This window comes from Phallusia mammillata, chromosome 3 (genome assembly GCF_965637545.1).
Source record: "Phallusia mammillata chromosome 3, kaPhaMamm4.hap1.1, whole genome shotgun sequence".
In the NCBI taxonomy this organism is placed as follows: domain Eukaryota; kingdom Metazoa; phylum Chordata; class Ascidiacea; order Phlebobranchia; family Ascidiidae; genus Phallusia; species Phallusia mammillata.
Genome location: NC_137254.1, coordinates 22,678,788 through 22,923,254, shown reverse-complemented (window position 1 = coordinate 22,923,254; position 244,467 = coordinate 22,678,788). Strand labels below are relative to the sequence as shown.

Here is a 244,467-nt window from a genome sequence, read left to right as displayed (position 1 = left end):
TTTTAAAGTTTAAAACTTTAAAATTTAAACACTTTTTCTGGAATGACTGAAAATTCTCATTTCTCAAACTTTGGCGTAATATTAACTTATCAGTTACAGTTGCAATTAGTTTTGCCGTGATGAAATTATTCTTATACACGCGAAAGCAAAATGCTGCAAAATAGAATCAAAAACTTATAAGCTTAATTACTGCTTTGTCACAAAAACAGGCGTCCCTTTTTGGTAAACCCAGCTTTGGGTCGCAACCCATACGTATGTGTAAAACATGGTCTTACAAAAACTGTAATATATATATATATATAAATCGTGAAGCTTTCCAGTTAAATAAGTAAGTCAAAGATAGGCCTACATACATAGTGTACGAAATGCTGCATCAAAAATAGTGGTTTAGAAATACGAATGATTGATGGATCTTCCTGAGTTGTTTCTGGTTCTGGCCTGGATGAAGTTGTTTGTAAAAAAGGCTGCCCTGTCTAGCAATAGATAATACAGTTTACGTTAGGGGACTAAAACTAAAATACATGTCTTACCACAAAATCGGGTTTGTATTCGTTTTCACTTGTTGGACAGGATAAAAGGTCTGTAAAATGTTAGTTTATTCGTTTTCGCAAAGGAACGGTTATTAACGATCCTTCTACACTGCTATGTCCACTCTTCTATGTTACATATACGCTACGAAACTTTACTCTTTAGAATTGAAATCAGCCTATGTAATTATGCAGATGGTCTCCTAAAGTCGTTTTCCCCATTAGTAAACTTTTTAGTCTCTGGGGTCCAAGAAGTTCCCGACACGCAAATATTTTAAGTTGGTGTCAATTGTCGAGTTACAGCTGCCCAAGTTGGCATAAAGGTTTGTTATAAAAAATGCATTATCGACTTAAACAGGGTGTGAATGGACTCATCTGACAGTCCCACCAACAGTTTATGGTTATGAGCCCTTACCTAGGCTTCTTTCGACGGCTAAAAGCACTGTTACAGCGTAGACGATGCAGGTTATAATGATTAGAGATTTGTTCGACTTGAAGAGTGTCATTCCTGAATTTAAAAAGCAAATAAAAACAATTTGCCCTGAAATGTGTTGCCCAAATATGCACTTGTACTTATAATATTTTCACTTGTAATTGATGAGAACAGTTTAATTTACAACAAGGGTGTGCAACTTATAGTTGTCCGCAATACATGAATAGACCGCAGGCTGCACTTTTGTATGATACAAATTGTGTCAAAACTACTTTAATTTGCAAGAAATTCTAGCTAGACTGTTGGTTTTTGAAAATAAACAAAAGCAGCATTTATTCATTGGGTTGCATTTGGCCCGCAGGTTGCACTCTTCTGATTTAAAACAAAATAAAAGTTTGCCAAATAGATAAAATTTCACTTTGGTGTTAAAAGAGGTGTGTACCTTTTACCAGTGAATCATAAGATTCCAAGTTGTGGATTGACATTGACATTTTTTGAGAGATTACTGAGAAGAAACTTTTTTTCCGAATCAGACGAGCGCCTGGAGTTGATTTATCTTGTTGCCGCAAAACATCATGTTTCCCATGCTTTTTATGCGCCCTTTTCTTGTGTTTTTCTACACAATTAACTAATAAAGGTAACTAACACACAACGTACAGATTCAATAAACTGTGCTGAGTTATTATTCAAAACATCAATAAAGTTTAGAATTTACATGTTGCACAAAGCAAAAAACACAAGCAAAAACAGCAGGAATCTAAAAAATGACCTAAAAAAGTATAGCTAATTTTTGGATAAGAATAACAACATGTTCGTGTGGTTACTAGGCAGTAGCAACTAGCCTATGTACAACACATTTATAAACCCTTGGTTTTGTCCTACACAATAAAAAGTAACAAAATGAACTAGCATACAAAGCTAAAATGCAGTATATTAAGATGAGTCATACTTAAAAAAGTTGTTAAAGTTCAGGTGTTTTTGTGTAACCGCAAACAAAAATTTACAGGAATCGAAATAAATCATTTAGCTGTGCCAAAACAGCATCGTTTTTAGATAATAATTTCATCATATTTTTGTGGTTTCCAGACAGTTGCTACTATATGCAACACTTTCAAACCCTTGGTAGTTTTCTTTTTGTCTTTTGTTGGTGCTTCAACTTTGCATTTGGCTAGCCCCTTCTCAAATTCGTCATCATCTAGTCGACCAGAGCTCCTCGATGGAAAAGCGAAGTCTCCAGCAATTTTTTTCTTTTTCGTCATAATTTTAATGCAGGGTTCACTTTTGCATCGACCTGTAACACAAACTTTCTTGTTTAATACTTGGTTACATAAGTTAAGGCTAGACCAGCGTTTCTCAACCTTTTCTACTCTGAGCCCCCACCAGAATGTGTTCATACTTTTACTAACAAATGACGTACAGAAGACCCATTAAAAGACCCTTTTTTACGGGGTTCGAACCCAGGGCACTGGGGACGAATCCCGATCAAGTTTATTTTATGTCTGTATATGGGTCAGGCGCGTCTGTATATGGGTAGTGTTAAGTCTTCACGACCTCTTCAGAAGAGTTTGGCGACCCCTTTTAGGGTCGCGACCCACAGGATGAGAAACACTGGGCTAGATACTATCTTCAATTGTTTCACCAGCTTCAAGTGTTTTTGTTTGATGTTTAATATTCAAGATTTCAACATTCGGGTGTAGGACAAGAGTAATTATGTGTACGTATGCGGGATGGGTGTAACGAATCTTTAATTAAGCCGTACCAGCAAAATCTGCCAAAAAGAACACTACAGATAAAATGTGACAATCTCGAAAAATACGTTGTCCTTCAAAATCTTTCGCAGCTTAATGCAACTAAGTAGGCCCTGACGCAAAATACCGTCAGCGAATCGAAATAAAAAGCGTATCATAAGTAAACACCACTTTGTCCAAGGCAGCGGTTCTTAACCTGGGTGACACTCATCCCCAGGGAGTGAAGTATACTTTTGTAAGGTTTGCAACGATGATAAGTCGTGTTGGTTATGGAATATTAGTCGTCGGGTTTGTTGCCCTCTTTCTTACAACACGCCATTTTTACATCAAAAGTAAGATACTATATAGGTTGCGAAAATAGAAGATACTTTTTTTCACAAGGCAGACTAACGGGTGTTAATAATTTTCCTTTGCCTGTTTCTTTTCTTCACGCGGTGTTCCAGAAACCTCTCATACTGCCGGCGTTGCTTTTTTCTCTTCTTCCTCAAATAACGTCGCTCCTCTTTGGACATCTGTTCACCCACCACCGCCGAAACATCCCTCTTTGATTTAAAATTTGACTGCGGGCCACTTGTGGCACCCGCCGATGAAACCATTGTGCATTTCTTTTTGCATTCATTACTGATCAACTACAGGTCAAACAAAACCAACCATCATTGTCGTTGATTATTCAATTGTTGCGTCACAAAGAATCTAAACACTAATTGCAATGTGTGACTCTGGTATTGGAAAATACATCAGCTATGCCAAACGGAAAAGGGCTTTTGAAACCGATTAGTCCAGCGAAAAACGTCCGACGCGGCTCAAAAAATTCAGCAATGAACCAGTTGCCTAGGAAAAACGAAGTGAGTAGCATCAAAAAAGAAGATCCACAAGATGGGGCTAAGGAGACGATTGTCGACGATGAATCTGATACCAAGGCAGTGGTTGAAAAACAGGCTTCAACAGTTGTTGAAAAACAGGAGTAAGTTTTGTTGTCACATTTACAAATCAATGAGTCCTTGAACAAGTCAGGGGACCAGGCCTACATGCAAAAGTACAAGCCCGAATCCCGACCCAAACCCGATATTTTTTCTATAAGTCTACAAAGTTACAGTTATACCAAGGTAAAATGACGACCCAAATCTGGCCGAGTGTAATGTTAGGCCCTATTGAGCCTGTATTATTTACTTTTCTGCTTGAACCCATAGAGATCCGGTCCGGCTTGCAGGTGTGGTACAAACGCAAGTCTACTAACATCGTCTTTTCCCAGTTTGCATCGAAGTTTTCATTGCTCATGCACGCAATATGATTAGCTAATTTAATAGCGTACGAACCTCTGATAAATCTGTTGTAACCGAATACACAAAACGTAGATCTGAACCTGGTACGAGCGGCATTGGAAAAACAGCTGAAAAGGAAAGCAATGAGCCAGCTTCTCCAAGTGCGCCGAAAAAAAGTCTGTGGAAGACCATGAAAGCCTCGACGGTGGCCGCTTCCGCAGATGGAAAAGCGGAACCAGAAAGCCCAAAAGCCACGTTAAAGTCTGTTGCGCAACGAGTCAATAGACAAATCAAGGCTATGACTTTGATAAAACAATGGACCCAAATGACCTCACACAGTCAATTCTCTAACAATCAGGAGCATTTAAATTACCTAAGAAACGTTGCAAAGCATGCGACCATCGATTTACCCGACCCTTTGATAGCTACTGTACGAGAGGAGGTATATCCCATACTGCAGGTAAATGCTTTTAGTTTGGTTTGTACTGGAAGTGAAATAGGGATTTTAAAACGTACAAATCTGCGCTAGTGCAGAAATCGTCCTGAGCATTTAAAAAAGGGCACGGATTTCGTAAAGCTAACACTGAAAGAAATACACTAAATTTTATATTTAAACACAAATGGGTTCTAACTTTTTTCCGAAATTACATTTTTGGATTGATATAGATAACATTAGCACTGCCCAAATCAGACAAGTGTTTTGCATGACCTAACTATACCCTATTGCTATGTGTAGGCTATTGGGTACTTGCGCACGTTTCTATATTTCGATGATTTAGGACACGTTGAAGCAGTATAAGATGGAACTGGGTGCAAATCATCACCTAACGCAGGAAATGCAGAAAACCATCAATCGGATGAAGGATGAAATGAGTTGTACGTCGACTCGCGAAACGAGAAGAGACACTAATATCTTCAGGCGGCTTTCCACTGTATTTACTGAGTGACACCTCTAAAATGTCTGTCAAAATGTGCCAGTTGCCTTTTCAACTTGTGCAATGCACTTTAAGTCTTTGATTTGGCGCCTGGGTTACAATACTCATAAGAAACACTCGAAAGCATTGTGCGTTGCGGTGATTTATTGAAAAAAAAAATATTCACACGTACAAGAGCTCAAAACAGGCCCGAACATTTGTTACAAAATCCAAAAATTTGCCAAGAAAAGGTTTAACTATGACTTAAGAATGTCTGGTTAAGACACGATTTTGCCCGGTATTTGAAAATCCGAAGCCCGACCAGACATACAGCTTCGGCACTCACCTCAATTCGATTTGAACATAAACAACTTTTTTCAAACAAAAAAGATCGTCCTACGGCCGTTTATTTCTCGGCCGTTTTGTAAGACTTGTGGGTCCTAAAAACGCCCCCATGCAGATCACGTGATGTAGCAAGTAACCAATGAAATTCAGCCACGTCATACTGCAACTCGTGGATTTTCAAGGAATTTTTCACGCAAGCGTCTCAGTTTATCTTGCCACCGTTGTTGGAGTTCCTCACTTGATGCAAGAAGCTGCAAAAGCAAGAGATCTGTGTTTTAAACGCAATACCAAAATTGATGTCAATTCAATACTGAATCAAAATGCTCACTTGTCTACCAAATACTTGAGAAAGATAAAAGCCTACCCTATAAATTCCCGTTTAAACAGAAGAAGAGGTTCGTGTAATACAGTGGTTCCCAAACTTTTTCATATTTTTTGCAAAACCTTCGAAGGGACCCTTCGCCATTATTTCGAGGGCTCGCGGTCCTTAAGCCTAAATGTGTATTTCACACAAACGAAAGTTAATTGCAGGATTTTAGCTAGTTGTGCAAAATTGCGCATAACAATCATCCAAAGACAGCATGTGACATCACAAACAGGACAAAAACATTACGATTGTGCGCGAACAATTGCATTTTTTGATAGTTGTCATTCAATAAAGGCAATTGTTTAGCAATGGAGACAGTCGATTCTCAGTTCTACTTTGATTTAAACTGATTTAGTGGCATAAATTGACGCCAAATAAGATTATAGAATTACTTCAACCGCTTCGCGGTCCCCCCAAAATTGCCTCACGGACCCCTAAAGGACCGCGGACCCCAGTTTGGGAACCGCTGGTGTAATACATAGCACAGCAGTGTGCTATTTTCGTTATCCTTTTTACGATATACAACTTGAATGGCGTCACTGCTAACATGACGTTGCGTTCGCAGCGCTAGCAGAAAAAAATGTCCATGGACACATGTATGCAATTGTGTTCAATGTCAAAAATTGACAGATAAAATAAACAACAAAACAATGTACCGCGTCTCCAACTAGAGTTTCGGGATCTCTGCGACTGAATTCGATTCGTCGTTTCGCTTTTAATAAAGCTTCATCGTCTGCTTTTTTCTTGCGCTGAACCGCTTCGTCCATAGATATCATACTGCTGTGACCAAATATGGCAAGCTCATGGGTGCTTTCACGCTCCATAAAGCTCTGTAAATTGGCATGACATTAGTAATGTACCCGACGCAGTGGTAAAAATATATCTATCGTGAAAAATATGTATTACAGCCAAATCAGATTCCAAAACATACAACACTAACGTTTTATCTACATATTTCAACTAAGCCTGTGTTGTCCAATGTCTTACTGATTTTTAAGCGGGCCCAAAATTGGGTCCCAAACCTAGAAGTACAAGCCCACAACGTGGCCCTTTTATGAAGAACAGGAAATAGATCTGAAAGTTACATTTACCTAGGTAAAATAACAACACAAATAGGTTTAAAGTCAGTCCCGAATAACTAACCTTATTTAAACTGAAGTCAGAACCAGACCCCCAAAAGCGAGGTATAACTCCAAATGAAACAATGTTCATGTTCTGTAAACATTTTGTGTATGGGGGCAAACTTTTAAACGTGGCGTGTAGGTATAACTAAGAAGTCCGCCCACCTATGTAAACTATTACCAGCAGCTAAAAAAACATCAAATAGAACGAATAGGTCGCAACCTTTGTAATCCATTGTGCTGGGTGTGTACAGATTTAAAAATCCTTATACATTCAAAAAAAATAGTGTGCGTTGATATTATTAGGTACTTTTTATGTCAATTGCAATGAAAGTACTGAGGGATTGACACGCGCTAGGAAAATTTTTTCACAATGGTCTTGCCAGAAGGGAACTGTAAAAACTGTCGCTGTTTTTGATCAAGCGATAGGCGTCCTTGATCCAATTTCAAAGCCATTTTGGCCCGGTGGGGCAGGTGACAGCCAAGTCTACATCACCAAGCCAACCGCATCTCAATTTTGGAACGAAAAAGTTGACAAGTCCTATGTGCAGTTATGGAGGAATGGGATTTGCAAGCTTGCGCAGTCAAAGTTTAATTGAAAAGTTTCCAGAAAATGCTAGCTCGATGTATAAAGCGAACAAGCAAAAGCCATCATGCTGAATTGGTCGGCTACGACGGTTTTCGGTATATTAGTTGCGTGGCGTTTTGTTTTCAAGGTAAACGTAGACATTTAACGTGCCAAGAAATCAATCGAGGCAAACTTTAGGTGGCAGTACAGGGTTTTCCATTTAGTGCGGATCCATATAGCGTATTATATGGAAAGGAAAATCACGGCCAAATATTGGTTAGTCCCGATGAAAAACAAGCCACGGCTCGCTATGCCAGAAATTGACGTTTTCTTCGTGTCATAGTTGGAGCCAAAAGACCATTTCTCTATTCTGCCATGATAGAGCGACATCAATAAATTGCCACGCTGATGTTTTTCCACCAAAGAAACTGTTTAATACTTAAGCCCCACCAGAGCTCAACGAACAGAGAATTTGACAAAGCAAAATATATCTTTTCAAAAAAAAAAATTGAAGTGAATTTTGGCATACATGAGTAAAAGTATCACCTTTGAGAAAGACATTACTTTATAACATAACTTACAAAACAAAACTGCAAACTGCTTCAAGCAAAGGCACAACATTTTACAATTTATTTAAGTTACGTGACTCTAAAAGGAAATATTTGTAACTTTACTGGTTAGATTTGTGTTTGGTAACAAGTTGTCCTGGTTAGATTATGTTTGGTAACAAATGAAATAAAAGTTGACTTCTAGCTTTGTCATAGCACATCCGCATTATGCCATAAAGACAAAAAACAATTTATCACAGTTGCATTCTCAAAACAAAATATTTCGCGGCACAATATATTATGACAAAGTGATTAAAAAACACAAACACGCCTGAAATTGATGCCTAAACCCAAAATGATAAGCCCGGCCCCAACTACAAGACTGAACACACAAGGCACTTTTAGAAACCCTACCGTTTTAGTCGCGTCCGCTTTTCTATTGCTTTCTGCTAGTGCCAATTTTTTCTTCAGTTTGACCGATGATTTAAAATGCGTTGGCATGAAACCGCTTTCATCAGCCTCGTCATCCGAATCGGCGATCGCTTCTATCGCTTTCAGCCGGTCGATCTGCTCCCTTGTGTCCACTACATCTAATGCGAAGAAATTTATTAAAACAAAGAGTATCGAACATAATCCCCTTACATAAGCAGTTGCTGCCAGATATAATATAAAAACGAGTATTATCTTCCAGCAGTTTTATTATAAACGACGGACGTTTTGAATTTCGATTTCTTCCTTTATTCAACTTCTTGTCAACATATTTTTCCTACGTGGCCCAAAAACGTTTTGTAAAATTCTTATGGCCCACTATTTTACATTAGCGTGGCAAGGTTTCTTTGATTTAAGTTTGGCGTGACTCGTGACTTGACACTGTTTTCATAGAGATTTACTCCATCATACATTTTAGTAGGAATATGCTGTTAAATAACACAACAAAAAGTGTCTTATTTATAAATTTAAATAATGCAAATAATATAACCATGGCAAACTATTGAAACAGAGGTTTGCTCGATCCCTAGCTGTGTTCTAGACGGCGAAACTATCTTGTGCTTTGGATTCAGTTTTTGCGTAAATTTTTTTGCCTTGAGATCAAATCCATTCAGATGGCATATAACTAAAACTTGTCATACTATTTTAATAGTATATTTGCTATTCCTGAACTACTCTTAAAGTCCATGTCTTTTCTACCTTAAATTTTGTGCTTAACAATAACAATCAAAAACAGTGTTATAGCATCTAAAAGCAAAAAGAAAATCTGACTAAAAGAACATGCAGTCTTGAAATCATGTTATGTCCAGCATTATATTCTGTTTTCCCCACTATGTACTATGGACAGCCATAAGCAGTGAGTCAACAGTTACTAACCTTCTTTCTTCAGTCTTTGCTCTTCTTCAATTGCTTCCTCATCTTTGGCAGAGGACTCAACTGGAAAGAAAGGTGACAAACATGAACGTTGGGAAACTATTTTTGTTTACAAATAGGCCCCTAATCTAACTGATGATGGCCTGAGCATTTGCTTGAATAATATAGCATGTCGCTTTTTCTATGTAGGCCGTTATATTCGTCATTACACACACAAAAAAGTTGTTTTTAGACCACAGGTGTCCTAAGCATCCAAAGTTGATTTTTTGTTTAAAATATATAAAAGATCACAAGGTGTGCACAGTTGGAGCTTACCGGCAGCGTTAAGTGCTTTCTGAATTCGAATCTTGCTCTGTTCAGCCGGAGTCTGTTGGTTGACAAAAACAAAATGGCTGTAAGTGGTAGCAAATAACAAGTGTACAATGGATTTTTTTTCTTACCATTTTAGAAAACCCTGGGACAATGTCCATCACATCCCTAAAACACAAAAACGAAACAAAATTGTAAAATGTTTTGAACTTGCCTTGTTGCCGAATAATTGGCATTAGCTTTTTTTCATATAAATTGGATTTTTGTAAAACATTTGGTGTTCATTCAGCCTTGAAAACAGAGCAGCGCCTACATATTTCTTTAACTGTATTATTGTAAGTTTCAAACGTACCAAGTTAAGCATGTAAATAGGTCTAGTTCTGAACTAAAAAAAGTGTAAAGGAAAAATTTTACAAACTTACTTTAGTGTTCCAGTTCTGACGCCAAGAACTGCATCAACATGTTTCTTTCTTCGAACAACTGGACTTCGTGAGCGGTCACGTGAGGCCCGTTTCTTTGTTCTGCTTGAGCGGTCTTTGCTCCGAGAACGGGAACGTTTGCGAGTACTATGCCTGTCACGAAACGGATCAACTATTTTCGTGCTTCCAGTGCAGGAATTATAACAGTTGAGGTTCCGAAAAGCCAAATCTTGGCTTGGGGATAAATAGATTAATTCCAGCACATTCAATTTTATTTTGATTTCTGCATGAAATATTAGCCCGGGTATAAAGTATGATCATTTTTTACCCTCTTCCTTAATTGTGCCTTTACTTTGTCGCGATTTGTAACGTCTTGGTGTTGTGCAGGTTCTCCGGCAAGGTGAATGCTGTAGCGCAACTGTGCCGCTACAATTTGTTTTACGGAATGAACTCAACTTATTTTTGGTAAAAACTTAAGCTTAAGAATCCTTGCACACATACCTACAGTTGCACAAAACTATGGCAAAACGTGGCGACCACAAATTGAAATACAAAACCGACAGCAAACTTTACCTGTCTCTTGAACTTGAGCGCGACCTTGAACGTCTGGAGGATCGGTCCGAGCGACGATATTTGTCACTTGACCTTGATCTCTTCTTTCTTGACGGACTCTCACCCCTGCTTCTGTCCGAACTTCTGCTTCTGCTTCGCGAATTGCGTCTGGTAAAGAAAACTATTAAACACCGGTGCCACTTGGCCACCATAGTTGTTTATGTGAGGCTGAAAACAAACCCGAGATGTAAAATCTGTTTCGTAAATCTGAAGAAAATATGAGTACTATGGACAAGCCATGAAAAATGTAGTGTTCCTTGCTGCAAAGGTTTAATAAAATATAAAACGGCGTTTTGCATGGTTTCAAAATGGACTCTGTAAAGCACAAAGGCGCTTTTTTCTATTGCACAAACAAAAGTGCAAATAATGAGATTGGACTGGTACTGGTGCTTACAGAATAGGTTATTCCAGTCTGTTTACGTTCAAATGCTACATTCTCCGCCCAATTTGATTTAAGTTGATTTCACGAAGTTTTGTGAAATTTTGTGAACAATTAGAATTTTGCATGTGTTGAAGCTGCTTAATCCAGGTTGACATAACTGGTGTTTTGTTCAGCCCCAAAGTTTTTACATCTACTCTTGTCACAACGCCCAGGGCTGGACACAGATTAATCAGTGGTCTAGCTGACATTGCGTTGTGACAGCGGGGTTTGGCATCTTGATGATCCCCTGACTGGCGACATTTGATAAAGTTACCCGCCGAGTGGAGCATTCATATTCAAGGCATTGATGTAGTGTGCTCCAATGCCCAATCAGTTGATAAGACTTTCAACGAACAAGGACACATTGGGAATATATTTTTGGTCTCGAACGTCAAGGAAACTGCCAATAACGATGGACGCTTGCTGATGGTTAGTCATCTGAAAACTGGAACGTGTCGCAAAATTTGCTTTGAATCTATTGCAACTTATTTTAGTTTTTAAAGGGGAAATAATCCATGTCTTGGCACGGTTACTGAGTAATTTTTTTGGTACATCTAAACTAAAGAAACCTATTTTAAAAACGAAGGTGTTGTTTTACATCTAGTTTCATCACCTGAAATATGGCGACCACACAATAACTGGCAATAAAGTTTCCCAAGTAATAAAATAAACAATTGGCTACATTCGAAAAAAATCCAATAAAATATCACAGAGTTGACTAACATCGCGTGTATATTTGTTAAACGTCATTTGATGCATGAGAAACATGAAGTTGTGATTTTAAAAGCAAAAACAAATTTGGAAACAGCGAGTTCAGAGGGACAACTGTACTCAATCATTGCAAAAACCGTTGCTTAAAAAAGCTTGTGTAACCAGCTCTGTGGTGTACTGTGATTTCATCAAAAATCACCAAACACTTTCCAAAACACTAATAAAGCATGTGCGTTTTCCGACTGTTTGGGTAAATATTCTAAATTTCACCTATTAGCGGTTATAGCACATATTAAAACTATGTTGTTAACCATCATAATTCAGTAACATCGTTGTCACGCAATGTGAGAGATGGCCATGATAGATACATTTGTATCTCAGCTCGAGTCAGCTACATTTGGTAACAATATTAGAAATCGATAAATGTCAAGCTTTGTTCGCCCACCTTCTTGATGACGATGATTTACTGGATCGATGCGAGTAACTTGGACTTCTGCTCCGCGAGCGCTTTCTGCTTCTTTTCTTCTTTTTCTTTTTTGATTCCCTACACCAAAATGCTGATTTTAAACTAAGGTACAATAAACAACAAGATGGTGATTATAAACATTGGGTATGTGGTCATTTTTAAAGGAACTGTAGAAAACTTGAATTGTTTGTAACGGTAAATTTTGTTGGTGTTATTGATATACTCGGAAATGATTAAATATAAGACTGACCTGCGCTCCGAATCTGAACTGGAATGTCGACCCATCTTAAACAGAATTTATTTTAAATCAAATACATATGCTGTAAAACATAACAGATAGTAATGTTAAAACACACAATTGTAAAAAACAAAAAATAAATTTATGCCAAAATAGTCTTGTTTTGCTAAAAAAAACTTGTCAATTGCTTTTCATTGAATCGAAATTTGACGTTTTCAAAAAGCAAAAACAAACCAAGTGTTCCAAATGTTACTGGTCAATTTAAAACACCAAAAAAATATACCGTGTAGAAGATAAGCTACAGTGGCAAGGGATAATTTGGCACAACCCGCATGAATACGTCATGCAAAACCAAGAAACTTTAATCGAATGTTGCGGCAGTGACGTAACCTCTATACTTTGAATAGAATCAGATCGACGACCCTCCAAAGTGGTTCCAAATCAACATTCAGACTCAATCAGATTTGAACGAAATTCCTCAGATACCTTTACGCTGTCATTTAATTAATCGACCCCCATTGCGTTCGCTTCCAAACCAAATTAATAGAGACACTTAGCCGAGGCTGTCACGCTAATCCACTTAAACGACTCAGGTAATCCGACTCTGAGAAAACCAGGTTTTCGCCAAGAATCTGGAAACAGATTGCGACTTGTGGTTGGGTTGCGTGCGGTGCGGTCGTCAGTTTTTATTGGCTTCGACTCATTTTGCATTTGCGCAGGTTCAAGTGATGCAAATTGTGCCGTGGTCAATTCTAATTCGATCTCCGGTGTTTGTACACCTTCGAAGCAACGCATTACACAATTTAGGCAATCACACTTCGATAGGGATGTGTCCTACACTCAATCACCGTCCACATAATCTTGCAAGTCATTCTCTTGTACAGCGAGATCGGAAATGCCTAGAAAGGTAGATAAAAGGAAAAAATATGACGTGAATATGAATGGAAAGAAAGACGTCGCATTTTCTTTCATAAAAAAAACGACAAAAAATACAAATTTTTACATTACTAAATGTTTTGTCTATCTCATCAATAAAGTTGCAATGTTTAAAACATTTGACTGCACAAATACCTTTTAAGTTATACCCAAGGAAGCAACGCATTAGAACTATTCGCACCCCCAAAAAACGCTTAGTCGAGTTTAAAAAAAAAGATTGCAAAGTTTGATTGTGCAAATGATGCCATTGCAATTCTGGTCAATGCATAGCCGATGACTGTAATAAATTCAGCTATAATTCAGCCTGACAAGTCGTGCGAGAGGTGACCGATTCGATAACGTGCGTCGTCTTACTCTGCGTTCCAGATCTAAATGCGACGCGAGTTTGCGAGAAGTGACCTGACCCAACAAATTACAATGCCGTGATCATCCATTTGAAAGCATCGTAAAAAATGACAACCCCAATTTGTCATTACACTGCTAAGTGCAGACAGTTTAATAACTAGAGTCAAACTGTTATTTCTGATGTATAGCGAAAAATACGGAATATGTGCATGTGGTGGAAATTTCTAGAACTCAGAAACATGTTGATGCTAACGAATAGCACGTGTGGTATCATTAACCAGTAAATCCACATTTTCGTGAAAAAATGGTGTGAAACAATACCGAAAATTTGGTTAAAAGCAAAGACGATGTCCAGCTACGAATACGAGTGCATGGCATATTTTTATTGTGTTTTAGTCGTTTCAACAAATTTGGAGTTACGAAATTATGCATTACTGACCGTAAAAAGGTCGAACTACACTAAACCAAATCATATGGTCAGGAAAACATTTGAAAACCTGTAAACTACCAACAGAAATTTCACAGATTCTGAAAAAAGAAGTTTTTGATTCTTGTATGGCTCTTTCACAATCAAAGTGTTATGAGAAATGTGGCGTTACAAAATGACAAATTAGTTTGTCCACTTTTAATATACAGCAGGGCGACAAAAGAGTGTCGATCATTTGCCCAATTGCAGTCACATTATGAGGAGTTATTACGGGTCCCGTAAGGAACAATTCATCACCAGAATGTGCAAATATATGGATTGCAGCCGTCGATGCATTATGAGTTATGATGTTCCCATTACGTTTGTCATCGCAGAAATGGCAATGATCTGCCCAATGAGACGTCACATGAGCGCAGCGCAAAAATCCGGACAGGGATCCCTCGGGAAACGCCGCGCAGCAAAAACGGAGATTGAAGGTGACAAAATGTGTCTACGGATGGGAGGCTGTGTGTCTATACCCGAGGAGCTTTGCTGGTCCATCGGGGATATTTAATTACTAACGAATAGGGAAAGCAGCGTAATCTATTATGCTCGACACGCGCTAAAACTTGCGTTCAATCAGATAACACTGACTTGGGCAAATCGATGGCAGATCGGCAAATGCGCGGCGCATGAATCAAAGAATCATCTTGGCAGACGCGACTTCGTATGTTTTCGTTTGGTAATAGACCGCCGAATATGCCCAGGAATTTCAACAGGGAAAAAAATGTACATCGATACCGTAAAGGTCTAATAAGCAGACACTGACTGCATAACAGGTCAATTGGCGTTTACTTGGCAACGAGCTGACTGTGGAAGGCCTACAAAAAATTATGAGGAAAACGAAAAATTAAGATTATTTAGTTAGGTTTTTTTTTAAATCGTTCAGTAGGCTTTTTGGTAGCTCGCAAGTGGAAAAGCTGATCAAAACACAAATAAATATCCGATAAATCAGTTCAAAGCCGCCGAATTTTGTTCGCGTGGCAACAAATCTTTAAACAAATACCTTTCAATAAAACTGTGTAAATCAGTGGTAAAAATGCCTTTTGCGTTTTATGTCATTTCATAGCATCGTGGAATTTAATTAAATAGAAAATGGACAAGGTTCAAAAAACTGTAGAAGTTGACGCCAGAGTTGCAGAGGAGATTGAAGGTGGCAGCATCAAGCCGCGAGTAGCCACCATTTTGCCTTTCTCAGTGGAGGCAATAGTGAGAAAAAGAAAATTGGCGGCCGGAACAAAGAGAAGTTACTCTCCCAGCGATGATGATGAGGCAAAATACGATGTTCGAAACACTGCACATCCTCTTAACCTGTTGGAACAAGAAATGTGCCGCACTCTTGACGAAAAACAACGCACCAAAAGCGTTGAGTCTTCAGGCGATGAGGTTTCTACTAATTTGAATAACTCTGATAGGCAAAGCAATGCTGAGGACATTCTGGACATCTCGACTACAAGGAATTGTTCCATAGAAAGTGGATCGAGTACTGAAACTTTTGGTAAGACAAAATCTAAACTTTAAACAACAAATAAGGTGTATGTGTACAAATCAAATTCGAACCAAATTTTGATTTGTTGGGAGTTTTTAACTAACCGAAGCGACGCAGTCCTATATTGATTATGAAGCGTGGTAAATTAAACCTAGGTTATTTTGATAGCAAATGATGTCTCCAACAAAGAACAACACAGCGACAATTTGTTGGATCCTATGGACCCCTTTGGCTCTTCGGACGATGGAAAGGTTCGTTTGATTAAATTTATTGTACCGAAAAACCGAAAAGGGGCCATTTCATTGGTAAATCGACAGAACGAAAACCCTTATTTCAATTGGCAATGCCGCAAACACAATTATCTGTTAATTATGTCAGATGTCAAAACGATGCTTGAACTGCAAATCTTACTTTACCACTGCAAATTGTTCAACCAAACCTATAATTAATACGCGGTTAAAAAGCTGATTCATACACAAAACAACATACTTGTGCAGATGGGAAACAAACAGCGTAGAAGTCGTACCAACTTTACCATGGAGCAACTGAACGAACTGGAACAACTATTTGAGGAAACTCACTACCCTGATGCGTTTATGCGAGAAGAGCTTAGTAAACGTCTTTGTCTTTCCGAGGGGCGTGTACAGGTAAAAAAAAACATAGGTGTTTCTCAAACTTTTTTTTCACGAGAGTACACGTTTAAACCGACCAAACCTTCAGAGCGCACCACTAACATGAACTCAAATTGAAAGGATCATATCATATAATTTAACTTTTGCGTTATTTTTGGATGCGCCTGTCCTTCTTTAGGCGCACGGTCTGATAACCACTGATGACATTTAGCGTAAACTCCACACTATACAAACTGTCGCGTTTTTTTCGCAAGCCGCAATAGTACCTAGGTCAAATAATGTTGAACACAATAGGTTATAACTTGACTCGTTGTTATTTTAAACAAATTTTATGTTCTGTCATCCCTTTCGCGTTACTTTTTTACAAAAAACTAAAAAAATGTTAAAAATGATATTTTAGGCTTGAATCGCTGGGACATAGCAAAAATTGACCACGCTTTAACCACGTGACCACGGTTGTCATATCAACCTGTCTTTATGCGGGGGTTGGCGCTTGTAGCAGCTTGCGCGTTGAAATCGGTTAGTTGGGCAAAGGACAGTGGCGCTCCGCACCGGGAACAAAATGTCACCATCAAGACCGCTAAAAGTCTTAAGGCCAATTGTCAGGGTCCATGGTGTGTAATTGGGGCCCAAAGGCGTCGTATGAATATCAAGCATAAGATCTTATCCAAACCAGAACGTGACAGTCAAAGGGGTGAGTACAAAAAGGGTTTGCTGTGCACGTCAGAAATCGACATGCAAATAATGCGGACATGAGTGTTAATGTCATAATCAATAACCACTTGACCGTACACAAAACCCATGTCGAATTGATAGTAATGAAAATGTTATAAGAGTCTCCACACTTGTGCGTTGGCCGATTGGGAGACCGCACGTCTTCCCAGTGCGCTTAAGAGTATAGGAACGCTAAAACTGACGTCCTTTATAGCGCTTACCGCAGTAATAGTCTCACTGCTCTCTAGAAGCAAAACTTTGCGTGGGAACTAGGTAAAGTCAAAATGTATTTTGGTAATATTGAACTAATGGTTTTTGACCGTCTCGTTTGGGCAAGTTGTAGATAGTTTTTCGAAACTCTATGACTTTTGAACGTCGTGTTTTACACCGGTTCAACAGACCTAGATCAGATGTGTTTTGTGAGTTCCATAAACCAACACGGCAAATGCGAAACAAAAGTTAATATTTTTGCATTTTACCTGTTATTACGTAATCGGCCAAAATCGAGTTTAAAGTAACCAAAGCTTTTCAAACAGGTCTGGTTTCAAAATCGACGAGCAAAATGTAGAAAACAAGAAAGTCAACTTCAGAAAGGTAAAGTCAATTTGCGAAAAGTAACCAGTGCCCCAAAACAGAACTTATATATTAACCAAGTTTTTAACAGGAATTTTACTCTCTGGTGGCGGAATGGAAATTCCTGGATGTCGAGTGGCACCTTACATAAACATTGGCTCCATAGCCGGACAATTCAATAAACAGCAACACACAACAGTTAAACCAAGTATCATGGCTTCAACCTTCTTTGGAAAACACATTCCTATTCCAGCTACCAGGGCGGAGCTACCTCCATCAGCTTATCACAGCGCTTTAGGGCAATATACACAAAGCTCCAATGTTGAAAACCTGCTTCTTAACCAATGGCATTTGGCATCACTTGTTGGTTCTGCGCAATGGCGCCACATTACTCAGCTTCTTCCCATGCTGCCTCACAATAGTTACCCTCTACCATTTTGTGCACCGACGTGGCCAACACTGCCACCACCCGCAAGTAGTTCATCGTTCACACCGGCCACTAATGTCACTAGAGTTCACTGTATGCCGTCCAGTGAAGAATGGGGGCGGCTGCTGTGTGCATCAAAAATGGATGCAGCCAGAATGTCACAGGGCGATCAACTTGCAAACAATTTGGCAGCGCTTCCTCGATACCTTGCGACAAGAAAAGAAGTTCAACCAAGATAATTTCGCAAGCACCAAATTTCTAATGTAATAAATCACTTTCGTTTGCCTTGTTATCAAACACGACCTTAATAAACGAAACCTCAATGTGTTTGGAAAAGTTATTTCACGCAAAGGCAAGGAATGTAAATTAACGAATTATTTAACTTCGCTAATATAATGGTTGGCATTTTGCAACATCTGCAAACAGACACTCAGATTACCTCAGGGTTGTGCGTCAGCAAAACAGCCGAACTAGAGCGTTAAAGGGGTATGCGCTGGTTTAGTCACGCGTTTAAGTGACTCATTACATTATAAATCTAAAGACGTATGTACAAATCATCGCAAAGGAATAAACAAGAACACAACTCAATACTATAGCCTTTGTTGCAACACCCTTGCAAAGCTGACACAAAACAAAATTGAATGGTAGAGCAACAAATGTTCAATTCAACATACTATATACTGTCACAGAAATAATTTATGTATACATTGTCAATATTAAATAGCCTTACTTGCGTCTAAAAAAGGTTTGTATTTAGACTTTTATATTGCCTGAGAGATTGTGATGGGGATTAGTTTCGAAAAATGGCTGGGTTTCAAAGAACAATATCCAGGCTTAAAACAGAAGTAATTTTGTTACATCAAAGTACAACAGAGCGTTCCATAGCCGCTTTCCAGGCGTTATGACAAATGCAATCCCACACACGCACATTTCCTATGATGACATGATGCTAAATTCATTTAAACTGCAAACTTACGTGCTAAGTGATTTTTGCATTTTCATGCTAATACAAAACTAGGTATAGCACCATTTAAGATAAAACAAAACAAAACAGTGTGGCTCAACAGGTGGTACTAGACACCGCATAATAAATTATATATCCTACATTCGGGAATATTGTTTAAAATAGGATTTTTAAGAGTAAATTACATACCCTCAACCCAATCCGTGCGCAAAAATATAATTTTTGCAAGGAGTATATTTGTGTTTAATGAACCTGCTTACCATGGCAACAAGTGGTGTCTAATACTACTGAAGCTTGACAACCTGTTCCGGTTTAAAGCAAGTTTGTTTTATTGTGGCAAAAACTAGTTTCATCATACTGGGAAAACATTGTTACCACGAAAGTTCAATTAAAAAAAGAGTATTTTCTTTGCAGATGGTTTCAAAAACACGTTAAGCAAAAAGAACCAACAGTTTCGATCTCAACGGTCAGAACAATAGATTGGCCCTTCACGCCATTCATTGAAAGCATGATTCATCCGTTGTAAGTCATATAAACTCGTGTTACGTCGTATCCCACTATCCTGTGGCGCCGCAACGTAACTTGTTTATTAACCAAAGATTAATTCTGAATCACCTAAAAAAATCAAACTCCACACGGAAACCGCTTTCCTCTACACACACAACAAACTACGTCAGTCACAAGAGTATGGTTTTGCAAATTACACAAACATTTTCAGGAGGGTTCTCTAGCTTAAGGGTTCTGTATTGTCAATTATAGATAAAAAGCTGGAGTGTTTTACGCTAGAGAATCGTATGTTTTTGAAAAAATATGTTTCTGGAAAGTAGTACGCTTAGCCTGTTGTTATGTATTCTGTAAATAAGAAGCCAAACTACTGGCAACAATACCGATCGTTTTGTTGGCCGATGTTGCTATTCTGAGGTAACAGTAGGGTCTATTTATTCTTAAAGCTAAAAATGTTTCGGTATTCGTCCTGAAACATGAAACATACGTCTGTATGGTATAACTCGCCAGATAGGTGGAAAGGCGTTTGTCGATTTTCCCGTCGTAACTTATAGCCTACTGCGTTTTAAGTGTGTGCTTCTTATTAAACGACGTTTAGCTGATTTTGGCCAGACACCTTACAGCACATGTCCCAAAGGTATGGTACTACCTATACCAACTCTGTCATGATGCTTTGCTTATTACAACGCTATTTGCATTGTTGTGTTTATTTGGGAAAAACTAAGATAACCAAAACTGTAATGCTAAACCGAACGTCTGTATGGAGGACAGTCAAAGTGTTTGCATTTAAATGTAGACGTTTATTTTTGTCCAGAAACTATTACACCCATTTTGCAAAGAAGGGCAGTTTGTTAACTTCAGCATTAAAACGGGGTAAAATTGCTATCACGTTGTAGAATGAATACACATAAGTAGGTAATGTACGCGCGTTCTATTTCCAATCTGAACGAATTAGAACAATTTGGCATACGCACCTAGTGAAAGTGACTAATAGTGCGTCACGCCCTACCTCTATCTACTACTGGAACGCTGCTATTTAAAATACAAGTCTTGCGACCCAAGAAAGCCAAGATGACGTCTTCGTATGACGCTACTACATCCGCGTTTTCACTTAACGACACAAGCACTGATGAAGTTGCCACACTTGCTGCAAGAGACCCTACTGAAGGCGCTACCACTGAGGGCACTACAGGTACGGCTTTCAAAACTCTGTTTGCTGACTTTAGGGGACTTTATGTCACAGCAAAGTATTAAGAAAGGTAGAAATAAAAGTTACACTGCGTTTAGTAATAGTTTTCAGTGCAAATTTCTAGTCTAAGACAAATCGTGAGATACAGAAACAGATGTAAAATGCTTGTTTTTAACACAGTAAGGTTATGCGATAAGAAAAAAGTTTAGGTTGTTGGCTAAGTGTATTAATTAATGTTAATAATTATGTTTGGTTGGTCAAAATATTCACCAACAAACTTGCAATTAGTTGCAGTGATTGGTTCAGCGCTAATCGGAGATTAAATACGAAATATTACAACCCAAAAAATTTAACAGTAACATCGTAAATCAAGTTGCCTAAATTTCTAATTATTAATGCGAAGCCTTTACAATTGGCACGCAAGTTTAGCTGGGCACAGGCGGTTTAACTTCCGGGTGTGCGCGGGTCACTAGGACTATAGTTATAAGGAAATAGCGGACTGTTCTAAATTTGCATGCATTGTTTTACAGTAGAAGCCATGGCTACTAATGCGACAGTCACACCACAAGACCAAACTTCTGCGATGATGACCGACCCCACAATGCAACCAACAACGGCAAGTTCCGCCACTACAGGCGCCACGGAGACCACCACGCCTGTAGATACAACTGTTCCTGTTACTGACACAACAGCGACTTCAACTGCAACAACTACACCGGCAGACACCACTACCCAATCCACTGCACCTCCAGTGACTGTTACCCAGCCCTCTACTGTGACAGATACGACTTCTCAGGCCACAGTAGCTGAAACTACCACACAAGTCCCAGCGACTCCTGCACCCTCTACAACGGCCAGCATACCGACAACATCGCCCCCTAGCACACAAACTTCGGCGGCTACGACCACACCAGCTACAAAAACGACATCGCCAGTAACAGCGACTCAACCAATTACAGGCGATACAACGTCGACTTTGGTTACTACAGCAACGACAGGAAAATCTTTACCCAATACCACAACAAACGCTACCGGCATACCACCCCCTGTCACACCTCTTACTATACTTGGCTTGCAACCGTGGCTCTTCGGGGTCATAGTCGGGGCTGTTATTCTACTGCTGATCATTTTGATAGTGTTTATGATTTGTATGATGAAACGGAGGCGAAGGGTAAGTGACATTTTTATACTTAAGCCAAGGGTAAACAAGTGCATGTATGCGTTGCAAGCGTCATTCACCAACAATAACTTCCCTGGGTGTTTGCCATTTTATCAAGTCACGCAGATAAAACCAGTTTCAAAAATAGTTTTTGGAGTTGAAATTAGTCTTTCTTTATTCTATACAGTTGAATTTCACAGGGACGCAAATACACAGATAGGAGATGCGCTTTAAGCAGAAAAATCGTGCGTGTAGTAAGACCCATTGTTGTCAACCTGTGTAATGTAGCAACAAAGTGATGCATTATCTATAAATCTATATCAGCGGTTTTTCCCGGGGGTCAGATTTGACACTCTTTGGGGGTATTTAAAGGTGACATGACGTTATTAACCTTACGGGATTCGCGTTTTTTCTTCGAAACCTACCCAAGAGTAAACGACAAAAGGGCATGACCTCTAAATTAGTATATACGTATAGCTGATTTGTGACATTATGAAATCCGTGGCCTTGTGCATTTGCAGACCCTACAACTTAATAGCTCGCGAAATCCGCACTGGATATCAGACGGCGGTGTGCAGTTAAACATTATAGCTAAGGAAGAGGCATCGGAATCAATTGAAGACAAGACCACTGCGTATGATGTTGGAGCTACCACGGTATAACTATACCTTGATCTGTGACAAAGCAACACATGGTCAAACTTTATGCCACGTCTGTGTTAAAACGATGCCTAGATTCTATACAAATACCATGTGAAGGTCCTTATTGGGTTTTGGAATCGATGTTTAACATATATACATGTGATTTTAATGGTAACGTCAATTTAACATTTAAATATCAGCATTTTTTGCCAAAGTTAACAACTAAAGCCAAAACAACATGCGGCTAACGGTTGTGTAAAGTTAAAGAGGTTTTACTGAAGGAGGTACAACACACCAATATAACGCATAGTATATAACGCACACCTCCACTACAGATTAACGTGTTCGATGCGGACAACCAAGCTTACAGCGGAAGTCCCACGATTGCAAGGCTGACTCAAAAACAAAGGGAGGCTGTCGGATCAGACCGTGATGACGCAAGCAGCCAAGCAAGCACAGAACTGAGCAGCAAGGCTTCACCAAAGCCGACTAGGACCCTTACCAAGGTAAACAAGAGGTTATTTAAGACAAAAGGTCACGAATTTTGTACCTGCAATGAACCTGCGTGACAAACTATTGCGGAATTTTGTACGTGCATAACAGGCTGTTGTAAAATTTTGTACGTACATTACTTGCTATTGTAGACATATGTTTGAAAAATGTGCCACAAAGGGCTGGGTTCGTAAAACCGTCTGTTGCGTTCTATTAAGACTAACAACTGGCAGTACGTAATTTTGTCATGTAGGTGAGCGTACCAGTCATTGGCGGAGCACCGTCCGTTGCCGAAAAAATTGACGTCACTAAAGCAGTGTCCGATGGCGACGCGGATTCAGTGTTAAGTAACAAAACCGACATCGCACCAGGCACTATCGAACACTCTTTTGACTCCTTCAAAGCACCATCCTCGACTACATCTCCCACCACTAGCCCCATTCACCAACAACGCAACACTGCTAACAGCCCTCCAGCGCCACCTAGCGATATAGGAAATGCCCCTCTACCGCCCCCGCCGCCACCCCCTCCAAGTGATAGTCCAAAGGTAAACAGAGATATCACAGGAGCTGTGGTAGCAGATAATGAAGACAAATCAAGGCAAGCATCATTTTTGCACACCACTTCCCCACCTGCGCAAAGCACTGTTCCACCACCGCCACCACCTCCTCCAATGTAAGCATTAAACAGTATTGGATGTTTTCTGCACTTACAAGTAAGATGGTGGCATTGAACCCGCTGCCTAGAATGATTTTCCTGCCCTTACACTGTCCACTGTAACAGTATGTGTTTTTTTTATCAAGTTTTACGCCACCATAAACTAAAACAATTCTCTGTAAATGCATAAAAAGTGATTACATTCATAATAATTCATAACATTTCCAAAAAAATATTCAAAAGTATTTTGTCATTTAGTTTGTACCAAGTTACTGCATCAATTCATGCCACAGAAATCAATAAAAAATACAATTACCTAAAACATAAAGAAAACAATTTGTGTTATTGTTTTGTGACACACAAGAACATTTTTCAGTTCTGTACATACACATCACATATCTTTTTCTTTCAATAAAATATTTATTGGTTACTTCTAATAAACAAAGTTTTGTTAAGTGTTGTGATTAATGTAGTTCAGCTTTTAAGCACAGTCACTTTAAAAGTAAACAGTAGCTAAAGCAATGTATGCTGTCAGAGTTTTGTTATTTAAGATGGCAAATCACAAGTGCATTAAATCTTTCATGTTTTTTTATGTATGAACGGCTTCGGCTTACTCTGTATTTTTTGAAGTATATTGTCATAACATAACACATATTTTTTAGAAACACATGGCTTAAACATCAGACATGTTCCCATATGTATAAATTTAAGGCAGTGGCTCATAATACATGGGGTTAGGAAAATGAAAATGGATGCAAAACTATACCTTGATCTCAATGCACAACTTTCATTGATTACACTAAACCTGGTTCAAAAGTCACAAAGCTTCTCAAAATGATAGTTCAAAATATAAAACTTATTGAGTTTAAGTAAGTTCATACATTTCAACTGTTTTTGCTTGACAAATAGAAACATAAATACATTTGAATTTGACGAGTAAGAACAAGGTATGCAAAAGGAGAACATATCCTAGAAAATGGCGTACGATAGCCCTTAGTTTAGGCACCAAAACAATGTAATCTAAGCGTTGCCCGTGGCCGTGGTTACGAACTACAATAATACAGAATCGGTGTTTAGTTTCTGCAGGAACTGCTTGCAGGCAAGTTTCTTCCCAGAATTTACTCATGCGTAAAACCATAATGACTTCTTTTACGTAAGTAGTAAAGGAACGCGAATAGAATTTATCTTTCTTTTTTTTCTATTAAACAATTTGTTTAACAATTTAGTTCATAAAAACATATTTTCAGTTGAATAGATCCTGTTTATACTACAGTATTATACGTTTACGTATAACAGCGGCTATTAAAGTTTCAATAAAAGTGTTTTTTATTATGATATCTATGTAATGATTTCACTGGAAGCTGGAACAAAAGAAACGCGGGTAAGTACGAAAATGTTGATTTGTTTCGATTTGCAATTAATGTTTTTTAACTTGTTTTTTTTTTCAACTTGTGGTAACTTTCGAACTTATAGCTCAAATATGATCTTGCAGTAGTGATTATTTTGTTGTGACTTCTTAGTAATTACTGATGCAAAATAATGCATTAAAGAAATTCTGCAAAAACTGCAAAATGAAACACTTTTGAAAGATTTTGAATATTATTACCAATACACCAACGGTAAAATTAGAAGACTTTTAACACTGCACTTAATTTATAACAATTGGCAGTAATTAATCTGGAAGCTTTGCTTTATTATGAGAAAAATCTTCAAGGCTCTGTTGTTTTCATCAGCTGTCCATTTTTCTCTGCAGAATGTCAGAATATACAAAACTATGTTTTAATCTTCAAACATTTGTTGTTTCATTGTCAATTAACAGCACTGTTTTTTAGCTTTAACCGTGCTTTAAATTGATTATCTGTTTGGATAATTCTTAAAAAATATATAATCTTTATAAATGTAAATGTCAATACCAATTTACCATCAATGGTTTCTTTTTCCTTAGCCCAACTTCTCAAAGTAGCAGATGCAAAGATTCCAAATAAAATTCCACCCAATACTGATATGCTTGCAGCCAACCAGAACACTTTGCGCCAACTGGCTAGAGACTAATCACAAGTTGCAATGTAAGTGTGGAACTAAAGCAAACATTTTTTTCCAATTGCATTTGAAATTAAAATACAGACTTGTTTTTATGTTGAGACAGATAACGAACAGTCTACAAAACCATGAATCATATGCTTACATTGTCGACCAGTAGGAGGCCAGCAACTTGCGGAGCAGCAAAACCAATTCCAGAGTTAAACATGTTTGAGATTGAAAATATGACACCGCTAAATATTGGGGCCACATCCAAGTAAGATGTGCAATGTCCAGAAGCTCAAAATAAAAGATTATTGCATACAGACATAATGATTTGAGATAAACTTTTTATATTGTGCATGAAAACATTTTGTGTTGTTGTAAAAATTGACTTAAATTTAGATTATTACTTGCCATTCCCAAGATTCCCAATGCTGAAGCAAGCAGTATAACAATTGGCAATGTGTTGCATCCCAGGTATGCTACTGCTATTAAAGCAACACCTGCTAATATTAGAGTCAATGATGAAGAAATCTGTAAAAAACAAAAGGTTAGCTTTACTACATTTCTAAAGCTAGTTAACTGTTTTGGTTTCAACAACTTTCAAACCTTTCGCACAGTCAGTGTTGAGAAGACCTTGGATCCTATGAGAAAGTCAGCTGTAATTCCCCATAGCACATTCATGACCACCCGCAGCACAAATGGAAGTGATGAAAGAAATCCTGCCTAAAAGGTAACAAGTGAATGATTGGTTTCGAAACTTATGAGATCAATACATTTTGACTTCAAACTTACCGCCTTTGTATTGAATCCTTGTACTCTTGCTAGATACATAGGTGCCAGAGATGTTAAAGTAAGAGTTGCCCAGTTGTCACTTAAATGGGCAGCAAATATACCCATAATAGCTGGTGAGGAACAAAAACAAATAGCTGGTGAGGAACAAACATAAAACTAGCACTTAGCTTGTACCTTTTTGGTTCCAATGCTCTCTTGAAGGTATTTTCTCTCTTGAGGTGAAATTCTTGGGTGTTCTGCAGGACTGTTGTGGATTATGCTTAACCAAGCAATAGACCAAATAATTCCCAATGAACCTAGTATGTTAGTTGGCTCTGCAAAATTGCTTATTAGACAAAAACCAAAAACAGCAAACTGCATTTAAAAAGTGTTTCAACAATGAAAATTACATTTTAGTACTTTGTGGATAGTTACTAATAACAATGCTAAGCTAATACCATGGTTTAGGCCAATATATACCTGTGATGTAGAACACTGCTTCCCAACTGGCAGCAGTAACAATAAGTCCAACTATTGGAAATATGAGACAGTTTCCCACAGAGTACCCAGCAAATGTTATGGACAATAGTCTACTTCTTTCTAATGGAGGAGCCCATAGTCCCCATGCCGTAAGCACTGTAGGAAATGTTACACCCTAAAAAATAAAAATGTCACCCAAAAATAGCTTCTGCCATAGGCGTGAAAAACCAGGTAATACTAACATGTATTGTTCCAATAGCAGTTCTTATTGCAACAAGCAGGTAAACGCTCTGGTGTGTCAAAACAGGTATCAGCAATGTTAGGGTTGATGAAAGTAAACCTGATAGGCCTAGTACAATTCTGATGCCAAAATGCTTGGCAAGCAATGCTCCTGGTATGTTCATAAACATGTACCCATAGTAATAACAGCCAATCACAAGGGTTTGTTGTGAGATTGTCCACTAAAATTCGCCCACCTAAGAAGAAGGTTAAACAATATAATATGAATCACTTGTTTTGTGCTCTTTTCACATTAATACAGACAAATCTGGTTAATCACTTCTTCAATTTGAGTTGTTTTATGCAAATAACTAGAGTTTTTTTCAACAAACATATACCTTAGATTTAAAAACCCTTTGTAACTACATAGAATATGCAATTAACCAGATGTGTCCATACAAAAGCACCTGACAGAAACTTGAAATGTAGCTAAACCATAATGACAAGTCTAAACCATAGTATATCAGGCCCATTGAAGACATTATACCCAGTCATGTCCAAGGTTTTTTATGTACACAGCTGTGATATTTTTACCAACAGATGGGAACCAAGGGTTTTGGCAGAACATGTTGTTTTGTCATCCAAGATGAATGCCAAGATATTAAATTGTTGTTTTTATGTTAAATTTATTACATACCCTTCTTAACTTAACCAAACCAAATTAGCCAGTAGTTCGCAATGTTTTATGTATATTACTGAGTTGCCACTATATGTGAGTCTCCTTCCTTTTTTGGTTTAACCTAACAACACTAAACCATGGTTATCTATTGAAATGCATTATTGACAGCTGTGCAAGAATGGGGACCTATGAGTTTTTACCCACAGAAACAAACCAAGGTTTTAAAAAAAAACGGTGACTATTATGGGACCCAATACAAAATATGTGTGGAAACATTAACATTTCAAAATATGTGCAATGGCCAAATGTGTTAAAGCGGCCCTTCTAGTTTTGTTTATATTTACCTGTGAATTTTCTGTTTCTGTCTCATTGGACATGATGCATTCACTTTCATATGAATAGTTGGTAGCTGATGTGGTTACATTTGATGAAGTGTCAACCTGCAAAAAATTCTTGTGTCTTTATCCTTTTGAGGCATGTGAAAAAACACAAGCTAATCAGCTAATTTTTTAAAACTGAGCTAAAGTGTCTATATGGAACCATATCAATTGGTAGGACTCGATTTTAACCAGTATTTTTGGTGTACTGATTAGGCTGTAAAACACATTGCTACAAAATTCAACCCAATTTAGTTAAAAAAAAGTTTTATAGCTATACTTGATCTTCTTATTACCATAGCAAGTATTGCAACATTGATTCCATTTCGCAGGGAAAAGACATTCATAATACCCAATGTCATCATCACACACAGCATATGTGTTGCTTTAAAATAAAATCCTTCCACTTTTTCCTGAAAATTGAAAGAGCCTGTTATATCAGTTTGTTTATTTTAGTTTTTTTTTGTATGTTGGGGCCAGCATAATTTTGCTATCAAACTGCAAGTGACTAAATAGTTGACTTCCGTACATATTGCCATTCAATGCTATGTTCTATGTTTTTCAAACGCACTTTTTAACATATTTAAAAAATTTATGCAGAAATTTTTTAGCACTTAACTAATTTGCCAAGTTGTTTTGTGTGAATAACCAGATTATGCTATTGCCCAGGTAATTTTCTCAACAAATGACTATGGTTGGAATTTATTATCCCTATGCATTTGGATTTGGGAATAACTGGATTTTTCAGTATATATATGCAGATAACTTGTAATGAGAAAGCTTTTGCCACTATTCAACCTTAGGTACATTTCAATTGGCAGGTCATTTGGGGTTAGGGTCACCATATAATATATTATAGTCACTCAAGTTGTGAACATATTTAACCACTTACACACACCAAGAAAAACAGAACCACAATAAAATTTAACATCTCAATATTCACCTCTGTTGGTGGCTGCTTCATTTCGATTTTGGGCTTGCCCATCTTGAGATAAAAATATGCAATGAATAATTTTAGACTGCAAATGTACAAATAGTACATGAACCAAAAGACAATCATTCAGTGGAATGGTATGGCCCAGTCCATCTATTTTTTTGTTTTTTATTGAATATATATTAGTTTATTCTGTTTGTTTAATAGTTTATGTGCAATTGTTGGTAAGACTACTATTTGTGGTCAAAAGGTTGTTGGTTCTAATTGTATCTTTCACTGAGCCTTCAATCCAGTAGAATCTTATAAACTGAACTATATTATAATCACCAATTGACTTAAATTGAAAACATCAAACAAAACGGATCCAATTAACTTCCAACTAAGCAGGGTTCTCTATGGTAGATTTGCTGCAAGCATAACGCATATAGGCCTTGCCTGTCCACCATGGATAATAAAGAAACAAACAAACATTTTTATTTGCTAAATGCACTTCTTTTTCTATGGTTCCGTTGCAATAATGTGCCTTTTTATTATGCTTTGGCTGATCAGCTATTTCTTTTTCCATTTTTACCCCTAAAATATTAACTAAATTTTTGTTTTTGATGACAGGGTTTTTAAGTACTCATGCTCATATCATGCAAACTGGACCATGGAATGACTTCCTTGGCATTGCAAAGTGGACATGGTGAGTATGAGCTTGATAATTTTTAATCCATCAGTTAATATTTTAACCCCATTTTATCAAGTTAAATACATAGTCTGACCACTGCCTTAAGAATTTGATTGTCTGTGTAATTAATTATGGCATCATCTTGCTGAAACGGTTGTGCTATTTTGTAATTGACAATATAACTCTCATTAGCCTCGCAAACAACTGCATTTATTGTTCTTTTATCATTTTTTACCACTCTTAACATTAGCAGTTAAAGGTACCCAAGGTGGTATGTAGGGATGTTCAAAGTAGAATAATTGGGTATTTTAGAATAATTGATGCGAATCTAGAATATCAAATCCAATTCTTATATTTTTTTTCACTGAGCAATCATTAATCTTGACAACAACTAAAGTACACCAGTTTCATACATTATAAAACATATTTTTCCTTTATAATGTAAAAAAAACCAAAACAAACAAAAACACTGAGAAAACTTTGCACAACTGCATTGAAACTAAATGACCCAAAAGCCACTAAACCAGAAATAACTTTTACAATTGTATTTAGTGATTATACTTTTACAATTGTATTTTAGTGATTATAATACTGAAGGCAATAATAATTATTATTGCCTTCAGTAGAAGTAACTATGTTGTAAGCATGCTGTGGTAATTTGATTTGTTGATGGGAGAGGACTGACATAGACTCCCTAGTGTACTAATATATAACGTTTGTTAACCTAAAACAACTGCAAAAACAGGCACCCTAGCAAAGTTAAAACATTGGGTGATTTTGAATTCCAATTAAACTACCAGCGATTTTGCAACACAAAATGTGAACTTTGCAGTGTGTACTAACTACATTCTTATGTTTGTATGTGCTTAAAAAATGATGCAAACGTCATATGTTATGGGATTCCATCACTGTTTTTGCGATATTAACAGACAAACCGATGCTTCCAATTGCTGCCTAACGCCATGACCTTTAAATTTTTGTTGTGTCGGAAAAAAAGTTGGAAACAATTAGATGCTGGTAAGACGTTGCAAAAAGTCGCCGGTATGTCATTTAATGGCATAAGCATAAGCACGTGATCAGATGCGTAATCGTTAATTATGCCTCCAACGCACAACCGTCGTTATGGCGTTGTTATAGCGACTCGTGACTTGGCGTTATAACTTGTATAGCGCTCACTGATTTGACGGCGACGATGCACTTGACGTCTTTGCAACCGGTACAATGACCGGGCGTCGACGTAAAAGCGTAACACATGTGTTTACATTTTTGCCAACGACGAGAGCACACATTTATATCGGTTCCAATTACCCGATATAAACGGCAAAAATGGATTCGAATCTAACTGGATTCGAATCCATAGGATTCGTTATTCTACTTTGATCATCCCTAGTGGTATGGTTAAATCTGTCACAAGCAAGAAAAAAAACTAAAAACAATACCAAATTTTGTTGCAATGTTACCCATTTCGACTGTCACTTCCTGCAGGGTGAACTTCTTTTGACAGTTTGCATTGAGAATGATCTGCATGGGTATACCACACACACCTAACACCCTGCATACAGACCAACTCTTTAGGTACATAGTGTTCAATGGCTAAAATTGCCTTGATAGGATTCGGTCAATACTTTATCAGTGTGGTTTTGAACTTAACTTCTAGCTGTATATTTATTATGGGTCACATATTGATTTTACTCAAATTTGTTTGTTTGTTTTTTCTTTTCTTTTTTCTCCCCAAAGTTTGTCCGACTCGTTTTTCCATCAAATGTTTGATGGATTTTGATGAAACTTACACAGATGGTAGATATAGTTATGTAGATGTGCATCCCACTTTGTTTGTGTTGATAACCCCAGGATTTACCCCACTAGCCCCCTTTTACCCCAAAGTTTGTCCGACTCGTTTTGCCATCAAATGTTTAATGGATTTAAATCAAACTTACACAGATGATAGATATTTATGTGGATGTGCATCCCACTTTGTTTGTGTTGATAACCCCACTATTACCCCGCTAGCCCCCTAAAATGTTTTTTTTTTTCACCCAAAGTTTGTCCGACTCGTTTTTCCATCAAATGTTTGATGAATTTGGATGAAATTTACACAGATGGTCGATATAGTTATGTAGATGTGCATCTCACTTTGTTTGTGTTGATAACCCCAGTACTTACCCTGTTAATCCCTTAAAATGAGTGAGTTTTTAAAAAGTGTCGGAATGGGCTGAAATTTGGATAGCTTGAAGAAGAGGCCATTTAGAGGTGTTGATTGTTGTGTTCAACCCTGTAGGCCCAACATTTACCCCACTAGCCCCCAAAGTGTAAAACGTATTTGTATGTTACTGGACACCACAAACGAAAGATTTCTGTGGCCCAATAGTGTTACAAGGGCAACCAGTCGTATGTTACTTGTGTTTGTTGGTTGCTTGGTGGATGTTTTTGTGCAATGGCAGTTAGGGGGTTGTTAACAGCCCTATGACGTCAGAAGTGTTAGCAGCTGTTGCTCAAATCTCCTCTAGTGGTCAAAATTTTAAACATTGGCAGATTGGGCTCAAATTTTGCAGTACTATTGATTCAATGATTGTGGTTGCATATTATTATGGGTCCCCTTCTAGAAGGGGACACATATTGTTTTTGTCCGTATTTTTCTTTTCTTCTTTTTTCTGTCTAACGCTGGTTTGTGAGACGCGTTTGGTCAAGAAAGAGTGCTTTAAATTTATTCAAATTTACAGAGATGTTAGTTAATTATCCAAATTTGATCCTGCTGAAGTTTGACCCCGATTGACCCAGCGGTATACATATAACCCACAATAGACTCGAATGAAGCAAATTTAATAGATTTGTACAGTCATATAAAGAATTTTTTTAATGTGCTACGTGGCCTGGAAATGTAATACAGTTTTAGTACGTACAACTTAGAAATCAGCACTTATTACTATTGGACAATGAAGTCAGAGTGATCTATACACTATGAATATTACTTCCAACTATTCCTGAGGGTTTAACTGTTCACAATGAACAAATTCATACATTTGGTATGTCTAAACTCGTCGCAAACAACTGCTGGACTCAAATTAATTCAGATTTTTTCGGAAGAATAGACTAAAAGTCTAAAAATACTTTAAAATTAACAAGTATCCGGCCTTAAGTTTGTATATCACTTTACAATGACCACCATATCTGGTTTGTGAGACGTGTTTGGTCAAGAAAGAGTGCTTTAAATTTATTCAAATTTACAGAGATGTTAGTTAATAATCCAAATTTGATCCTCCTGAAGTTTGACCCCGATTGACCCAGCGGTTCACCCACAGGCCCCCAAAACGTAATTTTTTTAAAACGGCTGTACTGACTAAAGTACAGCGTCTTGGAGTTTCTTGCTTTGTTGTTTGGTGCAATGTAAGGTTTTTCAAAGAATTTTGTATCTTTTTTTCGGATTCATCCATTTTCACCCTTTAAACCACGAAATAATTGGTTTTAGTAACGCTGGCTTGTGAGACGCGTTTGGTCAAGAAGGAGTGCTTTAAATTTATTCAAGTTTACAAAGATGTTAGTTAATATTTCAAATTTGATCCTCCTGAAGTTTGACCCCGATTGGCCCAGCGGTTTACCCACAGGCCCCTAAAACGTAAAATTTTTAAAACTGTTGTATTGACTAAAGTACAGCGTCTTGGAGTTCCATGCTTTGTTGTTTGGTGCAATGTAAGGTTTTTTAAAGAATTTTGTATGTTTTTTTTGGATTCACCCATTTTTCACCCGTTAAACCCCGAAATAATCAGTATTAGATTTTAGGCAGAAATACAAGCCCTATAGTGCAGAAATATTTTTTAAAAAATAGCAATTGTTTAAGCAGGGTATTCGTTTAATATTTAAAATTTTGCCAGTTACCTTTACAACCCATAATATGTGTACGCTATCAGTCAGATATAAGTCCGAAGGGAGGAATTCACTGGTTTATGATTAAGGCGGCAGAGCGGGAGTGCTCAGCTTGACGTCCGGACAGACGTTTTACGAGACAGTCGTTTGGGTGATTAGAAATCAGCTGTTTTTTTGTGCAGCAATGCTGTGTCGTTTTATTGAGTTATCACGCACAATTTCAGTTTTGGAGTTAAGTTTTTTCACCTAAGACGTAATTTAAACTCGATAAAAGTACTTCGGTTTCGTTTATGTCAGGCAAAACGTCGTTGATCAACATAAATATGAAAAAATAAACTTAACTTTTTCAAACGCCGCGATAAATGGTCTTTAAATTCTCGTTGTCAGCTTGGCCGTCGCATAACCACGGGTCACTAAAGGTCAACTTGTAGGCATTACAACACAGTTAAGAATTTTTTGTCATAACGTATCTTCTTTATTTTTTGACAAATCAATTTAAGAATCAGTACGTAAGTGATGTATAAATGAGGCTGAACAGTATTGTTAAACACTAAGGACTGCATGCTTTTAAAAACTGTGTCAAAAGGTCATTAAACGGTCGTTTTTGCGAAACAAAGTTAAGTGAAAAACAAGTTGTTTTGTATACCTTTGTAGCAAACGACTTTTTTAATATAGTGTCTAATTAACAGTTAAGGCTTTCTAGGAAAATATGTGTTTAAAAAATGAACTTGAACGACAATATCAAGGTCAAAGCAAAAGATTAAATTGAAAGTATGTTCCCTGTTCTTTTTTCACCGATTTTTTGTAATTATATGACAATAATAATGCACAAAGAATACGGACAAAAGCTTTTAAAGTTAAGTTAATGCTTTGTGAAAAATTTGTCCTTAAGAATCTAAAAATAACCGCAACATAGGTTTACCGTAAATCTGCATAAACATGCGTGTGGGGACCCATTCGTTTTTGCTTGCAAAAACAATCATACATGTAGATACAATTGTGTATAGTATCGTAAATTGGTAAATATCGTATAGAATATATAAAATGGAAGTATATCAGAAAGCCACTTTTCTAGTTATTATTTAAGCCCAGTGCCGATCACTGTGTTTTACCTTACAACACCCGACTTTCTCATGGTTATCTCTTGAATTGCAATATTTTCAACTTTACGTGTGTGGGGACCCATGAGTTTTTGCCTGCAGAAACGACTAAAGTTATAAAAGACGATGGCTAATATGGGACCCAATACAAAATAAGCATAGGAAATATATTTATGTTTTAAAATAGGTTATAGTGTACATGCAAGGGCAATATGTGCTAAGCCGCCCTTCTAGTTTATATTGCAAATGTACAAACAAAACATGGACTAAAACACAATCATTCAGTGTACTGTTATGGACCAGTCGATCTGTTTTTTTTAGATAAAAGTTTATTCTGTTTGTTTAATAGCTCATGTACAATTGTTGGTAAGATTGCAATTGCTGGTTAAAAGGTTCTGGTTTCTAATCTCTGCCTCGGTCACTTGTGTTTCCCTGAGCAACGAAACTTAAGGATTGCTTCAACCCAGTGGAGTCTAATGGACTGAACTATATTTAATCACCTATTGACTTACATTGAAAACATCAAACAAAACGGATCCAATTGACTTCCAACTAAGCAGGTTTCTCTATGGCAGATTCGCTGCAAGCATAACGCATATAGGCCTTGCCTGTCCACCATGGATAATAAAGAAACAAACAAACATTTTTCTTTGCTAAATGCACTTTTTTCTGTGCTTCCGTTGCAATAATGTGCCTTTTTATTATGCTTTGGCTGATCAGCTTTAACTTTTTCAAATTTTACCCCTAAAATATTAACTAAACCTTTGTTTGACAAATTTGTCGTTAAACTGGTGTAATGCTAAACAAAATACTAGTTGTTGTTTCAAGAACTTGTATTTTTGCTGACGTTTGAGCACATAAGCGCAAATGTACAAGGGCAGCAGGATACAACGAAAAATAGTTACATTCTTGTTCTTGAAAAAACAACTCGTATTTTGTTTCAGTTGTGGAGTGACCGTGTTTGTTAAAGAACTATTGGCTTTTTCTAATTTTAATCCCTTTTATTGCTTTCTGTAGACACTGAAGATGCTTTTTTAGCGAAATATATTTGTTTTTTAAAAGATTGTCAACTGATTTCAGCCTGGAAATAAAGATTTTCCAAACTTGTGATACGTATTTTGTTTAGCATTACATCAGTTATACAACAAATTTGTCAAATATGCTACCTGGTAGATGAAACGCTTGTTCAGTGTTTTCTAAGCTTTTGTTTTTGATGACAGGGTTTTATAAGTACTCATGCTCATGCCATGCAAGCTGGACCATGGAATGACTTCCTTGGCATTGCAAAGTGGACATGGTGAGTATGAGCTTAATAATTTTTAATCCATTAGTTAATATTTGAACCCCATATGCGACACATGGCCTCATTTTATCAAGTTAAATACATAGCACTACCTAAAGATTTTGATTGTCTGTGTAATTAATTATGGCATTATCTTGCTGAAACAAGTTATGCTATTTTATAACTGACAATATACTCAACTCTCATTAGCCTCACAAACAACTGCATGTATTGCTCTTTTATCAATTTTTTTACAACTCTTAACATTAGCAGGTTAAGGTACCCCAGGTGGTTTGGTTAAATCAGTCACCAGCAGGAAAAAAGACTAAAACAATACCAACTTTTGTTGCAATGTTATTTTGACTGCCACTTGGTCAAAACTACCGCTACAGCATGAACTATTTTTTCATTTTGCCTTGAGAATGATATGCATGTGTAAACCTCTCTCACCTAACACCCTGCACAGACGGACTCTTTAGGTACATAGTGGTAAATGGCTAAAATTACCCTGATGGGGTTCAGTCAATACTTTGTCAGTGTGGTTTTTTGACCTCAACTTCTAGCTGTATATTTATTTACATGATATTATACATAAGTTTTATCAGTGATACGAATGCATTCGTACCTGTGCAACAAAAAACAAACAAACAGGCAATATGTTTCTGGGTCAAATTCTTTATGTATTGTACCAGATATAACTGTGTTACTACTACCTTTATGGTGTTAACACTGGAAAATGGTGTACATGGAAAAGTAGTTTTTTTTATGTTGTTAAGGTTATAATGTCAGGCCATAGATGTGAACTTAGATGCTGTTTTATGTGCACAAAATTGTCTGGCCTGGAAAATATATTTCACAGTGTTATATTTTAGATTTATTTTGTTGTGACATCTTAGTACTTACTGATACAAATTAATGCAATAAGAGATTTTGCAAAAACTGCAATATATAACATTTAAAACTTTTAAATATCATTTCAACTTTTCAATTGGCAGTAAATTAATCTAGAAGCATTGTTTATTTTGTAAAACATCTTCAAGGGTCTGTTGTTTTCATCAGCTGTCCATTTTTGTCTGTAGAATGTCAGAATACAAAACTATGTTTTAATCTCCAAACATTTGTTACATTGTCAAAATGTAAATGTCAATACCAATTTACCATCAATGGTTTCTTTTTCCTTAGCCCAACTTCTCAAAGTAGCAGACGCAAAGATTCCAAATAAAATTCCACCCAATACTGATATGCTTGCAGCTAACCAGAACACTTTGCGCCAACTGGCCAGAGACTAATCACAAGTTGCAATGTAAGTGTGGAACTAAAGCAAACATTTTTTTTCCAATTGCATTTGAAATTAAAATACAGACTCGTTTTTATGTTGAGACAGATAACGAACAATCTACAAACCATGAATCATATGCTTACATTGTCGACCAGTAGGAGGCCAGCAACTTGCGGAGCAGCAAAACCAATTCCAGAGTTAAACATGTTTGAGATTGAAAATATGACACCGCTAAATATTGGGGCCACATCCAAGTAAGATGTGCAATGTCCAGAAGCTCAAAACAAAAGATTATTGCATACAGACATAATGATTTGAGATAAACTTTTTCTATTGTGCATGAAAACATTTTGTGTTGTTGTAAAAATTGACTTAAATTTAGATTATTACTTGCCATTCCCAAGATTCCCACTGCTGAAGCAAGCAGAATAACAATTGGCAATGTGTTGCATCCCAGGTATGCTACTGCTATTAAAGCAACTCCTGCTAATATTAGAGTCAATGATGAAGAAATCTGTAAAAAACAAAAGGTTAGCTTTACTACATTTCTAAAACTAGTTAACTGTTTTGGTTTCAACAACTTTCAAACCTTTCGCACAGTCAGTGTTGAGAAGACCTTGGATCCTATGAGAAAATCAGCTGTAATTCCCCATAGCACATTCATGACCACCCGCAGCACAAATGGAAGTGATGAAAGAAATCCTGCCTAAAAAGGTAACAAGTGAATGATTGGTTTTGAATCTTATGAGATCAATACATTTTGACTTGGGGTCACAATCAAACTTACCGCCTTTGTATTGAATCCTTGTACTCTTGCTCGGTACATAGGAACCAGAGATATTAAAGTAAGTGTTGCCCAGTTGTCACTTAAATGGGCAGCAAATATACCCATAATAGCTGGCGAGGAACAAATTCTTTTCCAAGGTATCGGACGTTTGGCACTACTCTACAATGAACAAAAAGCTTCACATACCACAAAAACATAAAACTAGCACTTAGCTTGTACCTTTTTGGTTCCAATGCTCTCTTGAAGGTACTTTCTTTCTTGAGGTGAAATTCTTGGGTGCTCTGCAGGACTATTGTAGATTATGCTTAACCAAGCAATAGACCAAATAATTCCCAATGAACCTAAGTATGTTAGTTGGCTTTGAAAAATTGCTTATTAGACAAAAACTAAAAACAGCAAACTGCATTAAAAAAACAGTTATCACACGTAAATCATGATTTCAAAGCAACTAAATTCATCTAGCTTTATTATGGGTCCCCTTCCCTGAAGGGGACACATATTGTTTTTGTCCGTATTTTTTTTTTCTTTTTTTCTTTTTTTCTTTTTTCTGTCTAACGCTGGTTTGTAACGCTCGTTAGGTCAAGAAAGAGTGCTTCCAATTTATTCAAATTTGGACATATGTTAGATATTAATCCAAACTTGGTCCACCTCAAGTTTGACCCCAAATTACCCAGCGGTTCACCCACAGGCCCCCGAAACGTAAAATTTTCAACGCTGGTCTGTAACGCTCGTTTAGTGAAGAAAGCGTGCTTTAAATTTATTGAAATTTTGACATATGTTAGATATTAATTCAAACTTGGTCCACCAGAAGTTTGACCCCAAATTACCCAGCGGTTCACCCACAGGCCCCCGAAACGTAAAATTTTTAACGCTGGTTTGTAATGCTCGTTTAGTAAAGAAAGAGTGCTTCAAATTTATTCAAATTTGGACATATGTTAGATATTAATCTGAACTTGGTCCACCTGAAGTTTGACCCCGAATGACCCAGCGGTTCACCCACAGGCCCCCGAAACGTAAATGTGTCTAACGCTCGTTTGGTCAAGAAAGACACTGTAGGCAGAAGTCCCAAGAGTTGAGGTGGATTCGTAAACGTAAATTGTGTTTAAAACCCGACCTTGGACGACAATATCTGGGTCAAAGCAAGAGATTAAATTGAAAGTATTTGTTTCGTTCTTTTTTAATGTTTTTGTAATTATACGACAATAATAGTGCAAAAAAATACAACAAAATTTTTCATTGTTGGGTTAACGCTTTCTAAAAATTTGTTCTTAAGAATTTAAAAATCACCGCAACATTTGTTTACCGTAAATCCGCACAAACACGCGTGTGGGGACCCATTAGTTTTTGTTGACAAAAACAATCATATGTGTAGATCAAATGATGTGTATAGTAAATTGGTAAATATCGTATAAAATATATAAAATGGAAGTATATCAGAAAGCCACCATTCTAGTTGTGTGTGACTTTTTGATCTTTTTTATATACTTTATTTCAACAAAGTGTTTCAACAATACAAATGACATTTCAGTACTTTGTGTTTAGTTACCAATTACAAAGATAATACCTTGGTTTAGGCCAGGGGTGGGCAACCTGTGGGCTGTGGGCCTAATGCAGCCCTTGATTGATGTTATGCGGCCCGCAGAGATGCTTGTATTTCAAATGTACTGGAAACCAGTCCAACTATTATATATTTTTGAGCAGGTTAATGTGGACGATGCAATTTTTTGTGACCTGGCAATATGTGGCTAGAATTAAATGTGAATTTTACTTGTAGTTAAGCATATTTGGTATGCAACAAAGAAAAATCACCTTGTGTTGGCAATTGTATTTGGCCCCACAGTATCAAAGGTTGTACACCCCTGGTTTAGGCCAATATATACCTGTAATGTAGAACACTGCTTCCCAACTGGCTGCAGTAACAATAAGTCCCACCATTGGGAATATGAGACAGTTTCCCATGGAATACCCAGCAAGTGTTATGGACAAGAGTCTACTTCTTTCCAGTGGAGGAGCCCATAGTCCCCATGCCGTAATCGCAGTAGGAAATGTTACTCCCTAAAAAATAAAAACATGTCACCAAAAAGTTAGCTTCTGCCGGGTAATACTACTAAAAAGCCAGGTAATACTAACATGTATCGTTCCAATAGCGATTCTAATTGCAACAAGCAGGTAAACGCTCTGGTGTGTCAAAACAGGTACCAGTAATGTAAGGGTTGATGAAAGTAAGCCTGATAGGCCTAGTACAATTCGGATGCCAAAGCGCTTGGCAAGCAATGCTCCTGGTATGTTCATGAACATGTACCCGTAGTAATAACAGCCAATCACAAGGGTTTGCTGAGATATTGTCCATTGAAATTTGCCCACCTAAGTAGGAGGTTAAATAATATGATAAGAATAACTTGCTTTGTGCTTGTTTTAAAATAATACAGACAAATTTCATTAATTTGAGTGTTGAATTTGCGGAGTTGTTTTGTGCAATTACACAACTAGATTTTTATCAAACATCGGCTTCAGATTAACTATCCCAGTGGTTCTCAACCTTTTATGCACTGTGGACCACTAAAAGTAACTTTCAGGCCTTGTGGCCTCCTATAGGTAATCCAGTAAGACCTGTGCCCCCCTACCAAAAAATGTATGTAGCAAACTCAACTAAATTGTTAAGTCCATGATCTATCTGGATGATTTTTTTGCTAAAAATAAACCTCAATATGGACAAATAGAGTAGGAAATAGTTGATTAAATTAGAAAATTAAATCATTTGCAACACACTTAATGCTGAACATTATTAAAGAAAATGGCTTACTGACTTTTGGTGGTATGCATTGCAATTAAATAGGATATGTAATTGTGTCTAATCAACAACTTGGGAACACCTTACTAAAACTGCAAAAGTAGCTAAACCGAAATGAATAAATATGGGAACTTTGAATATTATTCATGTCCAAATTAAAGTATGTCAGGCCTGTTGTAAAGGCATTAAACTGAGTCATGTCGTGTCAAAGGTTTTTCATATACTCAGCTTTACCTTTGAATTTTCTGTTTCTGTCTCATTGAATATAGTGCATTCACTTTCATATGAATAGTTAGTAGCTGATGTGGTTCCATTTGATGAAGTGTCAACCTGGAAAAAATCTTTATTGAAACGTTTTGTATTTCAGTTATATTTAAGGCTTGTCAATAAACACAAGATCAGTTGATTATACATATGACAGCAAGAGTGTCTGCTTGAAGCCATATCATATGGTAAAGCTCCAACCATTTTAGCCAGTATTTTTCTGGCCTTAAAGGTATCAAGTGCATAATTGTACTTAGAGCCATTCCATATGGTAAGACTCCAACCATTTTAACCAGTATTTTGGTGTACTGATTAGGCTGCACATAGCTACAAAATTCAACCGAATTTATATCAAAAGAAAAGGGTTTCATAGCTGTATTGGTCGTTTTATTACCATGGCTAGTATTGCAACATTGATTCCATTTCGCAAGGAATAAACATTCATAATCCCCAATGTCATCATCACACACAGCATATATCTGGCTTTAAAGTAAAATCCTTCCACTTTTTCCTGAGAATGCATCATTTTAAAAAGCACTTTATACCAGTTTGTTTAGGAAATTAACTATTATCAGGCCACCCCATATTGGTCTAACATGACATGATTTCATTCTATTAAATATTTTTGGTACATTATTTACAATGGTCACTTTCTTATATGTTGACTTATGTTGGCAAATGCATTCTTTTGATTTATTCTGGGTCCCCTTCCCCGAAGGGGACACATATTGTTTTTGTCCGTATTTTTTTTTCTTTTTTCTGTCTAACGCTGGTTTGTAACGCTCGTTTTGTCAAGAAAGAGTGCTTTAAATGTATTGAAATTTGGACATATGTTAGATATTAATCCAAACTTGGTCCACCTGAAGTTTGACCCCAAATTACCCAGCGGTTCACCCACAGGCCCCCGAAACGTAAAATTTTTAACGCTGGTTTGTAACGCTGGTTTGGTAAAGAAGGAGTGCTTTAAATTTATTGAAATTCGGACATATGTTAGATATTAATCCAAACTTGGTCCACCTGAAGTTTGACCCCAAATTACCCAGCGGTTCACCCACAGGTCCCCGAAACGTAAAATTTTTAACGCTGGTTTGTAACGCTGGTTTGGTAAAGAAAGAGTGCTTTAAATTTATTGAAATTTGGACATATTTTAGATATTAATCCAAACTTGGTCCACCTGAAGTTGACCCCAAATTACCTAGCGGTTCAGCCACAGGCCCCCGAAACGTAAATTTTTAACGCTGGTTTTTATCGCTCATGTGGTAAAGAAAGAGTGCTTCTAATTTATTTAAATTTGGACACATGTTAGTTATTAATCTGAACTTGATCCTCCAGAAGTTTGACCCCGATTGACCCAGCGGTTCACCCACAGGCCCCTGAAACGTAAATGTGTCTAACGCTCGTTTGGTCAAGAAAGACACTGTAGGCAGAAGTCCCAAGAGAGTAACTCACTGGTTTACGATAGCAGGAGGGCTCAGCTTGACGTCGGACAGACGTTTCACGAGACGTCGTTTCGGTGATTAGAAATCAGCTGTTTTGCACAGCAATGCTATTTCGTTTTATTAAGTTATCACTCACATTTTCAGTTTTGGCAAAGGTTTCATATCTATGACGTGATTTAAACCTAATAAGCGTGCTTCGGTTTCGTATATGTCAAGCAAAACTTTGTTAATAAAAATAAAGATGAAAAAATAAACTTGACATTTTTGCAAGATAAATGTTTTTTCAAAAGCTCGTGGTCAGGTTGGCCGCCGCATGACCACGGGTTACTTATAGTCAACTAGTAGGTATCACTAACACAGTTCAGAACTTTCTTTCGTCATAACGTAGCGTTTTTTGCAATCGATTTAGGAATCAATACTCAAGGCATGTATAAATTAGGTTAAACGGTGTTGTTGAACACCAAGGACTGCGTGCTATTGAAAACGGTGTCAAAAGGTCAAACAGTCGTTTGGCGTGTGCACCCTGAGAGGTTACTACAGGTCAATGGTTTTGCGAAACAAAGTTAAATGAAAAACAATTTTGTTATGTATACACTTGTAGCAAATTGCTTTTTAATTTAAAGTGTCTGTAACACAACTGTTACAGCTTTCTAGAAAAAAAATGTGTTTGAAACCTGACCTTGGACCACAATATCTGGGTCAAAGCAAGAGAATCAATTGAAATTATTTTTTTGTTCTTTTTTAAAGTTTTTGTAATTATATGACAATAATAGTGCAAAAAGAATACGAACAAAATGTTTTTTATTGTTGGGTTAATGCATTCTAAAAATGTGTCCTTAAAAATCTAAAAATCACCGCAACATTTGTTTACCGTAAATCCGTACAAACACTCGTGTGGGGACCCATTCGTTTTTGTTTACAAAAACAATCATATGTGTAGATCAAATGATGTGTAGTAAATTGGTAAATATCGTATAGAATATATAAAATGGTAGTATATCAAAAAGCCACCATTCTAGTTCCAATGTACAATTGAATATATTCGCAATGTCACTGTTTATGTAATAAATTACTGACAAAGTTTGGTAAAGCATTTAATGCGTTTGCTAAACTTTTTTGAGCAATTAACCAAAGTATACAATTACCTGAACAAATAGCTATTGGAGGGATTAACAACCCCTATGCAGTTAAATGGATGATGCAATTAACTGCATTTGCCACTTTTCTACCATTGGTACATTTCAATTTGTAGGTCATTTTGGGTTGGCCTGATCATATATATGTTTTTTAGTCACTCAAGTTGTGAACATATTTAACCACTTACACACACCAAGAAAAACAGAACCACAAGTAAATTTAACATCTCAATGTTCACCTCTGTTGGTGGCTGCTTCATCTCAATTTTCGACTTGCCCATTTTGACATAAAAATAGGCAACAGATAATTTAGACTGCAAATGTGCAAATAAAACATGAATTTAAGCACAGATATTCGGTGGACTGTTATGGCCCAATCCTTCTTTATTTTGTATTCAATAAAGGTTTATTCTGCTTGTTTAATAGCTCATGTACAATTGCTGGCAAGATAAATGCTTGTGGGCAAAAGGTTGTGGGTTCTGACCACTTGTGTTTCTCTAAACAAGCATTGCTCAAACCCAGTGGAATAAAAAAATGATACAATTGACTAAGCAGGCAGCTTAATGACAGACTCACTGTAAGCATAATGCATATAAGCCTTGTCTGTCCACCATGGATAAAAATGAAACAAACAAACTTTTTTATTTGCTAAGTGCACTTATTTTTCTGTGCTTCCATTGCATTAATGTGACATTTTATTATGCTCTGGCTGATCAGCTAAGATTTAACTCACTTTTCACCCCTTAAAATTGAACTAATTTTTTGTTCTTGATGACAGGTTTTTATAAGAACTTGCGCACATGCACACACAACTGGACCATTGCATGACTTCCTTGGCATTGCAAAGTGGACATGGTGAGTATGAGCTTGATAATTTTTAATCTATTAGTTAATATTTGAACCCCGGATGTGACAAATGGCCCCCTTTTATCAAGTTTTTGTTTGAATACATGGTGTGACCACCCTGAAAATATGAGTTTGGTTGTCTGTGTAATTAATTATGGCATCTTCTTGCTGAGAACACTTGTGCTATTTTGTATCTTACAATATTATTGCATGACATTTTTGTTTCTTTTAACACCTTTATGCTGACTCCAAACTACAGTTGCTGGGTGAACTATAATATTGTATTTTGCTTTGAGAATGATATGCATGTGTACAGCCTCTCTCACCTAACGCCCTGCATACTGATTGACTCTTTAGGTACATAGTGTTAAATGGCTAAAATTGTCCTGATGGGATTCAGTCAATATCATTCTGGTTTTGACCTCAACTTCTAGCTGTATATTTATTTACATGATATTTTACATAAGTTTTATCAGTGATACAAATGCAATCGCGCCTGTGCAACGTAAAACAAACAAATAGGGGATATGTTTCTAGGTCAAATTCTGTACTTATTGTGCCAAGTAAAAGTGTGTAATCTTTATTATGGGTCCCCTTCCCTGAAGGGGACACATATTGTTTTTGTCTATATTTTTTTTTTCTTTTTTTCTTTCTAACGCAGATTTGTTCCCACGTTTTGGTCAAGAAAGAATGGTTCAAACTTTTTCAAATTTACACACATTACAGATATTGGTCTAAAGATGGTCCATGTGAATTTTGACCCCGTTTGATCCCTCGGTTCACCCACAGCCCCCCAAAACGTGAAATTTTTAGCGCGGATTTGTTCCCACGTTTTGGTCAAGAAAGAATGGTTCAAACTTTTTCAAATTTACACACATAATAGGTATTGGTCTAAAGATGGTCCATGTGAATTTTGACCCCGTTTGATCCCTCGGTTCACCCACAGCACCCCAAAACGTGAAATTTTTAGCGCGGCTATTGTTCCCACGTTTTGGTCAAGAAAGAATGGTTCAAACTTTTTCAATTTTACACACATTACAGATATTGGTCTAAAGATGGTCCATGTGAATTTTGACCCCGTATGACCCAGAGATTCACCCACAGGCCCCCGAAACGTAAATGTGTCTAACGCTCGTTTGGTCAAGAAAGACACTGTAGGCAGAAGTACCAAGAGAGTAACTCACTGGTTTACGATAGCGGGAGGGCTCAGCTTGACGTCGGACAGACGTTTTACGAGACATCGTTTCAGTGATTAGAAATCAGCTGTTTTGTACAGCAATGCTATGTCGTTTTAATAAGTTATCACTCACATTTTTAGTTTTGGCGAAGGTTTTACACCTATGACGTGATTTAAGCCTAATAACCGTGCTTCAGTTTTGTATATGTCAAGAAAAACTTTGTTAATAAAAGTTAAGATGAAAAAATAAACTTGACTTTTTTGCCAAATAAATGTTTTTTTAAATGCTCGCTGTCAGGTTGGCCGCCGCATGATCACGGGTTACTTAAGGTCAACTCGTCGGTATTACAAACACAGCTCAGAACTTTCTTCATAACGTAGCGTTTTTTTAACAATCAATTTAGGAATCAATACTCAAGGCATGTATAAATTAGGCTTAACAGTATTGTTGAACACGAATGACGGCGTGCTATTGAAAACGGTGTCAAAAGGTCAAACAGTCGTTTGGCGTGTGCACCCTGAGAGGTTACTACAGGTCAATGGTACTCATTTTGCGAAACAAAGTTATATGAAAAACAATTTGTTATGTATACACTTGTAGCAAATTGCTTTTTAATTTAAAGTGTCTGTAACACAACTGTTACAGCTTTCTAAAAAAAAATTGCCCGACCTTGGAGGACTATATCTGGGTTAAAGCAAGAGATTAGATTCAAGTCTTTGTTACGTTTTTTTAATGTTTTTGTAATTACATGACAATAATAGTGCAAAAAGAATACGAACAATTTTTTTTATTGTTGGGTTAATGCTTTCTAAAAATTTGTCCTTACGAATGTAAAAATCACCGCAACATTTGTTTACCGTAAATCCGCACAAACATGCGTGTGGGGACCCATTCGTTTTTGTTTACAAAAACAATCATATGTGTAGATCAAATGATGTGTATAGTAAATTGGTAAATATCGTATAGAATATATAAAATGGAAGTATATCAGAAAGCCACTCTTCTAGTTGTTTTTGAAACTTTAAAAAGGTTTACTTGGAAAATAGTTTGTTTTTTATGTTGTTGTGTTGCTAAGGTTATAATGTCTGGCCATAGATGTGAATTAGAGTCTGTTTTATGTGCACAAAATTGTCTGACCTGGAAAATATCTTGCACAATTTTATTTTTTGGAATTGTCTTGAGTAAAGTCATAGAAAATTATGTCTTTGCTCAAATGTAATAAATAAGTACTCATGGAGATTGCTGTCATCATTTTTTATGCGTATGAAAAAAAATGTCACCTTAAAAAAACACCTTTTTTATCAATTTAAATTTTAAACAATAACAATTTATTACACTGGCCAACACAATTTTTGGTGTCTTTAATGTTAAAACTGATATTGACTAATTTTGGGGTGCTGATTTCAAAAATCATTACGGTTTTCTTCAATCAGATCAACTTTTTAAGTTATTTACAAAATCAAAATTTATGACCATATTGATTCAATGACTTTAAAATCATGCTTTTATGTGTTTGTTAAAGTTTTGTTACATTATACACATCATTTTTTTACAGTGCAGTCAGTTTTATAGCATGAATATGCATTCTATGCTTATGGTCTGTCTAAAAATGGTTGGTGCAGGCTAGCGGTAACTTTAAACTATATATACGTGTTTTATGGAGTGATTTTCAGGCTAGTAAAGCAAGGTGGTAAAACTAAAATTAATAGTGGCTAGGTCATCTATAAGGTGTTGCATGAATTACCAAGATGTTTTGGTGTACACCCATACAACACAACAAAAAAGAAAAAAAAGGTCTGTATCAAATGTGCATATCTTGCACACTTCGATGTGGCCTTAGGAGTTTAGGACAAGCAATGGGCTCCACTTACCTAATGTTGGCTGGAATATTGCAGTAATGGGCAAAAACAGTAGAAAGGGACTGAAATTATTAGAAAGAGTACATAACTAAGTTATTAAGTGGTCTGAAACATTCGGTACAAAAATGAGTATAAAGCTACACTTCCCTTAAAACGTAGGTGATATAAATGATCAGAATTAAGCTGAAAGGTTCCAACAGGATATCAGTAAAACGAAATGTGTCAGGGAAGAGGGAATAATGTGGTCCTGGCTAACTGCTGTTGGTCAATTAAACGGGACGATATTGCTGCCACTCAGTTTCGAAAGTTACCAAAGTACATGTGTAGGGGTATACCTGATAACTTACAAATTTGAAACATTTTTTTGTGTTGAATTTTGTTAGTAAGGAGTGTCCACCTGTTACATTTAAAATTAAATTCGAAATTTTGTTCTTGCAATAACGTTAATTCCAAATAAAATACTCAAAACCAGTTTCACTATAGTGTATACATATATATAGATTGTTTTTCAAATGTGGATGTACCATAACAGGAAAACTAGACGTGATACAGATAAACTGATTGCATTTTTGAAATCAGGGCACTAGAATTAGTCAAAATCAGTTAAAACATTCTAGACACCAGTAAAAAAATATTTTTTTGTTGCCCAGTGTTATCTAAATTAAGTTTTCATGCTTATAAATTCAAATTTAGTTTTTTGAGAAAATTTAAAAGTTTGTGTTAGCATGTATTTATATCTTACTTTTCTTACTAGGTGAAACAAACATTACAAAACTATGTTTTTCTGTAGAAATTTCGGAAGGAGTCCATCTTTTCCAACTCTGTTGCAAGACACAATACCAAACCTTTTGTGAGTTTTTGGGTTGTTTCTTGAAGCATGCAACAACCATAGTACAAATTTGCTTTTTAAACATTACCATTTTGTACAATGTATCATGTGTATGTTGTAATATACCAACAAAATAAATGTTGAAGCCGGAAAGAACTTTTGCGATGAAGTCTATATTTAAGTATTTTTATATATTCATCTGCACATGTTTGGAAAACTTTAATTCTTTTCAAACAGTTAAATGTGTATTGTTTGTTTGACTCCCAGGCCTTAAATGTGGTTGTTCTGCTAGACTCACTTTATGAACTATTGTAAAGTTAATTTATCAAACAATGTTAAAATAACACATTTTTGTGGGGTAGTTGTATAGTGCGTAATAAGTTTATGAAGGCTCTTTTTAAGTACAAACAGCAGTTCTGTAAAAGAAATTCTATATATAGATGCTTTCAACACAAAGCTCATATGTTTTATTGCATAGGTTCGTTTGTTACATCTCATGTAAACCCAGTATGAATAAGGTAGAAAAATAGCATTTCTGTGTGGTTGGCAAATGCAGTGAATAACCACAGTGTTACTCTCTTGCGTTGCTATTGCTTTTTTGCATTTTCAATCTGTGTCCACTTTTTTCACCATTAGGTTGTTTTCTGTTTCTGCAACATATATTGTAATGTTTAATACATTCTTAACAAATAAGCTAAACAGGTTGTAACTGACTTATATTACTTTAAAATGCTCCCATATTCAATTGTCAAGATTGCCATATTGCACTATAAAATTTGTTTTTAATTCAATGCACATCGTCTTAGAAAATATGATTGTCCTTATTTTTGATTGCTTTAATTACAGGTTTGATTTGTTTGATTGCTTTATGCAGGGTTCCCGTGGGTATGGAAAACCTGGAAAGGTTATGGAATTTATATTTTTAAGGAAAAGTTTTGAAAAAAGCCAACTTTTACAAAAGTCCTTGAAAAGGTATGGAATTTGGTGCCTGTTTTAACCTGAAAATGCCAGATAGAGATAGGAATTTCAAATTACATAACATATGTATATTTGTTTCAAGCGTGGTAAATTGGCTGCATCTACCAAAGCCTCTTTACTAGTTTTACTATGGGAATTGGTCGATTTTTTTCGAATATGGTTATGAAAATTTGGATTTTTTTTTTCTTCAAAAGTTTTGGAAAAGTCATGGAATTTATAAACGAAAATTGTGCGGGATCCCTGTTTATGAGTATTTTATTTTACCCTAGCTAGATGTAGCCATATCATTTTAAGTCATTTGTTTTTATTTTTGGCTGAAAAATGTTATTTAGCTGTCCTTACTAATCAATGCCACCTCTTCATATGATTTATGTTTCAACATTAAGGCACACTGATCAACTAAAACTAATCTAAATTTTATGTTTTTTAGTGCTACCTTCTCTGATGTCATTTTCCTGTGCCCAACTTTGAACTTGAGATGAAGCAAAGATCGCATACATGATGCTTCCAAATAGCGTTATGGAGGCAGCCAACCAAAACACATTGCGCCAACTGGCTAAGGACTGCAACAAGAAAACATTGTAAGTGTTCTCATTTTTGTGTTTGGAATATTTTTGTTCCAAATCTTGCTCTTTGGAAGCATGTACCACTTCATCAGTTGTGTACTAATTAAAATACCTGATCCTGTACACTGATTTAAAGGTACTGCCTTAAGACCTATTTTTCTTTAATGCAAGTTATTCTAACTGCATTTTACCAATGACCAGTTTTATCACCCATTGCAATGCCAAAATTGGTTTGTCAAAATTGTTTATTAAAATTGAAAAGGACAAATAGTAAAAAATAAAAGGGTCCAATTTTTTTTGTACCCATTTACCTATGCTTGTGGTTGAGTTGAGTTTATTTTGCTAGGTGAAAGAAATGATAGCGACACAATACCACTAAAACAATCACCAAGCCGAAAATAGTTGCGCAACGTTAAAACGTTATGGAGTGCAAAACAGTAGAGGAAACAGTTGCTGGATGATGGTTGAGCGCGCTGCAGCTACACCATATTATAAAGCATTTTGTGGTAAGACATGATGCAGAAGTACAAAAGTGACTTACATTGTCAATCAATAAGAGCCCAGCGATTTGTGGTGCAGCAAATCCCACTCCAGAATTAAAAGTGTTTGAGATAGAAAATGTAACACCACCATAAATTGGAGCCACTTCCAGAAATGATGTATAGTGACCTGAGGCTAAAAGAAAGTCTCAAATCATTGCGATACTTGTGTGAAATTTAATAAACACCTCAAAAATATAAGTTTTGATCACTTTATGGATGCATCATGATTTTCTGTTGTTTCAAAAATTAAAACCCTACATATAAAACTTGAAAAAATGGAAACATCACTAACCGTTGGATTAAAAAATTTATTACCTGTCATTCCTAGAACCCCTACACATACCGCAAGTAGAATAACAACAAGTAATGCATCACATCCCACATACGCCACTGCTATTAATGTGATGCTTGATAACGCGAGTGGCAATGATGATGAAATCTGCAAAATGTACAAATTGAAAAGTCATTAGTGTGGTTTATTACAAGGTTACTGGTACCAATCCTGTCTTGGTTTCGTTTTTTTTTTTCTATGTGAAAAACTTTGCACCAACCCATTAAAAGTCAATTTATTGCAGCAACTTACAGATCTTACTTTTGAACTCAAAATTAAACACAAAAAAAGATCCAAATGTTTCACTATTAGGATTGGTATTTTGTGGTAGACCTTTAACAATAATATGTACTATATTAAGTTATTTTGCAATTTGAACCACTGTGAGATGACTATAATAATAATGTATACCTTTCGCACAGTCAATATTGACAAGAACCTAGAAGAAAGGATGAAATCTGCTGTCATTCCCCATAAAACAGTTATGACTACACAAAGAAGAAAAGGCAATGATGATAGAATTCCTGCCTAAATGCAAGGTAAAAATATTTTTAAAGTGAGACTAAGTTTGAAGCCTGGTTTCACACAGTTGCGAATAGGTCCAGAAATTATAGTTGATAGATTTTCTTAAGGGCATTTAAATTTGTTTGCAAAAAGAATAATCTGTGTTTAGTATAATCGTGAGATGGAGACATCTGTCGCACATAATAACAGACTGTAAACTTTGTTATGTCTGAAGTCATCCACCCTTTATTTAGGACAGTGCTCTTCAACCTTTTTAGTGACGCGGAACCTTTAAGGTGTTTTGTCAAGCTTTGCGGAACCCAAATAAAAAAAATTTAATGAATGTAATACAAGTAGGCTATCAAAGAAAAAACATGCATTTTTATCTAACACATCCCAAGCACAGAATATAAATTGACTTTTTTAAGTAAATGATTCACTGAAACGCATTGACATGTTACTTGTAACGGTCATTTCTACATTTATCTCGAAATTTTGCCAGAGTGTATCAAGGCTCTGTTTATTACGTCACAATTGATCAATGGTGCAACCAAAGTTAACTAGACTGTACAGGCAAACGTTGCTTTTTGCAACAATCATATTGTTATGATACATTTACGTTTGAATTTGTACACCGAACCGCTGAGAACCCCTGTGCAACGCTTAAAGATCACGGAACCCCTGTAAGGGTAGTACGGAACCCTAGGGTTCCGCGGAACCCCGGTTGAAGAGCCCTGATTTAGGACATGTATATATATATGTATAAATTAACACTTTTTCATTCTCACCGATTTTGTGTTGAACTCAAGCACTCTTTCAAGGTACATTGGGCCAAGTGCTGTTAAACTATGTACCGCCCAGTTATCACCTAAATGGGCAGCAAAACAACATAAAACAGGAGGTGAAGTGAAAATATGTTTCCAAGGGACTGCATGCTTTGCTGCAGACTGTAAAACAAAGTTTAGCTTCTCAATAAGTATTACACAAAAATTTGCAGTACATTTTCTCAAACCCATATTATTGGTATTGATTGTAAGCCAAGCTTATAAATTTTTTAGTGTAAAGTTTGTGTAGCTTACAATCGACAGCAACTGTTATATATGTGTCATGTAGATATTATTTCCACCCAACATGTTTCGATTAATTCACATTCAAAATTGTTTTGCATGTAGACATTGCACATCAACATATGTGGCCGCTGATTTGTTTTTGCCTAACTACAAATTTTTGACAAATAATTCAACTGTGTACGAACAGAAACGATTAAGTTTAAAGAGCGCTTCTGGCAAATGTGATTTTATTCCGACGTTCGACGTTTTTCCTTCGTGCACTGTACTAGTCCCATTCATTGTTATTTACCTTGATGAAGACGACCTGTATAGGACGTAGAAACGCCGGAATCGAATCACATTTGCCAGAAGAGCTCTTTAAACTTGATACTATGCCTGGCAGCAATAGCTTATAGAAACAACTAAAAGAGTGGCTTAGCACATATTGCCCTTGCATATACACTATAACCTATTTTAAAACATAAATATATTTCCTATGCTTATTTTGTATTGGGTCCCATATTAGCCATCGTCTTTTATAACTTTAGTCGTTTCTGCAGGCAAAAACTCATGGGTCCCCACACATGCAAAGTTGAAAATAATGCAATTCAAGAGATAACCATAAGAAAGTTGGGTGTTGTAAGGTAAAACACAGTGATCGGCACTGGGCTTAAATAATAATACTATGTAGAATACAAACTATAAAATTAGATTCACCCCAGATATTGTTTGAAGTATATCCTATTTAACGTTTTAAAAAACTGACCCATTTTAGGGGGCTAGTAGGGCAACTAATTGGGTTCGACACACAAACTAAAAAATATATAAAAACCACAATGACTCAATCAATAGTACTGCAAAATTTCAGCCCAATCCGCCAATGTTTACAATTTCGACCACTAGAGGTGTTTTGAGCAACAACCATTACTGTTTCTGACGTCATAGGGCTGTTAACAAGCCCCTAACTGCCATGGCACAAAAACGACCACCAAGCAACCCACCAACGAGCAACATACAACTGGTTGCCCTTGTAACACTATTGCTCCAAAGAAATCTTTCATTTGTGGTGCCCAGTAACATACAAATACGTTTTACACTTTAGGGGCTTGTGGGGTAAATGTTAGGACTACAGGGTTGAACACAACAATCGACGCCTATAAATGGCATACTATACAAGAAATCCAAATTTCAGCCAATTCTGACACTGTTTAAAAACTCCCAGATTTTAGGGGGCTAGCGGGGTAAATACTGGGGTTATCAACAAAAACAAAGTGGGATGCACATCTACATGAATATATCTTCCATCTGTGTAAATTTCAGCCAAATCCATCAAACATTTGATGGAAAAACGAGTCGGACAAACTTTGGGTAAAAACACCCATTTCAGGGGGCGAGCGGGGTAAATTCTGGGGTTATCAACAAAAACAAAGTGGGATGCACATCTACATAACTATATCTACGATCTGTGTAAATTTCAGCCAAATCCATCAAACATTTGATGGAAAAACGAGTCGGACAAACTTCGGGGGAAAAATACCCATTTTAGGGGGCTAGCGGGGTAAATACTGGGGTTATCAACAAAAACAAAGTGGGATGCACATCTACATAACTATATCTACCATCTGTGTAAATTTCAGCCAAATCCATCAAACATTTGATGGAAAAACGAGTCGGACAAACTTTGGGAAGAAAAAAAAAGGAAGAAAACAACAACAACAATTCGAGTAAAATCAATATGTGTCCCCTTCAGGGAAGGGGACCCATAATTAATTATGAAACAGTAGTATCTTACATTACATCATGTAGCTTACAATTTATGGGTAGCTTACATTATACCTCCACATTCAGCTCATAATCAAATAAACATGGTTGACAATTCACTGTTTGGAACATTCCAACCATACACGTACAAGTAAGTGTCCCAATATATTTGTCATGTTTTGATAATCATTCTGCCATCTTTAAAACATTTCCTGTTTCCATACTTTACCTGTTTTATCCCAATGCTGCTTTCAATATATTTTCTCTCCTGAGAGGATATTCTTGGATGCTTGGCTGGGGTGTCATGGATTATAATTAACCATGCAATGGACCATATCACTCCGATAGCACCTAAACCAATGTACATACTTTGACAAAACTGTAATACATATGACCAATACATAATCAAAATTGTAACCATTATAGTTGAACCATTGCCCTTTCAAAGGTATATAAATCTACTTTACTGCAGCAAATTAGTTTTTTCTTCACTAAATTTGCCCTCTACCTTTCGTGCTTCAAATCAATTCAAAGTTGTGGAGATATGGTAATTATTTTAGCATTGTGATTTGAGGAACCATATGTTTTAAAACAAATAAGCTCAGCGATTGAATTTGATTTGATCCTAGGACTTTTAACAGACAATTAATTTCAGCTAATCTGTCCCAACACGAAGCCTTTGAATTCTTTTTACAGCCATTTACACCCCATGTTAAATAGCCTGTCAAAAATCCAATATTAGTTGCCATGAATTACCTGTTATATAAAACACTGATTCCCAATTAATGGAACTCACTATCCAACCAGCAGCAGGAAATGTTAAGCAAACTCCAATAGCACCTCCAGCAAATGTAATAGACATAAGACGACTTCGTTCCAATGGGGGAGCCCATATTCCCCATGCTGTTACAACAGCTGGAAACGTTACCCCCTGTTGCATAAAGGCTTGTCAATAAAGGTTTTGTTAACAATCAATTTTGATCAGTGCTGACACAGTTGCCATTTTTGGTGTAAACCAAGTTTCATAATTTTCTGTTTAGGACTGATGATGATAATGTTTATTGTTGAAACAGCTATATTTTAGTATATTTACCATAAAAGGGCTTTGAAAGTTTTTTTAAGATACATTTTAGGTCCATGCCTGCACTGTAATCATCAATAGGCTGTCAATGACATCAAGTCAAGTATACTCTTTCCATTACCTCATTCCATTTTTACTTATTGAACAACAGAGGTCTTTACTATCAGACAGTCAGGGATTTTAATTGAATAAAATTTGGGCCAAGTGTCATTTGATATTTAGTTTAAACTGGGATTTGGGCCAAACTAATCTGTTTTTGTGAATAACACAGTTGTTGGACAAAATTATAGTTGGCCATTATAGTTTAATTGTACAAAAAAGACATACTTACATGTAACAACCCTACTGTGGCCCGTGCTATCACCAATAAGTAAAAGCTCTGGTATGCAAGAATGGGCATTAACATTGTTAGAGCTGAAGACAGTATTCCTGTTAGTCCAAGCACAAGTCTAATACCAAAGCGTTTGGCAAGTAAGGCTCCTGGAATGTTCATGATGGAATACCCATAGTAAAAGCATCCTAGCAGTAGTGTTTGTTGATTGATGGTCCATTTAAATTCACCCACCTGAACAAAAATGATTTGTTGCAGTCAATCAGTTTGACCATTTTTAATGTTTAGCAAAAGGAGCATCATACATATCTGTTCTGTCAACTGTTTTTTTCATTTAAACATTGTTTAGTTTGTGGCATTTTCCCTAAAACTTTATACATTTTGTTTTTCTAGATGAAATGTGCACTTGTGGGAACCTTGCAAGTGTTGAGGTGAGTAACAATAATAAGGCACTGGTTTTTAAACTGATGTGTGTGGGGGGGGATTTGTTACACAAGCAAAGTTTTTAATTAAATGTCAAACTTGTTAAACATGGCCATAAAGATTCGCATATTGTTGTCTCACTTATTATGGGTCCCCCCTGGGGGACACATATTGATTTTACTCAAATTGTGTTTTTTTTATTTCTATTTTTTCTTATTTTCTTTCTTCCCAAAGTTTGTCCGACTCGTTTTTCCATCAAATGTTTGATCGATTTGGATGAAATTTACACAGATGGTAGATATAGTTATGTAGATGTGCATCCCACTTTGTTTGTCCGGATAACCCCAGTATTTACCCCGCTAGCCCCCTAAAATGGATATTTTTTTCCCAAAGTTTGTCCGACTCGTTTTGCCATCAAATGTTTGATGGATGTGGCTGAAACTTATATAGATGGTAGATATAGTTATGTAGATGTGCATCCCACTTTGTTTGTCCAGATAACCCTAGTATTTACCCCGTTAGCCCCCCTAAAATGGGTGAGTTTGTAAACAGTGTCAGAATTGGCTGAAATTTGGATAGCTTGTAGAGCAGGGGTCGGCAACCCCTGGCATGGGTGCCAAGGTTGGCACAGAAGGTGGTTTTTCATGGCACGCCAACCGATTTGTGTGTCTATATTGAAGTAACAATTTTACCTGTTACATTGCTTGTTTTCAGTTTTTATCGTAACATTGTCTTAAAATTCAGCTTTACATGCACAAAACACTCTGCATTTTCTTTATTATTGATATATGCTGGCACAAACCACTATTATTTAAAAAAAGCGTTGGCACGCGAGTGCATTAGCACATGGAAATAACAAGTAAATTGGCATGCATCGCCTAAAAGGTTGCCGACCCCTGTTTTAGAGTATGCTATTTATAGGTGTCGACTGTTGTGTTCAACCCTGTAGTCCTAATATTTACCCCACAAGCCCCTAAAGTGTAAAACGTATTTGTATGTTACTGGGCACTACAAGCGAAAGATTTCTTTGGTGCAACAGTGTGACAAGGGCAACCAGTCAGGTGTTACTCATGTTTGTGGGTTGCTTGGTAGACGTTTTTGCGCCATGGCAGTTAGGGGCTTGTTAACAGCCCTATGACATCAGAAACATCAACGGTTGTTGCTCAAAACACCGCTAGTGGTCAAAATTTTAAACATTGGCAGATTGGGCTGAAATTTTGCAGTACTATTGATTGAGTCATTGAGGTTTCAGATTTTTTTAGTTTGTGTGTTGGACCCCATTAGCCCCCTAAAATGGGTGAGTTTATTAAACAGTGTCGGGATTGGCTAAAGTTTAGGTAGCATGTGGACCATGCTATTTGTACGTTTCAATTGATGTGTTTCACCTTGTAGCCCCAACATTTACTCAACTAGCCCCCTAAAATAAATGAACTTTAAAAAAACATCCTAATTATATGAAATTTGCAGTTTCTTGAACATACTAAGTCCCCACATGTTATGTTTTGCCCTGTAGCACCACAACTTAACCAACTAATCCCTAAAATGGGTGACCCTTAACAATGTTCAAATTAAATGAAAATTGGACAGCTTGAATTTGCTATTCATAGGTGTCCATTTTTTGTTTTACCCCATTATGCCACTATTTACTTTTCTTTGAAAAAGAATGTTGGGGTGAATCTAAATTGATATAGTTTGTAATCTACATAGTATTATAATTAAAGACCAGTGCGATCACTGTGTTTTACCTTACAACACCCGACTTTCTCATGGTTATCTCTTGAAATGCATTATTTTCAACTTTGCATGTGTGGGGACCCATGAGTTTCTGCGTGCAGAAACGACTAAGGTTATAAAAGATGATGGCTAATATGGGACCCAATACAAAATAAGCATAGGAAATATATTAATGTTTTTAAAAGGTTATAGTGTAAATGCAACAACAAAATGTGCTAAGCCCCCTTCTAGTTATTCCTGCATCTTCCGATTTCTACGTATGGATCTTCAATTAACAGAAAAAAAACAGTGTTTTCCTTTCTAATTGTTGTTACTCCCAATAAATTAAGTTAAGCCAAGGTGAGAAGATAGTAAAACCACCAAAATAACAATATGACACCAAAAAAGCAACCCACAATCTAAATTAGGCACCAACAAGAGCTACATTGCATGCATTATATAATAAATGCAGTACTGGTTATCTTGTCAGATACTGACCTGCTTTGTTAGCTGTGATGTATCATTCTGGACATCGCACTCAGTTTTATACAAATAATTGTTATCAGTGGTGAAATTGTTTGGTGTTTCATCAACCTGGAAACAGAACCACAGGGTCAATATGTAGACCAGCATTTCTCAAGTAGCTCCCGTTTACCCCTTAGAGGGGTGACAAGGTGTTTTTCTGGGGCAACCAGTGAGGGCTCTAATTAGTGACACCCACCAATAAATGATTTTTTCCACTTACTTGGGCTTAAAATTTCACCATAATTATCTCTATTTTATAGGTTATTTTTCTGTATGGTTTGTAAATTGAAACTTTGGCTCTGGGAATATAACATTTGAAGTTGACAAAAGATCTGAATTTAAATGATATTTGTATGGTTTAGCATAGCGGTTCTCAAACTGGGGTCCGCGGACCTTTAGCCTAACCCTAAAGGCTTTAGGGGTCAATGAGGCAATTTTGGGGGGACCGCAAAGCGGTTGAAGTAATTCTATAATCTTATTTAGCGTCAGTTTGTGTCACCGAATAAGTTTAAACCAAATATGAATTGAGAATCGACTGTCCTTATCGCCAAACAATAGCCTTTATTGAATGACAACTATCAAAAATGCAATTGTTCGCGCACAATCGTAATGCTTTTTGTCTTGTTTGTGATGTCAGAAGCTGTCTTTGGACCATTATTATGCGCAATTTTGCATAACTAGCTAAAATACTGCAATCAACTTTCGTTTTTCTGAAATACACACCCCAGCTAAAGGACCGTCAGCCCTCGAAATAATGGCAAAGGGACCGTTTTGAAAAAGTAATGAAAAAGTTTGAGAACCACTGGTTTAGCATTTGCATCGTACCATGTCAAGTATAGCAACATTTATACCGCTTCGTAGAGAATAACTGTTCATCAAACCCAATGTCATCATCAGACAAAGCGTGTATCTGGTTTTGAAGTAGCACCCTGGAGTTGCGCCCTAAAAATACACACCTCACATCGATTTCTTTAAATGCATTTTCTTGCTTTTCCTGTGCACTTTAACAATCCTTTTTGTCTGAGTTATACACAATGATAAGACAGTAGAGGCGTTGGTTAGATGTGATAAGCACCATGGTTAAACATATTGTTGACTCTACTACAGTGGCCTGTTTTACAAACTGCAACAATTTCCATGTCTGGCTCCAAAAATTGGCCATGTGGAGCTACAGACTACAATGTGAAAAAAGCAATTGACACAAAATGGCATATTAAAAACGGGTCTAGTGGAATAAAATGCTGGAAATACATGTTTTGCAAAACACCAACATCTATATTAAACATATAAAATTTCACCCATTCAAGGGGCTGGTGGAGAAAATGATAATACGGAACAGGCGTTTCGTCCACCAGGTTGCATATTCAACAAATTTGTCGTTTAACTGGTGTAATGTAATTTTTCAGTTTATCCCGCTGCGCTTGTGCATTTTTGCTTGTGTGCAATATATCATTCATTACTCTGAAGAAACCCTACCGTTCTGGTGGGCGAAACGTCAGCAAAAAATGTTCTTTAAAAACCAAATAGTATTTTGTTTAGCATTACATCAGTTGAACGACAAATTTGGAGAAAATGATGTTCAAATACTTGATATTACTCGTTCGGCGATCATTGACAGTTAATCTAACTGCAACACGTGGTTTACGCACGAAACAAAATAATCTGTGGCTAATAGTATGCGAAACGTATTACTGAGGGGTGGGGACCATTGTCGCTTTACGAGACAGTTAGTCCATTTAAATCGGCCCTACAAATATTGTTTGTTTGATACATTACAGTACCTACCTCGGTGACAACGGCAATCTTTTCTGGGGACCCAATCATAATGTTTGGTTTCAAAATGTTTCTAAACGTCAATCTCAAGCAACAGGATTATCTTGAAAAGAATGGTTTTTAAGGTAAACCAAGCCATAATTGCTAGCAGTAGAACTGTCTCGCGCACACACTTTGCCAAGTCGAGTCGCCCGGCGCTCCAATTAAAAGACAATAAAATGCCAAAGTGTTGCTAGCATTCCATGAAGATAATAGTAATAACAATAAAACGCAACCCAAAGGGCTTATACATACTATGCCTGCTGATATATTTATACATATATAAATATATTTTTTTGTGTGTATGTATGAAAGCTTATAATACTCCTTTTATTCCCTAGTTTTTGTGTCGTTTCTTTCACAACCGATTCAAATTACTGTAGGCTTTTTTAGTCTCACTAGTCTTTGTTATTCAGCGGAATTGTTTGTTAGACTGGCGAAAAATTAGATGTTAGTTGAAAAACGGAAGTAATATTACATGCTTGGCTAATTACATGTTGTGTAACGTATATTGACTATTGAAGTACGAACATATAGCTTGGGGCGCATTTTTTGAGACGTTATTTAACATTGGAACAACATGTCCTGTTGCAACAAGTTGAGCGCTGCACACATTGGCCAAGGGCACAGCGTATGGTTGTTTTCGTCATACAATATTTTGTTTACCCTCTTTCAGCCCATTGATGCGTCAGTAGAAAACTTGCAATTTTATACCAATGGTTCCCAACCTTGTTCGACGAATTCTACCCTCAACAATCCAGATCATTTTAATTCCATCCTAATATACTACATATTAGATGCTAAACCATAGAAAAGTCATTTAAAATTGGGTATTTTATCAACTTATTATTCCTAGAGTTTAAGAGTATATTTACAAACCACAAGTAAAAAAATCAAAGTACCTTCCCGGTTGGGAACCACTGTGTTATACAGAATGCTTTCCGCCCATGATTAGCAAAAACACCTACACTCGTTTAAATAAAATAACTTATTTAAAAAACATCATAAAGCAAACTACAGTAAGGTCTACAGAATACGCATTTAAAACCTGCTCCCTTGAATAAAGACCTGTTTTTTCGGCATAGCAGTAAGAAACTGAAACGCACTACTGCTGATTTAATCATTAGGGTTGCATGGTACGTTGCGTCAGGCTATACCAGTCTTTTTCTTACCACAATTGTTTTAGGGCACGACTGGTTACAAAATACACTTTAAGCCCACTGCTGCAAATGCGTCAAAAAGTACAATTATTGCAAGTTTGGTTACAACTTTGGTGAAAATGACCTAGCGACTGCTATGTAAAACCGGGCCTGTGCTATAATTGGAAATCTAGTCATTTTGGCCTCATTTTAAAGATGTGCGCACTTTTTCTGTGCCATTAACTCTGGGCGTAGTCCATGCGTTCAGCCAACACTAAACGAAAATCCGGTGCCAGCAAACCCCATTCTAGGGGATTTGACATATATCGGCGAAACATCTTTTAATGATTTATAAAGTGTATTTCTTTTCTCACTTTGCTGTGTTCTGTCATAGTTTGTTAAATCTCTAACATTTAATCTTTGCCAACAGACTGTCGTTTTACCGGTCCCTGTTACATCATGTTATGACACAACACACTTTATCTGTCAAAAGAACATGTGAGTTAGGCTATGTAACAAGTAACTTATTTGGTCACATAAATAGCCATTTACGACATAAACCCTCGGAACCTTAACCCCTTTCATTTAAAGTTATAAAGCGCATTTGTCATAACTAAATGGTCTTTTATTTTTCAGGTCAACGTTTTACCATGCGATTTGGTAATGGAAAACTTGATGTGTGTCGCCAATGCGGTGGACAAGCCCATATTTTTGTTTCGCTCGCAACGTTTTATGGTTTGTTACAAATTTTGCTTGGCCCCATTAACAGTAAAAAACTGAAACGCACTACTGCTGATATTCGATCATTAGGGTTTCACGGTACGTTGCTCCAAGCTATACCAGTCTTTTCTTTCTTACACTGCCGTGGTCTGCTGTAGTACCTCATTAACGGTACCAAGTCGTTTGTAAACTGACCACTGCTTCTTTTGAGCAAATGAATCTCTGTTTTCAAATATTGCTGACTCGTCAGTATATTTTCAGTATATTCGTCATAAAGGCTAAGATTGTGGAGTAAGAGACTCTACTGTGCATTTTAAGTTTGCGTTGTAGATCGCTATATTTCTTCTGTCCATATTATTACGTATGCTTAATTCTACAACTAGTTTTGTGCAAAACATCATGTACGAACGAACCATGCTGTAGCTTCGTAAATTTTGGTTGGGCTTAGGATTTTTTGAACAGACGGAATTGATTCGGGCCTGACTTCACATTCTGTGTAGCAATATAAAAAAATAAATTACCTAGCTAAGTAGCTAGTTGCTGCACTTAACCTTATCTCCAACAGCCCTAAAACGTCCTGTTTAAGCCATTGTCCTTTATGTATGCCTTTTTTATTGTAGGGTTGTCAATCAAGCTTTCGGGCCAAAACTGGCTTTTCAAAAACGATTCGGGTATGGGCCGCACTTCGGGCTTGTGCTTTTGGGTTCAGGTCCCCTTACAACTTTGTTTTATCCTACGGAACTTTTTAAAGCCTCCTGTGGTCTTCTGGTTTGGCTTTTTGGTATCACTTATTCAATCTCACATCAATGATTTTATAACCGAAGACTAAAAGCCGCTAGAAATACGTGGCTTTGTGTCAAAATGACAACAAAATTTTCGGGCAAATGTGTTTAATCTTAAAATCAATGTCACGTAAACCTATTCTGTTTTTGTGGTTTGTTGTTGCTTAACATAAATGTGTTTTTTGACAACTTGTAACAGTCTTTTTAGCTCTGACAGTAAAAGTTTTGTGAAATGATTGATGAGTTTGGTAATTGTTTAGCTGTAGGCTACATTATGTAGATGTTATTCAGGTTTACAAGTCCGTATCGATAAATAAATTGTAAAAAAACACGCCGTTATAAATAACACGTAAAAATGTAGACTGAATATGGACGAGTGTCCGCACTAAAACAACTTACAGGCTACATTCAAATAACTTTTTTAGTTTCAACGGGTAAAAAGGTGAAATTTTAGACAACATATGTTGTAAATTGGTTGCGGCGCACTCCTTAAAAACTACTGTCAATAAAAAATGTTGCAATAATGCTCTTTAATAAAGGACCTAATAATGTGCTCGTACAAAAAAATATCTTTGTATCATTCAAAAAGTATAAACTTCTTACGAAAAATGTAATAATATTACCTAGTTTAATAGGATTACAACGCCCAGGATTGATCCAAAGTCGGTTTGTTACGTCACAGACAAGACTACTAGTGTCAATTGTGCGCAAACAAATGCCTTTACTTGTGACGTAACATACATGCATTGCTTGTAAGAGACGACCTATACAATTTTAACAGTCGCATCACCAGATTTTAAATGGGATTGTAGCAAGACCAAATCTTGGCGCACCTAGAAAAATCGCCTCGCGGGCTAAGTTTTGAAAGGCGGCGCTAGGACATGTAAACTATGTGGCCCGCGCGAATTATTTTTAGACTTATCCGGCCCGCAGTCAAAAAAGTTTGGTGACCCCTGACGTATACGATTGCGGTTCACAATAACTGTACGACAGGTCCAGTTCTGAGCACCCTTTAGTTAGTCTGAAAAAGTTGAAAATAATAAAATCGAATTATGCAGCGGATTAAGGTTGCTGTCCTTCACTTCAACTTGAAAAGGGTATTTTTATTTGAGCCAAAAAATTAGAGCCAGAATTTGTGTAAAGTATGACTAAGTTTCGACATTTACTTTTGTCATCATCAGGTCGTCAGAGTACATCAGGTATTTTCATGTATGTATGAAAAAAAATGCCTGTTTAAAAAAGGGGTATTTTATCTTTGTACGAATAAAAACTTCCGAAGCTGAAAAAAACAAACAAATAAAGGATTACAAAAGTTGTGTGGTAGACTGTCTTACCTTTACCAAAGTTATTACAAACCAGCAAATCTTGCCTTCAACCAGCGGTGAATTTATGAACAGTTAGCTATGATTTTGAGTAACCGGAAAATAAGCCTTTGAAATATGGAATGGAAAAACAGACAAACATTAAATACAGCATTTATACAATAATTGAGCAATGTGCAAATTTGTGAAAAAATATAATGTTATATTATGTATATAATGTATATAAAAAATTAGGCTTACTTTTTTGCACTGGTAAAACAAATATCGATTTAAAAATATTCGATTATTTTTTTGTGTGTAATTACGTCACACAACCTTACCTTCGAACTGCTTCGGTCATTTGCACCAGTCACTTGTGCCAGACGGAGGTCAATCACAGTGCACCGATCAGCGTTAGAGGTGAGTTCTTTCTGTTGTTTATTTGTTTTGTGATTTGTGACAGCACTTTTGTACTTAGTTTCGTATTGTTACATACAAGGATAATTACTGTCCCTAAGGTAACATTTTTATATCAATGTTAAATATTGTTGGGTTTAGAAATCTATTTGTGTGGTTGAAATTGTTCACAATTTGTGCTGCTATATTTACAAAACGGGTTGAAAGTATATGAGACCCTTTACTTCATTTACCTTATTTAACCACTTTTTCAATACTATTGGACTTGTCTGGCAGTTTAACACAGCTAATCATGTCCATGCGCTTTACTTGCCGTTAAAACGGCGCTTTTTGCGAAAGGCGCTTCTCGCGTGCTTAATGCAGATGTAGTTCCTGTATGTTAGTCCGGTTACAACGAATGTTTGGGTCAAAATTTCAACAGTAACGTTAAAACACTTTGTCACCAATTTTGAAATGCATTATTTCAATTAACAATAAAACTGGTACTTTTTATTAACATTTACAATTTTATTTCAGGCGTGACACGTCAATTTGGTCATCGTATATCGTCGTTTCAACCACGAGCGGACCACCGACTTTACTTCTATTTTTCCGTTAGTATATCCCGAGTCTGTTGTGCGTCAACCAGGATTGCGGAATTGCTTAGGCCCTAACTTAGGCTAACTTGCGGCGCATAGGGTGAGTGACCTTCTTCTTGTCAATGGAAGACAAGGGAAGGCCCAAGTCAGTAGGAGTGTCACTACTGTAGCTAGTTGGCGCTAGGGCTAGAAATACGGTGACACTCTATAAATAGGGTTTAGGATAGGTAACATAGGTGGGGTACGTTTGGGATTCGCGCGCCACGTAGGGTCTTTAGCTTAGATCGATTTCTAGCTAGGTGTGGCGCGTTGTTAAATGGCTTTAGTTAAAATAAGGTGCGCATAGAAACACGGCCTGGGCATGGCCTCCACCGCATTGCATTGGCCGCGGTGCAGGCGGGACCAAGTACGGACACCGTTACTTTCAATGAAGGCCCAGGCTCTTGGGCCAGAGGAGGCCGACATAGCATTCTGCCCGAAAAGTTCCGCGATCCACCCTGGTAGGGCGTAAACTGTTGTTAAATTTCCCAGCCCTGCGCTTGCGTAATTCAGTTGGGTCCTTACGGGGGGACTCGGAGGGCAAGGGACAATGACGCGTTGTGGTTGAGTTATACGTTGTAAATGTCACTGTCCCTTTTAAACAAAAACGGTTGCGCCTGTATTAACTGTAACAATTAGGGATATTGTGGATTTCGGGCATTGACCAGCTTTTTATGTCCATTGTTTGTGCATCCGGGTCTTTTCTTACTTCCATATGAAGCAGCTGAGACTTTGGGTGTCTAACAATGTGATGCTAAATGTTCATTGTTCCTATTTGGGAATTTTCAAATTTGTGATAATATACAGTGCTAACAAACTAAAACGCCTTTTTTAATTTTTGCTGGTCATGTCCTTTTTTATTCTTTCGTGGATTTAGGCTAACTTATTTATATTATCTATCGATTCCGCACTCTCTGGTTGACTCAACCGCCTTTCATTAACGGGCATAGTTTCATCACATTGCCCGACAATGTCTGGTAGTTGAAAAACACGGCAGACTCACTTTCTACTTTTCTTAGGCTAAGATGCGACGGTTGTATGCAGGTTAGCAACAGGCAGAAATTTATTTATATTGTCGAGGAAAGATGTGTTTTTGTGTTTTTTTCTTCGGCGGCGGCAGGGACGATGGCGATTCCACTTTATATTTTACAGATAACGCGGTGGGAAAGCCCGAAGCAGACGAACGCAAAACAGTCTTTTCTATTTACTTTGCCATATTTTCTTAAGTCAAGACAATCTATAAATTTCTCAATTTGGCTAAAGCTATTTTTTTTACTGAAATGCAATAGTTATTCAAATTGTTATAACCGATAAAACTATGTTTTGTTATTCTGCCGTTTTCCCTTTTTCACCAACAGAATCGTCTTCACAATCTTTTCTGTCCTTTTAACTCTGTATTAGTTAGACCAGTTCTTGGGGGGTGTTGTGCCTTTTTACATCAGTCGGTCAGGATAATGTTTGTTTGTATGTGTTTTGTTTTATCACTTGTCGCTCGCTTAACCACGTGGATCACCATCGTTAGTTTTCGGTGCGAAAATGTAACTTGAAATGAGTTAGTTGTACAGTTATGTCAGGCTGGCAGCGTTCTCCAACTGGAATTGTGTATTATATACATATTAGGCTATTTGTAGAGTAATTTGTGTTTTGTGTAATAACATTTATAACGTGTGGATTTATTTTACTAATCTTTTTGTTTTTTGCAGGTTTCTTTTATGTGGCTGTGTTTCTTTCATAAAAAAACATTATTTTCAAAAGTATGAAATGAGAACTTTCAAAACCATACAGAGAAAAATGTTGAGTGTTGAAAAATTTTCATGCCAGGTATTTTGGAAACAATATTTCATGCCAGGTATTTTGGAAACAATATTTTTTTTTAATTTTACAATTCTAATTATATTGTTATTTGGTTTCTCCACAGGTTACAATTATTTTTGTTTTCACAGGTTGTAGGTGTAGTCTTTCATTTGTATTTAGTTCAATTTTTATGTTTCCACAGGTTTTAGGTAGGCCTAAACGTTTTTTTCAGGTGTTAAATTTGTTTTTTATATTCAACAGGTTTCAACAAGTTTGTGTTTTTATGACTTTTAAAGAATTTTCACAGGTTGTAGGATAAATTTCATGCTTTCTATAAGATTTTTAGGCCATTTTTGTTTTCACAGACCTTCTTTTACAGACCATTTTTTCAATTTCTTTTTATTTCTCTTCATTTTATTTTTACAGGTGTTCAGGGTATTTTAAATATGTCTACAGGATGTAGGAAATTTTTGTAAATTTAAGGGATGTATTTTTAATGTTTTTTACAGGTTTTAGATAACCTTTTTATTTTGACAGGTTGTAGGGGTGTTTTTAATGATTTTACAGGATTTTCTTAAACTGTATATTTTTTCAGGAGGTTGGAACTAATATGTTTGTTTTTTCAGATTATTAGGGGTTTTATTACGTTTTTACAGATTGTAGGATTTGGTAACATTTTTTAAGGTTTCACAGGTGGTAGCACTATATATCTCTTTATTTTTATGTATTGTATGTTTTCATACAGTAGTATAGTGAAGTTGTTTTTTTGATGATGTCCAGTTTTGGGAGTTCACTAAGTTCTGCAGCTATAGTTGTCGTTCTTTTTCGTAAAACTGGCGCTAAAATTATGGACGAAATACATAATACCACAAAACCGTATAAGGTCTGTTTTCATGTCACAACCGAAAACCAGTTTAGTAACGATTAGTGTGGTAAATCCGCTAAAACTGTTAACCGTCCGAAAATCGTTAGCAAACCCTCAAATCCACAACAATATCCCCCCCCCGGAGTTTTAAGTTGTGTTCGCTGGTTTTGTTCACCTTGTTGGTAATTCGTTTCAGATGTTACATGGATTCGTCGTGATCTCGTTTTGTGCAAATCGCCACCATTAGCAACTATCTACAATCGGATGAAGGCCAGACAAGCATCAGGTAGCTAACATTTTTAAACACACTAATCTACGCATTTCTTTTAAAATTACATTATTGCACTTTTCGTGTTTCCACACTGATTATATATGAAAATTTCAAGCCCAAAAGTCCAATTTAGTTTACCCTTAGATAGATACCCACTTTGTGGTTAGGATATAAAAAGCTGCTCTTTGCACACGCAAATAAGCTTACAACAATCTTTTCTTATTGCAATAAGTTTATTTTTCTGATTCCTTGTTGGCATTTCGTTTAACTTGTTTGCAATTCGTTTCAGATGTTACATGGAGTTACCGTGATGTAGTCTCGTGCAAACCGTCCACAATCAGCAGCTAACCTGGTGTGGATCCTGCAAGTTTCAGGTAGCTTACATTATAAAACACACAAATATATTCTTTTAAAAATTCCGCCATTACATTTTTCATGTTCTCACTCTGCTTAAATCTGTAAAATTCAACCCCCAAAATCCAACACCGCTTTAACGCCTAATCGCATGTTCAATTATTTTTGAAGTGCCGTGAAACCAACAACGACGGATTGCTCCGTGTCATACGTGACTGTACTACCAGCTGCCGCCCACGGTTAACGAAAGCCAAAAAACATAAAATCAACACATCCCTAAAGGTGAGAAAAACAATTTTAATTGTTAAACAGTAAACAACTAGATCTAGAAAACTAAATATGCTTGTGGCCTTGTTTGAAAACAATTTATTAAATGTTTACGTATGCTTTAGCTTATTTTTTCCAAGTTGGTTTAGTTTCCTTGAAAAAAAAACACCATGTCATAGTTAAACGGATTTTTTCATCACCGGAACTTAATGCGTTTCGTGTATTTTAAACAGCAATATTTTGAATCCCTTTCTTACCACAATCCTTATTTATTTTCCTAAAAGATATTGCCTAATTAATAAACATTAAAGCTAAATACTTCTGCGATTCATGGATATTAAATGACGACTGCAATAAGTACTTGAACAAAACTTAAAATCTGATTGTAAATTAAATCATATTCCCCAAAAAATAAGTTATATAGGGTTGATAAAGGTGTTGGTATGAAAAGATTATCAACTGAAAACACAATGTTTACTTCCTGCGTTTAGAAAGTCGACTACATCTACCTGCAGCTTGTCTTTAAAAAAATGATCTAAGATTTACAACATCGTTTTATATGTTTGTTTTGAAGATGGAAATCATTCACCAAAATTCGACCATCACTTCGAAACAATTCAGACATCGATCACCTAAAAGCTACAGTCACAAAGCAGCATGAAGCTATCTAGTCTAGTGTTATGGATTGAAACAACACGAATTTTTATATTCCGGCGGTTCAACAAACAATATGACCAAGCAAACGACAAGAGAAAAGAGCAACAGGATAGCTGTACTGAAACACTTTTTCCATGCGACATGCAAAATGCATTTTGGAGTGTAGCGTTATTCGGAGCAGAAATTGACAGTATAACGGAGTGAAAATTATCATTACTCGGTTTTATTGTGAGTAGTTATAACAGCGTAGTTATGTGAACATGACTCGATGCTATTATATAACCGCCTAGTTTTTGTAAACTTGCGTGTAAAATTTTACTTGCCAAATCATCCGTTTATGTTGCACTAGACTTTAAGCAGTATAGCTACAGCTACGACCAAACAACCGCATGTTTTTTATTTTGAATTCTTTTTTGCAAATGTGTACCCCAGTTTCATTCGTTGATTTCACAACCCACAGCGGAGCGTTTTGCAAATTAATGGCATCTAACATGTTTGTAGGCAAATATGATAGCAGGCTCTTTTTGAAAATAATTCTATATATGTTTGGTGGGAATGTGTTTGACATACAATTGGTACATGTTGCTTTTGTGTGTTTATCATATGTTTGATTTGTGTTTATCAGATGTTTGAGATGTTTTATCATATGCTTGAATTGCAACACCCTTAACACCCTAAAACTAAGAACAAAGTGCTATACTCGGCAATTTTTTCAGTATTTAAGAAATTGGAATTTAAGAACGTTTTTTATAAATAATCATTACAAACGCTTGCAGTATTCATTTTATAACAGCAGGTGCAATGCCCAAAAAATCGAACTAAACAACTTCAAATAACTTACAAGACTCATAAACGCTTCAGTGTTTCGTGGAATAAATGTAGAAAAATAATTAACTTCGTTAAATACTGTGGAAATATAGGAGTAGCAACGAAAGAGCAGAATAAGAGTTATCGCAATTACATAATAGTTTGACCTGATGTTTGCCGGATGTTGATTGTCGGGCAACGGTTGCCTAGTCTCCGCCAGACAATTCTAGTAACATAAAACCTAAAATCAGACGAAGTTTGCTGAATACCGTTAGCTGCCGCAAAGAACATTTGCGAATGTTTAAAAGCTGGTTGTGTGAAAATGTTGGCGGCTATTAGGGTTGGGGATGTCGGTTTATGATAAGAATAATAACCAGAAAACTTTATAAATTCATAAACTTAGTTCCTGCCGATCAATTCGGTTTCTTAGCCAATTCCAGTATCACTGCTGAGTGAAATAACTGTGCTCGTTACGACATCTATCGGTAATTGGCAAATTATGTCTGTTGAGAATTCTCATGCCAGTAGCTTAACTGTTTCTGCCATCATTTCACACGAATGTAACCAGCACGTGACTGCTAACCATTCAACCATGTCATACCATGCAACTTCGCAATTGCAATGCTGTGTGGGGTCACCACAAACGATCAAAAATTAAATCCGGTTTGGCAATGCATCAACTTGCCGGTTTATTGCGCTCGTCATGCCCTTGAATAGGCGCAAGAGCAGCAAAAGGTGCGACGTAGCGCGTCAATTCGAGCGACCAAGTTCCCTCTAGCAGTCTTGTGATGGGCGAACTGCGAGACAAGCACCAGACCCATCCTTTACCACACATCTATGTCGCTCACGTGATTGCCAACTATTCGACCATGTCAAACGTTGGAAACGTGATTGCATTGCAACGTACCCCCAAACAGGAAACCCACAAACGGAAGTTGGGTGCATCTATTGAAAGAGCCCGAATTTTTGGGCTCGATTGAAGCTCGTTCTGGGTATTTCGACACACGGAACGTCGGCTCGTTCCCAGCTTCGTCACAGGTGACCTCAGAGCTCGGAAATAGGTTTCCGGAAATAGGCACCACTGGTTTCCCGAGCAACGGCCGCGACAGTCTGTTTCGGCGGTAGCAATGGGGGACAAGTCGAGTTGGCTTCTGTTTGCAGCGCCGGCCTCTCGGCTTGCTCGAGAGGATCTGTGCTGGGCCTTGTGCTCGGCAACGCTCCTCCTTCAGTCACGGTATTGACGTTGCTCCGCCCACTTGCTGCTGCTGCCGCCGCTTCTGTGATCCGAAAAACAAAATTATTTAGTACGTAAGGTAGTAGTAGGATGATCAATGAAAGTGACAAAAGAAAAAAGAGCACAAAGCCCCTTTTTAACCGAGCCCGCCCAAAGTAGCCAGCCATTGCGGGAGCAAATGCGTCCCGCTAGGCGGCTTCTTGAGCAAGAGAGGGAAGCAATGCTGGAGCACGAAGCCCCAGCACTGCGCCCTCCCTCATCCAAGAGGAGCGGAGCTGGTCCATAGCTTTTTAGGAGGCGATGGTACTTGCGCAACGGAAGCTTTTCACAACACCACAAAGCAAAGTGCTGAAGCACCCGCTAAGCAGTGACGTGTCGAGCTCCGAAGCAGCAAGACTTCACCTCCCAAAGCTTATTGAAAAGGAGAAATTAGCCCTTTTCAATGCTGCAAACCAACTTCTGTTTGTGGTTTGTGGGAATGTGCTGCAGTTGTTCGTACAGACAACGTTTTGTCACGTGAGAAAATGCATGGAAATAAAAGCACGCCCAGCGACGTGGCATAAGGCGGTAACACAGCGACGAGATGTCGCAATTGCGAAGGCGAGCGCTCCTGCACGCCCAACGCAAAGCCCTCACCACAACTAGACATCGTCTCCACACGACCGTCCAGCGGGCAATAGGCTGTTCGTTTTCCGGCGTCAGCATAAGTTTAAGGCGACTTATAAAGCACAAGTCGCAACCAACGACGCCCAACAAACAGTAAGTTGCTCGGGTGTATGCGCTCAGGTTGGGCGGGAAACACGGGTGGAAACATCGGCCAAACGTCGGCGACCGCCTACTACCACGACATTTTGTGTTTGTGGGTTCACCACAAACGCTCGAAAATGGAGTTGGGCGTTGCAATGATATCGACTCCCTGGTCATTGGCGAGTCGCCTGCTCCAGAAACGCGTGGCGGCAAGCAGGACAAGTGACGGAGTGGGTCGACTCGAGCGACTAAGTTCCGTCCAGCAGTCTTGCGACGAGCGACCTGCTAACACAGTGTGCGCTTCGACTTGGGGAATTCCCGCGCCGAAGCAGCCACTCGCTGCATCCGGTGTCGCAACCATTTGTTGGTCACGTGACTGAGAACTATTCAACCGTGTCAACGTTGCGACCACGTGATTGCATGCAAATGAGTCTACCGAAAAGAAAACCACAAACAGAAAATTTGAACATGTATTGAAATAGCCCAAGTTTTAGTGTTTGAGTGAAGCTCGTTCTGGTTGTTTCGGCAACTGGGACGTCGGCTAGTCCCCAGCTCCGTCAGAGGTGACGTCAGAGCTCGGGAATCGGCTTCACAGCCGGTTTCCCGAGCAACGACGGCATTCTGTTTCGGCAGCAACTGGGACGAGTCGAGTTGGCTTCTGTTTGCAGCGCCGGCCTCTCGGCTTGCTCGAGAGGATCTGTGCTGGGCCTTGTGCTCGGTACCGCTCCTCCTCTCTTGTAGCAAGTCGCGGTGTTGACGTTGCTCGAGCCCACGTGACCGTGGGGATAAACTAAACCATCACGCATACGACTACTCTCGCCCACTTGCTGCTGCTGCCGCCGCTGCTGTGATCCGAAGAAAAATAAAATCGGAACTAGTAGTGTATTTTTTAGTACGGGTAGACAATGAAAATGACAAATGAAAAAAGAGCACAAAGCTTCTTTTTAACCGAGCCCGCCCAAAGTAGCCAGCTGCGTCCCGCTAGGCGGCTTCTTGAGCAAGAGAGGGAAGCAATGCTGGAGCACGAAGCCCCAGCACTGCGCCCTCCCTCATCCAAGAGGAGCGGAGCTGGTCCATAGCTTTTTAGGAGGCGATGGTACTTGCGCAACGGAAGCTTTTCACAACACCACAAAGCAAAGTGCTGAAGCACCCGCTAAGCAGTGACGTGTCGAGCTCCGAAGCAGCAAGACTTCACCTCCCAAAGCTTATTGAAAAGGAGACATTAGCCCTTTTCAATGCTGCAAACCAACTTCTGTTTGTGGTTTGTGGGAATGTGCTGCAGTTGTTCGTACAGACAACGTTTTGTCACGTGAGAAAATGCATGGAAATAAAAGCACGCCCAGCGATGTGGCATAAGGCGGTAACACAGCGACGAGATGTCGCAATTGCGAAGGCGAGCGCTCCTGCACGCCCAACGCAAAGCCCTCACCACAACTAGACATCGTCTCCACACGACCGTCCAGCGGGCAATAGGCTGTTCGTTTTCCCGCGTCAGCATAAGTTTAAGGCGACTTAAAACGCACAAGTCGCAACCAACGACGCCCAACAAACAGTAAGTTGCTCGGGTGTATGCGCTTAGGTTGGGCGGGAAACACGGGTGGAAACATCGGCCAAACGTCGGCGACCGCCTACTACCACGACATTTTGTGTTTGTGGGTTCACCACAAACGCTCGAAAATGGAGTTGGGCGTTGCAATGATATCGACTCCCTGGTCATTGGCGAGTCGCCTGCTCCAGAAACGCGTGGCGGCAAGCAGGACAAGTGACGGAGTGGGTCGACTCGAGCGACTAAGTTCCGTCCAGCTGTCTTGCGTCGAGCGACCTGTTAACACAGTGTGCGCTTCGACTTGGGGAATTCCCGCGCCGAAGCAGCCACTCGCTGCATCCGATGTCGCAACCATTTGTTGGTCACGTGACTGAGAACTATTCAACCGTGTCAACGTTGCGACCACGTGATTGCATGCAAATGAGTCTACCGAAAAGAAAACCACAAACAGAAAAATTAAACATGTATTGAAATAGCCCAAGTTTTAGTGTTTGAGTGAAGCTCGTTCTGGTTGTTTCGGCAACTGGGACGTCGGCTAGTCCCCAGCTCCGTCAGAGGTGACGTCAGAGCTCGGGAATCGGCTTCACAGCCGGTTTCCCGAGCAACGACGGCATTCTGTTTCAGCAGCAACGGGGACGAGTCGAGTTGGCTTCTGTTTGCAGCGCCGGCCTCTCGGCTTGCTCGAGGGGATCTGTGCTGGGCCTTGTGCTCGGTACCGCTCCTCCTCTCTTGTAGCAAGTCGCGGTGTTGACGTTGCTCGAGCCCACGTGACCGTGGGGATAAACTAAACCACTTTTTGTCCGCCCACTTGCTGCGCTGTTGCTGCTGCTGCTGCCGCCGCTTCTGTGATCCGAAGAAAAATAGTGTATTTTTAGTACGGGTAGTAGACAATGAAAATGACAAATGAAAAAAGAGCACAAAGCCCCTTTTTAACCGAGCCCGCCCAAAGTAGCCAGCCATTGCGGGAGCAAATGCGTCCCGCTAGGCGGCTTCTTGAGCAAGAGAGGGAAGCAATGCTGGAGCACGAAGCCCCAGCACTGCGCCCTCCCTCATCCAAGAGGAGCGGAGCTGGTCCATAGCTTTTTAGGAGGCGATGGTACTTGCGCAACGGAAGCTTTTCACAACACCACAAAGCAAAGTGCTGAAGCACCCGCTAAGCAGTGACGTGTCGAGCTCCGAAGCAGCAAGACTTCACCTCCCAAAGCTTATTGAAAAGGAGAGATTAGCCCTTTTCAATGCTGCAAACCAACTTCTGTTTGTGGTTTGTGGGAATGTGCTGCAGTTGTTCGTACAGACAACGTTTTGTCACGTGAGAAAATGCATGGAAATAAAAGCACGCCCAGCGACGTGGCATAAGGCGGTAACACAGCGACGAGATGTCGCAATTGCGAAGGCGAGCGCTCCTGCACGCCCAACGCAAAGCCCTCACCACAACTAGACATCGTCTCCACACGACCGTCCAGCGGGCAATAAGCTGTTCGTTTTCCGGCGTCATAAGTTTAAGGCGACTTATAAAGCACATGTCGCAACCAACGACGCCCAACAAACAGTAAGTTGCTCGGGTGTATGCGCTCAGGTTGGGCGGGAAACACGGGTGGAAACATCGGCCAAACGTCGGCGACCGCCTACTACCACGACATTTTGTGTTTGTGGGTTCACCACAAACGCTCGAAAATGGAGTTGGGCGTTGCAATGATATCGACTCCCTGGTCATTGGCGAGTCGCCTGCTCCAGAAACGCGTGGCGGCAAGCAGGACAAGTGACGGAGTGGGTCGACTCGAGCGACTAAGTTCCGTCCAGCAGTCTTGCGACGAGCGACCTGCTAACACAGTGTGCGCTTCGACTTGGGGAATTCCCGCGCCGAAGCAGCCACTCGCTGCATCCGGTGTCGCAACCATTTGTTGGTCACGTGACTGAGAACTATTCAACCGTGTCAACGTTGCGACCACGTGATTGCATGCAAATGAATCTACCGAAAAGAAAACCACAAACAGAAAATTTGAACATGTATTGAAATAGCCCAAGTTTTAGTGTTTGAGTGAAGCTCGTTCTGGTTGTTTCGGCAACTGGGACGTCGGCTAGTCCCCAGCTCCGTCAGAGGTGACGTCAGAGCTCGGGAATCGGCTTCACAGCCGGTTTCCCGGGCAACGACGGCATTCTGTTTCGGCAGCAACTGGGACGAGTCGAGTTGGCTTCTGTTTGCAGCGCCGGCCTCTCGGCTTGCTCGAGAGGATCTGTGCTGGGCCTTGTGCTCGGTACCGCTCCTCCTCTCTTGTAGCAAGTCGCGGTGTTGACGTTGCTCGAGCCCACGTGACCGTGGGGATAAACTAAACCATCACGCATACGACTACTCTCGCCCACTTGCTGCTGCTGCCGCCGCTGCTGTGATCCGAAGAAAAATAAAATCGGAACTAGTAGTGTATTTTTTAGTACGGGTAGACAATGAAAATGACAAATGAAAAAAGAGCACAAAGCCCCTTTTTAACCGAGCCCGCCCAAAGTAGCCAGCTGCGTCCCGCTAGGCGGCTTCTTGAGCAAGAGAGGGAAGCAATGCTGGAGCACGAAGCCCCAGCACTGCGCCCTCCCTCATCCAAGAGGAGCGGAGCTGGTCCATAGCTTTTTAGGAGGCGATGGTACTTGCGCAACGGAAGCTTTTCACAACACCACAAAGCAAAGTGCTGAAGCACCCGCTAAGCAGTGACGTGTCGAGCTCCGAAGCAGCAAGACTTCACCTCCCAAAGCTTATTGAAAAGGAGACATTAGCCCTTTTCAATGCTGCAAACCAACTTCTGTTTGTGGTTTGTGGGAATGTGCTGCAGTTGTTCGTACAGACAACGTTTTGTCACGTGAGAAAATGCATGGAAATAAAAGCACGCCCAGCGATGTGGCATAAGGCGGTAACACAGCGACGAGATGTCGCAATTGCGAAGGCGAGCGCTCCTGCACGCCCAACGCAAAGCCCTCACCACAACTAGACATCGTCTCCACACGACCGTCCAGCGGGCAATAGGCTGTTCGTTTTCCCGCGTCAGCATAAGTTTAAGGCGACTTAAAACGCACAAGTCGCAACCAACGACGCCCAACAAACAGTAAGTTGCTCGGGTGTATGCGCTCAGGTTGGGCGGGAAACACGGGTGGAAACATCGGCCAAACGTCGGCGACCGCCTACTACCACGACATTTTGTGTTTGTGGGTTCACCACAAACGCTCGAAAATGGAGTTGGGCGTTGCAATGATATCGACTCCCTGGTCATTGGCGAGTCGCCTGCTCCAGAAACGCGTGGCGGCAAGCAGGACAAGTGACGGAGTGGGTCGACTCGAGCGACTAAGTTCCGTCCAGCTGTCTTGCGTCGAGCGACCTGTTAACACAGTGTGCGCTTCGACTTGGGGAATTCCCGCGCCGAAGCAGCCACTCGCTGCATCCGATGTCGCAACCATTTGTTGGTCACGTGACTGAGAACTATTCAACCGTGTCAACGTTGCGACCACGTGATTGCATGCAAATGAGTCTACCGAAAAGAAAACCACAAACAGAAAAATTAAACATGTATTGAAATAGCCCAAGTTTTAGTGTTTGAGTGAAGCTCGTTCTGGTTGTTTCGGCAACTGGGACGTCGGCTAGTCCCCAGCTCCGTCAGAGGTGACGTCAGAGCTCGGGAATCGGCTTCACAGCCGGTTTCCCGAGCAACGACGGCATTCTGTTTCAGCAGCAACGGGGACGAGTCGAGTTGGCTTCTGTTTGCAGCGCCGGCCTCTCGGCTTGCTCGAGGGGATCTGTGCTGGGCCTTGTGCTCGGTACCGCTCCTCCTCTCTTGTAGCAAGTCGCGGTGTTGACGTTGCTCGAGCCCACGTGACCGTGGGGATAAACTAAACCATCACGCATACGACTACTCTCGCCCACTTGCTGCTGCTGCCGCCGCTGCTGTGATCCGAAGAAAAATAAAATCGGAACTAGTAGTGTATTTTTTAGTACGGGTAGTAGACAATGAAAATGACAAATGAAAAAAGAGCACAAAGCCCCTTTTTAACCGAGCCCGCCCAAAGTAGCCAGCCATTGCGGGAGCAAATGCGTCCCGCTAGGCGGCTTCTTGAGCAAGAGAGGGAAGCAATGCTGGAGCACGAAGCCCCAGCACTGCGCCCTCCCTCATCCAAGAGGAGCGGAGCTGGTCCATAGCTTTTTAGGAGGCGATGGTACTTGCGCAACGGAAGCTTTTCACAACACCACAAAGCAAAGTGCTGAAGCACCCGCTAAGCAGTGACGTGTCGAGCTCCGAAGCAGCAAGACTTCACCTTCCAAAGCTTATTGAAAAGGAGAAATTAGCCCTTTTCAATGCTGCAAACCAACTTCTGTTTGTGGTTTGTGGAAATGTGCTGCAGTTGTTCGTACAGACAACGTTTTGTCACGTGAGCAAATGCATGGAAATAAAAGCACGCCCAGCGACGTGGCATAAGGCGGTAACACAGCGACGAGATGTCGCAATTGCGAAGGCGAGCGCTCCTGCACGCCCAACGCAAAGCCCTCACCACAACTAGACATCGTCTCCACATGACCGTCCAGCGGGCAATAGGCTGTTCGTTTTCCGGCGTCATAAGTTTAAGGCGACTTATAAAGCACAAGTCGCAACCAACGACGCCCAACAAACAGTAAGTTGCTCGGGTGTATGCGCTCAGGTTGGGCGGGAAACACGGGTGGAAACATCGGCCAAACGTCGGCGACCGCCTACTACCACGACATTTTGTGTTTGTGGGTTCACCACAAACGCTCGAAAATGGAGTTGGGCGTTGCAATGATATGACTCCCTGGTCATTGGCGAGTCGCCTGCTCCAGAAACGCGTGGCGGCAAGCAGGACAAGTGACGGAGTGGGTCGACCCGAGCGACTAAGTTCCGTCCAGCAGTCTTGCGTCGAGCGACCTGTTAACACAGTGTGCGCTTCGACTTGGGGAATTCCCGCGCCGAAGCAGCCACTCGCTGCATCCGATGTCGCAACCATTTGTTGGTCACGTGACTGAGAACTATTCAACCGTGTCAACGTTGCGACCACGTGATTGCATGCAAATGAGTCTACCGAAAAGAAAACCACAAACAGAAAAATTAAACATGTATTGAAATAGCCCAAGTTTTAGTGTTTGAGTGAAGCTCGTTCTGGTTGTTTCGGCGACTGGGACGTCGGCTCGTTCCCAGCTCCGTCAGAGGTGACGTCAGAGCTCGGGAATCGGCTTCACAGCCGGTTTCCCGAGCAACGACGGCATTCTGTTTCGGCAGCAACGGGGACGAGTCGAGTTGGCTTCTGTTTGCAGCGCCGGCCTCTCGGCTTGCTCGAGAGGATCTGTGCTGGGCCTTGTGCTCGGTACCGCTCCTCCTCTCTTGTAGCAAGTCGCGGTGTTGACGTTGCTCGAGCCCACGTGACCGTGGGGATAAACTAAACCACTTTTTGTCCGCCCACTTGCTGCGCTGTTGCTGCTGCTGCTGCCGCCGCTTCTGTGATCCGAAGAAAAATAGTGTATTTTTAGTACGGGTAGTAGACAATGAAAATGACAAATGAAAAAAGAGCACAAAGCCCCTTTTTAACCGAGCCCGCCCAAAGTAGCCAGCCATTGCGGGAGCAAATGCGTCCCGCTAGGCGGCTTCTTGAGCAAGAGAGGGAAGCAATGCTGGAGCACGAAGCCCCAGCACTGCGCCCTCCCTCATCCAAGAGGAGCGGAGCTGGTCCATAGCTTTTTAGGAGGCGATGGTACTTGCGCAACGGAAGCTTTTCACAACACCACAAAGCAAAGTGCTGAAGCACCCGCTAAGCAGTGACGTGTCGAGCTCCGAAGCAGCAAGACTTCACCTCCCAAAGCTTATTGAAAAGGAGAGATTAGCCCTTTTCAATGCTGCAAACCAACTTCTGTTTGTGGTTTGTGGGGATGTGCTGCAGTTGTTCGTACAGACAACGTTTTGTCACGTGAGCAAATGCATGGAAATAAAAGCACGCCCAGCGACGTGGCATAAGGCGGTAACGCAGCGACGAGATGTCGCAATTGCGAAGGCGAGCGCTCCTGCACGCCCAGCGCTAAGCCCTCACCACAACTAGACATCGTCTCCACACGACCGTCCAGCGGGCAATAGGCTGTTCGTTTTCCGGCGTCATAAGTTTAAGCCGACTTGTAAAGCACAAGTCGCAACCAACGACGCCCAACAAACAGTAAGTTGCTCGGGTGTATGCGCTCAGGTTGGGCGGGAAACACGGGTGGAAACATCAGCCAAACGTCGGCCACCGCCTACTACCACGACATTTTGTGTTTGTGGGTTCACCACAAACGCTCGAAAATGGAGTTGGGCGTTGCAATGATATCGACTCCCTGGTCATTGGCGAGTCGCCTGCTCCAGAAACGCGTGGCGGCAAGCAGGACAAGTGACGGAGTGGGTCGACTCGAGCGACTAAGTTCCGTCCAGCTGTCTTGCGACGAGCGACCTGCTAACACAGTGTGCGCTTCGACTTGGGGAATTCCCGCGCCGAAGCAGCCACTCGCTGCATCCGGTGTCGCAACCATTTGTTGGTCACGTGACTGAGAACTATTCAACCGTGTCAACGTTGCGACCACGTGATTGCATGCAAATGAGTCTACCGAAACGAAAACCACAAACAGAAAATTTGAACATGTATTGAAATAGCCCAAGTTTTAGTGTTTGAGTGAAGCTCGTTCTGGTTGTTTCGGCAACTGGGACGTCGGCTAGTCCCCAGCTCCGTCAGAGGTGACGTCAGAGCTCGGGAATCGGCTTCACATCCGGTTTCCCGAGCAACGACGGCATTCTGTTTCGGCAGCAACGGGGACGAGTCGGGTTGGCTTCTGTTTGCAGCGCCGGCCTCTCGGCTTGCTCGAGAGGATCTGTGCTGGGCCTTGTGCTCGGTACCGCCCTCCTCTCTTGTAGCAAGTCGCGGTGTTGACGTTGCTCGAGCCCACGTGACCGTGGGGATAAACTAAACCACTTTTTGTCCGCCCACTTGCTGCGCTGTTGCTGCTGCTGCTGCCGCCGCTTCTGTGATCCGAAGAAAAATAGTGTATTTTTAGTACGGGTAGTAGACAATGAAAATGACAAATGAAAAAAGAGCACAAAGCCCCTTTTTAACCGAGCCCGCCCAAAGTAGCCAGCCATTGCGGGAGCAAATGCGTCCCGCTAGGCGGCTTCTTGAGCAAGAGAGGGAAGCAATGCTGGAGCACGAAGCCCCAGCACTGCGCCCTCCCTCATCCAAGAGGAGCGGAGCTGGTCCATAGCTTTTTAGGAGGCGATGGTACTTGCGCAACGGAAGCTTTTCACAACACCACAAAGCAAAGTGCTGAAGCACCCGCTAAGCAGTGACGTGTCGAGCTCCGAAGCAGCAAGACTTCACCTCCCAAAGCTTATTGAAAAGGAGAGATTAGCCCTTTTCAATGCTGCAAACCAACTTCTGTTTGTGGTTTGTGGGGATGTGCTGCAGTTGTTCGTACAGACAACGTTTTGTCACGTGAGCAAATGCATGGAAATAAAAGCACGCCCAGCGACGTGGCATAAGGCGGTAACGCAGCGACGAGATGTCGCAATTGCGAAGGCGAGCGCTCCTGCACGCCCAGCGCTAAGCCCTCACCACAACTAGACATCGTCTCCACACGACCGTCCAGCGGGCAATAGGCTGTTCGTTTTCCGGCGTCATAAGTTTAAGCCGACTTGTAAAGCACAAGTCGCAACCAACGACGCCCAACAAACAGTAAGTTGCTCGGGTGTATGCGCTCAGGTTGGGCGGGAAACACGGGTGGAAACATCAGCCAAACGTCGGCCACCGCCTACTACCACGACATTTTGTGTTTGTGGGTTCACCACAAACGCTCGAAAATGGAGTTGGGCGTTGCAATGATATCGACTCCCTGGTCATTGGCGAGTCGCCTGCTCCAGAAACGCGTGGCGGCAAGCAGGACAAGTGACGGAGTGGGTCGACTCGAGCGACTAAGTTCCGTCCAGCTGTCTTGCGACGAGCGACCTGCTAACACAGTGTGCGCTTCGACTTGGGGAATTCCCGCGCCGAAGCAGCCACTCGCTGCATCCGGTGTCGCAACCATTTGTTGGTCACGTGACTGAGAACTATTCAACCGTGTCAACGTTGCGACCACGTGATTGCATGCAAATGAGTCTACCGAAACGAAAACCACAAACAGAAAATTTGAACATGTATTGAAATAGCCCAAGTTTTAGTGTTTGAGTGAAGCTCGTTCTGGTTGTTTCGGCAACTGGGACGTCGGCTAGTCCCCAGCTCCGTCAGAGGTGACGTCAGAGCTCGGGAATCGGCTTCACATCCGGTTTCCCGAGCAACGACGGCATTCTGTTTCGGCAGCAACGGGGACGAGTCGGGTTGGCTTCTGTTTGCAGCGCCGGCCTCTCGGCTTGCTCGAGAGGATCTGTGCTGGGCCTTGTGCTCGGTACCGCCCTCCTCTCTTGTAGCAAGTCGCGGTGTTGACGTTGCTCGAGCCCACGTGACCGTGGGGATAAACTAAACCACTTTTTGTCCGCCCACTTGCTGCGCTGTTGCTGCTGCTGCTGCCGCCGCTTCTGTGATCCGAAGAAAAATAGTGTATTTTTAGTACGGGTAGTAGACAATGAAAATGACAAATGAAAAAAGAGCACAAAGCCCCTTTTTAACCGAGCCCGCCCAAAGTAGCCAGCCATTGCGGGAGCAAATGCGTCCCGCTAGGCGGCTTCTTGAGCAAGAGAGGGAAGCAATGCTGGAGCACGAAGCCCCAGCACTGCGCCCTCCCTCATCCAAGAGGAGCGGAGCTGGTCCATAGCTTTTTAGGAGGCGATGGTACTTGCGCAACGGAAGCTTTTCACAACACCACAAAGCAAAGTGCTGAAGCACCCGCTAAGCAGTGACGTGTCGAGCTCCGAAGCAGCAAGACTTCACCTCCCAAAGCTTATTGAAAAGGAGAGATTAGCCCTTTTCAATGCTGCAAACCAACTTCTGTTTGTGGTTTGTGGGAATGTGCTGCAGTTGTTCGTACAGACAACGTTTTGTCACGTGAGAAAATGCATGGAAATAAAAGCACGCCCAGCGACGTGGCATAAGGCGGTAACACAGCGACGAGATGTCGCAATTGCGAAGGCGAGCGCTCCTGCACGCCCAACGCAAAGCCCTCACCACAACTAGACATCGTCTCCACACGACCGTCCAGCGGGCAATAAGCTGTTCGTTTTCCGGCGTCATAAGTTTAAGGCGACTTATAAAGCACATGTCGCAACCAACGACGCCCAACAAACAGTAAGTTGCTCGGGTGTATGCGCTCAGGTTGGGCGGGAAACACGGGTGGAAACATCGGCCAAACGTCGGCGACCGCCTACTACCACGACATTTTGTGTTTGTGGGTTCACCACAAACGCTCGAAAATGGAGTTGGGCGTTGCAATGATATCGACTCCCTGGTCATTGGCGAGTCGCCTGCTCCAGAAACGCGTGGCGGCAAGCAGGACAAGTGACGGAGTGGGTCGACTCGAGCGACTAAGTTCCGTCCAGCAGTCTTGCGACGAGCGACCTGCTAACACAGTGTGCGCTTCGACTTGGGGAATTCCCGCGCCGAAGCAGCCACTCGCTGCATCCGGTGTCGCAACCATTTGTTGGTCACGTGACTGAGAACTATTCAACCGTGTCAACGTTGCGACCACGTGATTGCATGCAAATGAGTCTACCGAAAAGAAAACCACAAACAGAAAATTTGAACATGTATTGAAATAGCCCAAGTTTTAGTGTTTGAGTGAAGCTCGTTCTGGTTGTTTCGGCAACTGGGACGTCGGCTAGTCCCCAGCTCCGTCAGAGGTGACGTCAGAGCTCGGGAATCTGCTTCACAGCCGGTTTCCCGAGCAACGACGGCATTCTGTTTCGGCAGCAACTGGGACGAGTCGAGTTGGCTTCTGTTTGCAGCGCCGGCCTCTCGGCTTGCTCGAGAGGATCTGTGCTGGGCCTTGTGCTCGGTACCGCTCCTCCTCTCTTGTAGCAAGTCGCGGTGTTGACGTTGCTCGAGCCCACGTGACCGTGGGGATAAACTAAACCATCACGCATACGACTACTCTCGCCCACTTGCTGCTGCTGCCGCCGCTGCTGTGATCCGAAGAAAAATAAAATCGGAACTAGTAGTGTATTTTTTAGTACGGGTAGACAATGAAAATGACAAATGAAAAAAGAGCACAAAGCCCCTTTTTAACCGAGCCCGCCCAAAGTAGCCAGCTGCGTCCCGCTAGGCGGCTTCTTGAGCAAGAGAGGGAAGCAATGCTGGAGCACGAAGCCCCAGCACTGCGCCCTCCCTCATCCAAGAGGAGCGGAGCTGGTCCATAGCTTTTTAGGAGGCGATGGTACTTGCGCAACGGAAGCTTTTCACAACACCACAAAGCAAAGTGCTGAAGCACCCGCTAAGCAGTGACGTGTCGAGCTCCGAAGCAGCAAGACTTCACCTCCCAAAGCTTATTGAAAAGGAGAAATTAGCCCTTTTCAATGCTGCAAACCAACTTCTGTTTGTGGTTTGTGGGAATGTGCTGCAGTTGTTCGTACAGACAACGTTTTGTCACGTGAGAAAATGCATGGAAATAAAAGCACGCCCAGCGATGTGGCATAAGGCGGTAACACAGCGACGAGATGTCGCAATTGCGAAGGCGAGCGCTCCTGCACGCCCAACGCAAAGCCCTCACCACAACTAGACATCGTCTCCACACGACCGTCCAGCGGGCAATAGGCTGTTCGTTTTCCCGCGTCAGCATAAGTTTAAGGCGACTTAAAACGCACAAGTCGCAACCAACGACGCCCAACAAACAGTAAGTTGCTCGGGTGTATGCGCTCAGGTTGGGCGGGAAACACGGGTGGAAACATCGGCCAAACGTCGGCGACCGCCTACTACCACGACATTTTGTGTTTGTGGGTTCACCACAAACGCTCGAAAATGGAGTTGGGCGTTGCAATGATATCGACTCCCTGGTCATTGGCGAGTCGCCTGCTCCAGAAACGCGTGGCGGCAAGCAGGACAAGTGACGGAGTGGGTCGACTCGAGCGACTAAGTTCCGTCCAGCTGTCTTGCGTCGAGCGACCTGTTAACACAGTGTGCGCTTCGACTTGGGGAATTCCCGCGCCGAAGCAGCCACTCGCTGCATCCGATGTCGCAACCATTTGTTGGTCACGTGACTGAGAACTATTCAACCGTGTCAACGTTGCGACCACGTGATTGCATGCAAATGAGTCTACCGAAAAGAAAACCACAAACAGAAAAATTAAACATGTATTGAAATAGCCCAAGTTTTAGTGTTTGAGTGAAGCTCGTTCTGGTTGTTTCGGCAACTGGGACGTCGGCTAGTCCCCAGCTCCGTCAGAGGTGACGTCAGAGCTCGGGAATCGGCTTCACAGCCGGTTTCCCGAGCAACGACGGCATTCTGTTTCAGCAGCAACGGGGACGAGTCGAGTTGGCTTCTGTTTGCAGCGCCGGCCTCTCGGCTTGCTCGAGGGGATCTGTGCTGGGCCTTGTGCTCGGTACCGCTCCTCCTCTCTTGTAGCAAGTCGCGGTGTTGACGTTGCTCGAGCCCACGTGACCGTGGGGATAAACTAAACCATCACGCATACGACTACTCTCGCCCACTTGCTGCTGCTGCCGCCGCTGCTGTGATCCGAAGAAAAATAAAATCGGAACTAGTAGTGTATTTTTTAGTACGGGTAGACAATGAAAATGACAAATGAAAAAAGAGCACAAAGCCCCTTTTTAACCGAGCCCGCCCAAAGTAGCCAGCCATTGCGGGAGCAAATGCGTCCCGCTAGGCGGCTTCTTGAGCAAGAGAGGGAAGCAATGCTGGAGCACGAAGCCCCAGCACTGCGCCCTCCCTCATCCAAGAGGAGCGGAGCTGGTCCATAGCTTTTTAGGAGGCGATGGTACTTGCGCAACGGAAGCTTTTCACAACACCACAAAGCAAAGTGCTGAAGCACCCGCTAAGCAGTGACGTGTCGAGCTCCGAAGCAGCAAGACTTCACCTCCCAAAGCTTATTGAAAAGGAGAAATTAGCCCTTTTCAATGCTGCAAACCAACTTCTGTTTGTGGTTTGTGGGAATGTGCTGCAGTTGTTCGTACAGACAACGTTTTGTCACGTGAGAAAATGCATGGAAATAAAAGCACGCCCAGCGACGTGGCATAAGGCGGTAACACAGCGACGAGATGTCGCAATTGCGAAGGCGAGCGCTCCTGCACGCCCAACGCAAAGCCCTCACCACAACTAGACATCGTCTCCACACGACCGTCCAGCGGGCAATAGGCTGTTCGTTTTCCGGCGTCAGCATAAGTTTAAGGCGACTTATAAAGCACAAGTCGCAACCAACGACGCCCAACAAACAGTAAGTTGCTCGGGTGTATGCGCTCAGGTTGGGCGGGAAACACGGGTGGAAACATCGGCCAAACGTCGGCGACCGCCTACTACCACGACATTTTGTGTTTGTGGGTTCACCACAAACGCTCGAAAATGGAGTTGGGCGTTGCAATGATATCGACTCCCTGGTCATTGGCGAGTCGCCTGCTCCAGAAACGCGTGGCGGCAAGCAGGACAAGTGACGGAGTGGGTCGACTCGAGCGACTAAGTTCCGTCCAGCAGTCTTGCGTCGAGCGACCTGTTAACACAGTGTGCGCTTCGACTTGGGGAATTCCCGCGCCGAAGCAGCCACTCGCTGCATCCGATGTTGCAACCATTTGTTGGTCACGTGACTGAGAACTATTCAACCGTGTCAACGTTGCGACCACGTGATTGCATGCAAATGAGTCTACCGAAAAGAAAACCACAAACAGAAAATTTGAACATGTATTGAAATAGCCCAAGTTTTAGTGTTTGAGTGAAGCTCGTTCTGGTTGTTTCGGCAACTGGGACGTCGGCTAGTCCCCAGCTCCGTCAGAGGTGACGTCAGAGCTCGGGAATCTGCTTCACAGCCGGTTTCCCGAGCAACGACGGCATTCTGTTTCGGCAGCAACTGGGACGAGTCGAGTTGGCTTCTGTTTGCAGCGCCGGCCTCTCGGCTTGCTCGAGAGGATCTGTGCTGGGCCTTGTGCTCGGTACCGCTCCTCCTCTCTTGTAGCAAGTCGCGGTGTTGACGTTGCTCGAGCCCACGTGACCGTGGGGATAAACTAAACCATCACGCATACGACTACTCTCGCCCACTTGCTGCTGCTGCCGCCGCTGCTGTGATCCGAAGAAAAATAAAATCGGAACTAGTAGTGTATTTTTTAGTACGGGTAGACAATGAAAATGACAAATGAAAAAAGAGCACAAAGCCCCTTTTTAACCGAGCCCGCCCAAAGTAGCCAGCCATTGCGGGAGCAAATGCGTCCCGCTAGGCGGCTTCTTGAGCAAGAGAGGGAAGCAATGCTGGAGCACGAAGCCCCAGCACTGCGCCCTCCCTCATCCAAGAGGAGCGGAGCTGGTCCATAGCTTTTTAGGAGGCGATGGTACTTGCGCAACGGAAGCTTTTCACAACACCACAAAGCAAAGTGCTGAAGCACCCGCTAAGCAGTGACGTGTCGAGCTCCGAAGCAGCAAGACTTCACCTCCCAAAGCTTATTGAAAAGGAGAAATTAGCCCTTTTCAATGCTGCAAACCAACTTCTGTTTGTGGTTTGTGGGAATGTGCTGCAGTTGTTCGTACAGACAACGTTTTGTCACGTGAGAAAATGCATGGAAATAAAAGCACGCCCAGCGACGTGGCATAAGGCGGTAACACAGCGACGAGATGTCGCAATTGCGAAGGCGAGCGCTCCTGCACGCCCAACGCAAAGCCCTCACCACAACTAGACATCGTCTCCACACGACCGTCCAGCGGGCAATAGGCTGTTCGTTTTCCGGCGTCAGCATAAGTTTAAGGCGACTTATAAAGCACAAGTCGCAACCAACGACGCCCAACAAACAGTAAGTTGCTCGGGTGTATGCGCTCAGGTTGGGCGGGAAACACGGGTGGAAACATCGGCCAAACGTCGGCGACCGCCTACTACCACGACATTTTGTGTTTGTGGGTTCACCACAAACGCTCGAAAATGGAGTTGGGCGTTGCAATGATATCGACTCCCTGGTCATTGGCGAGTCGCCTGCTCCAGAAACGCGTGGCGGCAAGCAGGACAAGTGACGGAGTGGGTCGACTCGAGCGACTAAGTTCCGTCCAGCAGTCTTGCGTCGAGCGACCTGTTAACACAGTGTGCGCTTCGACTTGGGGAATTCCCGCGCCGAAGCAGCCACTCGCTGCATCCGATGTTGCAACCATTTGTTGGTCACGTGACTGAGAACTATTCAACCGTGTCAACGTTGCGACCACGTGATTGCATGCAAATGAGTCTACCGAAAAGAAAACCACAAACAGAAAATTTGAACATGTATTGAAATAGCCCAAGTTTTAGTGTTTGAGTGAAGCTCGTTCTGGTTGTTTCGGCAACTGGGACGTCGGCTAGTCCCCAGCTCCGTCAGAGGTGACGTCAGAGCTCGGGAATCGGCTTCACAGCCGGTTTCCCGAGCAACGACGGCATTCTGTTTCGGCAGCAACTGGGACGAGTCGAGTTGGCTTCTGTTTGCAGCGCCGGCCTCTCGGCTTGCTCGAGAGGATCTGTGCTGGGCCTTGTGCTCGGTACCGCTCCTCCTCTCTTGTAGCAAGTCGCGGTGTTGACGTTGCTCGAGCCCACGTGACCGTGGGGATAAACTAAACCATCACGCATACGACTACTCTCGCCCACTTGCTGCTGCTGCCGCCGCTGCTGTGATCCGAAGAAAAATAAAATCGGAACTAGTAGTGTATTTTTTAGTACGGGTAGACAATGAAAATGACAAATGAAAAAAGAGCACAAAGCCCCTTTTTAACCGAGCCCGCCCAAAGTAGCCAGCTGCGTCCCGCTAGGCGGCTTCTTGAGCAAGAGAGGGAAGCAATGCTGGAGCACGAAGCCCCAGCACTGCGCCCTCCCTCATCCAAGAGGAGCGGAGCTGGTCCATAGCTTTTTAGGAGGCGATGGTACTTGCGCAACGGAAGCTTTTCACAACACCACAAAGCAAAGTGCTGAAGCACCCGCTAAGCAGTGACGTGTCGAGCTCCGAAGCAGCAAGACTTCACCTCCCAAAGCTTATTGAAAAGGAGAAATTAGCCCTTTTCAATGCTGCAAACCAACTTCTGTTTGTGGTTTGTGGGAATGTGCTGCAGTTGTTCGTACAGACAACGTTTTGTCACGTGAGAAAATGCATGGAAATAAAAGCACGCCCAGCGATGTGGCATAAGGCGGTAACACAGCGACGAGATGTCGCAATTGCGAAGGCGAGCGCTCCTGCACGCCCAACGCAAAGCCCTCACCACAACTAGACATCGTCTCCACACGACCGTCCAGCGGGCAATAGGCTGTTCGTTTTCCCGCGTCAGCATCAGTTTAAGGCGACTTAAAACGCACAAGTCGCAACCAACGACGCCCAACAAACAGTAAGTTGCTCGGGTGTATGCGCTCAGGTTGGGCGGGAAACACGGGTGGAAACATCGGCCAAACGTCGGCGACCGCCTACTACCACGACATTTTGTGTTTGTGGGTTCACCACAAACGCTCGAAAATGGAGTTGGGCGTTGCAATGATATCGACTCCCTGGTCATTGGCGAGTCGCCTGCTCCAGAAACGCGTGGCGGCAAGCAGGACAAGTGACGGAGTGGGTCGACTCGAGCGACTAAGTTCCGTCCAGCTGTCTTGCGTCGAGCGACCTGTTAACACAGTGTGCGCTTCGACTTGGGGAATTCCCGCGCCGAAGCAGCCACTCGCTGCATCCGATGTCGCAACCATTTGTTGGTCACGTGACTGAGAACTATTCAACCGTGTCAACGTTGCGACCACGTGATTGCATGCAAATGAGTCTACCGAAAAGAAAACCACAAACAGAAAAATTAAACATGTATTGAAATAGCCCAAGTTTTAGTGTTTGAGTGAAGCTCGTTCTGGTTGTTTCGGCAACTGGGACGTCGGCTAGTCCCCAGCTCCGTCAGAGGTGACGTCAGAGCTCGGGAATCGGCTTCACAGCCGGTTTCCCGAGCAACGACGGCATTCTGTTTCAGCAGCAACGGGGACGAGTCGAGTTGGCTTCTGTTTGCAGCGCCGGCCTCTCGGCTTGCTCGAGGGGATCTGTGCTGGGCCTTGTGCTCGGTACCGCTCCTCCTCTCTTGTAGCAAGTCGCGGTGTTGACGTTGCTCGAGCCCACGTGACCGTGGGGATAAACTAAACCATCACGCATACGACTACTCTCGCCCACTTGCTGCTGCTGCCGCCGCTGCTGTGATCCGAAGAAAAATAAAATCGGAACTAGTAGTGTATTTTTTAGTACGGGTAGACAATGAAAATGACAAATGAAAAAAGAGCACAAAGCCCCTTTTTAACCGAGCCCGCCCAAAGTAGCCAGCCATTGCGGGAGCAAATGCGTCCCGCTAGGCGGCTTCTTGAGCAAGAGAGGGAAGCAATGCTGGAGCACGAAGCCCCAGCACTGCGCCCTCCCTCATCCAAGAGGAGCGGAGCTGGTCCATAGCTTTTTAGGAGGCGATGGTACTTGCGCAACGGAAGCTTTTCACAACACCACAAAGCAAAGTGCTGAAGCACCCGCTAAGCAGTGACGTGTCGAGCTCCGAAGCAGCAAGACTTCACCTCCCAAAGCTTATTGAAAAGGAGAAATTAGCCCTTTTCAATGCTGCAAACCAACTTCTGTTTGTGGTTTGTGGGAATGTGCTGCAGTTGTTCGTACAGACAACGTTTTGTCACGTGAGAAAATGCATGGAAATAAAAGCACGCCCAGCGACGTGGCATAAGGCGGTAACACAGCGACGAGATGTCGCAATTGCGAAGGCGAGCGCTCCTGCACGCCCAACGCAAAGCCCTCACCACAACTAGACATCGTCTCCACACGACCGTCCAGCGGGCAATAGGCTGTTCGTTTTCCGGCGTCAGCATAAGTTTAAGGCGACTTATAAAGCACAAGTCGCAACCAACGACGCCCAACAAACAGTAAGTTGCTCGGGTGTATGCGCTCAGGTTGGGCGGGAAACACGGGTGGAAACATCGGCCAAACGTCGGCGACCGCCTACTACCACGACATTTTGTGTTTGTGGGTTCACCACAAACGCTCGAAAATGGAGTTGGGCGTTGCAATGATATCGACTCCCTGGTCATTGGCGAGTCGCCTGCTCCAGAAACGCGTGGCGGCAAGCAGGACAAGTGACGGAGTGGGTCGACTCGAGCGACTAAGTTCCGTCCAGCAGTCTTGCGTCGAGCGACCTGTTAACACAGTGTGCGCTTCGACTTGGGGAATTCCCGCGCCGAAGCAGCCACTCGCTGCATCCGATGTTGCAACCATTTGTTGGTCACGTGACTGAGAACTATTCAACCGTGTCAACGTTGCGACCACGTGATTGCATGCAAATGAGTCTACCGAAAAGAAAACCACAAACAGAAAATTTGAACATGTATTGAAATAGCCCAAGTTTTAGTGTTTGAGTGAAGCTCGTTCTGGTTGTTTCGGCAACTGGGACGTCGGCTAGTCCCCAGCTCCGTCAGAGGTGACGTCAGAGCTCGGGAATCTGCTTCACAGCCGGTTTCCCGAGCAACGACGGCATTCTGTTTCGGCAGCAACTGGGACGAGTCGAGTTGGCTTCTGTTTGCAGCGCCGGCCTCTCGGCTTGCTCGAGAGGATCTGTGCTGGGCCTTGTGCTCGGTACCGCTCCTCCTCTCTTGTAGCAAGTCGCGGTGTTGACGTTGCTCGAGCCCACGTGACCGTGGGGATAAACTAAACCATCACGCATACGACTACTCTCGCCCACTTGCTGCTGCTGCCGCCGCTGCTGTGATCCGAAGAAAAATAAAATCGGAACTAGTAGTGTATTTTTTAGTACGGGTAGACAATGAAAATGACAAATGAAAAAAGAGCACAAAGCCCCTTTTTAACCGAGCCCGCCCAAAGTAGCCAGCCATTGCGGGAGCAAATGCGTCCCGCTAGGCGGCTTCTTGAGCAAGAGAGGGAAGCAATGCTGGAGCACGAAGCCCCAGCACTGCGCCCTCCCTCATCCAAGAGGAGCGGAGCTGGTCCATAGCTTTTTAGGAGGCGATGGTACTTGCGCAACGGAAGCTTTTCACAACACCACAAAGCAAAGTGCTGAAGCACCCGCTAAGCAGTGACGTGTCGAGCTCCGAAGCAGCAAGACTTCACCTCCCAAAGCTTATTGAAAAGGAGAAATTAGCCCTTTTCAATGCTGCAAACCAACTTCTGTTTGTGGTTTGTGGGAATGTGCTGCAGTTGTTCGTACAGACAACGTTTTGTCACGTGAGAAAATGCATGGAAATAAAAGCACGCCCAGCGACGTGGCATAAGGCGGTAACACAGCGACGAGATGTCGCAATTGCGAAGGCGAGCGCTCCTGCACGCCCAACGCAAAGCCCTCACCACAACTAGACATCGTCTCCACACGACCGTCCAGCGGGCAATAGGCTGTTCGTTTTCCGGCGTCAGCATAAGTTTAAGGCGACTTATAAAGCACAAGTCGCAACCAACGACGCCCAACAAACAGTAAGTTGCTCGGGTGTATGCGCTCAGGTTGGGCGGGAAACACGGGTGGAAACATCGGCCAAACGTCGGCGACCGCCTACTACCACGACATTTTGTGTTTGTGGGTTCACCACAAACGCTCGAAAATGGAGTTGGGCGTTGCAATGATATCGACTCCCTGGTCATTGGCGAGTCGCCTGCTCCAGAAACGCGTGGCGGCAAGCAGGACAAGTGACGGAGTGGGTCGACTCGAGCGACTAAGTTCCGTCCAGCAGTCTTGCGTCGAGCGACCTGTTAACACAGTGTGCGCTTCGACTTGGGGAATTCCCGCGCCGAAGCAGCCACTCGCTGCATCCGATGTCGCAACCATTTGTTGGTCACGTGACTGAGAACTATTCAACCGTGTCAACGTTGCGACCACGTGATTGCATGCAAATGAGTCTACCGAAAAGAAAACCACAAACAGAAAATTTGAACATGTATTGAAATAGCCCAAGTTTTAGTGTTTGAGTGAAGCTCGTTCTGGTTGTTTCGGCAACTGGGACGTCGGCTAGTCCCCAGCTCCGTCAGAGGTGACGTCAGAGCTCGGGAATCGGCTTCACAGCCGGTTTCCCGAGCAACGACGGCATTCTGTTTCGGCAGCAACTGGGACGAGTCGAGTTGGCTTCTGTTTGCAGCGCCGGCCTCTCGGCTTGCTCGAGAGGATCTGTGCTGGGCCTTGTGCTCGGTACCGCTCCTCCTCTCTTGTAGCAAGTCGCGGTGTTGACGTTGCTCGAGCCCACGTGACCGTGGGGATAAACTAAACCATCACGCATACGACTACTCTCGCCCACTTGCTGCTGCTGCCGCCGCTGCTGTGATCCGAAGAAAAATAAAATCGGAACTAGTAGTGTATTTTTTAGTACGGGTAGACAATGAAAATGACAAATGAAAAAAGAGCACAAAGCCCCTTTTTAACCGAGCCCGCCCAAAGTAGCCAGCTGCGTCCCGCTAGGCGGCTTCTTGAGCAAGAGAGGGAAGCAATGCTGGAGCACGAAGCCCCAGCACTGCGCCCTCCCTCATCCAAGAGGAGCGGAGCTGGTCCATAGCTTTTTAGGAGGCGATGGTACTTGCGCAACGGAAGCTTTTCACAACACCACAAAGCAAAGTGCTGAAGCACCCGCTAAGCAGTGACGTGTCGAGCTCCGAAGCAGCAAGACTTCACCTCCCAAAGCTTATTGAAAAGGAGAAATTAGCCCTTTTCAATGCTGCAAACCAACTTCTGTTTGTGGTTTGTGGGAATGTGCTGCAGTTGTTCGTACAGACAACGTTTTGTCACGTGAGAAAATGCATGGAAATAAAAGCACGCCCAGCGATGTGGCATAAGGCGGTAACACAGCGACGAGATGTCGCAATAGCGAAGGCGAGCGCTCCTGCACGCCCAACGCAAAGCCCTCACCACAACTAGACATCGTCTCCACACGACCGTCCAGCGGGCAATAGGCTGTTCGTTTTCCCGCGTCAGCATCAGTTTAAGGCGACTTAAAACGCACAAGTCGCAACCAACGACGCCCAACAAACAGTAAGTTGCTCGGGTGTATGCGCTCAGGTTGGGCGGGAAACACGGGTGGAAACATCGGCCAAACGTCGGCGACCGCCTACTACCACGACATTTTGTGTTTGTGGGTTCACCACAAACGCTCGAAAATGGAGTTGGGCGTTGCAATGATATCGACTCCCTGGTCATTGGCGAGTCGCCTGCTCCAGAAACGCGTGGCGGCAAGCAGGACAAGTGACGGAGTGGGTCGACTCGAGCGACTAAGTTCCGTCCAGCTGTCTTGCGTCGAGCGACCTGTTAACACAGTGTGCGCTTCGACTTGGGGAATTCCCGCGCCGAAGCAGCCACTCGCTGCATCCGATGTCGCAACCATTTGTTGGTCACGTGACTGAGAACTATTCAACCGTGTCAACGTTGCGACCACGTGATTGCATGCAAATGAGTCTACCGAAAAGAAAACCACAAACAGAAAAATTAAACATGTATTGAAATAGCCCAAGTTTTAGTGTTTGAGTGAAGCTCGTTCTGGTTGTTTCGGCAACTGGGACGTCGGCTAGTCCCCAGCTCCGTCAGAGGTGACGTCAGAGCTCGGGAATCTGCTTCACAGCCGGTTTCCCGAGCAACGACGGCATTCTGTTTCGGCAGCAACTGGGACGAGTCGAGTTGGCTTCTGTTTGCAGCGCCGGCCTCTCGGCTTGCTCGAGAGGATCTGTGCTGGGCCTTGTGCTCGGTACCGCTCCTCCTCTCTTGTAGCAAGTCGCGGTGTTGACGTTGCTCGAGCCCACGTGACCGTGGGGATAAACTAAACCATCACGCATACGACTACTCTCGCCCACTTGCTGCTGCTGCCGCCGCTGCTGTGATCCGAAGAAAAATAAAATCGGAACTAGTAGTGTATTTTTTAGTACGGGTAGACAATGAAAATGACAAATGAAAAAAGAGCACAAAGCCCCTTTTTAACCGAGCCCGCCCAAAGTAGCCAGCCATTGCGGGAGCAAATGCGTCCCGCTAGGCGGCTTCTTGAGCAAGAGAGGGAAGCAATGCTGGAGCACGAAGCCCCAGCACTGCGCCCTCCCTCATCCAAGAGGAGCGGAGCTGGTCCATAGCTTTTTAGGAGGCGATGGTACTTGCGCAACGGAAGCTTTTCACAACACCACAAAGCAAAGTGCTGAAGCACCCGCTAAGCAGTGACGTGTCGAGCTCCGAAGCAGCAAGACTTCACCTTCCAAAGCTTATTGAAAAGGAGAAATTAGCCCTTTTCAATGCTGCAAACCAACTTCTGTTTGTGGTTTGTGGAAATGTGCTGCAGTTGTTCGTACAGACAACGTTTTGTCACGTGAGCAAATGCATGGAAATAAAAGCACGCCCAGCGACGTGACATAAGGCGGTAACACAGCGACGAGATGTCGCAATTGCGAAGGCGAGCGCTCCTGCACGCCCAACGCAAAGCCCTCACCACAACTAGACATCGTCTCCACATGACCGTCCAGCGGGCAATAGGCTGTTCGTTTTCCGGCGTCATAAGTTTAAGGCGACTTATAAAGCACAAGTCGCAACCAACGACGCCCAACAAACAGTAAGTTGCTCGGGTGTATGCGCTCAGGTTGGGCGGGAAACACGGGTGGAAACATCGGCCAAACGTCGGCGACCGCCTACTACCACGACATTTTGTGTTTGTGGGTTCACCACAAACGCTCGAAAATGGAGTTGGGCGTTGCAATGATATGACTCCCTGGTCATTGGCGAGTCGCCTGCTCCAGAAACGCGTGGCGGCAAGCAGGACAAGTGACGGAGTGGGTCGACCCGAGCGACTAAGTTCCGTCCAGCAGTCTTGCGTCGAGCGACCTGTTAACACAGTGTGCGCTTCGACTTGGGGAATTCCCGCGCCGAAGCAGCCACTCGCTGCATCCGATGTCGCAACCATTTGTTGGTCACGTGACTGAGAACTATTCAACCGTGTCAACGTTGCGACCACGTGATTGCATGCAAATGAGTCTACCGAAAAGAAAACCACAAACAGAAAAATTAAACATGTATTGAAATAGCCCAAGTTTTAGTGTTTGAGTGAAGCTCGTTCTGGTTGTTTCGGCGACTGGGACGTCGGCTCGTTCCCAGCTCCGTCAGAGGTGACGTCAGAGCTCGGGAATCGGCTTCACAGCCGGTTTCCCGAGCAACGACGGCATTCTGTTTCGGCAGCAACGGGGACGAGTCGAGTTGGCTTCTGTTTGCAGCGCCGGCCTCTCGGCTTGCTCGAGAGGATCTGTGCTGGGCCTTGTGCTCGGTACCGCTCCTCCTCTCTTGTAGCAAGTCGCGGTGTTGACGTTGCTCGAGCCCACGTGACCGTGGGGATAAACTAAACCACTTTTTGTCCGCCCACTTGCTGCGCTGTTGCTGCTGCTGCTGCCGCCGCTTCTGTGATCCGAAGAAAAATAGTGTATTTTTAGTACGGGTAGTAGACAATGAAAATGACAAATGAAAAAAGAGCACAAAGCCCCTTTTTAACCGAGCCCGCCCAAAGTAGCCAGCCATTGCGGGAGCAAATGCGTCCCGCTAGGCGGCTTCTTGAGCAAGAGAGGGAAGCAATGCTGGAGAACGAAGCCCCAGCACTGCGCCCTCCCTCATCCAAGAGGAGCGGAGCTGGTCCATAGCTTTTTAGGAGGCGATGGTACTTGCGCAACGGAAGCTTTTCACAACACCACAAAGCAAAGTGCTGAAGCACCCGCTAAGCAGTGACGTGTCGAGCTCCGAAGCAGCAAGACTTCACCTTCCAAAGCTTATTGAAAAGGAGAAATTAGCCCTTTTCAATGCTGCAAACCAACTTCTGTTTGTGGTTTGTGGAAATGTGCTGCAGTTGTTCGTACAGACAACGTTTTGTCACGTGAGCAAATGCATGGAAATAAAAGCACGCCCAGCGACGTGGCATAAGGCGGTAACACAGCGACGAGATGTCGCAATTGCGAAGGCGAGCGCTCCTGCACGCCCAACGCAAAGCCCTCACCACAACTAGACATCGTCTCCACATGACCGTCCAGCGGGCAATAGGCTGTTCGTTTTCCGGCGTCATAAGTTTAAGGCGACTTATAAAGCACAAGTCGCAACCAACGACGCCCAACAAACAGTAAGTTGCTCGGGTGTATGCGCTCAGGTTGGGCGGGAAACACGGGTGGAAACATCGGCCAAACGTCGGCGACCGCCTACTACCACGACATTTTGTGTTTGTGGGTTCACCACAAACGCTCGAAAATGGAGTTGGGCGTTGCAATGATATGACTCCCTGGTCATTGGCGAGTCGCCTGCTCCAGAAACGCGTGGCGGCAAGCAGGACAAGTGACGGAGTGGGTCGACCCGAGCGACTAAGTTCCGTCCAGCAGTCTTGCGTCGAGCGACCTGTTAACACAGTGTGCGCTTCGACTTGGGGAATTCCCGCGCCGAAGCAGCCACTCGCTGCATCCGATGTCGCAACCATTTGTTGGTCACGTGACTGAGAACTATTCAACCGTGTCAACGTTGCGACCACGTGATTGCATGCAAATGAGTCTACCGAAAAGAAAACCACAAACAGAAAAATTAAACATGTATTGAAATAGCCCAAGTTTTAGTGTTTGAGTGAAGCTCGTTCTGGTTGTTTCGGCGACTGGGACGTCGGCTCGTTCCCAGCTCCGTCAGAGGTGACGTCAGAGCTCGGGAATCGGCTTCACAGCCGGTTTCCCGAGCAACGACGGCATTCTGTTTCGGCAGCAACGGGGACGAGTCGAGTTGGCTTCTGTTTGCAGCGCCGGCCTCTCGGCTTGCTCGAGAGGATCTGTGCTGGGCCTTGTGCTCGGTACCGCTCCTCCTCTCTTGTAGCAAGTCGCGGTGTTGACGTTGCTCGAGCCCACGTGACCGTGGGGATAAACTAAACCACTTTTTGTCCGCCCACTTGCTGCGCTGTTGCTGCTGCTGCTGCCGCCGCTTCTGTGATCCGAAGAAAAATAGTGTATTTTTAGTACGGGTAGTAGACAATGAAAATGACAAATGAAAAAAGAGCACAAAGCCCCTTTTTAACCGAGCCCGCCCAAAGTAGCCAGCCATTGCGGGAGCAAATGCGTCCCGCTAGGCGGCTTCTTGAGCAAGAGAGGGAAGCAATGCTGGAGCACGAAGCCCCAGCACTGCGCCCTCCCTCATCCAAGAGGAGCGGAGCTGGTCCATAGCTTTTTAGGAGGCGATGGTACTTGCGCAACGGAAGCTTTTCACAACACCACAAAGCAAAGTGCTGAAGCACCCGCTAAGCAGTGACGTGTCGAGCTCCGAAGCAGCAAGACTTCACCTCCCAAAGCTTATTGAAAAGGAGAAATTAGCCCTTTTCAATGCTGCAAACCAACTTCTGTTTGTGGTTTGTGGAAATGTGCTGCAGTTGTTCGTACAGACAACGTTTTGTCACGTGAGCAAATGCATGGAAATAAAAGCACGCCCAGCGACGTGGCATAAGGCGGTAACACAGCGACGAGATGTCGCAATTGCGAAGGCGAGCGCTCCTGCACGCCCAACGCAAAGCCCTCACCACAACTAGACATCGTCTCCACATGACCGTCCAGCGGGCAATAGGCTGTTCGTTTTCCGGCGTCATAAGTTTAAGGCGACTTATGAAGCACAAGTCGCAACCAACGACGCCCAACAAACAGTAAGTTGCTCGGGTGTATGCGCTCAGGTTGGGCGGGAAACACGGGTGGAAACATCGGCCAAACGTCGGCGACCGCCTACTACCACGACATTTTGTGTTTGTGGGTTCACCACAAACGCTCGAAAATGGAGTTGGGCGTTGCAATGATATGACTCCCTGGTCATTGGCGAGTCGCCTGCTCCAGAAACGCGTGGCGGCAAGCAGGACAAGTGACGGAGTGGGTCGACCCGAGCGACTAAGTTCCGTCCAGCAGTCTTGCGTCGAGCGACCTGTTAACACAGTGTGCGCTTCGACTTGGGGAATTCCCGCGCCGAAGCAGCCACTCGCTGCATCCGATGTCGCAACCATTTGTTGGTCACGTGACTGAGAACTATTCAACCGTGTCAACGTTGCGACCACGTGATTGCATGCAAATGAGTCTACCGAAAAGAAAACCACAAACAGAAAAATTAAACATGTATTGAAATAGCCCAAGTTTTAGTGTTTGAGTGAAGCTCGTTCTGGTTGTTTCGGCGACTGGGACGTCGGCTCGTTCCCAGCTCCGTCAGAGGTGACGTCAGAGCTCGGGAATCGGCTTCACAGCCGGTTTCCCGAGCAACGACGGCATTCTGTTTCGGCAGCAACGGGGACGAGTCGAGTTGGCTTCTGTTTGCAGCGCCGGCCTCTCGGCTTGCTCGAGAGGATCGGTGCTGGGCCTTGTGTTCGGTACCGCTCCTCTTCTCTTGTAGCAAGTCGCGGTGTTGACGTTGCTCGAGCCCACGTGACCGTGGGGATAAACTAAACCATCACGCATACGACTTCTCCGCCGCTGCTGTGATCCGAAGAAAAACAAAATCGGAACTAGTAGTGTATTTTTTAAGTGGGCAATGAAAGTGACAAATGAAAAAAGAGCACAAAGCCCCTTTTTAACCGAGCCCGCCCAAAGTAGCCAGCCATTGCGGGAGCAAATGGGTCCCGCTAGACGGCTTCTTGAGCAAGAGAGGGAAGCAATGCTGGAGCACGAAGCCCCAGTACTGCGCCCTCCCTCATCCAAGAGGAGCGGAGCTGGTCCATAGCTTTTTAGGAGGCGATGGTACTTGCGCAACGGAAGCTTTTCACAACACCACAAAGCAAAGTGCTGAAGCACCCGCTAAGCAGTGACGTGTCGAGCTCCGAAGCAGCAAGACTTCACCTCTCAAAGCTTATTGAAAAGGAGAAATTAGCCCTTTTCAATGCTGCAAACCAACTTCTGTTTGTGGTTTTTCAGAACCTACTGCAATTGGTCGTACATAAAACGTTTTATTCCGTCAGAAAAGAATTGGAAACGAGACATGTAGCGACTTGACATTTAGTGGTAGTGTGACGACGGCAAGATGTCGCGCGCTCTTGTACGCCCAACGCAAAACTGTCGCCACAATTAGACATCGTTCCCACATGACCGTCTAGCGGGCATTGGTCCTTTCGTTTGCGGCGTCATCGGTCAAGACGACTCAGCACCGAGGCACAAGTCGCGACCAAGGACGCCCAACAAACGGGAGTGTTCCTCGACGTCCCGACTTGGTTTGAGAGCTGAACATCGGTGGAAGTATCGGCTGGACGTCGACGACCACCTGCTAGAGCGACACTTCGTATTTGTACCAAGCACCCGATAAGCAGTGACGCGTCTAGCCCGCCCGAAGCAGCAAGACTTCACCCCCTAAAGCTAACAGATAATGAAAAATTGCCCATTTTCAATCCTTTTGCCCAATTTCTGTTTGTGGTTTTTCGGAACCTACTATCTTGATTGCATATTATAAACGTTTTGTCGCTTTAGGAACTGAATGGAAACAGCACAAGCAGAGTCGTGACATTGAGTGGAAGTGTTGCAAAACAGCTGTTATTTCCGGGTTTAAAATCCAGGACGCCCCCATGTAAAAACCCGATCGGAATTACATGTCAGATATAAGTTATTCGCCATAACTTTTTGGCCTAATTACTTGGAGCGGCACAGAAGGAAAATATATTCCACTTACGAGAGCTGAGAATTTGACGTGCATTGTTTCTTTCAGCAATCCTTCGTTTCTAATGCCTGGAGTTGATGAAATATTTTATCGCTTTTCGTTCTGAATACAGCAAATTTATGTACACCGACACGCCATTTTTAACAAAACGTGATTTGTTTTTGATGTTTAGCAAGACACTACGAGTTTTTTTTACTGCTTAAACGTTATTGGTGGTTTAACGTATTTCTCAACATTGTGCAAGTCGTAAGCTTAAGGATTAGGAACCCAGAAAAATATCGGAAAAAGAACATTTTGTTTCAGCGCTTATCTCACTTGTTTACCTGTATGTCACGTGTATTATTTTTATACTTGGACGCTTAAGCAAATAAAATTGATTGATTTATATCGTTTGAGCTAAATTCTCTATTCATTTAGGAAACTAAACTGTATTAAGTCCATATACATCAACTAATCTTTCTTCTATGTTGTGTTTCACCGAGTTTTCTGTGGTTTTTATTTTTGACGATAACAATAGAACCGTCGAAACGCAGTAATGTTTTACACTTCGATATTGGCTTGTATCTTCTGCTGATAACTAATATTTGGTTCTGGGGTAACTTTCGACTTGCAAAACGCTTTGCACTGTCTTCATGTTGTTTATTGTCAACTCCACAGCTCTTGAGTAATGATTGTGTGACGAATGGTTTTACCTCAGGTTGTTAACCACTTCGCTTCTTTAACTGTTGCCCCTAAAACTACAATGTAATATTGTTTAAGCTGTTTTGTTCCCCGAAAAAGGAAAAGCACGAGGTTAACGCTACAAAACTTGGTGTTGTTTTGTTACGTTTGGTAAGTGTTTGATAAATTGTTTAGGTTAGAATAGCACTACAAATTATATTTAAACTAAGAATGCATTATGTTTCAGTGACTTTCTAGCAGGAAAAGTGATTTCTCCACAATCCGTCAAACGCCAAGGAGGTAACAGGAACTGGTATCCAAATAAAATAATTGTTTCAAAGTTTGAACCAGTTTAAATAATTTTCTGCAAATACTGGTGTTGAAAAGGTTTCAACAGAAGGTAAAACTGTGATAACCTAAAAACCGATTTCATGGACTTATAACAAAAACTTGTCACAATGCGTAATGCCATACGAAAACTAGTACCTGGACAGAACGACAATAAATAAACGACATTAGGACCAATAAGTAAATGTCATGATAAGACGATATGTAAATGTTGTAAAATGAGGCAATAAATATGCGTGACACAAACGTATATCTAGGTCCAAGGGTAAAGTGACAGAATGCGCACAATTTCTGCAAAACCGTGCAAAAGCAAATAGATTGCATGTTCTTTTCACTTACAAAAGCTCATAATTATTTTATATGTTTTCGGTTTAGGTTGGACCACGTGGTCTGAGTGGTCACCATGCATGACGTCATTGGCGACGTCAGTTCCGGTCACGTGCTTGCCAGACCGCGTGACGTTCTGGTTCCGGTTTTGTCGCGGACGTCGAACGGAATTTAAAGAGTTCCCTGAAGAAAACAAACACTCAGGTAAGAAACTCCAAAAAAAAGCTAAAAAAAGCTTTTGAGAATATGCCCAATTTTATAAAGAAACAAAGAATACGATTTTCATATGGTTTTAAAGTTGTGGTTTGGCAAACAGTATGTATACTACATACTATGTCGAATTGTACATTGTCAGTTTTGTATGTCAAGGAAAGGGGTGATTTACGGGTAAAATGAAACACATTGCTTGAAAACAATCTTTAGTACATCTCTATTTGCCCTTAAATAATTATTTTAATTCATTTTAACAACCTTTTAAAGCTGATTTTTGCAGAACAAAGCACTTCAACAAGTCTAAGCCCATTCGTTACTATTAAAAGCACTGAACATACCACAACAACTGCACCGACAGTATTAAACAGTACACAGGTATGTTTCGACTTTTATCAGGTTAAGAGCATATCTAAACCACACAGGTAAAAATTAGGTATCAAATCCAACTATTTGTCGATGGGCATGTGACTCAAATGCAATATCTTGCGGCAAAGCTATACTACAAACGACGTTGAAAAAGATTATCGGTGGAAAAAGAGCACAGAGGCACGCACGGCCATGGCAGGTAACAACAATAGCGTTTACAGTTTGTTAATTTAATTTTTAACCGTAATATGTATATCACACCACTCTCAAGCATTCCTATGTCTTAGGTCAGCAAAGGACGACAAGCTTTTGTGTGAAGCAACGGTGATATGCAAAGCTTGGGTACTGGCAGCAGCTCATTGCTTTGTTAACCTTGCCACCATGCAATTCAGGTAGGGAATTTGTACAAGCAAAATTATAATCATAAGCAAGGGATAGCAGGTACAATTTGATCCCAAAATGCCAACAAGTGGATCTTTTTCCTTTTTTTAATTTGATTATCCCCAAAACGGCATTTGTTAATATCGTCCTGACATTTCAACCTTAATTAAAACCAAGCCGCAGAAAAAAATCAACACCCGAAGGCTAAGCAAGATAAAAACATCACTGAAAACAATTAGTGTATAGAACATTGGGAGAATATCCGGATAGTGGAAAATTTTCCCCGTTTCATACATGTAATATCATCGAACTTATTTGGTTCGGACTTGGATGGGGTGCGAACTTCCGAGATTTATCATTGTGTTATGACACGAAAGGTAACACTTTCAAGCATAATTTCAAGTATGATTTTCTATGATGAATCATGCTTGAACGTCGCGTCAGAATCTCTGGTAATCCAGACATAAATTGGGATAAGTCATAGATAAATCATCCTAAATATCCATGTTTGAATCTTCTCCGAACTAATCCCCAAAAACATAAAGTAGGCATCTTATCGTATTTTTATTTTATTGAAAACGAACTTAACGACGATTCATTGTTCTGTGTCCGAATCCGCCCAAGCTTCGGTTGAAGAACCACTTGATGACAAATGGGCCTGGATTCGGCCGGCCCGCCTTCCACCCTCCCAGTCGTTCGTTTGAGATAAAACCACAATTATCTCGCCGTTGATTGTGGTGACCTTTTCATTTTTGTAGTCCGTCAGCTGAAGGACATCTGCACATATACAAAGTATTACCACATTTTGAAGTCTGGCGTGGTGTTCTTTATTTTATTCATCATATTTTATCTACTTAGCTGAGCCAGTAACACAAAAATTGCTCAATAGATTCATAAAAGGCTGGCGTTTATGCAAACAGCATGGCCATATAGCTCACTGAGGCAGTAAAAGATCCGGGCATGATTGAATCACCGCCAGTTTATGTGGCAGTGCGAGGATACCAAACGCTGAGCGCTGCGCCTCTTAGGTCATAACCTTGCCTATTACTCCCTTCGTGTCGCATCGTTTTGCGTGTGGGGCACAACAGTCAGCGTTCAAACAGTTTTTGGTCTTGCGGCCGAAATTTCAACAACCAATGAGAAACACACTGTGTATTTACGTTTTGATTTTCAATGCATTTGGGTGGGTAAAACCAACTATCTTTTGAATGCTTTGAATTGTTCCAAGCATCTAAATAGGCAGGTTCTTGGCGACTTTGTCAAATATTGCAGTTTGAATTTTTACATTTTGGAAGCCGGCAAGTTTAAAACAATGTGCTCTAGAAGGAGACCCACACCAAAAGTAGATGGTTTAAAAACCAAACAGATATGTTCAAATGGTGAAAACAAGCATTGCAACATACCGATTAGAAGGTTGTACAACTTGCTGTCTTTAAATGCCTTTTTGTTGTGTTGGCGTTTGTAGCCAAGACCAGACCATGAATAAGTGACCACCAACTCCTTTTTCATGAAGAGGCGCATGAACTCTCGAATTGTGCTGCGCAATCCTTTTCTTTCCACCCTCAATGCTATGGCTTGTTGGTCCTAAAAAAAAAACTGTTTTCAAATATTTTGCAGAAAATTGTTGTAAGTAAATCTACAAACCTCAATACTTTCAATGGTTTCATTTAGTTCTTCATCATTAGCAGCAGGTTCAACCATGCTAGAATGACAATTAGATAGACTTTGTAAGTTGTTCATCTCTCCAATTTTTTGCACTAGCACATATCTAGTAAAAGAGAGGTCAGTGCGAAGGCCAGCTATTTGGGTAAGAGACCTTCTCACATCTGCTTGTAAGCCCTTAACACAGTGCCAGATTTCTGTGTATTCAGTGCCTACTGGCAAAGAGGGGGGCAGTTTTCTAAAAAAACACTTTAGACAGATAATGTTAGACAGATAAACACAAATTTCCTGTACCGTTTTTGTGCTTTTTTTCCTGGCGAAGATATAATATCACGGGGTCGCCTAAAAGGTGATAAAGTTTGTGGACTTGCAGGTGTTACAAATGTTGGTTCATCTTCTGCTGTTGCATCAGATGTATCCGATGTTTTATACCCATTTTCCGCATATGCCTTTTTAATACAGCGAGCAAATGAATCTGAAAAATGTTAGTTGTTGTCATTCACACTTGTTTATCTGTACTATATTGCAACATAGGTGCTTGGAACTTACTGGATTGACACAGCACCTCACATTTGTATGCTTTCCAATTCTCCCCTGGAGCGACTTTGTCCCTTGCTTGCTGTTGAATATTGCCACCTGCAGGCCATTTGCATTTAGTGTCAGAAACCATCCAACTTTGATGTACCAAATCAGATTGGCCAGATGAAAACTTTACAAATACAAATTCTTTCATTTTTGCTAAATTTCTAAAAACAAAATTTTCAACTTGAGTGAATAAGTTCAATAGCAACAAACTCCGCCTTGTAAGGCAGCATAACACATTTCACAACATTACTATTCAAATTAACCACACACAAATTTTTATCTAATGGCCCCAGCCAGTAAACTCCAACAGACACAGATGAAACAGGGTATTTAAATAGTGGTCTGACATGAAGAAAATTCTGCACAATGAAACAAACTGATCCACTTTGACATGCAATAGTGCAAACTTTAGCAACACTGCTGGTCCCATATTTAATGATACAATCTGCTTTGGATTTTGTGTTAATGACACAAGAATTTAACAATGTAGCCATTTTGTAATAAGTTACAGACAAGCCTTCTGTAACATGCAAGGTAATTTCTGGGAGTGTACATTTGTATGCAGTTCCCTTTGCCTTGTTGCGACAATATTTTCATTTTGGTGAAACACAAGGCGTCTAATTTGCTGCAAGGGTCGATATCCAGACTGCAAGCAATTTTTTAAGATACCTAAATAACTTTCAAAAGGAAAACAATTAATTTTCTCCAATGACCCATAGTTTAGATAATCATCTGGTAGATGTATGAGACTGTGCACATTATAAGATACAAAACCCTTGCCATACAAAGTAATGGAATCTTTCACAAATTGTTTCAACAATTCACAACAATGGGTAACATCTTCATTTTGGGTGCATGGACTAATTAAAAAGCGCAAGGCAATGACATACTTTAAAAAGTGTTTAAAATACCTTTTTGGAAGAATTTTTTCATTTTTTAGAGTAACCATACCAACATATAGCATAAACAACCGAAATTCAGCAGCCTTCCAATATGCCAATTCTGACAATGGTCTTAATTTCCTGTTAAATTCTACTGGAACCCAGGCTTTTATCTGAAGCAATTTTTGGTTTAGTACGGCCATTCCTTGGGATGACAATTTTCCTTGATGCTGCCTAAACAAAAGCATTTTTTCAGCATTTTTGGCTTTTTTTGCATGTAAAATTTTACCTTCGAATTCCCTTCCACCTTGAAAGGAGCCGCTTCATGACCCCAAGGCAACACAGGTGCATATAGTCCAGCACAAATCCAGTAACCATTTTAACCTTGTACTTCGCAAGGTGTGACTCTCCTTTATGGTGAGATTTGTCTTGTTGTGCTACAAAGGCATTATCAGTTCTTAGCAGACAGTTTGTTTCAAGCAAGCAGACATGACCCGATGCAGAGTCATATTGTCCATGAACTACACATCTTTCACAACAACTATACCCTGAATGGCTCTTAATACTTTTCAATGAAGACCGTGCTGGAGCATCACACACATAAATGCCATTGCCAAGTAATGAGAATATTCTTTTTCCATTAATGATGTCGTGATCCTTTAATTTTTTTAACATCACTCAAGAAATGTTTGAGAAACAACTGAACTGGGGGCATTTCTCTATTGCTTGATTTCTCAGTGGAATAAATCCCAGCACATATTGGCCGCATTTTTGCTTTATAAATTGTCAACAGAATTGGATATAGTTTGAAGTCAGGGGAATGATTAAATAAGGGGAATGATTAAATAAGGGTAATCCATCAACGTTAATTAAAAGACAAAATGATATATTGCCTTCAACATCCTTGTAAAAATGTGACAACATTTTTGTAAGTGAATTAATCCAATTTGGAAAATGTACATACAGTCCATCCTCCATGGGCTCATAAGAAATGTTTGGTTTGGGAAAGAGGCCTTTATATGATTTTGGAAGCTCATCATGAATGCTATGTAAGCTTTTTAGAAGTCTGGTTATAGACATTTTTGGTACATAAACTTCAGTTAATGCCCAGCTGGTAATAATATCATTTGCATCCATTGAAAGTGTACTGTCTGGAATTGTTATTTGTTCCACATGTTTACTTGATAACATACTTGAATCACTTTCTTGTTCTTCAATTTCCTGCAGGTCTGCAGTGTCACTGGAAGAAGCATTTAAAATATTTATGCCACCAACTGCAGCAGGTCTTTGTTTATTCATCCTTTTTTTCCTGATCCATTTCTGTTTTCTTGATAAATGGTCATATGGTTTGTAATCTGTTCTTAGACTTTTACTACGAGGCATTATATCAAATGACAAGACAATTTAATGCTGCAATTTAAATCTAATAAAAACACAGATTAATTTTAATGTATTAATCACAATACATTCTCTCAACACCATAGCCACAACAGCATAAATCTGCTGTTTTCCTAACCAAACCAATCCAAACAATTTACAATTTTCGTTAGCATTATCATTTTGCTACCAACCTTGATGCCAATATCAGCTCACAACCACAAGACACAGCATGGCGTCTGCGAGCACATGGTCGCACGCAGTCCCGGATGAACTTGAAAAAAAGGCAAACGGAACAAACAATTCTCGTTGTAATACCATAGATTACTTACAACTTGTTTAGTATTCCGTAGTAATACGACCACATTAAAAGCTGCGAACCTGCGATACCGTTAAGCAAACTCTCCGATCCCGCGTTGGCAATTCCCGCCGTTTTCAAAAATTTTGAACAAAGAAAAAGACGCGCGCCGGGCGTGAATTCCCAAGAGAGTTAAAATGAGTTTTATCTAAATAATTCGATTCGCTACGCGTGATAGCTTTTCTCTTGAGCTGTTGCTCAGATAAGCAATAGTTTTTCAGCCACCAATCAAAACCGTCTTGTGGCGATTTACAAACTATCAAAATGAGTACAGTAGCAAGCTTCAAATAATGATTATTATTTGCAAACAGTAGCCTATGCGTATAATGATTGGAAATAGGCTACGCTTACTAAATGTCTAGCAGAAGTTTCTTGGTTAAAATTAATCAAAGAGCTGATTCAAAAACACACACGGAAACAGTAACAAATATTGCCCGGAAACCAAAACTTTACCACGATTGTAACAATTTCGCGCTAGAAGGTTTCAACGAAATTCTAAAATAATTGGTAAAAATTGCACACTTTCTTCTGCACGGATATGTCAACTTTGTTGACCAATAGTTCAAGTTGTTCAAGGAAACTTCAAGCCTAATTCATGTTAAGTATTCGTTAAAAGTCCAGATATCGGAAGATACATGGCTTGTTAGCTATATTCCAAGGATATATCCTTGATTTTTGTTTGAAATATCGGCGAAAAAGCCAACACGTGATATCCTAACATAACCCGAGTTTAACACAAGTAAAATCATACATGATATTGGGATAACACACGGAAAAAGTTTGCCTGGGCAGGGTCTTCGTGATATATTTATGACTTAGCTGGTATTTTTGATACGCCGTTCCTGGAATATTTTTTGCGGACCCCGGCTTACTTTAACTTCTATGTAAATTGAAGTCATCAAATGTTGTCAATGATTTTGACACGTCCTATTTACATCGGAAAGGCCATAAAAGTATAGAAAACAATATTTACGTTGCACGTTTTGCGAATAACAATAAGGAGTAATATTGTCTTACAGTTTTGACGGCTTAACAATGCGACTAGGCCTCTACAGTCGAAGCAAGAATGACAATGACGTCATCAGAGTACCCATCCACCAAAACGACGTCACCATTCATCCGAAATACAACATAGTGGTGCGTACAGCAGTCGTGTTGTCAAATATTTAAACGCAAATTGATCACAAGTATATCCCTAAAAAATACACATACCCTAAAAATATTATTTTCTTGGTGTCATCATATTGGTGTTAAGCCCCCATCCTATTGTACACACGAATCCGCAGAAAGGGTGTTTTAACCGTGATATTATGTGATACTATTTTACTTTAATTCATATTTACGCAGAGAAAGACATACGATATCGCAATTATTCGACTTAAAACCCATATTCCGAAGTTATCGCGTATAATGAAATCTGCTTGCCTGCCCGATTACTTCAGTCTCTCGGTTCAACCTGGGACGACCTGTACGGCACTAGGTTGGAGAGACACAAAAGGTAAGAAAGGCTCCAAATAATAACAAGAACACATCGTTATCAACTGATATAGCAGAAATTCGAACACCTGTGAAAATGAAAGGCATTTTTTGACAACTGTTTTTGACCAGGGTAAAATCTTCAAAAATAGAATTTTTTACTCAATTTACTAGATTTTAGAACTCCAGCAAGCTAATTTTTAAGTTTTAAATTATGTTACGAAATTATTAACCAAACACTTGAGGCAAAAGCAGAATCAATTTAACAAGCCATCTTAACAGGAGTTGGGCCTTGAAATGCCTATTAGAAACAACTTTCTATGACAGTGAAAAATGTCAGTCGGCTTATTCCTATTCCTCCACTTTTATGATTCTGTGCGCAGGCGGAATTAATAACCAGGATACATGCAGGGTAAATGGAGATCGGTGCATTTTTGCTCCGCTGTTATCGTAGGGATGTATAGGGTGTTTTGGTAGTTGGAAAAGTAACTAAAAAATGGAGGCATTTATCCGGGTCGTTAGCGTAAGCAGTAATTGTGCAAAGGGATTTTACCATGGGAATATACGTAACCGCTTCTTAAGGTATAGAACAGGGGACGGGAGGTTAACACTCGAGATGATTTTCCATTGTACGCAAAATCATTTACGTGTTTCTACGCAATTTACATCCTTTTTTTCCTGATCCATTTCTGTTTTCTTGATAAATGGTCATATGGTTTGTAATCTGTTCTTAGACTTTTACTACGAGGCATTATATCAAATGACAAGACAATTTAATGCTGCAATTTAAATCTAATAAAAACACAGATTAATTTTAATGTATTAATCACAATACATTCTCTCAACACCATAGCCACAACAGCATAAATCTGCTGTTTTCCTAACCAAACCAATCCAAACAATTTACAATTTTCGTTAGCATTATCATTTTGCTACCAACCTTGATGCCAATATCAGCTCACAACCACAAGACACAGCATGGCGTCTGCGAGCACATGGTCGCACGCAGTCCCGGATGAACTTGAAAAAAAGGCAAACGGAACAAACAATTCTCGTTGTAATACCATAGATTACTTACAACTTGTTTAGTATTCCGTAGTAATACGACCACATTAAAAGCTGCGAACCTGCGATACCGTTAAGCAAACTCTCCGATCCCGCGTTGGCAATTCCCGCCGTTTTCAAAAATTTTGAACAAAGAAAAAGACGCGCGCCGGGCGTGAATTCCCAAGAGAGTTAAAATGAGTTTTATCTAAATAATTCGATTCGCTACGCGTGATAGCTTTTCTCTTGAGCTGTTGCTCAGATAAGCAATAGTTTTTCAGCCACCAATCAAAACCGTCTTGTGGCGATTTACAAACTATCAAAATGAGTACAGTAGCAAGCTTCAAATAATGATTATTATTTGCAAACAGTAGCCTATGCGTATAATGATTGGAAATAGGCTACGCTTACTAAATGTCTAGCAGAAGTTTCTTGGTTAAAATTAATCAAAGAGCTGATTCAAAAACACACACGGAAACAGTAACAAATATTGCCCGGAAACCAAAACTTTACCACGATTGTAACAATTTCGCGCTAGAAGGTTTCAACGAAATTCTAAAATAATTGGTAAAAATTGCACACTTTCTTCTGCACGGATATGTCAACTTTGTTGACCAATAGTTCAAGTTGTTCAAGGAAACTTCAAGCCTAATTCATGTTAAGTATTCGTTAAAAGTCCAGATATCGGAAGATACATGGCTTGTTAGCTATATTCCAAGGATATATCCTTGATTTTTGTTTGAAATATCGGCGAAAAAGCCAACACGTGATATCCTAACATAACCCGAGTTTAACACAAGTAAAATCATACATGATATTGGGATAACACACGGAAAAAGTTTGCCTGGGCAGGGTCTTCGTGATATATTTATGACTTAGCTGGTATTTTTGATACGCCGTTCCTGGAATATTTTTTGCGGACCCCGGCTTACTTTAACTTCTATGTAAATTGAAGTCATCAAATGTTGTCAATGATTTTGACACGTCCTATTTACATCGGAAAGGCCATAAAAGTATAGAAAACAATATTTACGTTGCACGTTTTGCGAATAACAATAAGGAGTAATATTGTCTTACAGTTTTGACGGCTTAACAATGCGACTAGGCCTCTACAGTCGAAGCAAGAATGACAATGACGTCATCAGAGTACCCATCCACCAAAACGACGTCACCATTCATCCGAAATACAACATAGTGGTGCGTACAGCAGTCGTGTTGTCAAATATTTAAACGCAAATTGATCACAAGTATATCCCTAAAAAATACACATACCCTAAAAATATTATTTTCTTGGTGTCATCATATTGGTGTTAAGCCCCCATCCTATTGTACACACGAATCCGCAGAAAGGGTGTTTTAACCGTGATATTATGTGATACTATTTTACTTTAATTCATATTTACGCAGAGAAAGACATACGATATCGCAATTATTCGACTTAAAACCCATATTCCGAAGTTATCGCGTATAATGAAATCTGCTTGCCTGCCCGATTACTTCAGTCTCTCGGTTCAACCTGGGACGACCTGTACGGCACTAGGTTGGAGAGACACAAAAGGTAAGAAAGGCTCCAAATAATAACAAGAACACATCGTTATCAACTGATATAGCAGAAATTCGAACACCTGTGAAAATGAAAGGCATTTTTTGACAACTGTTTTTGACCAGGGTAAAATCTTCAAAAATAGAATTTTTTACTCAATTTACTAGATTTTAGAACTCCAGCAAGCTAATTTTTAAGTTTTAAATTATGTTACGAAATTATTAACCAAACACTTGAGGCAAAAGCAGAATCAATTTAACAAGCCATCTTAACAGGAGTTGGGCCTTGAAATGCCTATTAGAAACAACTTTCTATGACAGTGAAAAATGTCAGTCGGCTTATTCCTATTCCTCCACTTTTATGATTCTGTGCGCAGGCGGAATTAATAACCAGGATACATGCAGGGTAAATGGAGATCGGTGCATTTTTGCTCCGCTGTTATCGTAGGGATGTATAGGGTGTTTTGGTAGTTGGAAAAGTAACTAAAAAATGGAGGCATTTATCCGGGTCGTTAGCGTAAGCAGTAATTGTGCAAAGGGATTTTACCATGGGAATATACGTAACCGCTTCTTAAGGTATAGAACAGGGGACGGGAGGTTAACACTCGAGATGATTTTCCATTGTACGCAAAATCATTTACGTGTTTCTACGCAATTTACGTGTATATAAGTACTAATTGAAACTGATACATGCTTGTTTTTAGTCGTATATTATTCAAAAGTCCCAAAATCCAGTTAGCGGGCACAAATCCACTCTTACTCAGAAAAATGTTGCCACGCGAAGTCTTTACTGCGTGGATATTATAAGTAAACTGACACGCGTAGCTTAAAAGGTTGCACCCCTGGTATAGAACAACCCTTCTCAATACGGGTGATGTGTGAAATTGTTCGGACCAACCAATGCTTCAAAATAGGTTTGTGCGGACAAGGTCTATTATTTAAAACCCATAAGGTAAAATAGTAGGTTCAAAAAGGTTTAAAGCCCTTGACATTAAAAATAGTTGGTGTCAGGGATCAGCAACCTTTTAAACCAGGGGTGGGGAACCTACTTAGTACAGCGGGCCGCATGAATTCCACTACATTTTCGGGCGGGCCAAATATTTATTTATTTTCAAATTCCGTGTAAAAATACCCAAGGTTTTATATTTCACCAGTGGTTTTATATTTCACCAGTGGTTTTATATTTCATCGCTCCAGATTTGATTTTTTCTTTCCTGCTACATGTTCGCAACAAACTAGGCATACAGGTTTATCACTTATTTCGACTAAAAAATACGAGTTGGAACACCATAGCTCTATTACTGATCTGTTTATTTTTTCAATGATATGTTTGAAATAACAATATAAGGATCGCACGTTAATAGCTCTAAAAAAATAACACCACATGACAAATGATTTGTTACTGCAAGAAAAGGCAATCGAGTGACCGTTACGTCACAAATATAGCAAGTGGTTCAATGCGTGGCTATTTTTATAAGTTTGGCGTCATAATGTGGATTTGGGAGATATTGAATATAAATTACTGCCACAAATTTACTTGTATAGTGTTTTGAAATCGCCCATAACATTAACAACTTTAGACGTTCTATGACGTAACAATGCGTCTGATGGTTTCTAGCATCACGCCATGTTCTGACCTTGAGTAACCTGATGTTTTTGTGAGCTGTGGTGTGGTTTTGTAAAGGAGGTCATTCTATTTGGAAGAGAATACAGTAAACATCTCGAAAGTTCTTGGTGTGCCAAAGACAGCGTACAACACAAATAGCAACAGTAGGGATATCTGACCCGACTAGTTTGCGACAATTGGGGGCTCGTCCGGGAATTAGTTTTCAGTGTTGTTGTCTTACCTGGTAGTGAACCAAGAAAGAGATGGAAAAGATTGTAGAAGTCGGAAAACAGCTGGGTTTGGCTGGCGCCGATTTAGCAAAGTTTATTAACGAGCAACAGGCGTTTGAACGAGAAGAGCGCCGTTTGGCTAGAGAAGCTGAAGTTAAGCGAATACAGGCTGAGGCCGAAGCCGAGGAAAGACGAATACAGGCCGAGACAGAAGCTGACGAGCGACGCCGCGCAGCCGAGGCTGAAGCTGAAACAAGGCGTATCGAGGCAGAGGCCCAAGACAGAGCGCACCAGTTGGAGTTAAAGCGTTTGGAGTTGCAAATGGCAGAAATCGGCGGAGCACAACGCGAAGCGTCAGTGGGCAAAGCGAAAGCACCGAAGTTGCCTGCGTTCGTAGATGGCAAAGATGAACTGGACAGTTATCTGTTGCGTTTTGAGCGTTTTGCTGTTACTTGCAAATAGGAGAGGTCCGAATGGGCAAGCGCGCTTAGTGCCTTGCTAACGGGTCGAGCATTGGATGTCTACTCAAGGCTCTCTGATGATGACGCAGTCGATTATGACCAACTCAAGCAGGCGCTACTCAACAGGTACGACTTGAACGAGGAAGGATATCGATGTAAATTTCGAAATTCAAAGCCGGAGAAAGGAGAAAGTCCTTCTCAGTTCGCAGTGCGACTGCAGAACTACCTGCAAAAATGGGTGAAGTTGTCTGGATTTTCCATCGAATGGAAAGATGTAAGTTCGCTTTTGGTGAAGGAGCAGTTCCTCAAGTCATGTCCGAAGGAGCTATCGACTCATCTAATGGAACAGGCACCGAAAACTTTAGATAGTTTGACTGGGATCGCCGAGCAGTTTTTGGCAGCACACAACCGAGAGATGGCCCACGATGTGCGTCAAGAAGTACGCGAGCTTTGTGCTGACTGCAAGCAAGCAGGGCATGCGACTGAGAACTGTCCGAAGCGTAAACCTGATGCTAGAGTGCCTAGAAAATGTTTTCTGTGTGACAAAGTGGGACACATCGCGAAAGATTGCTATTCGCGTGCGTTGCCGCCGGTAAGGATGTCCAGCGCGGCAGCATGTTCGATGGAGGGAGTCCAGGAGTCCAATCTGCCATTACGTGAAGGCGTGGTAAACAACCAGACGGTCACTGTGTTAAGAGACACAGGTTGCACGGGCGTTCTGGTTGACAGGAAATTCGTCCATGATGATCAAGTCTCGGATAGGCCAGGTTTTCTTAGTTTGGCCGACGGTTCTGTCGTATCAGCTGAGGTGGCCAACATGAAAGTGAATACTCCATATTTTACGGGAGAGGTCGAAGCGTTATGTTTGAATAACCCGTCGCATGATTTGGTTATTGGAAATATTGGTGGAGTCCGACCAGCGGAAGATCCAGATCCACTGTGGAGGAAAGCTAACGCAGCTTTGACGCGGTTTCAAAAGAAGACGTCGAAGATCAAGGCAAAATATCGGGTAGTACCGCCAAACGAGGGATGGCCATTGAAAAATCAAGCGGAGTTTAAAAAGGTCCAAGATGCAACCGTTGAAGCGGTTACATGAGTTGGCCTAATTAAATACGTGTTTTGCCTGACGTTGTGTTTTCATGTTCGTTCTTTATAGTGTCAATTTGTGTGTTTTATGATGTCGAAATTCTAGTATTTCGCTTTAAAAAGGGGGTATTGCCACAAATTTACTTGTATAGTGTTTTGAAATCGCCCATAACATTAACAACTTTAGACGTTCTATGACGTAACAATGCGTCTGATGGTTTCTAGCATCACGCCATGTTCTGACCTTGAGTAACCTGATGTTTTTGTGAGCTGTGGTGTGGTTTTGTAAAGGAGGTCATTCTATTTGGAAGAGAATACAGTAAACATCTCGAAAGTTCTTGGTGTGCCAAAGACAGCGTACAACACAAATAGCAACAGTAGGGATATCTGACCCGACTAGTTTGCGACAATTACCAATAATGTCGAAGTAATTTTTACAAAATATTTGTACATAAACATTTTTTTGCTTTTTTATGCAATGTTGTATACTTTAACAAAAATCTGACGCGGGCCACATTAAAAAGGCATGCGGGCCGCATTTGGCCCGCGGGCGGCAGGTTCCCCACCCCTGTTTTAAACGTTACGTGCGGATTTACTTCCTATATCAAAATTGTAATGACTTGGCATTACAATACTTTTATACGTAATAGGGTTTTGCATTAGCTGATTTAAATACTATAGTCAGAAAGCAAGCATATTTGTATTCGTAGTTTACGGTTTTTTTTATAATTCATATCGAACAGAAAACTAGCGTTGTAATGGTTATATTTTGTATCAACTGTCTTTAAACATAAAGTTTAAAATCGCTTGGCGTGTGGACCTTGGCCGAGGAATTATGACACAGGATTGTGAAACATGAAAAACAAAAATTAAACTATTTACGACATAAAACAAATCACTAGGAATCTCCTTTAAGTACAGGTTTATTTATTCAGGGTGATTCAGGAGACCCGTTACTGTGCAAATCACCAACCACAGGTGGATGGGAAGTTCAAGGAATCACTAGTTTTCAAACACACGTTTGTGGAAGGAATGGGTCGTCAGCTGTTTTTATGCAGGTGGGATGTTTGGATGTTTTTTAAAACAAAACTTTTTTATCGAATAAATTTGCTTATCGATTTAAAAACTATCTTTCACAAATTTAATACTACTATAGTAGTAACCTTCTTGGTCAGTTATAAACAATAAAGTTTAGTCAAATATACTACTTTCTCATCCTATACAATCGTATGTGCTGATACACGAAAAGTATCAACTTTTACCGGGAAATTTTAGGCTCACTTAAGGCGGCTATGGGTCAAGTGCTGGCAAATGATCAAAATAATGAACCGCATATTAGGTCAAAGGGGACAAAATGTCTACATTGTCATAGAGAGGTCATTGAAAATGTTGTTTGGGCATAAAAAGATTGAGGTAGATACGAAACAAATGTAAACTATATACATGTGTAGCAATTTTTCTGACTGATAGTTCGTCACCATCCGACTCTGAATACAGTTTGGGTTCGGTAAACATCAATAATACTCACAATACTCAAGACATTCTTTTTATTTTCCAGGTGTCGTTTTTCTTGTCCTGTACACGGTCTATGATAAATAGCACTTGATTTGCTTGGAAAAATAACCTACATAAGGGACAACAGTAAAAAAAGGCATCAAGCCATCTGACAAATTACACATTTGTGAACTTAACTCATATAAACTGATGAAGCTTGAATGAAAAACCGACTTTTAAATGAGATTTTTTTCTAGGCAGCTTACTGTGGCTTTTGTTTTTCCAACAGTTTGTAACTTATTCTTTAAAAAAGCTGAAGACTTGCAAAGAGGGCACGTTTTCTAGCCCCCTTAATTGTTGTTGAACATAAAGCTGGTTATTGTGTATTAAATTATTTTAACATGACAAATGTTATCAAGACATAAACATATGGCCACGCGTTATGGACATTTATGACCAAGTGTAGCCGGAACAAGTAAAGGCTGTGAAACTACAAGAGTATGTACCAATAGCACATATCAGGCCCCACGTTATGAATAAGACAGATCACTAAAGATAGTGAATTAAGTAGCAACTGGATTTTTAAATATAAAAGTGCTTTATCGAGGTTAAATGTGTGGTGAACAATCATTAAGTTTAGTTAGAGCCTTTTAGGATAACAGTAGAAAGTAAGTTAAAATTCTATCTTTATACGCAGTATGCAATATGCTGTAATAGTTTAGAAGTGATCAACAGTTGAGTGTAGGTATGTCAGTAATAGCAATGACAATATTAGGAATGGTATAGTTCAAATGAGCCAGCGTGTTGTTTATTCTCTGTATTCAAGGCCACTAGGCTCAGCCAGATCTAAGGGAATTTCCTGAGTTAAGTGACGCTTTTGTCTGGAAGCCCCAGCGTTAACACAATGGTTGCAATCTCCATCGGAGCAAAGGTCACCATCGCAATGCACGAAAAGCTACAAAAATTTAAAAATATAATTGCATGTGTTAGAAGTGTAAGCAGGCCGAAACCCGAAAGTACACATCGAATTAGTCATAAAAGTCATTTTAAGTGTGAATTAAGTCGGACCCGATTTAAGCCCAAACCTATTTTTAACCTAATCCAAGACCCGGACCAAAATTGACCATAGAAAAAACGGACTGACTATTAACTCTGGTATATATGTTATTTCATTACTTGTGCAAACCAACCATGTTACATAATTCATTATTGGTGATGTTTCAGGTAATTATAGACAAAATAACATAAGGTATGAGGTAGCAGATGCAAAGAATCCAAAGATTGGGTTTAAAATCAATTTCAAACAATCGCCATGTAAACAAATCGTAGGAATACTTGAAAAAACAAAATTCATAAAGCACATACCAAACCGTAAATACCTGCGTTCCAAGACGTTTAAAAGTAAAAGGCCGGAAACTAAACATTGTCATAAACTTCGGAAAATCAAGATTTGAATTCAACTGAAGTTGTCCAGATGATACAACATCGTTTACAAAACGAAAGGTTTGGTCTTTCGGACATCTGGTTGTAAACAATTGAAAACAATGATAGTGATTCGCAAACCAGAACTTCTCAAAAAAGAAATTTTAGTTACAGGCATTGAAGTTAATACGATGGTAATGGTATTTCAGTGACAGGAAAAGTTTTGTTAAAATGTTACCTTAAATATATTAGTCAAAAATACTCGGTAGGTCCTTTGTTGTAAAGAAAAGTTGTCGCTAAAGTTATGCACCATTAACAAGTATAAGTTACTGTTTGCTTGGATAAATGTTCTGTACCCGTTTTTCAGCAGATAATAGCGTTGTTGGTCATAGGTATCTGTAGCGTTGTAGAATCGGCTGTTGGGGTTGCAAAACAGTCTCGAAGTCGCAATTGCTTATTTTGGAGGTCCGAGTTTGCATTGTAACTTTTGTCAACAGATACCTGAGAACGAAAAATACCAGCTGTATGATTCATTCATTTACGTTTCCTCGAGTTGTTAAATCGATAAGCTAACTTAACTTCAACTTACCATGGCAAAAAGGCTATTGTCAACCGAAAAAGCCACCGCTGGATCAAGAGTCGTTTCATTCAACCTGTAACATAGTGGGCATCAGCTTTAAAAATAAATACATTTGAAACAGTTATTTAGTTCTTTTGTTTAAATCGCCTTTCACAGGTAGGTTAAATGATTATGTGGGTTTCGGGTCTATACTCGTCTGTTGGGACCGACGACATTCTTTCGCATGCCTCGGTCTTTTTGAAAAGTTCCAGTGTTTATTTATGCTTGATTACAGATTGGGGTTCATCCGTGGTTTGTGACAATACCATGTAAATCGCAATTTTGTGGAAAATAGGGTTTTAACTTGGGCATGGGTTTGGGGTTTAGTTCAGGCTGCTTGGGTTAGTCTTTAAATAAAACGGGCTTGCCTTGGTACCGCCTTTTAGTTGTTTGTTATTTAGTTGTATCGTAATTCCACGTTTCTTAATCTAGCTTTCGGGCCTATGCTTCAGGCTTGATTGTTTTATTTCATAAAATTTGATTTGGCCAGTTTCGAGCCCGCTTACCACTATGGGGCAAAAACATTTCACACGAACAGAACTATACCACGTCAGAAGACCCTCCCTACATTGGCACCACGCAATGCTTTTGCAATGAGGCAGACCCGAACAAAACGAGAATATGTATGTGTACAATTCAATGTTAGCGTTATATAATGGGAACAAATCGTCACACACACACGAAAAAACATTTTGCCTTTATGGTCTATTCAAGCTGTGTTTTTTTCAGCAGGTACAATGAACTGTTTCTTACGTGAAATATGATATGGTCAGAATATTGGTCTTTATTCTGTTGCGTAGATCCAATGTAAAATCGTCGTACACATCAAAGTCGTCGCTCCGAGTTCCTTGTGAAGCATTTACGTGTGTTTGAACTTGGCAATGCAGATTGATCTAACAAAAATGATACAAGTTGTCCTTTACATTACGTTAAGTGGATATGCATATGATCATTTAATAGTTGACTAAACGTGGGAACACAGTATGCAGTAATGTATTTAATAAATTTATTCGTTTTACGTACACTATTCACGGTTTTGAATAATCTGAGCAAAAAAATCAGAGCCAATATATTTGTGTTGAGCATAACTACGTTTCGACAGCTGACGATGACAATGGTACTTGTCGAAACGTATAGTTATGCTCTACAGTCTACTACTCTACACAAATATATTGGCTCTGATTCTTTTGCTCAGTTTATTCGTTTTGTCGAAAGGTTTTGTATTAAATCAGCGGCAATGTTCATGAAACATTAAATTTTCGCTTTTTAGCGGTCACCACGAATCAATCTTATCCGACATTACTAACTAGTCAGCAACTTTCTGAAAATATATAATAGCATCAACACTGAAGTCCATGTTAATTTCAATCAGACGTAATTAGTGTCCGCTAAATTAAATTCTGTTACTTGAAAATGGCCTCTGTCTCTAGTAATAGGAAGGTCGCTATTCCAGTCTTCACGTTCTTCTGCAGTGCGTGGTTTGTTGTTAAATCTCAGAAAATTGTCGTAAACTAGAATTCCATCCTCCACCTAAACACAATACTAAAATGTGTGATTTCTGTGTGCTAATCGATTTCTAATAATCTGTAAGGCCATGGGCGTTGCTTTATAACGTGGTAGGAATTTGCAACAAAGCACAAACAAATAAAAAGTAGGCAATGAAGAGATTATAATGTGTTGATTGTCAAAATTCAACAATTACATTAACAAAAAAAAAACAATAAAATACCTGTCAAGTTACAGTTATTGGAGCAACAAGATATGTATGTCTCATATCACAGTTTACAAATACATACACTTAATGATGAGGTTTCCTGAAATGATGGGACCAATTTTAATTTAACAAAAATCTTACGCGGCCTATGTAACATTTCAAGAAATGAAGTTGTTTTATAGAAATTCTAACACACGAGAACATGTAAATTCACACTAACCCCAGCTTAAAAAGCTCTGCAATGAAGATTATTTCTGTAATAGAGTACCTGCACTTTTGATCCGCAAGAATCAAAGGGAATATGGCACGGTGTGCGGACAGTTTGGTAGGAACTGTAACGGTACCGTCGTCTATTAGAGTAGGTATTTTGTCTCAGGACTCTTCTGCAAAGTTTTGCATTGACAAAAAATAAAAACATGTAAAATAAAAAAAATAAACTTTTTTACATTGAATGTTATGAAAAGCTTGTTGGCAATATTAGCATCATATTTGATACACGGCATAAGACTTGAATGTTTACGTAAATGATGTTGTTCAGGGGAAGCGTACATTTTTGCTTAGCACTTTGACAAAAGGTTTAAAACTATAGCCTTTTGAAAGTGGAATTAGAAAGTTGGATGTTCTATATATTGCCAGTTTAAATATTTTATTTCCTATTTAACGATTTACGTTACACACAAGCAAAAGCAAAAGGGTTTCCAGACTCGCTACACACATGTATATGCACATAAGCAACGGTTTTAGTATGACGTAGGCCTACATGTTTTTTTAGATGCCAACGGACAAATTAGCAGAAAGCATCAACCAAAACTTTTGTAGTTAAACGGAAAAAATATTCCCCACTCCTACAAGGATTCAATCTCTAGCTTTAACCCCGATGGTGCTGTCCAAGGCCTGTTTCAATGCATTTAAATTTTCTCCAAGTGAACGCAGATAGTGTTACAGACACTAACAAATTAAGTAGAGGCAAAGCTATAACAACTTGTTCTTAACTATATGTTTCGCAAAACGTATAAGTTGACGTGAGGTAGCCTCTTGTCGTGTGGTATTTCGAAAAATTTCGGTAACACGCAGTTTATCCAATATATTCAACAACAACGTTTACAATGCACCAATCAACCAATTATTAAGCTCTTTGACTTTAGTAAGTAGGTGGTTTCAAAACTTGTTCGTTTTGAGGGCCTGTAGGTATAGGCCTACCACTAGATCATTGAAGGTTAAACTTCAATCAAGTTAAACTTTAAAAAGAGATCAAGTGCAGATAACTACATCACTTTGTAAATTTAAATAGGTTTGAAGCACTCTTTATTGATCAAACAGGTGGAACAAACCATCGTAAGACAGAAAAAAAATTACGCACGGAATAACATAGCCTATCTAGATTGGCAAAAAAATGTCATCAAATATACCTAATCCTGAACATGTATTCAATACTGGAATACGGTTTAAAGTCGTAAACTAGCGTTTACGACACCCAAGGCTATATGCCGGGGCGTATAGAAGTGCTTGAAAGACGTACTAGATTTGGAACAAATTTATAGGCCTCCGAAATAAGCCAGGCGTTCCACAATAGGCCAAATGTTTTAATGGCTTTCATCGGTCTAAAGTACTTTCTTAAACGTCAATTTTCTAAAAAAAAGGCATGAAAGGTATAGCAAAAACTACCTTTCGCTCGGAAAGCTGCATGTACAGTTCGAATTTTGGTCTGGTACTCTTGTAAACAAGTTTTGCTGTCGAACTTTTGAAGGCAGTAAATTTGCGTCACAAGTCACTTCAAAATAAGTAGGGTTGCATGTCACCGAACAAACCTGACTATCTGCAATAAATTGGCTGTTAGAATCTGCAGGAGTTTTGCATAGAGAAATACACAGCTTAGGCTATATTTCCATACGTCTTTCACAAGTAAAATAAAAGTAAATAACCTATTTATTCGTGTAAAACGACTTTATACGGTTAAACTTACACAATCCACTCTATTTAGACTGATGTTAAGTTGAAAACCAGTGCGCTTAAAGCAGGGGCGCAAATCTATTACAATGATTGGGGGGGGACCTATGCCTGCTGTGTGTAGATGACGTCACCAAACAGATGTTTTTTTACAACAGATAATGCGTTGCCTCGACACCTTTGCAGCATACTCAAAGAGTAAAAAAGAAAACAGATTTTAAGTTTTAGCATTTTTTGTGTATTGTTAACAAACAACAAAATGACAAACGAAAATATCTATGACCTATAATCAGTTTTGTTGTCAAATATGTCCAAACATGTTTCGACGAATTTCCGAAACAGCAACAAACCCTTCAGTGATTTCTTCAACCCGTACTGATCGAGTAAATCTGAATGCATGTGACAAACAGCTATGATTTAAGCGAGCCTGGTCAGTCGTGCTTCTCATCCATGTTTTTAGACGCCGAAGTGTTAAAAAACTCCGCTTGCATTCACAGGAGCTGACAAGGCACACCAAAAGCAGTTTGAGCAAAATAAACACCTGCGTGAATAGCTGGCGTAGTTCGGAACTCATAGCGCGATAAGCTAACTTCGCTTCATTTACAGAACTTGCCCCCGTGTGCTGCTTAAACATCGGTAACTGTACAGATAGTTGAGTTACATTCAGTTCGGGATGTTTTGAATTTAAATCTAAATTTGTTGCTGTGCCCTTCATTAACATATTTTTGATTTCCAAATATGTTTGGAGGCTTGAGTTGCGGACATCATACCGTTTTCTGCAAACACCAATTAAACAGTCAGTAAACTCCACGTGCAGAAATCTGTAATGATCTTTGGCACACTCGGCGTGGAAGTGCGGTGAGGATAGGATAGTAATAAATATTGCATGTGACCGCATGTAATCACATGTGCCCGCATGTTATTCTGCTTAAAATACTGCATTGTATGGGAAACATCCAATAAGCCCAACAAGGGTAAAATAAACCAGATTCTAGTGTTATTTTATTTACAAACCCTCACTCAACCCGAATAGCTCTAACCGTTAGCGCTTTCAAAAGAATATTTTTGTAAAAGCATATTCAAGTCCATGTCGTGTGATAACATATACCAGGGATGGCGAATCACTGACCCGCGGATCACAAAGTGACCCACCACGTAAATTCTAGTGACCCACTTGTAGTTTCAAAAATGTATACTGATTAGTATAGGTAGGGTTACCAGATTTCCAAGATTAAAAACCAACGCAACAGATTGCCTGTTGTCTCAAAATACAGATTGTTGAGTCAATTGTGAGGCAACATATATGTTTATTTAAACGTACAACTTGAAACGATTTGTTGTACCTTTGTTGATCGTTTCAGCTCAGATATGACTACTGCGTGTATTAAACTGAAAACTGCCTAGGATTACAAGACTTGCAGAAAAGATGCAGCAACAAGCATCTTAGGATTGACATTGACATATAATAAAATATAAGTGACCCACTTTGTTTTCTTTCCGAATTTTAATATCATGTTTGACCCATTCAACTAAAAAGGTTCGCCATCCCTGACATATACCATGCGGTAACATGCGGTAACATACGGTATTCAGTACCACCGGTGAGGATGCAGCGAAACGCGTTGTCGGCTGCCGACTGCGTGGCACAGAAATTTCCCCAAATTCGCTGAGATATGTGTTGCTTCGTCAAAAAGGTTCGTGTACATTATATGGTCACGAAATACTTGGATGTATCTGCTTCACTGTTGTCGCTAGTCGCTACAGCCTCTATTGAACTTGCACAACATACAAACCTTCTGTGTCTAAAAATTGGTACAATTTACTACCTGATAAATTTAAAGAAGATTCCTGCATCGAGCAGTTTAGTTGTTCTAGCAGAGCAATTGGTGTTTTAACAAAGCTAAGAAGGTTTCAGTTTTCTCAAAACTATTCAAAAGGGCATTGGCCTTGGTTTCTGAGCAGGATTGTGACAAAAGATCCGCAGAATTTATTTCTGTTACACAGGAGATGCTTCCCCCATCTGTTGCTGTGGAAGTGGTTTCGCTTTTAAGTATTTCTTTTTTCCTTCTCTTGTAAAACACTTTCAGGCACTGCAGAATTGACCATATCTACTTTCTTCAAGTTTGTTTTTCCACTCGCTGCGTTGGAAACGAAATGCTGTTCTATCTTACTAACTTTAAGCGGTTAACGTTTTGAGACATTATTCTTGTAGTGCCGCTAATATTTTATCAACTAAATGCACCGTCAAGCTTTTTGCACAGACATGAAACAATTCGATTAAGTTCCATTGTTGACAACAATGTGAATTATGAACTGGTATTATGCCGTTAATTTTGTGTGATATTGAACCATGGACTTAGGCTACATATTATGTTTAGCTCAAGGGTATTAAAAATATTTGGGGTACAGATGAATAGAAGTCCCCCCCCCCAACCAAATTTTTTGGGGGGACATGTCCTCCCCGGGATTTGCGCCAGTTGCTTAAAGCTTTTTCACCTTTTATAACTGACAGTATCCCATGCCCCTGTTGTTCAGTTAACAATCATACGGGTCGGTTTATAGACGGAAATAAAACACGCTAAGATAGAAACACACAACTGTGAATTAATATTCATCAAGTGAAAACATGTTTTAAAGTGGTGGTATCTATGTTAACACAACCACTTCAAACTGTTAACTTAACAAATTTCTGGATGAAACCCCTATTCACCCATGCGACTCTTGTGATTTACTCAGGATGAACTAGCGCATTGGACTAAACAAAAGTTAGGTAAATTAGTAATAGTAGGCCGAAACAAAATATAATGGCAAAATGTTATTGGTTTCTGAGAAACAGTTTTCTTTGTTTTACCTTTGCGCCACTGACAATGCTTTCCTTGATATCTGCTTGAACACAAACATTCGTAATTCTCACCCGTAGATGAACAAGTTCCTCCGTTTTGACAAGGCTAAAAAACATCAAGTTTAGTTTTATGCAGTGGTGGGATTCAATTTGTTTGTCGGCCGGTTCTATTACTAAAGTCATATTTTTCATCCGGTTCTGTTACAACAAGTCCTTTGACAGTAACCAGTAATGCTAAACGGTTCTCTGATCTCATTAAATTTCGTGAGACGGTTATATAGAACCGGTGCGAACCGGCTGCATCCCACCACTCTTCTATGCCAAAATCCTTGTTTAAATAGATCAGATTTGTTCTCAACGTTATTTCAGGCTTCGCGCAGACTTTAGTTCCGAGCAAAATAGTTCGCATCGCTTTACAAAAAACAAAACAATTATACTCTTATTTATTATAGAAATAAACTACTATACTTCATACAAAACGACATTTTTAGCAATGGATAAAATCATCAACAACAAGGCTAAACCTTAAACTATAAAGATCACTGTTTGTCGTTTTCAACTATAAAACCATACATTTTTTCACCGATTTTTGGAACTGATGATGCCATTTTGGTGAATTATAGATTCCTTCACATGAAACTGATTGATGTTGTTCAAACTACGGATTTTACCGTCTATTGGTTTTACTGTTTAAAGTTGGTACAGCACATACAAAGGCACAGTCTGGCTAAAAACTGGTAACATACCGATGTAAGACAAGGGTTAAAAACCTCGCATCTTGATCCCGACCTTCCAGTAGGACAATGCGAACAAGAGAACCCCTTATAATGGTCCGTACAACTACCTCCATTGCATGGGTTTGACAAGGTCATGCATTCGTCAATGAGGTCTAAGTAAAATAAAACATTACTGTTGTAAATGCTTGTTCACCGCTGCTAACAAACAAAAGAATTCGATTTGTTTTTTTAGTTATGCACAGCATTCTATACACCAATAGTCGGCAACCGCGACCCGGTGCTGGCCGTGAGGGGTTTGTTACCAGGCCGTATAAAACTTGCTCAAGGTTCACATTGAAAGTTGTAATAACTGTAATTAGTTTTCAGATCTAAACATTTGTGGTTTTTATGGGCCGGTCCGTGATAACGATTTCAGTTTCAAACTGGTCCCCAGTGCAAAAAAGGTTGCACCACAATGACATAGCCAGTGAGGTAACTGATGGGGCTTTTTACTGGGATTAGGCAAACAGCAATAAATAAACACGATAGCGTTTCTTGCAAGCTTATGCTTATTGATTCAAATTTATCAAACCATTAAGTCATCCATCACTACGAAGATAATTGTGTATAGGCGAAATATGGTAATTTCAATAAATAAAGATGGATGACTTAATGATTCTATAAATATTTATACCGAAACTTGATACACAAGCTGCAGGAAATAGAAATAAAAATATAGTAGAAACAATAGGAATTATATTAAAGATGGAGGTATGTAATTAATCATTTGCCAAAACTTTTTACCATCTTCCATTACACAAGAAATGGTGTTGCCAGGCACTTTTCTACTGCAACGACATGAAACACTCCCAGAATTGTATCGGACGCACTCCTTTCCACTTCCATAACAGTTCTGTTAAAAACATGGTGTATATTAGAGATGTACCGAATATTCGGTTTGCCGAATTTATTCGGCCGAATCGATCATTTTTGCAAAGATTCGGTTTCGGCCGAATAATTTGTTGCGATTCGGCCGAAACCGAATCTTTTACGAACACAAATTTAAAGCGTTAAACGTGTCTTTTCTGCTTATTAAGGTCCACGCAATCTTTCAAAAGCCCAAACATAACGAAAATTGCGTCAATGTTTATCTTATTCAACACATTATCGTTTTTCCCACGGTAGTCAAAAAAATTAGTAATTCATTGGCAGGTTGCCAATCATGCTTAAGGCAATTTTAAACCCCACAGAAGTGAAATAAGGACGAAACACAACTATTTTGCACTGGCTGCCTGGTAGATAAACATTTTTTTCACGTCAAACGCGTAACGTACGACTTTGCGTGACGTCATAAATGATTCGGTTGATTCGGCCGAATTTATTCGGCAAAACCGCCGAATATTCGGTTTCGGCCGAATCGAAATTTAGCCGATTCGGTACATCACTAGTATATATGACGTGACTATACTTACAAACTAATTATAAGACCATGCATCAGAGTTGTAAATCAGGACGGGTTCGGGGTGGGTTTGGGCTTAGGTTTCTTAAAAAAGAAGGGCCGGATTAGGGCCTGACTTTACACTCTGTGTCAGTGTTTATTAAAATATATTTAACTAGCTAAGTAGCTAGTTGCTGGACCTGATCTAATGTCAAACAGCCCTAAAACGCCTTGTTTAAGACCGAATGTCTAATATTGTCTTTTGTGTTTGTTGTCTTGGTTTTTCCTGGGGCTTCATTGTATGGGCCTGTCAACCAAATTTTCGGGCCTAAACGAGCTTCTTAAACACGATTCGGGTTCGGGGCGGGTTTCGGGATTGTGCTTTCGGGTTTGGGCTCCAGATTCAGGCCCGTTTACAATTCTGCCATACATACTCGTGACACAGGATCTTTTCGGTAAAAAATGATCTTATTGCTAGTTTTCATTAAACTTGTCGAATAGTCACCATAACCAAAATAAAATACATGAGATTTGCACAGGTAATATTAAAACGGTGATAAGAAATACTGTAATACATTACAGTTCGCAATTACATGCAGTAACGGTGTTGCTGCAGCGCGTCTACCACCTATCCACCAATTATGCCCTCAACTTCGTCGTACTATTTCCGGCTATAGGTAAATATTTTAGTGCAATTGTGTTGCTGCTAATTTGCCCGGCAAAATAAACTAAACTCAACATATGCAAGTGCAAACTATAATGTCAAACTCATCCGCAAGTTCCGGTTTAAGGCAAAATAATAAACTTACTTCTCTCGAAGAACATTGCAGATCGCACCGTTTGCCAGTAAAAGGACCAGGACAGTCACAAAAAGATTTAGTGCCATGCAGAACACAAGTACCACCGTTGTAACACGTAGTGTTGAGGCAAGGGTCCGGAATGCTGCAATCCTTTCCGATATAACCTACAAAGAAACCTCTATCAACAAAGTTGTAGTTATTATACAATACACCAATTGGATTTCGAAAGCAGAGTTACAGCCAGACGAAAAAATGTGTTGCAATCGCGACTGGGTCGAAAGTCCGTATCACGTAACTTTTATAAAATATTGTGACTGAGAATAGGTTTCGGATCGGTTTTCAGATACCGCGAAACTATGTTTTGTAACTTAATGTCTATTAAATTATTGACATGCATGACTTCACTAAAGAAGGCGATAGTTATACGACCGAATTTACATGATGACAACATAATAAGTTATACGTTAATAACAATTAAATTTTTATTTAAGGGACAAATTAAGTAAACTCCTTTAGCTCGATTTTACGTTTCATTGCCATGTAGTGCTGTGACAAGCGCAAAGTGATGCAAGTATGTATATAACGCCATGATTTAAATGTAACATACCAGGAAAGCATGCACATGTGTAGGAGTCTCTTTCGGAGAAGCAAGTCCCATTTGAATTGCACGGATTGCTGTGACAGAAATCGACAAACTGGCATCTTGATCCGTGATAGCCAGGACTGCAACAGCATGACCGTCTGCAGATATAACGATAATGTGACTAAATAAACTGCAGATACAACACACTTTTTAACTAGAATAGTGGTTTTCCTAACTTATATATTGCCAGTTTATATATACTATATCATATTTAACGATGTATCACATATACCATTTACTATATTTATAATGGATATATATTTGGCACCTACATTTCATTGGGTCACTATCTTTTTCCTGGCACTTTATAACATAATTGTTTCTGCAAGCATAATCTAATGGGTCTCCACACATATGCATATGCGAATTGGTAACAGTAAAAATAGGGCACAATCATTGTTAGATATTTACCAATTTACTAAACACATCATTTGATCTACACATATGATTGTTTTTGCAAGCAAAACGAATGGGTCCCCACACGCTCGTTTGTGCGGATTTATGGTAAACAAACATCCTGGTTATTTTTAGATTCTTAAGGAAAAACTTAACCAACTTTAGCCTTAACCCAACTTTAAAAGTTTTGTCCATATTCTTTTTGCATCATTATTGTCATATATATAATTACAAAAAACAGTAAATAAGGACAGGATAAATACTTTCAATTTATTCTCATAGTTTGACCTTGATATTGTCGTTCAAGGTGATATTGTCGTTCAGTTTTTAAACACAATTTTCCAAAAGTGAAAATGTGTTAGATAACTTAATAAAACGACATAGCATAGCTGCGCAAAAACAGCTGATATCTAATCACCAACACGACTGTCTCGTAAAACTTCCGGCTCGTAAAACGTCCGGCGGACGTCAAGTGGAGCACTCCCGCTGCATTCACCCGCCTTAATCGTAAACAAGTGAATTACTCCCTTGAGAGTTAAGACTTCTATCTGACTGACAGTGTACACATATTATGGGCTGCAAAAGTAACTATTTGGCCGATTAAGGCAAATTTTTAAATACTAAACGAATAACCTACTGCAAACAATTGTTTAACATTTCAGCACATTAGGGCTTGTATTTCTGGCCTAAAACTTATTATTTCGGGGTTTAAGGGGTAAAAATGGGTGAATCCAATACAAAGTTACAAAATTCTTTAGAATAGCTTACATTGCACCAACCAACAAAGCATGAAACCCTCAGATTATGTACTTGGGTCAGTAGAGCCATTTTTAATTTTTTTCGTTTTGGAGGCCTGTGCGTGAACCGCTGGGTCGTTTGGGGTCAAACTTCAGGAGGATCAAATTCGGAACAATAACTAACATCTGTGCACATTTGAATTAATTTAAAGCACTCTTTCTTGATCAAACGCAATTAACAAACCAGTGTTAGATAGAAACGAATATTTTGGGGGTTTAAGGGGTGAATATGAATAAATCTTTTTTTAAGGTACAAAATTCTTTGAAATACCTTATATTGCACCAAAAACCAAAGCATTTAACTCCTAAATGAAGTACTTCAGCAAGTATAGCCGTTTTAAAAAAATTACGTTTTGGGGGGCTGTGGGTGAACCGAGGGATCCAACGGGGTCAAAATTCACACGGACCTTCTTTAGATCAATATCTATAATGTGTGTAAATTTGAAAAAGTTTGAACCATTCTTTCTTGACCAAAACGTGGGAACAAATCTGCGTTAGAAAGAAAAAAGAAAAAAAATATAGACAAAAACAATATGTGTCCCCTTCAGGGAAGGGGACCTATAATTCATAAGCTTAGTAAAAAAAACTATTATTATTGTTTAATCGAATCGGAGCTAAATCGATTTGGAAGATTAGTTTTGTTTTTGAAATCACCGACTGCATGATTCCTAATCTCTGCCAATCTTATGTAAAATGCATTTCATGTTAAAATTTAGGTCATCAAAATTAATTTACGTTAACCGTAAATTCTTAAATCAGATTGAAATTTTACAGTAATTAAAGTAGATATTAAAAGTGTGATGAGCATCTAGTGTCGCAAAGCGTAAGCCTTGTTGTAATGCAATAAAGCAGCAAGTATTTTGCAGGTCCGGGCACGTATGCTGGGGAATACCCTTCGAGCGAACTTAGGTTTTGCCTTTGGTTTGTCGATAACTTCCGTCTTTCGGAACGAACTTTGTTCAGTATCTTTTTTACTTTATTTCATTGAAAACAGGCTGGCAATAGTTTCGGGAAGTACGTAAAGGAAACAATACAAATATGGTATTTACGTACCCACTTGAATATTCGTAGAAACACGTTCCTCCGTTTAAGCAGGGATTGAAAATGTCGCAAAAGTCAACTTCTTGTGGTTGAATGGCTTGAGATCCATTTGCTACGTCCTCCTCAATGTCTGCCCCTAAAATCATATTACATACCGTATTTACTCGATTGTAAGCCGCGGCCCATATTGTTTTTTAGCTGCCGTTTGTGTGGCTTATCATCGAGGGCGGCTTACAATCGATGGCGGCTTATATTTTAATTTTATACCGAACTTATTTCTACACTCCAACATTTTAAATTATTTGGGGTTCAAAACATGTATGCGTGTACAGATTATACGTCGATATACGCTCTGTTGGGTACAGTTATCAACGTAACTAACAGATATGGGCAAATAGTCATACCATATAACAACAGAAAGATGTATTAAGAAACAATCGTATCTAAAATTCCAGAGTGCGGCTTACAATCGAGGGCGGCTTACATTATTTTTTTAACACCTCAACATGCGGCTTATAATCGAGGGCGGCTTATAAACGAGGGCGGCTTACAATCGAGTAAATACGGCATCATTTTTGGAACACTATATACGGATATGTTCATAAATTTAATGGTGAAAATAACGGTCACGATAGACGTAAAAGGCGTTTCGGCAAATGCTCATGCCATCATCAGTGATATATGAAGGCCACATCAGTTACACCCGTTTATATACACTTGAATCACGTGAAGGAATGATAAAAAGGTGCGAAACTAGCGTCGCATAAAGACGACAGATAAATATTAATTCTGTTACGTGGATGTCCACATGAAATAAACTAGAACTGACGAACTACAACACGACCTAAAAAGTATTAATAAAATGTGATTGCAGTTACTGCAACCGGCTTTTAATTTCTGGTCAAAATACGTTTTTTTTTACCAGTATTCGAATGTATAAATTTCTTACCTGAAATTGAGCTTACAAATGACAACAAAACACAACAAACTATTAAACTAGAGTACGTTGCCATTATTAGGCGAAGTTGAGTTCCTAGAGCCTATAAAATCAAACTTCCAATCACATTAGGCTAAGTCACCCTAAAAAATATTGGTTTCCAAAATGTTTTACATTTTGGTAAAAAATCATAACATACGTCGAACATTTTACAAGCCAAATGCAAAATAGGACATCAGGACAAACACAACTTGCTACATAAAACAAATAAACCATGCTTTCGATCTTTCGACAAGGCAAATCAACAACACTGCTCCGCCTGAGTCGGTTACTAAAAGACTGCTGCACAGGCTGGTGTTGCATAAGGCCTGAATGTCAAGCTATTAGAGATTCTACCCTTTTTCTGCTTACTTTTGCTGTATCTTGTAGCTTGTAAGAATAAAGTAAGCAACTGTCAATTCAATGTACATTTTCTATCATCTCAACTGCTTGTGACTAACAAAAAACCTTATTTTTAACCATTAAGCACCGAGCCCACTGCTAAACACCATAAGAACAGTACAAAGCTGAGGGCGTTTTTTGCGCTTCCGTCGGCACATTTCGAGCAATCAACGCGAGCTTCGATTCTTGCGTGATTGGGTCACGACTTTGTACCTTAGTACTTTAATGTGCTTCTTTTCTGCGATTAAAGTAGAAAAACATGAACAGAAAACTAGCGTTGTAGGCTAATGGTTATATTTTGTATCAACTGTCTTTAAACATAAAGTTTAAAATCGCTTGGCGTGTGGACCTCGGCCTAGGAATTATGACATAGGATTGTGAAACATAAAAAAACAAAAATTACACTATTTAGGACAGGGGTGGGGAACCTGTGGCCCGGGCCGCATGCGACCCGCTTGCCTTTTTAATGTGGCCCCCGTCACAATTTTATTAAAGTCGACAACATAACATTACAAAAAGAAACAAACAATAAAATGTTTATGTACAAATATTTCCTTAGTATGACTTGTTTTTACTTGATAACTCCTTGCAGTTATAATAATTCAGTTGCAATGTGGTGCTAGTTTTGAATTGATTTTAGTGCTAGTAGCGTGCGATCGTTCGAAAATATATTTATGGAAAAAAAGACAGATCGGTAATGGAGCTAGAGGTTTCCAGAAAGAATGGACAAACTATTTTTAGTCGAAATAAGTGATAAACTTGTATATGTAGCAGGCTAGCAGCAAAGAAATCATGTTTGGCCCGCCCGAAAATGTCGCTAGGAATCTGCTTCAAGTACACTTTAATTTATTCAGGGTGATTCAGGAGACCCGTTACTGTGCAAATCACCAACCACAGGTGGATGGGAAGTTCAAGGAATCACTAGTTTTGAAGCACACGTTTGTGGAAGGAATGGGTCGTCAGCTGTTTTTATGCAGGTGGGATGTTTGGATGTTTTTTAAAACAAAACTTTTTTATCGATTAAATTTGCTTATCGATTTAAAAACTATCTTTCACAAATTTAATACTACTATAGTAGTAACCTTCTTGGTCAGTTATAAACAATAAAGTTTAGTCAAATATACTACTTTCTCATCCTATACAATCGTATGTGCTGATACACGAAAAGTATCAACTTTTACCGGGAAATTTTAGGCTCACTTAAGGCGGCTATGGGTCAAGTGCTGGCAAATGATCAAAACAATGAACTGCATATTAGGTCAAAGGGGACAAAATGTCTACATTGTCATAGAGAGGTCATTGAAAATGTTGTTTGGGCATAAAAAGATTGAGGTAGATACGAAACAAATGTAAACTATATACATGTGTAGCAATTTTTCTGACTGATAGTTCGTCACCATCCGACTCTGAATACAGTTTGGGTTCGGTAAACATCAATAATACTCACAATACTCAAGACATTCTTTTCATTTTCCAGGTGTCGTTTTTCTTGTCCTGTACACGGTCTATGATGAATAGCGCTTGTTTTGCTTGGAAAAATAACCTACATAAGGGACAACAGTAAAAAAAGGCATCAAGCCATCTGACAAATTACACATTTGTGAACTTAACTCATATAAACTGATGAAGCTTGATTGAAAAACCGACTTTCAAATGAGATTTTTTTTCTAGGCAGCTTACTGTGGCTTTTGTTTTTCCAACAGTTTGTAACTTATTCTTTAAAAAAGCTGAAGACTTGCAAAGAGGGCACGTTTTCTAGCCCCCTTAATTGTTGTTGAACATAAAGCTGGTTATTGTGTATTAAATGATTTTAACATGACAAATGTTATCAAGACATAAACATATGGCCACGCGTTATGGACATTTATGACCAAGTGTAGCCGGAACAAGTAAAGGCTGTGAAACTACAAGAGTATATACCAATAGCACATATCAGGCCCCACGTTATGAACAAGACAGATCACTAAAGATAGGGAATTAAGTAGCAACTGGATTTTTAAATATAAAAGTGCTTTATCGAGGTTAAATGTGTGATGAACAATCATTAAGTTTAGTTAGAGCCTTTTAGGATAACAGTAGAAAGTAAGTTAAAATTCTATCTTTATACGCAGTATGCAATATGCTGTAATAGTTTAGAAGTGATCAACAGTTGAGTGTAGGTATGTCAGTAATAGCAATGACAATATTAGGAATGGTATAGTTCAAATGAGCCAGCGTGTTGTTTATTCTCTGTATTCAAGGCCACTAGGCTCAGCCAGATCTAAGGGAATTTCCTGAGTTAAGTGACGCTTTTGTCTGGAAGCCCCAGCGTTAACACAATGGTTGCAATCTCCATCGGAGCAAAGGTCACCATCGCAATGCACGAAAAGCTACAAAAATTTAAAAATATAATTGCATGTGTTAGAAGTGTAAGCAGGCCGAAACCCGAAAGTACACATCGAATTAGTCATAAAAGTCATTTTAAGTGTGAATTAAGTCGGACCCGATTTAAGCCCAAACCTATTTTTAACCTAATCCAAGACCCGGACCAAAATTGACCATAGAAAAAACGGACTGACTATTAACTCTGGTATATATGTTATTTCATTACTTGTGCAAACCAACCATGTTACATAATTCATTATTGGTGATGTTTCAGGTAATTATAGACAAAATAACATAAGGTATGAGGTAGCAGATGCAAAGAATCCAAAGATTGGGTTTAAAATCAATTTCAAACAATCGCCATGTAAACAAATCGTAGGAATACTTGAAAAAACAAAATTCATAAAGCACATACCAAACCGTAAATACCTGCGTTCCAAGACGTTTAAAAGTAAAAGGCCGGAAACTAAACATTGTCATAAACTTCGGAAAATCAAGATTTGAATTCAACTGAAGTTGTCCAGATGATACAACATCGTTTACAAAACGAAAGGTTTGGTCTTTCGGACATCTGGTTGTAAACAATTGAAAACAATGATAGTGATTCGCAAACCAGAACTTCTCAAAAAAGAAATTTTAGTTACAGGCATTGAAGTTAATACGATGGTAATGATATTTCAGTGACAGGAAAAGTTTTGTTAAAATGTTACCTTAAATATATTAGTCAAAAATACTCGGTAGGTCCTTTGTTGTAAAGAAAAGTTGTCGCTAAAGTTATGCACCATTAACAAGTATAAGTTACTGTTTGCTTGGATAAATGTTCTGTACCCGTTTTTCAGCAGATAATAGCGTTGTTGGTCATTAGAATCGGCTGTTGGGGTTGCAAAACAGTCTCGAAGTCGTAATTGCTTATTTTGGAGGTCCGAGTTTGCATTGTAACTTTCGTCAACAGATACCTGAGAACGAAAAATACCAGCTGTATGATTCATTCATTTACGTTTCCTCGAGTTGTTAAATCAATAAGCTAACTTAACTTCAACTTACCATGGCAAAAAGGCTATTGTCAACCGAAAAAGCCACCGCTGGATCAAGAGTCGTTTCATTCAACCTGTAACATAGTGGGCATCAGCTTTAAAAATAAATACGTTTGAAACAGCTATTTAGTTCTTTTGTTTAAATCGCATTTCACAGGTAGGTTAAATGATTATGTGGGTTTCGGGTCTATACTCGTCTGTTGGGACCGACGACATTCTTTCGCATGCCTCGGTCTTTTTGAAAAGTTCCAGTGTTTATTTATGCTTGATTACAGATTGAGGTTCATCCGTGGTTTGTGACAATACCATGTAAATCGCCATTTTGTGGAAAACAGGGTTTTAACTTGGGCATGGGTTTGGGGTCGAGTTCAGGCTGCTCTGCTTGGGTTAGTCTTTAAATAAAACGGGCTTGCCTTGGTACCGCCTTTTAGTTATTTGTTATTTAGTTGTATCGTAATTCCACGTTGCTTAATCTAGCTTTCGGGCCTATGCTTCAGGCTTGATTGTTTTATTTCATAAAATTTGGTTTGGCCAGTTTCGAGCCCGCTTACCACTATGGGGCAAAAACATTTCACACGAACAGAACTATACCACGTCAGAAGACCCTCCCTACATTGGCACCACGCAATGCTTTTGCAATGAGGCAGACCCGAACAAAACGAGAATATGTATGCGTACAATTCAATGTTAGCGTTATAAAAAGGGAAAAAAACATTTTGCCTTTATGGTCTATTCAAGCTGTGTTTTTTTCAGCAGGTGCAATGAACTGTTCCTTACGTGTAAAATGATATAGACAGAATGTTGGTCTTTATTCTGTTGCGTAGATCCAATGTAAAATCGTCGTACACATCAAAGTCGTCGCTCCGAGTTCCTTGTGAAGCATTTACGTGTGTTTGAACTTGGCAATGCAGATTGATCTAACAAAAATGATACAAGTTGTCCTTTACATTACGTTAAGTGGATATGCATCAAAATGATCATTTATTAGTTGACTAAACGTGGGAACACAGCATGCAGTAATGTATTTGATAAATTTATTCGTTTTGTCGAAAGGTTTTGTATTAAATCAGCGGCAATGTTCATCAAACATTAAGCTTTTCGCTTTTTAGCGGTCACCACGAATCAATCTTATCCGACATTACTAACTATTCAGCAACTTTCTGAAAATATTTAATACCATCAACACTGAAGTCCATGTTAATTTCAGTCAGACATATTTAGTGTCCGCTAAATTGAATTGTGTTACTTGAAAATGGCCTCTGTCTCTAGTAATAGGAAGGTCGCTCTTCCAGTCTTCAAGTTCTTCTGCAGTGCGTGGTTGGTTGTTAAATCGCAGAAAGTTGTCATAAACTAGATTTTCATCCTCCACCTAAACAACACAACACTAAAAGGTTTAATTTCTGTGTTAAACGACTCTAAGACGCCTATAAGCCATGGGTGTTACGATAACAACAAAGCACAACGAATACAAAGTAACCAAACGGATTTTCCCAAAGATGGATTTAGAATGTGTTTATCGTCAAAATACTACAAGTACATTCACAAAAAACGGGCAATGAAAAACCTATAAGTTATAACAATTGAAGGCAAAAAGATACGCTTGCCATATTGTATCACAGTTTACGCTTACACCTAATATGGGTTTCCTGAACAAACGCAAACGCTTTTAGCTTAACAAAAATTTTACGTGGTGTGTGTAACATTTCAAGAAATGAAATTTAGTTGTTTTATAGAAATTGTCACACACGAGAACATGTAAATTGCACTAACTCCACTTTAAAAAGCTCTACAATGAAAATTATTTGTGTAATAGAGTACCTGAACTTTTGATCCGCAAGAATCAAAGAGAATTTTGCACGGGGTGCGGATAATTTGATAGGAACTGTAACCGTACCGTTGTCTATTATAGTAGGCGTTTTCTCTTGGGATTCTTCTGCAAAGTTTTGCATTGACAAATAATGAAAACATGTGAAACGATTGCAACTAAACTAACTTCTAATACAAAATAATATTTTTCTACATGTTATAAAAAAGCTTGTTTGCAATTTAGCGTCACAAGTATTCGAAACATGACATAAAGACTTACGTAAAAGGTCAAGTTTATAGAGCTCTTGGCAAATGTAATTTTATTCCGACGTTTCGACGTCCTATACAGGTCGTCTTCATCAGAGTAAATAACACTGAATGCGACTAGTAAAGTGCACGATAAACAAAGGTGTTGCCTCGTTGGTGAATATTCCATGACTCAAGAAATAGTCTTTTCCTGTGGTCAGGCACCCGGGCCACAACAGACGGCGCATTGACTTCTTCGAGTCGCTGTTGGTAACATCCCGTTGATGTTCTTTTCGACGGGTGTTGAGTGACCTTCCAGTCTCCCCGATATATATTAACGGACATTCGGCGCAGGGAATAGAATATACAACACCACGTTGTGCAAAGGTGTTGATTGGATCTTTCGGGTGACTCAGTAGCTTGCGGAGAGTATTGGCGGGTTGGACGCCAACCGCTACGCCGAAGTCACGCAACATACGCCGTAGAATATATGTCAGTTTCGGTATGTACGGAAATGTCACATACATCCAATCAACACCTTTGAACAACGTGGTGTTGTATATTCTATTCCCCATCAAAACAGACGTGATGCTTTCAGCGTGCTACAGGCACCTGCTGAAAGATTAGAGGCCCAATCATCGTGCGGTGTTTTCGTTGCATTGTGCATGACTTGCTTGCGTTCCATTCTTTTTTCCTTTGTTTATCGTGTATTGTACTAGTCGCATTCAGTGTTATTTACCCTGATGAAGACGACCTGAATAGGACGTCGAAACGTCGTAATAAAATTACTATACACACAGACAAAAGCCAATGGGTTGCAAGACACCCCACAAACGCGTTTATGCAAATAAGTAACGATATTATTATGATGCCTACATGTTTTTTAGGTGCCAACAGACAAATTAGCAAAAAGCATCAACCCAAGCTTTTGAAATAAATGTTTTATTAAATTAAGAAACCACACTGAAGCAAAGGTACAACAACTTCTTCTTAACTATTTCTTTCGCAAAACGTTGACGTGGTGCCTCTCGTCGTGTGGTATTTGGAAAAGTTTCGGTAACACGCAGTTTATTCCTTTTATTCAACAACAACGTTTACAATGTACTAACCAACTAATTATTAAGCCCCTTGACTTTAATAAGCAGCTGTTTTTTGAACTTTTACGTTTTAATGGCCTGTGCGCAAACTTTCTTGACCAAACAGGTGGAACAAACCAGCGTTGGACAGAAAAAAAGAAAATATGCACGAAATAAAATATCTAAACTGGCAAAAACATGTCATAATATAAACTAAATCCTGAACAGGTATTCAATACTGGGATACGCTTTAAAGCCTTTATGTAGACCAGCGTTTACGACTCACAAATATATTTTTCTAGGTTATGCTGGGGCGTATAGAAGTGCTTGAAAGAAAAAAAGGTCTTTCACAACGTCAAATTACTTTTTGAAAGTCAGATTACTAAAAAGTATTGAAGGATTAGCGAAAACTACCTTTCGTTCGGAAAGCTGCAAGTACAGTTAGAGTTTTGGTCTGGTACTCTTGTAAACAAGTTTTGTTGTCGAACTTTTGAAGGCAGCAAATTTGCGTTGCAAGTCACTTCAAAATATGTAGGGTTGCACGTCACCGAACAAACCTGGCTATCTGCAATCAATGTAAATTCGCTGTTAGATTTTGCAGGAGTTTTGCATGGCGAAATAAAAAGCTGATATTTCCACATGTCGTTCACAAGTAAAAATTAAAATAAATAAACTATTTGTGAAAACGACTTTATACGGTTAAACTTAAACAATCCACTATATACAGACTGCTGTTGAGTTGACTAAACCAGTGCTCTTCAATTTTTACCTTTTATACACCCTTTATACGGAATTCCATGCCCCTATTATCGATTTAACAGTCAAATGGTTTTTGGGCGGTTTATAGACAGAAATAAAACACGTTAAGCTAGAAACACACAAATGTGAATAAAATTAATCAAGTGAACAAAAACAGTTTTATAGTGGTGGTATCTATGTTAACATACAACCACTTCAAACTGTTAACTTTACATCTTTTTGGATGAAACCCCTATTCACCATGCACACTCTTGTGATTTACTCAGGATGAAGCGCATTGGAGTAAACCTAAATTTGGTAATTTAGTAACGGTAGGCCGAAACAGATCATAATGGCAAAATGTTTCTGGTTTCTGAGAAACAGTTTTCTTTGTTTTACCTTTGCGCCACTGACAATGCTTCCCTTGATATCTGCTTGAACACAAACACTCGTAAATCTCACCCGTAGATGAACAAGTTCCTCCGTTTTGACAAGGCTAAAAAACATCAAGTTTAGTTCTATGCAGTGGTGGGATTCAATTTGTTTGTCATCCGGTTCTATCACAAAAGTCATATTTTTCAGCCGGTTCTGTTACAACAAGTCCATTGACAGTAACCAGTAATGCTAACCGGTTCGCTGATCTCATAAAATTTCGTGAGACGGTTCTATAGAACCAGTGCAAACCGGCTGAATCCCACCACTGGTTTTATGCCAAAATCCTTGTTTAAACAGATCAGATTCGTTCGCAACATATATTTCAGGACTCGTGCAAATTTTAGTCCAGAGCAAAATAGTTCGATTCGAGTTACAAAGCAAAACAACTTACTCTTTTTTGTTGTAGAAATAAATTACAAAAGTTGTTTTGTAAATTACACACAAAACGACAGTTTCATTAATGAATCAAAACCATCAGCAGCAAGGCTTAAACTGACGATGATTGTTTGCCTTTTTCAACTATAAAACTACTCACGTTCATCGAATTTTTGGAACTGATGATGCCATTTAGGCAAAATATAAACTCACAAACTGACTGATTTGGTTTATTTTAAACCAAGGATTTTACCGTCTATTGGTTTTACTGTTCATAGTTCATACAACGCATACAAAGCCACAGTCTGGCCAAAAAGTGGTGACATACCGATGTAAGACAAGGGTTAAAAACTTCGCATCTTGATCCAGACCTTCCAGTAGGACATCGCGAACAATAGAACCCCTTGTAATGGTCCGTACAACTACCTCCATTGCATGGGTTTGACAATGTCAGGCATTCGTTAAGGAGGTCTGATTGAGATAAATAGTATACTGTTGTAAATGCGAAGTTTATTGGACCCAAAGCTAACAAACAAAAGAATTCGATTTGTTTTTTAAAGTTATGCGCAGCATTCTATAAAAACTTGATTAAGGTTCACATTGATTCAAAGTTGTAATAACTATAATTAGTTTTCAGTGCTGAACATTTGTGGTTTTTATAGGTCGGTCCGTGTTATTTCAGTTTCAAACCGGTCCCCAGTGCAAAAAAGGTTGCCGACCCCTGCTATACACCACAATGACATAGCACACAAAAATAACATGCTCCAGGCCAGTAAGGTAACTGATGGGGCTTTTTAGTAGGATCAGGTAGACAGCTATTAAGAAACACGATGGCGTTTCTTACCAGCTTTCCATATTTTATTTAAGTCCGGTATTCTTTGATACAGACCGTCGCAAGTTTTGTAATGGTAACGAAATAACACTTCAATACAGTGGTGCTATGGAGTGAAATAAACTCTACGATACACCACAATGCCCATATCTACCAGCTGTGAAAGGTTTTCAAAGCTTTAAACATTTAATACAGTACAATTAAACTTTAAACCAGCTGATGCTTAGTGGATAAAGACTGTAATGAATCTTATGCTTATTGATTAAAATTTATTTAACCATTAAGTGATCCATCCTTATGAATTTGATATAATTGTATACTTGCCTTTAGATACCGTATTTATCTCAATTCATAAGGATGGTTGACTTAATGATTCTTTAAACATTTATGCCGAAACTTAAAAAAACAAGCTGCAGGAAATAGAAACAAAAATATAGCAGAAACAATATAAATCTTATTAAAGATAGAGGTCGGTAATTAAACATTTGCCAAAAGATTTTACCATCTTCCATTACACAAGAGATGGTGTTTCCAGGCACATTTCTACTGCAACGACAAGAAACACTCCCAGAATTGTATCGGACGCACTCTTTTCCATTTCCATAACAGTGCTGGTAAATAAATGGTATGATGGTATGTAAAGTGACTACTTCCAAACTAATTATAAGACCATGCATATACTAGTGACACACGATCTTTTCGGTAAAAAATAATCTTATCACAAGTATGTATACATTTGTCGCTTAGTCACAATAGTCAAAACAAAACTTCAATTGGAAAGGATGTTAAATAAGATTTGCACAGATAGTTTTAAAATGATAATGTGAAATACTGTAATACATCACAGTTCGCAACAGTGCCGGATTACCCATTAGGAAAAGTAGGCACGTGCCTACAGGCCAGTCAAAAATCCAGGCCACTTTGCAACAACGATCTTTGCGACAATGATTTGGCAACACTGATAATTACAATTTTTTAGTTGGCAACCCTGATTTTGGGGCCACTTATAAAATGTGCCTACAGGCCAGCAGACCCTTAATCCGGCACTGGTTCGCAATGTACGTATATGTAGTAACGGTTAAGCTGCAGCGCGTTTACCATCTATCCACCAATTGTGCGCTCAACTTTGTCGTACTTTTTAACGTCTGAACTAGGGTTGGTTCGGATATCAATAATTTCCATTATCCGGATAACGGATATATACGGATATTTTGAATTTGACTATCCGGTTAACCGGATAATAACAAGTCTATTACAACATCATCCAATTGTGGCACAGACTTTGTTTTAGTGTTTATAATTGTCCTACATATGTCAAGTTTGCGCCTTTACTGCTTAAGCAGTGTAGTTCTGAAAAAGAACGATACATCAGTTGTTTCATATTTTGCCCCACAGTCAATTCTGAGCGAAAATAGGCCCAAAACATTGTTATTAAGGTAGGCCTATACATTTTCTTCGAATCTCACAATTTATCCTTCCGAGCGAATCATTTTACAATGGATGCCTTTTCTATTTTATTGGTGTGACTTCAATTCTCTCGTGAATTTTGACATCAGTAGGGAATATGCACAACAAAGGGTATAACAAAGAATATTCGGTATAATTAAGATAAACATAAAGTACTCTATTGCACATATCACTGCACATTAACTGCGTGTTTTGTAAAATTGTGTTAAAATGCATAAAACGCTTACGCGGCGCTATATTCTTTTTTTATCCGGTTAACCGTCACAAAAATATCCGGATATCGGATAGCAAAAAAACCTTCGGTTAATCGGTTAACCGGTTATCTGTTATCCGGATAATTCAACCCTAGTCTGAACGTTGCGCAGCTATTTCCAGGTTGGTGAATATTTTAGCGCAATTGTGCTGCTACGATTTTGCCCGGTGACATAAACTAAACTCAACATATGCAAGTGCAAACTATAATGTCAAACTCATCCGCAAGTTCCGGTTTAAGGCAAAATAATAAACTTACTTCTCTCGAAGAACATTGCAGATCGCACCGTTTGCCAGTAAAAGGACCAGGACAGTCACAAAAAGATTTAGTGCCATGCAGAACACAAGTACCACCGTTGTAACATGTAGTGTTCAGACAAGGGTCCGGAATACTGCAATCCTTGCCGATATAACCTGCAAACAAACCATCACAAACAAGTTGTTATCATACAATACGTTATGATTGGGTTTCAAGAAGTACTGGGCCTGTAACCTTTAATTGGGTTTAATGTAGATATGCAACGTACACCCTGCCCAACCTGAGGTCACCTTGTATTAATCTAAACTTGATACAAGTTGACCTCAGTTTGGGCAAGGGGTCTTACCAATGCAGAGTTTACTAAATCAGGGGTCCGCAACCTTTTCTACTGCGAACTGTTTTTAAAACTGAAATTTTATCGCGGACCGCCCTTCAAAAAACTGCAAATAGCAATGAAAACGCCTAAGTTAGTTTATCATTCCCGGGATACATGGGCAAAATGGTTTGAAGCATTAAACCTGAAAAGTACACGGCGCGGTAACGAACACCTCGCGGACAGGTACCGGCCCACGGACTGCTGTACTAAATAACGAACCGCTGTTAAAATTGCTGATTCGGCAAATCGTAAAATGGCACGACTCATAAGTTGTCACAGATTTGCAGCGTTACAACCAGACGAAAAAAAAATGTGTTGCAATGGCGACTGGGTCGAAAGTCCAATTTACACAACTTTTGCAAAATATTGTGGCTAAAACTTAGGTGTCTTTTTTTGGTCCGATGCCGCTAAATTGAACGACTGCTGATGCGCGCACAGTATCGGGCCAACCTTAAGTCACGTCTACATTAGGATTATACCAGATGAATTTCCCGGACATGTCCGGAATTTAGGCTTAAAATCAATGTCCGGAAGAAATTTTTATAAAACACTTTTAATGTCCGAAAATTTTTTGCGTCTTGTGGCCTAACCTGCAGTAGTTCTTACAATTTTCCTGGGGAATTTAAAAGGTTTACGTTTTAACAGTTGTCTGTGCTGTTGTAATAAACGATGTACCTACATTTACGCAAAAATACTTATACTAACATGCATGCATTAAAGGCTATTTTGTGATTGTGTCCGGATCTGGTATAACTTTACGTTTAACTAAATATCTATTAATTTATTGACATGCTTGAATTCACTAATCAAGGCAATAGTTATACGACCAAATTTATATGATAATAGGTTATACGTTAATAACAATCAAATTTTTATTTAGAGACAACTTAAGTAAACCCCCTTTAGCTCGATTTTACGTTCATTGTCATGTAGTGCTGGGACAAGGGTGAGGGTATGCAAGCATTATTGCAAGTATAACGCCATGGTTTAAATTAACATACCAGGAAAGCATGTACATGTGTAGGTTTCTCTTTCGGAGAAGCAAGTCCCATTTGAATTGCATGGATTGCTGTGACAGAAATCGACTAAGTGGCATCTTGATCCGTGATAGCCAGGACTGCAACGGCATGACCGTCTGCAGATACAACGATAATGTGACTAAATAAACTGCAGATACAACACACTTCTTTAATTTATTAGATTAGTAAAAAACTGTTATTATTGTTTGAGCAAGTCGGAGCTTTTTTGAAAGATTTTTAGATTTGAAAGATTTGTTTTGCTTTTGAAATCACCCACTGCATGTTTCCGAATATCTGCCAATCTCATTTGAAAGGCATTTCATATTAAAATTGAGGTAAATAAAATGTATTGATGTTAACAGTAAATTCTTAAATCAAGTTTAGGCTACTTTTTAACCTCATTCTCAATTAACAATGACATCACTGAAATCCCACAAGTTTTTGCGAGAATTGAAATTTTACAGTAATTAAAGTAGGTATTAGAAGTGTGTTGAGCATCAAGTGTCGCAAAGCGTAAGCCTTGTTGTAATGCAATAAAGCAGCAAGTATTTTGCAGGTCCGGGCACGTATGCAGGGGAATACCCTTCGAGCGAACTTAGGTTTTTGGCTACGTCAGCGCAAAACCTAGGTTTTGCCTTTGGTTTGTCGAAACTTCCGTCTTTCGGAACGAACTTTGAACTTTGTCATTGAAAACAGGCTGGCAATAGTTTCGGGAAGTACGTAAAGGAAACAATACAAATATGGTATTTACGTACCCACTTGCATCTTCGTAGAAACACGTCCCTCCGTTTAAGCAGGGATCGAAAATGTCGCAAATGTCGACTTCTTGTGGTTGAATGGCTTGAGATCCATTTACTGTCTTCTCCTCAACGGCTGCCCCTAAAATCATATTACATATCAATTTTGGAACACTATATACGGGTCTGTTCACAAGTTGAATGGTGAAAGTAACGGCCCAAATAGACGCAAAAAGCGTTTCGGCAAATGCTCATGCCATCATCAGTGATATATGAAGGCCACATCAGTTACACCCGTTTATATACACTTGAATCACGTGAAGGAATGATAAAAAGGTGTGAAACAAGCGTCGCACAAAAACGACAGATAAAAAATAATTTTGTTACGTACGATGTCCATATAAAATAAACTAGAACTGACGAACTACAACACGGCCTAAAAAGTATTAATAAAATATGATTGCAGTTACTGCAACCGACTTTTAATTTGTGGTCAAAATATGTTTTAACGCCAGTATTCGAATGTATAAATTTCTTACCTGAAATTGAGCTTATAAATGACAACAAAACACAACAAACTATTAAACTAGAGTACGTTCCCATTATTAGGCGAAGTCGAGTTCCTAAATCAAAATTCCAATCACATTTAGGCTAAGTCACCCTAAAAAAAATCATAACATACGTCGAACATTTTACAAGCCAAATGCAAAATAGGACATCAGGACAAACACAACTTGCTGCATAAAACAAATCAAAACCACGATTTAGATCTTTCGACAAGACAAATCAAAAACACTGCTCTGCCTGAGTCGGTTACTAAAAGACTGCTGCACAGGCTGGTGTTGCATAAGGCCTGAATGTCAAGCTATTAGAGATTCTACCCTTTTTCCGCTTACTATTGCTGTATCTTGTAGCTTTTAAGAAAAAAGTGAGCAACTGTCAATTTCAATGTACATTTTCTATCATCTTAACTGCTTGTGACTCACTAAAGCCTTTTTTGACCATTAAGCACCGAGCCCACTGCTAAAAACCATAAGAACAGTACAAAGCTGAGGGCGTTTTTTGCACTTTCGTCGGCACATTTCGAGCAATCAACGCGAGCTTCGATTCTTGCGTGATTGGGTCACGACTTTGTACCTTAGCCTCGTACTTTAATGTGCTTCTTTATGATGCTACTTGTTGCGCACTGCGATTAAAGTAGAAAAACATGGTCAAGCATTGCACAGCGTTTTTTTTATCATGCTGTAGATTGTGCAAGTTGTAAGGCACAAAAAGAAATACGTCGGCACAGTTAATTTGTGCAACATGAGTTTTTTAACTGAAAAATTGCTGATTTGGTAATCGTGTAACGCAACTGTTCTAATGCAAACACATATAATACAATTTTAATAACAATAAGTAAGCAATTTAAGTAAGTGGTTTTGGCGTTTTAAGAATCATGCTGCTTCGCACCCCAATATTTTTTCGTTTGTGACGTCACAAAAATAGGTCACGTGGGTGCGAAGACAACTGGCGAAAATGAAAAATGAAAGGCGAGCACATGTTCGCAAATCGCAATGCTTCCTTTATATAGCATTCCTGTTTGGAAAAGTGTTTTTACTTGTGATTTGTAGACCCAACGAATACAACACTAGGTTAGTTTGGTTACGGCATTTGCCTAATGGTTGCTTGGTTACGCAAGCAGTTAGGTTGGGTCTTGGCGTTGGATTTACAAAAAAGATCATTAACTAGCCACCATCTTTTACAGAGAATTAGAATCTTAGGCCAGCAGGTTTATCCTATTGTCAATTTGCTTTAGTTGTCGTATAGCATACAATATATAAAAACAATGGCAGACGTCCAAGTTGAACAACCAGCCACAGTGCAAGAAGTGCAGGTAAAGGATAAAAAAGAAAAGTAGTTTTACTGGAAATAATGATGATCACAAAATAGAAAAAATATCGGAAATATAAATAAGTTGCTTTGATAATTTTGAAACAGATAATTCATATTTTAAAAAGGGCATCTTTTTTACAGGGAGATGTGATTGAAGAAACCGTTGCTGGTAAGTTTATTAGTTTTTTTTTTACTTCATATTGTACCATGTATAAACACAAATCATTTTCTCTGCAGATGATTCTGTTACTGAATCAGACAGTGATGATGAATCTATTCCAGACTTGGATGACAATCCTGAACCAACCACAACTACTGCTGGCAGCAATGCCTCACCACAGGTTACCTCTGCTGCAGGGCCACAAATCACATCAATTCCAGACATGAATGAGGTATTAAACTGGACTGTTTTTTACTAAAGAATATTTTAGTAACTTTAATTGGTGTTGTAATGCTTGTTGTATTAATTAGATGCTGGGTGCCAGTGGAGACATGACTGGTGGAAAGTCAAAACAAAGCAGAAGTGAAAAGAAAGCAAGAAAGGTATTTAAAATCAACATGCACAAAAGTGGGTCTTCATTTGATTTGCTCATCATTTACAGTAGCACAAAGCCTTCTGATAACAGATTAACCCACTTTATTGCATATTCATGTTATGTTTCTGTAGCATATGCAATGTGTCAACATGTGTATATTTTAACTCTTGATTGTAAATGAATTGCAGGCATTGTCCAAACTTGGCCTAAAACCAATTACTGGAATCAACCGGGTTACCATTCGCAAGTCGAAAAATATTCTCTTTGTTATCAACAAACCAGATGTGCTTAAAAACCCTGCATCAGACACATACATTGTGTTTGGTGAAGCCAAGGTATGAGGATTTTTGCAAATTGTACTGTATTGAAGATTGTGCATTGTTGAATTACGAATGATATGTACTTTTGGGGCAGATTGAGGATCTTTCCCAGCAAGCCCAACTTGCAGCTGCTGAAAAGTTCAAAAACAAAGCACCAACAGCATCTGAAACTGCAACCACTGTACCAACTGTTCCCGAGGAGAGTGATGAAGAAGTAAGTAACTCCTTGCTTTAGTGCATACTATCATAAATGTATATTTCCATCATAGAAAACATTTAAGGCTATAACAAAAGGAAATAGGATGTTTTGAATTTATGACTTCCTGCCCATCAATAGGCTTGAAATGTGTACAACTTTTGACTGCATTACACTTGATACATAATCTTCACTGTTTTTAGGTTGATGAAAGTGAGGTGGAAGCCAAGGACATTGAATTGGTAATGCAGCAAGCTAATGTAAGCCGTAGCAAAGCAGTCAAGGCCCTCAAGAACAACAGCAATGACATAGTCAATGCCATTATGGTAAGTACAAATGGTTTTTTTTGTAGTGTCCTGTTTTTATGGTTCATTTGCAAATCTATCTCATTGGATTAACAAATGTCTGAAATGTTACAATTAGATACATTTTTGTGTGCTTCCAATTTTTTGTTTGTACAAATCTAGTTTTTGACCTTTTATATTTATTGTATTTCAGGAACTGACCATGTAGCGTTAACTTTTACCAAGAAGAGGAAAATGAATGCAGTTCAACAACCTGCTGCTTCCACTTCTTGCACAAGGGTTGTTTTTTCTGAAACCACCTAAAGAGAAAAGTTTGGTCCAATTAAGCTGCTATTGTTTTTCCCCATGCTAATGTGAATGATTGTACTTGAATGAGCAGTGTTTTGGGCCATTCGGTATTAGCATTATGGTTAATAATTGGACATCGGCTTTATGTATAAAAATTACAGTTCAAAGTGTGGTTATTATGTTTTCTCTACTTGTTTTAATGTGGACTATTGACAGATGCGTGTTCCGTGACAATAAAGTTGTACAAAACTATTTTCTGTTCCACTTTTTATGCAATGGTTTTTAATCATCAAGCCAGTCAATTTTTTTTAACAAATCATATCACCCGTTAAAACAGAAATAAAACCACCCCTAAACTAAGACCAATCACTTCATTTGGAAACATTTGCAAGACAGCACAAGAGCTACTTTGGCAAATCTATTAGTTCTTAATTTACCACAAGCAATTTGTATAAACTACACAAGCAACAAAATTTACACACAACAAAAATGAACAAAACTTTTTAAAACATGCATGCCAGTTAAATGATTCTGCGCTTGGGTGCATTGCAGAAGCAACCCAGCACTACCAGATACTGGCAACCTAAAATCATCAGAAAGTAGCTTTTCAAATTTACTGTGTAAGTACTGTACAACAGCTAAAGCAAAACTAAAAAAAATTTTGAGGTAACTATTGTGCCTTGCACCAAAAAAAGACATGATAATTTAATGTGATAATGCTTCGTAAAGGACACATGAAAACCTTAAAAACTGCTTAGTACACATGTGACAAGTTACATGCTGTCAGGTACCCCAACTTCAAGAACAGGAGAATCATCATGAGTGTGCAAATGATCTATTAAATCCTGTGCAGTGGTAAATGTGTGGTCACACAATACACATTCCTGTTTTGCCACTGCGTCATGTGTTGATATGTCCTCAGAGATGACGGTGTCACTAAAGCTTTCATTGCATTCTTTAGACTGATGCAATGGTTTAGAATCAAAATTTTGAGATGAAAAAATCTTATCAGGCATATGATTTTCAGGATGGTTTTCTGTAAGTAACATATCATCAGGTGCAAATGGTTTGGCATCAATTTCTTCCTCAAAACTGTCTGGTATTTGATCCCCAACTGCTAGCTCAGTTAACTCAAGAATTTGCGTTTTGGTTGCCACGATTGGCTTAACTGTTGGATTGCTGTTACAAGTCAATTCATGTGTCTTCGTTTTTACTTCAGACTCAAAAATCTCCCCACAAAATGAACACATAATCTGACTGCTTGTTGTTTGACCACCACAATTATGTTCAGTTAGTTCACCTAGGTTTGAAAACATACTCCCACACAAATTACATTTGTACTCTTGCCCAACACCTGGGTCCCCTTGTTCACTTTGATGGGCCTCTGTATAATGTTTTTGCACCAGTTGTTCTGTTGTATATGCTTCTCCACACTCCGAACAACTGTGGAAGTCTCCAGTCATTGAACCATGTACTTTCATATGAACCACCAGGTGATGTTTTCTAACAAAATTCTGACCACACTCCCCACAAGTAAATGGCCGTTCACCTGTATGAGATCTGATATGCCTTGTAAGCTTTGAACTGTCAGGGAAAGTGCTGTTACAAATTGAACAGGTAAGTTTTAATGCTCCATCTAAATGTGAGACTTCATGTGACAGTTTTTCAGCCTGGCTTTCAAACAATTTGTCGCAGAACTTGCATCTGTGGTTATCCTCAGCGGGTGGTTCAAATTGTTGCTCAACCTCAGTTGTTGATTGCACAGTTGCATTCTTTGGTTTTCTTCCCCTTCCATCAAACTTTCTTAACATTTTCATAGTGGTAACTACATCCTCGGGGTCCAATTCTTCTTCATTCAAATCCACATCATCATCCACAACCACTTTAACAACCATGCTATAAGGTTCAGAATCTTCATGTGAACATTTGTGTTCAAGTAGCACGTTGACAGCTTCAAATCTCAGAGAGCAGTTAACACAGTAATATGGAATCGTGAGAAGATGTGTCCGTTCATGTCTTGTAATGGCTTCCACTGTGTATGAACTAAAGCCACAAATGTAGCAAACATATGTGCTTTTGTGAACATAATCAAAGTGTTTCTTCATCTGTGCTTTGTTTGGAAACTCAATCTCACAATAAGGACATGATAAATCCTCTCGATCTGCATTATGTACTGTTTCAACATGCTTCTCTAGTCCAGCGTCAGTGCTAAACCCTTTACAGCATAATTTGCAGTAAGATCTATTTTCTCCTGTATGTAATCTGTAGTGCACTTTAAGGTGATCTTTTCTAGCAAATCCTCTTCCACATATGTCACATTTAAATGGCTTTACCTCCAAATGAATGTAAGCATGACGAACCAATTTAAACTTTGATTTGAAAGTTTTTGAACACACAGAACATATAAAGTCCTTGGAATCATGGTCCTTTTTTACTTTTGATGTCTTGTATTTAATCCTAGCTGGGTCAGTTGACACAGGTTTCAAAAGTTTATTGCTTGGTTGGTTGTGGAGTTCAATGTGATCTTCATATCTCTTCTTTTGCAGAAAGGTTTTATCACAAGTTTTACAGTTATATCTGCGTTTTACCATGTTTACTGTATTTCTGAAGCAAGAACATGGTAGATATAATACATACCATACACCAATAACTTACAGATATTGAAGGTTAGTTTGAAATTGTAAATACATACGTTTAGCTTTTCATTAGGTCCAGCTCCAGCCTAGACCCCGTCCATCGTTTATGCATTGAATATAATGAGGCAAGTTACACATTTCCGGAAAACTGTCTCCAACATTTCACCAAAGAATAGTTACACATTCATGATATTAAACGGTCCGAATTGTCCACAAACATTTTTTAACAAAAATCCCCTTTCAAAATTAAATTTGGCGCAATTTATCGCTTAGCGGCACCATGGCTTGGGCCTTTCAAAAATGACCGGGGAGTTGCGACTTGCGACTGACATTGTAGCAATGATGCCATTTGACAAGCGTATATCGCCTACAACAAATATTGTATGCCCGATTTAGTTTTAAAACTGCAAGAATCTCATTTACAATCCACAAAAATAACATTTGAAAAATATATTCTTGGCCTCAGTGCTAGTATTCAGTTTCCTTCAAATACGCCACAAAGCAAACAATTCATATGCTAGGGGACAAAATCTGCATAAAATTGCAGAATATCAATAAACTAAGTCAACGGTCGCAATAACATTCCCAAACAACTTTATTGTTCTGTTGTAATATAATGGTCCCCAGTTTTATCACAAAATATTTTTCAAAATGGCGGACTTGTTTGAATATTTAAAGTGGATGCACAACAGCAAGCCATTTGATCACAACCAACACGTAAAAAATATTTTTCGTTAGCAGTCAATGATAAAGTTTTTGACTTGCCTAAATGCAGTAAAAAAATATGCCTTATTTTTATGTATTTAACTTGTGACCTTTTAATTTCTCGTTTTCCTTTACAAGCGAATGCGTCCATGTGAAAGAAGCTGACAATTGTTTTCACTGCAGTTCACACAGCGTTTTAAAGGACCTGTAGTCTTTTGGGTGATTGAAAGCAGAAAGCAAGATATATGTTACAAGAATAATATAAAATAGTTCATATGTTACAAAAACATAAGAATATTGTCTTTTGATATCCATTAATTGTGATATTTATGACATAGTAACCAGTGAATGACGTCATTATTCGAATAATTGTGAACATTGGTTCTGGGACCATTTAGGGAAATTTCCCACCACATGTCAAGTTTCTGAAATCTGAAATCTACACTTTTATTGAGGGGCAAATATTCTTGTTCAGAAATGTCTCTGTACAACTTTAAGAAGATTACTGTAGTTCCATCTTCAAAGGTAAGGTTACGAAAGCTGCTGGTGTTATCGCTTAAGCTTATTTACGTTTAACTAATTCAATAGGTAAAGACCCTGGTATATATTCAAAACCCTATAGGGGTAACAGTAACACTAAAAGCAGAAAAACGGATAACTTAGAAAGGAAGGAATTTGACACTAAATTCTTTACAGGATTTCATTGACATCACTTTGTCAAAAACACAACGCAAGACACCAACTGTTGTTCATAAAAGCTATCACATTAGTAGAATACGATCATTTTACTGCCGAAAAGTCAAGTTCACCCAACAAAGCTACCATGACAGACTCGCAACAATACTGACTGAATTTCCTAAATTAGAAGTAAGTTTTTGTCTGATTTTGTGGATGACCTAATTTGATGTTCTAAAATAGAAGGAATACCATTGCTTTTCAACCAAAACGGATTTTAAATACCTCTCCGATGGATTGTAAAGTTTTTGGACATTTTGCCTAAAGATACCATGGAAAAATAAGATAATAATATTCTTTTGTAGGATGTCCATCCATTTTATGCTGATCTTATGAATGTGTTGTATGACAAGGACCATTACAAACTTGCCCTTGGCCAAATCAATACAGCCAAACATCTCATTGACAAGTAACTATACATATTCATGAAATGCTATACATTGAATTGATTCAAAAATGAGTATTCTTTTAGTGTTGGCCGAGATTATACACGTCTCATGAAATATGGAGATTCACTCTATCGCTGCAAGATGCTCAAAAGAGCTGCTTTAGGAAGAATGTGTACAATTATGAAAAGACAAAAGCAAACTCTTGAATATCTTGAGGAGGTATGGTACAATCAGATATTAAACTAACCCAAATCTGACACAAATAAATAAACTCTGAAAAAGAAATTTACTAATGTCAAAATACACGAATGTGGTGGAGTGTTATGACAGACCTAAATTAAGCCAATTTTGTTTAAGCTTGAGCCTAAACAGACAATTCTTGTGCAAAATAGAAGTTATAGATAAAAAATTTCTGGTACAATAAAATTTATACACTGGCTGGAGGTCTCGTATGTTGATGTGATAGCAAAATATAACATAAGATTTATTAATGTGTAGGTTCGTCAGCATATGTCCCGTTTACCAAGCATAGATCCAAACACAAGAACATTGATCATCAGTGGTTTTCCAAACGTCGGCAAGTCTAGTCTTATCAACAAGGTACAAATTGTTTGTGTTGACTGTTGATTTAAAATGCAATAATTTATAATTTTTTATAAATTACAGTTGACCAGAGCAGAAGTTGAGGTGCAACCATATGCTTTCACAACCAAGTCCCTCTTTGTTGGGCACATGGATTATCGGTATCTCAGATGGCAGGTACAATTGTACACTTTTTTTCAGTGTGCTAGGTTTTGGAGTACAGCTTTTTGGCTATTAAATGATTATATCAGTGGTCACAAATTAAAGACAATGGTTTCTTTGCAGTAAAAAGAAAAATAAACTTTCAAGTTTTAAATGGTTAAATTTCCAACACTTACTGTTGTTAAAATCACCATTAAGCCATTTGACATTACTGTAGGACAAGGGTTGCAACCCCTGGCATGTGTGCCAATGTTAGAACATGGGGTGAATTTTTGGCATGCTATACAATTTTAAAAAGAAGATAAACCAACGCCTTGTTGGTTTTTAGTTTGTTATGATATAAGTCTTGTTCTGCCTCCTTTTCTATTGATATTTCAATCAGATGGCAAAATAAACCACATTCACACAAAAATGTGGGCCTATGCCAAGTGATTACCATTTTGAAACAACAAGTAGTTTGGCATATGGAGTTTAAAAGGTTAACACCTGTGCTTTAGGACAAAGTAATGATAAGAATGAAAGGTTCTGAATCTACAAAATACATCTTTAGGTGATTGACACTCCTGGGATTTTGGATCACCCTCTGGAAGATCGAAACACAATAGAAATGTTGTCAATTACTGCATTGGCTCATCTTCGTGCTGCTGTTCTGTATGTAATGGATGTTTCTGAACAGTGTGGGGAATCACTTGAATCACAACTGGCCTTGTTTAACCACATTAAGCCACTCTTTACAAATAAGGTAGACAATCATGTTTGTAACATTATGCAATTTAAAGACCTTTGGAACTAACTCAAATTGAGCCAAAGCATAACTCAGAAAAACTAAAATTGATGTATAGATATATATCAATTTTGGCGCCTTTTCACTTAGACTGTTTTGTTTTAGCCACTTTATGTGATGGCCAACAAGACTGACATCATCTCCAAGGAAGATCTTTCAGAGGAAAACAAAAAGATTTTTGAGACATTGGAAAGTGAAGGAGTGCCTGTGTTTTGGACAAGTACTGGTGAGTACTTTTTGAGTCGTAGAAGAAATTGATATACAGCATATGAACACTATTCACATTTGTCATGATTCTGACAAGACACAGACAAACCAGTATATTTGTAAAAACAACACAGCCCATAGCTAAATGTGGATCAAAATTTGGCCCCTGTACCTATTCAACACCTGACTTTTAATCTTGGTCGCTTTTTTGCCTGACATTTGTGCTATCCTCTTGCCTTTATATTTGCTGCTTACATTAACATAAACATTGAGGAAGGTTAATGATTGTTTGCAAAATTTCTGCCTTGTCTGTTGCTTGTCAGGATATTGCCAAGTCTTTACATAAATAATCAGAACATGTGGTTGTCCATAATAAGTTTGAACAGTACAGGTTGTTAATCAAAAAACTCATGGAACACCCTGTACAATATCCAATAGTTAACTAAAGTTTAATAATTTTTATTAGTTAGCGGAGCTGGAATTATGGAACTTCGTCAAGCTGCATGTGACAAACTTTTGCTGCAGCGTGTGGATGCCAAGATGAGAGGCAAAAAAGTGACAAATGTTTTGAATCGACTGAGGGTTGCAACACCAAAGCAAAGAGATCAAAAAGTATGATGTATAATATGTTTTGTTGAGAAAATATATCTATTGACATTGTGATGTTTATGTTGATGCCAACTATCCGCCAGGTGTCACCCCACGTAACATGTGGTGTCCTTGTATAAAAGCGCCACAACCTTAAAATAATGCATTCCTATACCTCTGGGAGGTGTGCCTGTTACAGTGTGTTGCAGCTCATGACAGACATGTTCCAAATTTTTCATCAGGCCAGGCCTCCTTGCATACCAGATGCAGTTCTTAAAAAGCGTGCTGCCATGGTAACTGTTGGAGATCCACAAGTGGCAGAGGACGGCTCAGTTGCCATGGATACTGATGAAAGAAAGAAAACTGAACGGGATTTGGAATTGGAGATGGATGATGAATATGTTCTTGATTTGCAAAGTAAGCACATTTATAAACACTGGGGCTGGGCCAAAACTGCATATGTTCTGTTTGGCCGGACACAGAGCATCTCATGTTAATGTTTTGGTGAGCACGCTCGGTGCATTGGGACATCTCAAACATTCCAGTTCCATGCTAGTTTGGAGGACATGAATATTTAAATGTAATACTTGGGTTAGTTTGTGCAACTGCCAGGCCGAGCACTAAGCATCAAAACAGCAATGCTCGGTACCAAGTATTCAGGTTCTGGTTTAGTCGGCCCATCCCTAATAAATACACAACCAAGTTTATGACTAAATAAACAGCATATTTTAGTTTATTTGTATGTATGTAAGCAAACTTTATTCTGTCCGACATCAAAGCAAATACACATTACAATTTTAGAGTGGTGGTCTTTGAAGAACCCAGATGAGAAGCATGACACTATACCTGAGATATGGAATGGACGAAACATAGCTGACTACATTGACCCAGAAGTGTTTGAAAAACTCGAAGAGCTTGAAAAGGAAGAGGAAGTGAGAGAAGAAGCTGGTTTCTATGACAACGAAGAGGTTAGTCACCCTTCATCATAAAACCTTTACACCTTAAGAAGTGTTTTAATGGATTTTATGATTTATTTTGCTTAGAGCTCTGAAGATGAAGAAACAAAGGAAATCCGCAAACTTGCAGCTCAAATTAGGGAAAAGAAGGCAATCAGGCTTGCTGAAAGTCACTTAAGAAGAAAGGTATGAGATACATCAGTTCGAAAATATTATCACTTTTTCAGCATTTTTTAGCTACTGAAACGAAGGTGTCAAATTGGGAGAAAATCTTATCCATAATTTATGTAATTATGTTTTAAAGGTGAAAAAGCCAAAATTGCCTGGAAAGGTAGCAGCAGAGAACAAAACACCAGGGGATATGGTAAACAAGCTGGGTGAATTAGGAGTGGATTTGACTGGGGAAAAACAGGTAAGCATATTCAGTGATTTTCAAACCCATTTTTGTGTAATACTTCTAATTCAAACTTAAAATTTGAATCTCACAGCTCGTTGCTTTGTGGATAAAGACCTCATGTCTATAGACTTAAGTTTATAAAAAAATAAGCCATCCATTTGGGATACATATATATTGCCTTAATGACATCATCATTATCTGTAAGTCAGATCGTGTCGGTGAAACCGTATGCTTTAAACAGCTGTTAAAATATATCTATCTCAAAATTTTAAGGACAAATGGCTCAATGTTTTTCATGAACTTAATTCCATTATTGTGTAATGCCAATAAACAACAATTGCAACTCTGGTAAATTTCAGGGACATTTCCGATCAAGAAGCAAGACTAGAAAGTCACTAAAGCGTAAGAGGGATGTATCCATGGATACCAGCGTGTCTCGTCCTCGCAGCCAATCACGAAATAGAGATCAAAGTGGTGTACGAGATCCAGAGGTAATGCTCATGTGTGAATATGTTAAATCCAATTAGATAGCTATAAGCTCAAGTTGTAACTAGAAGAGTGGCTTTCTGATATACTTCCATTTTATATATTCTATACGATATTTACCAATTAACTATACACATCATTTGATCTACACATATGATTGTTTTTGTAAACAAAAACTGATGGGTCCCCACACGCGCGTTTGTGCGGATTTACAGTAAACAAATGTTGCGGTGATTTTTACATTCTTAAGGACAAATTTTTAGAAAGCATTAACCCAACAATAAAAAAAATTGTTCGTATTCTTTTTGCACTATTATTATCATGTAATTACAAAATTTAAAAAAAACGTAACAAATACTTTAATTTAATCTCTTGCTTTGACCCAGATATAGTCCTCCAAGGTCGGGTTTTGAACACAATTTTTTTTAGAAAGCTGTAACAGTTGTGTTACAGACACTTTAAATTAAAAAGCAATTTGCTACAAGTGTATACATAACAAATCGTTTTTCATTTAACTTTGTTTCGCAAAACGAGTACCATTGACCAGTAGTAACCTCTCATGGTGCACACGCCAAACGACTGTTTGACCTTTTGACACCGTTTTCAATAGCACGCCGTCATTCGTGTTTAACAATATTGTTAAGCCTAATTTATACATGCCTTGAGTATTGACTCCTTAATTGATTGTCAAAAAAACGCTACGTTATGAAGAAAGTTTTGTGCTGTGTTTGTAATACCGACTAGTTGACCTTAAGTAACCCGTGATCATGCGGCGGCCAACCTGACAGCGAGCATTTAAAAAAAAAACTTATTTGGCAAAAAAGTCAAGTTAATTTTTTCATCTTAACTTTTATTAACAAAGTTTTTCTTGACATATACAAAACCGAAGTACGCTTATTAGGCTTAAATCACGTCATAGGTGTGAAACCTTCGCCAAAACTAAAAATGTGAGTGATAACTTAATAAAATGACATAACATTGCTGTGCAAAACAGCTGATTTCTAATCACTGAAACGACGTCTCGTAAAACGTCTGTCCGACGTCAAGCTGAGCCCTCCCGCTATCGTAAACCAGTGAGTTACTCTCTTGGTACTTCTGCCTACAGTGTCTTTCTTGACCAAACGAGCGTTAGACACATTTATGTTTCGGGGGCCTGTGGGTGAACCTCTGGGTCATACGGGGTCAAAATTTACATGGACCATCTGTAGACCAATATCTGTAATGTGTGTAAATTTGAAAAAGTTTGAACCATTCTTTCTTGACCAAAACGTGGGAACAATAGCCGCGCTAAAAATTTCACGTTTTGGGGGGCTGTGGGTGAACCAAGGGATCAAACGGGGTCAAAATTTACATGGACCATCTTTAGACCAATATCTGTAATGTGTGTAAATTTGAAAAAGTTTGAACCATTCTTTCTTGACCAAAACGTGGGAACAAATCTGCGTTAGAAAGAAAAAAAGAAAAAAGAAAAAAAAATATAGACAAAAACAATATGTGTCCCCTTCAGGGAAGGGGACCCATAATAAACCATGAGCAGCCATAAACTGTATGTCCACCAAAGTTCCATCTATAAAACCTGTTTTGGTGAATTTTCTAGATGCAGCAAAGAGGGAGAAAGTTGGCTAAATTGTCCCAGCGAAAAATGATAAGAATGGGTAAAGCAGGAGAGTCAGATCGTCACATAGGAACAGCCAAACCTCGCCATTTAAATGCTGGAAAGAGAGGAATTGGAAAAACACAACGTCGTTAGGAATATTATCCCTGCATTGTAACACACTGGAAAGAGGACAAAATAAAACTTCATGGTGTAAAACAAATGTGTGGTTTTTGTGGTAAATAGTTGGGGCAAATACAAATAACTATAGATGCAACTTCACTAGACAAGCAAACAGTACAAGCAGGGATTGGTCAAACATAAACAGCATTAATCAGTATTGCTTGGTGCTCTGCATAATACAATTTAATCAAAATTCACTGCAGAATACTAGACACAGACATTTTGAACTTCATAAAAAAACAATCCGAAACAAAAAAGTGATTGTATGTAGAGAATACATTGAGTGATGATTAGTTATCGGGATTATCAACTAATTAGGTTTTAAGCAGACTGGAGCAAAACATTGAAAGTGATTTTCCAGGCGTAGGCAAAATCTCTTTGAAAGAATTGTAATGGAAAATGCCATTGATTGTGTAAAATGGTTGTACTAAGATTTTCATGATACAACAGATAAAAGCAGCAACAAATTGGAGACTGATTCATTATTACAATACCACTATAGACACCTGGCTGAAACAGAACACTGCATTTCTAGGTTTTCTTATGCCATTTTCCACACAAAAATTCTTAATCAAAACTGTTGGTAAACACAGAATCTGGTTTGTAAAATTTTGTGTGAAATTTTCATATTTGTGAGACCTAAGTCTGTTCCATCTGTCCATACCTAAATGCTGTTGCGTCATTCCTAAAGGTACCACATTGCTCACTTTCAAAAGTATAATTTTAACTTATTCACACTAATAAACTGGAAATTCATTAAAAGTTTCTGTGCCTACAAGCCATAAAAAACGGAAAACATGCTGGCTATAAACAATAAACTGTAACATCAGGCATGCATAGCATACATGCATCGAATTATTTTGTTTGTCTGATTTGATTATTTTGTTGCCACCACACTGCAGGATTAGATGGTATTTCAGGCCAACTTCTCAGGGTGTAAAGCTGACCCCAAAATAGTGTCCAGCAAAGCAACTTGGTATTTTACACTTGGCAACAAACAAGGAAAATTGTCAACTATTTTGTCCGATGCTTAGAGCACTTGTTAAACACTATAACCACAGTAGAATAGTTTAAACATTAATGTTTTGTTACTGAAAAAGGTGATCATTTTACTTTGAAGGCACTTGGCATCCAAAGTTCCTATGTTATCTTGTTTTCTCTTTTTTCTGGGTGCGCTTTTTTTCCTTTTCCTTTCGTTCATTCTTTTTGATCTTCTGTAGTTCCCGGTCATGCTGCACAAAAATCAAAGAGAGGTTAGGCCAAGAAAATTGGAACCAAATATTGCCATTTTTTCACATTTAGTTTAATACTAGTTTAATACAACTGAATGTAAGCATTCACACAACACACTGTTTGGCTCAACATAATTTGTGGCATTTTCAAAAATTGTTATTATTTCATACATTGTACATATTTCAATAGATTGTTAATATTGCTTTTAGTGTAGGTCCTAAAAACATATCTCCTAAGATTGTAATCTAACTCTAACATTATTGAATTGTATTCAAAAGTCTCTGGACATATCAGCCACATCTAACAAATTAACAAAACTAAATATCATGAGCCAACCTATTACATAAAAAAGTGTTATGGAAACCAAGCAAACAGTTAAGGACATTAAAAGGCGAAACCAAGCAGACATTAAACTAGTGGTGTAACGTTATTCGGTTTGTCGAATTTTTTTGGCCGAATCAGCCATTTCTACAAAGATTTTGTTTCGGCCGATCAATTTGTTGCGATTCGTCTGAAAGCGAATTATTTACGAACACAAATTTTAAGCATAGAGCGTGTATTTTTTGCTTGATAAGGTACAACACAATCTTTTGAACTACGCCATAACTAAAATCTTGTCTACTAATATGGTTTTGAAAAACATTATCGTTTCTCCCACTCCAGGCAAAAAAGTCAGTAATTAATTGGCAGGTTGGCAACTATAGCTGAGGCAATTTAAAACTTACAGAAGTAAACTGATATTAAAACACAAGTATTACGTCGTGTAGCCTCACTGTTTGTCTGGTAGAAAAACTCATGTTTACAAGCCAAAAGCGGGGGCATACAACTTCATGTGTTATCATAAATGATTCACTTGATTAGGCCAAGTTTATTTGGTGTCGGCCAAACCCAAATTGGGCCAATTTGGTAGATATCTAATTAAAACTAAGCAGATATTTATAACTACAAACAAAAAGAAATAATAGGCAATGAAAAAAAGCAACACATGTCTTGTTTGTTGTTGGGTCATTACATGTTAGCAGACAAATAAAATCTACATGAAAGAAGTATTAGAAGTGTACCTTGTCTTTTTCTTTCTTTTTATCTGCCATTTCCTTCTGCTTTTGGCGTTCAACCTTCTCTGCTTGTGTAACCGATGCGGCATTCGTGTTTTTGAAAACACCCAATGCATCATCTTAAAGTAATAAAGAACTTGTAACACTGTTGCAGCACAAAAGTTTTTAAAATAAAGCTAGTACAGACCACTAATTCATTGCTTGAAAATATATGGAAGGTAAGCTCTGGCCGATTGCTTTGCATCTTACAGGCTTTGCATATTGTGGATTCATTTCCAACATTTTTTTTACACTTTTATCACCTTACCTACTGACTTCACTCTTGGCTCAGGTCGACTCTCCGAAGTTTCACCAAACAATTGTTAAGGAAGTTGAGACTTAACAATAATTTTTTTTAATGAAAATTAAATTTGTTTTAATAAAAAACAAAAAGATAATAACAAGGATATTGGACATGTCCTTGTGGTCCATCTTCAACAGAGCTGTACATTGCTATGACTGACTGCTTTACAGCACTACTTTGTTCATCCAATCCTGAGATAAAATTAACAATATTTTTTAAACCTAAGAGTAATAGTAACATTGTACAAAGTATAAACAGTAAAGATAAAAACAGATGTAACCAGCTTTGTACTTTGACACTATAAATAAAATACTAAACCTAGATTTCAATATGCTTGCTTATTATGCACTGAGTTTTACAAAATGCAAGAGGCTAGACCAGGGGCGGGCAACATACGGCCCGCGGGCCGGATCCGGCCCGAGACGGGATTTTGAGCGGCCCGCGACAGGATTTTCAGCGGCCCGCAGACAGTTTCAGGTCTTACATGATAATGTGGTCCGCGGCCACAGTCTGCCGCAATCCCCCGCTACTTGCTTACTGCGTCAAATTATAGTTGTAACGGACAGTCATGCTCCCCAATAACAAAAACACTTTCCCGCCGTTGTTACCATTGCACCATACGTCCATTGTTACGACATAACTGCCAACCATGTGTGTGGCCTGCTTTCACGGTTTCCTTTGTTTCCACACGTGTAGCCTAGATAGTGTTTCAGCAGTGTCTTAGTCTGTGGTGTATAGAATTAAATTTACTGTGGTGAATAGTTTTATGTTATATCAGTTAGATTGTTTGGACTGTATTGTATTTGTGATGTTCTTGAATGTATTTGGTTTAGGTGGTCAAAAATCCGTTTTAAATCACTGGATAAATATGCGATTAATGTATCGATTCAGGAATCCGGCCCGCCAGGTACTTCATTTTTCCATATCAGGCCCGCCGACTGGAGAAGTTGCCCGCCCCTGGGCTAGACCATAAATTAAACTTATTGTGACAACAATAATGTGCAATAACAAGAATCTCCGAATTGCAACACAAGAGGCAAACTTCATACAGAAGATATTCTAGATGTTTGTTTTCCATAACAAAAAGATTTTTATGTACAGTCAAGGCTTGGCTGTTGGACGTTTCTTTGGCCAAAAGCATATGTTTGCAAGCAATATGCATAGCTACTCATAAAGTTCCAAATGTCCTTGATACATCTTATCTGTCATTTATCCATTGGGACCAAAAAAGAAGTTGGTCAAAATGTACAGCTATGCAGAACAACACAGCTTCCAGTTTGAGTTAGGGCTTTTAATTTTGGTTGCAATTGTACCAACTTTTAAGTTCAATATGAGCTTTGTTATTAAAAAACTCAGGTCCAAGCCGGTTCTCAGGCTTGCACTTTCAGGTATGGGGGCAAATGTTTGGCCCTTCTACAACTTTGACAAGAAGTAAGCATACAGGACTCCCAGTCTAGTATATTTAATAAACGTTACTTACGAGTTCCTTTTGTACGAAGTTGCTGTTGGGAAGCTTCCACATGGGCAGCCAAAATGGCATCAATCCCATTCTCGCTATCTGCACCATTGAAATACAATAAATTTACTACATAGCAAAAATAAGCTGACAATTTATTTTGAAGAATAGTTGTCTAATAAAAACATCTGGCATCAGACTGCATGACCCAAAAGGTTTAAATCGTAAAAGTTCAAATATTATAATAGGTTTGCAAATTGTTTATGTGGACAGACAATGCTATCCTGTAGTCTAATTATAGGTAAGAAAACATTCTCTTTAATCCAAAAAGGGCAAATTAAAAGTTCCTAATTAACTTCTTATAAAGGCTCATTATTTTTTGGAGTTTGTTTTAAATTTCTCTTTGTCCCACCTTTCACATTTGTGTCCTCATTTGTATCAGTAGTCTTGGACCATCTTCGTAGCACTTCTGCCGAAACAGATTCCCCATCTTCCTAAAGTTACAAATAACAAAGTTTATTGTATCTTTGTTGGGTACATAGTAGCAAATCAATGTGCAGGAATATGTTCTGGAGCAAGTAAACTTTGGTACAGTCAAATTACATAGCCATTTAAGTTATATAGTTGTTTCTCAACTCTTCTTTTTCCTTCACTGTCTCCTTACCAGCCGGGTAATTAAATCATGATAAACTTATTTTATGACCACAGTCTACATATAGTCTACAATAGTGAAGGGCGTGGAACTAGTTTGTTATACATTCAGTGATGTGATAAAACCACATGTAACCAATACATTGAAAATATTACCAAGTCTCCACACAGCCTCTATGTGCCTCTAAAATAACTTAATTTCTTCTATTGGCCATGTAAAGAGATTTGCCAGATATATTCAGTTACAACTGTCCGAAGTTCTATCAGTGTTCCAAAACTAAGTGCAAACATTGGTAATGGCACCTGTCAGGCATTTTTGAACTAACCATGCATGTGAAACATACCAAATAACTATACATAGTACTTTTCTGGGTCCAAAGATGTTGTTTTTAACCACATACATGCTTAGTTTCTGCTCAATGTAAACACCAATTACAGTGTGTAATCTACCCAAAATAAAATATATTTACCAGCATTGACCCAAGAACTTCAGCTAAAGCTTCTTGCGTGTTTGTGTCATCATCATTTTCTTCTAGAATTCCAGTGATGTAAGAAGCATACACATCACTATCAATATCTAGTGATGTCAGTTTGGCACACAGCCACCCTTCAAAATCCTCTGATTCAATTTCAGCCATCTGAACAAAGTTTTTTATCAAATTGGATGAGCACTTATGTAGACAAATTTCATATGCTGTTTCTATGTAGTTAAGATGAACATAAATTTATAACTGGGATCAGCCCTGAAGCATCTATGCAGACCAGCGATCACAGCACACTCATGTAGCCTACGCCTTGTCATATAGTGGTGAATGCTTGGTGACCGGCTGATGCGGTATGGCGCCTTCAATGGGCCTGGCGTACTGTGATCTGTTTCTATGTATTATACAGTGTTATATATTAGCCAAGGAGTGTCAAATACACACAGTAAGATACAGCTCTAGCTGCTTCTGCAAGTTGCCTTAAGTTTTGTTTTGTGAAAGAAAACATTGCACTAAAACTCTATCTATAAGATAGAAATAGGTGCTCCACAATAAAACAGTACAATTAGCACAACAAAAAAGGTGGCACAATTAGCACTAAACCCATTGTAGCTACACTCTAAACCAGGGGTTCTTAACCAGGGGTGCACGCGCCCAAAGGGGTGCGAGAACTGTTCCTAGGGGGTGCAGGGATGCTGAATCATTAGGGTTGGTTAGGTCTATTCTATATCAATACAAAAACCCAGGGGGGTGCGAAAATTGGTCGGTGATTTGAAAGGGGTGCAGCAAAGAAAAAAGGTTACTGCTCTAAACCAGTGCTCTTCAACCTTTTTCCCCGTTGTATACCTTTTACAATTTTTGAGCAACTTTGTATACCCTACACATAGCAATTTATAAATGTGTACAGAAAGTAACAGTCAACCAATAGGTACTTGCCTGGTCGCGTGAATTATTGTTATGCAAGGCCAGGAGTACACAACCTGTGGCCGTGAACATGTAAACTGAAATATTTGGATTTGCAAAACTAGTTTGAGGGGCTGGAAAAAATATTAACAGCCCAGAAGCCGCATGTTTGAGACTTTTTTTGTAAGCCTATTATGGGTAAACAATGCGAAAACAGGCATCATTAGCGTCACAATTTAGATGGTGACGTTATAAACAGTAAAGTTTAATGGCTGGCTTGTTGCTGCATTCTTTCAGCGATTTGGACATGTGGTGTGGTGTTGACTTGTTCTCATGTGGTGTGGTGTTGACGTGTTCTCATTTTTTTTATTCACAATCCTTTACTCCAGGAATATTAAAAGTAAAATTTCAGAAAGTACATTGTTCAACCTTAACTGATACTCCAGGTATGTGATTATTTGCTTCATAATTCCCATTATTGATACAACAATCGCAACCTAACGCAATACTATTTACAACAAGTAGGTCAGTCTCACATAGGTCACCATGCTATGTCTTCCTGCATTTCATAAAAATAGCGACGTTTAGTAACACTGACCTCAGCTGTATTCCCTTCGTATACCTTTCTTCAGTCATATACCCTAGTTTTAATGTGGTATATACTTGGGTATACAGTATACCCGGTTGAAGAGCACTGCTCTAAACCATTATGTGACTGAGGCTCAATAGCAATTTAGGATGGTGCATTGTTGATAAACAACACTGGTGTAAAGTGTTGGTGGGACCAGCCAAGGGAGCGAAAAAAACAACTATATGTGTAAGGGTAAGAGAGTGTTTGACAGGAAAAATAACTGAATAAAACTGCTGAACAGTTTTAAGCGCCAGAAGAAGGAACGTATACGAAGTCCATGATATGTTATTAGTTCACCTTGAAGTTGGCATAATGTTTAGTTGTCAGGACGAGAAATAACTTTAAATGAAAATAATGACCAGGTTCATTAAACTAAAGGATAAATAGGAATAAAAAACTCAAATGAATAAAAAAGCGACAAGACGCAGATAAAACGTTAACAAAACGGCCAGCATTTTTTGTTTCGTATTTTTCCAACAATTTTTTGGAGTATAGTATCATCCTTTATATTATAACGTGCATATTTATTTACCTGATATCCGTGTTGGATTTTCGCAGCACAGTAAAGGTGTATTATTCCATTCTTAATGGTAAAGTTCCGTCCAAAATTCACGTGTTTTGTCAAACCTCAGGTTAAACACCAAATGGTAGTTTCCCACGCCTCAACAAATAGATGTCGCTGTTGATATGTTTTTGTAGCTATTGTCACGTTTAAAAAGGAAGGCACCAAACTACAAATTCGTTTTTGTAGGAGCACCGCTCTTGCTTAGGAGGTTACAACCTAGTGTTGACTAGAGTGGGACACTATTTTGAATTATCGTATGGTAACACAAAACCTTTAAAATATCGTGGAGATTATCAAGAGAATACAAATGATTTTTCTATGATATAGCGGATACCTTTGATACCATTGCGCTGAGACTTATAATGAAACGCCGTTCTGGCAATATTTTTTTTTACCGTAATAGCTTTTCGGACAACACTTCCGTCGGTGACAAATTAAAAAAAAAAAAAAAAACAATATACTAAAACCACAGCCAGTCCGAAAATTGTGAGCGGGTAAAATGATTCGAGAAAACTCGACTGCTCTGAAAGGAAACCGCACTTTTGGTCATATTAACCGCACATTTGCATTTTAAAAACCATGGACCACCTTGTGCGTGTCGCTAGCATCAAATTTGTGAAAAACGCTTTGTGGACCAGTTACAGACTATTTTGTTTCTTATGTATTTTAAGAAAACACATAAGTTATCACAATTGTTAAAAGTGTACATAGCATTCGGGTATGGCAAGTCGGATACCAAAGCTACCAATACCAAGGAAAATCCATAAGCAGGAAAATTTTCCTTGCAGACAGTCACACAACGGCGTTAATAACGAGATTTTTATGCTGAGTGGCATGTTCCGCTGCATGATACACGTTACCAGTGAGAGTGCATGTCACTAACGCCTCATATCACGGACTCGTGCTTTGCTTTGCGCCATCAGTGCCACCCTGCACTGTACAACGCGTAACATTTCCTCTCGGGTTTGGCCCCCAGTGTTACTGACAGTCACCACCAGCCCTAAGTGAATCTACGATGTCTATATTTGGTGATACTAAATGAGACAATGCTTCCACCGTTTCTATTTATGGTGAATATGTTGGTACCTCCATGCATCAAACTGCTTGAAAAATGTTCCCAAATACCTAATAGATACACACCCAATCGCAATAATTTACATTAAATGCTCAATTTTAAGAAGATTTGAACAACGTTTGTACAGGTGGACTGAGACAAAAATAAAAGTTTCATATCACTTTTTAACCTTGATGACCTTTGACACCATTAAAATAGTGGTTAACTACCATACCAAGCACATGTGCTGCAGTAAAGCGAATGTGAATATAATCTGTTTTCCACTGTTAGTGATGTAAAAATTTTGTTATGTCACAGCTAATCGTGCAAGTCATTTCAGGAAAAGAGACGCATGCTGGCTTTAAATTAAACAACATCCCAAAATTCTGAGAAAAACAGCGTGTTGTTGCCATGCACTTAGCAGAACAAGTATATGCAAAGCAATGTACACGATCGGTTTTTACCAGTATTAAGGGTCTTTAGGGGAAGTTTACAAACACATTAATTAAGTTGTTTAATTCAATTGAAAGTTGCGGTTTTTTTTAAATCAGGCTAAACACGTGACACATAACATAGAAGTATTAGTACACTACATAGTACATATACAGACTCGGACACAATAAACAAACATTAAACTTAGTGTTTGGTTTCAGTTTATTTCATAATAGTTAGAGACTTGCGCAACACGAGACACAAGAACAAAGATCGCGTAAGGATACGCGAAATCGCACAAGAAACATAAGGGTTAAAAAGCATTGCGAAAGGTTGATTGAAGGCCACCTAATTTGTGATTGCACTTTTCCGGTGCAACGCATAAATCAAGTCAATATTTTGGTGTTTGCGATCAGGCAACGTACGGTTAAGTCTTCCGCAAGTTTTGACTCAAAAAGACACTTAAAGGCTGTGGGAGAGGCAGAAATAACAACACAACCAAACAGTTTAACATACGATTGTGTGTGTCTTACAATACAGAATAAAAACGAGAAACATAAATAAAAATAGAGGCGTACAAAACAACAACCTGTGTACGACAAGGCCTGTGGGCAATTTAAGGACTGTAAGGAAAATTTGTGAACGAGGCCTTCGATTTTAAACAACATTTGTGCATAAACTGCTGATACGACACTAAATTCACACCTTAAAAACAATTTAAAGTTTGCAATGAAACGTTGAAATAAAGAAATGTGTCATCATTTGAATGTCCCAGTTTTTGGTCACATTTTTGTACAAAGTTGTAAAAATGTTAAAGATGGATAAAATCTTAAGGCTTAAATTTACATTAAAAAGGGCAGTAAAAATGGTGCTTTCCATGCAAAAGCATGATTGCAAGGTTGTAAAATCTTTCTTTTTCAGTTTAGTGTATAATTTTTAGACTCAATTTGCAGCCAGACAATGCGGCCTATTCCGTGTCTGAGGTTAATGCCAGCTGTTTCGTGAAGTGCCTATCAAGGCTCATTGACATTAAAATTTGTCAGCAATAGGCTCGGGTGACCTGCAATCGTATCACCGTTACCGCAAAAACGCAGCGATTCGTCGAACAATCCAGAATACGCATGGCTGAAGGGACCGCAAAATGCACACAAACAAGAACTATACAAAACAAAATACATTGCACAGCGCTAGAACACAGTTTGGGACGGGCGTGGAAAACTTACTAACACAAATGGTGTAATCTCTTTAGCTCTGGCGAATATTGTTACCTCTATAGGTCACTATTGTAGAAAAAAGCAATTTAGAAACAAAGGGGATTGGCAGTCTGCAGGGCTTGGGTATTGCATAACGTACATTCATTTAGGTCTTGACCATAATGTAGGGAGCTTAAACGGTATGATTGCAAACAGATGCTCAACGGGCAGCATGTATGATTACATCATCTAAAATCATCTGCACATTGTTGTTTGGGCAAAACAACAGGATGTGTATATTTAGAAATTTCGCGGCACACACCAACCAAATACAACACGCCATTGTGTATAAATTTTGCAGCATGGACTTTACATCTAACTTTGAACGATAAAGCACTTGGCCATGTTATTACAGCCAAGCTTCATAAAAGCAGCAATTAGGTACCATAACATTACTGCCAGCTATATGGTGTAGTGCAGAAGCACAGGCGAAGCTGGGCTATCCACCTGTTTAATTGGGCAATTATAATACATTACCCGCATAATGCTTGGCGACTGTTTCCGTATGTATGATGGGTGTGTGTTTCAGCGAAACCTTAATTGACATGGAATAGATGTGATACACGCTGACTGCCAACATAAGACATTTCAACTTAAGGAGTGTCATATAAATTTGTAATATAAATTTTAAAACCATAGGGCTAGCATATCCAATACCGAGGTTTGAATTAAGGCAGCGTCGAAAAAATAGCTCTACAAATCACGTATAAACGGACATAACTAAATAAAAAGTTAAAAGGAACGGTTTTAGAACATGAAAGGTTACTCAAAGCCAACGCCTTTGCGGACACAAACTATGGAAGACAGGAAAATGTATTTGGCCGCACAGGCATGCCACATGGGGTGCCAATAAACAAGTGTCGTTGACACATTTGTTTGACAATTTTGACGCTGGTCCCTCTGGGCCAAAATCCGACATACTAGTGGGTGTTTTAATAAAGAGAATTGCTGGTGTGTCAAACTACAATGCAAATAAACACGCCCGGCGCACAGGATTCAGTTTTGGCTCTCGGCGTCAAGACAAATAAACAGCGTCGATTTGAAGAAGTTGACATCGACAAAAGCACGCAGGCAGATGTAACAGCCTCGGAGCAAGGACCACGCTAATATTATTTCACAGGAAATGATGATGAAGGCGCATGCGCATGCACACACGCAAACATGCACACAGAGTTTAGTGTGGTGGCGGGTGTGCACTGAGCAACGCACCATGGCCCAGGAAGTAGGCTGCTTATGCTAGCTGTTATGCATTCTCAATAACCCACGGCTAAGTGAGTGACAAAGTTACAGGCCGAAACTAGGTCTCTAAACATGCACACCCAAAGTTACATCATTGGTTTAACGAGTTTCCCTTTGCATACACGTTTCGCAGCAGCGTCAATTTTCAATCCACAAAGTGACAAGAATTCAGGTACTTTTCAAGTTTATCCGCTACTGGAGAGCTATTCCCAGATACCAGGAAACTGAATGCGCATAAAATGTTGCATATTAAAATATATACCTCAAGGACTGAATCATGTAACATCAGGTACAGTAAACGGAGGGTTTTCGATAAAAACAAAGTAGTGTCTGGGAATTAGGAAGGGCGTTCGACACCAACAGAACAGCAAAAGTCTGTGCATAACCCCATGTTGCCTCTTCCTCAAATTTGGGGCACAAAGGGTTAAGTACCTTATACCTGTCCTTTGCAAGGTTTATAAGACCCCATCATCAAGGAGTTCGTTTAGCCGGATGGCAATTTTGGCCAGAGAATCTTTGTAGTTGCCATTTGGTTCAAACAGAAGCTCTAGAAACTCTGTATCCCCGAGAATGTCAAACACTGAGTTAATACGGTCCTTAGACTTGGATGTCAAATGGTTTTCGACAAGCTGTTGCAAAATGGTCCTTCCTTCGTTGATTTGTGTTGACAAGACATATTTGTCAAATGAAAATTCCACTTCGTAGAAACTGACTATGGTCATGGCAGCCATTTTTGTTTTTTGCTGCAGTTTGTGAGCCAGTTTTACCTCATCAGCGGAAAAACGATCGTTTTTTTCCAAGACACCAACCTTGATCATGACCTTGATGATATTGTGGAGCATTTTTTCAGCATCTTTTTTGTTTCCTGTTTGCTGCCTTCTAACCTTGTAAAACTCATCTAAAATGTCATAGGTCTTCTCATCAATAATCTTTTTCGTTAAACTTTTCGATGCCATCTTTCCCAAAATCTTTTTTTGTGCTTTCAATCCAAAATCTTTGGATTTAACCTCGTCTCCCATAGTGACGGATTGTGGGTTTACAGTTTAAGAGATAAAAGGTTGCAGCAAGAAATCGAAACCCCAGTCAAAATAAATAAATAAAATATTAAAATCTAGTGCTCCACAGCAACTATCCAGGCCTGTATGATACAAATAATGTTGCATTATACGAAGTTTTGACCGCCCTTAAAGAGACACAGAGAACCAATCAGCTCACATAGAACATCACAATAAGAGTTAAATAATTGATTGCTACAGCTAAACACAGATGTACCACATTTGAAAACAAAAAGTTAGTTAATTATGAATAGATCTCTGCAATTAATTTGTTCAGCTCCGTTAGGCAGCTAGCCTTAATCGCTAGGGACTTCAGCTCCTAGTCTGTCTTGCAGCAACAAAATATAGTAACCCACACATTTATAGCAATTAGACTTTATGACCCATATAACCAATGTAAATTAACCAAAACATACACTTCAAACAACAACAACACCATGTTAATAGCCTACTATTATTTGTACAGCTCTTCTGGCACATGTAACCTAATATTATATTACTAGATGAACATAGTGGAATGTTGACAGACAGATACTCCAAATGGAATTGAAAAGGCTAAAAAATTTCAAAAACAATTCAATGGCAGATAAAAAAGTTGTAATCGTTCATCATCTGTTAGTCAGACACAGACAGGAGGTCAGGATTAACTCACAAATATTTTAAACTGATTTTAAGCAAACCAGCCTAAGTGATGCTTACAGTGCCTGACCAGCAAGCGATTATAATGACACCATGTAATCACCAGATTACCTATATGAAACTTATTCAGAAGACATACAGTGTACATACTGTGAATCTAAATAGTTTATTTAAGATCAATAGATTCACAGATTTGTGCTATTTGTAAGCTAAATATTTATTTATTTGATAAGAGTAAACACCACAATCATTAATTTTTTTCCAAAACAAGGTTATTTAGCAAAAATCAAACAAAATTGAAACAACTTTGGTTAAACATACCAGAACCCAATAGTTACCCAGAATCTACAAATTGTGCACATCAAAATAGCCAATGCTGTGTGATTACATGGCAGCTTTCGTACATAATTCTTAACTGACACACCCTATCAATCATGCTGACAGCCCCCTAATGTAAAAATACTTTATTGGCCTGGATTAATAATTCCAGATATTGGATGATCCATATGCAATAATACAAAAAGTTATTAGTGTTGCAGGCAATTGTAATGACTCACTGCAATGATTCATTATTCCATTATGATTTATACTCAGGATCAAAGTTGCCTTTTATGGAATAATACCCATTGACATGTGCTCATTAACATAATGTTTAGAGACTCAAGCAATGTATTTGCATCTGATCGCTTTTGTTGATAAGTTAAACCTAAAAACTACAAAACTAAACCAGGATCCAAATCACATAAAACTCCTACTTATATGTAAGATTAAGTCTTTCTTTTTACATATGTAGCAGGTATAGTAGAATTCATTTCTAATAGGGCAATATTTCCATTGAAATTATGTATAATTACATTTGCTGTTGGGCCAATGGTTAAAACTATTGTTTATTTGTCTAATATTAACAAACCATACAACAGCTTTAGATATTTAAGTACAAGATCATAGACACCCTTGCAAAACACCTCAATTCGTTTGGTTTTGTCCCCACTAAAATAATCAAACATGGTAACAAACCAAACAAAGATCAATTCTGTCTGCTTAATTACTTAATTACCCCATGTCATCCAAATTACTTGCAATAAATGTTATTTATTACAGTTCATGGTATTCGTTATGCACGACGATAAAAAAGCTGTTTACTTCGTTAGTTGACAAACAACAAATCAATAGATGTAAACATATACGAATAAATCAAAATTCAGGTTATATTTATTAGTCTATAAATCTATCAGAACGCGTTGGCATTTGAAAACAAAATATTTTACGTCTACGCACGACAGACCTGCCTATAATAATTGTATTATTTCTGCGAACAAAGACCCTAAAACGTAACATTGCAAAACCTGAATTTTTTGTCCAACAAAAACAGAGTTACGCAAAAAAGTTATGTCATCCTGTAAGCAAAAAACCTTGTGGCTAACGCGTTTTTCATTAAAAACCGCCAGCTTCTTGCGAAAAAACACTGCGCAGGCGATAGAGGCGTCGCACGGTAGCCCACGCGTAACCACTCGAGAGCAAATACAAATTACTCCGACAATAACATCGGTATCACACTGTGCAGTCTGCACCGTTGTGAGCAATTTCGCGACAAAACTGCAGAGAAAAAGGCAGGCCCGGGACTTTCCCGCATACGTCACAGACAGACCTCAAACCGCTTTGATGCTTGCTGAGAAGATAACTACCGGTACGGCATTACAAAACCGCTTTAATTACGCGTTAAAACAAGTTTGGTACATGCAAAAAGTTGTTTGGTGTAAATATATAAACAACAATATTATACATTGCATTCGTTTTGGTCCAAATTTGATAGTGAACTTTTTGCAACTTAATCAATCAATAGAGGTGCCCTGTTAGAGTCTGACGTCGGCGACAATCAAACATGATTGTATACAAGGGGCATTGTACGGCGGTGGGAGCCCCAGTTCCTTTCCGCCAGAGCTTTTGTCGAGGCTGCTCTACATCCGCTCAGATCCCCTACCGAGGTAGGTGGCTTGAAATCAGAGTTTTCCTTCTCCTATTTCATGTGTTGGCTAGGCTAAGAGTCAACTCTTCACTCCATTGGAGACCATAACCACCGAAACCTTGCTGGGGTGAGATAGTAGGCCTACCTCTCAGTGGAACGACGGATGCAGTTTAACGTCATACCCAGGACATTTTGCAACTAATAAAAACATAAAACAGCAAAACAAAAGATGGATAATTTCCTTCCTCAGTTTAAAAGACTGATTTTCCATTAAATACCGTTGGTCTTAAAATCGCAAGCTATTTACCAAGTTTCAAAATAGTGGGCGCCACGATATTAGAAAATCAGCGACGCCTGGCGCCAAAACCAAATTTGTCTGATCGTCTACGATCGTTTTTCATATTGTTAAATATCTTCTGCAAAAAGTAACATCCACTTTTATCAAATGTGATCAATACGGCATTCGACCATCTTGGTTTTCCATTATCTTATTTTCAGCCCAACATAGTCCCACGTATTTTTTTCTGCAAATGTAATTACATGTGGATTCAGAGGGCTATTTTAGCTACAACGTCAGGTTACATAAATCGATCAATCTGTTCAAATGGGAAAATAGAATAAATGTAATTACGCACATTCAATGTTATTTACCCTGAAAAAGGCGACCTAGGTCGTATAGGACGTATAGAACAGCTGTATAGGACGTTGAAACGTCAGTGCAAAAATAGAATTGCTCTAAAAAGTAGATATTATGCCTCGCAGCAACAGCTTGAAAATAGAAGGATTAAGTTTTCAATTTAAACGCTAAAGGGCAACAAACCCTATCTTATAGATTTCAAAAAGTCACAGAAATATGCACTGAAGAACCATGAACTACGATATCTCTAAATTAAAAGTACATCCTTAAATATTCAATTCAGGTGATATTTTTGACGCATACATTTTACTGTATTTAATACTCACGGGTGATGCTTGACGAGCGGAAAGCGTAAGCAAACAGAAGCAGAAAGAAGAACAGAGGAAAAAAGGAAACGAACAATCCTCTACAGCAGGGCACGTGAGAGAACGAGAGCGTGCAAACGGTATGATACAGATTGGATACAAATACACGTACAGAACATAAAAAACACGATTTGAAATATTTCCGCTTGAAATTTGCGACAAAGTAGAGCAGTGAACGAGAAAAGAAATAAGTTGCCATAATTTAACTACATTTTTTGACCAGTTATGTTTAAAAAATACATAATCATTGCAACTTAACTGTTATTACGGAATAGTTATGTTGACACATTGGCGTTCGATGCCAAGCCGATTACAAGACTTGTCTTTCAGGGCAAATTTAAACAACTTCTGTGTACAAAACTGGGTTTAATTTGAGCATTCGGCTGCACTTCAAGCGATTTCACACAAATTTTGAAAGCAGAATAGGCCTACACGGGCTTGTTGGACAAGGCGAAATAAGCCTAGTGAAGACAACTTTGGTCGTTTTTTGTTAATTGTCAAAACAGAAAGTGAATTTTTTCCGTGACCAAATAGATTTTTTAAATCTGAGAAAAAGTCAAAACATGTAATTTTGCAGCACCTATAGAAAACAATTGCTTCCGAACAGGCAACACATTTTCGATGACAGAGGCTTAGATCAATGATTAGCCGATTTGAAACTAAATGCTAATTTGTCCATTTGCTGAAAAAAAGGAAGAAAACTATGTTGTTAAGGTTCGTTGCGCAATGCTAGTTGGGAACCCGATTTCAGCGTGTAAGGCATAAAGAATGTGACAGTTTGCTAGTGATTTAACATAATTACTCATTAGCATCGCAGACATGAATGCGACCAGTAAGCAATGCATTTCTTGTCAACGATTTGTATCTAAATTATAAAGCTGGCAAAAAATCCGGGCAGTAATAACATCAAAATGTTTGCAACACGATTTGGTGGCGTAGAAACGATGTAGGCTACATGCTATATGTATATACGCGTAAAGCCTACAGGAAAGGGATTGCCTATGTACTACATACAATATAGAAAGAGCGATAGCATGTATACATATGTTGCAACGCGTGTGATAGACGAACAGAAAAGGTTGTCGTTCATATGTGGTGTACTGTACCAATCCGTATGCTTGCGTGGAGAATTTTTTGCCCAAGTATACAGTTTTGCATTTAACTGGTTGCGATGGCACAGCAATATGTGCCAAAAAGCAAGGTGTGTTGATATGTTATTGGCACTTCATATAAGAGGGACAATGTTTTAAAATTATACCCAAAAAAATACAATACACATTCCAAGGGCCGTGTCTGTGAATTTAGTGAATAGAACCAAACATTAATGTTCCTAAATTTGAGACAAAACAAAGAATAAAATTATTCTAGTTTTGTTCTGCAAAAGGGACAGCCCACGCAAAATATTACCCTTAACTGATATTTGTATGTTTGAAAGCACCAGGGAAAAATCGTTTAAAATTGAAATCCAAAACAATTACTTCAATGTCAACCCACAACATGTTTGAAAAGTGCAATTAAACAATAGGTTTCAATTAACTTAAGGCTAAACCGTTCAAGAAAGCTGAAACTGGAGGTTTGAAACTTTCGTTGTCCGTAAACTAAAGGCTGTTTTTCTTCTGATTTTTTTTCGGACCAGACAAACTTTTAACCAACAGTTTGTCTCCACAACTTACAAGGCAGTTGAAATTTCCACATTCCAGTGATTTTCTATGAAAAATACAAGAGTGTAAAGTGGCAAAAACAAAAAAACGGTTGCAAGGTGTCGAATAGCGTTTTCCAATCGGCTGCGAAGTGCATGTGTAATGTCTCAAGGGCGCCGCTATGCGGATGTCGTTCCCGTCCAGGGTTGGTCACAAGATGGCGCAACAGCGGCAGTAACGACGTCTCCCGCCCCGATATTGGTTGGCTGCGGACGGGTTCACGGGTTGGTGGGCAAAGTACGCGTGAATCTTGATCTTCGGCAAGGCGTTCTGTGATGTCATAATCATATATTGACACGTCATAATTACTTCTAAGGCTTAAGTTACTTTGGCAAAGGAATAGTTTTCGTATAGGTTTCAAAAATAACTTTTTAGGCATGTAAGGCACTTTTTTCTATGCAATCGACAGATTTTGCTTAAAACGACTTGAAATACTTTCACAGATCACCTGAAACCATTTTAAAGAACCATTGGGGGTCAATGAACCCCTGGTTGGAAAACACTGGGATATGAAGATTGCCATATTTTAGCAACATTTATAGTTATCTAAGATCATATTTTCAATCTTTATTATCTGATATAACCAGTTCAATTTTGGACAACAACGTTTTTCAGTTGTAAACTAGAATAGTGATGGTTTTCCATATAATGCCAATTTATATATTCTATATCCTATTCAGCGGTTTACACACTATTTGACCTGGTAACTGATGCAAATCAATAGGTAAGTGTTTACATACTTTAAAACATGCCAGCGGTTCACATCATAATATCGTACACCTGCAGTCGGGGCACAGCCTCTGCGGGGCCGGTGCCACAGAGGGCTGAGGCGTTACGGGTGCAAAATAGGCGTGAATCACTAAATTAGGATGATGCGCCTGATTTCGGCAGCATGACAGCAAACGCACACGAAAAAAACACACAAAGCAACATGGCCCGAAAGGGGGTTCCCCCCAAAAGCCAGGCAAAACAGAATTGCAACAGCGATGAGTTGTGTATTTTGGTAGGTGAGCAGGTAGGGTCAATTAGGGGGTTGCCATGCAGTTGGGTGTGGATGGCCAATTGATGTGCAGCGGCGCGAATTCATTCGTCGTCAGGGATTATGCACACCGAAAAAGAAAAGAAAACAAAAAGAAAAGCGCAGTTAGTAAAACTGGTAAATTTTGTTGGGGGTTTTGGTAAGGGTGTGTACATGGGTTGAAAAAGGATTAAATTTCTATTTTTTTCTGTTTTGCCAAATGTTGGGGGAATATTGCCATAAAAATACATCTTTAATCAGTTTTGGATTATTTTTTCATTTTGATCAAACCAAAATAAATCGTTTTTTAAACAAAAATTTGAGTTTAACAATTTAAGAGTAGATTTACAATATAACATGTCAGCAAACACAAATTTAAAACCAAAAAGTAATCACTTTATTATGCAAATTGGGTCAAATAAAATATATTTTTGAAACCTTTTTTCATGACTGATCATGAGTAAAAAGCATTGGTTCTTTATGAGTGCCTTTAAGGGTTAAATAAATTGATTGGTGTGATGGGTCACCACCAAAAACATGCTTTTCACAATGGTCACAAAAAAATTTACACACCTGTAGTCGCATAATTCCTGCTCTAGTGATAAGTTGACAGTCGTACAGTTCAAGGCGAATGAGATTCTGTAAATATATGAAGGTAAGTGACCCTACCACATAATAACATGTTTGTTTTTTTAAATGCAAAATGATGGAGAAAAATGTAACATGGCAATTGATAAGGCATACACCATGTGATAGCAGGACACAGAAAAGGGGTGCACACCTTTCGACAAAATCTCATTTACAAGCAGGCAACAAGAAATACTTTTGTCCACTTACACAACATTTGGAAAAATAAATGCTTTTAACAGCCAATTAGCAAAAAACTATGTGTTCAATCAGTTCAGTGCACCAGCATAGGTTGGCACTTCCTAAAAAATGTCCAAGGTGCTGATTTCGCCAAAACCAGGACTGATAAGTTGGTAGAGTTGCAATTTTGATTTGACTTGATTAAATATAACAGATAGCTACTCGCATACCACCTAAAGGTCTGGCGTACCACTTAGTGATGGGACGAGTACCTGGTACTCGGTACTCGGTATTAATGGTATCGAACGATTTCAGTGGTATCGATACTCGTACTCCGTATCGAAATATTTTGTCTCAGTTTTCGATACCAGCATGCGAGTACCGAAGGCAGATTTACACCATAAGAATATGGGCAACTTTTTGCCAATATTTGCTTTGGACAGCACAAAATCGTTCCGTCAGGTTACGTATATTTTTTCGCTATCACGTGGTGATTACATTTTTTGGGCATGTGTGTGTGCATGCCTGTACCCCGACCATGGCAGATAAATTAGCCAGTGATATACAACTAAGTACAACACTACACTTAAAGTACTTGGTACACGGTATCGAAGGTATATACATGTGGTACTCGTACTCGGAACTCGCTTCAAAACCTGGTATCGTCCCATCACTAGTACCACTAATGATGTACGTACCACAGGTTGAGAACCACTAGCTTAGATTTACTCGCATAAATAGTTGTTTGAACATGTGTGTATATGACACTTACAACACCAGGTAGATTCAAATTTACCTGACAGCCAACAAGATGATCTAAGCTCACATCAGATATCAGAGGACAGTTGTCCAACTCTAGCACCTCCAAGTGGTCAGTTGCACACAGTCCTGACCCAAGATCTTGAATTCCTCCATCTGTTATCAGTTCACAGTGCGATAGTGTCTGGAAAAAAGTTTAGCATTGAAACTATTTTCTCAAAACAGACATACAATTTTAGCGCTGTTTGTTTTTAGATACTGTTGATGATGCCTATTACTTAGGTGAAATATATATATTTAAGCATAAAAAACAGTGGATGACTCCAGACTTGTCAAAGTTTTCAGTCTGTTATTATACGCGACTGTTGTCTCCATCTGTTGTACTGAGTCTCTGGTGACTCATGATTTACGATATACTACACAGTTTAGTATTTTCTAAAAATGTATAATTAACAGACTGGTCAGATCACAACAATTGACAAACTTCTGTTTTTAAAAGTTTTTGTGCAGAAATATTGTTGCTTTTAAAGGGTTCTAATGGAAATACTTTAGGTTGTTTTTAGCTTTAAAAAAGATCACATTAACACATTAGCTTTCATACAATTACCAACCCAGCTCTAATACAAAAGAGCATATAGCACTGCAACCCTAGAACACTATGAACTGTAAAATAGTAACAGCACAATTGGTAAACCAAGGTAGCAAAGTAAAGCTTTAGCTACCAGTGGCGTAGCCGGGGAGCTACCAGTGGCGTAGCCACCCAAATTTTCAAAGTTGTATATTGAGAAACTTTAATTTAGTGTAATTTTGTCCCTCATCATTGTGGTTTCGTCTTTCAACTATCAAAGGAATATGTAAATTAGAAAAAATGACTGTTGGCACCAAGTTGTAAGCTGAAATCCATGCTTTTTATATTTATGTAGACATGGAATAAATCAATAAAGCGTTTTGGCTGTCCCATCAAACCAAAGTTTGGCAACTGACGTGTTAGGAAAAAGCACGTGTTACACCGAGCATTAGCAAAAAGTTGTATTAGACAGCAAACTATTTTGCCCCTCCCCAAATTTTCATCTACCTACGACACTGTTAGCTACATGGTCTTCACAAGCTGTAGATTTGTATGCAACTTACCAGTTCAGTAAGTTTCAAGCAGTGAAGTGACAAATAACGAAGGGTTTTATCTGATACTTGCACACATTCCTCCAAGTCCAGTCTTTCCAAGTGGGGACAGTTCTGAAAAGCATCCAAAATTTAGCAATCAAATGGGCCACAAACTACTATAGTACATTATATACATTGTGTAAAATCTATGAACCTGGTCAGTGCCCATTTCACCCATGATTTATAATATGGATGTCACACCAAAAGCCTATGTGTAAGTAATAATATGTATGTATATCTAATTATAGATACGATTTTAATATATCATAGATAAATGTTCAAGTTTTTAAACACATTTGTTGGGTTGCAGTTACAATGCAGCACACATTCTCTTGCAGTTAACATGTTTATGGAACACAAAATTAGCTACACAAACTACAAATTAGCTAAATGCCTGAGTACTCATATAATGCTAGTGTTGACTGAGAATGTTCTGAAATTGAATCAACATGCTATCACTAGGTGCCTGAATTTTCAGTAGAGACCTGACTGACTATATGCCCCATAGTAGGACTAAGTTTAGGAAAACCTGACTGTAGAAACACAAAATATGACACTTTCAATTTGCTGATGGGTTTGACACTTTAAAGTAGGGGTAAATTTGTCACAGTGTGTTGAATTACTAAACATTTTTAGCAACTTTTTAGTAACACTAGTGCAATTTACAAACATCAATATATGCAGAAAAAATGTAAGATTCATCTAAATATGTTTTTCAAAGCATTGTTTGTAGTTTCCTTTGCAATTAACTAATTTTTTTAGCTAAAAGGACAGGTGTCTACACTTTTGTGAACTGTTTAAAAGATAATCAAGCATTTTGTTCAGGCCAAATGCTGGGTTGTCAGCCTTAAAATAGAAGATATTGATTTTTACCATCATGTCAAGAACAATTTAATTGACATATATTGTTGGTGAAAAACTGGATGTTAAGAAAGCTTGCACTAGTAGTATATGTGTACTAGCTAGGGTAAACATACCATATGTAGCATATGTGTACTAGAGAAAACTATGCTGATTTGATTTTTACCCAAAGTAGCAAAAATAAGTGCAAAGTTTTTCTTTATTAGAAGTATATTCTAGAGCCACAGTGCTTGTAAAAGCTGTTTAATGGACCTGTTTTTGCTAACACTATTCAAAAATGTGTGTTTGAACCATAAATAGAAAAACAGATATATCAATTTTGCTAATGCCAATGATCCACAACTTTAAAATAAAACCAAATAAGGTAATGACAGATACTAAAAGGTTTTTTTGCAAACTGACTTAGGGTTTTCTGTTCACAAGGCAAGAAATATATTGCACAATACACATTTAAGCAGCATTTTACCTGGCACCAAAAATTAGTACAAGGTTTATAAAAATCTCAGTATTTTTTAATCACAAGTAGTTACCTATTTTTTATCCGGTAAAAGAATTAAAATTTGGAAAAATGCATTTTTACTATTGCCCCACAGTAAGTTAAAAAGCATGTGATTTAGCATTAACAGACAAATACCAGCTACTTACTTTAGCAAGGGCAACAAAACCCTCGTCTGTCAAATTTCCACAAGATGCCACTTCAATGGTTTTAAGTTTCGGACAGTTCTGTGCTAACTCTTTGAGTGTATTGTCATTTGCAATGTTGCAGTCGGACAAGGAGATGGTCTCTAGGTCGTGGCATCTCTCAGCAATCCTCATTACTCCCTCATCGGATATGTTCTACAGTAAGTTGATATATTTTGGAACATTATATAGGGATCTGTTCATAAGTTTGATGGTGAAAATAACGGCCCAAATAGGCGTAAAAAGCAACATGCTTTATATTTCAAACGTTTCGGCGCACCTTTTTATCTATCGTTTTTATGCGACGCTTGTTTTGCACCTTTTTATCACTCCCTGATGTTACTCAGATGTATATAAACGGGTGTAACTAATGTGGGCTTCATATCACTGATGATAGCATGAGCATTTGCCAAAACATTCGAAAAATAAAGCATGTCACTTTTTTGTCTATTTGGGCCATTATTTTCACCATTGAAGTTGATATATACTAAAGAAATTTATTCAGAAAGAAGTTTTAAACCAAAAAAATTCAAAGAAAAATGTCAAGATTGGCAAACTTATGGCATGTTTGCCAATATTAGTAAATTGTGATGAAGAACTGTTCAAACTAATACACCTATAAACTAAACTTATAAAATGTTTAGCGTAATTAAAACTTGACATATAAAATGGTTGATTTACTGATACAAACAAATTAGCGTTGGACAAATAAAGCAAATTTCTCGAATAAAAATCTATTGGGAAAGTGGCCACTAATAATTTTGTAATTCACAATATATACATTGAGCAGTCCAGTTTAAATGTACAATCCCTATTGAGCTGCTATCAAATGTGCAAAACACTATAGGTTGGAATTTATATCAACCACACTTGATTGCACATGAATGCATGGAAGGCTGATTTTGACTTAGCAAATCAAAACCTGAACAAAATTCCTAGTACATCTGGTTGCATCAGTTTTGCTTGACTAGTGTCATTAAATTAAAGTCCTTAATCAAAAACCAACCCAATTAATCGTAAAAAAATATGTTAAAGGCAGTGGTGGGATTCAGTCGGTTCGCACCGGTTCTATAGAACTGTCTCACGAAATTTTCTGAGGTCAGCGAACCAGTTAGCATTACTGGTAACTGTCAATAGACTTTTTGACTTTTGTGATAGAACCGACTGACAAAAACTTTGAATTCCACCACTGGTTAAAGGTGCAATGTCAGCAAAAAAGTTTACTCACAGCACATTTTTGAAGATTTAAAACTACAAGGCCAGTGCAGTTTTTAGCCAGATGATCCAGACAGCTGCTTGTGATCTGCAACAACAAAAACATGATCAATAGTAGTTTAAATTTTACGTCACTTACTACTAATTAAACGAACACAAAGAGGTCTGTTTCTCGTTAACAAGAGATTTTTTCCAAAACAGTTATGGTTGCAATGCAAGTGCATTATCAAAAGTACAATTTTAGATGTTTGAAATTTATTCATGTCCAAAATTTTCCGAAAAATGAAAGATGTTGTTATGTTATATTCACCCATTCACACAGCTATCACTAAGGCTGCTGAATAACAATGTTTTTTCTTTAGCAAAGTCTAAAGAGCAAACATAATTAAATTGGGTACTGATATAGAAACAAATCAAAGATATCCCGAAAAAAGCAGCCAGAAAAAAGTATAGATTCATTCTCAAACAGTATTGAACAAAATCAATCCTCAATGAAGTTAACTTTTTTCTACATTACCTTATGGTATCAAAAAACTCAATATACAATCACCATCTGCATGCCTTAAAGCAGCTAAATTAAGTGTTCTGAGCTACCCAGCACATGTGATAAATTGTTGCCATCAACCATTTCCTGACAAACTATCACCCAAACATTTTGTCAATAAGAAATAAATTGCAAAGATAGTAAGATTAAGCATGAAATTGACTATTCTTGTGGTTTTTCCACGACTTATTTACTAGCAATATTAATTTTTTACATGAAGTTACATTCACTAAAACCAGGATATGTAACTTGGTAACATTATCCTGAATAACATGATACAAACTTATGGAAAAGAAATCCGCTTTAGAAAATTTAAGTTTCAGTTTACAATGCAAAGGATCTAAAGACAATATAAAAGATAGAAGCCTACATGAAATACAAGTTTCATGATTTAAGTTCAAGTGCATGTCAGGACCATACATTCTTAAACATTATATGACTCAATAAACTCTTGGATAGCTTCACATTGAGGCAAAACACACTTGATGTATAGAAGTAAATTTGCTGCTAAATAGTACCCTGGAGAAACAAATTATTGAAAAGTGGCAAAAATATGAAAAAAACATGACTCAAATGAAAAGAAAAAAATGCCTACAAATATATGCATAAATATCACTACAGCTAAACTTCTTAAAATGGCACAACTTCTAAACATTGGTTTTCAATGCCAAATATACATACACATGGTGTAAAAAATGTAGCATAATAGATATTTTATAAAACACATGAGTTAAATAAGCCTGCACATACTTCAAAATGAGTTATATAAGCTGAAGACAAGTAGAAAAGATTGTGTCAGAAGAAAAATATTGAAAACCTCTCATTTAGCCAGAAAAATATATTTTTTGCAGAAGAAACAGATTTTTTTAAAAGTGAATTTCAACTTTTGGACCAACCACGTAAAAACTAGAAGAAAAAATAACATTTCAGAAAAGTTTTGAGACAGTGCAAGTAAATAATGTGAACAATTAGTTTAAACTGGGCCAAGTAACTTTGCCTAAGGAAAGCACCCAGGACAAACAAAGTCATGGGTCCTGTTTAATTATTCATGCCTTGAAGCAAAGCGATCTGGTAGGATCTCATCCTTCGCACTTACATCCTTCTGAATTACAACCATTTATATTTATCATGTTATTTTATTATGTACAGGTTTTGCGGTCTAATACAATTCAAGTAAATGTGAAATGTGATGCTATTTACATAAGATGTTTGATGTAAGACTTATGCTCCGTCAGTTTTAAAGATTAAGCACAATCAATGATATTTCTTTTAGAATTAAATTTAACTTGCAGACAGTGCACACTGTTTCGACCTATAAGGTCTCATCAGTGCAGCTGGTGACGAGAGATCGGCCGCATTGGCTAGATCGGCCGCACTAGCCAATGCGGCCGATCTCTCGTCACCAGCTGCACTGATGAGACCTTATAGGTCGAAACAGTGTGCACTGTCTGCAGCTTATCATTTATTGGCTCTATATGCTTTTAAATTTAACTTTTTTGAGAAAACTGTGGGTAAACCGCTGGGTAAAGTGGGGCCAAACTTTGGGACAATAAACTTTTGATAGATATATATTACCTGTGTAAATTTGAAAAAGTTTAAAGCACTCTTTTTTGACCAAATGCATGGAACAAAGCTACATTACACCACAAGGGGGGCATAGTTAATCTCTATTACACGCATATATATATATAAGTGTGAAAAAACACCTTAATAAAGAGTCACATTGCAAAAATTGTATGAACAGACTTTAGTGACACTGTTTAACTGCAAGACATCAACACATTTTTAATCATACTGCTGAAATATTGATTAAAAAACTAAAGCTTCGTAAGTGAAACTGAAACAGGAAGTTTTACACATTCAAGCAAATTTCCAAACATTCATCGAGAAAACTAAAACCAAAGTCTGAAAATTGTTATTTTTACCATGTCCCACAATATTTTGTGTCACTTATCGATTAAACTTCACACTTTTCAACAGACAATCACAACTAAATACTTTATGGTTCAATGCTATGCTATTGATTTCATAAAATTTAACCAAATTCCCTACCTTCAAACACAGGTTTCAAAGATAAAAAAAACATGTTAGGTCTATCAAAATAACCCTTGCAAAATCTTATAAGCCAAAACAAAAATCAAAGAGAAACTTGCTGCTCAAATTATAGCATAAACTTTCAACATTTTGAGGTACTATTGGAAACATTTCAAACTCAGTTACATATTTTTGCAAAATCTGTACCTTAATAACACCTTTGGCATAAAGGTGCTTTAACTTTGGGCAGCCAGTTGCTATGTGTTTGATTCCACGATCAGAAATTTTGTCACACCATGAAATGTCAAGATGTGATAGTTGAGGGCATCCATCACTGCAAAAAATGACATTTGTTTAAAATGTTTCAACCTTATTAATTAGTGTGACAGGCATTTCCGTACTTTTTAATTATAAAGCATATTTGTCAATTGAAAATATGATAAGAATCAAAAATTTAAGTGGAAACAAATTTATTTTACTATGTTCTATATAGTATTTTACTATTAGAAAATCTATGTTCTTTGGTGAAAGTGTGCAAAACAATTTTCCTTCTTTCCGTTTATTTAAACAAAATTTGTTGACAATTTCAAGAAGTATTTTTTAATCATGCAATATATACTAGAGCTAAGATTGTATAATTAACACATGTAGTGTTTTTTTAAACAAAGTCAGTACCAAATTGGATGTAACTCTGCTGTTTGTTAGGCCTGAAAACTGCTTCAGTATACCTTAATCGTTCCAGCCCTTCATCAGTGATAAGTGGACAGGAATAAATATCAAGATGTCGCAGTAGTTGGCAGTTCTTTCCCAAACTCACAAGCGTCCTAGTAAAAGTTAGTAAAGCAGTGTTTAAAAATTTGATACATAACTAAACAGTCTTGTGAAAATCTGTAATAGAGTATATTTGAACTTTAAACCAGAATCTCCCAGCATATTGCTTAGTGGATGAAGACTGTAATAAACCTTATGCTTATTGAGACAAATTCATTAAATCTTAAAGTCATCCATCCTTATGAACTGAGATAAATATATTTTGCCTATGCAGCACTTCAGTTCCTAAAGGCAAGCTTGTGTGATAGAATGTACGATAGGAGCAGTAAGGTATTTTAGTTTTGATAACTATCCATTGTTTGAACATAAAAACACACATTACCTGGTTGTTTAACGTAAAGAGGAGTGGCCCCAAACACTTGTCTCTTTTTTAAAAAAATTTAAGGTTATGGATACCTATGCAAAGTTTACCCATTGCTTTTTGAGAAACATGTTTTACTTGCCTTTATGGACCCCCAAAACCATTGCATAGACCAATAGAGGAAAAAACATCATCCATGGGCCACCCAGGTTGGAACCAGTTATGTGAAGTATTTAGATTTGTTCAAGTCAGATTTATTTTAACAGTTAGTAGGGCAGGGTTGTGCTAGTTTATAAGTTCAACATGGTGCCCAACAGTTTAGTTTTTGATGCTTTGCCCAATAATAAAGTTTGACACATAAAATAAAAACCAAAATTCCAATCTAACGTTACAATGAAGCCAGATATGATGTCACAATGCATTGAACATGTTCATTCAAGCACTTACAATTTCTAAGAAATACTTGGTGCTTGACAATCCAAAACCCCCATGGTTTTAGCCCATTACTAACATAAACAAGAAAATTGCCTCAATTGACAAACAGTAATATATCATATGTTGGGATATGGATGCGCCCAACCACAATATGGAAATGTTCTGAAGTAATATTGTTTATTTTCTTTTCGTGTAAACATGTAGTTCATGACAGGTATGTTGTATCACAGGAAACATTGCATTTAGACATTTTGTAACTTAATCTCCTTTTATGAAACTAGTGTATGACTGGGGAAAACATTTAGGGTGACATAGTATAATTTTTGAAAACACTTATTAAGTAAAATGTTTTAAACATACATGTAAATGTATTTTAATCCATTACTATATTTTTTTTCATGAAATAATCGCAAAATGATATTGAGAACGTGATTTGGCAAAAAAGGAGCCTTTATAGTGGGATGTTACAAACGTTCAAACGTAAAACCTTAATAAAATGGTATCATGTACATTGGTTTTTAATGCCACAAACTCGACATTTCCATTATCCTGGGCCCTTATAAATAAAACCATTTGTACTTTTGCCAAAAATGCCTTTATTCTTATTTTCCTCATTCAAATAGATTGAAAATGTCTGACTTACTGGTCAGTTATTTTCTTGCACTTGAACAGATTAAGCTGGGCAAGGTTTCTGCAGTTTTGAGAAAACACACGAAGGGTTTTGTCATCCACATTTTCACAACTGCGCAACGACAGTTGTTTCAGGAAACCACCACATCTCTTAGATAGGTTTTCCACAACACGACCCTTAAAAAAGAAACATCATAGAATATTATTAAAGGGCACCTCAATAATAGGCAATCTACACAATTTATGTGCAATCTACTAATAATACTTGTGGATGGTACTAAACACTGCATGTTAATGATTGTAAGAATATTAGCCCCAAAAGGGTATCTAAGATTAAATTATAAGTTACAAATCCTAACCCCGACCCTATAGTCCTAATTGTCAACACTTTCATAAGTATATTAGTAAATTGGGTATTTTAGAGTATCCCCCATGAAATATCTACATACAACTTTTTTCTGTAAAAAAAACAAACGAATTTTTGTTGAGCACAGTTATATCTTATATGTATTGTACAACCAGGGTTGCCATCGATCTGGGTGAAAATAAAGGACACTGGAAAACGAATCATGATTTACCTCATTAAAATGGATTTTTCCACACACAAAAAACAGTTTTATATAACTAATGTCAAATAGTGTATGCCAAAAAAATGCCAAACCTTTAGAACAATGTTAGCTTCCTAACCAACCTAACTACTTTAACATGCTAATGTTGCTTAACAATGCCTTGGTTACTGAACTGTTATAAATGACCTAATGTCCTTTACAATTATTATCAGTTAGAACAAAATGCATTTAACATTGTTGTACCTTCGACATAAAGTCTGTAAGCCAAAAATAAGTACATTTCTTTGAAACATGGCAGCACATTTGGCAGCACAGTTATCTGTATCACCCTTCTAACTTAACCAAATGCCCAGGGATAAACTGTATCGGGCAGGTTTTCAAGGCCTGACTTTAAAATAAAAATGTGTACAAAAGGTAAATGCAAGCGTTTTGTCACAGACAATGTTCAAGGTAACAACCAATATAGGTACATCTGGCAGGTTTGTGTTAAACCTTTTGTGAAATAAGACACAAGAAACCAACTGCCAAAGTGACAGTCTCAAAACCAAAAAAGTGATATTGATATCTTGATATGTTCAACTGGCTATTGATTGAATGTTTGGTCACAGCTAATACAGGGAACAAACAAATGATCATTTGTAGAGGTTTTTATGCTATGTAAACATTGGTATTCAAGCAATATCCACTGAAACTGTGGTATTTGATGAAGAAGGTTGAGAAAAGACCTTTGGAACAAACTGCTAAACCTAAATTGCACTATTGTTAAGATGCAAATTGTGTAACAATGTTATATCAAGTGTTAACACCAACAGTTGCCAAAACAGTTTAACAAAACAAAGGTCAATCTACTGAACACATATATCGAAAAGTCTTGACCAAAAATTGACACTTGTTTTTTTTTTTTTTTTTTTTTTTTTTAAATTGACAATTTTTGTGTGTTTTCTTGCATCTTTGTAACACTGAAGCTAAAATCCTATTGCCCTGATAAATCTTTTTTATTTATTAGATCATTTACAAAACATACCTACTATTAGAGGTACAGATCATGTGAAAAGCATTTCTATAATACCCCGGTTTTATCAATTTTGCTTTCATTTGCAGTAAAGCTATGATGATCGGTTAGGCTTATAAGCAAACCCATGGCAGCAATTTTTTTTATCTCTACTGCAATCACTTACCACAACAACACACTGAAAGTCAAATAAATCCACTCTCTGCCAATTACTCCCATCCAAAGCCAACACATTCCAGTGTTTCGAGACCTGAATGTCAACAAACAAACATTATTATGCAATTTGAACTGATAACCATCCTATTTTATCATATTTGTGAGCACACACTTCAATAGAGTTATATAGAGGGTTGTTGAAAAAAATATTAATACCTTGGGACACAGAACATAAGAAAATTTATTTATAATGGCTTATATCATATGTGTAACAACACATAAATAGAGCTACATAGAGGCTGTTAAAAAAGATAATTAATACCTTAGGACACACAACGTAAGAAAATTTATTGAATCGCTTATACCATATTTGTAACAACACATAAATAGAGCTACATAGAGGGTTGTTGAAAAATATTATAATCATCTTAGAACACACAAGAAATTTTACCCATTATGGCATATGAAGTCTAAAACTCAGCAACAAGTGCTCTATAACAGGGCTTCTCAAACTGTGGGTCGCGAAACATAATGTGTTATTACGTCAGTCACAATAAATGGCATACTTGCATACATTTATTGCTTAAAAATTATTCCCGTGTATAGGCTATCAGGGATGCACAACCTGCGGCCGTGAACATGTTTATTAGCATACATGTACTGGCGGTCGTGACATAAACAAAAACTCTTTTGTCAAATATTTTGATTTTCAAACTGTTCTAAACACATTTTGTGGAACTTAAAAGAATATTACCAGCATAGTAGCCATATGCGCCAGGCGTTTTTATGCCTATTGTGTGCAAACAATGCGAAAAAGCAGATACCACAAGCGTCACAATATAGATTACGACGTCATAAAAGCTAGGGCTGTCAATCTGTGTTTCAAGTTAGAAATTAATGTAGGCTTTTTAGGCGCTATTAGACGGTATATATATAATATATTTCTTTCCATCAGTAATTAAAAACACAAGCAAACAGGCGGTCGTTGGTTAAATAAAGATCTGTGATGCGGCTGTCAAAGCGAAAAGGTTGTGCATCCCTGGGCTTTACCCATCAAGGGGTCGCATAAAAATTTCTGTTTTAAAATGGGGTCGCAGAGCAAAAAAGTTTGAGCAGCCCTGCTCTATAAAACCTTCTTAACCCAATAAAAGTATATTTGAAAAGCAAACGTGTGACAATAAAATCCTTGAGTGTTTTGTGCTTAGACTCATAAACGTTTTACTGCGCTATTGGTTTACTAGCATTACAAACTATGCTGCATCTACGAGATATTGGAAGGTGTGAATATCTCCATACAGTACAATTACACTTTGGAACAAGCTGTAACCCCAAAAACATGTACTCATGTTGTCAAAGGGATGGGCTGAACACAACCAGTGCCAAGTACACTGTTTTTACTCAATATATAGCTGTGTTTTAAAGTTATATAAAAATACATGTTAAATGCACAACCAACAGAGTATGTACAAGAGCTTACATACTAAACTAAGGGACAATAAGGCAGATGTAATCCATAAATGTACCTGTGCACATCTGCAGAGGGTGACAATATCAAGGTAGGAAAATATCCTTAAAAGAAGCTCTTTTGGCAGTTTTTGATTGATGTTGGCCTCTGGCTCAAGGAATGCCTAAAATTAAAGGCCAATAAAATTTAAAGGGAAAATCAATTTGTGAATTTTAATGCCCCAACTTACACAACTTTTACATACAGATCTTTAACAAGGGTGATTCAAAGAGTACAACATGTAAAATAATTTTATCTCAAATCCTAACTATTTAAAACTGAGCAATGACATTGCTAGTTTTCAAAAGATCCCCTTTAGTAAAATAATAAAAGTAGGGTTGGGTATTTGACTGGTCAAATACTTGTCAAATAGTTCAAATATTGGTCAAATACTATACACACTATTAAATTGTGTACAAAATGTACTCAAAAAGAGCAGCAGACGATCAGCGTCAGTGTAATGTTTTATTTTTGAAAAACAGAAATATTAATTTCGCCTATTTGGGCATCGTCAGTTTCCGTCTAAAAAGAAAAGAACGATAAAAACACACGACCCCTTATCACTTAATGACGTCATTGCCTTCTTACATGTGTTAGTTTTTTCGCTTGCTAACGGCGCCTTTATTGCCACCCCCTTTTTTAGCAGTCAGTCAGCTTTGGTGTTAGTTGCAGATCTTCTCCACTGTTTTTCATCGCTTTAGTCTGATTTTTCGGCTGTTACTTGCTTAGTATTTTACCGTTTTAGCTTTTTTGTGTTTTTATCGTTCTTTTCTTTTTAGACCGAAACTGACAATGCCCAAATAGGCGAAATTAATATTTCAGTTTTCCAAAAATAAAACATTACACTGACGCTGATCGTCTGCTGCTCTTTTTGAGTACATTTTGTATATATCTGATAAGTGTAGACAGATCCGTCGGTCACCACCCAGTTACACAGGCTGATTCTTGTGGTCTGCTATGACATTACACTTACACTATTAAATTGCATTTTTTGTTAAAAGGTGGAAGTTAAACCTTCTTATAAATGTAACATAGGCTTGCCAACCTTAATTAAACTGTTTTATATTATTTTAGGCAACTAAAGCCACATTAAAAATGTTTATAATCATAGAAGTAGTTTATTTCAGGACTTTAACTGCACTATAATAATTTTTAGACACCATAAAAACGTTTTAAATATTTGTAAACAGTTTTTGGCATACCTCTATCTTGTGTTTGAGGTTACCACTGGTCATTATTGAGGATGAGGAATTTGATTGGTCAAGAGAACCGTTGTGATTTGCACTTTTGGGGACGTTATCGCAGTGCTCTATTCTACGCTTCCTCTTTTTAAGTGGTTCAAACATTTACTTTGTTAACAGTTCCATACTTAAAAGGAGCAACCATGATTGGACACTAAATACACTCTGGAGAAGAAAAAAGATTTTTAATTAATTTTAAGGATGACAAATACTGGTCTTAATCTAGTTTCATTGGGCTGTGGAGAAACAATACATTATGTAGACTGAAAAACAATGACTGTTCATGTTATCCACCCCATGTGTGAATAACAACCCCATCGCCCAGTCAGCAAAACATGGCAGTTCCGAGCGAGATCTTAGGCAGGCAAAACGAAAATGTCCCGCATGACCATGTGAACGACCCTTAAGTTCACATGCACTAACAATTTAAGCAGGCACAAAGCAAACATTAAAAGTCAAGTTAGAACCATTAAATGCCTTTGCTGCAAAATTTTCCTGAGCAACCCCCAAAAAAATTTCATGCAAAAACAAAATTCAAAGCACATCGCGCGTGCAGCTGCCATATTCTCATGGGTTGCCCATGCCTAAACCCTGTCAGACATATACTGGTCCGAAGCACAAACAAACTTTGCCTCTGGTTACTTGACAACAAAAACCTCTAGTGGTATTGTAGACATGAACAGTTAGCTTATATTAGACATACATTCTACTATAAATTCACAACTATAAACTGTTGAATAACAGCTGGTTGTGCTTAAAGAAGAAGTAGCAGTATCATGCTTGAGCAATATTGAGGAACTCAGGGTAAGATAAATATGAAAATGTGATTTGTCAGCAATCTGCATCAAAATGAACTTTGTACATGTTACAAGTATATAATACAGTAGCACACTATGTGCATTTTTGGCAGGGTTAGGGAGTTGATAATATAAACCTAAACCTAGTCTAGTTTAACTCCAAACCTAGCTTAACTTCTTCTCCGAAAAAATTTAAATTTTAAGACAAAAATTTAAGCTTAACCATTTGTTCTCAACTTTTTTTAGTTTGTAAAACCTGTAGCTCCTGCATATGAAAAAATGAAGATGGAAACCGAAAGTCAATCAGTTTTTAATGAATACAATCAGTACAATTCAACTCTGTGCATTATGAAGATAAGGGGTCCCTAATTAATACAAGATTTTTAACATCTTATTTTTGCAACTTAAAGGTGTTGAAAGTTTACATATGTTTTTACTGTAGTTAATTGGTAGGTATGAGTATCACTTGTGAGGGCTTATACCAAAGTAGGTCCCTAAAAATACCCATTGACCCCTTAGGGCAGCGGTTCCCAACCTGTGGGTCGCGACCCTAACTGGGGTCGCCTGACAATTTGCCTGGGCTCACCTATAGCAATGGTTCCCATACTGCTTTAGGCAATGAACCACTAGCCCCAATAAAATAAACCCATGGACCACTTCGTTGTTGAGAAAAAAACTTCAGTCAATTTAATAGCCTAGCAATTTTTTCCTTAAAGTCGCCGCAACTAGGCAACTGTTATCTAGGGGTCACGGCACCAGAAGGGTTGGGAACTGGTGCCTTAGGGGGCCACAAAATCCAGTTGTGTTAAACTTTTCATGCTTAGTGAATAGCCAGTCTGCAGAACATGGCAGTTCCCGACGAGATCTCGTGCGTGCAGGACCTATATGTCCCACATGCGTGCGTGCACGACCTGTAAGTTCGCGGTCAAGACAGCCCAATTAAATGCGTTTGGTGCAAAATTTTCGCGTGCATACCCCAAAACTTGGAGTGCAAAAATTTTTTTTCAAAAAAAAATCGCGCGTGCAGCTGCCACACTCTGCAGACTGGGTGAATAGCAATGCAACCAGTTTAAGAAAAGTGTTAAATTTATAACCAAATAAATTAACCAATATAAAAGCACATACTTTCTGTTGAACACAACTGATGTTTCTGTTTGCAGAAGTAGTTTTAGCAAGTGGTAGTTTTTTATTAGCAAAGTAACTAAAATAGGCAAGGTTTACAAGTAGACCATTTTTAGTTCCTTCTGCACATAAAATAGATTAACAATTTCATCTGTCAGTCAACTGCAATTATATCACAAACCAGTAACAAAATCGCATATTGAATCTCAGAAGAAAGCCTAACTGTATGTAAAATGCTATAACCTAACTTATCTGAACTGCACATAAGGAAACGTGCAAACGCTAAAAAATTACATTTCGAAACGATTTCCTGTTTTTACATTGTTGAGTAATTACTTTTCGGCAAAGTAATCATTACTTTGTCTAACGTATGATACGAACAAAAATCAAATACCTAATTTCTAAATCAACCACGTGTTTTTTTGCAAGGGCGTTTCTTTGTCTCGTTCAGTTGCCAAGATTCGTTCATCAACCATTTTTTTCTCCGGAACGCCTTCGTTCGCCGTCTGCCCGCAACTGTCAGCTGATCAGCAAAACAATAACAAACTAGCAACATAGAAATCACGTTGAGGCGTTTTACCGCTGCCACGTGCTGTGAAGAACAAAGAATTGCAAGAAAGTTAACTTCAGTTTATTACTTACTGAAATTACATGCGGCTAAAGCAACTGTTTACAACAATAATGGAGTCGCGGACAAAAATGTTTCGCAAATTCTAGTTATGTGCAACACCATGTTCAAGTTATTGGTTGCACTGTTTTGTGCAGGGAGTCGAACCGCTTGTCGTATGGGTTCAGGTTCGGTTAGGGTTCACTTGGTTTTGTTTTTAAGGGTTCGGGTTCGGTTCCGGTTTTCAAAAATGTGTATTTTCGGGTTCGGGTTTTGTTCCGGTTTGAGCAAATTATCCGGTCCGAACCGGTTTGCGGTTTTTAAACCGGTTCAAATTTTTATTCGTTTTAATTTAATTCTGCCCATCATTTACCTGGTCTTATCAAACTCCAAAAGAATTTTGCCGGTGTACTGTTCTTTTTGATACGCCCTATAAGTGCCATCTCGCGTATTCTTCAGTGCGTTTTGAAAAAAAAAATCACAATATAAAACAGACTGCATTTTTTACTGGTTCGGTTCCGGTTCGGGTCCAACGCCAAACAAAATATGGGGTTCAACTCCGGTTCGGGTTTTTAGAAAATTGCAATTAGCGGTTCGGGTTCGGTTCGGGTTTAATGAAATTAACCGCTCAAACCGGTTCGCTGGTTCGGGTTCAGTTCCGGTTCGACTCCCTGGTTTTGTGTAGAGAACTTGAGTTGAGTTTACATATTACACTCATCATTCATCAAGCACAAAAATTGATAACGAATGGGAGGTTATTAACTGCTTTCCTCCCGCGACCTATTTTAGCTAACCGATGTAACTGGCGACCCCACACCAAAAATTTCCACACACTTTTCAAAGAAAAATTGGCTTGCTAGTCCTCGAAACAAATACAGGTTGAAAACCACTGTCGTAGCCTACACCCCAAGGCTAAACATTGGTTTTGTTATAATGGAGGCTGCAAGTTTTTTTTGTTTAAGAAGTTGGGGTTTGGCGACAACTTCTCATACAAATGTAACCAGTGGTAGGATTCAAATTTTTTGTTATCCGGTTCTATCACAAAAGTCATATTTTTCAGCCGGTTCTGTTACAAAAAGTCATATTTCCAAATTCTAATGACAGTAACCAGTAATGCCTACCAGTTCGCTAATTTCATAAAATTTCGTAAGCCGGTTCTATAGAACCGGTGCGAACCGGCTGAATCCCACCACTGAATGTAACCCAAATCCCCGAAACGATGAAAGGAGTACGCATATAATTTACGTCAAAGATGATTGTGAGCAATTGTCGTCGGTCGGAAACGTGGACATCAACTTCGTTACGAAGTCTTCGTAAGTTCGTAGTCGGGACCAACTGGTCTTCAAAAAAGACGCTGTGCAGAAAACGACAAAAATCGACGTTGCCTAGTGCTAAGACATGTTCTACAAATCTGTTGTCGTAGATCAGGTTGTTCCACGTGAAATTGATATTCGAGGGACCAAGTCAACCGTTTTTACAGGTTTTGGATACGGTGAATAAAGGCCTAATAACGAATTTGTTGACAGATAACCCAAATATATAAAAGACCCTACGTATTTATTTGTCGCAACAGTAACAGTATTAACTTAGGTTGAGCGAATGTCTCTGTGCCCCTTACCTGCTTGGTTTGAAGCAACCACCTGGAGATAACCTACATTACAAATTGGAGATGAAAATAATTCTCAGAAAAGTGTCAAGTTTGGTTCAGTTGTAGATTTTGTCTCAGGTAATGTAAGCTTGTAATGATACAAAAGTTGCAGAAACATTTCAGCAGCAACACACAGCAGCTGTGTAGTGAAATACTTAGTGTTTGTGGGCATAATTGTAACAGCATAACAGGGTATTGCCTAGGGTGGCTGGCAGAGGTTGACAAATACCCGCAGTTGCATAAGTAAATGTTGTCTGTGCTTTCTGTCATGAATTCTGCCTGAAAACATTGCCAAATTACCAAGGTTACTGACTTTCTGTGGCTGAAAAAAGTACACACTGATGGTTGCACATATCATACATTTCCAATGTACTTGGGGCACAAAAATAAAAACAAGCAAAATTCCCACAAAAAAATTTTTGGAGTACAATAAGTTTGGAGTACAATAGTATGGATGTGAGAATCAATTGGGTACCCAAATTAAGCTTGTTGAAAGCTTGACATTCATTTACTAATCTTAACTGTTCAAAGATTGTCTTACTGTATTACAAATTAAGTTAGTCTGAAATGTATATGCTGGAAAAGTAAATATTCCATTGAAATCAAGTAATAGAATATGTGATACAAAGCAAGTGTTGACTACAAATTGAGGTGCCCACACAAGGTGTTACAAGGTAATCCAAAATTAATGACCAAACAAAATATGTATTGAATTTTAACCCTAACCTTTTTGGGGTATTTTGACATTTTTATGGGGCAATCACATTATCAATTTTTGGGGGGTTAAGATGTCCACATTCCATGCTGTTACAGTCAGAAATTTATTTTTCGGAAGGGAGTAAATTAATATCATCCTGTTGTTCTTAAGGGTAGCGATAATGGAAGAGTTAAGAACCAGTGCTACACAAAATGCTAGAACATAGAGCAGCTACTGATACATCAAGTGAGGGCAATAAATGTTTACTCCAGTACAATTTAAAATTTACCTTGACTAACTAAACAACCTGGGTATAGAAACAGTGGCAGTATAGCATTTGATGAGTGTTGCCTGCCTCCAGATTAAACAACTAGAAAGGGTTGAAATATCTTCATATGAACCAGATTCCGAAAGTGCAAAGAATGGTCGCGGCATACAACATTGTTTTTAGACATATCTTAAGCATCTCTTGGTTTGTTAAGAGTTCTGTATGCAGGATCATGCTGGAAGCTGGGGTAGTCCAAATTCATCAACTGCTACGCCCTCCTGATAAAAAAACATGTACTTTTTGTAATTTTAAAGGTTGTTAACCATAAGCTTGTGTCAATTTTTGAATACATAGCAGACAGTTTTGAAACATAAACATTGTTTGTTTGTTTGTCATTTCCCTTTAACATTTACAACAAAACAACCATTTAAATTGAAAATTTGGCACTAATATGAACAATCACGTAGAAAAATCTACTTAATATAGCAAACCACCTTGTTAAGACCACAAAACAAACTTTTAGCCAGTTAATGTTTTACAAATTTACTTTAACCTTATAGACACTTTATTCATGTGACAGTTTAGGTTATAAAATTCTGCTTAGCCAACGGCATTTAGAACACTTAAATGTCAGCCAGACAATAGCAAGTGAATGAAGTGATGACTAAATTATATCTTATGTTTACTATACTAAGGATCAGTTTATCCAAATGCCATACCAATTCCTCCAACCAAATTTGTAAACACTTGGTCACATTTAAACTTATTTTTAAAGGTTTTTGTTGTACATCAAAAGTTGTTACAAACTAAATTTTGGTTTTTTGAAGACTATTCACTTTTATCAGTACCTATGAAGACTGGAGGGAGATAGTAGGGCGCCTTATGCAGGAGGAAAAACAATAACGAGATAATCGTTTATCAATTAAGAACAGAACTTTGACAAACAGGTAAAGATAGTAATACTTTCAAGATGCATTTTGCATGGAACATACATTAACATAAAAAGAAGTTATTTGCGTGTTGAGTATCACGTGAAAATCAAAGTAGCCCCAGCTACATTTATAACTAAATTATTTGTCCTGCTTTAGCTACAACATAAATCAAGTATGCACACATGTTTTTGAAGGCCTTTGTTTAGTCCTATAATTTATATGCTTGTAGAAGTATGACAACAAACATTGTCGTGGGTGGGCAATATCTAAACCTCCAACAGCCGCCATGCATACCGATGATAACTGTGCAAATTGTTAAAAGACTCGAAATTTGAGAGGACTGTCTCAACTGCCAACAGAATCAGTCAGTAAATTAGAAAGTAGGAATATATATTTTGCCTAATAATGGCATCATCAGTTCCTGAACAAACATATGAGACATAATAACTAGAATAGCCCAGGGACCGCACTTGTCAACACAAAGCTATGAATTTGAATTAAACGATAGCTTTTGTCAAGGGCCTGTTTAATTCAAAGAGGGCACCCTAAAAATAATGTTCCCTCTCAAAACATCTGAGATTTTTAGAAAAATAAAGCGTGCAATAATATAGAATAATAAAACGTGCAATAATATAACAAAGTACAGCAGTCTATTAGACACCTTGATCAAGGAAACATGTTATTGCAGCATTAACAACATGTGAACTTACAGCATTGGTAGGAACTGATTCTCCACCGATTTCCGAGGATGGTGCATTTGGTGCTGCCACTTCATCACCAAGGAATTCATCATCAAACAAATCATCACCCAATGCATCAAGTTCTAAAAGCACAAGATCCGTTATTATTTGATAAGCACGACATTTTTATGTTCTGTAATAAAAAAGATATGACTGCCCAACATCCAACTATGTGAAAGATACAAAGACATTTTTCATTATGATGTTTCTTAGAAAAACATTACAGTCATAAAGCCTGCAGGAAATGTATGACATGTTGCAACCCACAACAAATTCAGTATAAATTTGTTAGGATTCCTTTTTTTTCTTTTTTAGAAGATCAGTGTAAAAATTTAGGGACATTAAAGCACTACTATAACATATTTAACCTGCATCGAGATCAGCTTCATCAATATCAGGCATTCCATAACTCCTTCCCAGGGTCTCTTGAATCTCATCAGCATCTTCCAACATGTCTTCCATCTCATCTTGAAGATCCTAAAACAAAAACATTACAAAATTTCCAAGTTAAAATTTTTACCAATGAACAAGTCATTTAGTTTTCAAATTTTCTTAGTTTTAACATGTCATAGGTAATTTTACCTCAATTTTGCCAATATCAATCTTTTTGGTTTCTTTCTTCATCTGTTTCAGACCTGTTTTCATTGCTGAAACTGTTGTCTGCGTGTCTTTCATAGTTTGGATGGCATAATTTGTCTGTTCCATGTTGAAACTCTGCTGCATCATGTTACCTCGTTGTGCTTCATATCTGTAAATTAGATTTGACTTTGAATCGAATTTCCAAAAATTGCAACAAAATCACTTTATCAGAAATATATTACACGAACTTACAACTTTTGTTATGCCCTTTACAAACAGAAAAAAAGCCATCGATGAAAACTTGAAGAGTATTAAAGACACTGACAAATTAAGAAGTCATGTTGTTGCAAACACTAATAATTCTAAACTATATTTTGCCAACAAATATTTGCAAATTGCTTCAGGCCAAGTGTAGCTCTACCCTAAGACTAAATGTTCTTAGGGTATCTGGGTAAATTGCTTGATCAACTCGGGATAAACTAAGGGAGAAGCAGCTGATGATTGCCTATCAGGGAGAAATGTAATCATGTATAAAGGAACTTACAAACTTTAAAATAGACAATGAAAATTATTAACTGCCTCCATACTTTTTCTTTTGTTTTAGAATCATTAAAGCTTTTTGTTTGACAGCATTTTTCTGTGGTCCATTTCTCATCTTCTTCATTTGATTTTTGTATTTTAACAAATCTGCATCAAGTTTTGCTATTTTCTTGTCCACAGAGTCTGTTCTGTCATCAATCTGTACATAAGACAGTATGTAACTGATAATAGTTAAAGCTGTAATTAAGCAAATCAAATTAACACTCAATTTCATCATCATTGATATCGCCTTTCAAGTGTACTTGGGTTGTTATTTTCATCATTAAACTTATGAACAGATCCGTATATAGTGTACCACATAAAATGTTATTGTAAATGTCTGCTTATATTGTTTTTGTCTCAAAAAACTGTTGGCTTCATTGCGAAGTATGTTAGATGTAAAACACTTACATTTAGACAGGAATATACTTACATTTGATATGCAATCATTCAGATTGGGAGGAGGTGCCTTGCCTTTAGACCTTCCAAAAATTCTGTCCATCTTACTCTTTAGGTTTAGTACAAATACAATAAAAATAGCAGTAAATCTGCGAAAAGAAACTCTTAGCTTCTAACAAACAAACGTAATTTATAAACTAATAACACTATCACTAAGTTATTATCAAATGTTCTTTAGCTTTTTTTCAGATATAACTGCAACGTTTAAGTGTTTTACTGACTGTCCACTGGCCCGTTCACGCTTGAGCTAAACACAAAAAGATACTAAAGTTTTGCCCCAAACAGTACCCAGCTACAACTGTGAACAATAAAGGGTAAACAGTGATCGTTCAAGCATGACCCAATGTTCACGTGATTTTAGATCACGCAGGTTGTGACGTCACGTAGAGCACATGACAAATCGTGTGTGTCTGTATGAATCGACGTTTCGTGATCAACTGTGTGAATATAATCTCGGCGTGTGTTTACCCTTGTACTAAGCTAAGAGGATAAATGTTGACAAGTTGCAAAAAAGTAATATTTTATTACCAATGCGCAGTGCAAGTATAAGAAAAAGGGCAAAAAATAAAAATATTATGATTCAAAATGCATGCGAAATACAGAAAAAATGGCAAACGCTCGCGAAAAGCGCAGGAACCGGCCAAAAATAAAGTAGCTTTGTTTTGACAAAAAAGTGATAGAATGGTGTCTCATCTTTGTACATTTGGCGACGGCTTGCATGAAAAATGTCAATTGTCCGGAATTTTAGTCTGTTATCGCGATGCATCCTCTGCAAAGAAGTACGTTTTGGTTATTTTATGTGAAATTAAAATAAAAAAGGTTACGTGTAGCCTATGTGCAGGCTGCTAGTGTCAAATTTTTATTTGAATATTTTTATGTCGGTGAATATAAACGTACACGACCGGACATCGGATATCGCAGCCCCATATGTGGTGTGATTGATATATGACTACACGTCCAATAAGAAAAATCTTTTAGGTGAAATTTTGTTCTACATCGAACCTACATTTAAATACTTGCTACAAAAGTGGCTTACTCGGCAAAAAGCACTTTGTTTTTTCGTCTCCAAACTGAGGGAACCAACAACACGATCTCGCAAAACACGAATCCATGTCGGTAATATCATCTCCACACGAAACATGAATTCCAAACGTTAATAGATCACATCCGTAACTTGATGATGTCTGTAATAAAAGTATGATGTACCTGTACTATATATAGTAGTGCGATTAGTAGATAAGCCAAATGTTTAATGTAGTTTAGGCCTATACGGCACATATTCCCAGTCTTTTTGCTTTTCCAGAAATAAGACTTTACATCAAAGTTTCGCAATTCACAGGCATTTGCTTACTTTCTAGAGAAGCGTAGTGACGACTTCGCGTGACGTCATCATTGCAACACTTGGAACACAAAGGTTTTCGTACGAGCCAAACAGTGGTTTTACACAACACAATATTTGTGTTTTATTGTCATTTTAGTTCTGTGGGCTTTAGGATGCCTCGGCCTTTGCCAGTATGCCAATGAATTACTGACTTAACTTTGTCTTTTTAAATGGGAAAAACGATAATGTTTTAAAAATCATAATAGCTGCCGCAAATTTAGTTATGGCGAAAATTGTGTGGTACCTCATTAAACAGAAAAGACACGTTTTACTTTGTGTTCGTGAAAGATTCGGTTTCGGCCGAATCGCAACAAATTATTCCTTCGAAACCGAATATTTGGTACAACACTACTTCCACACTTTTGCCGACTTACATTTATCTTAATGCATGTCAAATATATCCCTTGGGCGTGCGTTTGCGTCAGGTTACCCCAAAACGCAAATCAACATGAAAAAATACATCAACGATTCTTGTACGACACAGTTGTTGTTTCCACAAGATATAAGTGCGGTAGAACTCAATACCTGTGGAGTGGGGAAAGATGAGGCATTTTCCGAGGTTTCGTCGACTTTAGAAATGCCTGCTTGCTGGCTTTGCTGTTGTTCTTGTTGAAGACGAGCCATATCTCGAGTATAGGACATCCAGTACACTATAACACACAAAAAGCCGTTTGTTATACCGAAAGGAAACAAACTATGATGGTGGTAAATTAGTTTCATAATTCTAATTGTAAAGTAATCACAAATTCCAAACAATTGTATTTCATGTTTCCATTTTTATTTTATACCACTAATTTAAGTTGCAAATTAACTTTCTTTCAACAACTTTTGTGTCGCAAAATTAATGCGCCGCATGTTTGAGAAGTTTGAGAACCACTGGTTTATTGGTTTCATAAAACGCTTTTAATGCGTTTAAGAAAGAGAGGTGTTGCTAAAAGCAAAAAGTGATGTAGTGCTGCAAGAACGCCCCATAGCGCCCCCGAATGAAAAAAAGAATAATATATATTACAATTTTTACATCTGGTAGGTATAAATACTTACTTGCATAAATATTTGTTGTGCTCAAAGGCTTAATACAGTGTTCATGATCACCATCATCGTCCGAAAATCCGATCGTATTCGACAAAATGTATGACGTCAGTTTGTTGTGAGGCATGTTTAGTCGGTCCAAAACGACTGCAAACGAAAAAAAGTTTTACTTTATGACTTGAAAAACTTTTAATAGCAGAATTGTTTTTGCTGCAAGCCTTTTAAATTTTTTAGCTGGGACATATCTTTCCTACATCTTTTAACTGTAAAATGAGGGTAGAGTGTTTAACTAGCATTTTTATATGTAGGCTATTGCTGAAAGGCATAATATCAAATTTATGGAGCCCTTCTGGCAATTGTATGTTTATTCCGACGTTTCGACGTCCTATACAGGTCGCCTTCATCAGGGTGAATAACACTGAATGCGCTTAGTACATTGCACGATAAACAAAGGAAAAAGAATTATACGCAAGCACGTCACACTCACAGCGCAACGAAAGCAATGCGCGATAACGAATGATTGGGTCAGAAATCTTTTGAGCAGGTGCCTGTGGAGCGGAATAGAAATACAATTGCCAGAAGAGCTCTGTAAATTTGTTAGCATTTTTACATGATAAAACTTACTAGTTTCCATGGAAGACCTCCAACAACATCCTAAGCTTAAGCAAGTAGCTTCAGAATCAACCTTTTGCAACTCTGATGTGTAACAAGGAATGGGGTAGTTGATACCGGTTTGAAATAGGCGTTGTTGAAGACAGACATCGTCTAATAAAAAACGTGCAATCAATAGTCTTGACATTGATTTTTATTTGCGCTATAACAGTGATCGGCAACCACCGGTCCACAAGGATTTGTTACCGGGTCGTATATTCTTTCATATTAAATGCTGGAAACATTTTGCCGGTGCATCCCGGGGATGGTAAAGTAATTTATCCGTTTTTATTGCTGAATATTTCTAGTTTTTTGACGGCCGGTCCGTGATCAAATTTTAGTTTAGAAAACGGTCCGCAGTGCAAAAAAGGTTGCCGACCACTGCGCTACAGTATCAGTGTCATTTGTTCTCTGGAAAAGAGTAATAAACTAATGACAGGAGCGGGATTCGAACCCGCGCCTCCAGGGGAGACTGCGACCTGAACGCAGCGCCTTAGACCACTCGGCCATCCTGCCCTTACTGCAAGTATCCTGACAAGCTTAGATAGTAAAAAAAAACATTGCTGCACCGATTTAGCAGTCGAAAGGGTAAAAATATGAAAACTAAAAAAATAATTACTGAAATGTTAACAAGAAAACCCAACTCTACTGTTTCTAATGATAAGATGACCATAGCTTACTATTTGAAGTGAGTAGGTTGATGACATTTCGTCCTTTTCCACTGATTGCTGGTGGTTTTCCTCCTGTGCATAAAGATTGCGCTTATAAAGGGGAAAAAATTTGTTTCTTAATTATCTTTTACATGACAAAAAATTGTGCATTTTATGCATGTTTTGCACATCTAGGATACCAACGCTGTTGTTGACTAAGCAGAACAGTCAAACAAATGAGTCCCAAAATTTTGTTTTGTATTCGGTTAGAGGTCTGCAGTTTTTAAATAAAAAAGCCTCAGGTTACATCATGATCCTCATACACTTGTTAGGTTCTATTAATCTTTTTAGTTTTAATAATTTCAACTGATCAAAAACATTACTGCCAAGGTACTGGTGTATATAGAATACAATTTCAACTGGTAGTTAGACTACACCCGCGTATACCATCATGCCTTTGTAACGGCATGCTTTTTTATTTTTTTAAAAGCATCGCTAGCTTTGTTGTCATAAAATATACAAACCACTTTCTACAAAGAGTTACTTCGAAAAGCAACATTAAGGTGAATCGGGTAAACATTGAAAATAGTTAATATGTTGTTGGCAATCGCAATCACTCATGGTGCCACTGTAGCCGGTACGTACGAGCAATAGTGGGCACTTCTGCCGTTTTACTGTATTTCGAACACACAAAACTGTACAGGTAATGAAATGCGTGATGGACGCATGGTTACAATGGGATTTTTTACATCTTATAGAATGTTTCAGGATGAATACAGTACGTAATTTATGCCTACATGTACACATCTATTTGACATTGTAAGTATATGTGTCACGTTCAGTGGTGGGATTCAGCCGGTTCGCATCAGTTTTATTGAACCTTCTCACGAAATTACATGAGATCAGCGAACCGGTTAGCATTACTGGTTACTGTCATTGTACTTTTTGTAACAAAACCGGCTGAATAATATGACTTTTGTGACAGAACCGGCTGACAAAAAATTTGAATTCCACCACTGGTCATATTGTGCCCTCTTGCAAAAATCTACCGGCGCCCACTCAATCGCTGGGCTTACCCTGGCTCCCAGCTGAGATTCCGGGGGCGGAAAGCATCCCACGTTCAATATCTTTTACGGAAGGAAGTGGCTTCTTTGCTGCCTCCTCAGCCTATACAGGACGTTTGGTTAACGGCTGTGCTATACCAATAAAATATTATATACTGCTACAGTGCCACTGCCATGTGTTATAAGAAATCTAAATTTACACGGTTAAGAATAATTAAACCGTTGATCAGAAATCAACGATTCGTGAACTCAAATTGGTAATGCTTTCATTTTTACCAGCTAATGAGCAAAAATTTTGTCCAGAATGTTAATACGAGCAAGATCAGAATATCTATTTGTCAAACGCTTAGTTTATTTCTTTAAATCTTTAATGCCACATTTTAATTGGGTTTTAATTTAGTACCATCCAGGTCTCTATAAGGTCGTTTTCCACCTAATTAGAAATGGGGCGATTCTAATGCAACAGTTTAGCCACCAGAAAACGTTTAGTGTCATAAACAAGGTCAAGTAAACTTACCACTTTCAAGGCCCGACAAGTGACTTTCCATTTTTTATCTTCCAATCCCATTTCGTCAACAAGTTTGCAAAGTGTTTTTAAGTAGTCAGTTTTTTCTTCTTCTGTCTTTGGCACAAAGTCATCCACCTTTTTACAAATTGTTTGAAATCGAAACATTTTGTTTACAATATGGTTGAACAGTTTCAAATAAAACATTATTTTTATTGTACTTTTTTAGTGTTTTTACAGATGTACAAAGAACGAGACAATTTAAATAGAAACGATTTATCGATTTTGGATTTGAAGCGTACCTGTGCTTTTGACCATAATGGTGACAATCTGAATTTTTAACTTATACAACCGAACAAATACATTATCAACTGGGTTTTAACCAGAGTTGTAAACGGGCCTGAAATTGGAGCCCGAAACCCGTCCCGAACCTGAATCGTTTTTGGGAAGCCGTTAATCCCGAAAGTTTGCTTGACAGGCCTTAACATTGAAGCCTAAGGAAAGACCAAGAAAACAAACACAATAGACAATAGTGGTCTTGAACAAAGCGTTTTAGGGCTGTTTGACATTTAGGCCCGGTCCAGCAAACTGGCTACCTAGCTAGATAAATTTCTTCAAAAAATACTGACACAGAGTGTAAACTGTAAAGTCAGGCCTGAATCAGGACCGTCTTTTTTTAAACAAACAAACAAACAAACAAACCCGAAACAGGCCCGAACCCGAACCCTGCCCGAAAAGCCCGGCCCGACTTACAACTCTGGTTTAAACATTTATGAATACACACCGGTTTTTGGCTTTTCTTTGCAATCGGTTGAGAGGCGATGTGAGCTGTCGAGTCGGTTTGTCCTTGCTGGCCTGTGATTGGCTGTTGCCTTGTGACACCCCTGTGCTGATTGGTTGGTTTTATTGACATTCCGTGAATAATAGAAAGTTTGCAAAGCTTGGCTTCTCCCAGCATGCAGAAAACCAAATTTCGACTCCAGACTTGTTGAGCAAGAGGATTTACCGTTTTTATATTTGTAGCCTATGGAACAAAAAATAAACTTACTAAACAATACATACATTTACTATCTTATTTATTGGATTGTAAGACTTTGCCTAAAATTTTTTACCCTATACTTTGTGGGGCTTACAATGGATTAAATACGGTAAATTTAGAAAAATAATAAATTTAACATGAAAAATCACTTAAATTTCACAAAACCAGTTAACTTTACCCAAGCGTATTTTTTAAAGAACAACAAATGTACAATGAAACAAATAAACTACGCAAATTTAAAATGCACTTTTTGTGAACTGTTTAGGATTTAGATTAACGAAATAAACGGTATGCATAGCTTTAAAAACTATGTCTGTTATTGTGATTCATTAATAGCGTAATGATAAGTTAAGTACAGTTTACTTACTGTATTGTAAGTCACTAAATCTGAGTCTTTTACTGGTGGATTTATCATCCTGTTAGACGCTGGTGTTGAGGTGGGAACAAAAAATACCGAAGGTTTTCTAAAAAATACAAGACACATATTATAATAAAGGTAGCAACGTTTGCATCCGCCTTTAGTTTATAAAGTCGCCACATTTTAATGTTAACCGTGAACAAGACGATTAGCCAAATTCAGCTTTAGCCAAAAATAAAGGATTGATCAAATTGACTGTTTGCAAAGTTGTTGATTTATAATTTTGATCTCTCTTTCTTTCTGTGTTTTGTTTAAGTAGACAAAAAGTAACTCACGGTGTTGTGCTGATCCAATTGACGACTGGGTTTGTTGAAAAAGCGATGGATTGATAGGGTAGTGGAGAAATGGTAGTAGGTAAAATGTAAGGTTCCTTTTGTTCAGGCCAAGACCACGGTAAAAACATGGGGTCCGGTTCGTTGGACATTCCGGTTTTCACACTAGATTTGTCTTCAATCTTAACGGAATTTGGAAAAAGGGGTGGAATCGTAGTTGAACGGTGTTGGAATGAAATTTCTTGGTCTGTATGGCCAAGGTCCTTTGCTTGCATCTGATCTTGGTTTACTTTCTCGTTAGAAGCTGAAATGGAGGTCATTGGAGCAATTGAACTTCTTACTGGGTGGTGTGTGCTACTTGAAACCTCACCAGTTGGCCTGACAGCAACCGAAAGTTGAGGAAATGTAGTTTGATGTCCGCCAAACATAGATAGGTCTTGCCTTGATTGGGGTCGAGTATGGGATACTGGATTGTGACCGCTAGTGGGCACGAAGTCTGGAAAAAGTGTTGAGACAGTAACTTGAAATCGGGAACCTGACAACGTTGTTGGTACTACGGTTGTTGATTGTACTGCTTCTGTTGAAGTGGTTGCTTGTACTGCTTCGGTTGTGGTTGTTAATTGTACTGCTTCTGTTGTAGTGGCGACTGGTACTGCTTCTGTTGTGGTTGTCGCTTGCACTGCTTCAGTTGATGTGGTTGTTGCTTGTACTGCTTCGGTTGTGGTTGTTAATTGTACTGCTTCTGTTGTAGTGGCTACTGGCACTGCTTCTGTTGTGGTTGTTGCTTGTACCACGTCTGTTGATGTTGTTGCCTGTACTACTTTAGTTGGTGTTGTTGCTTGTGTTGTGGTATATTCTGTAGCCGCAATGTCTTGGAAAGCCACTGCATCAGTCGCGTTAGAAACACTTGTATTTGCTGCCACAAGTGGGGTTGTTGACGTTGTAATGTTATTTATGACAGGAATTTCAGTGGATGTGATTAAAACAGATGAAGTCATCGTTGCTGACCCTTCTTGAGCCGATACTGCTGCTCCTATTTTCTTCGATGATTTAGTAGTTTCTGAAAAAAATATAACTTTCATATAGCGGACACGCGAGCTTTGTGTACATGCACATTGTGTACAAACAAATACATAAATATACGAAAGTACCACCGTTCACTCGTTATCAGTGTACAGTGTCCTATAGGTTTGTCATATTTACAAGGGAACCGCTGCTAAATTATTTTCAAAAAAGTCCAAATTAAGTCAAACACCGTAAGTATTTTAAAATCCAAATATATAAACTAATACACGCAGAAAATCAGACACGGGTTCCGTTACAAAAATGTTTTCAGCATCACGTTAAAAGCGTGCAATCTAATAAGGATCGTTTAAAATTGATGTCCGTATGCAACTTACTCATGTCATAGCACATCCCAGATCCAACAGTCTCATCCCAGCAACATTCAGCACGAATACAAGATGCTTTCTCACGTGTCACATTTGGATTGGTCGCTGCTGCTAAACATGTGACTCGTTGCTTGACATCAATCGCGAGGCATTTAGGATTGTCACAGATTCCTACTGCAAAATAGACAAGTAGCCTATTAAGGCGGCTCAGTTTAAGTGGGCGTTTACCTTTATGTGTTTTTACCGATTAAATTGGTAAATTAAGATACAAAACAGAGTATGATTGTAAAAAAGCAAAATTCGGTGTACTTGTCACTTAAGTGTACAAATTTGCTTTATTCCGAACAAAAGTCGCATTATGCCATAGGCGGCGTGTTGCAAAAAAATGCAAAGTGCCGAAATGACATCACAGTCCCATGTGACGTAAGTGCATGTGGTATTTGTCAACGGAAAAATTAAAACATTAAAATCAGGTTTTCAAACAACGCTATACGCAAAACACTCGCACTGGTAGGCTGCTACAGGGTGTAGATGAAAGTCTTGGGTTCGGTTTAAATGACTAGTGTGACTTTAATTAGTACGTCTTAACAATAGCCACTAGTTTTTCACTGACAGTTGTACAGTAAAAAAAGATGAACTGGTATCTGCAAATTTTGTATCTACAGATACTTGCCGTGTAACTGTGTTTCAGCTTCATAAGGTTTTTGTTTTTCGATATACATCACACAAAACAATACATACCAAAAAAGCCAAAGAAAGGTATGATGCTACCAAAACGTTCGCCTCGTATCTGCGCAACGCATTTGAAAATTGTCGAATGTCACTTACTTTCTTTTCTGTAACATCTTTTATCATCAGCAACGCTTTCGTCGTCATCCCAACAACATTTCTTCCGAATACATTTCGATTTGATTGTCCCTGTGTATGTGCACCTGTAAAATAGTTTCAACCGTTGATAAACAAATGCGCAAGTAACAGCTCAAATCCATTACTAGTAAAAGAAAATAGAAATACTAAACCTGGCATTGAAGCAAAAAGATTCGAATCTAGCAGTTCCAGGCATTTAAAATGAAGTGAACCCAAATTTCAATGTTACATTCCTATTGTTTAAAAGCGATTTAATGTTCAAATTTAGACTAGCAGTATCCTTTACTTGGTGGATAAAAATTTTAAAATCTTCATTTGTAGTTCTATTTAAAAACAAAACGCCCAACCGGACACGGACGTTTAAAGAGAATGACAAATAGTTAAACCATAATAATATCCACAAATAGACACATCTATTAGGAATGTATCCGACTAGGAATACCGACCCAGTATATATGACAAACTATATGACAATATATACTTCAAGCAATAAAATTTCGAACAACCGTGCACAACAGTAGTTTCACATTTTTTGTCAGTCGGTTCTATCACAAAATTCATATTTTTCAGCCGGTTCTGTTACAAAAAGTCCATTGACAGTAACCAGTAATGCTAACCGGTTCGCTGAAGTCATAAAATTTCGTGAGACGGTTCTGTAGAACCGGTGCGAACCGGCTGAATCCCACCACTGCATATAACTTACCGTCTTCTGTCTTCCACGGCGATCGAGCACTTTGTAAAACACGGACCTCGGATGAGCGGAACGTCTTCAACCTCTTCCGTCTCTTCTAGAACAATCTCATCCGATTTACCCGCGTTTTTGCTTCTTTGTTGTTCCCAGGCTCCGCGAATCGCATCCGAAATCACCCAATTAATTTCACACGTACATTCTAAAAAAAACTTGTTTTTAGCTTAAATAGTTTTAGATTTAAATAAAATGGCAAGGTGTTGCTTACCTTTTACAAAAACTCCGCATATCAGCACTAAAAGCAAAGCTTGTCTTTGATTCATTTTGCTAAGAAATAAAAACCTTTTGTTCTTTAAAAATAAAGGGAAAAGAAATACAGGTTGTTAAACCCTGTAGTTTTACTGCTATGTTTGTTGCATTGAAAACTAATTCTATTATGTTATTTTCTGTGTAACCTTTGGTGCGCCTCTTTACACTGATACTGATTTACACCTTTAAATTATTCTTGACTTATTGATCTGATTTACTAAAGAATAATGTCAAAATATGAATCAAAAATGAACCCCATACGAGCCAATAACTTACACCTTATCTTTTGAGCAACCTACATGGCAAATCTGACTGCGTTTAAGTCCACAACACCGCTATTTGAACATCGCGTTGGTTTACAACTATACACCTAAGGCAATGTATAGTATGATCCATTTTTCACGTTGCCGATTTCTAAACCCGGTCACCTTGACCGCACAGCCTTCTAAAACTTGGCGTTAGAAAAATGACTTTCGCCACATAACAACGCGGCCATGCAAAGACCAAACAAATAGGCGGATCGGCTTTGGTCGACGCGAGTACCTAATTAGAAGCTCACATACAAACACTAGAGATGATAGGTTTGAAACACCTTTATGGCTACCACTCGTCATGTCAATGAACAATTGTCAGTTAAGAATGTTTCCCATTATAAGCAACTGTTATTTTAGGTGTGTGAACCTTCGTAAAAGTCGTAATTGAAATTTGTTTGCCCTCCTATTTAGTAAATTGAACCATGAATCCTCCAATGTAGAAAGTTTAACGAATAGCGTTTGCCAACCAATTGTAAAAAAGAACAATTTACGATAGACGTTTTTTTGGCAACAAGGTAGACGTATTAAACAACTAATTTCACTAAAAAATGCTCAGATTCATGTCGACATATACCACTGGTTTGTGAATGTCACAAAACACTAATCTCCTTGACTTAATCTCAAACATTCTAGCTGATATTAAAACTATTTTCAACTCAATTCGTCTACTTTTAGTAAGGCCATACATATCTGTTGTCGACGAGGGCGTAACAAAACTAACACACAAAAAAAACTTTGTCTGAAAAATTTGAGTTGTGTATTTGCCCCGCAAACAATTAAGAGATTAATTCCTGACAACATGTAGTGATAACGGGGCTTGCATGGAGTTATGTGTATTTTTTTGTTAATTATGAGGTATTTAACACATAACACTTCCGTTGAAATGCAACGTTTAAGTTGAGACCAAAATCGTAACAACTTCATCCGATCAGCAAATCCTTATGTTTACGTCAAAGGAATGGAAATAAAATGATGTTTAGATTGGATAATGTTTAAATTTTATTGCGGATCGAACATTGGAGTCTTGAAGCAATAGTGTCACAAATATAGACAATCGTTTTTAAAATCCAATTATATTGTTTGCAAGCGCTTGATCTTTATTCATTACAATATTTTTGTACGATTTTTATGTTACGTTTATGTGGTTTGTTACAATAAAAGTTAAAACTTCGGGACGATATTGACAAAACCGTTTATTGCTACAGTAAAAATGCCTCCGCTTTTGTGGCTGCGCTTATACGTACTAATGTGGAAACATTTAAATCAGTTACTGAAGACAAAAAAGGAAGCTAGCTTAAGCAATAAATCAAACGTTATTCGTTACTTAAGCTGTATTGTTTTGTGTTATTTTTTATTGCATTTATGAGAGGAATATTGTGGAGTATCGTGTATTGAAGTTAAACATAAGCGCGAATAATCATACGAGTGACTGTGATTGCATGAACGTTTCATTTCCTCATCGTCACCTTTCAGTATTCAACCTCAGTTGTCGCTATTTAACACCTTATGTACGATTAGTCCATTCCAAAAAATTGCTTTCGTGTCCACATCAGGGCTTAGATATTTTGACGCGGCCTTGAACATGGGACCGATTACAACTTTAGATTAGGTAAACGATTTCACTTTATTTTACAACAATAAGATTGGTAGCACGAGTAGCTGCTAGGAGGGAGTTCCCCGTTCCAAACCATTGAACAGCTCGACCAGCATGGCGCGTTACCTACACAGCATTTAAGAGACACTTCATTTGTTAACTTTTAGGAAAGGTATTTCCTTTTTATGTAACTATATCCATAACGGCGGTGGCGACTTCAATTTTGTTCAACCTGAATCAGGATGGAAACATGCCGTTTGAAACACAATTGGCCGATGGGACTAGAACCACCAACCTTGTGAGCACAAGGCGGTTGCTCCAACCACTCGACTATCTTGGATGTTGAACAATTCGATCAAGGTATCTACAATTTCGAAGCGGGGGTAACTGAAAGTTAGTTAAAAGCACAGAATCGGATTAATTTATTAGGCTTGGGACGTGAAATAAGACCGGATATTTGGTAAAAGAAGTTTTATTTACACGTTCCACTATGTACATGAACATCCCGAATCGTTTACAAGTGAACATGACCGTGGCGAAGTACTTGACTTTAAAATCGTACTTGAATTGAAGACGCCCTGAAAACTGAAAGGTCAAAGGTGAACATGAAATGCATCGACTATACAAGAAATTTGATATCAACCAAAAACGATGCAAATTACCCCAAAAGCATTTGTTGTGTCAACTAACCTGTTAAACACTATAAAGTTGGACAGCCATAAGAGCAGTTAACTTGTGCCGTATACTAAAACTAATGTCACAGGTCACTGATTGAAGACCACTACAAAACTAGATTGTTGGACAAATGGTAAAAAGTGAAGTTGTTCAAAATTGCAAAGAGAATACTTCTTCAAAACACCAGGATTGGCAAAAAAATCAACATACAGAGTTCTGCTTTTTTTGCAACCTCAAAAAAACACTTGTTTGTTGGTGTTTGCAACAAGATGGAAAATGTGTTTAGGCCTTTTTAAAGAAGGGCACATCATAACTTTACTAAGGCATTGGGTATACAAATCATCGTAAAAAGGTGGTCTTAATTTGTGAAAGGCAAACTACGCAAAATGGCGCAGGCCAGTCTCTGCAGTTCTGGGTTGCCCAGGAAAACTTGTGGGTCAGGGCTAAGGTAACATTTTTCAACTCTGGTCATCCGGTGAACTTTGATGCCATGTAAGTCTTTCTTCGTAAAACTTTATCACCACTTGAGGGCACTTGATATTCGCTTCTTCCGAGGCTACAAGGTCGGCTTCATCACTGCCCTCCCTGCAATAAACAAACAATGAAAGTACTACATGTCAGAATGTAAGAACACTGAAAAAAAAAATACAACACACAGCCACCTTGTTGTCTTGATCCAAGTCAGATGGGACGATTAATTACTTTTTTCGTTACATGTTTTTTATTATTTCTCAATTAATGTTAGGTTCTATTTGTAGGTTTATTTTTGATATTTTTTTCTTAATTAGCAGTTAGTTTTAATATGCTTAAAACTAATTTAACAAGCAATACATGCTAAACTATTCAACTAATCCATATCTACATGCAGTGTTTTTTTAAAGGTGTTTTAGGGGACCGAAACGGTCCCTCAAATTTCTCCAGCGGTTTCCCAAAATTTGTACTAATTATTCGTTTAAGCAAATATGGCTATTTTTGGTATTTAAATGAAACACTTACAGTCTCTTAAAACTACTTAGCGGTCACCCAAACCAAACCTTAAAAAAACCTGTCTACATGGCATGTTTAGTGCAACAAATGGAATCAAAAAGTGAAAACATTGCAAAACATCCTCTCATACCTTTTTTTTCAACAGATGTTCATTTTGATATAATATTAACTGAATACTTTTACACCCTATATTTGACCCAAAAGATTTGAATGCAAAATAATATTGATGGTTGAACAGCATGTGTTTCACAGAGCAAAAACGGGTATTAAGAGTCTGACAATTCAGTGTAGTTCACACATTGGTCTGTCCAGCAATACTGCTTCCTGATTATGCAACACTAACACCAATTTAGCTAGAATGGAAATGTATCTTGTATAGCCAATAATTTTACTTGAAGTTGAGTTGCTTAGAAATAAAAGCTACCTAAAGAACCATGTATTGCGTTTTAAGTTCAAATGATGTCGACAGTTTTACCTATGAAGTGTATACTAGTGTTTTAGTATTGTCTAGTTAAATAGCTCATCCATACCACTTCATTAAAAATGTAAGTTGTCCACCAGAATCTGTTGCTCCAATAATTTTTTCTGGGTTAAGTCCTCTGGCAAACCCTCGGGGCCTGAGCTCTTCAGAAATCCTGGACTTTTTGGCAGATTCTGTTTTTTCTGTTAGTTTTCTTTTCTTGTCATCAACTGTTGTAAAATATATGTGCATGGTTAAAAGAAATAACATTTTATGTACATGTATTTCTGTACAAAAAGGTTGTTTAAAAAAGTCGTTTGGAAAGCTTGTAAATTTGTAATTTATATGTGAGCACCTTTGGCACCATCTTTGGGTTTTTTGTCTTTAGAAGCTTTATTTTCAAAATCAGCTATTAAGTCTGGACAGTCTAAGTTGTCATCTGGTTCCCATGTATTGTCCGAGCTGGAAGACAAATATTTTTTACAAAAAAACAAACAAAAAAAGCAGATGAACACAAAACAGTCTTCAGATAATCAAAATTAACGATTGTTCCAAACAAGTTTCTATTTAAGAAACTGCTAACAATACAAGCCGACAAAAATAACATGGTTAATCGCTAAACTGCAAACATTTATTTACCAGGGTTACAAAGTTTTTTACAATACAATAGTGATTTTTTTATCTGTCTCCTATTGGTGTATATTACCCGTTACTTGAGGCATCCCAAGACATATTTATTTGTATTTGATGAAAGTTTAAGGCAAACTTTGTTTAAAACTAATTGACAATCTTGAGGATCGGCCTGCATAGATACTATCCAGTCTGCAGATATGACAGCTTCACACACAATTATTTTTGCATGCCAAAGTTTGGGGTCGTACACATAAATTTCACATTAAAGGCAGTTATTTGTCCTGTCTTAACCTCTTTTGTTTGCTTTCTTTCATGCCGATTAAGGGTCATGCACAACCGCATGTGGGACATGTTGGTCCTACACCACAAGAACTGCCATGTTCTGCAGACTGGGAAACTATAGAAGTCACAGTTATTAAAAACCTTATATATTCCAGCTCTGCAACCCTGCTAACAACACACATTTAAGCTGTACAACTATTAAAAAATACTAACTCTGAAAATCCTTTCCATTTTATGAGGTATTGGATTTTTCCCTTGACAATTTTTTTGTCCACAACCCTTTCGACTTCATATTCATCTCCTTCTTGCTCCAAATCATTTTCTACTTCAAGTTCAGAATCCTTCTTCTTACCCATGGTATTCTACAACATGAAATGTTTTGAATGAGACACAAGATACATCATTAGTACCTTTTGGTTACAACAACTAAATCTTCTGTGAAATTTTTTAATACTATTTGTATCTATGTCATAATATTTCAAAAGAATTAAAGTATACTTACCAAACTAAAATCGATTAGAGATCTAAACCAGGAAGCTAAAAACATAGATCTGAAAAATCATTATAAAAACAACAACATTATAAATACAACCAAACATAAGAGCATTTAAAGCAAAACACACCAAGTGACCAAACTGCATAATATTGGCTAAAAACTGTGGATAACGTATTTCACAACGTAATGGCTTTTGCTAACTGCTGTGCTCATATCAAAACTGCAACAAATGCCGTAAATACATTATCATTTTTTTAATATTGCTTAATGTCCAGCAGCATTATTATAATGGTGCTTTAGCAAAACACTGCAGAAGGGTTATATGAATTCCATCTTCCAGCAACATGTGCTATGTGAAACTATACGAACACAAGCGGTTGCAAAAAAAACAACACTTCTACAGCAGCCGCAAGTTTTCATTGAAATGTAAGTTTAAATGTCGTTTATCCCTTTCCAAATTTTTTTTAGGACATCCGAATGGCTCGAACCGCACTAACCTTTGACCTCTTTAAAGAAAATAACAAGCGAATGTGTACATTTCGCGCCGATTTTACATCCGGGACGTTACATGCTTGCCTTAAAATCGGACTGATTCGGAATCCAGCACAACACATGTTCTCATCATGCAACGGAAATTCTCCACACAATAAAGTTTACAATAAAGGTGGTACAAAAAGCAAGCTTTTTTGCCGTTAGCACAAAACATAATGAAAAGATGAATCTAAAAGATAACATTTTAATACTTCGGGGATGAATTAAATAAACAATCGTTTCTCTTCCGTTTGATGCTTATATTACGTCTTACAATAAAGTCACTTAATGTGCATAACGTGAACAAGAATTATCCTGCATTAGAAAGTTGAACATGAAGCATTAAAATTCCACAAGTCATCCGCTTGAAAATTCAAATCTCACACGAACCAGTGTGTGCATTGTCGCCCCACGAGTCTTCTGGTTTTTACTCTTTGTAAAGCGCCATCTTTGTTCTGCCTTCTGACGAGAAGCGTTTACAATCAGCAAAATGCCGGTAGGTGATACATTTTTGTTGATTTATTGATCAACCTAATTGCTCAGGGATGAGATCATTATAAAATAATTTATTTTATGTGTGTATTTCGATTATATTTTTTATTTTGTGGTGTACATGCCTGTTTATTTTTGTTAAACAAATCCAACTGCAGTTTAATTTGTAATATATACTATTGTTTGTGTGCAATTTTAAATCATTTAGTTGAATATAATTGAATGCCAAAGTTCGTTTGTTACACATATAATTTATTTAAACATATAACAAACATGTTACTTTTCTTTTTAGTTCCGCAATGGAAAAGAGGAGGAACAATCAAGAAAATTGTTTGTGGGTGGTTTAAACTTGGAAACCACAGATGAATCCATGTCTGAATACTTTGGAAAATATGGCACCATCACTGACTGTGTCGTTATAAAAGACCCAAATAAGGGACATTCAAAAGGATTTGGCTTTGTCACTTTCGCCACAGAAGAAGAGGTCAGTTCACAAAACAGATTTAAAATTTTATTAACTAAACTGCTTACAAAAAATGATCTCATTTTACTGCAACAGGCTGATAAATGTATGCAAGATCGTCCACATACAGTTGATGGCAAACAAGTTGATGCAAAGAGAGCAGTTTCAAGAGAGGTATGTTATTACTGCATAAAATCAACACATCTGTAACTTACTATACTTAACCAAATGTCACATTCACAGGAATCTTCAAAACCAGGTGCACATGTCCAAGTAAAAAGGGTTTTTATTGGTGGAATCAAGGAACACTGCACTGAAGACATGTTAAAAGGTGCGCCTAACAGGCTATATGTCACAGTGTGGAAGTGTTGGACTCATATTAACACTTTTATCATTGCTTTTTTCAGAGTATTTCCAAGCACATGGCACTATTGAAAGTGTTGAGCTGCCATTAAGCAGGGAAACACAGAAGCCAAGAGGCTTTGCATTCATTACCTTCAGTGACTTTGACACTGTTGACAAATTAGTTGGTATGAAAGATTTTTTTATTATTGCAATTATTATTCAGTTCAGTGATGATTTTTTACCGCCCCAGTCAGAATAATATGTTGATTGGTCAATTCTGAGAAACACTGCTAGGCCTAAAATTTAAAGTGGTTTTAGTAGTGCTCACTAACACAGGACCATTTGTTTTTCAAGCGAAAAGACATCACCATGTGGAAGGCATGCGCTGTGAAGTGAAAAAGGCTCTGTCTAAAGTTGAAATGGAAAAAGCAAAACAACAGAGTAAATATTGTGCTTTTGCTTTTCCTTGGTTGTATGTTTCTGTAAAAAAAACTAAAATTATTTATTGTTTTAAGTTGAGGAACGCCAACAGCACAGGCACAGTGGTGGTGGCGGTGGAGGTGGAGGTACTGTGTCTCAGTGGTTTTTGCAATGCTTTGTATTTATCATTGGCACAAAACTTTATTTCTTTGTTTTATAGGCCGCAGAGGTGGTGGCGGCCGAGGCCGTGGAAGTAGTGGTAGTCGAGGTGGCGGCAGAGGTGGCTACAATCAAGGAGGTGGTGGTGGCGGCGGTTACTATGATGATAGTGGTTATGGCAACTACCATGGATATGGCAACAATTCAGGTATGTGTTTTTGTTTCCCTGTGTTTGCCTTGTTTAAAGTTGTAATATTTGTTATATCTTAGGATATGATGACTATGGACAAGACAACAGTGGATATGGTGGTAAGTTTTCTTTTTTGAAAGGTTTTGTTTAAATAAAAAATGATCTTTTATATGATGATCTTTTACCGCCCCAGTCTGAATTTTATGTTGATTGGTCTTTGAACTGAAAAAAGAAACAATAACTTTGTAGTTACTGTGCTGCAATAGTGTGTGCCCTAAAAAGCTGTCTTATTTTCAGGATATGATCAAGGTTATGACCAGGGAGGATACAATGAGTATGATGATGGTTATGGTGGGGGCTATGGTAGCAATGCTTCGAATTACGGCCCTATGAAGGGTCAATATGGTCAGCGTGCTGCTGGTCCGTACGGAGGTGAGTTTTATAAATAGACTTCAAATACCTTTTATGTTTTACATTGTGTCAATGCCATGTCTTTCAAGTACTATGTTTTTAACAAGTCATGTGCCGTTTTAGGGGGATATGGTACTGGTGGTGGCGGTGGTGGCGGCGGCGGAGGAGGAGGTGGTTATGGGGCTGGAAGTGGGTATGGGGGTTATGGTGGTTATGGAGGTGGAAACTACAACCAAAATCAGAGAGGGTATTAAACCGAGCATTTCTTGGTACAAAGGTAAGTAAAGTTATAGTAGGTCTGATGTTTCTGTCTTGTGTCTGTGTACATCTGTTGTTCATGCCCTATTGGTTCAAACTGAGGAGTTCATGCCCTATCGCTTCAATCAATGAATGGCAGAAACATGTAAGTATGGGCTACACATGGTAAGTATTGCATAAGTGCATGGAATCCACCACTGTGTTTTGTTTGTGTGTGTCATTTCCAAGCACTGGGCTAAATGTTGCAGCTTGCAACTACTCAAATGAGTAATGGACATGCAAATTAGCTGCTTGACTTAGTGGAGGAAAAATTATGGACACAAACTGTCTGCACCTCATTAAACTGATTTGTTTTGTACCTGATTGTGTAATCCTTGTATTTGCAGGTAGGGTAGGGCCGAGAAGACATAGCAAACCATAGGTGCCAGTGTCATCCTATACATAGGCACTAGGGCCTCATTCAACTATAGAAAGAGTAGGCCGTCTGCTACCCAGCTTCAATCATAGGAACTAGGATGATAGTCAATCCAATCTACCTACATAGGATGATCAACGTTCGTATAGGACCTACTGTACGACAAGCTCTTACATAGGAGCTAGGATACACCTGCAATTAATGCATTGGCCTCTGGACTTAGTTATGTTTTGTTTGACTGTGAATGCAGATAGCGGCTTTTATCCTACCTAAGGTGCCAAGAATTTTGCTCAAATATTTTATACCCAAGCCTGCAAAAGAATGTACAACACATGTTTGCTTTATGTCTGTAAGAACTGTTCAGGTCATGTGAATGTTATGAATTGTGACTACATTTTCTTTCCCTTTTTTGCTACGCCATGATTAAATTTTATTCCCAACATTGTCGTGTTATTGTGCAGTTTTCAAGTAACAGAAAATCGTTACTTTTTAAACAGATCTTGCTACACATACTGCAGCAATGTGAGGGTGGTTCAGTTGCATTGCAAAAACGTCTAGATTTCGAATACATTGAAAATGGTGTTCATAGTGACAGTCGTCAGTTTTAAATTTGCCATTAGGAAAAAGTTGTTTTCAAGGGTGATTCCGAGATCGTTGTGGTCTCTAGTCTACGTGACATTTTCTTTGTCTACAAAAAGGCGTTTCAAATGTTGGTTAATGCAAGGACCGCGTTTTAGATTAAACGTTAATATTTAGTAGTAAGGAAGAAAGGCCAATTGCTTGAGGCTATTCGTGCAAAACAATTAGACATTGGCAGTCGGCTTCTGCCTACAGGCTTTTCATAATAGTAAAAAAGTAGATCATTAGATGAAACTAAGAAAACTCAAGCATGTTATTAACGTGGTACAAGTAGTTATCAAAGTGGGAACCAATGTTTTATCTGGTGTTTGCAATTATTTAGGTCGCCAAGAAAATCAGGAGTGTATCAAACTTATATAAGTAGTCATATGAGCAATTTGTGAAACATTTTACCATGCAACCAGACGCGGAAAAAGTATTTTGGGCTGGCGTTCAAATTAATTGTTCCAATTTTTTGGTTTAATGTGGGTAGAGCTTACTTGAATTCAGTTTTTAAGGATATAAAATCGAGAAACACCCCACCGAATAATTACCAGTCCATGACTGTCTTTGTAAGATATCGTCACGCTTCACGAGTCAACTGTTGAGTCACGTGCTTGCATGGGAATTATGACCTCACAAAGTGTACGTGTATTGACGTTTTGTAGTTCTGGTCAGGCAGGAGCAGGACATTTGAAAACTTTAATCCTGAAGGAGATTGCGGTCACCCCTGGCCCTGTTTCAAGTGATTGATGTTGTAATTTTTTAAAGATTTGCCTAAATAGTGTTGTTGTCTGGAACTTAGTCTTACCCTAAAAACAAAATGTGTGGCGGATTTAATTGTTCCAAGAATTCCTTGGCGTTACTGAACATTCTATTTTTGGTAAGCTTGCTATGTTTTTTTTATGATAAACAATCATATGAGAAATAATTAAACCAAGATTTTTAAAAAGTTGGATTAATAATATTTAATTAATCTGTTTTATAAAAGAATGAAAAAAGTATTATTTTCTTACAGCTTGTATCGTTTGTTCTCATTGGAATGGGGTCATATGCAAGAGCAACATCAATCATAAGCTCATTTGAAATTGCAGGAGGTAAATTATAATACTGTTTATATAACATGAATTGTGCCCTAAAGTAAGTTTGTAAGTAAACCTTTAATAATTTGTACACAAACAAATCTTTTTAGACGATGGCCAGCATCTCCATTACACAAGTGGGGTTAGGTTCTGTGTTGTGTACCAGACTTTAACAACATACAAGTGCTTAAAGCTGAATCGTTATATCACAGATAAACAGCATTAGCCCCCCCCCCCCCAAAAAAAAAACTAGACTCTGACTAAAACTGAACTGATAGCCAATATCTCATCATGAACTTGCAAATTCTCCAGGCTGGTCCTGTAATTGAGTGACTAGTCCGGTCAAAGCGGATTTGCTTATACCTCGTATACAAACAAATCATAAAAAATGTATTGTTACATATTTGTTTTTCTGACAGATTTTTGGTTCGAAAAATGCATACCTTGTATTACTTTTTCAGCTAGAAGATTTTTTAAATTTAAATATTCCCAAAGCCAAACAGATTTGAATGTAGAAACTGCTGATAGGCACAGTTGTTACATACAAATTTAACCACATTGTATCATCCATTCAAATGTTAAAATGATTCCATAACAACAGTGGTTTGTTCCATGAAAGTATCACATAACAAACAAAATTAGAACTTATTTATTTAATTAGTTGCAAATATTTTTCATAGGTATTATTGCTTCTGGATTATTCCTGTTTCTGATTTCTTTTCTTGGGCTGTTTGCTGGTTTCAAGCATCATCAAGTTCTGCTATTTTTCGTATCCTTCACTGTTATATTTAATTTGGTCTATCATGGACAAAAAGATTATTTGCATTATGCTCTGCCTAACCTATAGTTTAATGCCAGAAGAGCCACATATGCATGTCCCAGTGTAAACTGTTACAAGACATGAATTACCGTAACTGTACAACTTGTTACAAAAAAGTTTTCCTTAATTGCTAAACTATTAGTACATTGTGGTACTCTTCCTTTTGTTCATCATTCAGTTCTCAGTGTCAATTGCATGTTTAGCTGTGTCAGAAAAACAAGTGGTAAGTAGTAACTCTTTGTTTAAACTCAAAATTGGTAACAATTTTACTGTGAAAATATTAAAATGTTTTTGTCTTCACTCTTTTACAAATAACATTTTCATCTATTTTAAACTGTTTACTGTTTTAAATAGGAAAATGCAATTGAAAAAGTATGGACTAGTGATTCAACTGACGGGCTAAAGAACAACACTATCAAGGATGCTGAAAAGTACTTTACATGCTGTGGTTGGGAAACGAACAACAGCACAGAATGTCAACAGGTGATCACAAAAAACAACTTTACTGTTCTACTTGTTCTTTTGTTACTTGGTAGATGGTATTTTGGGGTAATGGCATTCTATGGTATGTTTGATGAAGTGATAATGTTACTAGTGATGGTACGATACCAGGTTTTGAAGCGAGTACCGAGTACGAGTACCACATGTATATACCTTCGATGCCGAGTACGATTACTGAGTACTTAAGTACAGTGTTGTATATCACTGACTAATTTATCTGTCACGGCCAGGGTACAGGCGTGCACACACACATGCAGAAAAATGTAATCTCCATACGATAGTGAAAAAAATATACGTAACCTGGCGGAACTTTTTTCCAATTTTATGCTGTCCGAAGCAAATGTTGGCATAAAGTTGCCCGTATTATTATGGTGTAAATGGACCTTCGGTACTCGCACGTTGGTATCGAAAACTGAGACAAAAAATTTCGATACCGAGTACGAGTATCGATACCACTGAAATCGTTCGATACCATCGATACCGAGTACCGTATACCCGTCCCATCACTAAATGTTACCATGAATTGATCTGCAAGTGTAACTTGGCCTCTACTGTGGCAATGGATATTGGTCTTTTGGTCTGCTTTTGGGTTAGATGCTGTAATGAATATGACATTGCAAAATTAATAAGCAAGGTTGTAGATACAATTTCCTCAAAATTCGTTTCATTTTTTCCGTTGCCATAACAAGATGTGCAATAAAGCATCTCCTTTTTTCAGCGCAAAGAATGCCAATCTCCTACTCCTACAGTATCAGATACTGTTACTACTGATAGCCAACTGACATGCAGAACCTGTAGTGAAGTCATTCCATACCAAATTAGCCATGCACTGGAAGCAAGTGGTGGTGTTGGACTCTTCTTTAGTTTTACTGAGGTAAGTTTTTGTGATTTAACCTCATTGTTAACAAGGTTGACTGGGGTATTTTATATATTTTTTTCATATATATATATATAATAGAAATAGTATTTTAGATATGATTTGAGGTATTTTATACTGGTCACCTAAATAGTATGCTTAAAAAGTTACAGTTTTTTTGTTATAACTTAGCAGGTCTCTAAATGTAATAATGTTTCAGATGCTGGGTGTATGGCTGGCTGTGCGCTTCAGAAACCAAAAAGACCCCAAAGCCAACCCAAGCCAATTCCTGTGACAACTTCATGGTGTGTGACCAGTTCTGTAGTTAAAAAGTTACAAACAATATTATATATTCCACTATGAAGGCAAGTACAGAAAACAAGAGATGGCACCCCTTATGTATGTGTTTTGTATGCAATATTCCATTTTTTGTAATAATGTTGTTTGCTTTTATCATTGCTGAAATGTGGTAAGACTGTGTAACATGCACATGGCCTAGTAATGCAGTACATATTTACTTTTTATTGGTGGTGCTTTGATCTTGGCGGAAACCTCTTTACAAGGAGGCTGTAGGATGTATTAGTGAAACTGTTTTCAGTGCCTTTCAACTTAACATTGTAAAAACAAAGTGAGAACATATAACCATGTTAGCTGTTAGCATAGTGTTTACTAACCATCTTACTTACTAATGCTGAATTATTGTCCTAAATCTGCAATATATGAACAAGCGTTATTGTATTACATTGAAGAGCTAGGTAACATGGTGTTTAATGCAGTGCAAAGCATAAAAATATGTGCCATTACTGAAGCTTTTTTTGCTTGTAAAAACATGATAAACATGGCATGATATAAACACCCCAAATTAATGGATTTTTTGTCCAGTATTTGTAGTTCAAAGACTTATTCACAATATTTTTTTGAAGCACATTTTATTGTACAGTTACTGGTGGTAAATCACACCACCATTTATCTTCTGTGTATATTTACTTTACAAATATTGGGCACGTTTAGTCCAAAGGTTGGAATTGAGTAGTTTTCATGTCTATGCCTTGCTGCAAAAAGGTACGTTGCATATTCAATTCAGACTTGCCTCCTTAAACCATGCCACTGAAATTATGGATTTTGTATGTGGTTCGCACTTTAGTTTAAAATAGCCGATACGATTTGCAAGAACCAGCACATGTGTTGTGGAATTTGAAATTAAAATACCTTTGTATATAAAATGCTGTAGTGTTTGTAGTTTTTCCTATGCTCCGAATATTACCCAGTAACACCTAGTTCTTGTAAAACGCTTTTGTGTAATATAAGTTTACTTGAAAGGTTTGATGTGCTGGTAATAAAATATACAAAGTGAGATAAAGAATCTTACTAATTTGCAAATTTGGGGCAGTCTGGTATAAACATACTGAATTCACCAAATGTGAGTTGAAATTAAGTTAACTAAGACAAAAATTGTGATTTTGAGATATTAAGCTTTATAAAAACAAATCTGAAAGTGCATTGGACTTTGCCCCCTTAGCTGGCAAAGAAGTTGTTTGTTTATCACTCTGATTTTTGACCTGTTGGACCTCTAGGCAAAGAGAAAATGTAGTGTGTGATTTGGTTCATGAACAGGTCAAATAAATTTTTGATTCCCCAATACATTCATTTTCAAGATGCAATACAGTAGACATGGTACAGCCCAGCCAGTAAAGGGTCAGCTCTGGATTGGACCTGAAGTCTAGGTAATAAACAAGTTGCCGACCAATTGGTATGCCCATAAACTTCTACTGGCCTGATTGACACCATTTTGTGTCCAAAATAATAAAGAAGGTATATAAAAAATCACATACATAATGGGAAGTTGATTTGCTAAATTTAATGAAACATGTGGGTTGTTGCATAATCCTCTATCACAGAACAATGGGTTGGACAAGTTGTGTTTTATGTAGACTTTGTTCTAGACCAGCGTGGTCCAACGGCAGGCCCAAATTTTGAGACAATTTTGTTAGCCCGCAAACTTTCAACGTTTTAATGACAACTATAATTTTTGTTTTCAATGCTTTATAATGTAATAATTAAACAACACAAAATGCTGCAAAATATCCTATTGTGACGCATGACAAGGCATTGTTGTGTAATAAAGGTTCTTGGTCAACATACCGTTTGGACATTGTTTTTGCTAGATTAAAATAAAATTATCTATTGATTAAAAACAGTGTATAGTCACCCTGATGTTTGTGCAAGAAAAAAGTTTTATCTGCAAAAATTTCACACTTTGGCCCGCGGAGTAAGTTAACGATATTTAATGCCCTGCAACGAAATAAAGTTGGACCACACTGTTCTAGACAAACTGTAGTCATGGGATCAAATGTTGTCTTTCTAGCGTCTGCCTTGCTCACCAATATGGATGCCTGGATCTGATGTTTTACATGTTTGTACTTGATTTCTGTGTGAATTTGCAGTTACACTCAAAGAATGAACATTTTATGCTACATTTGAAACTTGCTTAAAAAGGATTTTGTTTAAAAGTTTTCAAGAAGTACAAAACTGTATCACCCATACTACACCTGAAATGACTAGCTCACAAAAGCAATGTTCATTGATAAACAAACACATTTGTTATCATATATAATATATTAGGTTGTGAAATATTTCCTGCTGGTACTTGCACAACTGTTCACCACAAAATCATACACATTTGACAAACCAAAGTATGTATAAAATCTGTATACTAATGGTAATAACTAACATTTGCAACAACAAAGTTTTATATTTTTCTCATAACTGACCTCTGTAAAAAAATTAATGTGAAAGATAGTTAAGAGATAACCAAATACTTTTTTAAGCCACCATGTGGAAAAAATATATACTGCTGTAGCTTGGCAAGTGCATGCTTCACCATCGGTTTAGTTTTAGGTATAATTAACAACACAGTAGAGTCAGTCCATGTCAACTTGCATAGAAACAATGTATTTTCCAGGCACCATTGCCAAACCAAGCATTCTTGGCTCATCTTGAGAGTTTTCTGAATAGTTCAAGTACTCTTGTGCTGATCCAAGTATTACATTTCTTGCTTGATCAGTGCATAAAAATTGACCAACCAAAGTTCTTCCATCAGACATTTTAATTCGCATACTTCGGCTAAGCCATTTGCTTAAGGTCTGTCTTGGATCAGGTTTAACATTCTCTTCCTCTGGATCATTTGCCATTTTCAAAGATTTGTAAAGTAGTGACCATAAAATATTTGATGGGCCTGGGGTCGGTCAGTTTGTTGTCAGTGTTTGTCACAATATTTAATTAAAACAAGTTCAAAAGCCTGTTTTACAACACAAACAAAAAAAGTTTGATTGGCTATTTCTAAAACCTAACAACATATTTGTCTAATTGACTACAGTTTGTCACGGAAATAAACTAACTTTATGGAATTTGGTTCATCTGTTCTTATTCATTCGCATATCAGGTGAATACCCGCGGACTATGACGTTTGTTTTGTTTTAAGTGTAAAATGAAGGCTTGATTTACAATTTAGAATGTACAATAAAATGTGCAAAAGGTGTAGGTCTTTTGGTTTTATCACGTTGTGTTAAATATGAGCAACCAATTGTTTTTCTGCTAATAAAAATATGTAATCTGTTCGGTTTCTTTTTATGGTTGAGTAGAAATTGATCAGGCATAAAACCCTCTGATCCGTAACCGTAGTTTTGTTGTCAAAAATTCACAACACGTATTTGTCTAAAAAGTGACTTTCATAGAGTTTTGCAGTAGAAAAACCTTGGCCGACAGCCATGACACTTGAATATGGAAACAATCAAGGAGGAAAGAAGCGAAAACGAAAGGACAGTGGTGATAGAGACGGAGGCCACGACTATACGAACGAGGTTGCATTGGAGCAACTGCAAATGAACACACTAAGGTTTGTGTTACAAAAGTATTTTACCTACATAAGGGTCTGACAAAGTTATCCGGATGAACAACAAAGCCCAGTTTTTTGTCCACCTGTGTTAACTGTCAAAGTTTTTGCTTGCTCACTTCCATTAATGGACATTAAACAACAATGCAATTTTAGATGTTTTGGGTATAAATTAACGTTTTACTCAGCCTTCAGGGTCCTGTGCCAAAAGTAGTTGGTCGGTAATTAATTTAGAGCAGAGAATTGTGGTAAGGTGAAATTTTGTTTGCATAATGCCAAATATAAAAACAGTATTCCTTTTGTTACATGTAAAATAGTTGTTGTAAAAGTTTCAAAAAACGTAAAGAGCCTTAAAACTTATAAAAAATGCACAATATTTAGGAGATACAAAAGATATTACAAGCTACAAACCAGACAAGGGCTTACAAAGGGACAACTTGCTGACACAGTGGGTCGACATTTCCGAAGCATGAGAATCAATGAGAAGGAAGCTATTGCTTATTTCATATACATGGTAAAGATGAAACGCAACCGCTTGGATAACAAGGATACTGGTCATGGTAATGGCAACAATAATAACAATGGACCTGAAAGTGGTAGCAGGGAGTCAAAATCAAGGAGTGAACATAAATGAAGACTACCTTCAACAGGCTTGTTTCGATTTTTTTCCAGTACCAAGAATTGGCTGGGTTTTATCCTCATTAAACAGCCATGAATTGTTTCATTTTTTTCTTCCTGGAGAACTACTCTTACTTCAGTCAAATTATGCTGTGCTGCTGCTTCCATGCAATGCAACAATTATAATTGTTTGTCTTGGTTTACACAATTTGCATAATGGTGAAAATAATGGCTCAAAAGTGACATGCTTTATTATCAAGACGTTTTTGCAAATGCTTATGCCATTATTGATTTTGTGATTACCCAGTACTAAGGTAGTCTGCAAGCTACAACCTGGTATGATCGTTTAATAAAACATTTAGTTACAAGTTTGGTCTTGAAAGCTGCAGCACTAGCAGTGAGGGTTTATTTGGAGGTATATTGTGTGAAGTACTTTTGTAAGTAGCTTGCTACAAAATGGATCACTGTGAAAAGCATCCAGTCTCTACAAAGCGTTGGATGGTAAACTTTTGATAAACATGGAAAGTGCAGGCAAGTTTTGTTCCCAGCACTTTATTGGGCTACAGCATCATATGTATTCAAAAAAATGCCACACTGAAGGTTACACTACAGCAATTTGCTAGTAGAGTATCTGTCCCTACAAGTTCTGAAGTCTTAAGGATGAGATTGCATTCCACGACAATATTTTATTTTGGCCAACAGCTGTTTAAATAAATGAACTTCTCAAATGAAATTACAACGGTAGTTTAAACGTGAATTTTGCAAGAGAAATAACAACCAGCGAAACAACAACATCGTTTTGTTAAACTGAAAAGGACTCAAATATGAGATGGCACGCACTGGGTCATCATGTGTTGTTGTGAATTTGGCCAACAATTCTTCTAAAGAGCAAACAAAATCAGGAAAGCAATCATAAGGGAGAATAGTCCCATAGCTTCGGATAAGGCAAAACCAAGGATAGCATATGAGAAAAGCTGTTGTTTTAGGGATGGGTTCCTGAAATAGATTCAACATATGTAAACAAAAAGAAAACACATTGATAATGTCATGAACTTACCTCGCATACCCAATAATAAGACTTCCGAACACAGATCCGATACCGGCACCAGAGCCGGCTACCCCAACAGTGGCAGCACCTGCTCCGATAAACTTAGCAGCAGAGTCAATGTCCCTCTGTACTGTTGATGTTTGCAAATTCCTGGACTGAATGGGAAAAATTACAAGAGTGACATTCAATGTGCAAATATGGGGCCATAGTAGTTAAAACTGTACATTACATTTAAATCCAACATAGGTTAGGCCAAAACTTACTGAAATGCAGCTTGCAATGGCGGGCCTGATGGCACGGCTGTTTCTCAACTGTAATAAATAAATAAATCATTTATACTCAAACACAAACCTTAATATACTCATTGATCACTGACCAACTAGATGTTTTAACCCTAAATGTCAGAAGTTTATAAAAAGGCAAGTCCTGTGTCTAACCGTTTAGCAAGACAAACAAACATTTACTCACCAAACATGATGAAGCAGTTACAAGTCTTGTGGCATACATTTTCTGAAAAAAAAAAACAAGTCAAAAATATATTAACATTAGTTGCTGATCTAGCCAGGCTTGCCAGATACGAGTATACTCATAGTGGACTTATTCGATTTAACACACTTAAAACGAGCTGGCATCTCGAACTAACGTCGTGGATGCGTTGTGGCAACACCGAGACACCCAATACACCAGCATGTTACCTACGAGTTAACTTGTAGCATGGCACACAAAATATTTCGACCTGATTTCAGAACGCCACTAAAACCTATTTGGCAAATTTGAGCACAACACAGGAATATCCCTTGGCAGTCAACATGTTAAAGTATGTGATGTATTCAAACCACAATACATAATATTGAGCTACTCTAACATGCATATTCTATACATGCAATTCATGGAATGTACTCTTAATATGTACCATTAACATAACGCCCAGGGTTCAAATTCATTTTTTTTTTCAGTCTTCTATCCAAACAGTATTTTGTTTGTAATTGTGATATTACTAAACATCACATCTAGCTGCGTCAAAAGAATAAGCCTAAATTGTAATTGCAAACCCAAACCAAAATGGTCTTAACCATCATGATTTTAATAGTTTCAATAGTTAATCACGTAGTTTGCATGTTTTATATTAACCACAGATTATTAAACATATCCCCTAGTAAACGCATGTAATAGCATGAATAAAATGATTCAGCTTGGCACACAAAAATAATGGACAAAAAGGCTACTACAAAAATATTTGTTTAAATGCTAACAATTAATAATACTAGCAGTTAAATCATTAGGTTACAAATACTCCTTATCTTTACCATAGCATGCAAATTTACTTGGAATGTTAAACAGTTGAGTTTTACATGTAATGATTTACAAAGTTGTACCAGGGGCTTTAAATTAGAATCAGTAAGAAGACGGATTTAGGCTGCTGGTCACCATCCATGTGCTTTTAATAAGCAGCACTATTGTGAAATGCACATTACTAACAAAAATAGTAATGCAATCTAGGTAAGAAATATGGCTAAATCTAGTATATTTAGTACCAAGTAATGTCATGGAATCCATAAGCAGTAAACACCAGGCAGTTACATATTATACATGCGCTTTATTACAATAAACATTGGTTATGATAAGCATAATTTCATTTTAACAATACTAAGCCAGTTGGAGAATACATTAAATGGGGTGCACCTAAAATATACAGGATCACTTGGTGCATTATTAACACAGCTTGGCGCACCTTTATATCGCTTGGTTTACATTTATATCGATTGTTGAACGTTTATATCGCTTGGTGCACTTTTATGCCACTTGGCGTACCTTTATAGGTAAAGGTGCGCGTAGCATCATACAGGTACACCAAGCAAAATAAAGTTGTACCGGCCAAAATAAAGGTGCACCAAGTGGAATAAACGTGCACCAAGCGACCTAAGCGATATAAATGTGCACCATGCTATATGAAGATTCACCAAGTAATATCAAGGTGCACCAAAGGATATCAAGGTGCATCAAGTGATACAAAGGTGCACCAAGCGATCTTGTATATTTTAGATGCACTGCATTAAATGACATGTCTAGTGTTTTATACTGGGAACCAATAATAATATAAGTTTTTAAATAAGGAGAATGTTTACAGATACCAAATTGTGTGTAAAAACGTTTCAGAAAAAATAAGTTTACATTTAGTTACACGAGAACCGAAAAACAAGCAACTGACTATTCAAGCTTAAATGACAAATCAACGTGTTACCACAAATTTAATCGTAGGTCAGATGTGATGTGATAAAACGCAAACACAGCTTTTGCATTCACCGAAGCAAAGCACTAAAAACCCTATCCGTATATTATTAGCCGAGCGTAGTTTACTGTTAAAAGAAAAATCTTTAAAACAATTACACAAACTTACAAAATGACCAGAACAAGAAGTCGAAAATATTTAGCAACAGTCAAAGACCAAACGTGACTTACCAATTTTTTGAAGAAATAAAACAGTTGGCCAAAAGTTCCTGCGTTGTGGGAGATTGGAATGCAATGGATTCGTTTTCTTAACCAAATCGAAATTCAGCACAAAACTTCGCACCGGCAAGTTCCAAGGATATTCGCTTGTGCGCATGTGCGAAACTCACATGTCCTTTGCTCTGATTGGTTGAAAAGTCCGGAAACGCCGCAACCGTTCGGATGATAAAATTTAACGAACACATGTTTGATGATTTCTGCAATTTTCTTTTTCATGTAAAATTGTGTCAGAATTTTAATTTTGTGGTGATTTCACTTCATCAAAATTCATGAACTAAATCGACTACTATAAGCATCTTATAAAATAAAATTTTATGCCACGGTACCGTATCTTTAGTTCAATAAAAGAGTAAAAAACACGTTTTTGTCACAAACTTAACAGTTCTTATCAAAAGTTGCTTCGATCAAGTTTTTGTTTTTTAACTTTATTCTACACATTACTTCAAATAGTCGGGGTCAGCTAAAATTCATAACCACGTGTGGTTCCAGCTGATCCTTTTTTGTTGCAACGCATTTATTTGTTCTGTTCATTGTGAAAAAATTGTAACGTTTATTCTGTGCGTTGAAAACAAAATAAATTGAAATTGAATAACTTTATTCTCTTGTAAAACTATTTGTGTACTTACGTACGGTACTCAAAAACCTAGTACGTGTAAAGTGCTTTCTGCAAGACCTGGGATGATGCATAAACCGTATGTAAGTTGTTTACATCCCATCAAGGGGTTATTCAGTGTCCTACAGAACATGTTTAAAAAATTTCGCTATTATACACGAAAACAATGTTGCATAAAGTTGCCACAAGGAGGAATTAAGTGATGACGTGAACGCAGACAACCAAACAGGGACTTTCCCAAAACTGCCGCGGGCTTATTGCAGGAAAAAACGTTTTTACTTGAATTTGAAATTAATTTAGCATGGATATAAGCGTTCCTTACATTTAACACAACCATTGAAGTCTGAGCCAAACTTAAGCTGCGGTAGATTTCTAGCCTGCGGGTAAAGGCAAAATAACTTTGGAGTTTTTTTGCGACACATTAAATTAAAAACAGTCACACTTATAGCTATTACCTATTGGCGTCCGCCATCGAGAAACAGTCGAGTTTTATACATTAGGCTCTGAATAAAAATGAATATCTTGTATTGTCTTAGTGGAATATTAAGCCAAAAAATGGGAAAGTTAAAGTTGAATGCTGTTTTGGTAAGTTGTACAGCAGCTACGTTTTATAAAACTATGTTCTTAGCATGCATTTTTAAATATTTATTTATGCAAGTTAAACTTTGAAGCAGCTGTTATTCGTTTAGTTTTAGAACATGTTTGGTGCCTTTAAAAAATGTTATATGTTGGTAGATTACAGCTGTCACTGCCTTTCTGACGCTGGCATTTTTCTCAAGGCAACCACATGGAAAGAAAAGTGATTCCAACACACCACTAATTTTGTGGTGGACAAAGGAGTTATACCCACATATTTTGAAATCAGGTACATCATAAAGCCATATATTAACCTACATAATATTTATGCCATTTTTGTTGATTTGTTCACAGGAAATGAAAATGATATTCATGATGTGTATTGTCCAAGGAGTGGTCTTACATGCCAATCAACACAGAATCGTGAAGTGCTTGAAGAGGATGGAAACAGATTGATTTCTGTATTTATCTATGGAACTGACTTCAGAGCATATGAGGCACCACTCCCAAGAAAGCCAAACCACTTGGTAGTGTTGCATTGAAACATTTTACTATTATTTAACTAAACCAGAATATTACCTTAGGTCCAAATTAATTTAATTATCTGTATCTTTTAAATAGGAAAACAGTTTTTAAAAACCTATTCAATAATGCAGTACTGACAAACTAAATTTATACACGCTTATTTATTTACAGTGGGCCTTATTTCATGAAGAGTCACCCCAAAACAATCATATGTTGTGCCATATGGAAGCACTAAGTGTATTCAATTACTCAGCAACTTTTAAAAGGAAATCTGACTTTCCTCTGACTACACAACATTTTCCCAACAAAAAATATATCACCTCAAGAAAACCAATTTCAATAGAAGAAAAAAACAGGTATGTATACATACATTTGTCACTTAAAAAATAAAATATATATTTAAAAACACTCACAAAATATTTTTCAGATTAAGAAAAGAGGGCCTTGCACCCATTGTCTATTTGATTTCTCATTGTGATGTACCGTCAGATCGGGATCGTTATGTGTACAATTTGATGGGAAATATCAGCATTGATTCATATGGAGCTTGTTTACACAACAAGGATTTTAAGGATAAATCTTTGACTAACACTGGAAAAATGCTGGATGATGAGTTATATGATATACTAGGTTAGACAACTATCTTTTGTTATACAATCTTGGATTAGCCGACACATTGTTTACTTAAGTCTTTATTAAACTGCTTTTATGCGTAATAGTAAATGAAGATAATAATATGTTTAAAATTTTATTTTAAAATTTTACAATACACTATAACAACTACTGTGTTCCCTAATATAGCTATAATGGCCCTTAAGTTATGTCCGCTATGGAAATACCCTTTAATTACACACAACCACTTAATTGCTAGTTGCTTAAGTTCTGTTTTGTACCACAGCTGGAGCAGATTATATGTAATTTAGTCCAGTGTTGGTATGATTACTCCAATTTAATGTTGATCAAGAAATTCAAACAAATTTCGTTTTCCATAACCATAATGGATTTTCTTGATGTAACATGTAAAAAATTCACTCTTTTTTACATATTTAGATATATTTTCTGTCATGAATTATGAATTTGAGCAGAGCAAATATATTTCTTTTTGCAGCCAAATATAAATTCCAAATTGCATTTGAGAATTCAAACTGTGATGATTACATCACAGAGAAGTTCACCAGACCTTTCCATATTGGCTCTGTTCCTATTTACAAAGGATCATCTTCTGCTAGAGACTGGGCCCCTTCACCCTATTCTGTTATCATGGGTAAGTTGGTAAATCCAACAATTGAATAGTTTGAATTATGTGCATGGTTTATTTACCCTCAGCAAAATCACCCATGTAAAACAGTGCCTTAAAATGCATAAAATGTTCCTCTATGTAAGTGCATATACTATCTATATTGTAAAAATATTGGCATTGAAAATTTAGATGAGGTATGACTTGTATATCATACATTTAAATAGCTAATTTAAATCACAATATTGCATAAACTGTGTGCAGTATATTATTTAATCACTGGCCACGATGGCTGATAATATTAGACTGCAAAATTTATTATATTTGAATAAGATATGAAAGATGCACATAGAGTAGATCAATTGTATGCATCATAATTAAACGATGAACGACATTAAAATTGTGAAAGTTCACAGTAATGTATAGTTGTGTAAAAAATCAAAGCACATACAATACACAACCATGTTTGTCGTTAAATTGAGCCACACCCTTGTTATTCATTTTACAGTGGACGACTTCGAGTCACCAGCAAGTTTGGCGGAATTTATTCGACATTTAGACGAGAACGACGAGGCTTACCTTAAGTACCTGGATTACAAGAACAGTGACGTCATCCCTAATTCGTTGTTACGGGAAACGCTAGAAAATCGAACGTGGACGTTGGATGGAAACGATCACAATAATTTTGTGGGAGGCTACGAATGTTATCTTTGTGAACAGGTGATTGTTTGTGCATTTTATGCAGATGGATACTTAGCTTAGTGGATTATAGGTATCCATAAAATGGTTTATTTTGTATTGTATTTTGCTCTAGTACGTTTATGCGTTTATAAACTTATAGTTATTTTATGACCCTAAATATTTGATTTGGCCAAAACTAGTTTAAATCAGTAAAAAAAAACGAAATATTTGTTAAAATCGACCACTGGACATGTGGACAAAAAACCCATGATATGCAGTTTTACAACCAAACATGTTGATTTAATTTGAAATCGGACCACCTACATAGATACTAGATAATTAAATAGGTAATTTGCCTTGCCCGTAGTTTGAATTTGCAGTCCTAACCACTCTTATGCCAATGGGCATAATCACTAGAGCGATATTTGTTATGTCCTAACGTCGCAGCAAATTACAGAGCTTGGAACCGAAATTACGTAACTGCGGTCTGTTTAAGCTTCAGGTCTCGTTCTTGACGTAATTCCTATGTTAATTAGTCGTTGTGCCCAAGCATGTGTTTTTCCATATTTAGAGACAGGTAAACAGATTAAATTAAGGTTGGGCACGCTGTATTACATACAAATAACTGGTTGTGTCAAATCCAATATATGACAATAACTTTACGGTTAAATGTAGAAAACAGCAATTAGGACTAACGCAGAGTTTATTTCTTGACCAAATCGCTAGAGGTACTAAATAAGACGTTACAACACACACATTGTGCTAAATATCGATAGGTGACACAAAGAGTATTTGCGAATACTTAAAAGCTGTTGGAGTGAGGTTTTATTATAAAAACAGCAATAAACCTACTTCAAAAACTTAGCCACCAACGTTAAATTCAATTCATTACCTTATCCCAGTTTCGGTGTCAATTTAAATTGCTCATTACGCCAGCTATCAGTATTTATCAAACTTTGTCTATTGTGATTTCTGATGTTTGTAGCTCTATTGACCAAAACAAAATCCCATGCCCTTAAAAACCCTTTTTGTTATATAGTTGATGCATACGAAAATTCCAGTATTCAATTTAATCATAATAATCTATTTCTTCTATAGATGCATGAATTGAAAAACAGGGGCGAGAGCGGTCAACCCATCATACCCCGGGTGGTTCCCCATTCCCATTTGGATTGTCCACCACCTGAACCATCGTTTGGAACAATCGCTGACATTCCGCCCAATAACCCGTGAGTATTATCCATAACTACATAACTGCCATTATGGAAATAAACAGTAACATCTGTTTAACAGTGTTTTAGTCCGCTATACAGTGCTGAATTGCGCTACTTTTCTATTTAATGACCTTTTATGTACCTTAAACGCACACGGTTTAGGACGTTTCAGGTATAGTTTGAAACTATGTTTGCGTTTACCAACGCTTGTTTTTTGTTTTAATCTTAAAATATCTTTGCTTGGCGCTCTTCAACTTGGTTGCATGGTGAACCGTACAACACAAGTCACAGTGGTACTTGGGTAACAAAGGGTGAATGGCGGGATTACCAAAAGTTGTATATAATTGCGAGGTATTTGCATTGGGTGCATGATAACGTACCACTACTTCTAGTGATGGGACGATACCAGATTTTGAAGCGAGTACCGATACCGAGTACGAGTACCACATGTATATACCTTCGATACCGAGTACGATTACCGAGTACTTAAGTGTAGTGTTGTACTTAGTTGCATATCACTAGCTAATTTATCTGCCATGCTCGGGGTAAAGGCGTGCGCACACACATGCCGAAAAATGTAATCACCACGTGATAGCGAAAAAGACGTACGTAAACTGGCGGGACTTTTTTCCAATTTTGTACTGTCCGAAGCAAATATTGGCCAAAAGTTGCCCGTATTCTTATGGTGTAAATCGGCCTTCGGTACTCGCACGTTGGTATCGAAAACTGAGACAAAATATTTCGATACCGAGTACGAGTATCGATACCACTGAAATCGTTCGATACCATCGATACCGAGTACCGGGTACTCGTCCCATCACTAACTACTTCCAATCTGCGTTTTTATATCTTAATATTTTCATTGCATGTCTGATCAGCCTAAGATGTCCTCAATTGTTGCAACCGTTAATTGAAAATAACCACGATTTATAATAGTTGTGCTTACATTTTCTTCACTAACATGTAGGAGATCTTGTTAAGAATTTTCAAAACGCATATCCACCGTTTCCTTGTATGTTTGAGTTTAGGGGGTAGTAAGGACGAATTTACAAACTGTTAACCCAACAGGTTCCACAACTGGGTTAACGACTACTGGCAAAGTTTGGATCAAGCGGTTGCACTGAGAGACATGGTGAGGGACCAAGTAACTGATCCAGAACACTTGTGGAGCTATATTGAACGAAGATACCATTCAGGGCATGGAGCTCTGCAGCACACTGAATTATAACTGCATGTAAAATGCTCTAGATATACTGTTAGAAAGTTAAGCTGACCAAGGGATTGCCCAGTTTCGTGCTGGATATTGGAACTATAGCATGAAAGGTGAACAATACAAAAATCGTCAAAACACTTATGCAGTACTTTTACGCTGCTGTTAAGTTTTACCGTAGTTTACTGAAATTTGCAATTATAACCATGTTTTCATAACTCGTTTTAACTTAACAGCATTGGTTATGATAACGCAGCAAAAACATAATTCAACTTAATGGCGCCACCAAACGATTAAATTCAAGTTCCCTGGCCAGTAATAAGAATACATGAGCTATTTTGTACCACTTCATTACAAGACTTACATTTACACTAATAAGTATGCGGGGTTTACAGAAATGTTGTGATAATGCACACGTGGTGGCGCACTTGATACATCATGTTTTCATTGATTTGAGCAATCTTGCAACAATCGCTTCTGCCGTCAACAACTGTCCTTGCATTCGCCTTCACCATTTTTTTTTTGTTTAAAACTATTAGTGTTGTGAAGCAGGTGCATTTCCTGGAAACGAATCACGCTTAGCGGGTGGAAGTTTGTGTTGTCAAAACATATTGTAACGGTGATGACGTCACGTCACTTAGCAACGTCAGTCTTTTTGTATTCACTTCGTACATCACATGAATAGGAGGTAGTTTTATGTCAATGGCAATAACATGTCACTTGGATAGGATATTGACATAATGTTTATTTCTTTTTGCGTGGGCATTTTGTCCCTACACAACTGTTGTGCTTTAACTAATTAAATCAGTGGTTCTCAACCGGGGGTCCGCCAAGCGTTTTCAGGGGGTCCGCGACAACCTCTTAATCCCCGCAAAACGAGATTAATAAATCGCGATTTGAATAACACGCTTTAGCGTTTACAAAATAGCATGAAACTTATTTGACAACATTCTTAGTAGGCGACAAACCACAGTGCATTATGACATCTAAACCCCATTGTGATGCAACAGACGTAAGTTGTTAGTGGAAAACAACGTCACATTACACTGTAATGTAAAGGCTCTTTCTTGTTGATGCCCTATGTCGCAACCCAGAAAAAGGGATTAAAATTTTGGTCCTGGACCAAACGTGGTAGTAACTTTATGCACCATGTTTTGGTTGCTTGTTAATAAAAAAGGACAAAATTACCCAAAACTTCTAAGGGGTCCGCAATTAGATTACAGCACCGAAAAGGGTCCGCGAAGGCAAAAAGGTTGATAACCACTGAATTGAATTATCACATATCGAGACACTGCTTTTATTTTTTTAAAGAATACATTTTTATGTGTATGGTTTGGCCGCATAGAACTATCAGGTTATGAGTGCATTTATAATGACACTGTTCGGCATTCATATGTGTTAAGATGGCATTAGGTGTGTTCCCCATATTTTCTAAGTTTCATCTATATCACAATGACTGAAGTCGCGGAAATCTACTTTTTTGCACATAGGTTCTTATGTTACAAAAATATGTTCATGCTATTTTCTCTCAAAGATATGTTGGTTTATGTTTGTAGGCTTTCGCTGGTGCATCTTTGTTGTACTTTATGCTTTTGTGCATAATCTGTCATCTTTATTAATACGCGATGCGATATGTGATTCTGCGCTATAGTCAACATAAAACTGTCATATTATGGGTTTGTTTTGTTTACATTCGCGCTTAAGTGGTATTTCCCAGCCTTGCTTCATTTTTAACATGTTACTTTGTTGTCCAGATGTTTGTATAGTTCATATGACGTTAAACCGGCTTGCGCAATAGAACACGCCACTTTTCATTGTGACTTTTTGCACTCGATCCTTAACATACGTCACAGATTAAACCCTATCCGTAATCTAACACCTTTACAGTCTACAGGAGAACAATTTACAGGCTTGATGAAATTGGATTTCGTAAGCGTGGTTATGAAGCCATTTCCAACTTAACAATTTGTTGCGACATTACATGATAATAAAGGCCCGAAAACAAAAGAAAAATATGACACCGTTGACGTAAGTGACATAAACACAAACATTGCTTTGTTGACGTTAGTGATATATAAACAATGTCTGTGAGTTATCACGAATCATTTTTGCATGTGCATTTCCTGATTGCCAGAAAGGTATATCAACAGACTATAAAGAAATGGTGGAAATGCTAATTACAGTGATTATGTAGGTTGAAATATGGATAACTTTGCAAAGGGCAAGTCAACCACCAGCGGACGAATTATGTCTGAAGACAGTTTTATTGCAGATTTCAATGTAGACAAAATGTAGCCTGCTGAGGCTCGTTTATCGATAAAAATATGCATAAAAAAACCTAAAAAAGAAAGAAAAATTGTGTGCCACTTTTGTACACAAACTTTTTATACCCTATCTGTAAATCATGCGAAAATGAAAAAATACTCTAGCCTGTATTTTTGCTCAGCGCGCTCTGGCCAAATGCAGCCATTTTAGTAAAAGCTTTTGAGGCCCGCGGAGACCCATTTAATTTTTTTGTTGCTTCTAAACAGCAATATATGCGCCTGGTGCTGTATTTGTGTAAATTGTAACATGACGGCTAACATCCGTTGCTCATTTTACTCGTAGCTGATATTTCAATACAAAAAGCGCATCTAAAACGCAGCATATTAAAGTCAACTTATGTTGTGTAAATATGTGCGGACAATGGTCTAATCATGGTAATTGTAAATGGTCCTTCAGTGATAAATGTCGCATATCCCTAGTTTAACCAATAGGAAATATAGCCATATAGCTTTATACAAACAAATGTTTCGTTTCAACACTTGCGATAAGCACCAGTGATTAACACGTCAAAAAACAACACTTGCGTCACTTATGTTCCCTATAGATTTATTCATTAAACTAGGTTTCACACAAACATTGTATACCGGGTGCAAAAAGATGGGCTGCTGACGTACAGCGACACTTCGATCGCTTGTGTACGTAAGAGTCACTTTAATGAGAAAATCCATCGACATTGCGTCAGACGTTTCGTATTCGCACTACTAATGCCGACTTTAGTATTGAAAAACAAACAGTGGGGTAAACTATACGGGATGTGATCAATATAAAATCGTCTCGTCCGATTGCATGAACATTCGTTGCAAGCTTATGGGAGGCCAGGTGCGTTACAGACAAAGAAAACCAGCTTGCGCAAGAAGGTTAAAGGGGAACCGTGCTTAGTAAATTCGCTGTCTTGTCTCCTGTTAATAACCGTTGAAATAAAATGTTTGTGTCTCTAAAATTGGTTTTGGACTGTATTGCCGCAACGTTTAGATTTTTTAGGATTTAAGATTATCGATTATCTCCTAAAATGTAATGTTATCATCTTACCTTCAAGTATTTTCATGCCAGAGACCTGGGAAATGTGATTTATGACCCAATCGGCGTTCTTAATTGAGCCGACGTAAGTGCAGCGTAAGGTGAATGTACATTCGCGAATCGCGAGCCCATTTAAACAATGGACCACCAACATTTCGCAACTAAAGAAGCGGTGTGGACCTTATAAACGCCACACATTAGGTTGCGTCATTTGGCAAAAACTTTCAGGTTCTTGCAAATATATTGCAAAGGTCTGACTGGCCACAAAAGAGAAATAGATATTTACCAAACCGATACTTAATGATCAGAAGTAGTTTACGTTTATTTGCACCCCAGACGTTAAGTTTGTCTCGTTGTTGTTTTTTGTTCAGACAAAAACTTTAGTGTAGTCATTTTTTCAGGTTTTTTTGATTTGAACTTGTTGAAACACTCTTTAACGACTACATAGAAACCACATGTTAGCAAATATAGTTAGGTTTACTAGTACGTTATTTGTAAGTCTACTTATACAGTTATTGCGAAGGTGAACCTGGCATTGTTTCATGATACGCTTTGCATACGCCTGATATTCAAAGCATCTTCCTGATGGGATTTTAGACATTTCAATGACCAAATTAAGATACACTTGATGAAGATATCTTCGACTGTTCGAATGAACTGCCATTAATAACTCGCGAAGGCCGTAATATAAAGTTCACTTTGTTGATTTGTGTTTACGACTATTTACAAATTTGCATTGCTGGCCTATTATACCCCAAGGTATTCGATGAGTCATTTGCTGAGTTTAAGATTATGCAAGTGAAAACACTGGATACTAGCATATGATGATACAATTGATTTCAACAGGAATAAGGGTGCACAGGGGCAAATAGATCGATTTATTCCTATTTAGACGACTAAATCTTAACGTTGTAACCTAAAAGCAGCACAACGCCATCAAAGGATGCACAGTTTTTTGTGCTTAGAGCTATTTTTATTTGTAATACAACGGGGTTGCACCAAATGTGCGTTAATGCATGTGTTTATGTGCGTTGTTTTAAAAATACTAGGAACCAAAAAATATGCAGACAACAGGACAGGACGCCTTTGTTCAATTTCGGGTTAAAAGTTTCGCGTGATTCGCTGTGGCCATTGTTGTCCTACAATATTACGTAACAGCGGAGGCGCCTTTTTTGGCGAGCCGGCTTCTTATAAGAGCTCGATTTGGAGTTTTCAATTGTAGTAAACCGCGGCCTTAACCAGTTGCGGATAATCTGAGTGAATGGGCTCAGACTACGACAGGGGCAGAGGCGTTTTATGGCTAAAACGCTACAAAAGTGTTTAAGCGGGTCTAAACCGCTATGGAGGACTGCGTTTGTTATAAAAAACTGCAAGGTGTATTTATGTAGGGAATAAAACACGGACTTTGAAAAAGTAGAACGAATATACAAATTGGTTCCTACGCCAAAAAGATATTTTAAGGCACTCTCATAACTCTTGTTTTTTTTTTATTTAGACAAAATTGCATTACTTTACTGCTAGTATAAATTACATTATTTCAAGATGGTGATTGACACTTTGTCCTCTGTGCTCAGCCTTCAAAAAGTCGAGGTAAGAAATATGACTATTAAATGTTAGGGTTTAATAAAATCATGATCTTCCTCTAACATCAAAATTTGGTTGACTTTATTGCAGAAAGCTCGGGTAAGCTGTTGCTGCTTTTACAAACGCAATGTTTTGGCTTTCATGATGTCACTCGGCGTCGTCAACGTATTTTCGCTGCGGAATGGAATAAACGTCGCGCTGCTGGCAATGGTAAGTCTTCATTCCACTAGATCGTTGCTTTTGAACAAACAGCAACAAAATACAACGCAGCAAACACCATACGCCAACTTTTAAACAGGCGAAATTCTGGTTTTAAAGACTTAGTTTTCTGCATTTTTGCTGGCATCAAACAGGACTTAACAACGATATTTTTACGAATAAAACGAAGCCTGTGGACAAAAAGTGATAGTTTTCGGCGTTTAATACATAGTTCTTGATTTTCAATGTCGGACTCAAAACACTTCAGCTTATGTCTAAATAAGCTTCAACCCGTGTTGCAGGGCGGCAATCGAGCGTAACAAAGCGGTTTTCTAACTCTTGTTACGTCACAAAGACTTGCAGGTTTGGACCATAACAAACCTGTTTACTCGCAGACGAAATCAACTGGGAATGCTACAGACATTGGAAACTTCACAAGGGAAAGTACCTGCCGCGTTACAACTGGTGTGACGAATGGAACCACTCAGGTATGACGCTAATTTTTTAGACAGAGCATATGAAGTGCTTTTTTACGTTGTCTGGGCTCAGCAATATATTTTGTTCAGTAGTGCTGTTAAAAGTTGTTGTTTTTGTTGCACGACACGGCCAGGTACGAGGTGTAAATCGGGTTTCAAACTAGATTTATGCAGTTAACTGTCCTAATTTTATTTTATTAAGTGTAAAACAAGTAATGACAAATCAATTTGAAACGCAAATAGAACATTAGCCAATTGCGTCCATTGTTGCCTGTCTTTAAAAACACAATTTTAGATTGACAACAAACCTTTAGCTTGAAAAAACTTCTTGGATCCACTTTATACCCTGCCCACAAGAGCAAAACATTGCGTCGAGTCCGCAAATTATGACTATCCAAAGGTCGATGTTGAGCTGTTTGAACTCCTGAGTTCACCGCGTATTGTTTACTCACGAACTTTAGCGGTATGCTATTGGATGTTATCCAAACCTTATGCTTTTTACTACGGATGCCGCTGACGATGCACAACTTTAAGTGTTCTGTTTGCCGAAAAACACTGATTTTTGTGCAAAAGTTCTTGCAATTGACCCAAACGAACAGTTTAAATCTGCTTAATGATA

At 38.6% G+C, this 244,467-nt stretch overlaps 26 protein-coding genes, 2 long non-coding RNA genes, 3 other non-coding genes and 2 pseudogenes across 41 annotated transcripts; 15 read left to right on the top strand and 18 right to left on the bottom strand.

The window, feature by feature from the left end:
• Window positions 1-5,029: 5,029 nt before the first annotated feature.
• On the bottom strand, window positions 5,030-12,449 carry LOC145219177 (uncharacterized). Its single transcript, XM_080086565.1, has 10 exons — window positions 12,384-12,449; window positions 12,113-12,211; window positions 10,497-10,643; window positions 9,927-10,076; window positions 9,636-9,672; window positions 9,511-9,562; window positions 9,199-9,258; window positions 8,248-8,423; window positions 6,253-6,426; window positions 5,030-5,480 (listed from the first exon to the last, which is right to left on the bottom strand). Exons 1-10 carry the CDS (start codon window positions 12,416-12,418, stop codon window positions 5,385-5,387), a joined length of 1,026 nt encoding a protein of 341 aa, XP_079942691.1. The 5' UTR covers window positions 12,419-12,449; the 3' UTR covers window positions 5,030-5,384.
• A 2,743-nt stretch (window positions 12,450-15,192) lies between these two features.
• Window positions 15,193-18,261, top strand: LOC145220157 (uncharacterized). The gene is made up of 5 exons (XM_080087438.1): window positions 15,193-15,616; window positions 15,776-15,858; window positions 16,105-16,254; window positions 17,490-17,547; window positions 17,618-18,261. Exons 1-5 carry the CDS (start codon window positions 15,214-15,216, stop codon window positions 18,190-18,192), a joined length of 1,269 nt encoding a protein of 422 aa, XP_079943564.1. The 5' UTR covers window positions 15,193-15,213; the 3' UTR covers window positions 18,193-18,261.
• A 2,880-nt stretch (window positions 18,262-21,141) lies between these two features.
• LOC145220155 (uncharacterized) lies at window positions 21,142-23,991 on the top strand. Its single transcript, XM_080087437.1, has 4 exons — window positions 21,142-21,781; window positions 22,291-22,425; window positions 22,746-22,916; window positions 23,156-23,991. The coding sequence occupies exons 1-4, from the start codon at window positions 21,149-21,151 to the stop codon at window positions 23,579-23,581; spliced, it is 1,365 nt and encodes a 454-aa protein (XP_079943563.1). The 5' UTR covers window positions 21,142-21,148; the 3' UTR covers window positions 23,582-23,991.
• A 1,185-nt stretch (window positions 23,992-25,176) lies between these two features.
• On the bottom strand, window positions 25,177-29,095 carry LOC145219849 (sialin-like). The gene is made up of 10 exons (XM_080087157.1): window positions 29,054-29,095; window positions 28,407-28,523; window positions 28,078-28,173; window positions 26,814-27,010; window positions 26,551-26,701; window positions 26,191-26,307; window positions 25,992-26,115; window positions 25,736-25,878; window positions 25,481-25,607; window positions 25,177-25,306 (listed from the first exon to the last, which is right to left on the bottom strand). The coding sequence occupies exons 1-10, from the start codon at window positions 29,093-29,095 to the stop codon at window positions 25,269-25,271; spliced, it is 1,152 nt and encodes a 383-aa protein (XP_079943283.1). The 3' UTR covers window positions 25,177-25,268.
• A 7,850-nt stretch (window positions 29,096-36,945) lies between these two features.
• On the bottom strand, window positions 36,946-41,601 carry LOC145219848 (sialin-like). The gene is made up of 11 exons (XM_080087156.1): window positions 41,473-41,601; window positions 41,049-41,144; window positions 40,154-40,387; window positions 39,904-40,078; window positions 38,243-38,364; window positions 38,024-38,182; window positions 37,826-37,942; window positions 37,627-37,750; window positions 37,380-37,513; window positions 37,116-37,242; window positions 36,946-37,030 (listed from the first exon to the last, which is right to left on the bottom strand). The coding sequence occupies exons 1-11, from the start codon at window positions 41,599-41,601 to the stop codon at window positions 36,993-36,995; spliced, it is 1,455 nt and encodes a 484-aa protein (XP_079943282.1). The 3' UTR covers window positions 36,946-36,992.
• A 7,141-nt stretch (window positions 41,602-48,742) lies between these two features.
• On the bottom strand, window positions 48,743-59,326 carry LOC145220154 (sialin-like). Its single transcript, XM_080087436.1, has 11 exons — window positions 58,995-59,326; window positions 58,143-58,238; window positions 55,509-55,742; window positions 54,853-55,027; window positions 54,326-54,447; window positions 52,075-52,233; window positions 51,194-51,310; window positions 50,767-50,890; window positions 50,451-50,584; window positions 49,780-49,906; window positions 48,743-49,015 (listed from the first exon to the last, which is right to left on the bottom strand). The coding sequence occupies exons 1-11, from the start codon at window positions 59,061-59,063 to the stop codon at window positions 48,972-48,974; spliced, it is 1,401 nt and encodes a 466-aa protein (XP_079943562.1). The 5' UTR covers window positions 59,064-59,326; the 3' UTR covers window positions 48,743-48,971.
• LOC145220158 (uncharacterized) lies at window positions 51,255-62,858 on the top strand. The gene is made up of 5 exons (XM_080087439.1): window positions 51,255-51,321; window positions 55,902-55,939; window positions 61,551-61,618; window positions 61,757-61,855; window positions 62,461-62,858. The coding sequence occupies exons 1-5, from the start codon at window positions 51,292-51,294 to the stop codon at window positions 62,667-62,669; spliced, it is 444 nt and encodes a 147-aa protein (XP_079943565.1). The 5' UTR covers window positions 51,255-51,291; the 3' UTR covers window positions 62,670-62,858.
• A 1,331-nt stretch (window positions 62,859-64,189) lies between these two features.
• LOC145220160 (uncharacterized) lies at window positions 64,190-65,843 on the top strand. The gene is made up of 2 exons (XR_013858015.1): window positions 64,190-64,343; window positions 64,857-65,843. It is a non-coding gene; the product is annotated as an uncharacterized LOC145220160 (long non-coding RNA).
• A 1,590-nt stretch (window positions 65,844-67,433) lies between these two features.
• On the top strand, window positions 67,434-70,068 carry LOC145220159 (uncharacterized). 2 transcript variants are annotated; one of them, XR_013858014.1, is made up of 5 exons: window positions 67,434-67,627; window positions 67,813-67,902; window positions 68,177-68,261; window positions 68,413-68,523; window positions 69,083-70,068. It is a non-coding gene; the product is annotated as an uncharacterized LOC145220159 (long non-coding RNA). The 2 variants fall into 2 exon arrangements; XR_013858013.1 differs by having other exon boundaries at window positions 67,434-67,902.
• Window positions 70,069-98,072: 28,004 nt separating this feature from the next.
• Window positions 98,073-115,909, top strand: LOC145219847 (uncharacterized). Its single transcript, XM_080087155.1, has 11 exons — window positions 98,073-98,245; window positions 101,132-101,184; window positions 101,608-101,763; window positions 102,053-102,194; window positions 102,426-102,530; window positions 108,402-108,519; window positions 108,730-108,880; window positions 111,008-111,099; window positions 111,310-111,460; window positions 111,822-111,850; window positions 115,763-115,909. Exons 1-11 carry the CDS (start codon window positions 98,073-98,075, stop codon window positions 115,907-115,909), a joined length of 1,317 nt encoding a protein of 438 aa, XP_079943281.1.
• LOC145217493 (uncharacterized) lies at window positions 103,073-104,920 on the bottom strand. The gene is made up of 5 exons (XM_080084767.1): window positions 104,731-104,920; window positions 104,476-104,656; window positions 104,164-104,419; window positions 103,923-104,103; window positions 103,073-103,296 (listed from the first exon to the last, which is right to left on the bottom strand). Exons 1-5 carry the CDS (start codon window positions 104,912-104,914, stop codon window positions 103,115-103,117), a joined length of 984 nt encoding a protein of 327 aa, XP_079940893.1. The 5' UTR covers window positions 104,915-104,920; the 3' UTR covers window positions 103,073-103,114.
• On the bottom strand, window positions 105,269-107,863 carry LOC145217491 (uncharacterized). Of its 3 annotated transcripts, XM_080084766.1 has the most exons (4): window positions 107,219-107,863; window positions 106,841-106,974; window positions 105,937-106,084; window positions 105,269-105,881 (listed from the first exon to the last, which is right to left on the bottom strand). In XM_080084766.1, exons 2-4 carry the CDS (start codon window positions 106,944-106,946, stop codon window positions 105,272-105,274), a joined length of 864 nt encoding a protein of 287 aa, XP_079940892.1. In that variant the 5' UTR covers window positions 106,947-106,974; window positions 107,219-107,863; the 3' UTR covers window positions 105,269-105,271. The 3 variants fall into 3 exon arrangements, with proteins under 3 accessions (XP_079940892.1, XP_079940890.1, XP_079940889.1); XM_080084764.1 differs by lacking the exon at window positions 107,219-107,863 and having other exon boundaries at window positions 106,841-107,188; XM_080084763.1 differs by lacking the exons at window positions 106,841-106,974; window positions 107,219-107,863 and having other exon boundaries at window positions 105,937-106,430.
• On the top strand, window positions 113,314-115,076 carry LOC145217490 (uncharacterized; annotated as a pseudogene).
• Window positions 115,910-116,359: 450 nt separating the features above from the next.
• On the bottom strand, window positions 116,360-133,512 carry LOC145217488 (uncharacterized; annotated as a pseudogene). Its single transcript, XR_013857407.1, has 15 exons — window positions 131,646-133,512; window positions 130,709-130,832; window positions 128,427-128,560; window positions 127,829-127,983; window positions 126,386-126,494; window positions 125,612-125,754; window positions 124,875-124,971; window positions 121,742-121,892; window positions 120,345-120,459; window positions 119,770-119,892; window positions 119,116-119,255; window positions 118,333-118,396; window positions 118,100-118,244; window positions 117,701-117,842; window positions 116,360-117,276 (listed from the first exon to the last, which is right to left on the bottom strand). The product of XR_013857407.1 is annotated as an uncharacterized LOC145217488 (transcript).
• Window positions 133,513-133,855: 343 nt separating this feature from the next.
• Window positions 133,856-145,747, bottom strand: LOC145217489 (uncharacterized). Its single transcript, XM_080084762.1, has 15 exons — window positions 145,630-145,747; window positions 145,109-145,232; window positions 144,336-144,469; window positions 142,959-143,113; window positions 141,483-141,591; window positions 140,477-140,619; window positions 139,738-139,834; window positions 139,015-139,165; window positions 137,291-137,405; window positions 136,719-136,841; window positions 136,250-136,389; window positions 135,483-135,546; window positions 135,267-135,394; window positions 134,868-135,009; window positions 133,856-134,443 (listed from the first exon to the last, which is right to left on the bottom strand). Exons 1-15 carry the CDS (start codon window positions 145,691-145,693, stop codon window positions 134,297-134,299), a joined length of 1,836 nt encoding a protein of 611 aa, XP_079940888.1. The 5' UTR covers window positions 145,694-145,747; the 3' UTR covers window positions 133,856-134,296.
• Window positions 145,748-146,811: 1,064 nt separating this feature from the next.
• Window positions 146,812-148,862, top strand: LOC145217661 (nascent polypeptide-associated complex subunit alpha-like). The gene is made up of 8 exons (XM_080084994.1): window positions 146,812-146,966; window positions 147,107-147,134; window positions 147,203-147,357; window positions 147,437-147,508; window positions 147,690-147,836; window positions 147,916-148,035; window positions 148,221-148,343; window positions 148,516-148,862. The coding sequence occupies exons 1-8, from the start codon at window positions 146,919-146,921 to the stop codon at window positions 148,528-148,530; spliced, it is 708 nt and encodes a 235-aa protein (XP_079941120.1). The 5' UTR covers window positions 146,812-146,918; the 3' UTR covers window positions 148,531-148,862.
• A 153-nt stretch (window positions 148,863-149,015) lies between these two features.
• Window positions 149,016-151,656, bottom strand: LOC145217660 (uncharacterized). The gene is made up of 2 exons (XM_080084993.1): window positions 151,303-151,656; window positions 149,016-151,214 (listed from the first exon to the last, which is right to left on the bottom strand). The coding sequence occupies exon 2, from the start codon at window positions 151,199-151,201 to the stop codon at window positions 149,384-149,386; it is 1,818 nt and encodes a 605-aa protein (XP_079941119.1). The 5' UTR covers window positions 151,202-151,214; window positions 151,303-151,656; the 3' UTR covers window positions 149,016-149,383.
• Window positions 151,657-152,290: 634 nt separating this feature from the next.
• Window positions 152,291-159,054, top strand: LOC145217658 (GTP-binding protein 4-like). The gene is made up of 15 exons (XM_080084992.1): window positions 152,291-152,476; window positions 152,648-152,818; window positions 152,992-153,095; window positions 153,159-153,294; window positions 153,574-153,675; window positions 153,742-153,834; window positions 154,370-154,561; window positions 154,709-154,829; window positions 155,277-155,422; window positions 155,641-155,815; window positions 156,200-156,366; window positions 156,442-156,540; window positions 156,659-156,766; window positions 157,111-157,242; window positions 158,835-159,054. The coding sequence occupies exons 1-15, from the start codon at window positions 152,429-152,431 to the stop codon at window positions 158,985-158,987; spliced, it is 1,947 nt and encodes a 648-aa protein (XP_079941118.1). The 5' UTR covers window positions 152,291-152,428; the 3' UTR covers window positions 158,988-159,054.
• A 663-nt stretch (window positions 159,055-159,717) lies between these two features.
• Window positions 159,718-166,544, bottom strand: LOC145217662 (coiled-coil domain-containing protein 43-like). Its single transcript, XM_080084995.1, has 8 exons — window positions 166,301-166,544; window positions 164,223-164,390; window positions 163,514-163,595; window positions 163,126-163,203; window positions 161,752-161,836; window positions 161,610-161,647; window positions 161,309-161,421; window positions 159,718-160,246 (listed from the first exon to the last, which is right to left on the bottom strand). Exons 2-8 carry the CDS (start codon window positions 164,388-164,390, stop codon window positions 160,160-160,162), a joined length of 651 nt encoding a protein of 216 aa, XP_079941121.1. The 5' UTR covers window positions 166,301-166,544; the 3' UTR covers window positions 159,718-160,159.
• A 1,479-nt stretch (window positions 166,545-168,023) lies between these two features.
• LOC145220018 (tumor necrosis factor alpha-induced protein 8-like) lies at window positions 168,024-171,475 on the bottom strand. The gene has a single exon (XM_080087303.1). The coding sequence runs from the start codon at window positions 171,328-171,330 to the stop codon at window positions 170,767-170,769; it is 564 nt and encodes a 187-aa protein (XP_079943429.1). The 5' UTR covers window positions 171,331-171,475; the 3' UTR covers window positions 168,024-170,766.
• A 3,467-nt stretch (window positions 171,476-174,942) lies between these two features.
• LOC145220015 (uncharacterized) lies at window positions 174,943-194,406 on the bottom strand. Of its 2 annotated transcripts, XM_080087301.1 has the most exons (14): window positions 194,355-194,402; window positions 192,394-192,597; window positions 191,211-191,315; window positions 189,698-189,781; window positions 187,964-188,127; window positions 186,482-186,577; window positions 185,961-186,087; window positions 183,189-183,263; window positions 181,925-182,116; window positions 180,389-180,490; window positions 179,295-179,441; window positions 178,265-178,330; window positions 177,414-177,551; window positions 176,878-176,943 (listed from the first exon to the last, which is right to left on the bottom strand). In XM_080087301.1, exons 2-13 carry the CDS (start codon window positions 192,535-192,537, stop codon window positions 177,438-177,440), a joined length of 1,416 nt encoding a protein of 471 aa, XP_079943427.1. In that variant the 5' UTR covers window positions 192,538-192,597; window positions 194,355-194,402; the 3' UTR covers window positions 176,878-176,943; window positions 177,414-177,437. The 2 variants fall into 2 exon arrangements, with proteins under 2 accessions (XP_079943426.1, XP_079943427.1); XM_080087300.1 differs by lacking the exon at window positions 177,414-177,551 and having other exon boundaries at window positions 174,943-176,943; window positions 194,355-194,406.
• A 2,542-nt stretch (window positions 194,407-196,948) lies between these two features.
• LOC145220017 (charged multivesicular body protein 5-like) lies at window positions 196,949-200,995 on the bottom strand. The gene is made up of 6 exons (XM_080087302.1): window positions 200,835-200,995; window positions 200,410-200,561; window positions 199,826-199,991; window positions 199,612-199,720; window positions 199,214-199,326; window positions 196,949-197,849 (listed from the first exon to the last, which is right to left on the bottom strand). The coding sequence occupies exons 1-6, from the start codon at window positions 200,901-200,903 to the stop codon at window positions 197,802-197,804; spliced, it is 657 nt and encodes a 218-aa protein (XP_079943428.1). The 5' UTR covers window positions 200,904-200,995; the 3' UTR covers window positions 196,949-197,801.
• Window positions 200,996-201,363: 368 nt separating this feature from the next.
• LOC145220014 (uncharacterized) lies at window positions 201,364-211,188 on the bottom strand. Of its 3 annotated transcripts, XM_080087299.1 has the most exons (16): window positions 211,084-211,188; window positions 210,831-211,017; window positions 210,089-210,192; window positions 209,270-209,434; window positions 208,240-208,929; window positions 207,873-208,173; window positions 207,547-207,643; window positions 206,925-207,164; window positions 206,153-206,278; window positions 205,648-205,738; window positions 204,602-204,664; window positions 203,895-204,035; window positions 203,283-203,417; window positions 202,767-202,891; window positions 201,897-202,044; window positions 201,364-201,629 (listed from the first exon to the last, which is right to left on the bottom strand). In XM_080087299.1, the coding sequence occupies exons 1-16, from the start codon at window positions 211,136-211,138 to the stop codon at window positions 201,613-201,615; spliced, it is 2,685 nt and encodes an 894-aa protein (XP_079943425.1). In that variant the 5' UTR covers window positions 211,139-211,188; the 3' UTR covers window positions 201,364-201,612. The 3 variants fall into 3 exon arrangements, with proteins under 3 accessions (XP_079943425.1, XP_079943423.1, XP_079943424.1); XM_080087297.1 differs by having other exon boundaries at window positions 207,873-208,929; XM_080087298.1 differs by having other exon boundaries at window positions 207,873-208,929; window positions 209,270-209,431.
• Trnal-cag (transfer RNA leucine (anticodon CAG)) lies at window positions 204,355-204,437 on the bottom strand. The gene has a single exon. It is a non-coding gene; the product is annotated as a tRNA-Leu (tRNA).
• Window positions 211,189-213,488: 2,300 nt separating the features above from the next.
• LOC145220299 (chromobox protein homolog 3-like) lies at window positions 213,489-216,657 on the bottom strand. The gene is made up of 5 exons (XM_080087554.1): window positions 216,572-216,657; window positions 216,283-216,431; window positions 215,510-215,616; window positions 215,225-215,384; window positions 213,489-214,292 (listed from the first exon to the last, which is right to left on the bottom strand). Exons 1-5 carry the CDS (start codon window positions 216,614-216,616, stop codon window positions 214,166-214,168), a joined length of 588 nt encoding a protein of 195 aa, XP_079943680.1. The 5' UTR covers window positions 216,617-216,657; the 3' UTR covers window positions 213,489-214,165.
• A 742-nt stretch (window positions 216,658-217,399) lies between these two features.
• LOC145220297 (heterogeneous nuclear ribonucleoprotein A1-like 2) lies at window positions 217,400-220,689 on the top strand. 4 transcript variants are annotated; one of them, XM_080087549.1, is made up of 12 exons: window positions 217,403-217,592; window positions 217,881-218,072; window positions 218,148-218,225; window positions 218,295-218,382; window positions 218,459-218,581; window positions 218,751-218,837; window positions 218,912-218,956; window positions 219,037-219,183; window positions 219,246-219,284; window positions 219,463-219,597; window positions 219,684-219,853; window positions 220,221-220,689. In XM_080087549.1, exons 1-12 carry the CDS (start codon window positions 217,587-217,589, stop codon window positions 220,227-220,229), a joined length of 1,119 nt encoding a protein of 372 aa, XP_079943675.1. In that variant the 5' UTR covers window positions 217,403-217,586; the 3' UTR covers window positions 220,230-220,689. The 4 variants fall into 4 exon arrangements, with proteins under 4 accessions (XP_079943677.1, XP_079943675.1, XP_079943674.1 ...); XM_080087548.1 differs by having other exon boundaries at window positions 217,406-217,592; window positions 218,912-218,962; XM_080087550.1 differs by having other exon boundaries at window positions 217,420-217,592; window positions 218,912-218,962; window positions 219,700-219,853.
• Window positions 218,617-218,683, top strand: LOC145221361 (small nucleolar RNA SNORD31). The gene has a single exon (XR_013858841.1). It is a non-coding gene; the product is annotated as a small nucleolar RNA SNORD31 (small nucleolar RNA).
• LOC145221362 (small nucleolar RNA SNORD31) lies at window positions 219,329-219,397 on the top strand. The gene has a single exon (XR_013858842.1). It is a non-coding gene; the product is annotated as a small nucleolar RNA SNORD31 (small nucleolar RNA).
• A 168-nt stretch (window positions 220,690-220,857) lies between the features above and the next one.
• Window positions 220,858-225,449, top strand: LOC145220298 (tetraspanin-31-like). The gene is made up of 7 exons (XM_080087553.1): window positions 220,858-221,750; window positions 221,886-221,964; window positions 222,630-222,718; window positions 222,912-222,992; window positions 223,124-223,252; window positions 223,989-224,144; window positions 224,347-225,449. The coding sequence occupies exons 1-7, from the start codon at window positions 221,691-221,693 to the stop codon at window positions 224,419-224,421; spliced, it is 669 nt and encodes a 222-aa protein (XP_079943679.1). The 5' UTR covers window positions 220,858-221,690; the 3' UTR covers window positions 224,422-225,449.
• Window positions 225,450-226,733: 1,284 nt separating this feature from the next.
• Window positions 226,734-227,454, bottom strand: LOC145220302 (N-alpha-acetyltransferase 38, NatC auxiliary subunit-like). The gene has a single exon (XM_080087557.1). It carries the CDS (start codon window positions 227,315-227,317, stop codon window positions 227,048-227,050), a length of 270 nt encoding a protein of 89 aa, XP_079943683.1. The 5' UTR covers window positions 227,318-227,454; the 3' UTR covers window positions 226,734-227,047.
• A 320-nt stretch (window positions 227,455-227,774) lies between these two features.
• Window positions 227,775-229,004, top strand: LOC145220300 (histone deacetylase complex subunit SAP30L-like). Its single transcript, XM_080087555.1, has 2 exons — window positions 227,775-228,021; window positions 228,400-229,004. The coding sequence occupies exons 1-2, from the start codon at window positions 227,894-227,896 to the stop codon at window positions 228,650-228,652; spliced, it is 381 nt and encodes a 126-aa protein (XP_079943681.1). The 5' UTR covers window positions 227,775-227,893; the 3' UTR covers window positions 228,653-229,004.
• A 303-nt stretch (window positions 229,005-229,307) lies between these two features.
• Window positions 229,308-232,296, bottom strand: LOC145220301 (ATP synthase F(0) complex subunit C2, mitochondrial-like). The gene is made up of 5 exons (XM_080087556.1): window positions 232,145-232,296; window positions 230,153-230,194; window positions 229,948-229,995; window positions 229,694-229,839; window positions 229,308-229,632 (listed from the first exon to the last, which is right to left on the bottom strand). The coding sequence occupies exons 2-5, from the start codon at window positions 230,189-230,191 to the stop codon at window positions 229,518-229,520; spliced, it is 348 nt and encodes a 115-aa protein (XP_079943682.1). The 5' UTR covers window positions 230,192-230,194; window positions 232,145-232,296; the 3' UTR covers window positions 229,308-229,517.
• A 789-nt stretch (window positions 232,297-233,085) lies between these two features.
• Window positions 233,086-240,062, top strand: LOC145220295 (GDP-fucose protein O-fucosyltransferase 4-like). Its single transcript, XM_080087547.1, has 9 exons — window positions 233,086-233,390; window positions 233,541-233,670; window positions 233,736-233,908; window positions 234,078-234,262; window positions 234,334-234,536; window positions 235,015-235,170; window positions 235,652-235,863; window positions 236,923-237,053; window positions 238,107-240,062. Exons 1-9 carry the CDS (start codon window positions 233,319-233,321, stop codon window positions 238,264-238,266), a joined length of 1,422 nt encoding a protein of 473 aa, XP_079943673.1. The 5' UTR covers window positions 233,086-233,318; the 3' UTR covers window positions 238,267-240,062.
• Window positions 240,063-244,467: the final 4,405 nt, after the last annotated feature.

Coding starts and splice junctions, on each gene's coding strand:
- LOC145217491 (XM_080084763.1), bottom strand. CDS start 106,322: ATGTTAAAAAAATTAAAGGATCACGACATCATTAATGGAAAAAGAATA. Junction 105,882..105,936: donor AGGTGGAAGGGAATTCGAAG/GTAAAATTTTAC, acceptor GCTTTTGTTTAG/GCAGCATCAAGGAAAATTGT.
- LOC145219848 (XM_080087156.1), bottom strand. CDS start 41,601: ATGCATTCTCAGGAAAAAGTGGAAGGATTTTACTTTAAAGCCAGATAT. Junction 41,145..41,472: donor ATGTTGCAATACTAGCCATG/GTAATAAAACGA, acceptor GATTTTTTCCAG/GTTGACACTTCATCAAATGG. Junction 38,365..39,903: donor AGCAGTGTTCTACATTACAG/GTATATATTGGC, acceptor TAACATACTTAG/GTTCATTGGGAATTATTTGG.
- LOC145220014 (XM_080087297.1), bottom strand. CDS start 211,138: ATGAATCAAAGACAAGCTTTGCTTTTAGTGCTGATATGCGGAGTTTTT. Junction 208,930..209,269: donor TGGGATGTGCTATGACATGA/GTAAGTTGCATA, acceptor TATTTTTTTCAG/AAACTACTAAATCATCGAAG. Junction 205,739..206,152: donor CTTGTCGGGCCTTGAAAGTG/GTAAGTTTACTT, acceptor CGTCCTGTATAG/GCTGAGGAGGCAGCAAAGAA.
- LOC145220299 (XM_080087554.1), bottom strand. CDS start 216,616: ATGTTTTTAGCTTCCTGGTTTAGATCTCTAATCGATTTTAGTTTG. Junction 215,617..216,282: donor AAATGGAAAGGATTTTCAGA/GTTAGTATTTTT, acceptor TTTGTCTTCCAG/CTCGGACAATACATGGGAAC. Junction 214,293..215,224: donor CTTACATTTTTAATGAAGTG/GTATGGATGAGC, acceptor TGTTTATTGCAG/GGAGGGCAGTGATGAAGCCG.
- LOC145220158 (XM_080087439.1), top strand. CDS start 51,292: ATGATGATAGAATTCCTGCCTAAATGCAAG. Junction 51,322..55,901: donor AATTCCTGCCTAAATGCAAG/GTAAAAATATTT, acceptor TTGTTTTTCTAG/ATGAAATGTGCACTTGTGGG. Junction 55,940..61,550: donor GGAACCTTGCAAGTGTTGAG/GTGAGTAACAAT, acceptor CTTTGCCAACAG/ACTGTCGTTTTACCGGTCCC.
- LOC145219849 (XM_080087157.1), bottom strand. CDS start 29,095: ATGGGCAAGCCCAAAATCGAAATGAAGCAGCCACCAACAGAG. Junction 25,879..25,991: donor GGGAATCTTGGGAATGGCAA/GTAATAATCTAA, acceptor TTTTATTTTGAG/CTTCTGGACATTGCACATCT. Junction 25,608..25,735: donor TGGTCGACAATGTAAGCATA/TGATTCATGGTT, acceptor ACTTGTGATTAG/TCTCTAGCCAGTTGGCGCAA.
- LOC145217493 (XM_080084767.1), bottom strand. CDS start 104,914: ATGAAAGAATTTGTATTTGTAAAGTTTTCATCTGGCCAATCTGATTTG. Junction 104,420..104,475: donor GGAAAAAAAGCACAAAAACG/GTACAGGAAATT, acceptor GTGTTTTTTTAG/AAAACTGCCCCCCTCTTTGC. Junction 103,297..103,922: donor GTTGTACAACCTTCTAATCG/GTATGTTGCAAT, acceptor GTATATGTGCAG/ATGTCCTTCAGCTGACGGAC.
- LOC145217658 (XM_080084992.1), top strand. CDS start 152,429: ATGTCTCTGTACAACTTTAAGAAGATTACTGTAGTTCCATCTTCAAAG. Junction 152,477..152,647: donor CTGTAGTTCCATCTTCAAAG/GTAAGGTTACGA, acceptor AATTCTTTACAG/GATTTCATTGACATCACTTT. Junction 154,830..155,276: donor TGTGTTTTGGACAAGTACTG/GTGAGTACTTTT, acceptor AATTTTTATTAG/TTAGCGGAGCTGGAATTATG.
- LOC145220298 (XM_080087553.1), top strand. CDS start 221,691: ATGTGTGGCGGATTTAATTGTTCCAAGAATTCCTTGGCGTTACTGAAC. Junction 221,965..222,629: donor CTCATTTGAAATTGCAGGAG/GTAAATTATAAT, acceptor TATTTTTCATAG/GTATTATTGCTTCTGGATTA. Junction 222,993..223,123: donor CTGTGTCAGAAAAACAAGTG/GTAAGTAGTAAC, acceptor TGTTTTAAATAG/GAAAATGCAATTGAAAAAGT.
- LOC145220301 (XM_080087556.1), bottom strand. CDS start 230,191: ATGTATGCCACAAGACTTGTAACTGCTTCATCATGTTTG. Junction 229,996..230,152: donor TAACTGCTTCATCATGTTTG/GTGAGTAAATGT, acceptor TATTTATTACAG/TTGAGAAACAGCCGTGCCAT. Junction 229,633..229,693: donor CTTATTATTGGGTATGCGAG/GTAAGTTCATGA, acceptor AATCTATTTCAG/GAACCCATCCCTAAAACAAC.
- LOC145217489 (XM_080084762.1), bottom strand. CDS start 145,693: ATGGGAACGTACTCTAGTTTAATAGTTTGTTGTGTTTTGTTGTCATTT. Junction 141,592..142,958: donor TGCAATGTTCTTCGAGAGAA/GTAAGTTTATTA, acceptor TTTATTTACCAG/CACTGTTATGGAAATGGAAA. Junction 137,406..139,014: donor TGCAGCTTTCCGAACGAAAG/GTAGTTTTCGCT, acceptor AAAACTTTGCAG/AAGAATCCCAAGAGAAAACG.
- LOC145219847 (XM_080087155.1), top strand. CDS start 98,073: ATGTCGCAATTGCGAAGGCGAGCGCTCCTGCACGCCCAACGCAAAGCC. Junction 101,185..101,607: donor ATCCGTCAAACGCCAAGGAG/GTAACAGGAACT, acceptor TTTTCGGTTTAG/GTTGGACCACGTGGTCTGAG. Junction 111,851..115,762: donor ATAACCAGGATACATGCAGG/GTAAATGGAGAT, acceptor TTATTTATTCAG/GGTGATTCAGGAGACCCGTT.
- LOC145220302 (XM_080087557.1), bottom strand. CDS start 227,317: ATGGCAAATGATCCAGAGGAAGAGAATGTTAAACCTGATCCAAGACAG.
- LOC145220300 (XM_080087555.1), top strand. CDS start 227,894: ATGACACTTGAATATGGAAACAATCAAGGAGGAAAGAAGCGAAAACGA. Junction 228,022..228,399: donor CTGCAAATGAACACACTAAG/GTTTGTGTTACA, acceptor CACAATATTTAG/GAGATACAAAAGATATTACA.
- LOC145220015 (XM_080087300.1), bottom strand. CDS start 192,537: ATGTTTGAACCACTTAAAAAGAGGAAGCGTAGAATAGAGCACTGCGAT. Junction 186,088..186,481: donor GAAGGGCTGGAACGATTAAG/GTATACTGAAGC, acceptor CATTTTTTGCAG/TGATGGATGCCCTCAACTAT. Junction 182,117..183,188: donor TAAATCTTCAAAAATGTGCT/GTGAGTAAACTT, acceptor AACTTACTGTAG/AACATATCCGATGAGGGAGT.
- LOC145219177 (XM_080086565.1), bottom strand. CDS start 12,418: ATGGGTCGACATTCCAGTTCAGATTCGGAGCGCAG. Junction 10,644..12,112: donor AAATCATCGTCATCAAGAAG/GTGGGCGAACAA, acceptor TTTCTTTACCAG/ACGCAATTCGCGAAGCAGAA. Junction 9,563..9,635: donor TCCCAGGGTTTTCTAAAATG/GTAAGAAAAAAA, acceptor GTCAACCAACAG/ACTCCGGCTGAACAGAGCAA.
- LOC145217662 (XM_080084995.1), bottom strand. CDS start 164,390: ATGGCTGAAATTGAATCAGAGGATTTTGAAGGGTGGCTGTGTGCCAAA. Junction 161,422..161,609: donor GCCAAGAGTGAAGTCAGTAG/GTAAGGTGATAA, acceptor TATTACTTTAAG/ATGATGCATTGGGTGTTTTC. Junction 160,247..161,308: donor AAAAGAAAGAAAAAGACAAG/GTACACTTCTAA, acceptor ATTTTTGTGCAG/CATGACCGGGAACTACAGAA.
- LOC145220157 (XM_080087438.1), top strand. CDS start 15,214: ATGGACAAGGTTCAAAAAACTGTAGAAGTTGACGCCAGAGTTGCAGAG. Junction 15,617..15,775: donor ATCGAGTACTGAAACTTTTG/GTAAGACAAAAT, acceptor TTATTTTGATAG/CAAATGATGTCTCCAACAAA. Junction 15,859..16,104: donor GCTCTTCGGACGATGGAAAG/GTTCGTTTGATT, acceptor ATACTTGTGCAG/ATGGGAAACAAACAGCGTAG.
- LOC145220155 (XM_080087437.1), top strand. CDS start 21,149: ATGGCTACTAATGCGACAGTCACACCACAAGACCAAACTTCTGCGATG. Junction 22,426..22,745: donor ATGATGTTGGAGCTACCACG/GTATAACTATAC, acceptor CCTCCACTACAG/ATTAACGTGTTCGATGCGGA. Junction 22,917..23,155: donor CGACTAGGACCCTTACCAAG/GTAAACAAGAGG, acceptor TTTGTCATGTAG/GTGAGCGTACCAGTCATTGG.
- LOC145220018 (XM_080087303.1), bottom strand. CDS start 171,330: ATGGGAGACGAGGTTAAATCCAAAGATTTTGGATTGAAAGCACAAAAA.
- LOC145220154 (XM_080087436.1), bottom strand. CDS start 59,063: ATGATGACATTGGGTTTGATGAACAGTTATTCTCTACGAAGCGGTATA. Junction 55,028..55,508: donor CCACAGTAGGGTTGTTACAT/GTAAGTATGTCT, acceptor TTTATGCAACAG/GGGGTAACGTTTCCAGCTGT. Junction 49,016..49,779: donor GGAAAATGACATCAGAGAAG/GTAGCACTAAAA, acceptor TATATGTTGCAG/AAACAGAAAACAACCTAATG.
- LOC145217660 (XM_080084993.1), bottom strand. CDS start 151,201: ATGGTAAAACGCAGATATAACTGTAAAACTTGTGATAAAACCTTTCTG.
- LOC145220017 (XM_080087302.1), bottom strand. CDS start 200,903: ATGGACAGAATTTTTGGAAGGTCTAAAGGCAAGGCACCTCCTCCCAAT. Junction 200,562..200,834: donor TGAATGATTGCATATCAAAT/GTAAGTATATTC, acceptor TCTTATGTACAG/ATTGATGACAGAACAGACTC. Junction 199,992..200,409: donor ATTCTAAAACAAAAGAAAAA/GTATGGAGGCAG, acceptor TCTAATTTACAG/ATATGAAGCACAACGAGGTA.
- LOC145220295 (XM_080087547.1), top strand. CDS start 233,319: ATGAATATCTTGTATTGTCTTAGTGGAATATTAAGCCAAAAAATGGGA. Junction 234,537..235,014: donor TGAGTTATATGATATACTAG/GTTAGACAACTA, acceptor TTCTTTTTGCAG/CCAAATATAAATTCCAAATT. Junction 235,864..236,922: donor AATGTTATCTTTGTGAACAG/GTGATTGTTTGT, acceptor TTTCTTCTATAG/ATGCATGAATTGAAAAACAG.
- LOC145220297 (XM_080087548.1), top strand. Junction 218,226..218,294: donor AGAGAGCAGTTTCAAGAGAG/GTATGTTATTAC, acceptor TCACATTCACAG/GAATCTTCAAAACCAGGTGC. Junction 218,838..218,911: donor GGAAAAAGCAAAACAACAGA/GTAAATATTGTG, acceptor TATTGTTTTAAG/TTGAGGAACGCCAACAGCAC.
- LOC145217661 (XM_080084994.1), top strand. CDS start 146,919: ATGGCAGACGTCCAAGTTGAACAACCAGCCACAGTGCAAGAAGTGCAG. Junction 147,135..147,202: donor GATTGAAGAAACCGTTGCTG/GTAAGTTTATTA, acceptor TTTTCTCTGCAG/ATGATTCTGTTACTGAATCA. Junction 147,358..147,436: donor CAATTCCAGACATGAATGAG/GTATTAAACTGG, acceptor TGTATTAATTAG/ATGCTGGGTGCCAGTGGAGA.